This window comes from Saccopteryx bilineata, chromosome 2 (assembly GCF_036850765.1).
Source record: "Saccopteryx bilineata isolate mSacBil1 chromosome 2, mSacBil1_pri_phased_curated, whole genome shotgun sequence".
NCBI lineage: Eukaryota > Metazoa > Chordata > Mammalia > Chiroptera > Emballonuridae > Saccopteryx > Saccopteryx bilineata.
Window position 1 is genome coordinate 89,417,970 of NC_089491.1, and position 288,358 is coordinate 89,706,327.

The 288,358-nt window shown below is 42.2% G+C and overlaps 4 protein-coding genes across 10 annotated transcripts in view; 1 reads left to right on the forward strand and 3 right to left on the reverse strand.

Moving 5' to 3' along the window:
- The window catches only part of EQTN (equatorin), a 13,098-nt gene extending 12,212 nt beyond the window's left edge, over positions 1 to 886 (reverse strand). The window contains 2 exon segments of the mRNA XM_066254370.1: positions 520 to 615; positions 856 to 886. Of these exon segments, the coding sequence (XP_066110467.1) occupies positions 520 to 615; positions 856 to 886 (127 nt within the window).
- A 9,947-nt stretch (positions 887 to 10,833) lies between these two features.
- MOB3B (MOB kinase activator 3B) lies at positions 10,834 to 228,839 on the reverse strand. Of its 5 annotated transcripts, none has more exons than XM_066257375.1 (4): positions 228,545 to 228,839; positions 138,525 to 139,140; positions 45,987 to 46,189; positions 10,834 to 15,907 (listed from the first exon to the last, which is right to left on the reverse strand). In XM_066257375.1, the coding sequence occupies exons 2-4, from the start codon at positions 138,940 to 138,942 to the stop codon at positions 15,902 to 15,904; spliced, it is 627 nt and encodes a 208-aa protein (XP_066113472.1). In that variant the 5' UTR covers positions 138,943 to 139,140; positions 228,545 to 228,839; the 3' UTR covers positions 10,834 to 15,901. The 5 variants fall into 5 exon arrangements, with proteins under 5 accessions (XP_066113472.1, XP_066113467.1, XP_066113471.1 ...); XM_066257370.1 differs by having other exon boundaries at positions 10,834 to 15,911; positions 228,545 to 228,835; XM_066257374.1 differs by lacking the exon at positions 228,545 to 228,839 and adding an exon at positions 198,179 to 198,196 and having other exon boundaries at positions 10,834 to 15,911.
- Positions 221,315 to 221,941, forward strand: IFNK (interferon kappa). Its single transcript, XM_066254756.1, has one exon. It carries the CDS (start codon positions 221,315 to 221,317, stop codon positions 221,939 to 221,941), a length of 627 nt encoding a protein of 208 aa, XP_066110853.1.
- A 24,459-nt stretch (positions 228,840 to 253,298) lies between the features above and the next one.
- Positions 253,299 to 279,821, reverse strand: C9orf72 (C9orf72-SMCR8 complex subunit). 3 transcript variants are annotated; one of them, XM_066257383.1, is made up of 11 exons: positions 279,707 to 279,821; positions 273,750 to 274,237; positions 272,207 to 272,266; positions 268,079 to 268,174; positions 267,362 to 267,426; positions 265,248 to 265,320; positions 262,243 to 262,359; positions 260,299 to 260,534; positions 256,461 to 256,518; positions 255,219 to 255,328; positions 253,299 to 255,126 (listed from the first exon to the last, which is right to left on the reverse strand). In XM_066257383.1, exons 2-11 carry the CDS (start codon positions 274,191 to 274,193, stop codon positions 254,940 to 254,942), a joined length of 1,446 nt encoding a protein of 481 aa, XP_066113480.1. In that variant the 5' UTR covers positions 274,194 to 274,237; positions 279,707 to 279,821; the 3' UTR covers positions 253,299 to 254,939. The 3 variants fall into 3 exon arrangements, with proteins under 3 accessions (XP_066113480.1, XP_066113481.1, XP_066113482.1); XM_066257384.1 differs by having other exon boundaries at positions 279,667 to 279,716; XM_066257385.1 differs by lacking the exon at positions 279,707 to 279,821 and adding an exon at positions 279,439 to 279,570.
- Between the last annotated feature and the right edge of the window lie 8,537 nt (positions 279,822 to 288,358).

Below are 288,358 nucleotides of genomic sequence, written 5' to 3' on the forward strand. Positions count from 1 at the left end.
ACATATGAGAAAGAGATAACAATTCATCAAAGAAAAAATAAAAATACAACTTATGGATTATAGTTTTCAAAGTACTTGAGTTTATATGTATTTCTGTTTATCCTTCGATTAATATTAATAAAGAACCCAATATAACTAAATTTAATGTTAATTTTAAAAAAGTTTTAATAGTTTCTTACAAACTTTTCACTTTTTAGAATGCTGGACCTTATAAGAACATGGAAAGAAAGCCACTATGAGGGATGGTGAATAAACTCAATGGTTACTCACATGAATAAATAACCATAATGCTACAATGAAGCCTATGTTAATTATACACAATTACCAAGAGAAACTTGTTAAACTTCATAATATCTCATGAAAAAATTTCAAAAAATAAAAATTTTATTTTACACACTGAAATATTTTTATTTATAAGACAAACAATTATAGTTTTAAAAACTATACGGTTATAGTTTTAAAATCAAACCAACATAATCAGCTTTTGTATATGTATTGCTATTAACTTTAAAGACTTACATTCTTTTACATCTTTAAAATTGTTATTTTTGTCCTTAGCTGAATTATCTTTAATTTCTTTATTTTCTTCATCAATTAAAGATTCCATAGCAAACTCTGAAAAAAAAGTATGACACACCATAAACCAGACATATGTTAATTTCTTTTAGTACATTCCTTTTCTAACCACATTATTTTACAAAGAATTTGAGGCAGAGATTTAAATTCTAAATTATACATATTTCCAACAATAAACTTTATTTCATCCCATAGAAAATTGCTACATACCAATTTTCTAAGATAATGGGTCATCTTTCTTACCTGTTATGTCTGTGTAACCTTTAAATGCTTACTCACCTTCCTGATTAGAAGTCACATCACTAATCATTGAGGAAAAAAAGGCAGATAAAAAAATAAACAATATGAAATTCATTGGGATGATGTGATTTATCCAATAGTGTACTGTGTCTCTGCAGTTTCCTTCCTATTGTCCAGAAGGTTCTCACTAGCTAAGACATTATGACATCACTGCCCAAGGTTGCAATGCTAGCGGCAGAGTTTCTAAATGCTCTGTGACTCAGTCTGATGTCTATTTTATCTTTCGTAGTATAACGGTCTTTAGTTTTTTTGTTTCTTTGTTTTTTGTTTTTGTTTTTTTTTAAATTTTAAGGGTCTTTAGTTTTAAAAAATAAACTATTATAAGATCTTTTGTTTTAATTAAGAAATAATATTTTCATGAAACAATGTGAATTATTGGCCCCTGGATTTTACTTAAATTAATTTTTTTTCAATTAAAGTTGTAACTCAATATTATAATAGTTTCAGGTGTATAGCATAGTGGTTAGACATTTATATTACTTATGAAATGGTCTCCTGAAGGGTCCTGAATTTTAAAGAACTATTGATATTGTTGATAATAAAATGAGAACAGGCCTTTTTGGTTTTCAAAGTATTACAACATTATATGTTCTTTTGGATAGCTGAAATAAAATGTCCATTAAAAACTAATCAGAGGCCCTGGCTGACGGCTCAGTGGATAGAACATCAGCCTGGCATATAGATGTCCCGGGTTCGATTCCGGTCAGGGCACACAAGGGAAATGGCTGTTTGCTTTTCCCTTCCTTCCCTTCCCACTTCTCTCCCTCTTCCCTTCCTGCAGCCAGTGGTCCAATTGGTTTGAGTATCCCGGGCACTGAGGATAGCTCAGTTGGTTTGAGCATTGACCTCAGGCACTGAAGATAGCTCAGTTGATTCAAGCATCAGCTCAAAATGAAGGTTGCTGGGTGGATTCCAGTCGGAGTACTTGGGGAAGTCTGCCTCACTATCTCTCCTCCTCTCATCTAAATAACAACAAAAGCAAAAAACAAAACTAATCAAATACACCTAGATTAAATCCAAATGTCCTGAAAATTCTGGTTCACGGACTATCTTAACTATAATTTTTCAGAAAAAGTTTTTTTAAACTCATCTTTTGGGGTTTTTTCTTTATAAAATATAAAATATATATTTTATAAAACATTTTTTAAATTAAACCCATCTGTGTGATCTGACCTCCCGCTTAACTCTTCAGCTACATCTGTGGCACCTGCCACCTCCCTGAGGATTGAATCATAATCTTTTAGCCCCCACACTCCGTCATGCCTCACTTGTTCCTGCCTGAGGTTCTTTCTCCGTGTTACTGCTTTGCTTGGTGTGCTCTTTTCCTGCGATTTGCCTGGCTAACTCCAGATAAACCTGAAGGTATGAGCCTAGTATTCACTCCCCCAGGGAAGCCTTTTCATCATACTCAGGACCAGGTCAAGGTCTTCTGTTCTTATAGTACCTTGAGTTTATCCTTAGAGGACTTGTCACAATCAGAAAATATATTTTGCCGGGTTTTGTTGTTGTTTTGGTTTTTTTTTGCTTTCTGGAAGTCTGCCCTTGCTAAAATATAAGCTCTGTGAGACGTGTGTATCTTATTTACTGCTGTCTTCCCAGACCCTAGCACATAGGAGGTACTAAAATAATACTATTTTTTTTGTGTGTAAGAAGCTCATTAATAAATTTTATAGGATGATTTCTTATAACAACTTATCTTACAAGCTTAAGGCCCAAGTAATTTGGGGACAAAGTTGGGGGTGCTGGCAAAAGGCCATCCTAATAAAAACTTAGGGCACGTTGCTGCGGACCTGGCAGGATTGTGCCGTCCGTCCTTCTTCCGGCAGCGGAACAGAGGGAGTCTGAAAATGGACGTGTGGACATGGCTCTAAACCACAGAAGGACATGCTTCTTCCAGTTGTCCTTCTGTACAGTGAGGGCATCAGGAGGGAGAGATTAGGCGACTTAAAATTACAGACACGTAGTTTTTTCTTTACACTGACGTCACCCTATGTAACAGGTCTGCAGACCCGAAGAAATCCAGAGAACTCCGCCTCTTTTTTTTTTTTTTTTTTTGTATTTTTCTGAAGTTAGAAACGGGGAGGCAGTCAGACAGACTCCCGCATGCGCCCGACCGGGATTCACCCTGCACGCCCACCAGGGGGCGATGGTCTGCCCATCTGGGGGGTTGCTCTGTTGTAACCAGAGCCATTCTAGTGCCTGAGGCAGAGGCCATAGAGCCATCCCCTGCACCGGGGCCAACCTTGCTCCAATGGAGCCTTAGCTGCGGGAGGGGAAGAGAGAGACAGAGAGGAAAGAGAGGGGGAAGGGTGGAGAAGCCGATGGGCGCCTCTCCTGTGTGTCCCGGGTCGGGAATCGAACCCGGGACTCCTGCAAGCCAGGCCGATGCTCTACCACTAAGCCAACCGGCCAGGGCCAACTCCACCTCTTTAAGATGTTATCTGCAGTCCTTTCTCTTATGCTCAGATCCTTTACATGTTACACAAATTCCTCCCAAACTCCTCCCTCACAGTTTCCCTCTGCACTGACTTAACTGTACACTTGGTATGTAGGTGCTTTAATATCCTTTGCAAGATTGAAAGAGGTCCTATTGTCAGGGCCACCAGGGGGAGTGCTTGCTCAGCTCAGCCCCACTGAGCCCATACTCCTGCTTTGGTCTTGGCTCACTTCGCTTGTGTGGTGGCAAGTAGGTCAGTATTCTGCAGCCTTCTGTTCTTTTGCTCCATGCCCCGATGACCAATACTCACGCTTCTGATTTAATTCACTTTATAAGTATCTATAACTAAACTCTATGCATTCCCTTCTTCCAACGTAAGGAATGCCCCTCCAAGTTAATGCTGCAGAATAGTTCTGCCAGTTACACCTGGGAAAGCCTAGCTCATCCTTTCCAGCAGCTCCATTCCAGCAGCTCAGAGTGAGCATCTATAATAGCTACTGCAAGGTGCTACATCCCCTTGTTGGTGTCGTGAAAGGGCCAACACCAGGAGATACAGTAGTTTCCCTTATCCACGTTTTGCTGCCTGTAGTTTTAACTAACCGTGGTCAACTGTGGTCCAAAAATATTAAATGGAGAATTCCAGAATAAACAATTCATAAGTTTTAAATTGTGCTTCATTCTGCATAATGTGATATTTTGCAGTGTCCACAGGGGATGTCAACCATCCCTTTGTCCAGCATATCCCCGCTGCATGTGCTACCTGACCATTAGTAGCCTTCTCAGTGACCAGACAGACTGTGGCCGTGTCACAGTGCTTGTGTTCAGGTAACTCTTATTTTACTCAATATTGGCCCCAAAGCTATTCACATACTTTTATTAAAGATCATTGTTATAATTGTTTTATTTTGTTATTAGTTATTAGAAATCTCTTACTATACTTAATTTATAAATTATATTAATTATAAGTATTATATATAGAAAAATCATATACTATAGGATTCAATGCTATCCACGGTTTCAGGCATCCACTGAGGGTCCTGGAACAAATCCTCATGGATAAGGGGAGACTACTACACTAGTTTTAACTTCTGGGTAGGAACAAAAGTGTTTTACTGGATAACCGGAAGGTGCGAGTCCCTCTGAATCAAGTGTGCACGAGCTCCCTCGTACCTGTGACTGCCCTCACCAAGCTGGCAGGGACAGGGCTGCCAGGGTCGGTCTGTCTTCCCCACGTGGTGGCCTGCTCAGCAACGTCTGCACAGAGACAGTGAGCTCACATTTCCTCCCTTCGGACCCACCCATTTGGTGATCTTAGCTTTCAGGAGCATTTTCTTTTTTTTTGTATTTTTCTGAAGCTGGAAATGGGGAGAGACAGTCAGACAGACTCCCGCATGTGCCCAACCGGGATCCACCCAGCACGCCCACCAGGGGGCGATGCTCTGCCTCTCCGGGGCGTCGCTCTGCCGCGACCAGAGCCACTCCAGCGCCTGGGGCAGAGGCCAAGGAGCCATCCCCAGCGCCCGGGCCATCCTTGCTCCAATGGAGCCCCGGCTGCGAGAGGGGAAGAGAGAGAGAGAGAGGAAGGAGGGGGGGGGGAGAAGCAAATGGGCGCTTCTCCCATGTGTCCTGGCCGGGAATCGAACCCGGGTCCCCCGCACGCCAGGCCGACGCTCCACCGCTCAGCCAACCGGCCAGGGCCTCAGGAGCATTTTCATCACTCACCTTTTCTCTACTGTAAAAGAAATGTTCATTTCATCTTCTGTAACTTCCTCATCACTGCTTCCCAAGATTCCTTCGTGCTTTTCAGGGAAACTAATTTTATGATTCTGATGGTGAAAGAAGCTTTGTTACCTGGGTTACAGGTGAAGTGTCTAAAAGGAGGAATAATTTTTTAATAAATAAAGTGTGTGTGTGGAAAGGGACATAACATAGTAATTAAGAGCATGGGCTCTGGAGACAGAGTGCCTGGGTTTGAACCCTAGCTCCACCACAAACCAGCCGCATGATCTTGAATAAGGAGCTTATGTCTAAATCTCTATTTCCTCATCTGTGAAATGAACTTGATAGCAGTGGTACCTACCTTCTAAGACTGTGGTGAGGATTGATTCAGATAAGCCAAGTAAAACACTTAGCACAATGCCTAGCACTAAATGAGAACGGGAACTCACTTGAGCAAGTTCACCACTGTCCTCAGTTTGCAACTGATTACACATCCCCAACAGATGACAGAACAGTCATGGCCACCAATACTTACCTCCATGGACAGTTTTGAGACTGAAATGGGAGAAGATACGTCAAGTATCAAGCACAGTGCTTTGCACGAAGTAAATTCTCAATGAATACATTCCTAGAAATTCTTTCCCCTTAAATGCCTTCCTAACATCCCCACAAGCACTTGACACTCGTATACTGTCTTTTCCAGTACAGTAACTCAGGAACCTGGGAGAAGCAGAAGGAAGGTCATTTTAAAATTACCTCATTTATTTTTCCTTCCTCATGGCAATAAACGAGGACTTTGAGTACCTTCCTTTCACATTTCTCTGTTCAAGTCACCCAGAACTTTTTGCAGTCACTTAGGACAGATAATGCAAATTTCAATTAAATATCACGAGCCCAAGGGCAGCACAATCATTGTGGTGAATGCAAACAGACAACACGGCAACAGTTTGCAGCTCTTAAGAACTGTCTGGATTTGCTTTTTTTCCCCCTTTCTTTCTTTTCTTTCATACTGACAAGTGCACAGAGTTTTGCTGAATTCATTGTTCACATAATTCCTTGCCAGTACCTAATATCAAAGACATATTATATGTTGTCTGCACAAACTCAAGAAGCTTGTGCTAAGAGTGGAAATGTACTAAAAATTGTTCCTGGGGTTATAAAATGGGACCTGTGTTTTGAATGAATTTTCTTTAACTTCTATGGTTCAATAGTATCTGCACCTAATAGTTTACTATTAAAAAAACAACAATCCAAGGAACCCTCATACACTGTTGGTGGGAATGTAAAGTAGTACAACCATTATGGAAGACAGTATGGTGGTTCCTCAAAAAACTGAAAATAGAACTACCTTATGACCCAGCAATCCCTCTACTGGGTATATACCCCAAAAACTCAGAAACATTGATACGTAAAGACACATGCAGCCCCATGTTTATTGCAGCATTGTTCACAGTGGCCAGGACATGGAAACAACCAAAAAGCCCGTCAATTGATGACTGGATAAAGAAGATGTGGCACATATACACTATGGAATACTACTCAGCCATAAGAAATGATGACATCGGAACATTTACAGCAAAATGGTGGGATCTAGATAACATGATACGAAGCGAAATAAGTAAATCAGAAAAAACCAGGAACTGCATTATTCCATACGTAGGTGGGACATAAAAGTGAAGCTAAGAGACATTGATAAGAGTGTGGTGGTTACGGGGGGGAGGGGGGAATGGGAGAGGGAAAGGGGGAGGGGGAGGGGCACAAAGAAAACAAGATAGAAGGTGACAGAGGACAATCTGACTTTGGGTGACGGGTATGCATCATAATTGAACGACAAGATACCCTGGTCTTGTTATCTTTGAATATATGTATCCTGATTTATTGATGTCACCCCATTAAAAAAATAAAATTATTAAAAAAAAAAAAACAAAAAAACAACAACAACAATCCAACAACACTCCTACCTATTTTTCTTTTAACAAATGCCACCTCCTTCTGTAGTATAATATGTTCTGTAGTATAATCATTTCTTTTTTTTCTCTTCTTTTGCAAGGAGAAGAGGGGAGATAGAGAGACAGATTCCCACATGTGGCTCAACCAGGGTCCATCTGGCAACCTCATCTGGAGCCAATGTTCTGTCCATCTAGGGCCATGCTCACAACCAAGCTATTTTTAGTGCCTAAGGTGGAGGCTCCACGGAGCCATCCTCAGTGCCCAGGCCAATGCACTGCAACAAAGTGAGCCATGGCTGCAGGAGGAGAAGAGAAAGGGGGAGAAGGGGAAGGGGTGGGAAAGCAGAGAGTTGCTTTTCCTGTGTTCCCTGACCAGGAATCAAACCTGGGACATCAACATACCGGGAGGATGCTCTACCACTAAGCCAACCACCCAGAGTTAATTCTTCTTCCTTCTCTCCCTCCTCTTTTCCTTCCCTTCCCTTTCCTTCTTTCCTTCCTTCCTTCTTTCTTGAATTTTTGGTGTGACACTGGTTAACATAATTATACAGGTTTCAGGTGCCCAGTTCTACAACAGGTAGTTCAGTCATTTTGGGGACAATAACATGAAGCCCTAGGAATAAGAAGGTAAAAGCCATTTACTTCATCACAGCATATTTATTTCATCTGCCTTGAAGCACAGACTGGCATTATGTCCTGACATGTTCAGATCTCCCAACGGAACCGGGAACCAGAGAACATTCACGGTCTGCATAACTCCTGGTGACGTGAAAGGAAGCTGCCGCAATAAGATGGGTGGAACAGACTCTGCTTTTACAATGTAATGTGGTTCCTGTACATTTCTACATTTAGTTTACAGAATATATGTGTTCATAAATTTCACAGCTCCATGTGGCTCTAGCCTCTCAGTTACATATTTCTAATTGTTCATGTACCTACATATTTTATATTATAGTATTATAGCCGAGGAATTAATACCTGTTAATTTCTTTAGCAGAGAAGGAAAATTAGCGAAAAATTAACTGTGATAGTTCTGCAAACCTCTTATTGTTAAAGCTAAGATCTTCTGCTTTGGGTGTTTCTATTTATTAATTTTTTTGAGAGAGAGGGAAAAGGGGAGAGAAAGAAAGAGAGAAAGGGAAGCATCAACTTGCTATTCCATGTAGTTGTTCCCTTTGATTGATTCTCATATGTGCCCAGACAGGGGCTCAAGCTGGCAACCCCAGGATGAAACCGGGGACTGTGGTGCTTGAGGATAACGCTCTATTCCCTATGCCACCAGCCAGGGCCAGCATATTAATTCTTAAAAGTCTGCTTGTTTTCTTATATGTATGAAAAAATGCATGCTTTTTTTTTCCCCTCTCACTTTACAGCAAAGAATAAGACCTAAAAATTCTTATATATTCTAGTAGTTACTTGTAAGGACACACAGCTCTCACCCTGGCTGAATCTTCCTGGACTTTCCGATTGTCTTCCTTTCTCCTTCCCACTCAGGATCCCCACCTTGGCCTCTGTCATTCTCACACCACTCCACAGCACTCAACAGTCCCTGTCAGATCTGTTGTCCCAGCTCATCTCTGGCCTAGGGTCCACTTTTTACTTTTGAGTGCACATCTTGTGAATAGAAATAAATACTTTATGTTCTCTGATGGACTGATCACAGAAGCACTAATACAAGAACATTGAAAATACCCAGGAAAGAGAATGAAGGCTGGATTGCTATACCACATAGAGCCCATGTCCACAGAAAGGGTAGTAGTGATGGGAAAGAGCCCAATGCCTAGTGGGTGAAGGTGATTCTCACAGCTAAGAGTATGAGTTCAGAGCCCATTTATGTGGTGTTAAATCCAGCTCCATCTCTTTCTTGCTTGTGACCTTGGGCAAATTATATACTTAAGTACTGCTGACCATAAAATGGGGATACACATGGATAACCAACCTCATGGAGTTGTCATGAGCATTAGATGAGATTATCCACGTAAAAAGCTTAGAGTATACTTAATCTGTAGTATGCACTCATTGAAATTGATATTATCATTATTATATATTGCTTTTAATTAATCTTTCTGATAGCAGACCTTAATTAAGTTCCTACCTGCTATTCATTCATTCATTCATTCATTCATTCATTCATTCATTCATCAAAGGTTTATTGAGCATCTACTGTGTGCCAGACATTCTCTTCTAGGTGCTTGGGACACATTAATAAAGAAAACAGACAAATCCCCAATATCATGAAGTTTATATTTCTAGTAGAAAGAGACAGACAATAAATAATAGCTTAATAAATAAATAAATAAATTATATAATATAAATGCTAGGGGAAAAAGAAAATTTGAGCAAAGAGGGATTGTGAGTCTTGTGGCAAGTACAATCAGCAGAAACCATATTGAGAAAGAGACACTTAAACAAAGACTTTGGCCTGACCTGTGGTGGTGTAGTGGTAGTGGATAAAGCATCAACCTGGAACACTGAGGTTGCCGGTTCGAAACCCTGCACTTGTCTGGTCAAGGCACATATGGGAGTTGATGCTTCCTGCTCTTCTCTTTCTCTCTCTCTCTCTCCTCTCTAAAAAAATGAATAAAATAAAAAAAATTTAACCCTGCCCCCCCCCCAAAAAAAAACCCACAAAGACTTCGAGGAGAAGTAGTCATGAGACTATCTGGAGGAAGAGCATCCAGGCAGGGGAACAGCCAATGCAAAGGCCATAAACATGAGTGCGTCTAGTGTGTGTGAGACCAGTAAGGGGCTGGGAGTTGGGAGCACTGGAATGAAGGACTAAAGGGAGAGCTCAGGTTTTTAATCTGAGTGTAAACAGTACCATTGCAGGGTTTTGAGCAGAGAGGGGGCTATGTTCTCATCCACAGATAGGGCAGCGGTGGGCAGCCCAGTTCCTCATTTCCAGCCAATGTCAAAAAGCTCAGCCTCTTTCCCAAGGTTTTGCTTTCACCACAGACTCTTGTGGGCCAAACATCCCTGTTGTACCTCCATGTAATTATACTTTTGATTAAGACAAGCCTTGAGTAAAATAATTAAATAAACAAGTCACAGTTTATGAATTTTCTAAATGCTGTTGCTTCTTGTGGGAGTCAGTCAGCATGTAGCTTGTAGCAATCCCAAATGCGTCATTGTAGAGACATATATATGTACTGTCTCGGAGAACAGTTATCCATAATGTTGTTTCTCAGTGAATAAACATAGGTTTTGGTTGCTACTTTTTCCCTCTATGTTCTATATATTTTCTTGAAAATACTTAGCTTTTTACCCTTTGTTGATTTGATAATATATGAGATCATGTTTCAATCATATGATATGATTTCCTCTGGAGCAGATGTTTAACTTAATCGAGTATGCAGTAATACACTTAGAAACTCAATCAAAGTTTAGCTAGATTGAATTAAATTTCCTCATTTAGTTATTAATCTATTAAGTACTGAAAATTTTTTATTGGTTTATGTCATCATGAAAATTCAGATGATAAATGCTGTATTAAAATAATGACAAGTTTCAGTTAAAATAAAGTATTATGCTATAACCTACTTCACAATGAAGAAGAAAAGTCAGATAAAATATATTATTGTAAAAAATATATATATATATATTATTGTTATAGTAAATGACACTACCATTGCTTTTCGATAACATTTCTATATAATTTTGGTCAATGTGGCATTAAGTTTGCTTGGAAGCAGAGCTGAGATTTAGGATAATTGAAATATTAAACAGACTTAATGATCAGCTTAACGTTTATGGGAAGTATATTTCTTATGGTAGGACCAATCTTTGCTGCTCCAGGACCACGGCAAGATGAGGAAATAAATTGAGCACACACACACAGGAAAAGACAATAGATTATGGTTATGTGTCTTTTATTTGCAACATTTGAATTCCTAAGCTCACATAAAATTGATTTCATAAATGATCTTTAGTTTTATCTTGCTCTTCTAGTTGATTTAATTGTATTAGTACATCTTATAGTCAAATACTTAATTTAATCACAAATGGAACTAAGAAATATGGTAATCATTTTCTGATGCAATTAGAAAAGATACTGGAAAACTTTGAAATTAGAACACTAAACACTAGTAAAACAGCTTAATTGTCATATTAGAACTAGGCTCTTCTCTCTAAAAGTTACAAAAATTCTTTTTTACTTGTTGAAAACTTCTTAGCCAGAATTAATAACTGCTCAGAAAGACACAGCCTGTTATAAAAATTATTTTTGTTGTTGTTGATATATTTTTTTAAAAGCAGTAAAACTGTTTCCAAAGCACACTTTGTTTGGCTAATTCTAAGAGTGAATCACCTACTTCATCAGGGACCAAAATGATCCAAGAACAAATGACAACAGTATTATCTAAGTGACATAGCTAACCCCTTTTAGTGATTTTGCCTTTGCATACATTTCTCTAAGATAGTCATGCTCTTCCTATGACATTTCTTTTTCCCCAGTGTGATGTCCAAGCAGTGTGGATGTGATGTAAGGTTAGAGACCACAGTAAGTGCTGTGCTTCCATCCATGACCAGAATGGAAGATTGGCATACATCACCACAAAAAGATAAGAAGAACTCTACCAAGTCCCTTAATACTCTACCAATTAAAGAGATGTTAACAACAAATAAAATAGACTAATCTTATGAGGAATGTTAAAAGTAGCAAGGAAGAAAACTTGAGAAGATAAATCAAAATGGTTGAATACAATCTAGATAAGACTTTAGCGTCGGCAAATATAATAAAAAGATGTATAAATATGTAAAAGTCAAGTCAGGATTTAGTAAAGACTTGACATCATTCATAGAAAACATGCAGTCATTTTTTTACATGTTCACTGTTGGTTATATCCTAATGCACAGTGACATAGAGAGCTTTAGGAAAGTTGCAAGTTGAGCTCCAGAAAAGTTGGCCTTCTTAGCAAAAGGGACAAGATTCCCAAGAGAATTTTGCTGATGGGATAATGCTAATGAAAAAAAGGTCGAAGGGCAATTGGTAACAATCTTCAAATATTTAATGGGTATGCAAATAAAGCTCATGTTTATTATGCTTTTATTTATTCTATATAGTCTTTGGATCTTTCTTAATGTAGGACTCTAAAATGGTAAACCGAAACTCAAACATAATAGTTTGGCTCAAGTTGAATGGAAGAATTTCAGATGTTGTAAAGTGTTACACTGAAGGATGCTATAGAATTCCTATGCCTGAACATTTTTGAGAATAGAGTCGGTTTCTCAACTGAAATGCTAATGTTTGGGAGGGTAGAAGAAACGAATTAAGAAATCTCTCAAAGTTGAGTCCATTAATCCTGTCCCTCAGAAAACACTCCAGGAAGAAAAAAAACAAGCACACTGGAAGCAGAATCTAACTTTAGATGAGTATATCTTAACCTATTTTCTTTCCATCGTTATCCTCCTAAGGAGTATTTTTAGACCTTTTATTCAAAATCCCCATGAAATTTTAATGCCACCTATATACTTTATATCTGTGTATGTACCTTGTCTATTTAGAGGGCCATGACCCATTGTAACATTTATACCACCTCGTTAATTTTTGTGCTCTTAGGCACAAAATGCCTCCTCTTCAATGAAAACGCATGGTCTCTAAAATAAACAGGAGTCTGAATGGGACGTCATTGAGGATGGGAGAAAAAAAGTTACATATATTTCAACTCTGGCTACAGGGACCATACAAATTCTCATGAGCCAGCATACTCATATATTGCCTGCACAGGGAATCTTTGACTTCCCATTACCTCTGTTACACTGAAAGTGATGAATTCTTGGTCACTGCTCTATCTTCTAACTGCAATGGTTGAAATTTTTGGACAGCCTCATCTCTTTGAGAACAGTGAGAAAGGAATGCACATATGCACTGTCTCACACACTGTACGATGCATGTGTGTACTGAGCTTCAGAGCTCCATAACAAATTACCTACATTATAATGAATGGGTCTAGCAGATAACACCTGAAGCCACTGATCAAGCTTAACATCATAAGAGAGACAACTAGATATTTTATGCTTCCTGATGTAATGCAATAGGAAAGAAACAACATCATGTATGTAGTATTCTTGCTAAAAATGTTTAACCTGAATCTAATGAGGAAAGAATCAGAAAAAAATTCCAGATTGTGAGATAGTCTACAAACAAACCAGCCTGACAGCCTGAACTTTTAATGATAGTGTCATGAAGGACACACAACACAACACACACACACACACACACACACACGGAGAACTCTTCCATTAACTAAAGAGAATGACAACTAAATGCAATATGTGATTCTTAATTGGATCCTAGATTTAAAACAAAATCTATAAACATTTTTGGGACAGTTAATAAACTATTTTAAAGTTTTATGATGTCTGCAATGTATTTTGAAATGGTCCATCAGTAAGAATGTATATTTATAGAGAGGGAAAGAAATAGAAAAATGCTAACAATTATAAGATGTTAACAATTGATGCATGTTAATGAAGGGTATATGGATGTACACTGTAATCCTTCCTGTTGGGAATTTCTTAAAAAGAAATAATAATGGTTACGAGTATAATTCAACTAAAAAAATAGTGGAAAATGAAGGAGAACCAGCCAGGTTGAGAGGAAGAAGCAAGACATTAGTCTTGGACCCAAAGGGCCAGAGGTATCTGAGGGGCTGCCCAGAACTCAGACTCTCCGTTTGCAATGTGATACACTTATGATGTAGTTGGGCTGGAGAATTTGTTAAGACAAGAAACTCTTTTCATGATTGTCTTTAGAATTTGCCAAACAAGATCCTGTGGGAATAAAAATACTCTATAATTAAAAAATAAGAATAGTGTGCCAGAACTTCTCCTAGAGGAGTTGATTAGTACAATTAGCAATATAACCAGGACAAAGCTGTGCCAAGAAGTTTAAAATATTTGGGTTTTTAAACTGAATGGAAATCTCATATGCACAAATAGTTAATAGAAATAACCTTAAAAAGAATTAATTACAAATGTCTTCAGAGTCCAGCATCCTATTTGGAATGCAGGAACATAACCAGTTTTTAATGCAAAACCCCTGCACAGCGCTTCCAAGATCCTTCAGGGCCCGGGCTCCCTGAGGTCACTCTCTGCCCCTGCTCGGCCTTCTGTGGTACTTACTGAGTATTCAGGGGCTTTTATTTCTGTTTCTCTGGATCCTTAGAACAGTCAGATAGTCTTTTAGCCAAAAATAATGCTAAAAAATATCTTTGCCTATCTTGTCAAAATAAAGGAGAGGGGGTGGCAGTGTTTGTTGTTGACCAGAGCACAACAATATGGAGAGAGGTAGCAGCATTTGTATTCCACAAGACACATCGATGAGATGCAAAGCGAGGGTTGGCTTGTTGGGCCAGGTCAATGCAGAATGCCACCATGCCCAGATGTCAGCCCTTTCTTTGTTTAGACAAAGAAAGAGTTCATGCTTTCTAGCTCTCGTGGCCACCACAGATGGCTTTAATATAGTATGTACAATGAAACGAACTCAGAGTTGTTTAGTTAATCTTTAATCGGGATTATATTAAAATGCACTGATACATTCTTACCTACTTCCCTCCACCAACTGCCATGTTGTCATATTCAAACAATTACTGGAAGTATGAATACCACCTAGTCATGGGCCACCACAGATTTGTGAATGAATCAGAGAAGGCAACACGTGTACAAGCAAAGCTCACCCAGGTTTCGACAGGCGGGGAGTGGGCAGAGCATGTTATTCTGTCCACTGGAACAGAAAACTTGGGAAGGACGGAAGAAGGAAGTTACCTCCAGCTCCACGGTTACCTTGGCAACTGTGGCACATCTTTGGGGCAGAAATTAATGTTATGCCATAATAAAGTATGGCCGAGGAGGGGAGAGTGTGGAGGAAGAGGAAGAAAACACTGGCTGGATTGAGGAGCTTGGAGGGCCAGCTGGGAAGGTTACAAACAAGTCTGAGCCCCAGGAGTTTGAGCTCCATGTACCAGCAACCAATGCTACTTTTGTTCTCTGTCACTGAAACTGTAGTATTATGCGGAGATAGCCAAGACTCCCTACCCCTTAATAAAGAACAAACACTGCACTAATCTGGCTCAGGGCTTCTGCTGATCATCCTTGGTTATTTATAACTTCCTTTTATTTTTCTCTTCTGGGAAACAGGAAAAAATATCTTGAACTGGAAGAAACAACGAATAGTGTGGTTATCAAAAATAAAAACACATTCAGTTCAGGTCCAACTGGTAACTCGTTAGCCTTTCATGGGAAACCAGTCTCTTCCCTGTCGTTGAAGTGTGCAAACCCTGTTGGGGGCAGAGATGAGCCACCCCACGGAGCGTCCCTGATAAAACTGCCTGTTAGCAACACAGTGCCCATGCTGCTGGTGGGGTCTCAGGTCTCTCCCGGCTCCTCAGCCCTGCGCGAAGTCAGGCCGCAGGATCAGGGCAGTTTTCCGGGGCCCAAAAGGAAGGCTTGTTGTAGAAAAAGTTGCTGTGTGTCCAGTTTCAAAATGCAGTCGGCATGTAGAAAACACACTGAGAAAGGTCGGCCAGCTGACAAGACAGGTCGATGGAAAAGTACAAACAGTGTCTCAGTCTCAAAACCTGAATTCCGGTGATGCGTGGGTGAGGTCCCAGGCAGAACTGCGACTCACTGAGGAGGCTTCCTCCAGAGCCAGAAGTGGGGGTGGTCCTTCTCTCACGCTGTGGTCAGCCAGGTCCACAGGTCGTGGCTAGCAGCACTCAGGGTTGAGAGTACAGGAAGTGAGGCGGGAACATCTCAGGAGTCACCCAACCCTACCCCCTGTCCCCACCTCGTTGTTCCTGGAAGTCCATGCACCGTTTCAGCCAGCGAGGTCTCCCTCCTGCCCACCTGGGACTCCAGGAGCACACAGCTTTCCTCTTTCTTCCGAAGGGTCAGATGGGGCGTTAGTGACACATCCTGCTCGTCATCTCTTTCTGGAAAGCAGGGGGAGAAGGGTGGTTAGGGAAAACCGAAAGCAGAGCAGTGACTTGTTGAAGGATTCTGACAATACCCTTGTGTCCTCTGCAGCCTTAGACAAGAAACTGCAGGCATGGCCCAGGAGTAAGGCTTAGCTTGCAGATGCCTTCTCGTTGGCTTTATTATTATTATTTATTATTATTATTATTATTATTATTAAATCAAAGCAATGTTTGAAAACATGACTACATTGCTGGAAATCCAGGTCACTTGCTTTTTCTGAAGGCACTGGGCAGCTGAGCTAAACGGCTGCTCTCTTCGGATGGAGAACGTGCTCTCCAGTTTACCCCATCCCTCCCAGTTGTCTTGCTAATAGGTGCCAAGTATCACTAACAGGTTGATAGGATCGTTGGATTTAGACTGCTGTATTTCTTAGAGAATAGGTTCTCTTTACCTAAGTTTCCACCAAAGATAAAAAACTGCTGCCTGGCCTGTGGTGGCACAGTGGATATAGTGTCAACCTGGAATGCTGAGGTTACGGGTTTGAAACCTTAGGCTTGCCTGGTCAAGGCATATACGGGAAGCAACTAATACGAGTTGATGAGTTGATGTTTCCTGCTTCTGCCCCTTCTTTCTCTCTATCCCTCTCAAAATCAATAAATCTCTCTCTCTAAAAATCAATCAATCAATTCTAAAAAAGAAAAAAATGAAGGACAGCTTAAGTTGGTATAAGTTAAGAAAAGCGTGAGGGAAGACATTTCTTGATAGAAGTGGAGAACACACCAATGGGTTTGACACGCAACCAACCAGCTTGCCTTTCACCCAGCTACCACTGCCTGGCTCTGTGAGCATTTTCAGGTCCTACGTGTGCCACTTGTTCTCTCTCTGGGCCTCTTCACAGTCTGAGACTCTTGCCTGTGGCCTGCTCCTGCCACATCCTGCCCTCTTTCCTTGGCTCATTGCCATTCATTTTCCCAATCAGGCAAGAGAACTTTCACCTACCTCGTAGGCAGAACTTCAAACACTCCTATGCACTGTGAAGCTAGCCACACCCTCCACTTGTGCCTACCTGTATCTTGCAAGCAATGAGTTGGTATGTACTCTGTGTGTGTGCATGGACTGTGGGCATATCTGTCAGCCCTACTCCACTGTGAACTACAACATCTGCTTTCACCATGCATCCCTCACCCTTCACAGTCCATGAAACAGGGTAGCGGCTCCTCTTTCCTCATCAAGAATAGCTGGAAAGCAGGGTGGAATGAGCCCCACCCCATGCAGCATCTGGGAGGACACGTTTAATGTCATTTGTCTTAGATGAATGATCTGTGTCCAAGTTCCACCTGCAGAACTGATGCCAGCTGCCACAGCTCTTGCACATGGACCCTGGATCAACCCAGCCTATAAACAAGGAACACCTGAGCTTGATCATGGAGAGCCCAGGTACTCAGAGACTCTTAGAAAAATACCAGTGTGGCTCTGGCTGGCTTGCTCAGTGGATAGAGCATTGGCTAGGCATATAAACATCCCAGGTTTGATTTCTGTCAGGGCACACAAGAGAAGCTACCAGCTGCTTTTCAACCCCTCTCATTCTCCCTTCTCTTCCTCATCTCCTCCCGCAGTGGATCTACTGATTCAAGCGTTGCCCCAGGCGCTGAGGCTAGCTCACTTGGTCTGAGCATATCAGCCTCAGGCACTAAAAATAGCTGAGCTGATTCTACCATTGGCCCCAGATGGGGGTTGTTTGCTGAATCCTGGATGGGGCTCATGCAAGAGTCTGTTTCACTTTCTCCCTTTTTCTCACTTAAAAAAAGAAAAAGAAAACATACTAGTGTGCTGGTTAAAGAAATGACAGAACATATGTGGAAGAATTTATGCAATTTTACACCCCTAGTATTAATACAGACAAGTACATATAGATACATATATTGAAAAATTAAGTGAGCATTTACTTAAAAATGAACTGGGGAAGAGGGCTCTAGGGGAGGGCAAGTGGCTGGTGCAGGGCCGCCAGCCATGCGGAGTTGCTGTGGCTGGAGCAGAGGGACCAGTAGGACGGGGACAGCAGGGCTGCTGAGACGGGTAAGTGCACAGCCCTTCACATAAGGAACCTGCATCTGGTGGGAGGGATAAAAATAAATGAGGATGATCTTGACATGACTTTGTTGTTCTTTTTTAAGCTGCCAAAAGTTGTTGTGTTTTTGGTTAACTTTTGGTGACAGAGGTGGGAAGAAATAAGGTGGGAATTCCTAGTGCGTGTGTGTATGTGTGTGCGTGTGTGTGTGTGTGTGTGTGTGTGTGTGTGTCTGAGAAAGGAAGAGACAGAGAGAGAGGGGGGAAAGATCATGGGATGAACACAGTTTTGGCTTTGTAACTAATTGTATAATTATTGGCAAAGGGTCAATACTTTTGGCAGTAAAGGAACTGGCATTTGTTAGGCACTAAGACCCCATTTGGCAGAAGAGGAATCCGAGCCTCAGAGCAGAAGTGGTTGCTCCCAGTGAACAGGTAGCTGCAGAGACTAAGTAGTAACAACTGCTTCCATCCAACAAAGGTCTGCTGTCCCTCTGTGCCTGGCACTGCTCTACAGATATTACATCACGCAGCCCTAACCCTATAACCCTGTGGCCCTGTGGCCCTGTGACCCTGAGAAGTAAGATTTGCCATCCTCATTGGCTTGAGGAGGTAATAGGCTCAGAGACAGAGAGTAATTAACCGAAGTCACACAGGAAATGGCAGAGGTGAGATTTAAACTCAGGTCTGGGTATAAAAGCCAACTTTTTGCTCTCCACCACGTGACCGTTATTAAAGCATCTGAGACATTCTTATGGACATGCATTTAGATGATACTGACTTATTGACTTATACCTATATTAGTCATAGTGGTCACAATCATTGCTGAATTTTCAAAATGCCAAAGAGATGGCTTTTCATTACCCAGACTAGTGCTGCTTTGAATTACAGGTGCAATGGTAAACACTTAACCAATTTTGTCACTGAAAGACTATAGACACCAGAAGCATGGAAACTTAAAAAATAAAAAAGGCCACAGAGGGAATAGTTTGAGAGAGAATATGACTTATCCAAAGCCATTGAATTAGTCTATGAAAAGCCAGGACCATTGCTTTCCTCAGCACACATGCAGTCTCAAAATGCAGGAGGAAAACTGTCCTCCTAACATTCATATAGGAAAGCAGATCAGAAACTTGAGGAAGGAAGGCTCAGTTGGATCTACCCTTCAAAATGCCTTCAAGGCTGTATTCTAGCACTTTACCACAGGGTGGTGCCAATGATCTGGTTAAGAAACAACAGGTTCTGTAGGGGAAAAGTCCAAAACCTAAAAGCAGCTAATGGAGGGTTCCACAGCTAGCTTTCCTCCTCACCAAAGCTGCCCCCACAGGGCTAGCAGGGCCAACTACATTCCTTCCTATGGAGGAGAGTGGCCTAAACAACTTTACCAGGTTGCTCTTTAAGGGTGTTTGCCACTGCAGGAGTCATCAGAATGCTGTATGTATTAGGGCATGCCACTGAAGAACTCCGAAAGGTGCTTAAAAGGCTTCTGCAGTGGTTATGAGAACTTTCTGAGAAATATTCATAAAGACTGTATTTGGTTTATGAAGATTTTTTTAAGCATCAGATTAAAAAAAACAAACCCCAAAAACTATCCTTAAGAAAGGAGTAAGCCTGACTGGTGGTGGCTCAGTGGATCAAGTGTTGACTCGGGACACATTAAGGACTCTCCTTAACCTAAACTCCTTAAGGGCTCTTGAATTTTCAAACTGAGTCCTAAGCCTACAATGCTCACCTTAATCTGGACTCCCCTCAGCTAGGTAGACTGATATCCTAGCTCTCCCTAGCTGTTGGGCAGATAAAATATATAAATATTATGCTCACTTTGTTAAAGATGGCGGTGCCCATGTGGAAGCTGTCACCCAGGTGATAATATTAGTTGCTCTTCTTGCTTGGGATGGGCATGATTATATATATTAATGTGTGTTGGGGGTGGGCTGTGGGCAGGCAAGATCCTTGTAGCCTGGGGCTTGGTTTTAGGACTAAGCCTTTCCTACCCTTTTGATGTGGGGTGGTGCACTCTCATGAGGAATCCCATTATACTTCAGATAAGTGACTTTGTATCAGAGACTTCCTTGTTTGTATATTGGATTAAAAGTTTTTATTTCTACACTATAAAGTGGGGCAGACTGGGAGCTTGCTCTCTTGGTTCCTGAGATTAGCATTAGAGAGGAGAGCAGAGAAAGGCCACATGGGGGAGAGGAGAAGCAGCCAAGATGGTGGAGTGCTGAGGGAGAAGCCAGTTTGTGCAGAGTTTGTGCAGGGAGAAGGAGATGGGGAACAGAGGTGAATAAGGCTGGTGAGCTAGAAACTTTTGATTCTAGGAAACTCGGATAAGTCAGTAGATTTGTGAGTGCTGAATGAGTGGGTTTTGGAACCCAGTGTGAATTTTTACTTGCCACCGGGTGCAAGCTAGGATTAAAGATGATGGCCCACCAGTTCTTGGCTCCATTGTTTCATTACCGTCTGTCCGAATCTAAGGCAAACCTGCATGGGCCAGGTGACTGTAATGGTGACCATGGTCACTGACTGATGGCCTACCAGAATGGGGTTTCTCCACCAAACTGCCAGTTTCCTTCAACTGCTTATCCCACCGAGTAATGTTATTCCTATATGGTGGCGTTTCATTATAAACGCGCCAATATTCACGTTGCACTTTGGTCACGGATTCAAATTTAGCGAGCCCCAGAACACACTGAACTTTCCTCTGTACCGTCCACATCTCAACTGGCATGGCCATGGGCTGCTCCACTGTATACACGGTGTTACGTCATCATCTGTGCATGCACACATGCTGCCACATCATCCTATAGAAACTGGGAGGGCTTTCCTTTTATTTGGTGCAGATTTCACATTTCTATCATCTTTTGTTGCTTTCCTGTGACAGGTCAAAAGTGCACCATGACTTTACGGACACACTGTATTAGGCATTCCTCTTCTGGTTTCCCCTGTACCATGTATTATTTCCTGGTTCCAGCACCAAATTGCTTTTGAAGAGAAGATGAACCATGTCTTATTTCTGTGTGGACCCTGGTACAGAAGATGTGACTCATGCCACATTCTTAAAAAAGACTCAGATCCAGTGGAGAACAATTACTAGGTCTACAGACCCAGTAAAATGGAGGTAGAGGGAAAGGGGCCCCCAGTTGCTTGCTTCCCCCTAACCCCCAACTGGAGCAGGGTGATGCCTCACCTTGAACCAGCTGCTAGTCTCCACTCAGAGGGACAGACTTGGGAATGTTCCTTTGAAATGCTGCATGAAGTACAGGGACATTTTTGGTTGGGCTGGGGGAAGGGATGTGGGTAACACCAAAGCCCTATAACCAGGAAGACTTTCATTTCCAATAGCAAAGTTAGGCCCTCTGGGGATGGTGGCCAGGTCAGAAGGAGGCTTCCTGTGGTACCTTTTGTCCTATTAATTCCACTTTTTAGTTAAGACTTTAAAACTACACATTTGTATTTGCATTTTCCATTTGTTTCTTTTGTTATTGGCTACTTTTTTCTTTCCTTAAAATTATGTGGATTGAAAATCTTGACCATCAGGAAATGAGACTTCTCCCTTGTCCTCCTCTGTTCCAAACAACCGTGCTGGTGCTTTCTCTGTTAAGATTTTATCAGAACCACCCCAATTCACCACCTCTTCAGGGTTCTCACCCCTGCCAACACCCATTTCCCTGAGGTTGTGTTTCCAACTGGAGGTCAAGCAGGTATTTTGCTATTTCCTTACCTCGAGCTCTAACTCATTGGTAGCAAAAGCAAGTCCCTTAGGAACTTTCAGAATGAGCCATGCCAAGATGTGCCTCTGTGGTACGTGGACTGTTTTGAGCTAAAGGGAAATTTTAGCAGCAAGCTCAAGAGAAACCTCTGCCCCTCCCTTAACTACCTAGAAGGACTTGAATTAGGGGTCTTGTCTATAATAAGAGATTATCAGCCTGACCTGTGGTGGCACAGTGGATAAAGCGTCAACCTGGAAACGCTGAGGTTGCCGGTTCAAAACCCTGGGCTTGCCTGGTCGAGGCACATATGGGAGTTGATGCTTCCTGCTCCTCCCCCCTTCTCTCTCTCTCTCTCTCTCTCTCTCTCTCTCTCTCCCTCCCTCCCTCCCTCCCTCCTCTATAATGAATAAATAAAATCTAAAAAAAAAGTTACAAATCTAAAAAAAAAATTAAAAAAAAAGAGATTATCAGAGATACCCTCTTCTGACCTACCTATAGGCTCTTATCATCCTGCAATGACCTTCTGAAGCCCCCCCAAGATCTCTTCCCTCACCCTTAGCTCAGAGTGTCACGCAGATCCATGTTCCCTTTCTGTCTTTGAACCCGTTATGTGTGTGGGGGGAGGCTCTGACTCTGTCATGTATCTGGGGTTCCTATACACGTGTGTGTGATTAAATTTGTACTTTTTCAGTTGCTACTCTGTCTCATGCTTATCTGATTAGTAGAGTAACGAAAGAACCTTGAGGGTCAAGTTTCTTTCTCCCGCACAAGGAAGACCAAAAGAAATGCAAGTTGGCATCAGCAAGGGATGGTGTGATGGTTGAACCATGTGGGTGAGTTAGAGGCACTTTCTGATTGTTGCCAGGGCAAGGATTCAATGAGGTTTCCTCTAGGGTCAGGACACTGCGAGTAGCGTGGCCATACTGGTGTCAAAACAATTCCAGGAATGGACAGTGTGGTTTTAGGAGATGTAGATTCAGAAGAGGAAGTGATACTGTGTTAAGGCATTTGATGCTAAGAATCTAAATCAGCTGTTGTCTCCAAATCCTTCAGTTTGAAGGACTCAATTTCCTGTGATACCAGGCTCCCTCATGATTCCCAGGCCAAATGTCGATACTCTCTAGACCCTGCTGAAATCCACAGAGCAGGCTGGAGAGGACCTGCAGAAAATCCAGGTCTTGTTCCAGTCCTCTGCATCTCCCCCCCAGATAAAGCCCCAGCCAGTTCAAGTGACAGTTCAGGACCTGCCTCCCTCTCTCTCCAGCCTGGCGCACACCCTGCTTCTGTTTGTGTTTATAACTAGTACACTGTTTCTTCTGCATGAAAAGTCCCTATTCCCTGTGAGAGTTCTAAGCTGTGGGGGTGGGAGACAGCAATTCAGAGAAAGGCAAGATGACTCGGGCCCCAGAGAATGTGGCCTGGCAGCTAGCTGATTATCAGACAGGGTGCAGTTTTGCTTACAAGGTCAGAGTCTCCCTCTAAGAAGCAGCCCAGGACACACAGCAAGCTGCTTGCTGCAGGGAAATCCTTGAAGAAGAGAGAAAAAAAGAAGGAAAAACAAGCAAATACAAAACATCCCCAAACACTCCCCAGCTAGACCATTTGAAGGCAGAAATAACAAGAGGGCAGCTCCTGCCTTCCGGTGGGGCACAGGGAGGCCGTGTCTCAGGACAACAGCTGTCCACATGTAGGCCAGTGTTCCCCTTGAAGAGGTGTTTCTCTTCTCACTTTCCAGAATCCAAATAGCTGCATGTATCAGAGGAATTAACATGGTCATTCCTTAGTGCCTTGACGATTCCAGGGGAAGTCTCACCACCACGCTCCCCTGGGTAGGCAGGTAGTTCCATGGGTGGGGATTCTGGGGCATGGCTCTCTTTGCAGCCCTCAGTCTGCCCACAGCGAAGGCCCAGAGAGAAGGATGATTCTGCCTTGTCTGTAGCAGGGCCACGCAGTATATGTCCTCCAGAAGCTGAACACAGTTCAGTCTCCTCTGACAAACTGGACCTTTCCCAGCTGGAACCTGGATACCGTAGCCGGCAGGGAGCTCTATAAGCTCACCTGGGAGATTTCTGTCCTGTCTGTACCCAGGGCCCAGAGCACTTTGTTCCTGTGCTCAGGACCTTTGAAACCAGGAGGACAGGCTCCTGCCCAGAGCTGGTGCCCTGCTCAGGGAGTGAGCACAGGGCCTGGACGTGCTTTTTTTAGAACTATTTTTCTTACTACACTTGCATCTATTTAATGGGAATTGGGAGAGAGAATGCTGGTTGGAGACTGACACCAGCCACTCTGAACTTTGGAACAGGACTTTATACATATAAATAACCTGGTGAAGGAATGCATGAATGAGTGTCAGGACAGAAAACATGGAGTGAACAAGATGGGGCAGTGGTGCAAGAGCCTTAAATAATCGACAGAAGTGTGCTGTGTTCCCATCCATCCTGTTCCACACTTTCCCATGTGCCGGCCACTGTGCTCCACGCTTTCCAGTCACCAGTGCACTCAGGGCCTCCAGCAGTGTCTGTTGTGAGGGGCGTTATCATCGTCTTACAGTCAGAAAGGCTCAGTACTGTGGTCAAAGGCACACAGCTATGAATTAGGGTAGTAGTCAAGGCTGAAACGGGAAAACCTGTCTTCCTAACGGGCCCACTGTCTGTGAGGCACCGTGCCATGCTGACCACATCTTCATTCATACTAGTGTGTGCTTTCTGTGGGGACTGTGGGAGTCAGCGGCCACACCACGCCAGCACCGGCTGTGGGGGCGGTGACTTGGCTGGACCATTCACAGGCGGCCCGCAGCTGGGGCTGGCGACCCAAAGTCAGAATTCTTGTAAGGAAGGCCAGGCAGCCAAGCTACAAAAACTTCTAAAAATCCTCCCAAGTTAAAGTATTCACAAGAGCCAATCAGCACACAGGAATGAAAAATGTCCATTCTGCTTTCTTTTAGGAATGTGGGTGTCAAATAAGCCAAAAGGAATAAAAATAGAAACACAGCCGGCCAGACCTCTCTCCATAGGAAAAAACAATATTTATCTGATTAATTCTGTTCCTAAACAGCAGCCCACATTACTGACACAGAGGGCGTTACTCAGCGGAGGCTGCGTGTGTGAACGTGCGCACATATTTGCTCGCCCCGAGTACATGTATACATACATATGGGCAGATAAATGCACGACCTGCCACCCACACAGAATATTTATTCAGATGCACGAATCACACTGCTCTTTTCTCAGATCTTGCGAACATTAAAAATAAGCCACTTTATGTAAACATATTCAGTCTCTTGATTTACATGGGTTCTTATAAAGGCAGATTTACACACGTTTGAAGCTTTCTCTTTTAACAACAGAAGATGGGTTATGAACACAAGGCGGGTTGCCTCACCACACATTGTGAAAACAAGGCCCTGAACAAAATGTTTTATCATCGCTGCATTTCTCAAGATCTCCTCACCAAAGCCCCACAGTACCCTGTCCCGTGCTTTCTACCATCCTGTCTTCCTCTGCAGATTTACCTACCACGTCCTCCCCATCCCACCCTTCTCCCTGGTGAACTGTTAGTTCCTGACCAGGACGGGGCATGGATCCAACCTGACTTCTGCTCAAAGTGACGTCCCTAGAGCCTAGCAAGGCAGTCTCGGCCTTCTCTTGCTGCTGGCTGCTCGTCCTTCCTTCCTTGCTTGGCCTGCCTATCTCCTCCACAACCTGGCTTGAGGTCCACACAGCTAGCAGGGGTCTGACTCCCTCCTTCCCACACCCTGCACTGGTCAGCACAGCTGGACTAGTTTCTAGGTGTTCTGTATGCCCCTGACTGGGGATAAGCAAAGGGTGAATGAATGCATCCACTCCCTTAGTGGGATGAACAGACTTCAACACAGCCCAGTGCCCACCTTTAAAAACTAGATGTGGGAGGGCAGGGTAAGGAATTCTCCTGCTGGTTTTTGTCACCTGGCCTTCTTATGGGGCACTGGCTGGTGAAGCAGAGGTCCACTCTCGGTTAGGCTGTAGGCACAGACTTATTTATTCTAAAAACGGCTTAATGGATCAAATTCTTAATAATATTCAAGAAATCCTGAAGAAACAGGATTCGTTATTTTGGGTGTGCCATGAACTTTCAGGGCACAGGTCCCTGGAGGAAGAATTTACCTGCCCTGGGAGAATAGAGAAATCCATAGAAACCAGTCAGCCTAGCTGAATCCACCTCGGGACGGAGCTTGCCATCATTTATATAATAAGACCTCTATTGTGTATCTGGTGAAAACGTATGGAGATTTTTCTTCCTCAGTGAGCCTGTAATTTAGGAAGTTTGTAGTTTCTTAGCAGACTCATTCCTTTGTTCGGAACAAAGGAGTACATTGATGGAGTAAACAGACACGAAACAAAGTGACCTTTCATTTTAATAAAATAGGATCTATTGCTATCACCAATGGGAACATGTTCTCAGACTCCCATGGAGAAATATTTAGCCCCCTCAGACCTTTCAAGGCTGATTACCATTTTGTGTCTCACTTTGTCCCTGGCTGCTATCTCCATGAGATGGTCATTGTGCTTCTCCTATAGAGAAGCCCAAACTTGGAGAGGTTAGTGACTTACCCACGGTTACACGGTTAATACTGGGCAGAGAGAACTTGAACCCAGATCTGTCATTCAGATCTTGTCAGCAGGCCTTGGAATCCTGTTTCTCCCCTACATCAGGAACCTTGAAACTATAGCCTGCAAACCCACGTCCAGTCCATACCTGTTTTGATGGCCCATAAGCTAAGAACGATTTTCCCATTTTTAAATAGTTGGAAAAAGTCAAAATAAGAGTAAAATTTCATTACACATGACTACTCTATGACATCCAAATTTCAAGCTCCATAACTCAAGTTGTATATTCTGTTGGAACACTCACAGCTGCTTGTTTATGCACTGCGTACAGCTGCTCTCCCACCAGCTCAACGATGGAATTGAAGACTGTGGCAGAGACCCTTAGTGGCCCACAGGCCTGAGTACTTAGTGTTGGTAAACCCGCTCTGCACCCTGTGGATGCCACGATCAGTGTGACTCTACAGGCTTAAAGACCCTGTGGTTATAAACGGGTCCCCAAACTGCCTTTCCAAACTCTACCTGACCATAAATATTCTCGTTGTCTTTGAAGAGCAAGCAATGCTACGTCAGTAAGAAAACACGTGTAAAACAAGCAAGGAGCGAACCCTGCCTGCGCCCCTTACACCAAACTTGGATGGCATTCGGAGTATAGAGGAGGCAAACCCTTTTTCCTTATCCTTGGATTCCCAGTGAAAGAACCATGAAAACAACATGAGTTTTACATGAAGGGAATATGCTTCGTAGGGCTAAAGCAATTTTTACCCATAAGGACTCCTTCCTCACTTGTTTTTGATATTTTATTTTGAGCTGCAATTTTAGACTTTTTAGCAATAGCGGTCCTTATGTGCTGTTCTCACGATGTGTTTTGCTGTCAAATTAGGGGGAATTTGTCCATTGTCCCCACAGTGGGAGCAGCGCTGTCTCTGTTGAAGAGAAGTAAGAGCAGATGCCCTTTTCCTGTACATACTTTTTGTTCCCCTTCCTCAACCGCACATCTTAAAGACATGACTCATATATGCAAAAAAAATGCTTAAAAATAATATTATACTTATTAAGGTGAAGACTTCTGGAGCTGAATGGTGGTGAAGAGTTGCATAACAATATGAGTGTGCTTAATATACCGAGCTGGGCCCTGAAGGACAGTTAAGATGGTTAGTTTTATGTTACATATTTTATCACAATTTAAAGTAAAACAAGAAAATAACAACAATGAAAGGCCCCATAAATATAAATTTTGGAAAAGCAACTTCAAAAGCTTCAAGTAAGAAGATTTTTTTTACATACAATTCCATCAGCAAAATGAGTAAGATAAGACCCTCAGAGAGAAGTTTTGAAAGATTTGAAGTTTTTCAGGCACAGATGAGCATTCATGATTCTGTTTGTACCTGTGCATACATGTGTGCACTGAGGCATGCGCTTTTCAGAAAGTATTCAGATCCAATTAATTAAATTCCTCCTGTTATTCCATCAATACTGGAAACAAAATGTTTACAAGGATTTTTCCATTTAGAATAATATCTCCCTACTAATGCAACATATCAAATACCCTTGCACCATCGACAGAAATCAAAATAAAAAATAACTATGTGTGAGAATCTCTTATAACTCTAATATCTCATACCAGTGACACTAAACACAAAATCCATATCCAATGAGTACATACTAAGATCCCTCTGGGGCCGGGCTGGGTGGCTCAGTGGATAAAGCATCGTCCCAGTGCTTCGAGGGTGTAGGTTTGATCTCTGGTCAGGGCATATACAAAAAGAAATCCATGAGAATACAGCTAAATAGAAGAAGTAAGTGGAACTGCAAGATGATGCTTCTCTGTCTTTCCCTCCCTCTCTGTGTCTCCGTCCCTTCCTCCCTCTCTCTCTCTCTCTCTCTCTCTCTCTCAAATTAATGGGAAAAAAAGATTCCTCTGTAGTATATGTTCAAAGGCTGCTGTCACCACCAGGGTAAGAGTGAATTCTGGAAAAAAACAAAGGGAAACTACAATAGAAACCTTATACTATAAATGGAATTCAGAGATGAGAAGAACTGGAACCTTAATGAAAAGTCTTCCTCTTCAATCACTAGGTTGTAAGACTAAAAGCAGCATATGCTGAATGTGGGCAAACATCTTTGACTCCTGTCCATTTGCCAATGTTTTTCAAAGATGGATAAGATACAATCCCTTGAGTGAGTGCTGTGAGCACGCTGGTGCTTGGTGCCAGTTCCCCAGAGCGGAGTGCTGTGTGGCGGGGCTCTTGAAGGCTCTGCTGTTTGCACTGAGCATACACAATAACAGCAGCTGCTTGCAGTCCAGGCCTGGCAGTAACAGGGCCAACAATCTGAATGCCAACTGGCGATGACACTAGTTGTGTCAAGTGGAACCAGTGACAAAGGAACAGATGCGCTCTGTGTCTCTTGGTGCGGGCAGCAAGACAGGCGCTGCAGACCAGCAGCGCTGATGGAGCCCGGAGCAGCATGGTGTGAGGCTGACATCGACTCAGTCAGATGGCCGCTGTCTTGTCTGCTTCATTCAAACCCCATGCAACCCCAATGCACACACAGACACTGACGCTTCACTTCCCATGCTTAGACGTTTTGGGCTTTCTTGATGAGGACAAACTCGACAAATAACACTTAAAGTTCAGACCTTGTGGATGTGTTACCAAGCTATAGTGGGCCAGTGCCTATGCTGCCTGCCACCGGCTGATCTAAGGCAGGAGTGCAGCCTGACCAGGCGGTGGCGCAGTAGATAGAGAGTTGGACTGGGATGCAGAGGACCCAGGTTTGAAACCTGAGGTCACCAGCTTGAATGCAGGCTCATCTGGCTTGAGCACAGGCTCACCAGCTTGAGTGTGGGGTTGCTGGCTTGAGAGTGGGATCATAGACATGACCCCATGGTCGCTGGCTTGAGCCCAAGGTCACTGGTGTGAGTCCAAGGTCGCTGCCTTGAGCAAAGGGTCACTCACTCTGCTGTAGCCCCGCCCCTATGAGAAAGCAATCAATGAACAACTAAGGAGCCACAAGAAAGAATTGATGCTTCTCATCTCTCTCTCTTCCTGTCTGTCTGTCCTTATCTGTCCCTCTCTCTGTCTTTCTCTCTGTCTCTATCACACAAAAAAGGCAGAAGTGAAAAATGAAGGCCCTCGGGCAAATTGCACACCTAGAAAAAGGTTGTTAGGCTTGTAGATTTAAAAATAAAATAAAATATAATAACTGCTTTAATCAGTTGTCATCATTTATAATTCTGGAGAGTTCACCTAGAATGTCTTGACGTGGAAACGCTGGCAGGAGTCGCGGGGTGGCTGCTCCCAGTGTCCTTCTTCTCGCCACCTACGTGCTAACTCATATTTGCTATCTTCCTGTCCTCTGTAGACTTTGAGTTCGAGTCTTTGGATCTACAGATATTAAACTTCTTAAGGCAAGGGCCATGTCTTTTCTAGATCCCCAAGCACATAGCACGAGCTCCTACACACTCTCAACTTGAGTTATTCAACAGTGCACAGGCCATGGTCTCAGACAGCGGACAGGACCTGACAGGGCCTTACACCAAGAGGCTGCTGAGAGAGGAACACAGCCTCGGGGACCATCTAGCTGCTGCTGATCTTCAGGACTCATTTGAGTTAAGTGTGTCCCTGAGCAAAATCCCCTTCAAATGCATTTCCTCAGCAGAGGCCAAGTCAAGACTGGGTTTTGGAGTCAGATCGCATGTGTTCAATGGCTGGTCACACAGAGTGTGTGACCTTGGACAAGTTACTTTAAGTCCTTGTCTGATTTTCCTCCTCTCTAAATTAAAGATAAAAACAGCATTTGTCTCATAAAATTGTGTGCAGATTAAAGGAGGTAATACATAAACAAATTTCCTACAGCATCTATAGTCCATTCAGCGACAGTCCATAACTTTACTCATAAATTTTCCCTATAATATCCTCAGAAGCTGGACATATCAAATTTAAAAAGTATATAGTCATTACAGATTGTTTAAAGTTCTATTCTGTGATACTTGAATAAGACATATCTTGCATAAACCTCTGTTCTAAAATAAATGCATGAGGGAAAAGGAAAGGCAGTGACATCAATGTCACCCTGGATCCACGATGTGCCGAACTGGACAGAAATCTAAACCTTCCCTAATCTAGTGGATTTACAACTAACGTTGGGGGCAGAAACCACATCTTTAACGTCATCCTACATAGAAGCCATTGATGATAGAAATGTGACAGCTTTAGTTGAAGAGGAGGTGAGGTCCCAAAACTGGGCTCAGGCTTTACCCAGAATGGTCACAGAAGCTGTTGCTAAAGACCACTGATTGTGGCTATGGCCTCTCATTTTACCAGTAAGAGTGTATTCATAAGGAGGCTTATGATGTCAAGACCAATTTCGGTCAGTCACTATAATCCCCAGCACGTAGGTTGCTGTGATGGGGGCTCTAACACAGGTGAGCCATCCTACTGAGGGGGTGAGGTCTGGGATGGGGGTGGGGGATGAGCTTCTGGAGTATGGTAATAATTACTGCCGGCAGTGGGTGAGAGAGACACCACCATGGTCTAGAAACGGTACTAGATGTAGGGTTGATTCTGGGTGTAGGCTGAAGTGAGGAGTGGGGAGTACATCTGGACTTAAGCAAACAAAAATGGTGCAGCTAGATGCCATCAAAAATTTAAGATGGAAGAGCCACTCTTTGATCCAGGCGTCTTGTTGAACTCCAGTTCTTCTTAGACATTTGGGAATAGCTGATAACTAGTTTCAAAGTGTGATGCCTGGAGCACCTGTATCAGCAGTGCCTGACTTATTAAAAATGCAGATCCATGAGCCCCCTTCCAGACCTGCTGAATCGGAATTTCCAGTAATAGAACCTGTGCATTTGCACCCATACAAACTCCCCAGATGCTCTTGTGCAGGAGGAAGTTTGAGAAGCACCACACTTTCTCGCTGGGGCTCTCTCGTGGTCGCACACAACAACTTTACTGTGCCTATATACCCGGCACTTTGCATGATTAGCGCGTGAGCACGTAGCAGAGCCGTGTGTGTGTGTGTGTGTGTGTGTGTGTGTGTGTGTGTGTGTGTGTGATTGTAGCCCATATAAGGCTACAGGTACTTTCCCTGCTTTCCCGCCACTGCCAGGGGCAGTTTTCCTGTTTGCTCGCCTGCCGCCTTGAGAAGCGGTTTTCCCCTGCCTGTTTGCTTGCCCGCCATTGCAAGAATCCAATAAACAGGAATTCCCCAGTGCCTTTTGGCTCCACAGTTCCTCACCGTCTGCCCAAATCCAACGTGAACCTGCCTGGCCTCAACCACCTGCAATGACAGGCCCTATCCTTGGAGATTCTGATTGATTAGGTCTGGGATGAGGCCTGAGACCTGAGATAATTTCTGACATCTCCCAGGTGATAGGCAGGGGAATGATTTATAGCCATTCATGGCTGATCGCGGAGGGGAGGGAGAGCCACCTGTCGCTGCAACATGACTTACTTTCCTGTAACCCCCGGCAATGAAGCTACTGTAACTGGACCTCACAGACATGTTGCTGCTTCCCTTTCCAGGCTGTCTCCTGAACCATCCTGGCAGCGGGAAGACAAGAGCTCTGCACAGACACCTGTCAGAACATTATTCTTGTGAATACTGAGGTTGTTTGCAAAGTAAGTTGGATGCAGTTACCAGGTATACTTTAAAAACAAAGCTACTGAAGTATATATTTTCTCTTCAAATGCAGTTTGATGAGATTTGACAGCTCTATGTTCCTATGAAACCACTACAGTTCGGATAGAAGCCGTTTCAATCAACTCGAAAGATCCCCTCCTGCCCCTCTGCAGACAATCCCCAACCCCCGTCCTTGGCCCCAGACAACCGCTCGTATGCTTCCTGACACTGAGAATTTGTGTAGACTGTTCTAGAATTCGATACAAATGGGATTAAACAGCATGTACTTTCTGTGTCTGGTTTCTTTGGCTCAGCACAATGTTTTTAAAACTTATTCATAACATGAATTGTAAGTGAATTCTATTTCTCTGTTCCCATAGTAAGCGCACAGGGCTGCGGGATCCTACTTCAGGAGAAAGAGTGGGTATCCAGAGCGACCTAGGGCGGGTGTCTGCGAACTGAAAGGGAAGTGAGAGAGTGGAGACAGTGGGCTAGGCTGCCTTCTTTAGGGAGCTCGACCAGGAAGGGGAAGAGGAAGTGACCACACTGGGCTAGTGGGAGCTCTCACAGAGGCAAGTGATTTCTGGAGCAACGAGCCCTTTGGAGAAGGCTGCCCTGGTTTGTGGGATGTGGGTAGTGAGAGAAGAAAGGGAACTGCAGGGATCAAAGACGAACTGTAGTAGCAGTCAGATAGGCATGAGCAGAGCAGGAACAGTGGGCCAGGTGCAGAGGGTCACCAGGGCAGAAAGCCCCGGGTGCCTAGCAACGGGCACACCTACAAGCCCTTGCTCAACCACTCCCTTAAGCACTAGAGATGACACATAGGCCTCAGTTGTGTTTCAGATCCAGGCCCAGAAAAACAGCAAAATCTGACGGACTGAGACCGTGGCTGACATCGGGACCAGCTGCATTGACTGATGACCCTCCCCTGGCTCTGGCCAACGAGTGGAAACCACGACCCTGAGGAGACACGCCTGGAAAAGAGGATGGACGAATGCTGAGATTCTGTTGAGACTCTCCTCTGAGGCGTCCAGCTAAAAGCCCTCAGGATGGAGGGCCCAGCACAGGCTTGCCTGTCTCTCCAGAGCACACCCAAATCTCTCCCCCCTCTTCTGTCTCTCAGGGCACGTCTCTCTCTTCTCTTAAGCATTAAGGGCCCCACTTTTGCCTCTGTAACTTGTTTCCTTGGGCCCATTTCTTCTACGGCTCACTTCTCCTACCTCTGTGAATTCGTAAATAAACTTTCTCTTATAATTTGAGTCTTGGCTCTGAATTCTTCTCTTAGCCAGAACTCAAGTACCAAGGTTGCTGAACTGAGGTTAACACCTGGTACCATTTTTCACTGCTAACAAAACATCACCAACTAAATATGTTTTTGTCTGTGTGGTAGTTTAAAAATATGTCCAAAAATTATTTGATATTCCTCTCTGCAAGAGGATTAATTCCACTCCCCTTCAGTGTGGGCTACATTCAGTGACTGATGTCTAACAAGTAGAAAGTGAAGGAAGAAATGGTTTATCTCATCTGACATCATTCCTTACAGACATTGTGGCTTCCACCTTAGTTGCCTTCTTTGGGTTCAGAGAACTCTGGGGCAGTCAGTAGACAACTAACATGGTATAGAATGAGGTCATCTCTGAAGAAGGAATGACTAAGCTGAGATTTTCAAGGACGAGCAGGGCGTAGGAGGACATGGCAGCATGGGGACTGGCACATACTATGGCCTGGAGGTGACAGGACACGGCCCATTCAAGGAATTCCATAAAGTTCCCTTTAGAGTCATCTAAAATTCTCTTTCTTCATCCATACCTACTTGTATGCATTTATTTTTTATTTATTAGTTCAGTTATACACAGATTCACGATGTAGTAGGAATCTATTAGCACTAACATCCTGGAACTAATATTGATTAAAACAAAGTTCTAGTACAATGTTATGACTTAACTGGCTTTGTTGGTGACTTTTATAACTGATCATTATATATAAAATTATTCCACATATAGAGGTGTTTTTATGACCACATAAATGACCACACAAGTTATCTTTATGGTTTTATTATTGTGAGACAGGTGGGAACTGAGACAAGATAAACTGTTATATTTTAATAAGTAAAACCTTCCCACAATCAAGTCCCAAGTTAATACTCATTTGACATCTTTTGGAGCCAAAGAATCTGCTCTTATCTGGCCGGGAAATTTGAACTCATCAAGACCACACATAGCAGCCAAGATTTGGCAGGCTCATTTATATATGGGCATCAAGCCATACTGACTATTCATGTTTTCATGTAAATGCTCATGAAGATGAATTAATTCCTGCTGTGATTGACATTCCACAACAATTTCCAACACTGCAGACACAGTCAAGTGTGATTATGATTTGTTGTCCCAGAGACTAACAGCATGCCTGATGTATTCAGTTCCTTTCTGAAACAGGGGTTCTGACATGAGACTCAGGGAGAAACACTGACCAGATGGTTTTGAGTCTATTCTTCATCTGTAAACTGGCAGTGAACTGGCCTAGCAAAGAGAATTTGATCATCTTAGCAGCTTAAAGAGAGATGGCAATCTTCATTGAGACATCATGGGGACAATTTTGAATACATCTGGCAGCCATGTATGGTGGAAGAAGGTATTAATAATGTATTTTTGGAAGTAACTCTTGCAATTAGAACCTCTGATTCAGTGGTTTCCAAGAGATTGTTCCACAATGATGTAAATGTTTGTTAGCCAATACAATAGCCACTAGACACACATGTGGCTTTTGGATACTTGAAATGTGGCTACTGAGATTAAGAAACTAATTTTTAGTTATTTAATTTTAATTAATTTAAATTTAAAGTGGCTAGTGGCTACTATATTGGATCGTGCAGCTCTAAGTAATGGGTTGAAAGACGTGATTTCTTACAACCAAGCTTCTTAAGGAATGGAGATGCATCTTAGTTGACTGTCATGCCAGCGCTCAGCACAATATCTGACGTATACTAGGTTTTCCATAAATGCTTAACAGACCTTCAGCAACCAGAGAGGACTGACTTTAAAATACAGAAAATACAGTGTACAACACTATACCGTTAGTATTTCCCAAAGGATATTGCAAAACCTTAGACCCACAAAATGCTCTGGAGAGAAGGATTCCCTGAACAAATACATTTTCAAGTTCTATGCTTTGCTTGGAGGGTTGAGGTGCCCCTTAGTGTATCAAAGACACCAGAATACCTTTATTAACTCATTATTTCCCATAGCTATTTGCCACAGAACCCCTTTTTATGCAATCCTTTTGACATACCTTAGAACTAGTAGATTCTGGGACAAATACTTTGGGAGATGTTCAGTAAAGACAGGGTAGGAGGAAAACTTTCAATGGATCCCTTGTAAGTAGGGACCCGCTCTTCAGCACATGGTCAGGAAATAATATAAGTTACTGAATGATCTAGAAATGAGTCTGCCACTCTATAAACCTTTCCCACTCAGTAAAGGTAAGGAGAGAGGCACTGCATGACTTGTAAGCCTGCCATTTTTAGTGGGCAGTCCTGCAGCGCTGGGACACTGTCTGACATGTACGAGTTAGACAGAGGTATGCAACAGTAAACTGGAATAGAAATGGTAAGAGTTATGGAAATATACTGGTAGTTTTATTAGACTCTTTACTTTAAAATTTAAACCAAGCAGCTAAACAATGAGAATTCAATGTGATTAGAATATCAATCCCCATGCAAAGGCATCACCAGTCCAGAGATACGGTGATATAAACCAGGATGGTGCATGGTGCTTGGGGATGGAGAATGGTCCTCTCTGAGAAGAAAAATAATGAACAAGAAAATGATGGAGACCGGTGTAGAGACGCATTCCTTAGTCACTTGTGGTCCTGGTTTTTGCTGATATCTTAGTAATAAGGAATTGGAATTAACTTTAGAGACACACTCTAGTTTCAGCTAAAAATTATCTGTAGCTATTATACATACACTTAATGCTTAAGTGTAATAAGCTAATATAGACTATTCCATGCTATAAATTGATCTATTTTCAACAAATGCTTTTTTTTCTCTTTTAAATTTGAAGTTAGACAAAAAAAAAAAAACCCATAAAAAATCTTCAGATCCAGTTAATAGAGAAATATGAATGGGAAAACCCCAATCAAAACCAACCTTCCGTCAAGATCACAGTGCCTTTTCAGTGAGGTGCCTGAACAAAGCCTGTCCCTGCAGATCTGGACACGTTACATACGAGTGATCTGCAGACCTCATCATATGCTAGAATCACTGAGATCTGCCCAATTAAAATTCCCCTCTCTAGGAGGGAGCACCCCATATCCAGGGAATTGTTTAGTTCAAGGGGAATGAACACATCCACCTCCAACAGTCACAGAGGGTCTGCATGACAACTGGCTTGCTCCTGTGACCATCTCTGTCACACAGCTCTGTGGAGGGGAAGTACAGGGCATGGTCAGAGATGGGAGAGAGCGCACTCAGACATCTGGTCCTGGGGGCACAGACCACTTGTCATGTGCATTTTCAGTCTTTGCTTGGTAAGGCTTTTTAAAGTACACAGTTTGATTTTTCTGGTTATTATAAAAGTGATACATGTTTGTAATAGAAAACTTAAAAAGCCCAAACAGGTACAGGGGTTCCTCGGGTTACGACAGTCTTGACATATGATGCTTCAATGCTCACTCCCATAAAAACTTAAAAAATTGAGACGTGTTTTGGCTTACGCCATTAGCATCATACTTATGGACTACAGGGCAAACTAGTTTGGTTGCACACTGCAGAAGAATATGCAGTAATGCAGGATGTTTGTGTTTCTATGTTCTAGATTATGATTTTATAACAATGATAGGATAGGTAAGTGACTTAGGCTATGGTGTGTTTTAACTTACACCGAAATTTAGGTTGTGTCACTGTTGTAGGAACACAACTGTGTCGTAACCCGAGGACCCCTGTATATGTTAAAAAGAAGACTTATTCATAATTCCACCAAAAGAGAACCACTCCTGACACTTTCTGCTGTATTTCCCTTTCTCAAATATGATGGTACTAACAAACAATATTATATATATCAATTAAATATATGAGTAGAGTGATTTTTCAATACAGTTTTAAATCCTGTTATTATTATATGCTGACAATATCCCCATGTCCCATGGTCACTGACTTCAACTCTGATTAATCATATTTTAGGCCTTGAGGTAAGTCATACCACATCTCACTCTGACCCAATAATAAGTAAACAAACAAACAAAACAAAACAAGCAACCGAGCACCTACCATCTTACACAGCAGAAGCAAAAGCTCTTGGACAGCAGCAAAGAATAAGAAAGCAGGACTGAGAAAGGCATGGGCCGATATGGCCACATTCCCAATAACCCAGCACAATCCAGTTCTTTGACAACAACCCCACTGTTTCTTTGCTATTTTTCAAATTGACACTCTACAATATGTCTGCCAAGGCTCCGAAAATGGTCTCTGGCAGGCTTTCCCACTCATCTCTGGGCATCTGGGTTGCCCTGAACAACTACCACCAGCTGATACCATGCTGGACACACACACACACACAACCCATCTAAATCAGGGGTCTCAAACTCAACTCAGCATGTGGGCCGCAGAGCAAGATGCTAGAGAAATGAAAAATACAAGTAGGCCCCTAGGCTTACTTAATTTTATCCAAAATATTTTGAACTTCGTGGATTAGTCTGCGGGCCGCACAAAATTGTTCGGCGGGCCGCATGCGGCCCGTGGGCCGTGAGTTTGAGACCCCTGATCTAAATGAACAAAGTCCCTTGAATGCAATCTCCAGTCACTCTCTGTGCCAGGTACACCCCCCCCCACACACACACACACAGGCATGGCAAGCTTCAATTCATGCAGGCCTCTCTAAGCAAAGAGACAAGGCTGGGGAAACACCAGTTTAAAGATCATAATCTCAGTGAGACAAGCTGAGGAGAGGGTCTAGATATGAAAACTGAGGCACAGAGGAAACTTTCTTTGATGAGGAGACTGAGGCACAGAGACATCACACACTTTGCTCAGGGTCAGACAACTTACATGGTAACAGAACAGTGGAAACATCATTGCAAAGGCCAAATGGCTGGGCCCACAGGCTGAAGCTTTTTCTTTCTTGATGCCTGTGTCCCTGTCTGAGCCTTTTGGCTGGAAGTCAAGGAACCCGCCTGACAAGAAGCAGCCCAGAGGTCTTTGCACAGATGATGTTTCAAAAGAAAAGGTCCTTTTAGAAGCCCCACAATGGCTCTTCACTGCTGGCTATTTTGGGAAGCAGCCCTGGCTTATGTGAGAGGCTCTGCTTCTTTTCACAGCCCTGACCTAGTCTTGACATTACCGGCCAGGCTTGGCTACTGCACTCCTCCGAGCATCTCCAAGGGAAGTGCAGGCACAACCTGGCCACCTTTTAGGGGAACACAAGGTTGAGCACATGTTTGGACCCAGATGGGCTGTACTGGGCTTTTCAAATCTTTAGTATTCAAACTTTTTCTTCCATCTGGTCTACTACTTTTAAAGCAGTGGTTTTAGTCCTAATGCTGAAATCATTTGGTGCATGAACCACGATCATGACCCAAGAGGCACTGACCACAAACTGGGAGAGGGGAAGCTCCGGTGTGACGTCATGGAGGTGCCGAGAGTCTTGAAGAATGGCGAGGAACGTGGTTTGGATGTTGACAAGTAACATCTGTTTGAAGTAAAGGTCTTAAGTGCGAGGAAAAGATGAAATAATATATGTAAAGAGCTTAATAGAACATCTGGAACTTAAATAAAGCCAGTGTTTATTTCTTGGAATGCTTGCGTGCCTCACACATGGTAAGAACAGAGCTCAGTGATGGGGTGTCAGACAATGATCTGAGAGGCGTGAGAACGAGCAAGGGTGGGTTTCTTGTTCCCCGTGAAGCCCTCCCATATGAGTTTCACTTCCCTCCTGCCTCCCTTTTGGTCTTCTCTCATCCTCACTCAGGCAGCTGTGGTGGGTGTATGGTTGGGGCCAGAGCAGAGGCAGTGGGAGAGAACTCAGACTCAACACACACACTACAGAGACAGACAGCGTTGCCTCAACGGCAGGTCATGTCCATGGAGCACGATCCCTATGAGATGTTAATGAGTGATAACGATGCAAAACAGGATTTCAGGAGCCCAGTGCTGTTAAATTGGGTGAGCTACACAAAATTGAACCAGTTTCTTCACTGGACGGCTTCTCCAGGTCTGTGACCTGCAATTGCACATTGTGAATCTCCGAGGGTGGAAGTGATGCAGCCTTTCATAAAGTCATTGACCCAAGGAAAGAAGCCTGCTTTCTCTGAGCATCACTCAGGGCCGGCATTGTGCGGAACACTCTTAGCCAACTCTGATCCTTAGACATCTCTTCTTCACTTTATTTCCCCATCTCACTGAGCTAACAACCCCCAATCCTAGAAGAGGGGAGGAGAGGATATGTGCTAAAAAGAGTTAATTCCCAAATTCGAGCATACTTATCATCCACAGCCTTGCCCATCAGGATGTGGTCTGGGAACCAGTGGCATCAACATCACCTGTGAGCAAAACGTGCGTGCTCAAGTTGCATCCCAGGCCCTGGTGCACTGAAGCTGCATTTTGGAGAGGTGCCCGGGTGTGCACATTCAAGTGTGAGATATGACTGAGGGTGGTTGGCATTAACCTCAGTAATTCTGATCTCTGTGTATCTGTGGTGAGGCCCAGGTGTGCACATTTAAAATAATCTCCAGGGGATTCTGACACAGCTGGTGTGCAGACCCCTACTGAGAAGCACTAATTTGGCCCAAGCACTCTGCTCTTAGGCCTGTGGTGACATCTGGTTTCACAGAAGCACCTTTTAAGGTCAGTGACGGTGTAATCACCTTTCCTTTAGAAATAAGGGAATGAGGCTCTGGAGAGAGAAAGTGAAGGCCCTAGAGTAGACCAAGGTCACCCAGAGGTCAGCAGGTACATTAGGGTGAGCAAGCACCCTAGTCCCCCTACCTCTCCAACCTCTCTCGTCCTCCACAATCAGCTCCTATTCAGCAGTCTTCTCTGAGCGCTTCTGTTTTTAGTGAAAAGCCTACAAAACAGTGTTGGCTGCCTGGGCTTACCAATAATAATTCTGATTCTTTAATTCTGTCCGCTGAGCCTTGGACTGCCAAGGGCAGGCAGCAGCCGGCTTGTTCCGGCAGGGCTGGGCCCATTCTCAGTGTCATTCAGACTCCTTTCCTCCAACTGTGAATTTGCTCGAGTTCAACTTGCATTTCCATGAGAAATGGGTCTTTCGTCACATCTGTCTGTCGGCCCTCCAGCCTCCCCTTCCCATTGGAGACCAAATGAAATGGCGTGTGATTCCCTGGGTTCCCAGGCTGTTGCTGACCGGCAGGTCCCAACGGGAGCCATGAGGCAGACCCTGCGGGTGGAGGGGCCATCCTGGCCTTTCTCAGTGCACTGGCCAGGGTCACCTCTTCCCAGCTTCTGCATTCCAAATTGTGTTTCCACTCGGAGGCCTGAAGGACTGACCCATCAGCCCAGGTTGCCAGGGACTGAGAGTTTTCCCAGGACATGAGACTCTTAGGGCTAACCCTTTGGAGGCTTGTTCCCCTTCCACCAGGCACACCATGACACACAGGCAGTATGAGAACATTTCTATTCCCTGAGTGATCTAGTTGGAATCCGGAACTGAGGACTGACTAGTGTTAGAGTCCCATCTTTCTCTGTCAGACCTAAGACTGATGATGCAGCTCTTCACTGCTCTACACCTTATTTTGCTTTGACTCTCTATTGCGAATCTTATAGGACAAAGCATTGCTTCCAACATGGATAAGTGGAAGTCTGCAGGCACGTTCTGAGATGAGGGCGGCGCCAAGGAATGAACACCTTGTGTGTGCAATCTCTTTGAATAAAGATGCATCATCCACAAAGTACTCTTCTTGACTCAGAAATACAGTGGGCGTTTATTATGTACCAGGCAGCATGGGCAATGCAAGCCTATGTCATGTACACTCCCAGCCCTCAAAGAGGAGACACTGATGCTATGAGCTCTATCTACTACTAGGCTACCTAGTAGGTCACTAAGGTGGCAAAAGGCCATGGGACGTTGGGGAGAGAGCAGTAAGGTAACTCTGTTTCCTATACGCTACCTAGTTTACGTTCATTATCTCACTTCACAGCTAATATTTCCTGAGCACTTACTACGTGACCCATTTAATTTTTACAACAACTCCATTATTATCCTCATTCTATAAATGAGGAAAATGAGGCTTTGAAAAGATAACTATCTTGCTCAAGATTGCAAGTTAGGAAAGGAAGTCTCCAGGGTCTGAACTCAGAGAGCTGAGCTTTGTCCCTGGCACTGTCTGAGACTAAACCTCTACCCTTGCAAGGGACTGGACCCTCAGTATAACCAGCATGCTGAGCACACCGTCAACATCAGACAAAAGCACCCAGGGCAACTTTGGGGGCAGAAGAGTGTGGGTGTATATATGGTGGAGGCATGGCAGAAAGAAATATGACGTGGGGTCTCTGATTCTGAACTGTATAGAGTCCCAAGGCGTGACACCAGCAATGTCCTACTAGGGGTGTGGGAACTCTGGGAATGTTGATGTTCTAAGGGAAACTGGTGGGACAAATGCTGTCCTCTGACCTCCTGTTGCATTAGAGTTTGAAGAATGTACTAGAATGTGGAGCCAAATGCCTGACTTCTTCGTCATCCTTCAAGGGCCGAAGATGAGTGGCAGTCATTATTTTACATTTTTTAAAAAGCATTTATAATTAATGAATGGGACTACATCAGACTAAGAAGTTTTTGCTCAGCAAGAGAAACTGATAACAAAATAAACAGAAAGCCAACTAAATGGGAAATGATATTTTCAAACAACAGCTCAGATAAGGGCCTAATATCCAAAATATACAAAGAACTCATAAATCTCAACAACAAACAAACAAACAATTCAATAAAAAAAATGGGAAGAGGATATGAACAGACACTTCTCCCAGGAAGAAATACAAATGGCCAACAGATATATGAAAAGATGCTCATCTTCTTTAGCTATTAGAGAAATGCAAATCAAAACTGCAATGAGATACCACCTCACACCTGTTTGATTAGCTATTATTAGCAAGACAGGTAATAGCAAATGTTGGAGAGGCTGTGGAGAAAAAGGAACCCTCATATACTGTTGGTGGGAATGTAAAGTAGTACAACCATTATGGAAGAAAGTATGGTGGTTCCTCAAAAAACTGAAAATAGAACTACCTTATGACCCAGCAATCCCTCTACTGGGTATATACCCCAAAAACTCAGAAACATTGATACGTAAAGACACATGCAGCCCCATGTTTATTGCAGCATTGTTCACAGTGGCCAGGACATGGAAACAACCAAAAAGCCCGTCAATAGATGACTGGATAAAGAAGATGTGGCACATATACACTATGGAATACTACTCAGCCATAAGAAATGATGACATCGGAACATTTACAGCAAAATGGTGGGATCTTGATAACATGATACGAAGAGAAATAAGTAAATCAGAAAAAACCAGGAACTGCATTATTCCATATGTAGGTGGGACATAAAAGTGAAACTAAGAGACATTGATAAGAGTGTGATGGTTACAGAGGGGAGGGGGGAATGGGAGAGGGAAAGGGGGAGGGGGAGGGGCACAAAGAAAACTAGATAGAAGGTGACAGAGGACAATCTGTCTTTGGGTGATGGGTATGCAACATAATTGAACGACAAGATAACCTGGACTTGTTATCTTTGAATATATGTATCCTGATTTATTGATGTCACCCCATTAAAAAAATAAAATTATTATAAATAAAAATTAAAAAAAGCATTTATAAATTCTAAAGCTATAGCTTTCATGTGTATTTAGAACATCAGAGCAATTTATTTTGCATATATAGGGTGCTTAAGATATGCAAATTAAATAAAAATAAATATGTGTTGATATGCTGTGACTGATTTTAATATGTGCTTTGCAACAGTAGACGTAGAAGCTAGTATTCTAGCACTATCAACTATTGGAAGTGCTCATTTCAGTAATAGCATTCTACAAGTACAGTATTCTTAGTGGACACCAAACTATGCTAAGTAGCCAGAGCCTGACATTACATAATTATTGTCCTCAGAAACATTCTCAGTATCTTTTACTTTTCCTTCATATATTTTGGTTTGTGTAAAATGAATATGTAATTTCAGACAGGTAAGCATTAAAAACACTTGCTATTACTATATGAAAGCACTGAAATCAGTCTCCCTGTAATAATAATTAACAAAGCACCAAGGTTGGAAGGATACTGTTCAAAGCAAGACTTAAAAGAATATCAGCCTCTGGAGGTAGAAAATCACTACCCTTCTTGCTCACTTCCACTGTTAATCATTCCTGGCTAATCCAACTGTAGTGTTTTTTTTTTTCCCCCAAGGAGGTTCTTATCTGGAATATAGGGTTTGGAGGGCCTTTCTGTGACTCTGAGATTTCAGTCAGTTCAAGGCACGGCCAGGTGTTAGAATCCCTGTGGCCTCTTCTTCAGAAAATAATAAGTTGTTTGATGGCAAAGAAAATGGCTTTCTCTGCTTGCTGACTTACACTGGCTTTGTCTTACAATGGCTTTTATGCTTCTGTTTAAGTAGAAACTGGCTTTCAGATCCATGGGATGTTTCTGCTCCTTCAGCAATGAAACCAAAACTGTGCATGCGTTGGAGGGCCTCTTACCCCTGGGGGACTTTTGTGGAAGATCCCCTCCATCTGACTGTGTCAACTGAAGAGAACAAAACTAAACTCACCAGAAACAGAGCCACGTTCTCTCTGAGGTCAGAGTGCTTTCTCTACTCTCCGCATTCACATGGCCCTAGTCCACTGTTCCCTTTGTCCTTGACATTTTCTAAAATGAGCTTTATCACTCTTTTCCAGCATTTTTAACTCTCGAGATGTTTGCACAACCTTTTCTCCTGAGGTAACTATTTACTCACAGCACCCTTTATATGGGACAAACTAGCAAAACTCACTCCTGATGTATTTCAGCATCTTTCCATACTAACCGTCCAACTAAATTCAGAGACAACTTAGCTCCTGCTCCCAAGAGCTTTCTAGAAAGCTTTGAAAATAAAAGTAAAGAAAATTAGCCCTCTTTTAGCCATGACATACCTCAAGTGTACCCAGAAAGTCTTGCTTTCTTCCAGAATTCTTGAGTGATGCAAACACAGATATTTTACCATGTACTCTGATAGCATCATAACAGATTTCAAGTTCAGACACTCTAACGGGGATACATGACATTCAACATCACCTTCTTTGCCAGTTACTGGTACTGTACTAGATTAAACATGTTTTTTATTTTTTTGTATTTGGATTCTTTAACATTTGGGGTCTTGCTGGCCATGGAGGTCCCGGGGCTAGCCAATTCCTAGAGATAGTAAATAATACACTCTCAAGCTGTTTACTCACTAATCAATACAAACAAACAGAACTCACATCCAATCTCCTCTTCAGTCTCCTCTCACACTTAGGGCTACTATTCCCTTGCTCTCATCTCCCCAGGGGTAGGTACCAGACAACCAGCATAGTCCCTAGGCCCAGAGCCCACTGACATTATTCAAACTAGTCAATCTTAAACTTTCTTACCTGCCTACCTAGTCTTTCCCAGGGAAACCACAATAAAGGCTCTTGATCACATTTTCTTTGCTCCCTCTGCCTCTGACCAACCCAACGCTTCTCTGTGTGGCCCCCATGACATAATGTGCCCTTTCTTTTGGGAACTGGAAGCATAAAAATCTTTTGATAGTTTGATCTGTTGGCCTCATCATACATAAATGATAGCAAAAGATGACAGCCTGGCTCTTGCATTCTGGCCATTATTCAAATAGACTTGGATGAAATTTAGTTTCTCTATTAGTTAGTTACATTTAGCAAAATTGCCATTTTAACTGTTTCAAGAAAAAAAAAGCATGCCTTTACTGTAAAACAATGTATTACACTGGCTAAGAAAGTACTCAATAGAGCTGCCTGGAAATAGCTGTGATGGGAGCGTCACATTAAGATACCACATGTTACAGGCCCTGGCCGCTTGGCTCAATGGTAGAGTGTTGGCCCGGCATGTGGAAGTCCTGAGTTTGATTCCCAGTCAGGGCACACAGGAGAAGCGTCCATCTGCTTCTCCATCCCTCCCCCTCTCCTTCCTCTCTGTCTCTCTCTTCCCCTCCCGCAGCCAAAGCTCCATGGGAGCAAAGTTGGCCCTGGCGTTGAGGATGGCTCCATGGCCTCCGCTGCAGGCACTAGAATGGCTCCGGCTGCAATGGAGCAACCCCTGAGATGGGCAGAGCATCGTCCCCAGATGGGCATGCCAGGTGGATCCTGGCCGGGCGCATGCGGGAGTCTATCTGACTGCCTTCCCGCTTCTGGCTTCGGAAAAAAAATAGAAAATAAATAAATTTTTCGGGGTTCTTGACTTCTAAAGCATAGATTGAGCCCAACTGCAAAAATAATTTGTGAAGAAATTCAATGTAGTCCCCATACACCTAAATGATAACAGTACTTTTTGTACCAAATGTTCTGGGTTCTAATGTATTCTATTAATGGGTGTCACAGGGGATTCGGTATGAAAAGCAATATTCTTGTGATGCTGTACTCTGTTCCAGGTTTACTTCCATCTCGGTCTCTGGAGTAAAAGCTACTCAAAGACAGTTTAACTTGACTTTGTCTGCCTAGCAGCTGCCACACAGTGAGTGCTTAATATTTATTTACTGACTGAGGAAATGCTTCTGGTCATCTTTTGACAGCTGTGTAAGAGATGACAAGAGGAGCAAAGATGTCTGTTTAAGGGATTATATAATTAGGGTTTGGAGCTGAGAATTGAAGCTATTCCTTTCGACCCAAACCATTACAATTCCATTATATTCTGCCACCTTGCAGAAATTTAAGACCCTAATTTGGTGGCCATAGACATCTTGGCATCTTCTGACCTGTAACAGCCTCTGAAGCCTATTCAATTCCACAGTCCTTCATCTAACAACTACACATTAGTGAATATGTTGCACAGGTCTGGGAGTATACTGTGACTAATGGCTGAGCTCTTGGGGTGATGTGGGTGCCATCACTGCATCGTGACACTTACCAAGGGCTCCAGCTCCTTGCGATCTATGAGGTTCATCTCTGTGACAAAGTAATAGAAGTGTTTGTAGCAGGTGTTGACGTGGGCCTCTGCACCCATCACAATGACCCGGTCGAAATGATGAATGTAGACATGGACAAAGACACGGAAAAGGCGACACAGGATCTTCTTGCAGATCTGAAGGAAGTTCTTTGGGAAGGGAACACCTAGAGAAGGCAAGAGAGAGAGAGAGAGAAAAAACCATGATGGAAAAGCTTTGGCAGTTCCCAGGGACCACACACGAGGCTGAGGAGCAATTCTGGATCTGGGCTCTGGACACTGCCTAAGAAAGTGGCTAGAATGGTGTGAAAATCAAATGCCAACAACCAGGAAAAGACTCCTTACCACCAAAAAAGAAAAGAAAAGAAAAGAAAAGAAAAGAAAAGAAAAGAAAAGAAAAGAAAAGAAAAGGGTCTGGTTTGTTTCTTTCATTACATCTTATTTTGATACAAATAAATGTGCAGAAATATTTTTACACAGAAATATGCACTCTCCCTTATTGCCTTTTAATTTCCCCCCACTTTATAGAACACAAGAAAGTTCACTTCCCTCTTGTCTCTAATATAAGAAAACTGGTAGGAGGAGGGTGATGCTCCCTGTCACTGAGTACTAGGGAGTGGTGGCGACTGTGGCAAACACTGCTTTAGCCAATGGTGGCCATGTGGGAATGGAGGGCCAGGTTGGGATAGCTTGTGATTTTTTTGAGACAATTAAAAATCTGGAGCTCTCTGTGACTTGAGGCATTTAAAAAAATAGCAGTTAATCTGAGATTTAAAAAAATACGATGGTTCAATACAAAATATCTTTCTAGGTTAGAGTCGCCAGCAGGTTACCAGTATGCAAATTCTGATGCAAACTTTTCCTGAGATACCCCGTTTCTGAGTTGGGAAAGGCAACAGATTTCACAAATACTTCACATCACATTCACTACCACTCCATTGCCTCGAGGAGGGTAAGAGCTGAGGAGGGTTTTTCATAACACAGATGGGAGCGTGGTCCGACCGGGCACCCAGACTTCCCATCTACCACTCCCAGCTTGGCCAAGCAGCAGCAAAGAGCAGATTCGCAAGCCTGCTTCCTTTTCTCCCTCTAACACAATGCCTCAGTGCTTGTTATTTACACTGTCCTTAAGTGGTGACATGTTGGGACAGATTTCTAAGCAACACAGACTTGAATTCCTACTCTGCTCCTTTCCCAGCTGTGTCTGACCTTGCTGAGTTCCGTTTTTCTGTATGTAGAATGGCAGATAAAAATTCCGATAATTGTGAGGATGAGAAGTGGTACCTGACATACTCTGGCTTCCCATCTGCGATCATGATAAGACCTTCCTTACAGGGCTAAGAGGGTGTGGACACAGGTAAAATCCTCCTTCAGTGCCTAGAACAAAGTTCAGAGCTTACTGAATGAGAATGACCTCTCCTCTCTCTGTGAGGTAAACTGTGCATCTTCTGTTGTTATAAGGAAAATCAAGAAAGGGAGACATGGCTAGTGGCCTGTCAACAGAATTGCAGAGCTCTGCTCAGGGTGTGCCCCTGGTCCCACAAAGCCCAGAGTTGATGTCTGTGCCTCCACAGGGCCCCAGTGGCAGCTGTCTGGTAAGAGACACTCTGTAACGGGATCACCTGGGAGTCCCAGGGCAAGACCAGAGAGACAGCACACGGTTGGCAGTTGGCAGAGGCAGGATCCACCTCCCCAGGGCCCGGCACTGACACAGGCTTTTTTTCAAAAACAAAGCGGCAACATATCAAATGAACCCAGGGAGAGACTTGGGCACAGCTTGGCAGCTGACTGTCTAGGGAGCAGATGCTGGGATTTGGAGGAAGGGAGGTAAGGTTGGGGAAGGGGTGGAGGGCAGCTTTGTAATGAGTTTATGGGCTGTTTCTTCTGCTGTGGAGGGCCCCGCGAAACCCCTGCTAAAGGCTGGAAGAGGGTCTAGAGTCGCTGAAGAAGCTTGAGTCCCGAAGGTGATAGAATGCCCTCTAAGTCAAGTGTGTTCTCATCAGAAGGGGAGTCGTGTAACCACACAATGCCAGTGCCAGGGGGCTGAGGCATGTTACCTTCACAGCCCGTCTGTGAAGGAGGCTTTGCTACTCCTGCGTCACAGATGAATGGCACAGGCCCTGACACATGGATGAACTTGCTTCAGGCCACTTAGCTAGAGTGGCAGGCTGGGATTTGGGCCCAGTCAGCTTGCCTCTAAAATATGAAATATCTGGTTGTGTTCAGAGTGTGACTCTGTCTCTCTGCCAAGGATAGAGGCATAGCTCAATTGCTAAGCACAATGAGGCATCTAAAGGTTACTCCTCAGTGCCATGAAAATATAATTTAAGAAAAGGGAGAGAAGGGTGAAAACCGTTCACATCCTAGGGAGCCACAGAACTGAGGTGACAGAAGTCAGCTAATACAATCCACAGTCTTCAAGGAGAAATGTGTTTTCTCTGCCCATGCCTTAACATCATGAGACGAAGAGTAAAAGCCAACATTTACTGAGCACTTCCTATGTTCCAGGGACAGTGCCAAGTGCTTTACCGGGGTTACCTGATCGCATCCTTAAACAATCCTTAAAGGTAGATGCTGCTATTGTTCCCATCTCACTGACGAGGAGACAGACTAGCATCCCTACCTCTCATAAGCTCTGAGCTCTTGGCTCTGCCCTCATTCCAAATCTGGTCTCTGGCCTCGCCTTTGGCCTTGGCCTTGCTTTGCTCTTGCCTCTCCCCTTTACACTATGGCTAGGAATTACCATTAGAGTAATTGAGAGGAGTTGGTTTTGAAGTCTGAAGACCTAGTTTAAAATCTTAGCTCTACAACTTACTCGTTGTCTAGGCAAATTACCTCATCAGTCTACTTCATTATGGGGAAAAATATTTACTCTGCAGTGTTCTTATAATAATATCTGTACTATGCCTGGCACTTAGTGGGAACTTTGAGACTAAATTCTACTTTTGTTATTTTCCATCTGAACTATTCGGGTAGGTAGGATCTCAGGCTCCGAACCTCTTTGCTCTGGCTGCTAAGATGGGCCTGACTCTTTCACCATCGTATCCCTTACATGTAGTTCATTCTTCAAAAGTGAATGTTGCAAACAGCTCACACCAGGACTGTATGCACCACAGTCGCCCTAGACCAGCTCTGGAAGCTGAGAAGTCCTGAACTAGGAGTCTTAGGGAGCATAGGGCTCACTGCTAAGCCACAGATAAAACCCCAGTTTACAGGGCATGGGATTAACAATAAGAAAGTCACATGGTATTTGGGAAATTAATTCAATTATTACTGATGGTTCAGGAACCAATTATACAGTTTGTATATCATCTGAACCCTTTTCCCTTCCTCTTTTCCTTTCCAGGTAATTCAGGTTTGTGTGTGCATGTATGTGTGTGTTTTCAGTGAACCATCCAAAGTTGACAAGTGGAAGAAAGCACCCCTCTGGATGTAGAGAACTTGACGACCACCCCTTTGGTGGACTCTAGAACTCTCGCCCTGTGTAACCAGCCTCATGGCAGCAAAACAGGGCAAGACTCAGCCTGCTGATTCCCTCCCTTTCTCAGCAGGCTCCAGAGGGGCCAGGTCACAAAAACTGATTGACATGAGAGGTCTTTGTCTTTATGGTGCCACTAAGAAGTATCGAATCTCCATTAAATAGCCACAGAGACGCAAACCCTGAGTGAGGCCTGACATGTACGTGTATGAGTGACACCCTGAGCAGCGGTGTTATAATAGTATATATTTGTGTTTTTTTTAATGTAACTAAGCCCCTGGCCCCACAGCTAAAAGGAGGTAGGTGGACATTTGGCTCTAAAACTCAGCTCTTCCTTCCACATCCTGTTGCCACAGGCTCTGTGGTGCAGGGACCTCTCTGCTGAGATGGCCGTTTCTTAGTTCAGTAGCTGGCTTGTAGAAGAAGCTCAAATAATGTCTATTTTGTTTTAAATGAATAGTCTAGCAGTAGGAAGAATAAAAGGTTAGGGAATCAATTTAAATGGACATTGGGCTAGTTATAAATGCCCCCTGAACCTGAGGAAGCTGTGTAACATCTGGTCTGGGCGAAGGGCAGTCTGTGCAGTCCACGTGGCACACTGACCCAGCCCAGGACTGTACCCAACCCCCTTTTTCTGTCAGGTGCATAAGACACTGTGTACCCCAGCTTTAAGTATGTTTTAAAAATCACTAATCCTGGGAAATCTTTGGCTACAGAAAGAGGGTCATTAGGTCAAATATATTTGCAAAAATACTGCTTTCATAGAGGTTTACAGTATTCCTAAACATAGTAAAGGATCTGAGAATTCCTGTAGCAAAAAGTCCGATTTAACCCTGACACCCCTTTCCCCCCATAATATCTATTGATTTAAACACAGAATCTGTCATCAGACTTCTCAGGATTTCATTTCTACTAACAATAGAGCCCTATGCAAATAGTTTAGTGTCTCTAAGCCTCAGTTTCCCCACCTTGAAAGAAACAGGGATGTTAATGTTATATACAGCTCAGGAGGTCCTTGTGAGGACTGACTACATACATATAAAAGGCTTTGCTAATGTGTTGTAGATAGTAAGCACTCTTTTGTGAACTGTTAGTTTTAGAATCCCATGGAAATCAAATGTTCTTTGTAATGTGTTGGAATTAAATTTCTCCTGCACATTTATTTTCAGGATGGCAATCTTGGTATTAATATGTCAATTCTGAACTTGCAAAGAATTTGGAGTGGCAGGTACTCAGTTAAGCATGGAATTATATTCTTTCTTGTATTACTTTCTACAACTTTCTCATACTTGTGTCTTATGTTACTTTAAGTTCCCTGAACAAAGAAACTGTTTATACTTCTTTTCTACCTTTAAAAGCACCTGGCAGAGGGCTAAGTAGGGAATACTCATCAATCAAAATTGAATCATAAAAGAGCAGTGATCTTATTTAGTCAAAATGTGAATCCATCATCTCCTATTTGGGGGAAGAAAAAAGACTACAACAGAAATAATAGCTCTTTGCCAGGGTTTTGATATGGTCCTGGCATGGGAGGCTGAACGCTGCTTCTGGACAGAAGGGAGGAGAGCTCTGTGATAAGAACATTTTGATCTACCTTAGGGTGTGGGAGGAAAGAATCTGAAACTCTTCTCTTTGGATCATGAAAACCTCCCTTCTTCGCCTTTCGATGTAGTTTTTCAACTGGAGATACAGTAGTTAATTTTCAGTCACTGTGCTTTATTAGAAAAGTTAATGCTGGACGATATTAACCAGCAATCTTAATAGGTTGAATGTTTGAAGAATTGGCAGTTAAACTTTGACTAGTCTTATAAACCATCTGACAATAATCCCAGACAAATATGTACTGATGACGTAGAAAGCAACCTTTGAGCAGAAGGTCTCTAAGCAATTTGCAAGCAAGAACTGATGTCAGAGCAGCCCCTTTCTCTAGCCCACCCTGAGCCACACCTTAGGGCTTCCAGATTCAAGGAGAAAATTTTCAGACTCCAAGAAGTTGGCTCAAAATGGGAAAATGTGTTCAGATGAGTGTTGCACAAAGAGGTGATAGATATGAAAGGTAATAGACATCAAGTATGATATGACTGTGGTCCTGGATGGCCTTGGGTCATGGGATGGGGCTTGGTTTTTGCAAATGGGTCAGAACTGAAATGGAGTTCACGAACCTGAAACAGGGGCAGGCTGAGATCAGATTCCAGAGTGAGCCAGGCAAGAGGCCTGGGAAGAGGTCAGAATACCAAACCAGCCACTCGTCTGTGGTTTCAGCAGGAATTTGCTCGACAAAGAGGCTCCAAGCAGGATTACCATTTGTGGGGTGATCAAGCCAAGAAGGAGGCAGACCAGAGAGCTGGGGTGAAGCCGCCAAGGAGGTGAGGCTGCCGGGCCTGGAGTCTTTCTCCAAGGCCTTGCGCCCTGCTCTCCCTCTGCTGCTCACGAAGGTGTGGTGCTCACCTGGGAACCAGCATCTGACAGAACCCTGCAGAGTTTATAAATGTGTCTAACCACAACTTTCTGATCTCCAGGCCACAATCAGTGAGAGAGCTAAATCGAGCACAGAATATCATAATTTTTCTGGGGTCCCATGCCGGTTTGCCTTTCATCTCTGACTTAGTAAATCTCCTTTCTCCCAAACAAAATTTAATAAAAATTCCAGTAATTTCTGAGCTTCAATCCATTTTCTTTGTCTCTCTTTCTCTCCCCTCCCTGTTCCTAAACCCTCAGATGTCCCATTCTGAGTACCGCTGAGAGAAAGTAAGTTGTGGCCTGTGTGTTTTCTGTCATCCTGCTACGGATGCCTCAAAGAGAAAAAGTCCCTCAGAGAATGCAGAAGTGTTTTGGATGTTTGAATGAGAGGGCCACACTGGAGGCACAGGTCCCAAAGTCAGACAGGTCCCAGGCAGCACTTTCTGAGCTGGCTGCTGCTCATCCTGTAGTCTTTATTTTCTCTCTTTTCTTCTGAAGAGAAAGCCTGATGCTTGGGCATGAGACTCTGTCTGTGATCATGCTGGGCTGAGCCTGGTTTGTGAAGGTGTGGAGAGTAAGGGACAAAAGGTTGTCCGCAGGGACACTAAAGAACTGTCCCCAAACAGCCTCATCATATACCTAGCTAACGCCTCCTTTTTCTTTAATTTTTTCATTGACTAAGAGGGAGAGAGTCAGAGGGGGAGAGAGAGAGAGAGAGAGAGAGAGAGAGAGAGAGAGAGAGAGAGAAAGAGAGAGAAGTATTAACTTGTTCCACTTGGTTGTTCCATTTAGTCACACACTCATTGGTTGCTTCTCATATGTGTCCTCACTGGGGACTGAACTCACAACCTCGTTATGCTGGAAGACACTTTATCCACTGAGCCACCCAGCCATGGCCAGTTCCTCCTTTTTCTTAAGAGCTCAACTCATGGGCTTCCCTCATTTCCACACTCAAGTTCCCTAGTGTCCACTATGTGCAACTGAAACTTCTGAACACCGACCCCAGATGGGAATTGCACATTCAGCTGTGGAACTGCCTCGGACTGCACGCCACTCGAGGGCAAGGGTCCCCCAGGCGCCTCACAGATGTGTCATTGGTGCGTGGCACAGAGCCGGGAGCGGCGTGGGTGAGTAATAAGGAGTTACAGACTATGCGATTCAGAGTGGAGCTCTTACACCATTTGCTCACCCTGACATCTAAGCTCAGAAAGGACTGGAGCTGACCAGCTCAGGACTAATGAGCGAGTGTGTGAAGCACAGGGATTTGAGTTTGAGCCTGCGGCTTCCGCCTGGCCAGGAAACCTGGCCATGTCACTCTTTCCAAAGGGTGGAACTGGGGAAGCTGAATTTGTCACAAAGAGGAAGGAGGAAAGGAAGGTTTGGTTACTTCCCCAAACATATGTGTCATCAGGGTTGAAGACAGCAGTCAAGCGTCTGTCTCCGGAGCCAGTCATACTTGGGTTCTCATCCCAGCTGTGCAATTTGCATGCTGCTCGCTCTGGATTAGCGGTTCTCAACCTGTGGGTTGCGGCCCCTGTGTTTTGGTCTTTCGACCCCCGCTGGGGTCGCGACCCACAGGTTGAGAACTGCTGCTCTGGATAGAGGAAGCATGCTCACTTCTAAATGGCTGTTTCCTCATCTGAGGAATGGGGGTATACTACTCAGTTCTGGGGAGACTGTGAGGACTACACAGGAAGCACTGTGCTCCTCCTCATCAAAGCCAAGGGTGGGCGGGGCAAAGGAAAGGTGACAGGTGAAGCCACCTTTCTCCACAGGGCCGGTCTTCCTTGGAGAATGGTCTTACAGCCAATGTGATAGATGGGAACATACTGTGAGCTGTGCAAGCAGTTTTCACAAGACCCAAGATGAAATGGAAGGCCTTGGTTAAATGAGGACCCCTGATGTCAAGTCAGCTACAATAACCAAGAGTGCCCACATTTCTCCTTAACATGGTTACTCGTGTCGGAGAGCATGTGTACCGTCCCTTTTGTCTTCGGAGTCCAGCAGTAGGCGTGCACGTGTGAAAATCCTTCTACAAGTCATAAAAATCACTCATTCTCAAGAGCTCATGAATAAAAACAACATCCCACCCACGTGGGAAAAGAAAACAGACCTCCTCTGGCAGCGTGGCCGGGAACATACCATTTCCAAAATACTTGCAAAACAAAATGCAATTGGATCACAAGGGGGAAAAAAAACAAACAGCTAATAACTCAGATCTGTTTCCAAAAATACACATCGTCCTCCCTCAGTTCACTGTGCTGCCCCCGCACGTTCTCCTGCCTCCTGTAAAGTGTATATGTATATGTTTATCTAAAGAAGCCTCAGGCTCTTGCTGACCCCCCCAAGCAGATGTTTTGTGTTATCTCAGGGCGCTCTCAAGAAAGTGTCTGTTCATCATGCCAAGGAAAATAACCCTGTGTAGCAAGACTTTGTTCCTCTGCCTAAAAAAAAAAAAGTCCCCTAACAAGCTGACAGCTGCAAATGGTTAGAAGTAAACTGGCTACTACTCTAGCCTCCAACTCCCTCTGCCCTTCCCCAGCGCCCCTGTGCTACCCTCTGACCTATTATCAGTGGTTGGACCCAAAGAAAGAAAAACAGACTAGCATGTGATGATATGTTCTAAACAGATCGTTAATTCTTTTGGACACGCCATTTGCCGGGCAGAGGAAGTGCTGCTGCAGCCTTCCGAAGGGGCAACTGTAAATACAGTGTGCCTGCTGTCGCACGTCCCTCTTTTTCTCTGGTGTCACTTCTCTGGACTGGAGACTGTTGCTTATCTGCATTCCCACCTCCAGGACAGCTGGCTGCCTTGGCCTCTGCTGTCATTGCACAGAGGTGGAGGCAGATCAAGAAGAATGCAAGAAAGCCTAAGAAAGGTCTTCATTCACTATGGATTGCCAGTGAATGTCGTAAAAACCAACTTGAGCTAAGTCAGCCCGAGTGGGCTGAGAACATGATGTTAACAAGCTTCATTGGTACCAGAAAGTTAGGCAGAGGTACCAGGACTTTGATCCTGAGCCCCAGTCAGAATTTGAAAATGACTCAGCCTCCTTGTCATGGATGGTATGTTGTGAGTATCTCAACAAACAAAACTATTTTTTTATTTACCAGCAGAATATTTCTTCCATGATCTAAAGGGCAGTTAATACAAGCCTTGTCTGAATAGTTTCTAAAAGTCTTATCAGAATAGTTTCTAATCTACTGACTCTTCTCCAACCACATGGCCACTCCTTGGCTCGGGCTCCTACCACCCTGCTTGGTTGGCAGTAGCTCCCCCTGAGCTGAGCCCCCCTCTTGGATTTCTCCAGTCTCCACCTGGCAGGTTGAGCATCTTCCTATATGCAAATCAAACCAGAAGTTTGTCTTTCTACATAAAATTGTAAAGCAGCTTTCTCCTGCTTCAAGGTAAAATGTGATCTATTTAACCCAGCAGGCAAGACCTTCTATGGCAGGGGTCAGGAAACTTTTTGGCTGAGAGAGCCATGAACGCCACATATTTTAAAATGTAATTCCGTGAGAGCCATACAACGACCCGTGTACGTTATGCATTATCCAATAAAAATTTGGTGTTGTCCCGGAGGACAGCTGTGATTGGCTCCAGCCACCCGCAACCATGAACATGAGCAGTAGGAAATGAATGAATTGTAATACATGAGAATGTTTTATATTTTTAATGTTATTATTTTTTTTATTAAAGATTTGTCTGCAAGCCAGATGCAGCCATCAAAAGAGCCACATCTGGCTCGAGAGCCATAGGTTCCCGACCCCCGCTCTATGGTTTCATACATGTGTGTCTCTCCATCATCCCGTCCCAACTTGCACACAACACTCCAGCCCACTAGAGCTAATAAGATCCTTTGGCTGTCTCACTTATGGGTCAAAGTAGAGCTAAGGTCACAGACTAAGCTGTGTGCAGTAGTGCCCCCTTTCCTGCAGAAGATGTTTTAAAACTCCCAGTAGATGCCTAAAACCTCAAATAGGACCATACCTTATGCATACACCCCTACACATACATTCCTATAATAAAGTTTAATTTATAAAGCACAGTAAGAGATGAACAATAGCTACTAATCAAATAGAACAATTAGAACAATATAGTGTACTAAAAGTTATGTATATGTGGTCTCTCTCTAACAGATGGTCTGATAACTGAAATGGCTGCTATGTGACTCACAGATGGCATGGGTTTGCTGTGTGAAGGGATGACACTCATCTCAGGCAGGACAAAGTGCACAGTGTAACATCCCATCGTGCTACTCAGAACGGTGCACAATTTAAAACTTATGACTTGTTTACTTCTGAGGTTTTCCATTAATATTCTCATACCTCAGTTGACTGCAGGGAACTGAAATGGTGGAAAGGGAAACCACCAATAAGTGAGAACTGCTATATCTGTCATTTACCTAGTTGAATATGGTCTGAGCCAGGACTCATGTATTCAAATGTCTTCCAGGATCACAAAGGAGCATAAAAGAGTGAAGTCAGCTGTGGGTCAACAATAGGGAGTGGTGCGAAAGTGACAACCTGGAGAGTGCTTTATGCAGGGAAGGAACCTCTCAGCTTTCGCTGATTGACGTGGAGAAGAAATCTGGGTCCAGGATTCCTGGACCTTCTGGTAGTTCAAGAGAGTCCAGAACTCTAGATCCTGTCATGACATCTCTACCTAGCTAAATATTGGTAATTCAGAAACACTAAGAGAATAATTTAAAACATGTTCTTCATTAACATTATTTATTTTTATGCACAGATAACTCAGCCTAGAAAGGTTGACATTCCCTAAGATGAAAAATTAATTTTTTAAATTTACATTAAGAAATTTAAAACAAAACAAAAAAAAAATAAACACCCTGGTAGCAATGAGTACATGTAACATCCACATCTGGTTTCTGGTACCATTATTCAATAAAGGGAGTCGCAGTTCCTTTGACCCAGGGTCGGGAAACTTTTTGGCTGAGAAAGCCATGAACGCCACATATTTTAAAATGTAATTCCGTGAGAGCCATACAATGACCAGTGCACATTATGCATTATCCAATATAAATTTGGTTGTTGTCTCGGAGGACAGCTGTGATTGGCTCCAGCCAGCCATGAACATGAGCAGTAGGAAATGAATGGATTGTAATACATGAGAATGTTTTATATTTTTAACGTTATTTTTTTTTATTAAAGATTTGTCTGTGAGCCAGATGCAACCATCAAAAGAGCCACATCCGGCTCGCGAGCCATAGGTTCCCGACCCCTGCTTTGAGCAATGGCAAATTCTAGGACTGAGGCAGAAAATAGACAGGTGGCCTGGAAGACCCTGCAGCACCAGAATGAAAGGCAGTGTGGCTCCCTTCACCGTCCTTGGCTATGAGGTATGCTGGGGAGCCTGCTTCCGGAGAACACAGCATGCACAGGGAGGCAGGAAGAATATACTGGAGAAATCTGGAAAGCACTATGCTGACCAGGTGATCAAGGTTTACAGCATCAGCGACAAGTCATGTTCACGGCTCATGCATTTGATATCGATGAAAACGTTACTTCACCTCTGTGGTCTTCCTCCCATAAACTCATACACAAACCATGTGAAAAACAGTAAACAGCAAACCCAAATTGAGGGACATTCTACAAAATACCTGACGAGTTCTTCCCAAAATTGCCAAAGTCATCAATAACAAGGAAAGTTTTTGAGAAAATATCATAATCTAGAAAAGCCCAAGAAGATATGATGACTAAACATAATATGGTGTTCTGGATGGAATACAGGAAAAGAAAGGCATTAGGGAAAATGTGGTAACATCTGAATACTGTGTAGAGTTTAGTTCATAGTACTGTCCTGGTGTTAGCGCCTTAGTTATGATGAGTGTATTATAAATAAGTGTAACGTAAGATGTTACCAACATGGGAAACTGGGTGAAGGATGTATGGGAACTCTCTTTATCATGTTTTCAACTTTTGGGTAAATTTAAAACTATTCTAAATAAAAAGTTTATTTATATTAAAAATAACCACTCTGCAAGCCAAAAATATTTGATCAGGACGAGGGGCCATGAATTTATACCCTTTGGTTTACAAACTGATATTTCTATGTTTACTAATGAAACTCTCTGATCAGGACTGGCTACATACTTTTCAGAGCCCCTTGTTCAAAAATTACTAAGAATTTCAAGATGGTGACAGCCGATTATTGAACCAAGCACAGGGCTCCTCTGAGGGCAGGTCATGTGACACTGCAGCTCCCACTCCTGGGAAGCCAGCACTCTGACGTGCAGCATAATCTGATCAGACTTCCTCTTGCTGGATAAAACTCCCATCAAACACTCCTTATTTGTTCATTAATTCATTTAAATAACTAGCACACATTTATTTACTTTACAATGTGCTAGACACGAGAGATTCATCAATAAGCAAAGGAGTTAAACTGGACTGATAAATCACAAGGTCACCTTTTATATAAGTGAACTTGGGTGCTAGAAGTTGACCCCAGGAACTCCCCCAGGTACAGAAGTCCCTGAGGTTCACTTCTCACTCTCTCTATTGTCCCCTCTTCTCCCATTTCAACTGTGACACTATTTACTACAATGTGTCTTCTGAAGAAAGTAGACTTTTAAAATTATGGTATTAAATGTGAAAAAGCTTCACGAGGCTCATTTTATAACATTTGCAAATAAGTTTCAATTACATTGTCTCCTAAGAGAAACTTAACATTTCCTGAGCACCTAATGGCACCAGATATTAAATATGTTAATATCATTCATTATCCTAAACCAACAAATCCAGATGTTGCCTTGTGTGTGGGTTTGTGTGAGTGTGTGTGTGAGACTGAGTGTGCCTGCAATCTCATTTCAACCCCACCCTCTCCCCCTTTGCAGATGAGACATGGGAAGCTAAGTGAGGTTGAGTCACCCGCCCAAACGATACAGGTGATAGACGGTGAGCTGAAATTTTAACCCAGCACTGTTCCCCTCCAGGCAAACATTTCTCTACCTTCTACACCTCAAACACCAAGACAGTTCCTTTAACATTATTTTCAAATTACCCTCCTCTTCACAAAGCCCCTCTTAAATACAGGCATGCCTCAGAGATATTGCAAGTGTGGTTCCAGGCCACCCTATTAAAGGGAGTGTCACAATAAAATGAGTCATGATCTTTTTTTCTGGGAGTGTCTTGCCTTCAGTTTGTAAAAACCGCAACACCTATGAAGTGCGACGAAGTGAACTGAAACATAAAGAAGTATGCCTGTAGTTTTAAAAGTCCTCGACTGAAATAAATTGCTGTGAGACCATTAGCTTAATTATATTCTCAATGAAACAGGACTTTTGAGGAGAAGTCTGAGAGTTTAGAAAATTTCCTTTTGGAATCTGGTGGAAGTGGATGGGAATAGGAGTGAGAAGACACGGGTGACTAAAGCAATGGCCTCTCGAGGACTTCTGATCCTGAAGCAGAGGTGAGGACTGCAGGCTGTCTGCCCACAGGTGTGTTTTCTTTGGACTACATAGTATTTTTGATGCTGCCAGCATTTAGATTGTAGGAACTATAATTCAATCATCAGGAATTCTAACTTCTCTTAGAAAAACTCAGAAGACCTGGCACAACTGGACTGAAATTTGTTCATGGCAACAGCTAAGTGCTATCTGCTCCCAGTAAATGGGAGAAGGATACTCACCTGGCAGCCCCTTCATTTCATTCATTTATTTTGCCGACCTGGACCCTTTAGAGAAAGTGTTGAGTGTGGCTGCAAATTTGATTGCAGTACATAGTGGGCACTTCTTGCTAGGTGCCATTGCTTGGGACAAGGCTTCTGCCCTTCAAGGAGAAGATGCCACCCCAGAATTGTGCCCACTGGCCTGCTTACCTGCTCCTCTAGATTAGGCAAAACTTTGTTTCATAGAAAATACTTATTGGAAAACCATTACCCCTGTAAGACTATCCCTGAGTATGCAATACTTTCAGATTCCTTCTTTCCAAGCTCCTCTGAGCACTGTAGTGGGACAGTCCTCTTTCTAGGGCTCCATTTGACAAAATATGCAGAAGGCCCCATTTCCTCATTTTCGGAAGGCAACCCCAGGAGGAGCATTGACGGGCGGACTCCAAGGGGTGATGAAGGCTAATGGGCTCTGTGTTTGCAGCACAGGAGTTTTCTCCCTATCTCTTTTCTTTGTTAACATGCATAGGCGGTCTTCCCGTTACATCGGCTTGACTTCCTTTCTGCCTGCATATTTGCACAGTATACATGGGCATTGCTAAGCCCTCCTTGAGTATGGCACGTGTAGTCTATTCTACATTGATTAACCCTACTGATGCCTTAGCGATGTCACACAGAAGCACCGTGACGAGCTGTGCTCACTGGGGGAGAGAAGAAAAGCCCCTCCTTACCCCACCCCACCCCACTACATGCTTCTTCAGAGGCCCCTAGGAGCTCTAGGGACCAAGTTGCAGAGCAAGTGTGCCCCAGCCAGCACCACCCCTCCTAGGTGCCCGCAAAGGGTCTCACATCTGGGCCCAAAGGCATTAGCACACCTTGGGCTGGTAATTAGCAAGTTTTAAATGCCTTCCAGTCCTCTGAAAAAACTTTCTAACTTAAAAATTTATGGTTTGTATTTCAGGCAGGTATTTGGGAACATATATTTATAAAAGTAGCTGACTGCCTAAATTCTTTTGGTCTAATCATAAAAGAAATGTCAAAACAATTAGAAAATGCTGTTAAGTATAAGTATCACTATTGCTCATAATCCTGCGAAGATCTAACCATTGATTGTATTTTGGTGTGTTACCTTCAAGTCTTTTTACTATGCACATGTATGTTGCATACAGTCTTTTAAAAGCAAGATTAGGATCATATAATAATTCAGTTTGTATCCACCTCTTTGCACTTAATAGAATATTTTATTAACTATTCTTTGGGCAATGAATTGTCATATATCCATTACTCACATTTAAAAATTATCAGGACAAAACAACATTTGGGTGAATCTCCCTGTGCATGTCTTTGGCAGCTAAGGTTAGCCTCTGACAATTCTCCTTGGTTAAATTCTTAGGAGTGTGTTAAACCCTGTAGCTTATATAAAGTTATGCACATTTATACTTTACGCCATAGTAGATTTGTTTGTTGTATAGAAAATATTAACGTTTCCCTAAATCTTGAAATAAAATGAATGGGCTCTATTTATCCTGTTGTGTGGGGACTCCCTGGCATACCAATGAGCTCCCTGTCAGTGTACATACCTCAGCTGGAGAAGCAATGACATTAGACTCAAAAACTAAAGCTGTGAACAGAAATTCATAGCCTTTCTTTGAGTTTGGCAAAGGTTCTCAACAAACCTGGCCACATGATAGAATTAACTGGGGAGCATGTCCTATACTAGAGCAATTGAATCTGAAATTCTCTGGATGTATCTACTGTACAGCCCTGGGTGGGAAACAGTGGTCTACAGTAGTGATTGTCAAAGTGTGGTCCCTGGGCCAGGAGTGCCCAGTTCCAGTAGGAACCTGTTAGAAATGCAAATTCTGAAACCCTAACCTAGACGCACTGAATCCGGGACTAGGGCCCAGCAGTCTGTGTTTGAAGATGCCCTCCAGATAATCCTGAGCTATGTTAAAGTAGTTTAAAGACTATTGGCCTAGAATATTCCTTTGTGCATAATCCTGGCTCAAGGATCAGCCTGCTTAATCAAGCAGGGAAGCTTGTTGAAGATTCATAGAATCTGGTGTCAGGCAGATTTCAGTTCCAGTCTCTTGTATGCCACTTAATTAGCCATGTGATCCTGGGTGACTCAGCCTCTCTGAGGCTCAGTTTCACTAGCAGAACATGGGGGAGACATTAATAGTATCTAATCTCATTGGGTTATCATGAGGATTAAATGGAAAAAAAAAGTATTGGCCAACAGAGGCAGAGCCTGATAAATATTGGCTGTTCTCATTATCCATGAGAGATACCATTATTATTGGTCAGGAGATCAGGAAGGAAGCCTCGGAAGAGGAAAAGGCCAACTGAGCTGGTGGCTTGAACATCCAAGCAGATGCTTGTTCCCAGACCCTTCTCTGGTACAGGCTTGGATTTAGAGTCCACCTGCTGTTGGCATGAACAGATGAGTCTCCTGGGATGAGAAAATCAATCATTCTCCCAGGAGCTGTCTTCATACCATAAAAGTGCTGAAAATGTATGACTAGAGACAGGGGCTTAGTCATCTGGACCTGAAAACTGTCAGGGGTGGGAGGAGTGGGCACAGAGAGGGCCACGGGCCACCGCCAACACCTGGATCAGTGTTCTCACACAGGAGCCATAGAAGTGCCTGGATGTCTTGTTAAAATGTGGCTTGCTGGGCTGCACCTGAGTTTCAGCATTTTGCGGGTAAAGGGGTTCCGAGGTTTTGCACTTCTAACAAGTTCCCAGCTGACACTCCTGCAGCTGGTCGGGCCACACTTTCTGTGCTAAATTGAAACCATGAAACACTGAACTGTGACCTATAAAAGTTTAAGAAAGGAAGTAATGTTCTCCAAGACTTACACATTTCCTCTGTAAAACTCAAATGCCACATTTGCCTTGGAGTAGGACTGGCCAGCTCCCCAGATGTGCTGACGGCCATGCTTCCACCTGAATCCCAGTCAGGGTGTCGGAGGGGGGGCGAGGGGCAGCTTCAGCCGCCTGTCTGCTCTCACAGGTGGCAGTGGTGAGGTCAGCCATCAGTCATCCCCAGTTGAACCTCCTCTTTCCAAGAAGCTGACACATATCAATCACTTAGTATATATTGTTTGCATGCACTATGTCATATCCTTCCTGCAATCTGATGAGGTAGGTATTACAATATAGCCTTCCTCACCATTGTTGACAGGTTCTTGGAAACTGCAAATGTAATTCAAACAACCTATAAGGAAATCAAGTTTAACATAGGGTCACTGACCTACAAAAATATGCTGTAAGAACTGAACTCTTGTTTATATCAACTAGTCTATGGTAAAATTGGACAAAGGTGCAGTTTCTAGGAACCTATCAATGATAGCAAGTGAGGACTGACTCTGGCTGCATCTCAGTTTTACAGATAAAGGAAATGAAGCTCAGAGAGGTTAATTTTCTGGAGACACACAGCCATAAGGATCTTCAAAATCAGATCTTGACACCTTTGCATTTTTCTTTTTGACCCATATGATAGGTGCAGAGTCCTCGATTCAAGACTAAAAGTACCACTGAGACGCTGATGCCCGCGGTGAGTCCGAGCTGGGGCGGGCTGAGGTACAGAGGAGGACTGAGCATCTGGGCTTGGGTGAAGGGGCACAGCCCACATTCCTCGCCTGCCCTCCAACAAGCTCTGGTCTCAGCCTATGGAGAAAGTGAACAGAAGGGACAGCTGGCCCTGACTCATCAAGTTCTTTGCTCACTACCCTCAAGGATGTGGCTAGGATGATGACATCTACCTCCAGTACCAGGATCCAAAGGGACATAGCCAGGAATTAGTCACCAAAGAATCAGAACCCCCAGAGGTCAGCTTAGCTGATGACCAGGATTTGAGGGCTGGGGATTTGATATGTCACAGTCTGCTCTTCCCTCTCAGCTGCTGGCTTAGTCTCCAGCTTTCTGGTCCACTCTCCCAGCCCTTGCCAGCCTGATGCGTTCCGTGACCCAGAGCCCTACTTGGGGGACCACACGCATCTTTGTATATATGATTGAGAGTGGGCAGAGATTGTGTATGTGACTAACGTGTAAGGGAATTAAGGTCTTATTGTGTAGGGAGCCTAGGAGAAGACCAGAAAGATAGGGTTCAAATATTGAAAGTCTGTCACTTGGAGGATGAAAGAGAAGAGAAAATATCAAGCCGCTGCCCAGGGCCAAAAGCTAACAAGCCCTGCATTCAAATTCAAGCCCATTTCCTTCTGACTTAAATTTGTTCTCTTTCCTCTACTCTATTCCATCTCCTGTTAGCCAGAGTCAGCTCCTTCCTTCTTCAGGAAGAAATTTTACATTGCCAGCAGTGTCCAAAAGCAGTGATTCAGGTGGTGGTGAGCTCCTTACACAGGAAGGTATCCAAATAGAGGCCACTCGCTAGTGTTGTTGGGAAGGGGATCCAAGCAAGAGAAGGCAGCTTCCATCACTGGCCACACATTACAATCACCTGCATTGTTTGTTAACAGGACAGATTCCCAGGCTCCCCTTCTGACTCTCCAGGTCACAGGTACAGCGTGGGAACAGCTAATTTTTAAAAGCAGGAATTCTAATGCAGCCTTTTGGAATCATGGGGGTCTCCTTCAATCCTGAAGTGTTGTTACACTTATAGAGATTCCGGTGTAAGAAAGAGCCAGCTGTGGGTGTCACGGCTGGTGGTAACAGTGACAACCATACTAGCTAACTGTTGAGTTTTCCTCTGGGCCAGGACCGGTGCATAACCTCACTACATCCTTGCAGCAACCTCACTGTCATCCCCATTTTACAGATGAGGAATCAGTACTCTGGTTTCTCTTCAGATTGCATAAATCTTTCTCCTTTTTTTTTTTTTTTTGTATTTTTCTGAAGCTGGAAATGGGGAGAGACAGTCAGACAGACTCCCGCATGCACCCGACCGGGATCCACCCGGCACGCCCACCAGGGGGCGATGCTCTGCCCACCAGGGGGTGATGCTCTGCCCCTCCGGGGCGTCGCTCTGCCGCGACCAGAGCCACTGTAGCGCCTGGGGCAGAGGCCAAGGAGCCATCTCCAGCGCCCGGGCCATCTTTGCTCCAATGGAGCCTCGGCTGTGGGAGGGGAAGAGAGAGACAGAGAGGAAGGAGAGGGGGAGGGGTGGAGAAGCAGATGGGCGCTTCTCCTGTGTGCCCTGGCCGGGAATCGAACCCGGGACCCCTTGCACGCCAGGCCGACGCTCTACCACTGAGCCAACCGGCCAGGGCCTTTCGCCTTTTCTACAGATGAGGAATCAGGCAGAGGTAGATTAAGGTACCTGCCCCACCAAGTCTCACCACAAGCGGTGAGAGGAGCTGGGCGGCGATCCCAAGCAGGTTGGCTCTGGATCTTCACTCCAGCCACACAGGAGGTGAAGGCACCAAATGAGATCTGACCCAACGAAGGTTCTGAATAAAACGCACTGGCAGTCAATCTCGAGTTAACAAAACCTGCCCAGTACAGAAAGCACCAAGAGAGTGAAATAGACAGACCTTGAAATGACTGTAAGAACTGAGAAGTTATACAGCTCTCAAATATAAAGTCTAGACATTTTTTTGGTCCAAATCTAATATATTTGGCTTTTAAAATTCAAACTTGACAGCATGGCACAAAGTACACCCAGGTAATTCCTACTGCCATTTCTTCCTTTAAAAACAAAATGAAACTTGATCCATAAAAATGAAACCAAACAAAACGGTCTTGAGTATATTAACACACGGTTAAAATATTAACCCCAGTGAAACTCCTGATAAAGCTAATTCAACAGAACCCACCCACGCTCTTCTGGAAAAGCTAGGTCACCCCTGTATCTTGCAAGGTGTGTCCAAGTCTTCACCCACCACATGCTACAAAGGCAGCCACCAGGAGGGCGACTTTAGCACAGGGCCGTTCTCAACCAAATGTGTCCTTATTTCCTCTCTGGGCAGGTCTCAAAGTCTTAGGAGGACCAAGTCCAGGAGAGAGATGGGATGTCTGTAGCATGAGTGCTGAAATCACTGGGACTTTCCATGTGAAACTAACCCTCTCATTAAAATGGACTGGGGGGCGAAGTGGCAGAGGCACAGAGGTGGCCATCTTCTCACGGCCATGCCCCTGCCCTCCGGCATTGCAAATCACCCTTGTTCTTGCCTAGGGCTTTGAAGGTATTCTTGCTTATGTAGTGGTCCTCTCGATCAAATTTGCTAATCCCCCGTGAAACCGGTAAAAATAGAAAAGAGGGGAAACAGCCTAAATGGAATCAACAAGTCAGAGATATTTGGGGCTTTTCATGCTGCCTTAGGTAGCTCAGTTTAACTCGGGAGAGGGGAGAAGCAGAGCCAGTGTCCCCTTGTAGACCCAGAGATCACCTGGAGGATACCTCTCGCAACCTCTTACCAGGCTAACAAACTACTGAGCTTTGGAGAAGCTTGATTAACCTCTCTAGGTTTCGGGCTCCCTTGCTGACAAACGGGAGGTCTGGCTGAGAATGCTGTGCCTCAAACCCCAAACATGTGCTGAGGTGCGGCTGGGCTGGCGGGGGGACCAGGGATCTCCGCCTCCTCCTACCTCAACATGTGGATACTTGGGTTCTAAGTAGGATTTCACTTGGCAAAATTAAAGTTTGAAAACTCCTGGCCTAGCTGATTGCTACGGTCTCTTCCACACCTAACGTTCTGTGGTGTTGAGACTCTCTTCCCCACAGCAATAGACAACTGCCACCTCTTGGTGTTGCTTCCCCAACTTGTGTGCATCTGAGGACAGCTAAAGGGTTAACACCTCTTCTTTGAAGCCCTGGGGTCTACAAGTGTGTCTTTGCCAAGTGAGTGAGAAGCAGCCTCTATTTTCTGCATAATTTGGATGAGACCGGACCCTCCATGGCTCTGGAATCTGGCCGTGTGCCTATGCAAACCAAGAGAGGTGCCGACAGCAGAGGCCTGGGTGGAGAGGCTACTTCTGCATCCCACCCTAGCCTGGACCCCTCATGGCACTGCCTGGTGAGTGATGAAACTAAAGACATTTTCCTTTCAGGTATTGCCCCAGAATGTCCATATACATGCAAAGGTAACATAACATTGAGGAGGGAGGGCAAAGCCTGATAGGAGTAAACATTCTCTAGTCTGAAACTTAAGCTCAGAAAGCCCTGTGCTCATAATCCTGACTCCCCTCAATTTAGTTACGTGGCCTCGAGCACATCATTTTGTTGTCTGAGCCTCGGCCTTTTCACAGGTCAAATGGGGGCAATGAAGTGCCACTGTGTTTGACAGCTTGGCACAGTCTGGCACTACTAATGTCATTATTTGTTATTGTTGCTGCCACTTTGTACTAGGTCAGCACGAGGCTGCTTTCGGATGTGATGAGTAAGAAAAACAGCCAAAAAGTTAAGGCTCAAAGTGACCCAGTCAGGGAAACACCCATTGTTTCTGACACAAATTCAATTCTCTCTCTATAAGGGCTTCTCCGCCTAACATCCCAGGCTCCCCAGAATCACTGAGCAGATTCAAGCATTCCCAGTTATCCCCATGCCCTGACTCACTCTTCACAGCCAGGAGCTGAAGAGTATGTGCATTGCTCCGAAGATCAAGGCCAGCCGTCTCCCGAGTCCCCCATCCTCACTCTCACGCCTCAGGGCGGAGAAAACCACCTCATAAATCAAGGCATATGAACTCCTTCATGCTGACTCACACAGACAGCTCCGCAGCTCCTACCTATGCTGAAAAAAGACAAGTCCAAGAGCTCTCTAGACTTTGCCCTCCCAGGACACCAGAGTGAGTCTGTAGTGATGGCTGGTTCTCCATGTGCCATGAGAGGTGACAGGAAACTCAGGGGCCAGTCACAATGTTATTCCCCACAGAACAGAGCTGGTAGACACAGGGTGCTTCCTGCAGTCCCCCCAGGGGTATGAAATCACCAGCTACCAGGCCCCACCCCATCCTATTCAAAGCCTACAATGATACCATGAACTTGCTGGAGTTGGTGCTATGTGGTTTTTATGTGCTAAACATACAAACATTTAAAACTTTATTAAGCAAGAAGGTGCTGGGAGAGGGGAAAATACATTGAATAGTCGGAGAATAAGGGATAACAGTTGAACAAAGGGAACAGACATGAAGGGAAAAGAAAACGTTCATCAGTGCACACCTACTATGTGCCAGGCGCCAGTTACCGGAAAGGCGGGAAGGTGAAGCATGAGAACACAGACCTGAAACCCAGCCTGCCCGAGTTTGTGTCCTGGCACACGGTCACCGGGATGAGTCATGTATCCTCTCTGTGCCTACCTAAGTAATGACAGAACCTCCCCCATCAGACTTCAGGAGGATGAAACAGACCTATGTGGGCTGGTGCTCTCACAACAGAGCCTGGTGCATCGGAAGAGCTACAGAAGAACTTGCTATAAGTCATAGGGCCTCTCATTTAATCTCTCTACCTCATTTTTATCTTTATGAGGTGGATAGGGTCCAAGTTTTATAGTTGGAGAAACCAGGACACAGTAATGTATCTAGGGTCATGCAGCTAATAAGTGCAGGTTTGGGAATTCAAACACATGCTCAAATGATTCCAAGACAACTCACACGGATTTGTGAAGGTTATGAGAGAGAGGTCCAGACCACCTGTCAAACGGGTTGACAGATGGGCTATGGGGTATCTTTGGAGTCAAGTCTAGAAGGATGAGCACGTGGATGTGGGTGTGGAAGGGGATCTATCTGTGTAAGCAGAGTATTTGCCTTTCAAGTGAGGACAGAGCAATTCTATAAAACTAGTAAGCCGGTATCTTTAAAGAATGTCTGGGAAATATGTGGGCCCTGGCCAGTTGGCTCAGTGGTAGAGCATTGGTGCAGTGTACAGACATCCCAGGTTCAAATACCAGTCAGGGCACACAGGAGAAATGATGTGCTTTTGTGGGAAACTGAAAAGCCCTTTGCAGTTCGAGGCTTAGCAAAAGGCTAAGTTCTCCACGACCCTCCACATTGCCTAAGAAGCTGAGTACTTGTACTCATCCCATCCCTCTACTTCATTTTCTTGCTTAAATTGCTAGAAGCAATTTACACGCCCTTCCTCTCACCCCTTGTTTGTCCTGATGTTGGTTAATTTCAGTTATGCAGGGTGGAGGGTTTCTGCACTTGAGAGAATTCTTGGGTTGCCTTGGAGATGTGTGACTGTGCATGGAGACTTCCTTATTTGTATATAATAAAGCAAACTGGGGGCTGTTTTGCTCTGTTCTTGCCATCAGCTTGCAGAAGCCTCCTGATCCCATCCTATTTCCCTTTAAGTCTATTTTGTTCATTCTGCATCATTCTCACTCAGGACCTGGAATTACTAGTCGTGCTGTTTTGCGGCATGCTTTGCCACCCCTCCTCCACCCCTCCCCTCTCTCTGTCTTCCTCTCCCACAGTCATGCCTTGATTGGCCAGAGTGCATCAGCCCCGGGGGGGGCTTAGGATGGCTCTGTGGAGCCTCTGCCTCAGGCACTAAAAATAGCTTGGTTGCCAGCATGGCCCAAAATGGGCATAGCATCAGTCCTAGACAGGGGTTGCCAGGTGGATCCCGGTTGGGGCACATGTGAGATTCTGTCTCTCTATCATCCCTCCTCTCATTTCAAAAAGAAGAAAAAAAATAAAAAGAATGTCTGGAAAACATGTTCATATATACAGTTCCTGCTCAGGAGTTAGCTGACTGCTTCCCTCATTTGTTATTTATACTGTGCTCCACCTACACAGCAAAGTGGGCATCTCATACATGGCTGCGATTACCCTTACATACAACTCTGTGTTCCTGTGAGGTTCACTTTACATGCATTGTCTAGCATTTTCCAAAGTTTGCTCCCATATGGCTAGATGTTACTAAAAAAAATAAAAAATTAAAGGGTATCAGAGTTAACTAAAATGCTATTTATTCTAGCCTTTTCCAAGAAATTTCTTTGTGTGTATAAGCATATTTAAAAAAGGCTGTAAGAAATTCTACAGCAAAGAAACCTGTTTATTTTTTGTATTTTTCTGAGGTGTAAGCAGGGAGACAGAGACAGACTCCCACATGTGTCTGATCGGGATCCACCCGGCAAACCCACTAAAGGGCGGTGCTCTGCCCATCTAGGGTGTTGCTCCATTGCAACTGGAGCCATTCTAGCTCCTCAGGCAGAGGCCATGGAGCCATCCTCAGTGCCCGGGGCCAACTTTGCTCCAATAGAACCTTGGCTGTGGGAGGGGAAGAGATAGAGAGAAAGAAGAGGGCGAAGGGTAGAGAAGCATATGGGCGCTTCTCCTATGTGCCCTGGCTGGGAATCAAACCTGGAACTTCCATATGCAGGGCCAATGCTCTACCACTGAGCAAACTGGTCAGGGCTAAGAAACCTGTACTTTTAATGCAATGTTTCCTAAACCTACTTGGTCTCAGAATCCTTTTCTATATAAACAGAAACTCTGGGGAATATTGAAATTCCCTGATTAAATTTGACTTCCCTGCAAGCAAAGGAAGGGATACTTTTCAGGTGAGAAAATAGAAACTCATCCAGTAGGTGGAGAAGCCACCTCTAGACGCCAAGGACACTTGCATTTCCAAAACACTATGCTATCATAGCCACTGTCCTGGGAATTGTCTTTTTGCTTTCATTTTTAAAACTTATAGGTAAAATTAGGTATTAGTACAACCAAGTGACTTGGCAACAATTACAGAGCTGGTAACAAGTGGAGCAAAGACTGAGGCTAAGTTTACTGACTTAAAAACCTATAAGCATAAAAATGAGCTGCTGTCATGTGTCATGGATGATTTGAGTACACACTGGCCTGAGCTAAGAAACAGGCCAGCAGCTGACCTCTGATGGCATTTAGGGTGGTTCCATTCATCTTGACAACTAGCTGGCACACACCTCATTGGTCTAACAAAAATAAATCTGCTCATTTGGCAAGTAAATGCATTCTCATTAACAAAATTGTTCTGCAGTGGCTCTTACTCCATAGGAAATAATAGTGGAGGTGGACATGAGCTGGGGTTGAAACACACCCACAACAACGCTCTCCTCATCAATGCCTCCCTCCGGCGTTCCCTTGGCACATGTGAGTGTTGGACAGAAGCACCCCCAAGGCCTGCCAAGTGCCCCTAGCAGGCTCCTGCACAGCTCCCCACCCCAGCTGTTCTGAAGACAGAATAGACCAGTCTTTGTGGCCACTCTGTAGCAGTCTGCACCTGGGAAGGGGAGCTGGGGAGGGAGAGAATGTGAGCCTGGTACTTGGCCAGCAGCCCGCGGCCTCCAGTTCCCCATGCAGGGAACCCAGGGCAGGTCTCGCAAGGCCCACAGGCTGGCCAGGCAGTCCCTGTTGAGAGAAGCAGAATGAGCATCTGGAGACTGCTAAGGAATAAAGATAGGCATCCTGTCCTCAAAATCAGCGTCCAGCTCAAACCGTTGACTGCTGCACAGCCCTGCTACAGGGCAGGAAGGAGACAGCAAGAGGATGAGAGGGAGAAAAAGGAGAGTTTGCACAATTTGTTTCCCTTAAGGCAGGGGTCGGGAACCTATGGCTCACGAGCCAGATGTGGCTCTTTTGATGGCTGCATCTGGCTCACAGACAAATCTTTAATAAAAAAAATAATAACGTTAAAAATATAAAACATTCTCATGTATTACATGCCATTCATTTCCTACCGCTCATGTTCATGGTTGCGGGTGGCTGGAACCAATCACAGCTGTCCTCCGGAACAACACCAAATTTTTATTGGATAATGCCTAACGTACACAGGTCATTGTATGGCTCTCACGGAATTACATTTTAAATATGTGGCGTTCATGGCTCTCTCAGCCAAAAATGTTCCTGACCCTTGCCTTAAGGTGTTTCTAGCTGAGAATCCTCCCTAAATTCATAAAACATAATGTGTTTTAAGACAAAGCAGGGCATGTGAAAGAACAGACTATTTCTCCCCAATTCATGTCCACTCATTTAAAAATGTACTCAGGCCCTGTGCTAGGCACCGTGAGACAGTGACAACATGATAAGGCAGTCGGGAAAGGACTGAGCCATGGTTCTGAAGTTGTAGTCTACAGGTGTAACCAAGGTGCTGAAGGGGTGGAGAGTGGGTGAGGCCGAAAGCACAGCGTGCTCTCCTGCTCTCTCTCTCCTTACCTTCCTCTGCCCCCAGCTTAAGCAGGTCTGCTTTGATCTGCTCCATTTCCTTGCAGGGAGAGTTGTTGGGAGGCTTAAATCGTTGATTTTTATAAGTCTCTTGGGAACAGTTGAAGGTACTTCCTGCAGGACAGGTCGAGGAACATGACCCTTATTAAGCATGAAAGGCAGATGCCAGTACTGATTGCCATACTGGGTTCTGGCAAAGGACACACACTCACAGCTAATTGTTTGCTGACAGCTTTTGAGCACGCCTAAGTGTTGGCCCGGCCTGGCGCAGCCCCAAGCATCTGCCTGCTCCCTTTGGCTGTTTGTTATGGCAGCTGCTGGGACAAGCCCTGGAGCACCTTGAAGTTTGGATGCTTCTGGTGCCAACCATCCTGGTGATGGATGCCTTCAGGCCTCGGGCACAGGAATGAAAAAGGTTCTCAGACACTTTCCTGCAGACATGTCTAGGGTGGTTTAACCTCACAAGCTCTGGACACCTGGAATGCGCCAGAAGCCTTTCCTCTGGCGTGTGGTGTTCATAGGTGGGAGGCAGCATATGGAAGACACTGGGTGCCCAAGAATGAGTGGGAACTTCAAGTCCTGGCCCTACGGCTGTTATATTTGTGACCTGGGCCAGCCAACACCTCTCTTTAACTCTGTATTTTCTCATCTGTAAATCAGAGGGTAGTATTTGTTCCTACCTGCTAGGGTAAAGGGGTTAAATTATGAATGAGAAGCACATTAGGTAAGTACCCCATATATCTTAGCCATTTTCTAAGTATCATCATTATCATTGACACATCTGAGAAGAACGACTCAGCAAAGCCCAAGGAAGCGTCCCATCCCAGCAAGAACCCATTTGATGGTTGGGATCCGTAAGTAAGGCTCATCAAAATGCAAAACTAAAGCAGATGGAAGGAACTGTTGTGTTGATGGCAATTTTCTATCTTCTCAAGAACATTATGGAAAAAAATGCATAAATGCAAGAAACTTCTTTCCTTAGAGAAATCCACCAAATGGAAGCTCTTTTAAAAGAAATTTCAAAATCTATCAATGTTAAAACAGGGTCAAGTGTAGCCCTCTATCAGTTGTCATCACATTCTTGAAGGCCCTTAAGGCCCAGTCGAATTGAGTTTCACTCATATTTCATTAGCTCCAATAATTGCATTTCAAAACAGGCTTTGAAGAAAAATGTCATGAGCTTATCTCTACAGGGGCCAAGGCAGCAATCAAAGAATCAGCTTATGACTTGGGTGATATCCCTCACCCGAACACATGTCCCTCTCTGATCTCCTTGTTCAGGGAGGGGTTTAGGGGAAGAATGTGAGTGCTCCCACCTAGTATATCATATCTACTCGGCATACCCGCCGTCTCCCAGAGGCCTGCAGTGACCACAGCCATGTAAAAATCTGCATTGGCTTCCCCATGCCATCTACAAACTGCAGCAAAATGTGGCAGAGTTGCTTCTGGGTACCAAAAATAAAATTACAGGCTCGTGAAAGTGAATCCCTGTGGCTTAACAAAATCTGTGACCTAAAGGTATATTAGCTTAAGAAAGAAAGAAAAAGTTAAATGCCTCTTTAAACAGAGGGGAGAAGGATGAATAAGCAAATAATTGCATAAAATATTTATTACCAGTAGGAATCATAATTTCTAAAATACTTTTAAGCATGGAAATTTTCCACTGAAGAGCTTTTGCAAATCTCTAAAGTATGATCAAGGATTAGAGGGGATGCATCTTAGCAGGCAGATTGTTTTACACTCACCTGGTCCCATCTCTCCCATCAGCCGCCCCTTCTTTTGGAAACAGTCAAGTTAGGAGGATGGATGCAGAAGGGAATAGATTGCCTGGGTCTGAACACTGCTGTTACTTAACCATCCGTGTGAGCTTGAGTAAATCTCTACAGCTCAGTTTCCTCATTTGTAAACCGGGGTTGATAATAATACTACCAATGTCATAGTGTGGCTGTAATATTTTTGAAATACTTAGATCTGTGTATGACATATTTCTATATTAATGTTAGCAGCTGCTATTATTATTGTTATTAATCTTGATTGTTAGCAGATTCTCCCATTGTTTCTCCTACAGGAGGAACTGCCCCAAAGTTCCCTACATCAGAAACATTAGCCTGACCAGGCAGTGGCACAGTAGATAGAATGTCAGCCTAGGATGCTGAGGACCCAGGTTTGAAACCCAAGGTAACTGGCTTGAGCATGAGCTCATCTGGCTTGAGTGTGGACATACCAGCTTGAGTGCAGGGCTAATGGCATGAGAGTGGGATCATAGACATGACCTCATGGTCACTGGCTTGAGCCCAAAAGTTGCTGGCTTGAGCAAGGGGTCACTGGCTCAGCTGGATCCCCCCACCTGGTCAAGACATATATGAGAAGCAATCAGTGAACAACTAAGGTGCCACCACTTGCTGCAAACCAGTACAGCTAGTAATTCCAGGTCCTGAGTGGGAACAGCGAGGAATTAAGAAAATAGGCTTAAAGAGAAAAAGGATGGGATTGGGAGGCCTCTGCAAGCTGATGGCAAGAACAGAGCGCCTTCTCCACTCCCAACCCTGCTTTAGAGAGTCATTAGCAAATCAGTGATATCTCTGATCACATTTCTAAGGCAACCCAAGAATTATACCAAGTACAGGAAACCCCCACCAAACATAACATCTTAACTTCACAAAACAAAGGATTGCCTCCAGTCTTTCTGAGGGACATGGGGGATAAGATTAGTATAAACAATCCAGCACCACAGCTAACATGCAGATGTAGAAAAAAAAAGCCTTTAGCAACTTCACAGAACAAGTGAGGTGGGGGTTGGGCAGACTGTCAGCTTACTGCCAGTTCCCCACACCTCTGTCCCCCCAAAATCTAAACCGCAAAGACCCTGTCAGCTTGCGGTCGCCAACATGCCACAACTATGAGTTGATGCTTCTCATCTCTCTCTCTCCCTTCCTGTCTGTTGTCCCTGTCTGTCCATCCCTCTCTCTCTCATTGAAAAAACAAAACAAAACAAAAAACACATGAACAGTGCAACCGCACAAGAACTTCGTTTTTTTTAAAATGAGCTTTCCTCTTTTTTTGCCTTTTAATTCAAACTGGCCTCATCCAACACTCTGACTCACCTACCTCCTTCTCCCTTGCACACCCACCCCCTTAATAATTAAGCCCTCAGGACAGTGAAGCCCTGGTCAGCATTAAACAATCTTAGTAACCAAGCCTCGGGTCTGTTGGCTACAGAGACAGAGTGTCAATCAAACTAGAGGTAACATCTAGGCTTCAGTTGTGTTTCAACTCCAGGCCCAGAAAAGTGGTTAAAGTAGACAGTGACGCTGTGGCTATGACATCAGGACCAGACCCTATAACACTTACCAACCACAAGAGACCATGACCCTGGCCATGATCCTAGCTCACTTACTCCTCTATATAATCCATCCCCTAGATACCATCGGGGAGCCAGTCATACTCACCTGTGACTCTGGCCGTGGGTCACTTCCTAAAAATAAACCCTTACTTTCTTTGTTGCAAAATCCTGTCTGTGTCTTTTTGGGCTTTGATGTGCACAGGAAAACAAACCCTTTTAGGCTGTTAACAACAGGGACATTTTCAGGGCAGAGATGTCCTCTGTAGAATTTCAATCACTGCCCTGTATTAACCGTTCAGACTACTTTAAAGTCACCTTGAAAGACAGGAAGTTCTGTGAGGCTAGGATTAAAAACAGGCATGTTAAATGGGGAATACAGTTTGTCTATGTCAAGGGGTATCACAAAGGGATTAACGTGGTTGGCAGCGCCTCTCACTGGAGATGATTTTGCCCCCTGGGGGATATTTGTCAATGTCTGGAGATACTTTTGGTTGTCATTAACGGGAGAAGGAGGTGCTACTGGCACCTGGTAGGCAGAGGCCAGAGATGCACTAAATGTTTACAGTACTTAGGACAGGGCCGCTTCCCCATCCTTCTCTAGCAAAAATTATCCTACCCCCATGTCAACAGTGCCAAAGTTTGGAAACCTTGTGTTAGGTTAGACCTTGGGCAGAAGAGCACCCTGGCCCCACAGAGGCTTCCACTTTAGAGTGGATTTGGTGTTAACTTCCAGCTACCCAGGAGCTAACTAGTTTCCAAAGGTGCTTGACCTACTCAAAATGATTTACGCCAGATGCCACTCCTGTTGTGCAGTAGTGATTTATTACCAAGGTTTCTGGTTCTCAGAGAGAGATGCTGGCTTGGCTCCTAAGCACCCTTATAGATTCCATTTCAGCACTGACCAGGAGGCTACTGTTTTAAATATTTTTAGATCATGCATTGAAGCATCTGTATATGCGAGGTTCTGAGCCTTCTGAGATGGTTCTTTATATATATTTTTTCCTTTTCAAGTGAGAGGAGGAGAGATAGAGAGACAGACTCCCGCATGTGCCCCAACCAAGATCTACCTGGAAACACTTGTCTGGCCAATGCTTTGCTCATCAGGGGCTATGTTCAAAACCAAGCTATTTTTAGCAGCACCTGAGGTGAAGCCTCCATGGAGACATCCTTAGCACTTGGGGTCGATGTGCTCGAATCAATTGAGCCATGGCTTCAGGAGAGGAAGAGAGAGAAAGAGAAAGAAAGGGAAAAGTGCGAGGTGAAGAAGCAGATAATCACCTCTCCTGAGTGCACTGACTGGGAATCGAACCTTGGACATCCACACTCAGGGCTGATGCTCTTCCACTGAGCCAAAGGGCCAGGGCTGGTTCTTTAAATTTAACATGTCTAAACATGTTCAGTTACTTCCTTTCCTCTCCTGCCCAAACACACTCCTGCCCCGATTTCCCCATCTCAGTAAATGCCTTGATCACCCCCCTCCCGGTTTCTCAAGCCAGAAACCCAGGCAACACTCCCACTTCTTTTTCTCTCACCATCACTGTGACCCTCAGGTAGGTCTTGTTGCTGCCACCTCCTTAAATACATCCTGAATGCTTCCTCTCTCTAGTGCCTTACACTCACCTGGCCACTCTGAGTAACTTCTGTAATGGCCTTTCTATTCTTGACAATTTCTAATTTCATTCTCTACACACTGCTCTGAGTCATCATTAGGAAGATAATAATTAAAGGTTATGACTCCTGACAGGTTTTGGTGGCTTCTCACTAATGCTTCAAATAAAATTCAAACCCCTTACCATGGTCTGAAAAAGCGTTGTAGTATTAGAGGTTCTCAAAGAGTGATCCTCAGAGCAGTAGAATCGGTACCATCTGGAACTAGCGGAGAAATGCACATTCCCAGGCCCAGCCCCACCCCATGCCTACTGGGTCAACTCCGGGAGCAGGCTTGAATGAGCTCTGCCATGGAGGTGCGTGCCAGAGTTTCAGAACCACTGCCTTCTATGAGCTGGGGCCTGCCTGCCTCTCCCTCCTCGTTCTGCTCTTCCTGCTTTTCGGATTACACTCCAACCAGAGGGGCTTCTTCCCAATTCCTGAACAGTGGTCTTTACTACTTCAGTACTTTAGGTTCTTACTTAAACTGCTCTGCTGCCTGGGACATATTTCCCTCCTCTGTCCTCATACTCAGGTCTTTGCTTGATATACATCCTCTGGACACTTTTTTTAATGTAGATTTCTGTCTCTGTCTTTAATTCTCTGTGGCTGCAATCTGATGGTTGTATTCATAGCCCACCCCCCATCACTAGTTGCTTTCTACCTTTATTTTCATAATTACTTGCTTTATCTGGCTCCTCTGTGAATCTGTAACCTCCACAAGGCCAAGGCCACATCTGTTTTGTTTGTTACTGGATATATAATGGACACTGCAGGGCACAGTACATAGATAATCAATACAGCAAGAGCATGAATGCATTAATATCCTGGAGGTACTTCCAGTAAAGTACAGGAAGAGAAAATATGTGGTATACAGCCCCCTATTCACCATTTGAATGAGGCAGATGTAACTGCTTGATCCCCAGTATTTTTCCCTTATTCCAAGATATGATTTGGAAGTTCATGATAATTCACTCTAAGCATGCGTGTGCACGCGCACGCGTGCACACATACACACAGAGTTGTACAGTTGTTACTTGCAATGGAAATGAAAGAGACAAGTGCCTCAATTTTCTAAATAATATTTTAATAATAATTTAACTGCTAATATTTATGTGCCACAAACATGCTACCATTTCATAATAATTATTTTATTTAACAGTCATATGATCCCTTCATGGATGATATAATTATTGTTCCCACTTAGAGATTAAAAAACTGAATTGTAAGACAGTGTCATCTGCCCAAGTTCCCACAGTAAGTGTCAAAGAGAGGATCTAAAGTCAAGATGATCTGATTGCAGCACCTGAGCTCATTGCGGAATCCTTTCACTCCAGTCAGAGAAATACACGACACAGGTCACCAGTGGGGGACCGCAGTGGAGCACCTCTACAGTCCCAGGGAGCACGGATGGAGTTCTGAGGCATGAGTGAGTCAAGGCTCGAAAAGCAAAACAATGGGGAAGCAAAGGCCTGAACCCTTTCCTCACACCTACTCCTGTTAAAGGGACGAGGAGAACGTGGGTAACACATGCTGGATTCATAGGCTTCTTGGCTGAGCACATGCTATTCAGAGGTGACGCTGCTGCCTAACTTTCACCTCAGTCAAGTCTTCACCGATAATCTTTCTTTTTGACTATTGGCAGCGTATCTGATCTTCCTAAAGGTTACTTGTATAAATAAATGCTGGGGTGTGGGCAAGTGCCTCAGAGGTCTCCTGGGAAGGAGGCGGGGCTTTTCACGGTACACTTGCGTGTACCTAACCCTTTCATGAGACGAGTTATATTATTGTTGGAAGTACGCTGTTCACATGAAAAATGTGTTGGCAGAAAATGTTTGGAAATTTATTAAAAGTATTTTAATAAAAGTAAGTGTTTATAATAAATATCCTCACTGAGTATGATCCAAAGAAAGAATTCTCTGCTGATGCGCAATAGAGGGAAATCTGTGTGGAAGTGGAATTTATAGTAGGGCCTTCAGTTCCATGGCAACTGACCAGCGTCGCATACAGGATGAAGGCTTTCCTGATGGAACTAGGATTCAGCTTGGAGGTAGCATATGTTTAGTTAAACTAAAGTAATTTCCAAATTAAAAAAAAAATTTTAAGATTAATTTTACTTAAACTGATTTTGGAAGGAAGTGATGAAAGCAAATCAGATCATTCTCTTCAAGATTTTAACCAGAAATGGAAGAAGAAATCTCCTATAATTCACAAACTAAGCTTGACATGATGCCATGGCTCAGTGGAAAGAACCAATAATTCTCAGTGCAGAGAGGAGTTCATTTTGTAGGAGACCCAATGCCTTTGTTTGAGAGTTCCTGAAAGTATTATTCCCAGATGAGCATCCCCTCAAAAAGGTCCTGAAAACTCAACTTCGAGCCCTGCCCAGAACGACTGCATCAATCTCTGAGGGCAGGACTCTAGAATCTGACATTTTAATGTTTCTCAGAGAATTCTAAATTGGAATTTTGGTAGAATTTGAACAAACCAGGAAACATTCCTTTATTCAATCTGGGAGCAGCTAATTTTTGAACATCATTGCATCTTTTTTTTCTCAATACATTACATTTCTATAGCCATTTTACATTGTAATAAACTAAAACAAATGACATGTTTCTCTATAAAGTGATTTTAAGGAAAATGCAGCATATAGCCTCATCTACTGCCCCTTTCATGCTCAAGGCATCACTTTATTTTTTTATTTTTTTTATTTTTTTTCATTTTTCCGAAGCTGGAAACGGGGAGGCAGTCAGACAGACTCCCGCATGCGCCCGACCGGGATCCACCTGGCATGCCCACCAGGGGGCGATGCTCTGCCCCTCTGGGGCATCGCTCTGTTGCATCCAGAGCCATTCTAGCACCTGAGGCAGAGGCCACAGAGCCGTCCTCAGTGCCCAGGCCATCTTTGCTCCAATGGAGCCTTGGCTGCGGGAGGGGAAGAGAGAGACAGAGAGGAAGGAGCGGGGGAGGGGTGGAGAAGCAGATGGGCGCTTCTCCTGTGTGCCCTGGCTGGGAATTGAACCGGGGACTCCTGCACACCAGGCCGATGCTCTACCGCTGAGCCAACTGTCCAGGGCCAAGGCATCACTTTAGATTTTTATTTTTTTATTTAGAAAATTCAACTTAACAGGGTGAAATTTATCAATAAGAGTACATAGGTTTCAGGGAAATATCTCTAAGCATTTGAACAGTTGATTGTGTTGTGTACCCATCACCAAAAATCAAATCATTTTTTGTCACCATATACTTGTTTCTCTTTACTCCCCTCCTCCATCTCCTTCTCCCACAATCCCCTCTCCCTGGTAACCACTTTACTTTTATCTATATCCACTAGTCTCATTTTTATATCCTACCTATGTATAAAATCATATAGTTCTTAGCTTTTTCTGATTTACTTATTTCACTCAGTATAATGTTCTCAAGGTCCATCCCTGTTGTCATAAATGGCAATATATCATAATTCCTTATGGCTTAGTAGTATTTCATTGTCTGTGTACACACACACACACACACACACACACACACACACACACCCCACATCTTCTTTATCCAATCCTCTATGGAAGGACACTTTGGTTGTTTCCATGTCTTGGCCACTGTGAATAATGCTGTGATGAACATGGGGGTGCATGTGTCTTTACGTATCAGTGTTTTTGAGGTTTTTTTGGTAGATACCTAGTAGAGGGATTGCTGGGTTATACAGTAGTTCTATTTTTAGTTTTTTGAGAAACCACCATACTTTCTTCTATAATGGCTGTTCCAGTTTACATTCCCACCACCAGTGAATGAGGGTTCCGTTTTTTCCACAGCCTCTCCAATACTTGTTATTTACCTGTCTTGTTGATAACAGCCAATGTAACAGGTGTGAGGTGGTATCTCATTGCATCATTGGATCTTAATGAGAATTGTAGGCTACAATCACATACTCGAGTGATCCATGGGCTCGGAGGAGTATCAGAGTGCAAACAGCGGTACTTAAGACATTTGCACTTATTCCAAGGGAAGTAAAATGGTGTCACATAGTAGTGCTGCACTTCTGGGTTTCAAAATAGAGCAAATTTTTAAAAATTGGGCATACAGATGAACATAAATTATCTTTTTTTTTTGCCAATAAAGGCAATTAAATACACCTCATCAATCTCACTAATATTTCATAAAAGAAAGAGTATTTGAAAACCAAAGAAGAAATAAACAGGAAAAAAATAATGTCAAAGTAAAGGAAAGCCGTTTACATAGAATAAATTTAGGGGTAAATATGAGGCATTTGTTACCATGTTCTTATTTTCTTCGTTTTGTCACAGGGAGCACTGACCCCAACACTGACATTGGGAAAACTCTCAGGTAGCAGAGAGACCAGGATTTCACAAAGACAATAGTCAAATCTAAGATGTGCCCATGTGAGCTGTGTGACTTGGGCATTACTTAAGGAAATTAAGATGAATCCATCAGTGTCACTGTGACCATTAATGATCTAACATGAATCAAAAGATGTCCTCCTGCCTGACCAGTGGTGCAACAGTCGATAAAGTATTGACCTGGAATGCTGAGGTTGCTGGTTCAAAATCCTGGGCTTGCCCGGTCAAGGCACATATGGGAGTTGATGATGCCTGCTTCTCCCACCTTTCTCTCTCTCTCTCTCCCTCTCTAAAATGAATAAATTAAAATAAAATAAAATAAAAAAGATGTCTTCGTCTCTAGTTTTCTCTTCTTGTGGCTTTGTAATCTATTGAGAATCATGTTGGATGTGAGATAGACTTGAGATAAAAAGGAGAAAAAGGAGGTAGAAAGGGCTGCTTAACCAACTGTTTACAGGTTATTTTTAAAGCTTTTCTTATTTCGGGTTCTGACGGAGTTTCACGTTAGACAATCTGTGGTACCTGTTACCAACTATCTGAAATATGTTCTCTGCCTAGTTAGTCATAAAATGAAAGGGGTACAAGTAAATCCTTGCTGCATATGATTAAAATATCTTTTTGCCTTTTCTGTTACATTTATTTATGAGTAAATTATTTCCCCAAGGTAAAAATAGTCCAGGTCATTATTTGGAAATGGTGCAGAGATATGCGTGCGTGTGTGTGTGTGTGTGTGTGTGTGTGAGAGAGAGAGAGAGAGAGAGAGAGAGAGACAGACAGACAGAGAGGACAGACGACAGTGGAGGGTGCGGAGGAGGGCTGCTGCACAGCTGTGTGCACAATTTCAGGGTGCTGCTCACACTGTATCCCATGTGAATGCTGTCCCACTGCCCATTGTGTCCCACGGAGTTACTTAAAATGATAGACCTGGGCAGAGGGAAGCACACAGATACTGTTTCACAAAAAATTCTTTGTTACAAAGAATTTTTTTTTTTTTTTTGCATTTTTCTGAAGCTGGAAACAGGGAGAGACAGTCAGACAGACTCCCGCATGCGCCTGACCAGGATCCACCCGGCACGCCCACCATGGGGCGAAGCTCTGCCCACCAGGGGGCGATGCTCTGCCCATCCTGGGTGTCGCCATGTTGCGACCAGAGCCACTCTAGCGCCTGAGGCAGAGGCCACAGAGCCATCCCCAGCGCCAGGGCCATCTTTGCTCCAATGGAGCCTTGGCTGCGGGAGGGGAAGAGAGAGACAGAGAGGAAGGCGTGGCGGAGGGGTGGAGAAGCAAATGGGTGCTTCTCCTGTGTGCCCTGGCCGGGAATCGAAACCGGGTCCTCCGCACGCTAGGCCGACGCTCTACCGCTGAGCCAACCGGCCAGGGCTGTTACAAAGAATTTAATAAAATAATTTCACAGCCAACATTTTTAGAGTGCTTATATGTCAGCATTATGCCAAGCACATTACGCACCATCACATTTTACCCCTCACAATTACCCTAAAATTATTATCCCCATTTTCTATAAGAGGAGACCAAATCTTAGAGGCCACTTGCCCAATGTCACCCAGCTGGTCAAGGATGCATCTAAGTCTGTGGAAATCCAGAACCTAAACTCCAGACCACTTTGCTAAATCAAAGTAGGGGAGGACAGACAGAGGGTTGTTTGTGCTTCTTTCCTCTTCTTAAAAGGCAGTTGACCAACTCTGGCTTATGTTTACCTTTGTGGAGGCAGAAAAAAAGAACTTTTCATAATAATTCATTCACCAACCCCTAGAAAAATAATATCTTTGTGTTCCTGGGGCCAGGGGCCCTTGGATTTGAAGCTCTTTCAGAATGAGTTGGTCATTGTATTTATTAAAGGGATGACCTCCCTTTCTTCCAGTAGTAATCACTCATGCCTCACTGAACTGGACAGAAAGTGGTGGCCAAGTATCCTGTCATCGAGCCTCCTTCAAGGCAAGCTGGGGAGTGGTTACTCTGGAAATAGCTCTAATCTGTCACGTTAGGCAGCTTTGCTAAGACTCAGTTTATTAGCTACCACCAAGAGCTAATAAAACATGTCAGGAAGTCTCTGTAAGCTGTAAAAACACTTTCAAAGGTCACTGCTGACACTCTGGACTTCAATGACATTTTAAAGAAAAAGAAAACAGGAGCAGAGGCCCAGAATTTTAAAAGTAGTGGCCCCAAATGGGCTGTAAAGTCTGACATCTCTGCCTTACACCCACAGGGAATAAGCTTTGCCCAGAGGGTGTTCCAAAGGAAAGGTCCAAAGCCACAAAGGGCAGTGAGGATGGTGGCCAGGAAGGAAGCGGGATGTGCCGGCTTGATTTCATATGGGAATACTTTCTTTCTTGGTCATTTTGATTTGGTGTCGGGGACATCTAACAGTTACACTTACAATAGGCTTCTTTATAAACAATAGCTTGGGTAGCAGAGAAGTGATTAATTTTAGGTTAAGCATAGCATATCAGGCATTTTTCTTAATACATGACTTCTTTTCTATTTGGAAAGTAAGCATAATTGCTATTAGTAAGTAGAAGTAAAATATATTTAAACAGGGGGAGAAATCATGTCACCTGAAAAGCTGGGAATACAGCTCGTTTCAACAGCCACACTTTGACATTTGGGACGTCTCAAGACAAGTGACCGAGAGCTTGTGGCTCTACTAGATTGGAAATATAATACTAATAATCATTGAGAGATCCATTCACTGCTAATAGACAGCTCCAGGACCAGGGCAGACAATATAGTTTTATCCTGGTGTCGAAAAATATCTTATACTTGAAATCTGAACTTTGAGGCAGGGATGGGGGGAAGGTTATCCACAGAGTCAGTCAGTCAGAATGTTATCTTGTAGAAGCTCAGTGTGAAAAGACCCAAGTTGATAATTTGCTCTGCCCCAGACAGAGAGAGGCAAGTTCTGTCCTGCTTTTGAGCGGATGCTGCCCTGCTCTGATGCACAGATTGTACATGGCTGTCCTTAATAATTTACTGCAGGCTTCAATAGGGAGTGAATGTGAGTCAATTCCCTAAACACTACAATGCTCAGTGAACTAGTCAATAACAGGAGATACCACAGGGTTGAACGGTTCTTTCCCTTTTTCTTACTGTTTTATTCCTTCTCTTCGATTTCCTAAGACAAGCAACACAGAGCAGCAACAAGAGCCTAGACCTAGACCTAGAACTAGAAGTCAAACTGAGCAGGGGGAGGGGCAGGGGTGTGTGTGCGTCTGAACCCCTGCTGTCTTGCTTGCTTCCTAATAACTATAGGCTACTTCTCTTGCTCCTTTCTGTGCCTTCTACATGATAGAAATAATAGTAGGACTAGCCCCAAAGAACACTTAGAGGATTAAATGAACTATATAATTTCACACATAGGTGGCATACAGAACTGAGACTCATGAACATAGATAAAAGTGAAGGAGTTACCAGGAAGAGGGGGCTGCGGGGAGTGGAGTAAAGAGGGACAAATATATGGTGATGGAAAATGACTTGACTTTGGGTGGTGGACACACAACATAATCAACAGTTCAAATGCAATAGAAATGTTTACCTGAAACCTATGTACTCTTGTTGATCAGCCACCCCATTAAATTTAATTTTCTAAATAAAATTATTTCTAAAAATGATCTATGCTTTTAAGGTTTTCAACAAGAAACTTGGCACCTAATGGGCAAAGGAATTCACGACACTGTGTTCCCGGACTGGGAGCTCTTTGAGGGCAGGGGTCATGTCTCTCCTTTTTCAGATCCCAAGCACAAGGTGCCCGGGCATCTGAGAGTGAGGGACAGCTTTAAATATGCTCAAGAATAAATATATTTTATTTGATTTATTTCACTTTTCTTTCCTTGTACATTCCACTATTTTTTTTCCTTCTCCAAAATAGTAAACCACGTTTCCTCTTGCTTCAAAGAGATGTATCATCAACAGCAGGTTGAGTCTGTCCAATTCTCTTTCTATTTTTTTTACTTACTCTAAATATATTTATCTTTCTTGTATTATTTTCAATATCCAGCATTTCTTTCCCTTTCCTCTTCTCACAGCTTTCCACCCTAGAAAAAACTACTTTTCTCTCAGTTATTGAGGTTCTGGTGAGTTTGTCAATCTGTTATCCACTCCCCCAACCCTACCCTTACCTACCTCACACCATATATATCCAGAATCATCATTTATTTGACTCTGAGGTGACCTATTTTCTAATAAATCCTTTTTTTCCACTCAGGTTGGTCAGAGTTTATTTCTGTTGCTCGCAACCCCAGGGCCCCAGTTGATACCTGTTTTGTTTTTTCTTCCCCTCTAGTTTCTTTTTAGCTTCATGGTAGTTTTTTCTGCAAGTCTCTTTGACCGTCTCCCACCAAATTTAATCTCCCTCCTCACTAAACATGCAGGATCTATTCCAGTCTGTGAATAAGGATGACATCACCTCTTTCCTAATAAATTTAGTTCTTCTCTTAACTGGCACAGTGGCTCCAAGAAATTCAGTTATCTTCAAAACAACCTGATTTTGGGCTGAGCAAAATGTTAATGTTAGCATCCTAAGTGCCCTGAGACTTAACTATCACAATTTAAAATGGTAATGCACGGAGAGAAGTAGCTACCATCTACTTTAACTCTATTCATTTTACAGTGCAGATAAAGGAGGGGAGAATTCAATGATTTGTGCAAGGCCAAACTGCTGGACAGAGGGCAGCTTAGAAGGTCTCCTGATACTTGGTGAGGTGCTAGCATATCTCATTGAGCAGTTATAAAGAAATGTTATTTTGGACCAAATCCAATCAGCACATTTTCTTTGTGAAGTAGGAAAAAAAGCCTTTGTCATAGGACAGTAACATCTAAAAGACAGTTTCATAATAAAGACATCTAAGAATTGTTCAAATGAAAAGTTAGGGAAGAAAGGGATTAAGGAAGAAGGGAGATAGGTGATAAAAAAAAAAAACCTGATGTTATTTCTTCTCCAAGGAGGTGCAAAAATCCTCTAGAACAAAATCATTTCAAGTCATCCACCAACCAATGTATAATGAACCCTATGTGCAGTGAGCTGGTTTAAATTTGAGGGTTGCCCCTGGCCAGTTTGCTCAGTGGTAGAGAGTTGGCCCAGCATGTGGATGTACTGTGTTTTGATTCCCAATCAGGGTATACAGGAGAAGTAACCATCTGCTTCTCCACCCCTTCCTTTCCTCTTTTCTTACTCTCTCTCTCTTCCCCTCCCACAGCCATGGCTCAATTGTTTCCAGCATAGAGGCCCAGGGCAGTGAGGATGGCTCTGTGGACCCTCTGCCTCAGGCACTAAAAATGAGCATGGCCCCAGATGGGCAGAGCATTGGCCTCAGGCAGGGGTCACCAGGTAAATCCTGTTTAGGGTGCATGTTGGAGTCAGTTTCTCTATCTCCCCTCTTCTCACTTGGAAAAGAAGAAAAAGAATTTGAGGGTTCCCTCCTCCCAAAAGAGCATTAGATAATTGAACTAAAACAATAAACCAATAAGAGTTCTTTATTTTAAATTCATATATAAAAATATATTTAATTTTAATATATTTAATTTTCTTGTATCTCCAAGAAGCAAAAAATCAGTCTCTTAAAACTCCCTGAGTGATTGAGTGAGGAAACGAAAGGGAGATGCACTGGTGTTAGAAGTGCAATGCATAATAATACACGCATAGGTCTCCAAATATTTGTTAGGTAACACTATTAAAATGTCATGATCCCCAAATAAGAACACCAAAGACACATGGCAATGATATATATCTTCAAATTTCTCTGATCTAAAAATCCACTCTGTTGCATATTTTCTAAACATAGGTGTTGGCTGACATATAACAACTAGCATATTACATTAGCCTTAAATATGAATGAAATTAGATCCTCATACTTGACTTTAAGCACAAAATTAAATGTCTGTAGAAGGCAGTTGTAACTGAGAAAAAGCAGGGCAGATACAGCTTTCCGAATTTTTTTTACAGGGTCTAACTCTGAGAACTTTGAAATTTAGGGCTTTGGATAGTGCTTAACTGTTAAAAACAGTTTTCAAACATATTGTTAAATATATGGCTTACGTGTCACCAGGTTGACCACCACACTTCCAAAGCAGATATCACCAACTGACCATAGCACTCTTTTCTACTTAGACCAAACAGTCTCAGAATCAACTCAACATAGTACAACAAACAGCCATAACCTACAAGTAAACACACACAAAATAACCTCACTTAACCATTTCACTATTAAATTACTCTGGTACTCTGGCCTAGTTAATCAAAAGCCAGAATTTCCATAGTTCTGTTATTTAGTAAGTTCATTATAGATGAACTGACTAAATTCACAATGAAGAACTATGGGTATCAGTTACAAATGATTCTAAAAGTGTGCAGAATGCCTGGGCTATCAGTTTCCCTTGGCTCTCAAGAATGCATAGTTGGGTCCTGAGGATCCCCATACTCTTCAATAATCTGCCCTGGAACTTTCCATGACATCTCACTCTATAACTGACGTAAAAATATCACCAAGTAAGGAGTATTTTTTCATATATTCCAGCTCAAAATTGGATTTGTTTTCCTCTGTTCAAGTCATAGGCCCTGAGCTCCTCAATGTTATACCCTCCTCAAAGTGGAAGTAAAACCCATGCCACAGGCCTAGGATTAGACAGTCTTACAGATGTGCCCTCTGAAAAGGGTCAACCTTGATATATTAACAGTTTTGTTGATTTCAAGGTATTTCTTCCATGGAATCATAGCATATTTAAGATTATCACATACATTAGAAAGCAACAGGCACATAAATACAAATCAATAGGTTCTCCATTGATTATTACATAGAGCTATGCATTACAAGGGAATAAACCAATAATGCTCAATATTTTGAAGTGTTCACTAATTCTGAGTGATTACCCTCTCCCTTTGCTCTGATGAGTGTTAAGTCTTTGAAATTTGACTACGTATTTTTCCTTATTAAAATGTACTTTTTAAAATGTTCATAGAATCCTAAGAGGAATCTAATATTAATATTAACAATAGTATATTATTAATAATAGAAGAATCTAATATTAATAACAGTAATAGTAATAATAATGATATTGATAATCATAGATGCTCCTTCCTGAGAATTGTTTCTAATGACACAAGATTTTATCATTTCTTTTTTAAATTTTTAGTCTTTCCACATGGACAAGAGTGTGGTGGTTACCAAGGGTGGGGGGGAGGGAGGACATGGGAGGGAGGGAGGGAGAGAGTTAGGGGGAGGGGGAGGGGCACAGAGAACTAGATAGAGGGTGACGGAGGACAATCTGACTTTGGGCGAGGGGTTTGCAACATAATTTGATGACAAAATAACCTAGACATGTTTTCTTTGAATATATGTACCCTGATTTATTAATGTCATCCCATTACCATTAATAAAAATTTATTAAAAAAAAAAATATATAAACAGTGCAGACTTCTGGGATGGTAAAGTCAGTAGGTTCTTTTTCTAAAACAACAGTGTTGGTTTTATCCAAGGATAGACCCCCTCATGTCAAAAAATTGAGATCATATGCTTTTTATTCCTTCTTGTCCAGCAGGAAAGAGAAATTGGTTTCCTGTATGTAGCTTTCTTTTAGCCTCCAGCAAGTATTTCCTCTCATCTCATAACCAAAATTGAGTATTACGCCCTTTTCCTCGAGCAACCATTGGCAGGAGATAAAAGGGTTACTTTTAACCAGACTGGCCCACCCCGTTTACTGTATTGTTGCTACTCAGTGTGAAGGAAGTGTGGAAATGATGCTAGAAGTAAGCCTCAATGTTTACTGTCTATCTTGACGAGGGTAAGACCTTGTGTTGTCTCTTTTTATTTATTCACTGTTAAACTTCTGGTGCCTAAAAGAGTGGCTGGCATGTAAAACCATTAAAAAATAATTGTTGAGTGAAAAAAAAAATTTTTAGTCTTTCAATTTATTGTTTTGACATGGTTTCAAGTGTCTGACTCAATATAATAACTTCTACATACCACATTGTGCCCCCATGCCCCAAGCAAAGTCTCTTTCCACCCCTATCCCCCCTCTTAGATATTTTATAATTTCTAATTATAGTAATCTCTTATGTGTAAGTAAGTGCTTCCAAAATACTTGATGGTTTATGAAGTCAACTTGTTCTTCTAGAGCGGTTGAACTATTTTCCCAGCAAGTGCAGTTTGGACAGAGTTTCTCAGCCTCAGCACCACTCACACTGGAGGTTGAATAACTACAGTAAGAGGCTGTCCAGTGCAGTGGAGGGTGTTTAAGAGTATCTACCCATTAGATGGCAGGAGCACCCTCCCAAGTGTGACAATCAAAAAATATCTCTACACATTGCCAAGTGTCCCCTGGGGTGCACACTCATTCCCAGTTGAGAACCCCCATTTAGACCTATGCATCTAGTCCATCCTAGCCTCTCCCTTTTTCTGATAGATGATCGAAGACAAATTTTATGGCATAACTTCTCCCTTTTCAAAAGATCACATTTCTAAGTTATCTGAGCAAAAAAAAAAGCGATTTTACCTTTAATTACACAACTTCCCTTGGAAAAGCTTACGTGTTATTATCAATTCATTGTTGAGAAATGGAATCCAATGTCAAATGGTGAAATAGGCATACAATGTATCCCCTCTTCACCTTGCCCCACTCCCAATCAGGGTGGAGACATTACCACTTTGCTCACTCCCTTCCCCCCTGGGGCACATAGACTGCACTGGAGACTTTCATAGCTCAGAGCAAGAATTAGCAAATAGCAACTATCTCCTAGGTAATTTTGTGCAAGTTATCTAACATCTTAGGGCCTCAGTTTTCCAATTCGTAAAAGCAAAGATAATTCCTACATTAAGAGGTCTTCTAAACACATCTGCTTTGGCGCTGCCAGACTGGAGTCAATGTTTGCTCAAATAAACTCATACATACCTCAGTTTATCTTTTTACAGTACAAGGTCACAAGAAAGGAGCCTTAGTTGGCACAGCTCTCCCTTTGGCTGGCACACAAGCTCACAGCCTAGGCCTCTCTCTTGCTACCTGGCTTAGGTCAGGTCAGGTGTCCACCCTGGTCTAGTCATCTGTGTCAAGAAGTGGGATCATGTGGGATCTTGTTTGGGGCTATGAGCAAGAATGGATAATCTGAGAAGGCTCACATGCAGAAAAGTGACCTCTAAAGGTATGTATTCTCCTACCCCAACCCCCACAAAATAGAAAGCTTGCCCCACACCTTGCTGCCTCATCATTGGCAGCTTTGCCAGCTGGCTGTTCTCATGGCACCAACAGTGCCAGACAGAACATATCTAGATGCCAAAAGCTCAATCCTTTAAATGCCGTAAAAAATTAAAACCATTAAAGAAACATCAAAGTTAGGAAAGCAAAAGAAAAACATACAGGTAAGCAAAAGTTAGAAACCCATGGTGAATTTAGCAATCTATCTCCTGACAGCAGATTTGAAACATGACGACCCAAAGAATTCTGGGAGCAAACCTTCATTTCATCCATTACTTCACAGAACAGATGGCCATTATGCTCTACTAATTTCCTTGGCTCCCCTCCAGCAGAGCCCCATACACAATGTGAAGATATTTCCGTCCTATAGAGAAGAGAACACAGAAGTTGAAATCAGATAGTCTAAGCTTTGCCAGTTAGCACCTGTGACCACGAGAAGTTCACTTCTCCTCTTTATGTCAGTTTCCTCATCTGTAAAATGGAAATAATAAAAGCTGCTCTGCAGGGTTCTTGTGAATATTAATCATGGCACATATAAAGCACACAGGAAAGCCCAGCATATAGAGAACAGTCAATCAAGAGTTTTAGGTTGAATCATAGGAACTTGACATTTTGGTAGGCCAAACTAGTATTATATGCTTCCTCTTTGAGAGAGCTCACTACTTTTTATTATTATTGTGTATGTGTATGTTTTCACCATTAAATAATGAGCTTTGTGAGAGTGTGGACTCTGCATATCTTGCTTCCCACACAAGGCCTGGCCTAGCAGTTGGCAGACAGTAGGTGTTTGATCCATATTTTTTGCATAAGTAAATGTTGATAATGATGGTGATGATGACTGATATACCTCTTTTAGACTGCCTATATCTGGGGACAATTACAGACAATATAATGATTAAGACCAGAGGTCAGGAACCTATGGCTCACAAGCCAGGTGTGGCTCTTTTGATGGCTGCATCTGGCTCACAGACAAATCTTTAAAAAAAAATAATAACGTTAAAAATATAAAACATTCTCATGTATTACAATCCATTCATTTCCTACCACTCATGTTCATGGTTGTAGGTGGCTGGAGCCAATCACAGCTGTCCTCTGGGACAACACCAAATTTTTATTGGATAATGCATAACGTACACAGGTCGTTGTATGGCTCTCACTGAATTACATTTTAAAATATGTGGTACTCATGGCACTCTCAGCCAAAAAGGTTCCTGACCCCTGATTTAGACCATTATCAGGCATAGAGTAGGGACACAATAACTATCTATTAAAAATAAATGATGGACGGCCTAGCGTGCGGAGGACCCTGGTCTGATTCCCGGCCAGGGCACACAGGAGAAGCGCCTACTTGCTTCTCCACCCCTCCGCCGCGCTTTCCTCTCTGTCTCTCTCTTCCCCTCCCGCAGCCAAGGCTCCATTGGAGCAAAGATGGCCTGGGCGCTGGGGATGGCTCTGTGGCCTCTGCCTCAGGCGCTAGAGTGGCTCTGGTTGCAACATGGCGACGCCCAGGATAGGCAGAGCATCGCCCCCTGGTGGGCAGAGCATCGCCCCATGGTGGGCGTGCCAGGTGGATCCTGGTCGGGCGCATGCGGGAGTCTGTCTGACTGTCTCTCCCTGTTTCCAGCTTCAGAAAAATGAAAAAAATAAATAAATAAATAAATAAATGATGAAACTAGTAAATGAATTTCAAGTCTGTATATAGAAAGTCCAACATTAACACAAACAATCCAATTAAAAAGTGAGCAGAGAATCTGAACATATACTTCTCCAAAGAGGGCACACAGATAGGCAAGACATGTGAAAAAATGCTTAACATCTCTAATCATCAGAGAAATTCAAATTAAAACCTCAATGAGATATTACATCACACCTGTAAGAAAGGCTGTCATCTAAAAATTAATAAACAACTAGTGTTGGTGAGGATGTGGACAAAAGGGAACCCTCGTGCACTGTTGGTGGGAATGCAGAGTGATGCAGTCACTTCTGGGTATTTATCTGAAGTAATCCAAAACAGTAATTTGAAAAGACATATGCAACCTTATTTTCACTGCAGCATTATTTACAATAGCCACAATATGAAAGCAACCTGAATTGCTTTCATCAATAGACGAATGAATAAAAGAGTGGTACATATATATAATTACAAAAGAACATCATTTGACCATAAAAAACAATGAATTCTTACTGTCTGCAACAATATGAATGGACCTAGAGGGTACTGTGCTAAGTGAAATAAGTCAGACAGAGAAAGAAAAATACCTAAGATTTCATTTAAATGAGGAATCTAAAAAGTAGGAAGAAAGAAAGAAAAAAGAAAGAAAGAAAGAAAAGAAAGGAAAGAAAGGAAAGGAGAAAGAAAGAAAGATAAAGAAATAAAGGGACCAACCAAATAAAAACAAACTCATTAATACAGAGAACAAACTGATGGTTGCCAGGGGGAAGGGGCGGGTGATGGATGTAAAAGGTGAAGAGATTAAGAAGCACAAATTGGCAGTTGCAAAGCAGTCCTGGGGATGTAAAACACAGTATAGGGAATGCAGTCAATAATATTGTAATAACTATGTACGGTATCAGGTGGGTTCTAGACTTGTTGGGAGGATCACTTCATAAGTTGTATGTCTAACCACAATGCTGTACACCTGAAATTAATATTGAATGTCAACTGTAATTGAAAAAATTAAGAAATTAAAAAAACTGTAAGACAGAAAGTTAGAACCCCCTCCCCCCAAAAAAGAAGTCCAAAGAGATCATCACAAGTCAATAAAACTGCTTTGAAGCTGGGTGTTGGTCACTGTCATCACAAAATATTGAGTGGCTTGCAGTCGTTTTTACATTTCCAGCTGGCTGGATGGTGCTGTTGGACGCTATTAGCATTCCCGTGGCCCTGTGGGCCTCCAGAGCAAATGGGAGAGGAAAAGTGCTGAACTGCAGCCTGACAAGCCAGGGAAGTTTAGCACTGGTTTGTGTAGCTTCCAGCAGCCTGCTGGCTTCAGTTGCCCATAGATAGCCAACAGCTTGCAATTGTGCGATAAGCCTTTGGATAGAGGAAGACCTTCCCAAGGCACTGTGTGTGGTTCATGCTACTTAACGTCATTTTTGTCCAAAAAGCCTGCTTGGTTGAGTCCCTGAATCTCTCATCAAACATTCAATCTTCCCTAGAGAAAAAATAGATTAGAAGGGGAAATAGTTCTGGGGGGGAAAAAGAGCCAGGTTGGGAGGTAGAATCTGGTATGTGGCCATGGTGACAACAAGGAGAGCAGGAGAGGGTCTAGATTGATCAAGAAAATGGGGGTGTGGAGGGGCTGTAGCTACAGTGAAAAAGAAAGACTTTATCCAGCCAAATATATGTCCTTAGAAGTTCAAATAATGGTCAATGTCTTTAAATTTTAGTCTGAAGTCATTTTTAGGAGAGGGGAATGTTCTTTTTTGGTTTTGACAACAAATAAAGAAGGAATGAAGTATGAGAGGTAAAATGTAGTTATATTTAGAAGGAAATCCATGACTTCCAATGATTTCATCTTCAGGAAACCACAAGCATGCACAGAGAGGAGTGGCAAAGGAAAAAGTGGCCGAGGTCCACAGAGACCAGCCCCAATGTTATCGCTGGGGCTCTCCTCCACTGTGCACTGCCCGCCCCCTTCTGGTGTCATCGCCAGGTCTGGAGAAGACTGAGCGCCCTGTGTTTCACCATCTGAGCTCAGAAGACAAGCTTGGAGCAGAAGTCAGGGATCCATTCCCAGAGGAGGCTGGTGACTGCTGCCGTTTCTCACGACTCGGAGCCGGTCTTCTCAACTCAACTGTTTACAGAAGCATTGCCGCAGGATTATAATTATGGGTTTTGTTTGGTAATAAAGAGAACCTGAATCCTCCATGAAAGGAAGAGGAAATAACTCACTCAGAGGTGTGGAGTGACTCTCACACCCACTGCTCACTGGGATTCCAGTAGTCGGCATGGGTTCAGGCCAGCGCACGAACCTGAGGTGGGGGGAGCTCGGAGCCCACGGTGGGCAGGAGGGCCCCGGGTCTGCCCTGCCTGTCCCTCTTCTCAGAGACGTGCTGGAGGTGGCGGAGGTGGCTCTCCCACCTCTGGGACTTCCTTCTGCTCCAGGGAAACTGCTCACTCTGCAGCCTTAGTCGCTGTCTTTGGCAAGACGGAAATCCTTGAAATACTTGTACCTATTTGCTTGCAATATTGCTTCCTCTTAACTTCTTTTTTTTTTTGGCTTTTCCCTCATTTTTGGCCCTGAGCCTGCATGTTCTCATTGCTACCCTCCCTGAGTCCTCACCATTCTCTCCATCACTAGAGGCTGTTTCTGAGCACTCTATCTGGTGCCCACAACACCAGAAGCTCTGCAGGGCCTCCGGGCACCCTGGGGTCTCTGGTTAGAGCACACACTGCAAGCTTGAGTCCGAGCGCTGAAAGGAGGTGGTCAGCACACCTGGACCTTCTACTCCAAGAAAGCTGAAAGCGTGAGCATATAGGTGACTCAACTGCTGGAATAACGCATGTACCACTTCTGAAATATCCCAACAGGCTCCACAGAGTTGATAAGACAGACAAATCATACTGGGGGTGAATGTAAAATTTATCCTCCTCCTAAGAGAAATCTGCTTGACACTATCTAGCCTCTGTTCCCTGGACCTGTAACTGACCAAACTAAACTTAGTTTGCCTGAATTCCAAAGAATCTACATTTCTGCACCCGAACGAGAGATGCATTTTTCTAGCAAACTGAACAAAGAGGGAAATCCCCAGCTTTCCCCATCCACAGTCTACTTCCTCCAGGACCTAGCGTACCATTAGCATTTGGTTAGAAGAAGCTACATTTTTCCAGTGCATTATTATGCATCTTGAAAGAACATGGTAGCTGTCCTGACAAGACCCACTATCAATCACTGGTCATTAATCCCTATGGAGTGCTCCTCCTTCTGCAACCTCACTGAGCCATTTTGACTTAAGGTCCTGCTGGCTGGGCCCAGTGAGAGCATGCCTCCTGGTCCTCTTCCTTCTGCCTCCGGGCCCCTCAGCATCATTGCTGGGGAGTGTGAGTGCATTTGCTCTGAGGAACTATGGGCTTAATGGATTTTGCAGCACTTCCTCTTCCTTCCTGCTGTAAAGCTCTGGCTTAGCATGAAAGCCGCCCAGATCCTGAACTCATGGCACCCTGCCTGCCTCTGGAAACACACTGCCATGCTGCAGACCGGGGCTCACTCAGCACTGGCCTATGTAAGAAGCCCCTGCTTCATCATAACAAGCATGCCAACTACCACTTATAGATTGCTCACTACGTGTCAGGAAGCATGCAAGCACTTGAAGGCATTTAATCTTCACACAGCCCTGGAAGAGGGTACTATTTTTCTTCCTATATTATGGTTAAGAAAACAGAGACTTAGGTTATTTATTTAAATCAGGTCACATTGCTAGTAAGTAATGATGCTAGAATTCATTCATTATTAAGCTCTTACTATGTGCCAATCTCTGTTCTAGGGACTGGGGATACACTAAAAAAGAAAACAGACTAAAATTCCTTTCATCATGGAGCTGATTTCCCACTGGGGTTTGAACTTAAAGCTGTTTGACCCCCTGGGGGTCAAACAGTGGTTAAATTACTTGTCACTATATAGTTCAGAGGTGATCACAACCACAGAGAAAGATTTGTTTTAAATGTTTGATCACAACCACAATGAGATGCCACTTCATACTTATTGGATGGCTATTATATAAAAAATAAAAAATAACAAGTGTTGGCAAGAATGTGGAGAAATTGGAGGCCTTGTGCATTGCTGGCGGACATGTAAAATGGTATCATCACTATGGAAAACAGTTTGGCAGTTCCTCAAAAAGTTATACATAGAATTATCATATGATCCAGTAATTCTACTTCTACATATATACTCAAAAGAATTGAATACATGGACTTGACAGATACTTGTCCACAAATGTTCACAGTAGCATCATGTTCAGTAGCCAAAAGGTGAAAATAACCCTAATGTCAATCAGCAGATGAATGGATAAGCAAATGTGGCACACATACACAGAAGAGTATCATTCAGCCAAAAAGAAGAATGAAATTCCGATACAGGTGCCAACATGAATGAACCTTGAAAATATTCTAAGTGAAATAAGTTGGGCACAAAAGAATAAATGTTCTATGATCTCACTTATATGAGAAATCTAGAGTGGGCATATTTGAAGAGACTGAAAATAGAACGAAGTGACCAGGGTCTAGAGAGAGAAAAGAGGGAATGGGTAGTTACTATTTAATGGGTACAGAGTTTATGTCTGGGGCGATAAAAAGTTCTAGAAATGGATAGTGGTGACAGTTGAACAATATTTTGAATGTATAACATGGTGAATGCACTGAATTATGCAATTAAAAACAGGAAAAAATGGTGAGTTTTGTGTTATTTATAGTTTACCACAATAAAATAAATTGAGTTCATTTAAAAGTTGTGTTTTTTTTTGTATTTTTCTGAAGCTGGAAACGGGGAGAGACAGTCAGACAGACTCCCGCATGCGCCCAACCGGGATCCACCCGGCACTCCCATCAGGGGCGATGCTCTGCCCACCAGGGGGCGATGCTCTGCCCACCAGGGGGCGATGCTCTGCCCCTCCTGGGCGTCGCTCTGCCACGACCAGAGCCACTCTAGAGCCTGGGGCAGAGGCCAAGGAGCCATCCCCAGCGCCCGGGCCATCTTTGCTCCAATGGAGCCTTGGCTGCGGGAGGGGAAGAGAGATACAGAGAGGAAGGAGGGGGGCGGGGTGGAGAAGCAAATGGGCGCTTCTCCTATGTGCCCTGGCTGGGAATCGAACCTGGGTCCCCCGCACGCCAGGCCGACGTTCTACCGCTGAGCCAACCGGCCAGGGCCATTTAAAAGTTTGATCACAAAGGAAACCAGCCCAAGAACAAGAACTCAGGAGCCAATGGTCATGGGCCCTCGGGATGGGAAGCATTTGTCTATTTATTGTCATTTAAAAAATATATATTTTTAGAACTTAAATTTAATGGGGTGATATTGATCAATAAGAGTACACAGATTTCAGTTGGACATCTCCATAGCATTTGGACTGCTGATTATGTTGTGTGCCCATCACCCAAAGTCAAATCATTTTCCCTCACCCTACATTTGTCCCTCTTTACTCCCTTCCTCCTAACCCCTCCCCCATTCTGTCATTTGAATTTAAAGTGAACAAACATTTTATCCCCAAGACACTTAGGGAAGAAAAGAAGCCAGTTTTCCACAAGGCCTCACTCGGCTCATCTTTCATCCAATGGGCCCATTTATCCCAAAATGTACAGTCAGTGCAGTGCAAATGAAACATGTACAGTTTGATGAAGATGACGGTGAGGAAATATTGAAAACTCGCAGATTTCAGTCATCCAGTTCAAGAGTGTTTAGATGCACCTGGCTAGGAAATTGCTTAGAAAAGAAGATTTTTGCCTTGAATTTCTGGAAATTTGTTCTAAGAGTACAGTTGCTCTCGTGATGAATACATATTTTGCATCTTTCTGGAGGTAAGCACAAGTAAGCTGACTGCTCAAGGGTGAACACTCTGATCAGGGCTGTGCATCCAGTAAGACTTCCCAGTGAAGAGAAGGCTTCCTGGTTGGTCTTCCAGCTAGGCCCATCGACTAGAAATTGCACATGGACCAGTACAGCTGTCTTTAAAGTTATTATGCTTTTTCCTGTTTGTGAATTAATGATGATCACGGTAGAAAATCTGGAACATGCAGAAACATAATAAGAAAGCAAGAATATTGCTTATAATAACATCAGCAAGAGAGCAGCACTGGTCAATCAACTTGGTGATTAAATTTTCTCATTTTCTCTTTCATATATATATGACTTATACTAGATGTACATGAATTGTATTACATATAAATGCATTATACTATATACACATGAATTATACTATATATAAGCTGGTTTCCCTTTCTCTTTAACATTATACTACATAAATATTCTTTGAAAACATGACTTTTAGTGACTGTCTAAAATTATATCATATGAATATGTGATTCAACATTATGAATGAGACTGTGGAAGCCTAGTAGAAACTTGGTTTTGTTGTCAGTCTGACAGCATGATCCTTTTGGTCCTATACAATTGGAATTCTTATTCTAATGGATGCTATGTTTATAACAGGATTATTTAAGGCATGTATTAAGAATCAGGCCTTGGATTAAGTAGGTGGGGTCTCCTCTAACTAGCAGTGACTTCTCTCCCAGTTGATGTGTCTCTACCAGGGAAAAGGCACATTGTTCTCTCAGCCTGAAATCTTCCCTGAGGTTTAGGGGAAGGTACTATTGCAGTGGAGAAATCCAGCTCTCTCCTGATCCCATAGAAGTTTCAAATTTTCTAGGAAGGAGCATCTAGGTGGTGAATGAGTACCCTCTCATTTTTCCAGCAAAGCACTTGCAGATTCTGTGCCAACCTCTTGGGATTAGAGTGTGGAGGTCAGAAGTCAGTGTGAGAGCCTGAGGGACCCGGGGACCCGGGAAAGCAGGCCAGCCATCGTCAGGCCGCACATTGTACCTAATTTCAGACTGTTACATCGCCTGCGTATTTCCTTGTTGATCTCCCCCAGGATTTGAAGACTTTTGAAAATCTGAAGCAGTGGCCAGCTGTAGCCCCACTGAATGGGTCTGGCTCAGATCTGAGGCATGAGGAGGATAAACAAACAAACAAGGAAAGACAAGGCATGAAAAGGCAGAGCATAAGGGTGCTTTAGGACAGTGAGACTACTCTATATGACATGTGCGTGGCATTAGGCCTTAGTCAAAATGCTCAGATTGGGGGACACGGAATGAACCTTAAGGTATACTGTGAACTTCAGTTCACAATAATGAATCAATTTTGGTTTTTCCAATGTAACAACTATAGACCACACTAATGTAAGATGTAAACAATAGAAGAAATTGTGAGGGGGGGGAAGAGGCGATAATAGAACTCTGTGTTGTCTGTTTAATTTTCTGGAAACCTAAAACTGCTCTGAAGAAACAGCCTATTAATTAAGAAGAATAGAAGATGTATGTTAGGCCCAGTACGCCCCATTCTCGCTGTGTTCCACGCAAACAAAGTGAGATGAAACAATTCGGGTAAGTGTGGCAGGATAATGTGGGGAAAAGGATATAAAAATAGCTTTGTCTTGAAATCTGCCCCTCTGATTAAAAAATACAGTAATAAAATAAAATAAAAACAAGGAGGGGCAGCTTACCTCTCCCTGTCCAGTGCAGTGGTGATAGGGGCAACTCAGCACTTCAGGGCCTTAAGACAGGCTGTTTGGCCAAGTTCGTTTCTGTACCTGGGGACTTGTTCCCAGAGCAGGATTTTAAACACTCCTCAATGACTTCTAATAAGGAAAGGAGTGGGGTTCCACCAGAAAGCTCTCATCTTTCCAGATTCCAAAGCTTTGTTGCCACACAGAAAGCCATTCCTGACATTTATTTTTTTCCTATCCTTTAGTGCCATTCAGACACATTCAGCACCACAAGTCAGTTTTCTTTTTGGTTCTGTCGTTTTTAGAGCTTTTTTCCTTTTTCTTTCCACTCCCCCCGCCTTCCCTTTCCTCCCTTTGTTCTTGATTAAAGTTCTGAGTTCCACTTTCCCCGAAGCAGATCATCTGTATTTACAGTCATAAATCCAAAGAGAAGCCAACATTTTCATTTCTATTGCAGAGAGAGAACACGGCACTTAGTGCTGAAAGTTTCCACAGCGTCATCTCAGGATGAAGGTAAGGGCAACAGCTATCCTGCTTTAAACAGAAATGGTGACTCTGACACATTAGCTCAGCTGATTACAGTGAGTCACTAAGTCATTGGATTGTAGCTGCCTATTTCCCAGTTAAATTCGGATGACCCACACCCATACCTTTGGTGTAAATACCCAGTGGCAGCTCTGCTTATTGAGACATCACCCTTCCACAGCTACAGCTGATTGGACCATGAGAGACCCACGCTGGACTGTCCGTTCAGATGGATTCTCCTTTGAAAGGTTCCCTTTAAAGAGTTAGCCTTTAGCCAATGCATTGGGCCAGAAAGCTCAAGTCACCTAAACAAGTAACAAGAGGACAAACCACCCAACTCTGGCAGAGTCCAGAACAGCAGTCCACAGTGGGAGAAGCTGAGGAACAGGAGTGAATTCCTGCCATATTTCCACAGCCACTCCCCTGAGGCAAATGGCCCAAACGCACATCTTAACACAGCAGAGGTGGGGGCAGAGGAAGGGGCAGAGTCTTAGCTTTGAAACGCTATTATCATCTTGGATTGGATTCATTCTCGCTACTGAATTCTGACTTATTTTTGTGATTTAAAGTGATGTAAAGTTGTTATCAGCTGAGAGTGACTGAGAAAAGCCATAGTCTGTAAGCGTTTTGTCTGAGAACATGGGGAGGACCACCACCCTGATTATATTTTTTAAGAGAAACACTGAGCGACAAATAATAAAGTTACAATTTGGTTGCAACACTTTTTTTACCTACTAATGGAACAGTAATGTTCATGGCTGGGTCTGTTTTAGAAGCTTACTCTGGGTTATATTGAAGAGAATGGATTGGAGAGGAGTTACAAGTGAGGTCGGGGAACTTAAAATTAGAGGATGTTGTAATGTTCCATTTTAGAGATAATTATAAGAATGGTAATGAAGAGACATGCATTAGAAGGTACAAACAATAGGACTTGAAGATAGATTAAAAGTGAGAATGAGAGAGAGAGAATTCTCCAGGACTTTTCTAGCAACTGGGTAGAAGATCTTGGCAGAACTATAAGCTGAAGAACTCTGCAGGAGAAGGAGGTTTGGCGCAGGGAGGAGAGAGGGACCCGTAATAAACTCAAGCCGTAGCAAGCTGCTGAGGCTATTTTAAAACAGCCTTCCAAAGGGCTTTGGATTCTTTGAGGTGTGTCAATGAACAGAAGGCAAATGTTGGCTTCTGAGATGTATTTTGAAAACTGACATATGTGTTGGCTGAAGTCAAGTTTTCAGTTAGCTTGGGAGCAACAAAGTATCCTGTGACATCTCCAGCTCTATAAATCTAGAGTGAATTCTCATGGAGAAATGCATCTGCTCTCTCTCTTGCTCTCTCTCTCTCTCTCTGCTGCTGCAGCTTCCCAAGGGAAGTCCTTGCTCTTCAAAGCACCAAATGTTTGACCACTCTTGTCAACAGATCCTAACCTCTATAGGTACTACTTGATGACTTCAGAGGACCTCAGAGCATGACTGTGAGTAACCATCACCCCTGACAACAGGCAGTGAACTGCACATTCATTTCCCAGTGTGCAGAGCAGAAACATCTGTCTAAAGCCACAAGGCCTAGGTGGATGCAGAAAGCTGCAAACCCCTGGGGCTCATTCATCTCAACACCAGATTGTTACAGATGTTTGCAGCTGCTGAGAGCCCATTTCCGAAACTTATGGCCTCTTTTCAACTAAGACTGGACAGTGGGTGACCCTGAGGATTTCCCACAGAAGGCAAGACCCACCTCCTGCCTCAGCAAAGCTAACACAGGGATTAGGTTTAAAATGTCAGAGTCTTGAACGAAAGGCAGTTTTTCTTGGCTCCTGCTACTGAGGTTATACTCCCTCTGGCCCTAGATTTGGTGATAAAGAACCGGTTACACATGGTGTAATTTTCAAAGTGCTGCCTCACTACTTAAATCAGCAACATAAACATGAGATGACTTGGTCACAAGGTTTTCTCCTCCCCAATAAGTCAAATGCATGTGGGACTTCCAAGCAGCTGTCTGTAGGAGTTGCTGTTCAGATCTTCAAATTTCTTCACCAAAGTTAGGAAGAAATCCCGAAAGAGAGCTGGGTAGAACTGTACTCAAATTATGGTTTATAAAAGTACTTTAGGATGAAGAAATTTTATAGAATGGCTTTGCGTGTGCACAATCTGTAAGGACAAAATACCATTTTCCCCCCTCAAACATGAACTTGAAGTGAAATTTTACCACCTGCTTTTAGAAACTTATTAAAAATTATGATTTAACCAATTTGGTCTGTTTAATCAATTTAATCAAATTGCTCTAAGGCTGTGTAATATATTAGCATTAGGAGAAGTCTGCTGAGAACACTCTAACCAACTGAGCCACATGGCTAGAGCCTCATATACGTTTTAATTTGGAATTTAATGCACTTATTTAGCTAATCCATGCAAACACAAGATTAGATTTGCTTTTCATATGCTGTCACCTTTGAGTTACCTACAGTTCTTAAACTCTTGCAATATGTTTTATTATCTTCTTGTTATATGACAAAAATATATTTTGTGTTAATACACTTCTGATACAACTATCATACATAATAATTTTCAATGTATAAGTATTATTGAATTATGGAAAATTAGAATTTAATAAACTACATTCATGAAGAAAACTCAAGCATTCCTATTAAGCACTAAGATTTCCCTTCATAACCTTGAAGGACCTCAAGACTACATTATAGGTATGCTTAAGGCTCAGTTAATGAGAGAAATCTAGTAAGTGGCATATCAGACAGAAAGTTTTTCTTGGATTTGAATATGAATAAAATGGGTGAAAACGGAACAGTTGAGGGACTTAAGAGACCTTCAGGTCTAATCTTTATTTAGGAATTTTAAAGTGACTAATACTTCATTTGGGCTTTTAGTGGGGTACTAGATTTCTCTGACAATCTGATGAAGCTATAGATATGCCACCTATAAAATGCATTCTTGCACACTTTAGATACAATTTGAAGGGTCATACAGAACCCATGAAATCTTTTTTTTTTTTGTCTTTCATTTTGTAAAATAAAACAAAAGACAAGCATCTTCATAAATCTGTAAATGTGTTTATCACTGTTAGAATAAGCAAATAAAACTTAAGAAAAAGATACATACTAAGGTTTTTTTTTGTTTTTGTTTTTGTTTGTATTTTTCTGAAGCTAGAAACGGGGAGAGTCAGTCAGACAGACTCCCGCATGCGCCCAACTGGGATCCACCTGGCACGCCCACCAGGGGGCGACGCTCTGCCCACCAGGGGGCGATGCTCTGCCCCTCCGTGGCGTCGCTCTGTTGCGACCAGAGCCACTCTAGCGCCTGGGGCAGAGGCCAAGGAGCCATCCCCAGTGCCCGGGCCATCTTTGCTCCAATGGAGCCTTGGCTGCGGGAGGGGAAGAGAGAGACAGAGAGGAAGGAGAGGGGGAGGGGTGGAGAAGTAGATGGGCGCTTCTCCTGTGTGCCCTGGCCGGAAATCGAACCCGGGACTTCTGCACGTCAGGCCAACAATCTACCACTGAGCCAACCGGCCAGGGCCCATACTAAGTTTTTATCTTTAATTATATCTAGAGTTTGAAATTGGGGTGGGTTGAAGGGTAAAAAAACTTAATTTTTTGAGACTCTTGATGTTGATTAAATTGTTAGCACTAGGATGTATTGCTTTTGAAACACAAAAGCCTAAAATGAATAAGAAAGGAAAAGATGGAGGAAGGGAGGAAGGAAGGGAGCAGAGAGAAATAGATAGGTGGGTAAGTGGACGGATGGATGGATGAATAGAGAGATAGAAAGATAGATAGATAGGTAGGTAGGTAGATAGATAGATAGATAGATAGATGATAGATAGATGATAGATAGATGATAGATTCCCCTTCTTTAAGTGAAATGATAAAGTTAGGTTTGAGCTCTTCTGCTCAGAACCAGAACCCCCTCCCCCCAGTTGAAGGACTCAATAATTCTCTTCCTTTTACAAAATTGTCTCTACCTCTAAATTTCTGCTCAGTATCCCTGGGGAGAAAGAAGAAGCCAGTGCTACTCCAGTAGTAAAGGGACGGTGAAGGAGCACTTGACGTACGTGACCTCATGAAATCCTGACACCAACCGTCTGGGTGGAAAAGCTAGGAAGGTGGACAGCATACATCACTGAGCCAGAGATCGACAGTAATAATAATCTTATCTTTATTGTGACACCTTCATCTTACCTGCGGGGTAACTTAGAACCTAATTTCCCTTCCCAGGAGACACAGGGATTCTCACGTTCACTTTGCAGATGAGGAGGTGAGGCTTTCAAAGAGCTGGTTGAGAGCAGCAGAAATCAACACAAATCTTTCTGCTCAAACCCAGTGCTCCTCTTAAACCACCTTGTTCTCTACCCAGCAGCCAGGGTGGTTCTTCTAAAAATCAAGGGCGATCACTTCCCATCTCTGCTCAAAACCTTTCACTGGCTGCTTACCTCCTCAGAATAAAATCCCCAAACTTTAATGTGGCCTTACATAATTTGACTTCCTTCAACTGTCCCCATTTCTTCACCCCAGGGCACCGGGCTCCTTGCTGTCCCTAGAATATTCCACACATGGTTGTGCCCCAGGGCCTTGGCATCGCTTTCGCACTGGCCTGGACCACACTTTCTCTAGATGTCCAGGGACTCTCCCCCTCAGGCCATTCAGATACTGCTCCAATATAATTTTCTCTGAGTGGCTTTTCCACTCTCACCATATAAAACAGCACTCTGTCACTCTCTGGTTACTTTTCTTCATAATACTTTTCACCACCTGGCATATTAGATTAGATTAGATTACAGTCTGCTTCCCCATGCCACTCAAATAGAAGTTCAATGAGAGTGAAAACTTAGTCTTCATTATTCTCTACTGTGTCCCTTGTAAAAGTCAAAACAGTGCCTGGAACCTGGTAGGGGTTTAATAAATATTTGCTGAGTGAGTGAATGAATAAATGCATGAATAGGTGAACGCATGCTACCTCAGCTCAGGGCAGTAAATTACAAATGGAAAATGGGGAGGACTAAAGATTCAATTCAGTTTACAAATTCCAGGGCCAATCTTGCCTTCCAAATAGATGGCTGGCTGAGCATTTACACTTGAGCTTTCGTTCCCAGTATTTCCTGAGTTCATTTATTTTATCTTCTCAGCATTAGAATAAACCAAGCAGTCACCATGCCATGCATACATTAGGTTGAGTCCAACTTCAGTACTTACTTTCAGAGGGGACTCGGGAGAGAGGCGCTTGGTGAATGTGCAATATGCTGGGCACCTATCTCTGTGTCATTTCTTTAATTCTGCTGACCTGGTCTGACCTCAGTGAAAGCTAGGCACCCTGTAGAAGTTAAAGATACTAGCGGAATGTAACCAAGTCATCTTTTTTCATCGAGACAGCTGCAGACAGATTTTATCTTTCTGTTTTCATGCCTTTGCAATATGTAGTTTTACATCTTGCCAAAAATTCAGGGGAGTAATAATGCAGTTTGTAAGCTTTCTGTATGACAGTCCTTGTGAGATCAGCCTCTGATGAATATTAATGGCTTTGAAAAGATTGCATCTGGAAGAGATAATCCTAGGGCTGGTTGAAGCATGTACACTACTCATTCTTCCTGGCCTGTAAATTGCAGTCACAGAAACAATTTGTCAGGAAACAGGGTATTGTGATTTTTTGAATTATTAAAGGTCCTTATAAAAATTTTAAAGATATGTTTTGAACATTAGTTTTCTATGTCCTGAATCTACAGACATAAAAAGATTAGGATATGTAGCGGTTGGGTCTTGCTAGGGTCAGGAAAAAAGTGCTGTTCAATTGTTATCTCCAAAGAAGTAGTATCAATTATCCTAATAAAATGAAATACGCACGAATTCTGAAGCCACTACAGAGTGGAGCTGTTGGTTGTATACTGCAGAGAGAACCGGAAAGAACATTCAATAGAGAGTCAGGATGCCTGGATCCCATTCAATCCAGCAAATCTCACCAGTGCTGATTCTGGTCAGACACCCTGCCTATGACTTGGGGTCAGTCATTTTACTACTTTGGGCTTTCATTTCCTCATCTGTAAACTGGGCACACATCATGCCCTGATGACTTTATATCATAGTTGGGACAATCAAAGGTAAAGAATGAATTTCTGATTATTAATATTATTGCAAGTAAATATAATAATTTCACTTGTTCTGTATATATCTTTGGTCCCCACACATAAGGTAGGACAATAACTCTTAAAAAAAAAAAAAAAACTTATACAAGATTTAAATTACTCCTTGTTTCAAGCAAGCAACTATTGATATTACTGTTGTTATGGGACAACCTTATCTCTACTTACACCTCAATCCTTGGACAATGCATGGAGCATTGAAAGAGAAAAGACGCCCTGGCCGGTTGGCTCAGCGGTAGAGCGTCGGCCTAGCGTGCGGAGGACCCAGGTTCGATTCCCGGCCAGGGCACACAGGAGAAGCGCCCATTTGCTTCTCCACCCCTCCGCCGCGCTTTCCTCTCTGTCTCTCTCTTCCCCTCCCGCAGCCAAGGCTCCATTGGAGCAAAGATGGCCCGGGCGCTGGGGATGGCTCTGTGGCCTCTGCCTCAGGCACTAGAGTGGCTCTGGTCGCAACATGGCGACACCCAGGATGGGCAGAGCATCGCCCCCTAGTGGGCAGAGCATTGCCCCATGGTGGGCGTGCCGGGTGGATCCCGGTCGGGCGCATGCGGGAGTCTGTCTGACTGTCTCTCCTTGTTTCCAGCTTCAGAAAAAAAAAAAAAAAAAAAGAAAGAGAAAAGACAATAAAGTTGGATTTATAATGATTTAATTCTGTTAATCTCTTTAGAAAGCATAATACTTGTCAGAGCATGAATCACACGTGTAGTAACTTATTTAACATCTGTCTTCACACGAGGCTAGGAATACATGAATTGTACACCCACTCACAGCACTTTCATGTAGGCAACACAAAATATTTGTTTAATGAGTGAAGAACAGTCTTGATGCTTGTAAGAGGAAAGTAGTAAAGGTTTATCTAAAATTTACATGCCAGGTACTAAGTGTTTTCACATACATTAGCTCATTTAAACCTCACAACTTGATGAAGTATGTGCTAGTATGCACACTGTCCAAGTGAAGAAATGCATAAATAACCTGTCAACCTCACAGAGAGGTTCGGTGACTGTCTGAAGGTGATACAGCTGGTCAGGGAAGAATTAAGACAAGAAGCAGGAAGGCTGGCTCCAAAGCCTGTGCCCTTTCACCACTGCACGAGTCTAGAGGAGAGGTCTACGCACACTGTGTGCCGCTCAGAGCTCCAGCTTCTGGGCAGTTGATCATCACCCAACTGATTGGGCCTCTTGACATCCTTATGCCTGTGTATGATGCTGTTATATAAATGAAGAAACATAGAAAAAGGACATTTAGAGAGATGTCTGTGGCTTCTTAAAGGTAATATGCTTAGGAGAAAAACAGTTAGGCTGATTGAGAGGTTCATCCCAAATATGCCAAACAGTCATGACCAAGAGAAGCCAGGGCCCCAGTCTGGCTGGCCTGGAACAGAGAGTCAATGTGGGTGGGGCTCAGACCGAAGTGCCAGAGAAATAGTGAGTGTCAGGGCAGGTAGCCTCGGTCAAATCAGTTGCTTTTTGCCATCATTTCCCCACTTTATTTCACCTCCCATCTATTCTCATGTGAATCAAACCACACAACCGTGGGAAGCATCAACTCCAAGTGATTCCTGCTATTGCCAAACTCAGTGAAGAAACCACTGGGGGTCTGTAACAAAATGCTGAGAACCTACAACTCCTCAGTTAACAGGGCTGCTGCTCAGAAGCCTGGGAGCTCGGGAGAACCTTGCAAGACCACCATAAAGAGTCTACAAAAGGCCAGTTACGATGATGGGCTTGACAGGAGAGGACAAATTTGTGTTGTCTATCAAGCAAGGAATATATCAAATCAAACTGGGAAGCCAATCAGTACATATGAAGTACATATGAGGTTTCAACTACTTGCTATAGATGAGGTCCCCAGGTTATAACCGTGCATCCATGGCAGCCACCCATGTGTGTGCTGGTAGAGCTGGGACTCTAGCCCGGCCATGCCAGGTCTCCCAGGCCTGCTTCCCCCCCTGCTCAAGGCAGCCGCATTCCCGTCTCGGGTTCTGTGAGATGTGCCTGTAATCCTTGAAGTAAATTTCTTGCCTACCTCTTCTAATTTAGTGTCTGTTTGCTTTAACTACTTCTGGTTAGTTTTATTAGAGAAAAATCCTATTCAAAGTTATCGGGGGCAGATTTAGTTCCAGAATCTGGGATTTTTTTCAGAAATAAGAATGGTAATGTGGAACATATACTGCTTATTACATAATATACCGCCCCCCAGCAGCACCAGAGACAGCATCTTGGAATCGAATATATTAATATCTTTGCAGCAGAACGTGAGAATGGTCATACTAAGTTAAATAAATAAAGAATATAAACAGCCTCGTGTCAGAAGGAAACACTGTGGTTTCCAGACCATTCTGGAACCAGAATGGCTGATAATGGATTGAGACTCGTATTTATAACCTGAAGCCCATTAAGGTGGGCTTTCCCATACTGGCCGTGGTCAGGATGGGGTGGGAGACCATCAGAAAGCCTGTGGATCGTTTCATCAGCCCTCTCCTCACTTCATTTCTTTTTTCCTAGCACCCCTGTTCCCAAAGTATTTCCAAATGTAATGTATTGCAAGCATACATTTTACCATCTGTTCATCATTCAAACCACAGTTCAAAATGTGGGACTAGAGAAGGCCTTGATAAGTAAGGGAAACCGACTGGAAACTGACCCGTCCATTAAACAACACAGCTGATTCATTCAGCAGAAGGGGGAGGATGATGGGCTCCTCCATGAAAGAAAAAAAAAGTCTACCTCAAAGACTGTGTTAAACCTTTAAATATAAGGTCCTATTTCACTCTCTTAGCAAATTTTAGAGGTAGGTGCTATTATTATCCCCATTTTATCTGAAGACATGGAGGCTTTGTAAGGTTAAGAAACTTGCAGTAATTGGCAAGATTGGAATTTTTAAAGTAGACTGTGTTTATACCAGCAGCCACATTTAATCTGTTTACGTTGGTATCAATATAGTCATCTACATTGAGTGGTACTCAAACTCAATTGTCTCAGTGACAAGCATCCTTAGGGAGGGGAAAAGGGTCATATTTTTGTTGTTGTCATTTTTGTTTTTCTTGGCATGGACAGGGCAGGAAGTCGTGTGTGTTGAGAGGTGGGAGGAGTCTTGGGGAGAAATACAGTTTTTAAAGTCCTTATCAGTGCACAGAGGTCCGGGCTGGTGACCAGACTGCTGTGAAGCAAGACTCGCGTTTGGGCACACAATCCCACTCCTGCAGGGACTTGTGAGGCTGACTTGAGAATGTCAGCGCCATGCCTGTCACAAGCTCTAGTTCATGTCTAGGCAGCAGCTGCTGCTTCTTCAAAAGAAGTCCCAGCTCAGCTGAATTCTAATCTCAGAATAAGGGAGTTTCCCCCCCTCCAACTCAGAATTCAAGGGGAAAATGAACCGCTCCAGTTTCCCCCAGACTCATTTTCTCAGCTTGCTCTATTTCCTCCCTCTGCAGCCTCCTACTGCCTATGCAGGGAGGCCTGGCTTCAGGCAGGATCAACTCCCCTCCCCCATGAATGCTTTGGAAGCAAACTCAAGAGATCTTCCTTACAGGCAGAGAGGTGGAAGGGAATGGAATGGGCAAAGACACTTGATATTTTTCTTGCAGATCCCCATGCTTGTATAGGCAAGATGGAATTTGCAAGCCCACACGGGATTATCCTAGGTGCCAACTTCAGCAGAAGACATCCAAGTTTGCCACTGGCGAAGGCAGAGTGAGCACTGCATGCTCCCCTAAGAGCAGATTCCGGCATTCCAGGGCAGGGAGGGCAGGGAGCCGCCAAGGCTTGACCTCACACCCATTGGCAGTGGAGATCAGGGCCCCCTTACACGGCCCTAAGACATTGCTGCTCCCATTTTTCCCCAGCCTAAACCCAGCGCTCAGCCTCCTTGGTACCATGCACAGAATTCATGTTCTACAAAAGGAGAGATTTCAAAAACTGGCATGGCGCCAATGTGCAATCATCCCAAAAAAAAAGCATGAGGAAAGGAAATGCCAGTAAGAGTGAACCACTTCATCTGCCACACAATTCCCACGGGGTCGACACCTAACATTCCTTCAAGAGTGACCAGTTTGAAGAGCAACGTCTGCACAGACAGGCACGATCTTTCCCTAGCCTGCCGTCTGCCCCGGTTCCTCTGACGGCGCCTTCATGTCAGTCCCAGTGGCTACGTCTTCGGGATAAGTAGGTCTGTAAAAGCTTCTACTAACCTCTCAGATTTCCTAGCTACCTTGAAAGATGGATTTCATCCAGTTTTTGGTTCTTCTCTCCCAACCCTCATTATGAATTATGACTTCCTCATTCATAAAAGGTATGCATAGAATAAAGATTCTGTTCATATTTTTTTTTTTGTCTTGTTTTTGATCTGGTGAGAATCTGTGTTTCAATGTTGGGTAGGAAACAAATGTTGTTGGAATTTCAGTCTACCTGTCCAAACTTATTTCCCGTCATGCCCTTCAGGAAACTTACAGAGCTTGCCTGACCCATTCTTTGGTTCAGTCTTTATTCCCCTCCCTCCTGGGACAGGCTCTCCAGCAGATTCTCCAACCAAATCCACCTGGCCCCCCCATGCCTATTATGTCAATTATTACACCTGTGGGCCTGGCTACCTAGCCTGAGCTCAGCCCACCCTTTCTAGCTCCATTGAGTGATGTCTCAACCCACCTCCATTGCCAGCTTGGTCTATCCACACTTCAGGCACAATCCCTACTCTAATAACAGCCACTGAAAACTGAATGTTTTGTTTCTATCATTATTATAGGCTATCCATGCACTTAGCAGCTATTTATTTCCTGTGGCGTAGGCAGTGGGAAAGGCGATGGAGTAAAGCCCTTGTGATCAAGGAGCTTGCGATCTAGTTGGTCAGTGCCTCTCACACTTTGACACGTATATGGGCCACCAGGGAATATTATTAAAATAAAGATTCTGTTCCATTCATCTGGTCTCAGTTAAGTCTCAAGATTCTGTATATAAACAATTTCTTACATGATTGCAATGCAAATCATAGAAAAGTTGATGAGCAGGTAGAGAGGGGCCAATGTGCGTACCTCTAACTTGGTCAGCCATAGAGAGTGATTGAAGAATTGGCCAGAAATAGACCAACAGGTCTGTACAGGGAAATGTGGGGTGGCAAAGGCAAAAGATAAAATAAAGAAATGGAATTTCTATTCACTGAAGCCCCAAAACCTGAACAGAAGGAAATGCTTCATTTACAGATGACTCATTGCTGGGGAGATGCCAACTCATCAGAGGTGATGGCTTCAGGGTGTATCTAAAATGGCTGGATGGCAGGTGCCAGGGTTCCCAGCTCTGCCAAAGTTTTCTGTGCCCCAAGGTTGGCACAAGCATAGCACGCTAAAGAGGACCACGTGGCCTGGGACAATGGGCACTCGGTGGCAGCTAGTGTAGATAAAGAGTCGGCTAGGCTGGGTTTGGCGCAGAATCGAGTCCTGGAAACTCTTCCAAACTCTGACGAAGGACAGAAAGCCTCCACAGTGTCTGAGGCTGGGTCCCCCGCCACCTGCCGGACACGGGGCTGTTCTCAGATCCAAGTTAAAAAATTAAGAAAAATAAAGGTGACATTCCATTCACACTCAAGTTTGCTTCCTTGATTCACACACACTTCAGAAGCTTAAGGAATTTAAAATAGTTTAATCAGTAGACGACATAAGGAGGCACTCTGGTTTTGGGGCCACACTGCAACTGCCGGGACATACAGGGCAAGGCCAAGAGTTACACTCTGAGTGTTTCTCACCAGCCCTAGGAACACTTGTGTCACACTCGCTTCCTCTAATGTTTTTTGTTGAGTTTACAGCTCCAGAATAATGTTGTAATATGAACCACTTGGAAAACACAGTTAATTACAGCAGCCAACACACCAAGGAACCGCACAGCCCCACAATGAGACGGGTAATATTTGGAAGTGCCCCCATCGGAGGAGATGGTGCATGCAGAATGAACCATAGTATTTCACAGTAGACATTTGCTGACACCTGATCTCTGAAGTCATTGGAAAATAGAATAAGGGGACAAGCTCTCTTAGAAGTATTCTTGTCCCACTCAGAGCAAGTTTTTTCAGAGAATGAGAAACAGTTAAGAGAAAAATAGATCTTAAACCATTAACATAAACAGAGGTAACACTCCTGGAAGCTAGAACACGATTCATGTTCTTATCTGCTGTGGCAGGAGGAGGAACGGGGCTGAGCCTGGACAGTGAGGGATCTGGAAAGAGGAGTACATGGATGGACGCTGTGGCGGCCACCTGGGTGGGGAGCGTGCCAGTCCACAGTGGTGGAGCATTCCTAGGTTCAAGGTTAGCATCCAAGGTCATGAGTCTGAAGTTTCATACCCATGACTTTCATGGTTACCATTCAAGGACTAAGCAACATCACCAAGTAAAAGTACAAATGCCATTGCTCAAGATTACTGTGAGACCAGGTATCCGGGAGGAGACAGGTATGTTGAGGATCAGACCTAAGATAGTGTCTGGGGCCGCAAGATCAGTGCTTGCAGCTCAGAGTGAATGCAGCAAAGCTCCCTGGAGCCCTTTCGCTCAGGCAGAGTTCCCTGATGGGCCCTGCAGGTATTAACTGCCTTGTGCCAGTGTGATTCTTCTCTTTTCTTTTCTTTTTTAATTGAGAGGAAGGAAGATATAAGACAGACTCCTGCATGCCCTCTCACCAGGATCCACCAGCAACCTCAGTCAGGGGTCATCACTGGAACCAATTGAGCCACAGGCTGTGGGAGAGTAAGAGGGAGCGAAAAGAGAGAAGGAGGGGGAGAGAAACAGATGGTCATTTCTCATGTGTGTGGTGACTGAGGATTGAACCCAGGACATCCATACACTGGGCCAATGCTCTATCTGCTGAGCCAGCAGCCAGGACCCCCAGTGTGGTTCTTTAAACCACATGCTTAGTTAACCTTTCTGGATTTAAGGAGGCATAGCTTCTCCCTGACCAGTTATTTTCACCATTCACAACTTTAGTCAGGCATTTCTCAGGGTAGATGGAGAGCTTGGAGGAACTGCAGAGACCACGCGGGGCAGGCACCTGAGCCCCTAGCCTCTTCCTTCCAATCTTAAGCAGCCTCTCTTGGTCTGTGACTTCTTCCTGACCCCCAATAACAAGAAGGAAAGCAGGTCCCAAGGGAAATTATAAGTGGCACATGCTTGGGGAGCAATGGTTTTCAAACTGTGTTCTTTGAATCTTTAGGGTTTTACTGTGAGTGAGGTGGGACTCGGAGGCTTCTACCCGCCACTGCAGCCGATGCAGAGCCAGTTTTATGCATTTTATATGAGGGCCTGTGTCTTTGTTTGCAAAATATAAACAGGTTTAAAACCAGTAAAATGACGTGTCTGTGTTAATAACATTATACACACACACACACACACACACATACACACACACACATATTTTTACAGTTGAAACAACTGAAGTGCTGAAGCCAAGATAAAAGCAGAGTGTCCGGGTGGAATTCAAAGGAGATGGAAAGTTCCTAAGAGGTCATCATGAAACAGAAAAGTTCATCAGGCCAATTATTTTGCCTATTAAGTGAGTGTTTTTGTGGTAGTTGGTTGTTAAGTATTTTCTGTAAAAGTAGGCTAAGCAACTCCTGGTTCTTACCATAGTGTTAACCTTCTGAACCCTGCCTTTCAGAACATTAACCGCATGGGTTCTGCTCCACAGTTTGTTAAACTGCAATCCTGCTTACCAGAAAATAAATTTCCCAGTCAAGGATCACATTTCACCTGAGACTCTTAAACCCCAAGAATTTGGCCCCTGCTAATTTAGCTATTCCTTAAACAGGTTCCTCCACTTATAAATGAGTGGGGTTTTGTGCATGGCTAACAAAACTGATTTCTGTAATTAGAGGGAAATTTAACTTTTTTTTTTTAAAGGAAAGACATTTTCATTTTCAAAATTCTTCTTCCACGATGGACAGGACATTCTCTATATTCCCCGAGGAGGCGATGCTAGGTCAACAAACAATGACAAAGTAAACAAATCCCATGAATCACATCCAAAGAACCAAAAGTTAAACAAACAACATTTTCCTCACATAACTAGAGATGTGTGGTTTTATTTTAGTTATTAAATCTAATTCCTGAGTTTCTTGAGATTTAAGCTATTTAATAACCACATTTGAAAGGATATCTAAGGAAGAAAATGGGGACAGGGAAGAGGGCAGATCCATCTTTTAGGCTGTTCTTTCCTCCATCTTCACAGAATTCAGAGGGAGTCTAACCCCCATAAAGAAGAGAGCTTCACGTACTTTCTAGAAAGACAAGACTTCCCTTGGGAAGTGGCAACAGGAGCTGACCACCTGAGGAGAACATGAGGGCTGCTGCTGTAAATCTTCCTTGCAGACCAAAGTCAACCCCAGATAACTGACAGCAACACAACTCCTGCGTCTCCCCTCCCCACCCTCATCTTCTCTCGCTTCCCTTTCTGCTCTGTTTTAAAGTTGTGGAGTCCCGGGACTGGGCAGGTGTGAAGCTGGGAATGGAGTGATGTTGAAATGGAAATCTCCTGGGGCAGCCCCAGAGGAAGAAGAGAAAGAATATTCTTTTCCAAATGACACCAAGCAACCTTCAGTAAATTTATTTGTTCACAAAAGGTCAGTAGAGTCGTGCTTTTCCCATTGAAAACTGTACACAACAGACCAACATGAGGGATAAACACAGCTCCATGTACCAAGAGACTCAGAATACACCAAAAATCCTCCCGAACTCTCTAGGGCAGCAGGCTGATGTGTTACAAGCAGAACTGATGAGCTGAATTTTCGAGCATCATGGTGCGAGGTGTTTAGAGCTGAGCTAAATAAACTTTTTAGGGTTGGAATAAATGCACACCAGCCAGGAGAAAAGATAACGCTAGAAACAGCCCAACCACCATTAGGTACTGCGTTGCACAACAGCAAAAGACAACGGGCCATCAGCTGACATTTTCAGAAAAGTAACGCAGGGATTTGAACAACTGAGAGAGGCAAGAATTAGAAGGAGGAAGCAGCCTGTTGCTAAAATGGCCACAGAGAAGAGCAGTGGTTCCAAGGTTCCACTTATTTTGATCACCTGGACAGGAAGGAAGGACTCTCCTTCTTTTGCAATTCTGTAAGATTTCTTTCTTTCTGTAAACTGAATCTCCTCTCTTACATAATAACTCCAATACACAATTACTGCCATGTCATATATCAGAAAAACCTGTTTACTAAAAAAGCTCTATTTAGTTTTGTTACCTTGGTAAAGCTCTTATTTTTACTGGACGTTTCCCGCTGTGAGACGGTTAGCTTAAGGACAGGGAGCACCTCTTGCTGTTCTTTCTGTGCCCGATGATGCCTTCCCCATGCTCAGCACATGGTTGTCATGCGATGTTTCTTCTGAACTGAACTGAACCTAGCCAGAGTCACATACCCCTAACGCTGGAACACCCTCAGAGCAGGTAGCGTGGCCCCTTGATATCCACAGAGGACTGGTTCCAGGTCCCCACTCAGATATCAAAATACAATGATGCTCAATTCCCTTACAGAAAATGGCAGAGTATTTGCATATAACCTATGTACATCTGACCATATACTTTAAATAATCTCTAGATTACTTATAATACCTAATACAATGTAAATGCTATAGAAATAGTTGTGGTACTGAATTTTATAGGGAATCATGGCAAGAAAAAAATAGTTCCTACATGTTCAGTACAGAAACAACCATCACAGGCCTAACTACATAGCAGATGTCAGCAACAATGTAACATTTTTTTCTGAATATTTTCCATTTGTGGTTGGTTGAATTGGAACCCATGGATCCAGAGGCTAACTATACCATCAATGACAATCTCTTTCATGAATAGAATGTTAGCAATTGAGAGGACCCTCAATTCTTCTAATTCCATCCCTTCCCATCCAAAAACAGTATTGAAAATGCCGATCTCCCCACTTTTAAATAGGGTTGGGGTTCAATTCTAAACTCTGCATTAACCAGTGTCCCTGGAAGACATCCTTCCTCTGCCCTCTCCATTCCGCCTCTCGTGCAGGAAGGGGCAGGCTTACCGAGGTGAGCCCTCAGGATATGGTGAAGTAGGATGAGGAGAAAGAAAGCTATTCCGACCTTCATGAAAAACACAAAAATATTTCCCAACTACACTGAATTCTTGGATCACCTGTGAGACAGAGACCAATGCCAGAGAACTGATTCAGAAATACCCTCTCCTCTTCTCTTAGACTTGACTAAAAATCAACATCTCCCTTTTAGGAAATTTTTTTCTAAAGCATTTTGCTGATTTTCAACCAAGTGTCTCCCAACTTTTTAAGTCAGAAATTGTTCCGGTGCCTATTTCCCCTCTTTCCTGGCTCCAGAAACATTTCCCGCCTTGTCTGTCCCGTGTTATAGCTGCTACATTCAGCCACCTCAGGCAGTAAGATGATTCTAAACCGAGAGCCATGAGTTAAGCTACACAGAGGTGAAGTTGCTGTCTGAGGTTCAGTAAAAATGGGGGTGCAAACCTCACTTACCATCTAAAAAATCAGAGACACAAAAAGTCTCTGAGGTAAACTAATCCCATGACTTCTTCCTTAAAAAGAGAAGTATTTCTCTCACTTCTTGCCAAGGATACCAAAGATGAGCCTGCAATGCCCCACCTCCACCCTTCCAGTTAATCAAGTCTAAATAAATTCCTGGAAGCAGAGCAACAAAGAGAGGTTGCCCTGTGCACTGTCACAGCCTTTAGAACTCCCCTGATTTATAGATGAGAAAGGCTTTTCACGCATGGGACTCCTAATTTATGGTTTTGGAGCCGCAGGATATAGTAGTAAACCAACCAGGCTACTGAATCACTGCCAAGGGGAACCTCTAACAGAATATACAGAGGTCAAGCAACCTTTCCCTGCCGGTCAGGGTTCTTAGCTTACCCAAGGCATTTCTCATGGAACAAAAGAGAAAAAAGCACCTGAGTGAGCGTAAACTAACACTGGCAAGCTGGTGGAAGAGAACAAGAGCAGGAGAGCTCACGGGCCTCATGAGGGAATGGAAATGGACTTGAAATGTCCAGACCCCAGTGCTCATTCACACTCTCCGAGGATGCACCGCATCTTCTTGTTGTCTCGGCCCACGTTCTGCAGACGGACCTCTCTGCTTTGGAACTAGGAATCAGAGGGGGTGGGTGGGCTCTGACAGGCACTGATGGGGATGGAACAGGAAATCTTCAGAAGGACAGTGCTGCCTTTAAGTGTTTTTGCCTCCCCTGGACTCCTCCCTTTGCCTTTTGCTATGTGCTTGTCTTTTCTGTGCTCATCTTACGTAATTAACCTTTCAACACTACTCTTCATAGCACTCTCCCCCCTCTGCTCCTGGGACACCTGGTTCTCCTCAGAACTGACTTTTCCTCAAACTCCAGCATAGCCCCTCCGCTGCCCCTCCATTAAATTTGGGGTCCCTCAGGGCTCTGTGCTAGACCTTTTCTATTTAAACCCCCTCTTTAAGTGACCTTAGCCATACCTATGGCTTCAATGACCTTCATATGATCCTGCAGTTTGCGGAGTCCCAGATCTGTATATCCACTGACCGGGTCCACAATCCTACTTGGAAGTTGTAAAGGCACCTAGAAATGAACTCATCCAAACTTCCAGCCCCCACCCCGCCCCTGAAATCTTCCTCCAAGATTCTCAGCCTCCATAAATGCTCTCAGTTGCTCAAGCTGGAAACCTAGGAGTTATTCTTTACTTGTTCTGTTCCCTGCTTTATCCTCACATATCCCCTCACCAGTTCTCCCTCTCTAAGCCATCTAATTCTTTCCACACTGGAGTTGAAGCTCTCTCCACCTCCTACCTGCACCACAGCCACGGGCTCCTAGCTGCTCTAGGCATCCATCCTTGACCCTCCCCAATTTGTGGTTGGAGCAATCTTTTAAACCAGCAGTTCTCAACCTGTGGGTCGCGACCCCAGTGGGGGTCGAATGACCAAAACACAGGGGTCGCCTAAAGCGATGTATTTCCAATGGCTTTAGGCTACCCCTGTGTTTTGGTCGTTGGACCCCCACTGGGGTCGCGACCCACAGGTTGAGAACTGCTGTTTTAAACAGTCAAGCCTTACAGTGCCACTCATCTGTTTTTGGAGGCTTCCTATAACATAGAAGAAGGTCCAGAGATCTCAGGACATCCATGGCATGGTCCTCCAGGCCCTGCTATTTCTGTGAACACGTGTCCTTCAGAGAAGCCAGACTTCTCACCTCAGGGCCCTTGCACAGGATGCTCTCTCTTCTGCCCAGACCACCTTTTCACCTTACCCTTTCCTTCTTGGTGAATCCCACTTGCCCCTCTGATCTCACTTTAAAGAACACTCCTGCACCCCTACCCCCACTCCTGCCAGTTAGAGATGTTATGTGTTTGGGAGTATTTATGCACATGTCTGTATTTTGTATATTTGGTACACTGCACTTTCCTGTGCCAAACAATTTATACTTGCAATGATTTATCTCACTTGTTCACTTGCCAACTTTGCACGGAGCACCTGCTTATGCCAGGCCCTGACCTAGGCACCGGCCCGCAGCACAGAATGAGAACGAGTCCTGCATTCAGCAAGCCTCTAGCCTTTGTAACGTCTCACTCACTATTTGATTTCAAGTTTGTGAGGTCACATGGTTTTGTTTACCACTGTATGCAGTGTTACACTGCACACTGCCTGGTACATATGAAATACTCAGTATACATTTACTGACTGGCCTCCCGAAGTTAGTATTGAGCTAGACACACGGTTGGTGAGTAGGTATGTATTGAATTAGGCAACTTCTCTCAGGCAATCATGTCCATAGAAAAAAGTATCATTTCAGATTTATAATGATAATTTTATTATTTGATTTTTAGTTAGGAAACATTTGTTCTCTTATTCCTATCAACTAATAGAAATGAATAAAGGAACAAGACAAATAATTTCAGAATGAAAATAATATTCAGGAAATTGAACAGGATGATCTCAGAGAAACCAAAGGGATCTATGTCACATTGTAGCAAATGGTTAGCAAAGTCCTATTCAGGGAGGGAAAACGTGAGCTGAGACCTGGGTAGCAAGGAGCTGGCTATGCAATAATTCAGGCTGGAGGGTTCCAGACAGCAGGAACAGGAAGTGCAAAGGCTTGGTGGTGGGGAGTAGAGGAAGAGCTAGCAGAGGTGTGTGTGGGGGGGGGGGGGGAGGGATGGTTTGGAAGTGTAAAGAAGGCTAGGATGGCTAGAGTCCACTGGGCAGGGGAATGATGTCCGCAGAGGTCAGTGAAGTAGCCAAGGTTCTGTTCATAAGGAGGGCAACAGGCCAAGGGAAGAATTTAGGACAATTTTCTGGTTGTAGTAAGAAGATCTTGGGTTTTTTAAGCAGGGAATGAACCGATCTGATTTATAATTTTTAAGAAAATGCTTATCTGCTCTGTGAAGAATGGGCTAAAGATTTGTGCCCTCCTGGCACAAAGAACCTCTTAAAATATCAAAGACTACTCCAAAAAAATAATAATAAAATTGTTTTGATATAAAAAAAATCTGACATGATTTGGGGGCTATTATATACATATAATTATAAAGGTATTTGGTGACTTCAGTCCATTTTAATGAGTGTTGAGTCCTCACTGTCAGCAGGGAGACAAATATCCCATGTTACTACACATTTCTCAGTTAAGGGGACATGGTTCTGTTATTAAATTTTGTTTATTTATTTATATGAGATCTATTTCTTACTGATCATTGATGAATATGATCCACTTGATGGACATTAAAGAAAAAAATGCAGAGTCATTTCTGATAAACATCTTCCTTCAACCACTACAAAGCACATAATGCCGTCACCTGAGCCCTTCATTTTGAGATCACTGTGCATCTTAACATTTGTCAGACTCACCATTTCTGAGCAGTGACCTATGCAATAGAAGCAACAGTCACCTTTACTTTATAAGACGGGCACATCTGCCCATCTTATATCTGAAATAGCTGATCTGGAGCACCAAATAGAGTCTTCAACAAGAATTCACTTCCTGGTCTTAAAACTTGGGGTACGAGGTTGCCCTAATAATTAATAATACTAAGAGAGTCCATCTCGCTACTGAAAACTACGCAAAAGTTCAGAGCATCTGGTGGGTCTGAATTCATGGACAGGGTTTCAGAGGCCTCTCTGGGTTGTGGAGGAGCCCGCAGGGGACAGGCCCAAGGACCAGGCCAACCAGTCTCTGTACCCCAGTGCCTAATGCAGTGCTTGGAATATGTAGGTGCTTAATAAATAGCTGTTCAATCAATTATCCTGAATTAATAACTTTTAGTTCTAAAACCTAGCTTTCCTAAGAAACCTATCCTTATGGATCTCTTTATTGGGTAATTTAAAAGTTCACTTTGATGACATCCTGGCAAAGGCTACACTATTTTATTTGAAAACCTGGAGCTCCATTTGTGCTTGTTTTCCTCACGAGCTGACAGCGTGCCCCATGGACTTTCCTCCAAGCACAGCTGCTGAGTAGCCCTGTGGGAGGCCAGGGCTGCAGGAAGTGAAATGGACACCTGTGACACCTGAAATAACACAGAGTCCCATCAGCCCTGTGGCGAGTCATCACAGACTGATAAAGGACAGCCACAGTCCATGGCCATTATAATAGGCAACATGTTTTAAGGCTAAAGAATTTCATGGGCCCCAAAGTGCCAATTGTCTGAGGGGTGACTGAGAAACCACAGCTGAAAGGTCCCCCTCTGCAAGAAGTCTAGAAACCTGCCTCTGACTCTTCCTGTCCAGAGGCTTAGGCCCTCTAAGGTCTTACTGGTATGTGCAGCTTTTCATACGAAAGCAAACATAGCAGCTATATTGCAGAAATACAGCATCGATGATATTATTAGTAATCACGTTAGCTGGTATTTACTGAACATTTATACCCAGTGTGTGAAGCCCAGTGTATTATCTTACTAAAACCTCCCAGCAACCTTATGACCCATGTCTCCTGGTGTTACAGCAGAAGGAACAGGGTTGACAGATCAAGGAGTAAGAAGGGAAGGCGACAGAGTCACCGGAACTGAACGTTACAAGGACAGATTCTGAATTACATTGTTCTGCTCACTTGTTCAACGTGAAACTGCAGGGCGCTCCAGGTGAATAGTTTGCATTTTTTCCTCTTTTCTTCCTAAACAGTGAGATTTTTATCTTTAAAAGACATGAACACGCAATCAGCTCTCACCACACACATGAATATTATACTGAGCCATCTGCCTCACCTCATTCATGGGAGGTTTGTCCCACTGGCATTGTCTTCCTAGTTTCAGCAGACCATGAGTCAAAATCTAAGTCTGTCCTGAAGGCACAATGAAAAAGTAACAATGCCATGACTTGAAATATCTTATTTCATCCAGGAAGGATTTTTTTCTGCAAAGGCCTCATGCTCAGAGAGAAGCCAGACTTTTTGCTTCTTCAAATTATCCTTTTGATTTTTTCCTCTCTCAGTCTTTGAATCGGTTTGTATATTCAAAGGTGTGCATGCATGTGCCTAGAATGTGAGCATCACAGAGGTCCATGGCACAGTGGAAAACGCAATGGTATCAGGAAGGTATAGGCCTTCACAATTGACTGACCTGTGTCTTTCTGAGACTTGGTTTCATCATTTGGGAAAAAGGTACAAAACATCTTTCTAAAAGAGCTATAAAAAGTAATTGAGCTTTGTAAAGCACCTGAGTTATTGTAGGCACTCAGTGAATGATAGACATTGTTTTTTACATTGATAAAAACAATCTAGCTTTAATAAAAGCTAGATATGATATAATCCATTTAGAAAAAAGTAGATGTGAGGTTTGTCTCTGATACCCACAGTAAAGAAACATCTCATTTGGCAGAAGATGTTCTATAAATCCCATTCAAAAACTAGTCTGTCCACAGACAGTAACTCATATCTGCCCATTTGCAGGATGAAGTAATGTGGCCATGCCCATGATCTAAAGTTGACTGACAGACATCTCCATCACAATGTACCTTGTCATGGAACTCAGTAAATGCTGAATCCAAATATCTATGCTGAAATAACGAGCAGGGTCACAGATAATCCAAAAGGGTGACTACTTTTTAAATTATTCATTCAATTTATTTTTAAATAATAGCTGCCTCAATCTATGACTTAGGCCTTGGCTATGGCATCTTATAAGAATATGTATCAATTGATGATGGAAAGAAACTCATAATCTTTCTAACCCAGATAGAAAGCTATTTTAAACATGGGTACAGTTGCATATTATTTGCAAGTTGAATAACTCTCTATTGTATGGCATAAAAATTATATAATAGCAAGTCCATTCAATTTAAAAATACTTCCTTTATGCACATCAAGTACTATCAGTGAATTATCTAGTCTGACTTAGCTTGTTAGATTAGTGTGAACGTTGTGCTAAAAAAATCAGAAGGTGCATTTTTTTCAGAGACTAATTAGCATCATTCTTTTGGAAATCCTACAAAAATCTGTGATAGAGAAACTGCATGACTATAAACACTGAGGTAAAAAGCCATCAGTATTGCTGGAAAAATACCACAAAGTGTGTGTCTAACTGATCAATGGGACCTTCAGAGCAGTGTTGTCTAACTGGTTTCTACTACTACAGTGTCACTAATGTCACCATTTGTCTCAGGGACACTCTGAAACCCTCAGTGCAATCTAAATTTGGATTCATTTAACAAAAATTGTCAAGTGCCAACCAGGTGCATAGGACTGTCCTCCCCATTGCTTTATTGACAACAGTACTTCCCAAAGGACTGAAGGGATCCCTAGAGGTCCTTGCAGGGGTACATAAAGCCCTCCCCTTTCCAACTATATATCTGCATGAACCCAGATGTGAACTTAAAACACAGATCACAACAGATTGAAATACTAAAGCACATAAGAGAGTCCAGGGGTTTTCTGTTGAACCAGACATTAAAGAGATTTGCAGAAGCTAAAAACAATGCCATTCTTATTGCTTGGTTCTTTTTGTTTGTTTTGTTTTGGGAAATACAGTTATTTTATATAAAAAAAATTGTGTTTATGTTACTTTGTGAAGTGTTTATTAGTATTTTTTCAATGAATTATTTAGTAAATATTTAAAAAATATTCTTAGTTTTAATTTCTAATATGGTAACAGTTGATAGATAAAGCATTAATAAAAAAGCTTTGAGATTTTCAATAATTTTTTAGTGTGAAGGAGATAGGAGACAAAGAGAGAGAGAGAGAGAGTGTTACTCTTCTACATGTATCTTATTTAAATCTTATAGCATCCCAGTTTCCTTTCCCAAATTTAATTGTCTTCATAGAGCTTATCATTACCTAAAATAACACATTTTTATTTATCTGTTTTCTTCATACTCCAGTCATTTGGCTCTCTGCTCTCAGACCCATTCTCTACCCTTCCTCTGCAACATACATTTCCCAGGATCCTTTGCAAAAGACAATGGGAAGCAGTGGCAGGAGCCTAAGGAGGAGGGCTAGCCCAGGAGTGTCTCCAGCCCTCTCTCCTTTGGACTCCAGCTATAACATCTTCTCCCTGGTTCCAGTGCCTGCTGATGTGCCTTCCCTCTGTGCTCCCAGCTCCTGCGGAGCAGCCTGGCTCCCAGGCTTTCATAATCCCTTCTCCTTTGCATGTCTAATCCTAGGGTGCAATGGTTTGCAGCTCTGGTTATTGCCATCTGATTGCTTCACAGTCCCAGTTTGACTTTTCAGCTATTCCCATGCTTTGAAGGAAGAAATTTATTTCAGCTTCTTCATTTGAAAATAGGGATAATAATAATGACCAATCAGAGCTGCTGTCAGGATTAGAAAAAAAAAAGAAAAAAAATATATATAATATATAAAACAAACCTAGCACACTACTTGGCCCAGAATAAATTTTTAAAATATGTTAGTGAATATTACTATAGTGTATTTTAAGTGTAATTTCTGCTTTCCTTACATAAAAAGTAAATTCATTGCTTTCAGCAGATATTATAGTTTTGATTATTAACTGAGATTCTAATGGATATGGAAATTATTTTCTCCAAGATAAATTATGACACAGTCAATAGTTTTTCTCTATTTTTACTTCCGTTGGAAAACAAATGTGAAGAGAATACTGTAGGGGAAATTATTTTATGTGATCAAGCATTACAAAGTACAATAAATCAGAAGTCTTTCCTGTTCACACCAGTGTGAAAAGAAAATAAAGCTCAAATATATTCAGCACTTAATTCTCTACTTGGAACTTGCTAAGTGATTTATATGCATTGACAATTAATTCTCATAATCTTACAAAGTGGATATTATTATTATTGCCCCCTCTTTCCAGATGAGGAGACAGGCTCAGAGAGGGTCGGGGCTTGCCAAGATCACACAGTCCACAGGGAGAGGAACAGAGTTGAACCTAGACTACAGAGGAACCATTATCTGTAACCCGTTTTTGGAAAACAAAAACAAAGCAATCCAATAGTTTTGCTTACAGATTGTTTCCCAGGGGACTTGGAACCTATAATTAACATACTGGCTATTATTTCCCTTCGATGGCATAAAAAGACAGATGCTCTCCAGGGCATGCTCTTCTTTCCCGCTTTTGGATGGCCAAATATAGCCGTGTATCTGGGGGCCATAACAGGTAAATTCCCCAATATTCAACAACTTCCTCGCCTCTGCTCCTGCTGGCCATGGGTGGATTCCCGGGCTGAGTCAGGCAATCAAGGTGAGGTTGAAGGTAGCCATCCACAAACACTGCTGGTGGCCCCCAGCACCGAAGTCCCCCTGTACTGCCACAGCCAGCAGCAGGCTCCCTCACACCAGCTGTGCTGGGAGCCAGACGGGGCCTGTGATTGCTGGCAGGCTCCCAGAGAGTGTGGCACGAGGTGGGCAACAGCACAAATACCCGACTATTGGCCGGAGTTTCTTTCTTATATCATCACTGCTCTCCAGTCCTTATATCATCACTGCTCTCCAGTCCTTGTATCATCACTGCTCTCCAGTCCTTACATCATCACTGCTCTCCAGTCCTTACATCATCACTGCTCTCCAGTCCTTACATCATCACTGCTCTCCAGTCCTTGTATCGTCACTGCTCTCCAGTCCTTACATCGTCACTGCTCTCCAGTCCTTACATCGTCACTGCTCTCCAGTCCTTACATCGTCACTGCTCTCCAGTCCTTGTATCGTCACTGCTCTCCAGTCCTTGTATCGTCACTGCTCTCCAGTCCTTACATCGTCACTGCTCTCCAGTCCTTGTATCATCACTGCTCTCCAGTCCTTGTATCATCACTGCTCTCCAGTCCTTACATCATCACTGCTCTCCAGTCCTTGTATCATCACTGCTCTCCAGTCCTTACATCGTCACTGCTCTCCAGTCCTTACATCGTCACTGCTCTCCAGTCCTTACATCGTCACTGCTCTCCAGTCCTTGTATCGTCACTACTCTCCAGTCCTTATATCATCACTGCTCTCCAGTCCTTGTATCATCACTGCTCTCCAGTCCTTACATCATCACTGCTCTCCAGTCCTTACATCATCACTGCTCTCCAGTCCTTGTATCGTCACTGCTCTCCAGTCCTTACATCGTCACTGCTCTCCAGTCCTTACATCGTCACTGCTCTCCAGTCCTTACATCGTCACTGCTCTCCAGTCCTTGTATCATCACTGCTCTCCAGTCCTTGTATCATCACTGCTCTCCAGTCCTTACATCGTCACTGCTCTCCAGTCCTTGTATCATCACTGCTCTCCAGTCCTTACATCGTCACTGCTCTCCAGTCCTTACATCATCACTGCTCTCCAGTCCTTACATCGTCACTGCTCTCCAGTCCTTGTATCGTCACTGCTCTCCAGTCCTTACATCATCACTGCTCTCCAGTCCTTGTATCGTCACTGCTCTCCAGTCCTTACATCGTCACTGCTCTCCAGTCCTTACATCGTCACTGCTCTCCAGTCCTTACATCGTCACTGCTCTCCAGTCCTTGTATCATCACTGCTCTCCAGTCCTTGTATCATCACTGCTCTCCAGTCCTTACATCGTCACTGCTCTCCAGTCCTTACATCGTCACTGCTCTCCAGTCCTTACATCATCACTGCTCTCCAGTCCTTACATCATCACTGCTCTCCAGTCCTTGTATCGTCACTGCTCTCCAGTCCTTACATCGTCACTGCTCTCCAGTCCTTACATCGTCACTGCTCTCCAGTCCTTGTATCGTCACTGCTCTCCAGTCCTTATATCATCACTGCTCTCGAGTCCTTGTATCATCACTGCTCTCCAGTCCTTACATCATCACTGCTCTCCAGTCCTTACATCGTCACTGCTCTCCAGTCCTTACATCGTCACTGCTCTCCAGTCCTTGTATCATCACTGCTCTCCAGTCCTTGTATCATCACTGCTCTCCAGTCCTTGTATCATCACTGCTCTCCAGTCCTTGTATCATCACTGCTCTCCAGTCCTTGTATCATCACTGCTCTCCAGTCCTTACATCGTCACTGCTCTCCAGTCCTTACATCATCACTGCTCTCCAGTCCTTACATCGTCACTGCTCTCCAGTCCTTGTATCATCACTGCTCTCCAGTCCTTACATCATCACTGCTCTCCAGTCCTTATATCATCACTGCTCTCCAGTCCTTGTATCATCACTGCTCTCCAGTCCTTATATCATCACTGCTCTCCAGTCCTTACATCATCACTGCTCTCCAGTCCTTATATCATCACTGCTCTCCAGTCCTTACATCGTCACTGCTCTCCAGTCCTTACATCGTCACTGCTCTCCAGTCCTTACATCGTCACTGCTCTCCAGTCCTTACATCGTCACTGCTCTCCAGTCCTTGTATCATCACTGCTCTCCAGTCCTTGTATCATCACTGCTCTCCAGTCCTTGTATCATCACTGCTCTCCAGTCCTTGTATCGTCACTGCTCTCCAGTCCTTGTATCATCACTGCTCTCCAGTCCTTACATCGTCACTGCTCTCCAGTCCTTACATCATCACTGCTCTCCAGTCCTTACATCGTCACTGCTCTCCAGTCCTTGTATCATCACTGCTCTCCAGTCCTTACATCGTCACTGCTCTCCAGTCCTTACATCGTCACTGCTCTCCAGTCCTTACATCATCACTGCTCTCCAGTCCTTACATCGTCACTGCTCGTCACTGCTCTCCAGTCCTTACATCGTCACTGCTCTCCAGTCCTTACATCATCACTGCTCTCCAGTCCTTACATCGTCACTGCTCTCCAGTCCTTATATCATCACTGCTCTCCAGTCCTTACATCATCACTGCTCTCCAGTCCTTACATCGTCACTGCTCTCCAGTCCTTACATCGTCACTGCTCTCCAGTCCTTACATCGTCACTGCTCTCCAGTCCTTGTATCATCACTGCTCTCCAGTCCTTGTATCATCACTGCTCTCCAGTCCTTACATCGTCACTGCTCTCCAGTCCTTACATCATCACTGCTCTCCAGTCCTTGTATCATCACTGCTCTCCAGTCCTTATATCATCACTGCTCTCCAGTCCTTGTATCATCACTGCTCTCCAGTCCTTACATCGTCACTGCTCTCCAGTCCTTACATCGTCACTGCTCTCCAGTCCTTACATCATCACTGCTCTCCAGTCCTTACATCGTCACTGCTCGTCACTGCTCTCCAGTCCTTACATCGTCACTGCTCTCCAGTCCTTATATCATCACTGCTCTCCAGTCCTTACATCATCACTGCTCTCCAGTCCTTACATCATCACTGCTCTCCAGTCCTTACATCGTCACTGCTCTCCAGTCCTTACATCGTCACTGCTCTCCAGTCCTTACATCATCACTGCTCTCCAGTCCTTACATCGTCACTGCTCTCCAGTCCTTATATCATCACTGCTCTCCAGTCCTTACATCATCACTGCTCTCCAGTCCTTACATCGTCACTGCTCTCCAGTCCTTACATCGTCACTGCTCTCCAGTCCTTACATCGTCACTGCTCTCCAGTCCTTGTATCATCACTGCTCTCCAGTCCTTGTATCATCACTGCTCTCCAGTCCTTACATCGTCACTGCTCTCCAGTCCTTACATCATCACTGCTCTCCAGTCCTTGTATCATCACTGCTCTCCAGTCCTTATATCATCACTGCTCTCCAGTCCTTGTATCATCACTGCTCTCCAGTCCTTACATCGTCACTGCTCTCCAGTCCTTACATCGTCACTGCTCTCCAGTCCTTACATCGTCACTGCTCTCCAGTCCTTACATCGTCACTGCTCTCCAGTCCTTACATCGTCACTGCTCTCCAGTCCTTGTATCATCACTGCTCTCCAGTCCTTATATCATCACTGCTCTCCAGTCCTTACATCATCACTGCTCTCCAGTCCTTGTATCGTCACTGCTCTCCAGTCCTTATATCATCACTGCTCTCCAGTCCTTACATCGTCACTGCTCTCCAGTCCTTACATCGTCACTGCTCTCCAGTCCTTACATCGTCACTGCTCTCCAGTCCTTACATCGTCACTGCTCTCCAGTCCTTGCATCGTCACTGCTCTCCAGTCCTTACATCGTCACTGCTCTCCAGTCCTTGCATCGTCACTGCTCTCCAGTCCTTACATCATCACTGCTCTCCAGTCCTTACATCGTCACTGCTCTCCAGTCCTTACATCGTCAGTGCTCTCCAGTCCTTACATCATCACTGCTCTCCAGTCCTTACATCGTCACTGCTCTCCAGTCCTTACATCGTCACTGCTCTCCAGTCCTTACATCGTCACTGCTCTCCAGTCCTTGTATCGTCACTGCTTACATCGTCACTGCTCTCCAGTCCTTACATCGTCACTGCTCTCCAGTCCTTACATCATCACTGCTCTCCAGTCCTTACATCGTCACTGCTCGTCACTGCTCTCCAGTCCTTACATCATCACTGCTCTCCAGTCCTTATATCATCACTGCTCTCCAGTCCTTACATCATCACTGCTCTCCAGTCCTTACATCGTCACTGCTCTCCAGTCCTTACATCGTCACTGCTCTCCAGTCCTTACATCGTCACTGCTCTCCAGTCCTTACATCGTCACTGCTCTCCAGTCCTTGCATCGTCACTGCTCTCCAGTCCTTACATCATCACTGCTCTCCAGTCCTTACATCATCACTGCTCTCCAGTCCTTACATCGTCACTGCTCTCCAGTCCTTACATCATCACTGCTCTCCAGTCCTTACATCATCACTGCTCTCCAGTCCTTACATCGTCACTGCTCTCCAGTCCTTACATCGTCACTGCTCTCCAGTCCTTACATCGTCACTGCTCTCCAGTCCTTGTATCGTCACTGCTCTCCAGTCCTTACATCGTCACTGCTCTCCAGTCCTTACATCGTCACTGCTCTCCAGTCCTTACATCGTCACTGCTCTCCAGTCCTTACATCGTCACTGCTCTCCAGTCCTTGTATCGTCACTGCTCTCCAGTCCTTACATCATCACTGCTCTCCAGTCCTTACATCGTCACTGCTCTCCAGTCCTTGTATCGTCACTGCTCTCCAGTCCTTATATCATCACTGCTCTCCAGTCCTTACATCATCACTGCTCTCCAGTCCTTGTATCATCACTGCTCTCCAGTCCTTATATCATCACTGCTCTCCAGTCCTTACATCGTCACTGCTCTCCAGTCCTTACATCGTCACTGCTCTCCAGTCCTTACATCGTCACTGCTCTCCAGTCCTTACATCATCACTGCTCTCCAGTCCTTACATCGTCACTGCTCGTCACTGCTCTCCAGTCCTTACATCATCACTGCTCTCCAGTCCTTATATCATCACTGCTCTCCAGTCCTTACATCATCACTGCTCTCCAGTCCTTACATCGTCACTGCTCTCCAGTCCTTATATCATCACTGCTCTCCAGTCCTTACATCATCACTGCTCTCCAGTCCTTACATCGTCACTGCTCTCCAGTCCTTATATCGTCACTGCTCTCCAGTCCTTACATCGTCACTGCTCTCCAGTCCTTACATCGTCACTGCTCTCCAGTCCTTACATCGTCACTGCTCTCCAGTCCTTACATCGTCACTGCTCTCCAGTCCTTGTATCGTCACTGCTCTCCAGTCCTTACATCATCACTGCTCTCCTGTCCTTATATCATCACTGCTCTCCAGTCCTGTGCTGAGTGCAGAAACCCTGAAAACCTATTGCTTCCCTTGAAGAAAAAAAATGTCCTTTTCCTGAGAGGAAACTTAAAAACTTCAGTTTGTACTCCACCAAGACAAATATTTTAACTTTCAAAGGCATGCATTAAAGATCAATTAGACTCATCACCAGAGAGGTATTCACATATAAAGGGTCTCTTTGCCAATCTTTCTTAAAATATGGAACTCTCTCTGAGACATGAAAATATTAGCCAAGTGACAAAACAGTCAACTGCCCTATAGTTTTCAGGAACACATCTGCTCAGCAATGTGAACTGTGTGGCCACACAGAGTTAATCTCATCCCAGGAATGTTGACCTTTTCTTCCACTGGTTCCATAAGAATACAGCAGCGATGAAGGGAAGATGGATTACCAACCCCACAGCCGAACGTGTCACGCAATGATAGATGCTCATCGCTGGTTCTTTCCTTTCTCACCTCTGTCCACCTGTAGCCTGTTTCCTCACACTGACACTGCGTGATACTGAGGGGACTAACGCTGAAAGCGTACCCAGCTTGCACTAAGTGGTTTCCATGCAGCATGCCATTTTATATTGTCAACGCTCCTGTGAAATGCATGCTGTTGTACGCATTTGATGGACAAAGAACTGGTTTAGAAAGACTGGAAAATTGCTAGTGAAAGCTGGTAACGGGTATTCACATTCAGGTCTTAGACGAATGCTTCCGTTCCTCTTACCACTCCTCCTTTCCAAACTGGCTCATCTGCCCAGAGCATCCATTTTACTAGAAGACTTAAAGGGGAAACTATTTATGTCATTTAGAATATGAATTTAATATGAACTTTTAAAGATAAAACACCAGAAAGGTCTCGTACGCAGAGGCCTTACAGAAGACCCATGTCCCAGACCTATGAAGGCATTTTAAAGGAAAAGCTTGTGTGTGAATCACTCTCCATACATGGAGGGCAGGCAAATCACTTTGCCTCCACCAAAATGACATTGTTTAAGTATCCAGACACTGTCTGGAGGGGAGGCAGAGAGAGAGGGCTCCCAGTGTCAGGGCCCCGCTGAAACACCTGCTCAGAAAGCAAAAGCCCATGGTCTCTTCAGAACTCAGTCCGACCTGACCAGGTGGGGGCGCAGTGGATATAGTGTTGGCCTGGGATGCTGAGGACCCAGGTTCAAAACCCCGAGGTTGCTGGCTTGAGCATGGGCTCATCTGGCTTGAGCACAGGCTCACCATCTTGAGTGTAGGGTCTCTGGCTTGAGCCCAAAGTCACTGGGTTGAGCAAGGGGTCCTGGCTCGGCTAGAGTCCCCTCGTAAGGCACATGTGAGAAAGCAATCAGTGAACAACTAAGGTGCCATAATGAATAATTGATGCTTCTCATCTTTCTCCCTTCCTATTTGTCCCTATTTGTCTCTCTCTTTCCCTCACTAAAAAAAAAAAAAAAAAAAAAGAACTCAGGACCTCAGGGATAATTCCAGTGTGCTTGGGGATCTCATCCCTACTTCAAGTGGTGGTTTGTGTAGTGTTCCTTCCAGCTCCGTATTCTGGTTCTGGTTCAGTCCTTTTCCTTCACCCTGTTGCACTTCCAGATTGCTAGGTACATTTGCACATGCCTTGCAGTTTGGTGCTGAGCAGGCCTGCCTCTCCATGCAGCACTGACCGCACGACACAGCCTCCCTGGGCTAAGGACGGCCCCACCTCTAAAACTACCAACTGGATTAAAGCAGCAGATGCCCTCACCCCCACCCGACTACAGCTTTGTTTTTCATCTCTGTTTGCCACTGAATATCACATATCCCATTTCCCTTCCCAGATGATGCTGAGATGCAACAACTTGTCACCGGAGATATGGCCCATTAAAATTACATCGCACAAGTAATGGAGAACTCAGTGCAGGTTGGGACAGCAGGTAATTAGCCTTACCTCGCAGGGCAGCCTCTAGGCCCTCTAGGCGCCCTGTCTCCACCCCCCTTCCTCTCCGCTTCTTAGCTCACAATTCCCTCACCATTTCTCAGAGGTCTCTCTTGGGATTTATGGGGTGGGGGCGGTTATTTAACACTGTTCTCATTAAGTCAGCCACCAAGTCATTGCAGTATTGGGTGAACAAGGTGAGGGCGGACAATGGCGACCATCACAGCACACCATCAATCTTCCAGCATCTAGTGGGGGTGGAGAAGGGCAGGCTCAGCTGTCTCTGCGTGTTTTCTACGAATAGATAACTGAACAGACTTGAATAGTACCAGAATCCAAAGGGGGCAAGCTATAAAAAGAACCGTGGAGTCGCAATCCGTAAGAACCCAGTACAGTTTGCTTGTTTTCCAGGCCCTTGCTGGGTTTGTCTGAGGACATTGCTTAGAGAAGATTAATGTTGGAGACAACTGGCAGGGGTAAATCAAGGGTAACAGTGCTATTGATTCTGGGGCAAAACCAGCACAGTCTGAGATGCTGGAGGAGTGGAGAGCACAAGCTGGAAGGCCAGGGGGCTTCAGGTCAGATCCTAGCTCTGCCTGTGTGACCCTGGGCAGGTACTCACGCTTTTCCATCGGTGAAAAAGAAACCACGTTACCCACCTTTACAACATTGTTTTACGAGGGCTGTGTCAGGGGCTCCATTTCTGGCGCCAAGAAAACGTTCCCATCCCCTTGAGAGATAAAATCCAGGTAACCTTGCCCAACACTGATTTTAATGAGTGGCTTGTCCAAGAGGTGACTGGTAGGTTATCTCCCCACTTCTACAGCTAAACTGCTGGTTAGACACTGGATATGGGCAGGTTAGGTTTAATATTCAGTCTTCTGAAAACCAAACAAGTAGACTCACCTTGGCTTTCTCTCTAAAGAGTTAGTACTTTTCCCAGGAGTCAGTCTAGCTCCTAAGGTAACAGTGAGATTTCCCCAGGTCTTTGAGTGATGAAAGCTGGAAGTACTTGGTATAAGCCCCACCGCAGAGTGATGCAGCAATAAAGATGGAGAATGTTAAAAACATCTTGTTCAGTCTTTCACAACACATTTTGTTTTTCCAGCTTTATGGTTCAGAAATTGTCCAATGGGCTGCATGCATTCTGGTTAATAGTTTTGGGGAAATGTATGCAGAGGAAGGTGACTAACATGTCTGTTTACAGCATCTCTCCTAGGTGCTTATGGTTCTAGGCCAGGGGCTTTTACTCACAGTGCCTTGTTTCATCCTTACTACAGCCCCTGGAGATCAGAACTGTCATCTTTAATCGACTAAGAGAGAGAGAGAGAGAGAGATGTTGGCTCCGGGGTTACGTGTTTACCAACATCACAGAGCATCATCAGTGGCAGAACCTTGACCGTACCCGAGTCTCTGTGTACTAGTCTAGGGCTGGTTCTACCACACTGTAAATGTGTCTTCTTCGTGTACACTGTCTTACTAGTGTTATAGAAATTTATATCAAACTCTTTTTTTTTTAAATGTGAGGAAAACACATAATAGAAAATAAGTTAAAAATTAAAGGCTAATTATAACCTCAGTTCTCCAATATCCCATGACCAAAAAATTCACCCCATGGACGTTTTTATAGATTCATGTTTTCTGCCACAGTTTTTAGAGAGAGGATGAAACGCATTTGTAATCTCATGAGGAAAGTTGCCAAAGGGACTCACTCCTTCTGTGATACACTTGACCACTGAATGAACTATTCATTTTAGAAAAACGTGTAGAGCGATATGGAGCAGCTAAATATTCTGGACATTAGGGAAACTGCTCAAGGACATGAACTCTGTGCTTTGTGCTCTCTTGGTGTTTAAAACAGGGCCCGCTTCCAAGCAGGCGCTCCACAGACATTTACTGACTGAAGTAATGACTGAATGGCAGTAACAGGTAGTCATGAGCTCACAAAGTGTTTTCTTGAGGCTAAGTCATCTTCTGCTCAATCTTGGCGTGCAACGTGGGAGCAGTTATGGTGCCAGGAAACTCCTCGGGCATTCCAGAGGTAATTTTTTTTAAACAAAAACATAACCAAACAAAAATTTTAAATTTAAAAATTATAGCAAAAATCATGTTTTCTGAAATTTTATCGACCCCTAGACAACCTCCTAAAACCACTGAACTCTTTCGTTATATGAAAGAAAATTGACAAAATAATGACATGTGCTGTGAATGGTAATGGGAGACCAGTGTGTAGATTGTTGGCCGGACCCACTTGAGCAGAAATGCTGACCTCTAAAGTACTTATTACTGTACAACTGGAAAGCCCCTGAGTTTGTTTACATGTCAGCTTCCTCACTGATAAACTGAGATATTTAATTCATTGAGTTACTGGGAGAATTAAGAATGACGAATAGTGCTCGGCACTTAGCAGGCTCAGTAAGCATGCGTGCCCTCCCTCGCTTCCCCCTCCATCCCTGATCTTTCCTTCTCTGACACCCATTTATTCTAAAACCACAGAAGTAGGTGAGATCACGTAATCATTTATTAAATGTTCTTATTCCTTCTGTTCAAAGGCTTTTTAAAAACATGATTTGAAGGAGCTCTAAGTTTTCTATTCATTTTTTTTCTGAGTGTCAGACCTAAGATATTCAATCCTATTATATAATAGAAAAACAGGGAAGCTGAGGACTAAAAAGTAAAAATTACTGTAATTGGGCCATAGGAAGAGAAAGGTTGTGGTTTTCTAGGCTTCCAATTTTGTTGTTGTTGTTGTCATTATCTCTAAAAATGTATACAGATACAATTGAAGGGGAGATGGCTCATGCTTCTGAAGTTACTGCTGTATTAGGAGCTTTAACAAGGACATCTGTTGTTTTTTTAACAAAGGAAGCTGGAGAGGATCAAGGGAAAGTGCAGGAGACTATGGTTCACAAGGGAGCCACATCTGTTTGGTATTCTCTCAACTGAGAAAGCTCAACTTCTGAACAGCACGGGTATCCTAGTTAAACTGGAACTTAGGGGTAGATGAAAGCTGTTCTTTCCTCCATGTTTCAATGGTACTGATCAACAGCTGTTTATATCCTTTAATACCTAACTAAGGGTGAAGCCTGCACATCTGTCAGTATTTTCCGGTTCTATTTCCTTGAATCACAGTGGGGAGGAGGTGAAGTTTGAATCCCTCCCAATTCCCAGGCAAGAACACAGAAATATGCCTTGGATTCAAAGCTGTAATGCTAAGCAGAAGTCCCTATTTCTCATCCACCCAGGGTCTGCTGTTTGCTGAGAATTCTTCTTCTACTTTATCCTGACAGACGTCTTGATCATTTTCATGATAATGATGACTCATGGCAGCACAAAGATCAAAACGAAGAAAAGTAGGCTGGAATAGGGGGGAGGAAGAAGAGAAAGTGAACTCTAACAAAGAAAGTGGCTCCTGAAGATAAGTTACTTCAAAAGAGAGCAAAAATACGGCAAATAACGGGTGAGCAGGGTGCCGATGAAGACCCCCAGGGTGACAGTGGGTGGTGGTGGTTTATACTAACCTCTACCATTTTACCTTGAAAATTTTCAGTAGTCAAAATGAGCCCTGGCCGGTGGCTCAGGGGATAGAGCATCAGCCCATCATATAAACACCCTGGGTTCGATTCCTGATCAGGACACACAGGAGAAGTGACCATCTATTTCTCCCCCCCTTCCCCTTCACTTTCTCTTCCATTCCCACAGCCAGTGGCTTGAGTGGTTTGAGCATGTTCCCGGGCACAGAGGATGCACTGTTGAAGTGCATCAACCTTAAACACTAAAAATAGCTTGGTACTCGAGTATTGGCCCCAGATGGGGTTGCCAGGTGAATCCCAGTTGAGGTGAATGCAGGAGTCTGCCTCACTATCTCCCCTCCTCTCACCTAAAAAAAAAATTAAACTTTTTGGAGGCAAGTTGCACAAAATACCCAGGATGGTAATAAAGGGATTCAGAGACATTTGTTTAACTTCACTTTGATCATCAGCACCATAGACATGTTGGGACTCTGTAAAGATTATTTTTCCTTCCATCCATCCATCCGTCCACTCACCCACTCAGTCAGCAACTTGTAAGGCACTAAAGCTGGACTTAGTGCTAGGGTAGTGAAATGAATAAGACATATTCCACAACTTTAAGGGGCCTACATTCAATGAGTGACAGACACATGGTACAGGATGCACAGACTTACACTAGACAGAAAAGATAGATGGTGATTCCAGAAGAAGAGAACAACATGTATAAAACCAAAAGGTAAGAAACAGACTCTTTCTGGGGAATGAAAAGCATTCTGGGTAGTTACCATTAACAGATGAGAGAGCAATGGGTTCTTACTAAAAGTTCAAATGCTTACATCTTTCTATGAGATTCTACTTTAGTTGTTAAGGGTTAGGACCAAGGAATTTACATTTTTAACAGAAAACCCAAGTAATTCTGATACAAAGAAAAGTTTGATAACTCTAATTTATATCGATCCACATTTCCCAAAGGATGCTAATGATATTCCATTTAAAAAAAAGAAAGCCAGTAGGTTCTAATTAGGAAAAACCATTTACTAAAGTATTATTCCTTTCTTGGAGATTTATAATGCATATTAGCATATTAAAAGTCCTGCAGTGAAGAAATCAATTTCACTCAGCATTTCTCAAACTAATTTTTCCATAGAGGAAAAAAATCAAGGTACATCAATTCAGATCTCTCAGAACACTGGTGTTCTATGGAGCATAAATTGGGAAGGATTCTGATCAGGTGAGTATGGTTCCCAAACCCATTCAATGGCTAAAGAAATGTCTAGAACAAGATGGCAACATCAGTTACTCTGGGGGTCATGGCAGCCTCCACTGATCTCCCCCAAGCAAAGTCTAAAACCACCCCAGGAGTTTCCTCACTCTCCACTAACACACCATGGCCTTGTGAGATTATTTCTTGTCACCGACTCTACACAGTGACCACAACTGCCAGAGATCGTAGAAGTGCCCAGATTTCAAAGCATCAAGGGGCAGGGCCTGAAGGGGAAGGACAGAGAGGGGTCTCCTTGCCCACATTTATTTATCTTTATTGTTATCATGTGTTCTGCACAGAGCATTTGGCAATGGCTTCTAATGCTTTTGGAAAAGAAAAATTCCTCTCAGCAACAAAAGAAGCCTCTGACAGTCGAAGAAAGTGCAAAAAGGCATGAACCTAAGCGATTCCCGCCCCTCGGAGGTGCCTCTTATATGTCTGAGAAAGGGGACTGGAAACCTGTTTTCTTCCTCCTCTTTTGGGCTTGCATCACCTCCACCTCCTTCCTTAACAAGGCAGCACAGAGAGAAAGACTGTGAGGGAACCGGACAGGTCAAGGCAACACAATGATGCTGAGCAAATTGGTTTCTGTGCTGAATATTTCAAGATGTACTCAGTGCCCTAATCAATTTATACACTTTTTTTTTTCTGGTATTAACTTAATTACTTCCATATGCCCCACCTCAATTTTCCATATGCCACTTGGGGGGACACACATCCCAACTAGAGGTGATTTTCAACAATGTGTTTCAAATACTTCTTTTAGACCCCAACCATCTCAGAGCTTTTTAATAATACTTTCCAACAGCACAAGTATTTTTTCAGTCATTCTGCAAGTATTTCCTGAATGCCTATGACGGTTTTAGGGCACCATGCTAACTCAACACTGGAGATACAACAATAGAAGTACGGAGCCTGGACCTAAAAAGAGGGAATTTTAAAGTTAGCCTGTCAGTGCGTGGAAAATCCAATGATCAGAAAGAAGCATAAAGAAACACAAGGGGTAGAAAAAGTTTGGCCCTTCCCTTTGAAGTTTTATGACTCAGAGCCCAAAGGGAACAAAGCATCTGCATTTCAAGTGTCCTGGTGGGTCTGGTCACTACACAAGGGTCCAGAGTCAACAGTGCAGACTGGAATTAATAACTTGTGATCAGAGAGGGTAGGACAGAACGGCAGGATCTTTATTCTCCCAGAATGCCAACCCCTTGTTCCGTGGATCCCCCCCCAAAAATCCATGGATTCTCACACTGGGATTTCTTAACCTGAGAGATGAATACCAGTAAACTGCTCCTGAGATAATGTCACTTTAATTATTTAACTAGTTAAATAATAAGAACATTTCCAGAATGATGGGGTGGGTTTGAAGTGCAGTCCTAAGGGAACCAGAAAGATCAAACCTAGCATGTCACCAAGTCAGTGTTCCTTGGCATGTGGCATGTGTAATTTCATGACTGGGGTCCATGAAATTATTGCAAGTGATCCACAAATGATATTTTTCAAAATTTCAAATCAGGTTCTTATATATGGAAAAAGACACTTCAGGTATGTGAGGGATGGAATTTGGGGCAACATTCATTGATAATGTGTGGTATATAGCACTCTAAGGCAGTACTAGAAGAAACCCCTGTAAACTTTCTGAGCTTGGGTGGGACATGACAGGATCATCAAGAAGCTGGTCATGGACTTACCCACACATGTTGGAAATATGTCCTCATTGTTGATCTGGACCTCGATCCAATCCATAAGCAGATTCATGTACTGGGGGGCAGGCAGTGCTGTCGGCTTCTTGTACTTGAGGTCATCCTGCCACCGGTACTCATATTTGGGCCCTCCTGACATCACTGGGCAGGTACGCTCGGTGCAGAACTCGCAGATGGTGCCATAGATGAGGTTGATCCGATTGAAGAAGTCGACCACGTGCACTGCCACCCAGTCATTCTGGTCCTCCCCGCTGGGCAGCTGCACGGCCGCCTTCAGGTCCACGCCCGAGTTGAGGGATGCCTGGGCCCGTTTGTGGAGCTCAAACCTCTGTGTGCCAGGTTCAAATTTCCTCTTGGGCCGGAAGGTCTTGTCCTTGTTGAACACTTGCTTCAGAGCTATAGACATGGTCGTCTCCTCTTCTTCCTTTGTTTTGCAGGAAGCAAAAAAGCACCTGGAACTTTTCAGCGAGAGATCACAACCCAACAAAGTTTTCCACTGCCAGCCCTCTGGCCCCAGTCTTGCAGCTTGCAACTTCGATTCTATTTTAAATGGCCCCTTCTGTCTTCCTCTTGAGTGATTTCCAGAGGAACCTCATGTTTCTTCCTATAGGCAGGAGAGAAAAGAGTCTCATAAGTGCCTAGTTTGCATTTAAAAAATGGCAAAGGTTTAGACCAGATTTCCACCTTGCCTTTGGCTGTGCTAACTTCTATCTAGGTATGTATGTGTGAGGGTTAAGCCAAACCCCTGGGAATCTGTATTGGTGATTTAAAACATGCAAATAAGCAAAAAATAAAAAAAAGGCATCATACCCCTTTTCTTCATGATCATAGGCTCAGTGGACCTCTCCAAGGTGTTAAGGATGAGAATGGCAGTCAATGACTCATCCCCATCCCACAGATGCTCCTTTGGAGACCATCTACCCACCCCACCTCCACTGTCCCACTGAGTTAGCATGCGGCCACTACCCCATTCTCCTGGACACAGCTGAATGGTGGCTACTACAGCGAGCAGTCTAATAAGAATATTTCTCCTGGGAATTTAGAATCAGGACCTAGCCTTTGTTCTGCATTACCCCTGAGAAGTGATGAAAACTAGATAAAGTTGAGCTCTATTCGGACCATACATTGTGCAGTTGAGAAAGCTGGTCTTCAGAGAGAGGAGGGATGAGGGAAGAAGAAGTGGAAGTGGAGGGAAAAGAGGAAGTGGAGATGGAAGGAGATACTAACATACAGAGAAACAGGCAAGAACACAAATGGCCACAGAGAGAAGACAAGAGAAAAAGAAAGAGACAGGAATGGAAAGAGTAACTTATGTAGTTCCTGACAACCTTCAGAACTGGTTCCAATTCCTTTTAAAGCCTCACTATGATTCCAGCCCTTGGAATTCATAAGTTTTTTTGTGAATTAATCAAATAAATTCCTTGTTTTACTTCAGTTAATTTGAGTGGGTCTTATTTCTTTCCCAAGAATCCTTAACTATAACAGTTTTCTCACCCCTAAAATCTGACATCCATTATGTCCTTGATATCACCCTCTAGATAGCACTTCAGGGCACAGCTGTCCAACAAAACTCTCTGTGATGATGCAAATGTTCTATATCTTTGTTGTTTAATATGGTGCCCACAAGACACATGTGGCTATTAAGCACTTAAAATGTGACTAGTGTGACTAGGGAGCTAAATTTTTCCTTTTGTTTCATTTTAATTAAATTCAAATAGCCATATGTGGCTTGTGGCTACCATACTGGCAGTACAGCCTTGAAATCTTCAAAACTCTCTTCTTCATGATCTCATTTGACACAAAATTCTAGACGTTTATAGTAGATTTATAGTAGACATAGTGGATTTGTAGTAGGTATCATTATCTCTGGGTTTCCAAGATATAAAATGACTTGACTAACAAGGTCCCATAGCTAGTTGGGGGCATGGTTAGGATTACCATATTTCCCCATGTATAAGACACTCATGTATAAGACGCACCTTAATTTTGGGGCCTGAAATTTGAAGAAAAAAAAATGTATTACATAAAGCTATTGAACTCAAGTTTTATTCATCATAAAATTCATACAACTCCTCAAGCGGGAAATGCAAGTAAAAAAACCTACAACCACTGTATAAGATGCAGGTTTTAGACCCCAAATTTTTCGGGAAAGGGTATGTCTTATACATGGGAAAATACAGTAAAATTAACTTTCTTAACACTTAGCAAATGCTCTTTCCATGTGGTGTTAAGAGTCTAAAAAGTGATGCCCTTCAAGCTGTCTTTCCTGTTGGTTCATGAAGCTGCTTTACCCAGAGCTTCCATCCACGTACTCCCCAAAGATGACAAGTATAGACTGGCTGGAAGTAAGACTGTTTTCTGTGGCCTAGAAACAGCGAGGAGGTGACCTGACCCATTCATAGGTCAAGTCCTAGCAAAATGAGCCAAGAGCTGTGGCCAGACACAGAGGGCCCATCATGAAACCTGGACTTGGAGTTAGAAGAGTTAAAATGCACTGAAGCGCTTTCCCTCCCTAGAACGGCTTCCGTCATTCCATCTCACACACTGCTCAGTGATGTATTATTCAACCTTCGTTATTCAGGCAAAACAAAACCACCCCACAAAACAAAACAAAAAACCAGCTGAGACATCCAGATTCGCTCCACAGCTCTGCTAGGAACTGCTGACCCTTCAGCTGAATGCCCACTCTGCCCACCCACCACGCCCCAAGCTTCTGCGTTCTCACTCCCTCCCTCTTACCCCACCCTCTTCCTGGAGGGTGTACACTGCAATTACATAGGAAGAGGTGCCTTTTCTCCTCCTTCTGTGGCTTTGAGCATACACACACCCCACTAGAAGACCCATGTGGAAACGCAGGTCACGTGACACTCTCTGCCTGAGACTACCAAATCCCACTCCTGGCCACTTTGAGGTCTCACCAGGAAGGATATCACCATGCAAATTCTAAAATTTTAGCAAAATAAAGGGTAATCTCTTTTTCAAAACTACACTTCCCAAAGGCTTGGCCTACCTGTTAACAGGCTTAAGAAAACTGAGGGCCTTAACAGGGTATTTCCAAAATAAAAACGTGAGTTAAAGTTGGGAGGATAGAGAAAAGATGGTAAGCCTTTTTCTTTCTTTCCCACTTCTTTTAAAAGAGATACTGTTATAAAGTACTGTATCCCAGATTCTGAAAGGCACTGTACCTCACTTCATCGGGTTTACGTAGAGACACCAAGTCCAGATAAATTTTGAAGGGTTTTATTAAAGGAGATTTATTAAATATGCCAGCCGCATATGGCTGACATAAGGCAACAGACCCAAATCATGTGTGCCAAGTATATTTCAGAGGCTGGTTATATACCCTTGCACTACACACAGTTTGGGGGGCATGACAGTACGACATAATCATTAACAAGATTATAACATTTGTCTAGGGCAGGGGTAGTCAACCTTTTTATACCTACTGCCCACTTTTGTATCTCTGTTAGTAGTAAAAGTTTCTAACCATACACCATTCCACAGTAACGGTGATTTATAAAGTAGGAAAGTAACTTTACTTTATAAAATTTATAAAGCAGAGTTATAGCAAATTAAAGTAATAATAATAATTACTTACCAAGTACTTCATGTTGGATTTTCACTAAGTTTGGCAGAATAAATCTTTATAAAACTTACTATAGTTAAATCTATTTTTTTATTTATACTTTGTTTGCTCCACTACCGCCCACCATGAAAGCTGGAACGCCCACTAGTGGGTGGTAGGGACCAGGTTGACTACCACTGGTCTAGGGGATTTACATAGAATGTTAAAGCTTTCAAGGTAAGGCAGTCAAAGACATTCACAAATCCTTTTAGTATCTATCTCTCCTCCTTTGCCTAGAGGTACATGTTAATCTCAGATTTCAGGAAGGGAGGGAGAGCTAAAATCAGTGTAGGGTGGTATGTAAATTTTGCCTCTTATTGAAAGCAAAAGGGAGTTCTTCAGATAACCTTAATCCTTTCAGAGAACTTAAAAACCAAATGACCCTAGTCATCCTTATAAATCAGGAGACTTCTACATTCTTTCTCCTCCATTTTCCAAAGAAAGGTCAGTAAAGCCTGACCTTTTCCTTCTAGAATATCAATATCAATTTTGCAGCTTTTTGGTACCTTACAACAACAGCACTAGGTTTTTCTGTATCACAAATGCTTAATTGCTGACAGTTGTTGGGCAGATAAAATGTATTATGCTCACTTTGTTAAAGATGGCGCTGCCCACGTGGAGGCCGTCACCCAGGTGATATTAATGTGTGTTGGGGGTGGGCTAAAGGCAGGCAGAATCCTTGTAGCCTGGGGCTTGGTTTTGGGATTAAGCCTTTCCCACCCTTTTTGATGTGGGGTGGTGCAATCCCATCATGTCTCTGATAAGTGACTTTGTATTAGAGACTTCTCTATTTTGTATATTGGATTAAAGGTTTGGATTTCTACACTATAAAATGGGGGCAGAATGGGAGCTTGCTCTTGGTTCCTGAGATTATCATTAGAGGAGAGAGCAGAGAGGAGAGCAGAGAAAGGCCACGTAGAGGAGGCCAGGAGAAGCAGCCAAGGGGGCGGAGTGTTGAGTGGGAAGCCAGTTTGTGCAGAGTTTGTGCAGGGAGAAGGAAGGAGATGGGGAACAGAGGTGAATAAGGCTGGTGAGCTAGTGTAAAGCCAGTAGTCACGGCCACTATCACAGCCACCTGGCCCATGCAGGTTCGCATTGGATTCGGACAGTCGGTAAAGAAACAACGGAGCCAAAACTGATGGGCCAACATCTTTAATCCTAGCTTGCACCCGGCGGGCAAGTAAAAACACACACCGGGCTCCAAAACCCACTCACCTTCAGTGCTCACAAAGCTACTGACTTATCCGAGTTTCCTATAATCAAAGGTTTCTAGCTCACCAGACTTATTCACCTCTGTTCCCCATCTCCTTCCTTCTCTCTGCACTAACTGGCTTCTCACTCAACACTCCGCCATCTTGGCTGCGTCTCCTGGCCTCCTCCATGTGGCCTTTCTCTGCTCTCTGCTCTAATGATAATCTCAGGAACCGAGAGAGCAAGCTCCCGTTCTGCCCCCATTCTATAGTGTAGAAATCCAAACCTTTAATCCAATATACAAAATAGGGAAGTCTCTAATACAAAGTCACTTATCTGGGGCATGATGGGATTGTACCACCCCACATCAAAAAGGGTGGGAAAGAATCCCAAAACCAAGCCCCAGGCTACAAAGATCCTGCCTGCCCACAGAGACACACATTAATATCACCTGGGCAACGGCCTCTATGTGGGCAGCGCCATCTTTAACAAAGTGAGCATAATATCTTTTATTTGCCCAACAGCTAGAAACCTTTGATTCTAGGAAACTCGGATAAGTCAGTAGCTTTGTGTAAAGCCAGGAGGCAGGGCCAGGGCCACTATCAGAGGAGCCCAGCCCATGCAGGTTCGCATTGGATTCGGACAGTCGGTAAAGAAACCATGGAGCCAAAAACTGGTGGGCCATAGTCTTTAATCTAGCTTGCACCCGGCGGGCAAGTAAAAATACACACTGGGCTCCAAAACCCAGTCACACTCAGTGCTCACAAAGCCACTGACTTATCCGAGTTTCCTAGAATCAAAGGTTTCTAGCTCACCAGACTTATTCTCCTCAGTTCCCCATTTCCTTCCTTATCCCAGATACAAAGTCTACATAAACTGGTATCTCACTCAGCACTCTGCCATCTTAGCTGCTTCTCCTGGCCTCCTCCACATGGCCTCCTTCCGCTGCTGGCTCTACTCTCTCATGCTGATCATCCCAGGAACCAAGAGCCCCAAACTCCCGCTCCGTTCCCATTTTATAGTGTAGAAATCCAAACCCTTAATCCAATATACAAAATAGGGAAGTCTCTGAGGCATGACAGGATTGTACCACCTCACACCAAAAAGGGTGGGACAGGCTTAATCCCAAAACCAAGCCTCAGGCTACAACAATTCTCAACACACATTAATATCACCTGGGCAACGGCCTCTTTAACAAAGTGAGCATAATACATTTTATCTGCCCAACACTTTGTGAGCACTGAATGAGTGGGTTTTGGAACCCAGTGTGTGTTTTTACTTGCCTGCCAGGTGCAAGCTAGGATTAAAGATAATGGCCCATCAGTTTTTGGCTCCGTTGTTTCTTTACCGACTGTCCGAATCCAATGCGAACCTGCATGGGCCAGGCTGCTGTGATGGTGGCCCTGGCTACTGGCTTTAGTAAAAACACACACTGGGCTCCAAAACCCACTCACATTCAGTGCTCATAAAGCTACTGACTTATCCGAGTTTCCTAGAATCAAAGGTTTCTAGCTCACCAGACTTATTCACCTCTGTTCCCCATCTCCTTCTCTCTGCACAAACTGGCTTCTCAACACTCCACCACCTTGGCTGCTTCTCCTGGCCTCCTCCACGTGGCCTTTCTCCCCTCTCCTCTCTGCTCTCTCCTCTAATGATAATCTCAGGAACCAAGAGAGCACGCTCCCATTCTGCCCCTATTTTATAGTGTAGAAATCCAAACCTTTAATCCAATATACAAAATAGGGAAGTCTCTAATACAAAGTCACTTATTTGAGGCATGATGGGATTGTACTACCCCACATCAAAAAGGGTGGGAAAGGCTTAATCCCAAAACCAAGCCCCAGGCTACAAGGATTCTGCCTGCCTTTAGCCCACCCCCAACACACATTAATATCACCTGGGCGACGGCCTCCTCATGGGCAGCGCCATCTTTAACAAAGTGAGCATAATATATTTTATCTGCCCAACAAGCAGCAACAATGGAACAGCCACCCCTCACATCTCCAGCAAATAAGACTTGTTCTGCCTGACCAGGCGGTGGCACAGTAGATAGAGCGTCAGACTGGGATGCAGAGGACCCAGATTCGAGACTCCGAGGTCGCCAGATTGAGTGCGGCCTCATCTGGTTTGAGCAAAAGCCCACCAGCTTGAACCCAAGGTCGCTGGCTCCAGCAAGGGGCTACTCGGTCTGCTGAAGGCCTGCGGTCAAGGCACATATGAGAAAGCAATCAATGAACAACTAAGGTGTTGAAACACGCAATGAAAAACTAATGATTGATGCTTCTCATCTCTCTCTGTTCCTGTCTGTCTGTCCCTGTCTATCCCTCTCTCTGACTCACTCTGTCTGTTAAAAAAAAAAAAAAAAAAGACTTGTTCTGCTGTTCTAATGATGAAGGTATTATCAACTCCAGGGTCCTTAAATCGATCTTCTTTCTTTATGTGACTCTCGATATCACTAATGAGTGACTTTTTCCCTGTGGCCTGGAGTGTCTGCTTGCATGGACACAAACGTGGCAACCTTCCTCCACCTCACTGCCAGACTCTAGAGTCCCTCTGGCCCTCTGATGAGAGGCGTGAACGAGACAGAACAATCAGAGCAAGTCCCCCTGCGGCAAAGCCCTGCACAGGCTGGTGCTCACTATTATCTCCATATCACAGATGCGAAAATTCTGATCTCCTAATGCTTGTTCTAAATGTGTTATCTTTTTGACATGCTCAGACTTGAGGATGTCTTTTTTGGTTAAATTTTTAGTCTAGAATGAAGTTGTCTGGAGAGGAGATAAGGTTGGTGTGCAGGTCAATGGCAATCCAGAATGGATAATAACAAATTAATCATGCCACTGAATGACTAAACAAAGAGGCATGTCTGTGTATTTATCTGAATGTCAGATGCTATACTGGGGCAGGTATCCAAGTGTTTTGAATTGGAAAAGGGAACAAGAAATCCACCTGGCCTAATTTTCCAACCCAGAGCCCCACTGGGACCCCTGCTAATAATATATATGGTAAGCATAGTAAATGGTAATATCAATGCTCCTCAAATGTTAATGTAAGATCTTGTTCTGACCCAGGCGGTCTGAGATGGTACATAAAAGTCAGCATTTCTTGCAAATCAAAACTACAATGAGATACCACCTCACCCCTGTTAGATTAGCTATTATCAACAAGATGGGTAATAGCAAATGTTGGAGAGGCTGTGGACAAAAAGGAACCCTCATTCACTGTTGGTGGGACTGTAAAGTAGTACAACCATTATGGAGGAAAGTATGGTGGTTCCTCAAAAAACTGAAAATAGAACTACCTTATGACCCAGCAATCCCTCTACTGAATATATACCCCAAAACCTCAGAAACATTGATACGTGAAGACACATGTAGCCCCATGTTCATTGCAGCACTGTTCACAGTGGCCAAGACATGGAAACAACCAAAAAGCCCTTCAATAGAAGACTGGATAAAGAAGATGTGGCACATATACACTATGGAATACTACTCAGCCATAAGAAATGATGACATCAGATCATTTACAGCAAAATGGTGGGATCTTGATAACATTATAAGGAGTGAAATAAGCAAATCAGAAAAAAACAAGAACTACATGATTCCATACATTGGTGGAACATAAAAATGAGACTAAGAGACATGGACAAGAGTGTGGTGGTTACCAAGGGTGGGGGGGGGGAGGGAGGACATGGGAGGGAGGGAGGGAGAGAGTTAGGGGGAGGGGGAGGGGCACAGAGAACTAGATAGAGGGTGGCGGAGGACAATCTGACTTTGGGCGAGGGGTTTGCAACATAATTTGATGACAAAATAACCTAGACATGTTTTCTTTGAATATATGTACCCTGATTTATTAATGTCATCCCATTACCATTAATAAAAATTTATTAAAAAAAACAAAAAAAAAAAAAGTCAGCATTTCTAACAAGCTTCCTGGTGGTGCCAAATCTTCTAGTCCATGGAAGACGCTTTAACTATCAAGGCCTGATCTAACTAGGAGATCTTATTAGAAATGCAGATTCTCGGGCCTCCTCCCAGACTTAGATTTAAGCCTGCATTTTAATAAAATCTCAGAGGTATGTGCTTTGAGGAACAGTGAGTTGGAGGGCTGCCTGGCTGGCTGGGTAGAGTAATGATTAAATGGACTTCCATTTGTAGTTTTGCTGGCATCATAAACATAGTCTTCAGTTAAGTCTGCATATGTGTGTTGGAGAAAAAGAAAGATGACAGACTCATTGTTTTGAATACAATGGCCTTGACAGATGGTGACAATGAGCGGGTCTTTTGATCTGGATTGGTTTGGACAACAGCACAACACCGAGAAACTAGGAGGTTCCCACTGAATACCTTCTCCTAAATACCAGATGCAAAGTGGCTGCTGATAGTGCTGCTGCAGCTGCACCCTAGAAAAGCTTCTTTGATCCTGGCCAGAGAGCCTAGTTGGTTAAAGCATCTTCCCAAAGTGCAGAGGGTGTTGGTTCAATCCCCGGTCAGGGCACAGATAGGAACAGATCAATGTTCCTGTCTCTATCTATCTATCTATCTATCTATCTATCTATCTATCTATCTATCTATCTACCTATCTCTCTATCCTTTCCTCTCTCACTTAAGTCAATAAATAAAAATTTTAAAAAAGAAAAAAGAGAAGCTTCCTTGCCTAATGAAATGCAGTGCTAGCAAGAACAGTCATTATTCTCCGCCCTTGTTGTCTTCAGGGGAAAAAAAACAAGTCATAAGTTTTGCCCCTAGGTAGAAACTATAAGCAAATTCTACATTATGAACAGCATGCACTACAATGCTTGTTATCAATAAATATTTGAAACCAATTGATCCTTTAACCAATGAACATTACCTAAAGGCATTTTATGTGCCAGACATGGGGCCAGGGCTCAAAAGATACAGAGCTACTGACAACTTGGTTCCTGGCTTTGAAAAATCCACAATTTGATGTCTAGTTTTGAGGATAGTTTATTGGCTTTTGTTCTTTAAGCTACAAAGTTAAATGAACCAATATAATTAGTGATATGATTCCTTCACAGTATTACCTAGGATAGGAATGAAGAAAGATGACAAGAAATGAGATCTTGTAGAAAGAGAAAAGTAGAATTCCAAATAAACAGCAGAAAATTGACAGGAGCTCCATGTGTTCTCCATATTTTCTGCTTAATAGATCAATTACAGCAATAAAACATGATGTGCACTATAAAAACATGCAGAGAGAATGCAGCTGGGCTGTAAGAGAATGTTGACAAGGTAACTAAGCAACGCTGGCGAGGAAAGTTCTTATTTTTCTTTTCCTATTGATGTCTTCTGCCTTATTAGTTAAAAAATCAGAGTCCTTGCCAAGGATAAGTAAGAAATAAAACAAATCTCCCATTTGGTCCTGAGAGGTCCATCTTCTCTAGCTGTGGTCTCCTCTAAAGAGACACCGGTGGCACAGAGGGTAGGTAGGACAGCGAAGAGAGGGACTGATTATATAGTTGGGAAAAAGAAGTTCAATATTCGTCTTTGAGATGAAGGATTCCTCCTGGCAGGACCAGCTGGCAGGGCAATTCACTAAAGGAAGGCCATAAGAGAAACACCCCAGAAGTATCCCACATGAGGGAGATACCATGTCATCATCATTGCTGGGCCCCAAGAGCTAGGATGGTGCCTGGCATAGAGCCAGCTTCACTTACTGCTTGCTGAACAAAAGAATAAATGATAGTGAATGAAGAAAGCAAAAACGCCAAAGTGAAATAAAATTGGCCTTGTGTCTTTCACTCTTTGGGGGCACTATCTCAACCTGTAATCTCACTACCAACTCACTGAAGTTGGATATTACTGGCTGCTGGGCTGCTCTGAAGTGTCCCTTCTTGAAAGATCTAGACATCTGTCCAACGTCTCTTTCAAATGGGCTGTTCCCTCCTCCTGTTATCTAAAATTCCAGTTCTTCAGAACTGAAGAATGACTAATCTGATTTCCCATCTTCCCACTAGATTTTTCTCTTTATGGCTAGAAAAGTCCGTAGAACCTTCCTCTCATACCCCAAATACTGCAGAGAAGTAGATTAGGTTTTTATTCTAAAGAAGTAAGTGTGTGAATAAAATGAACATCATCTGACCTTCCCAGGCTCCAATAAAGGATGTGCCTAAAAATATAATTCTATCAACATTCATTTACTATTTCACTTCTGCCTACTTGTTAGGGGCTATATATCTTTGCTCACAAGGCAAACCCTGAATTGGAGAATCCTGCTTGAGAAGCAGCCTTGCTATTATTATTTTTTTGTCCAACTAATCTACCTCCTTCAACTTTGAGCTGCCATTTTGTTGCATTTTAGATTAGTTAGCAGAAATATTGTGGTCTCTTTTTAATGTTCCAGGATAAGCATGATTGAAGAGCTTGAAAAAGTCCACGTTATTTCTGAACACAGATGAAGTCAGGAAATACAGGTGCAGCCCAACAGAAGTATGCCACACGACCTTCAATCCCCCATCAATTTCTAGCTCTTCAATGTCCAGACAAGTTGCATTTTCACTGTTCTGTTTGTATATTTGCTTAGTAGGACATTTTAGCATCAGACTAGGAGTAAATATTCCAAAGATAAAACCATCGCATGCGACCTTGCATTCTGCAGCAGCAGCAACAGGAGTGATTGCTAGATGCACAGTGTTCCCAGCAGAGACTCAGAATGATTCCCCATTCTACAGACTCAAAACATTGCCGTTCAGAAGAGGACACTCGATGAAAAAAGGTGAAAAGATAGAAAAGGGTGAGATTGATTTGGTATGGTTTAAGTCACTACATATTCACATTCTACTAAAGAAAAGACAGATTTTTAAAAATTATTGTTTTTTACGGAGAATAAAATTCTTTAAAATAAAGGCCTTCATGAGGCCAGTAGAGACTGGCTTGGGTTCATAATAATGAGGAAGATGGCAAATGGTCCACCCTTGGCTAGGGTTGATCCAATCTTACCATGGTTTTAAAAATAAATAAGGTAAAATTATTATAAGTGCTTAGTTGACTCACTTCTAATTTATAAAATAAATTTAAAAATTAAGGCCCTGGACAGTTGGCTCAGTGGTAGAGTGTCGGCCTGACGTGCAGGAGTCCCGGGTTTGATTCCCGGCCAGGGCACACAGGAGAAGTACCCATCTGCTTCTCCACCCCTCCCCCTCTCCTTCCTCTCTGTCTCTCTCTTCCCCTCCCGTAGCCAAGGCTCCATTGGAGCAAAGTTGGCCCGGGTGCTGAGTATAGCTCTATGGCCTCGCCTCAGGCGCTAGAATGGCTCTGGTTGCAACAGAGCAACGCCCCAGATGGGCAGAGCATCGCCCCCTGGTGGGCATGCCAGGTAGATCCCAGTGGGGCACATGCAGGAGTTTGTCTGACTGCCTCCCCGTTTCCTACTTCAGAAAAATACAAAAAATAAAAATATAAATATAAAAATTAATAAATTAAAATTATAATAAAATTAATAAATAAAAAATTAATAATAATTTTTTTATTTTTGAATGTTTATTTTATTGATTTTTTTTTTATAGAAAGAGGAAGGGAGAGAGAGAGATAGGAACATCCATCTCTTCACATATGTGCCCTGACCGGGAATCGAACCAGCAACCTCTGAGCTTTAGGATGATGCTCTAAGCAACCGAGCTTCTGGCCATGGCAACAATTTTTTCAAAGAATGAAAAACTCCAAGTAATGTATCACTTACTCTTTTTTTTTTATATATATATATAATAATTTTATTTTTTTTAATGGGGTGACATCAATAAATCAGGATACATATATTCAAAGATAACAAGTCCAGGTTATCTTGTCATTCAATTATGTTGCATACCCATCACCCAAAGTCAGATTGTCCTCTGTCACCTTCTATCTTGTTTTCTTTGTGCCCCTCTCCCTCCCCCTTTCCCTCTCCCACTCCCCCCTCCCCCCCATAACCACCACACTCTTATCAATGTCTCTTAGTTTCACTTTTATGTCCCACCTACGTATGGAATAATGCAGTTCCTGTTTTTTTCTGATTTACTTATTTCGCTTCATATCATGTTATCAAGATCCCACCATTTTGCTGTAAATGTTCCAATGTCATCATTTCTTATGGCTGAGTAGTATTCCATAGTGTATATGTGCCACATCTTCTTTATCCAGTCATCTATTGATGGGCTTTTTGGTTGTTTCCATGTCCTGGCCACTGTGAACAATGCTGCAATAAACATGGGGCTGCATGTGTCTTTACGTATCAATGTTTCTGAGTTTTTGGGGTATATACCCAGTAGAGGGATTGCTGGGTCATAAGGTAGTTCTATTTTCAGTTTTTTGAGGAACCACCATACTTTCTTCCATAATGGTTGTACTACTTTACATTCCCACCAACAGTGGATGAGGGTTCCTTTTTCTCCACAGCCTCTCCAACATTTGCTATTACCTGTCTTGCTAATAATAGCTAATCTAACAGGTGTGAGGTGGTATCTCATTGCAGTTTTGATTTGCATTTCTCTAATAGCTAAAGAAGATGAGCATCTTTTCATATATCTGTTGGCCATTTGTATTTCTTCCTGGGAGATCACTTACTCTTTTATTTGCAGATCTTTGGACTAGCTAGAAAATATTTTTAAGATAAAAAAAAGACATTTGATTTGAGAACATAATACCTAAAGCAGAAATGGAGGATGGGGAGGGAACTACAGATAAAGATAATTTAACAGCTGAAAATTTTTTTTAAATTAAGGCAGAAAAATGCATTTTTACTTTTTCAGTCACAGGTGTATACTAGCTAATGTGTTGACACTCAGAACCTCCATCTGATACAGAGATAAAGGTCATTGTCAATCACCATTTCCTTCTTTCTCTTTGAGACAAGGTATGCCAATTCTGTTTTGGAAAAGTCTTGCTTTAAAGGGAAAAAATGTTCAAATTCAAGAAAGTTGGTTCCTGTAACAGACTTATTTAATCTTAGCCACTCTAAATGAATTTGAATCTTAAGGTCTGGAAAATTTTTATCCCTGGCACTATGTGAACTTATGAATGACATCTGGAATGCGGTTCGTTGAAGGCGGGTAGAGAACACAAAAGAGGCTAGAAGACTGAACATTGGAAAATACAGTTCTAATTTTCAAAAGGGCACTGTTTTAAGCTTGGGGGGGGGTTATAGGCAAATTGATACCAATTGCAGACAAGACTTAGAGGCAATATAGCCAAGTGGCTAAGAGCACAGCGTCTGCAGGGTTGCTGTGAAAGTTCAGGAGGATCAAATGTTTGGAACATAGTGGGCACTGAGTAATGTGGTTGTTACCATCATTCTCGTCATCATTACAATCAGCCATCTAGAATCTTAAAATGTTTAAAATTCTATCCAACTTAATTGCATAACAGTAACAATAACTCAACTGTATTTTGCTCTTTATTTTGATTTTCACAACAACCCAGTGAGATAGGTATTAATTGTTTCTCCCATTTTGCACTTAGGGAAACTCGAGACACAAAACTCGAGACACTCCCAGGTAATAGAATCCATAAGTAGCCAAGCTGACTCCAAAACTCTTTTTTTCTTTTTAGGTGAGAGGAGGGGAGGTAGTGAGGCAGAATCCCACATATGCCCCAACTGGGATCCACTCAGCAACCTCATCTGGGGCTGATGCTTGAGCACTGAGCTATTTTTAGCACCTGAGGCTGATGTGCTCTAACAGCAGTATCCTCAGTGCCAGGGGCGAGTTTGAACAAATCAAGCCACTGGCTATGGGAGAGGAACAGGGAAAGAAGGGGGAGATGTAGTGGGGAGAAGCAGATGGTCACTTCTTCTGTGTGGCCTGACTGGGAATTGAACCCAGGACGTCTACACACCAAACTTATGTTCTATCCACTGAGTCACCAGCCAAGACCACTCCAGAATCCTTAACCCTAATTAAGACTGCCTCTTTAGATGACTGGGTACTTCATAGAAATAAATAAATAAATAAGAACCAGAAGAATTCTTAGGGCACATTTGAGGTGGTTGGAGAAACGAATGGGAGAAACATAAACCTAGCCCTAGCTAGATAGACACATGCCACTCCCAAAGACGTAGATTTATTGAACCTTTGTGGTCTAGTCAGATGACCTGGACTCAGGTCCTGACAACGACTTTAACTGGCTATGCCTTTGGCCAGAAAACACATTATGAACCTCAGTTTTGACTTCTTTAAAGATAATGGTACTTATTTTCCAAGATTATTGTGAAAACTTAAAGAGCTACTACCTATGAAAACACTTCATAAGTGGAAAACCATCATCTAGTTCTTAACATGGCCATGAGTAACAAAGGAAACTAAAACTTTGACATGACACCAAGAAATAATGTGAACAACGAAAAATAATTAATTCCAATGCAAATGGGTACTTCTTAACAAGAGACAGGGCTGTGGGAGGGGTGACAATGGAGCCCTGGACAGAAGAAAAGAATAAAATCAATACTTTCTTCTTGCTTCATTTGGATGCACTTCTAATTCTCACACAGAAGGAAATAATACCATTAATCTAAGAAATCTGATAAGGAGTCAATATTCCTCAATATTTATAACTCACTTAGCTTAATATAGTGAGGAAATTCCCATCTTTTTTCATGCAATAAAATTGATTGCAATATTATTTTATGAATTTTGATATACCAGGGCAAACACTTTTTAGAATCAAGTATTAAAGTTTTAGTTTTAAATTTTAAAGGCTAGTCTGACCTGTGGTGGCGCAGTGGATAAAGCGTTGACCTGGAATGCTGAGGTCACTGGTTCGAAACCCTGCACTTGTCTAGTCAAGACACATATGATGCTTCCTGCTCCTCTGCCCTTTCTCTCTTTCTCTCTCTCTCTCTCTCTCTCATTCTCTCTCCTCTCTAAAATGAATAAATAAAAAAAGTTTTTTTAAATAAATTTTAAGGGCTTTCCATTTAACACAATGCCTTAGGTTTTTAACTCAGCTGTGATCTCAGAGTTCTGATAACAGGAATAACTTTCTGATTCATTATCTGGCTAGAGGATTAAGGCTGCATCCCAGAAACTCTCCAGAGAGAGAAGCCAACCCTCTATCTGGGAGCTTTTCAATTTGCTGAGGTGAAAACAGATGAGCAGAACAGATAACACTGAGACAAATAATTAATGACGCTATCCTCACTACACTCCGGAACATGTCCACAACGATACAAGAGGTCTGAAATAAAATAGAATCAAACAAGTAATTATAAATGATGTGGTCACTTGGAGCACTATAAAGAGCCCTATTTTTTAGTGTCAGAAAGATGTGAGCTTAAGTCTCGACTCTGCCCTTAACTAGCTATCCTCCTGGGCTGAACATTATGTTTCAATTTCTTCTTTGGTTGAAAGAAGGTACAAATACAGATATTGCAGCATGCTTGGGGGATCAGTGGGAGCATGTAAATGAAGAGGGACAAATGTCAGTGCTACCTTGATTAACCCAGACTTCTCATATAATCAGGTTATTTCTTATGTTATGAACTAGCTTTGTGGTCAACAGGGATCCCAACCATCACTGGTTTGTTCTTCAACTTCTTTCCCACAGACGACGTGGGCACGTGGCCCTCAACATGTATAAAATCTTGGAAAATTTTAGAAGACAAATCCATTTCCTCACTCCTGGTTTTTATAAGGAAGCATTTTCCCTAAGTATACAACTGGCCTTTCTCTGTCCTTTTACTAATGTGGCATCGGGGGAGTTGGAGGAACTAATTAATTTAATTGATACATTTGAGAAGAACCAACTGGGCATACTCAGTTGCAAAATTTACCTCCTGGGAGGTGCTTGCCCTCCAGGGGTTTGCTATTTGTGCTTTTCTAGAAAGAGAGAGAAAGAGAGAGAAAGAGAGAGAGAGAGAGAAGAAGAAGAAGAAGGAGGAGGAGAAGGAGGAGGAGGAGGAGGAGGAGGAAGAAGAAGAAGAAGAAGAAGAAGAAGAAGAAGAAGAAGAAGAAGAAGAAGAAGAAGAAGAAGAAGAAGAAAAGAAAGAGATAGGAAGCATCAACTAGTAGTTGTGGCACCTTTAGTTGTTCATTCATTGCTTCTCATATGTACCTCCATGGGGGGGAGGCCCTCCAGCCAAGCCAGTGTTCAAGCCAGCAACCTTGGGATCATACTGATGATCCCATGCTCAAATCGCAATCCCTCGCTCAAGGTGGTAAGCCTGCACTTAAGCCAGCAACCTCAGGGTTTTGAACCTGGGTCCTCATTGTCCCATAAGCCACCACCACTCAGGCCTCTTCCCTAAATTTCTGAAGGGAGAAAGACTTCACTGTCCTACACATCATGGGAAATGGTGGGCGAACCTAGTGTTTACATTTAGCACACTCACTTGGCTGACAGACCTAGAGCTCTGTCCTCCAGCCAGACTTCTATAAGCAATAGGGATGATCTGCTTCTGAGTTTTCAACCAACTTCTTCCAAAACCATGTAGAGAACAGTGGTATTGTTAGTTTGTTGGAGACTGTCTTAGAGACCCAATTCTATGCAAAGTTAGCCATTTTTTAGAAGAGTTTCATTGTGACATCAGTTCAAGCATAACCGATCTGCATAAGTTCTGTGTCTACCCACCAAGCATGCACAGTCTTTCCAGGCATTTTCTCAGACACTCTGTCGAGTCACAGACACAAAGAGTGACAATGCTCAGAACAGAAGGCCCCTCACCGGTGAGGTGTTCCGAAACATTCCACAGCAGTTGGTGAGCATCAGGTTTGGCAGCCCCATGCTCTGTAGGTGGCTACCGTCCCGTCTGAGGCCATGCTCTCCATGGGGAATCTGAACACTTCTACCAGGTAAGGCCCCTCCCACACCCAGCCTCATCTTCTCAAACTTCTCTCTGGTTTAACTTCAAAACTCTGGTAAAGGGAGGAGAAAGAGGGGGAGAGATTGGTAGGAAGAAGGAAGGAATGGCTGATCATTCCTGTCCCGTGGAGCCTGATTTCCCCTGCACTTCTCCCTCACACGCACACAGCGTCCTGTCCCCACACTGCATGTCTGCCCCTGCGTCCCCATGCCATTGGCCTGTGATGGACAGTCGCCCCCTGGGCTCCACCAGAGCACAGACATCTAACCTAGGGCCCAGCACAGACAGGAGCTCGGGTTTTGTGCTAGAACTATGTATCTAAATTATTTCTGATCAAACACTGCACAGACAGACAGTTCCTTCTCCAGCTGAGAGGGCCACATTCCAGGAATCATGATGAGACATAATCCACAGAAGAAACCTTCTCAGAAAACAGACACTTCCTGCAGAGGTGCACCACAGCCCTGCCTGTGCCTCCCCAGGCCGAGCAGGGCAGCTCTGCGTTTGCATTTCCAGCTTTCCCTGACAAGGCAGCTCCTTTAGAGAGAAGCAAACCTCGCTTTAAAGGAACATCTAAAAATTCGTGATAGCTCTTCGGAATATCCTTTGTGTGGTGCTGCAAAGACCTCTACCTGTGCGCTTTTTTTTTTTTAAGAATAAGTTTTAAAAATAAGCCTCAAAAGAAAAAATAATGCTTTAGAAAGGAGGTCACTCAGTTGGGAAATTTATTTTTTCTAATGTGAGAAGAAAATGTATCCTATCCCCTCCTTTACTGCAAACTCCACTCCTGTGTTTGTTGCCCATCCCCACGCTTTTGCCGCGGCTGCAGCCCCCTCGTCCCCTTGTGCCCCTTCACACCAGGATGTGTCCGCAGAGCCTGTGTCCCTCAGTCTTCCTGCACAATAACATGAAACTCATTCTCCTCGAGCCATGATCTGCCGCCTACCCTCCGATGAATGTGGGGGAAGTCTGGAGAGAGATCACTGCTGAGAGCATTTTATAGCAGAAAAGAAAATCACCTTATTGAATTCAAGCTCTCAATGTAGTAAATACAAAAACAGAAGCAGCCACACCTAATGCCCAGAAAAGTGAGGTGAGGCCCACGGCCCAGAATGGAGCCGAGAGCACAGCCTCAACCTCGGGGCCAGCACTCCTCCCACCACGCCATGGATCTCTTACAGGCTTGCAAACCCGACACCTCACTGCCTGTGCAAACTGCCCCAACTTAACTAGCTCTTAAATATATATATAGATAGTATTTTTCATCCCCTTTGTGGGTTTTCAAGCCTTTTTTAAAAAAAATAATGTAACTCCCCCAATGAAGTCTAATGCAAGGTCCAATTATATAAAAACTGATAAAAATTCTCTCTTCTGTGGCTGAAGTAGAGAAAAGTACCCTCTCTTAGTCTACCCCCTCCCAACAGCCACCGAGGCCCCTCTGAGGGTTTCCAGGTTCGGTTTACCGTATAATCATGGACTCCCAGTGCTCACTGCACTCGCCAGCGACCACGTCTCTGCCCTGGCCCCTTCCTCACCCATCGCCTGTCGTCATCTTCATCCTTCGAGGCCTGGGGAGTCGCCACCACCTCCAAGCAGCCTCTCTGGACCCTGTTACTGGGAAGCGGCTCTTGTCTTTCCTTTGCTCCAAAGCTCTGCATTAGTCACCTTTCCTCTGTACCCAAACAGTCTGAACTACTTGTTATTCTCGTGCCTCACCCCAACCTTCCAGCCCACTTATCATGAGGGCCCACCCACTCAACTGGGAGCCCTGCAGGTCCATTGGAGCAGGCTCCCAACTTGATGGCCACCCGGGTGAAGGTTCAGCCCACCCCTTTGCCTTCTCTCCTGACCCTTCCCCGACCTAACTTTGTCTATGTCCATTCTGACTGAACTCATTTTTAACCCCGGCCTCTAACAGACCCCTGAATAGGGAGTGGCTAGCTCTTCCTGAGTTCCGTGCTCTGCCCTCAGCTCTGCCTCCCATTCATTCTTTTCCTTTTTCAGTTTCTTCTCTTGAGCTATGGAGCCTCTGCTAGAGGCGAGTGTCTGCTAAAGGGAAAATACGACCCCTCCTCACCCTGAACCATCTGTCCACTGGCTGACTTCAAGCTGCTGCTGGACCAGGCTCAGAAAAGATGGGAAAACCAACATTGACTGGCTGCTTGTTTAAAATGTGTCACTCAGGGTCCCACCCTCACCTTCCGTGGTAGGTGATTGACTAATGCATTCCAATGTTTAAGAACTCCTTGAAACAGGGAGTCTCACACTCCAGGCCTGTACAGGGTTCCATGGGCCAACAGTCATTTACTAAGGAGAATGACAGAAAGAAATGTGGTCCTCAGCAAAGCCGAATTTCCAGCAGCAAGAATGACAGAAAAGTCCTTAGAAAAGAGGAAGACAAACCTGAATCGCACTGGAGAATGGAGAATAGTGCTTCCCTCCCTGGTCCACTGGCTGCTCTATGGACGGAGAGACTGGTCCATCCACCACCTGCTGCCTACCCTGTCTCTTGGCCCCTGTATTGTTCAGAGGGGTGCTTAAGTGTGGCTGAGATCAGGCTGCCTGGATTTGACTCTAGGGTCTATCACTTTCAGGGCTGCAGTCTCTTGAGCCTATTATGTAACCATTAAACTTCAATTTCCTCTTTTATAAAATAGTGATGATAAAAATTAGCTATCTTGAAGAGTTGTTGTGAGAATTAAATGACATTATCCAAATATAGCATTTGACACAGCACCAGGCACAAGATAAGTTTGCAATAAGTATTAGCTTTTAATTCGGATCATTCACGTAATGCTTTCATGAACTTACTCATTTATGTGTCTGTTCCCCCACCCAGGCAGCGGACACAATAGGCTTTCTACTTTCTCTCCCTTATAAAGACACTCTTAGTAAGTTATGCCTCACAGGATTGTGGTAAGGATGAAATAAGACAATAGGCAAACAAACAGACTAAACGGAAACAAACTGATACAGAGAACAAACTGATGGTTGCTAGATGGGAGGAGAGTTTGGGAAATGGGTGAAAAAGGTTGAAAGATGTTAAGAAAGTACAAAATGACAGTTATGAAAACAGTCACAGGAATGTAAAGTAAGTATGGCACAGGAATTATGATCAATAATATTGTAATAACTATTGTAATAATATTGTAATAACTATAAGGTATTAAATATCTAATCACTATGTTATACACCTGAAACTACTCTACTATTGTATGTTAACTGTAATTGGAATATAAATTAATTAATAAAAGACAGTAGGTGAAAAGAGCTCAGCAGTGGGTTTGGTGCACCATAGGCACTCTGTAACAGATTGAAGAGGCTGACCTACCTTGACACGCCCTGGGCACCGGCAACAGCAGGAGCTTTCCCTCACCAGGTCTAATGCGCTGCAACCTCCCTCCAGCCACGAGGCGGGGGAGCCCTCCAGAAAAACGGAAGCCGGGCTTAGAAGGCTTCTCAAGGAACCACACGGAGCAGCTGGCCAGAAAGTCTGTGCGGACTGGACATTTATACCTATTATGTTATGACGGGAATTCGAGCTCTCACAGGGCTGTGCCAGATCAACTCATCCTGAGTTGAGGGGTGTGTTTCTAATACAAAATATCTTCATTCTTATTTTCTTATGCAACCACATGTGTAGACTTGCCAAAAATGTTAAAAATAGAAGACAATAAAAAAAAAATCAAAGAGAAAGTCTTCTCATAGTTTCTAGACCAACTTGCATGGAAACAGTTACCCCACGGAGCATGACGGGTGTCAATTTCTTCATTCCTTTCGGGGAGTGGTTTTTGTTTTTCCTCTTATTTCCTTTGGGTAGTTTTATTTATTATTCTAACATTATTCTTTAATGACAAGTGAGGGTGTCACCACTTTTCTTTAAAACAATAGAGGCTACAGGGGAAAATAAAAAGCTCTTAAAGCCTGCAAAGACTTGGGGAATCTTGCTCCAGCAAAGCGTGGCAAACAACCGCCTCCGCGGCACCGGGCTGAGCCAAACCCCTGCGGTGAGGACTCGCTTTATTTTTGGTCCAAGCACAGAGTCCAGGAAGCCACATCTACTCCCTTCTTTTTCATTTAAGATTATACATTCATCAATAAGCCTTGTCGAGAAAGCCTCCATTAGAGATTTCCTCTATTTGTTCTGAGAAAGGACAGGAAAAACAGAAAAGCAGACACCAATCCTAGGAAAACAGCAAGACCCGGCGGGTGACCAAAACAGGTGTGTGCTCTCTCCTTCTCGCTCTTTACATTGCATTTTCACACACACACACACACACACACACACACACACACACAGACACACACACACACACACACACACACACACACGGCAAGCAGCTCCCTGCGTTTAAACGATGTTTGATTTTATATAAGCGCCAGATGACTCAAACTCATTTTAGAAGAAGGAGGTGTAGGGATCTATAAAAACACTGATAAGCATTTAACCACAAACAGTTCTTCCATCAACCGCAGTCAATTAAAAAAATGTTCAAAGGCTTAATATAGTCAAAGATGGAAATATATAGAGTCCCATCTTATGTAAGACTGTTATGTCAAAAAAATGGGGGGGAAACCCATCTGAGCCCCTTTAAACACATCTCAAATGCAGACCTTTACATAACTGATCAAGTACAGCATTTCAAAATATTTATATTTTCAAATCATATGATAGCTGTTACCAGACTTAAGAAATTGAGACTGATTGCACAATGAGCTGGTCCTCATTTGGTCTCCCCTAATTTGCCATAAACCAGCGTGGCTTCTAGAAAAAGACAGAACCTGACAGACCACAGCAGTGTAGCCAAAGAGTCCTGATTTATTTCAGCTCTGAAAGGCCACTGCACCGGGATTTTCATTTCTGCCTGGAATGCAATCCACACGACTGGCCTCGCTGTCCTGAATCAAATATTGTACACGTTTTTCTCATCTAGCAGAGATCTTGTGAACTGTGAGCACAACCTGCACAGGCGTAGGGGGGAGAAAAGAGGCGGAGCGCGGGGTCGTGCTGGGACGCGGAGTCGCTCCATGTTGCGCCCGTGGCACCAGGCTCACAGAAGGGCCCAGACAGGAAGAAGGCAGGGCCTTCGCTTCCAGACGTCCAGTAAGAGAAACGTTCCAAGTTGGCATCACAAACAGAGATGAATCTGCTGCCTGGAGAGCTAGGTCCCTAAACGGATCCAAAGCAAGGCGGGCCTCGTGGCTTCTGCGGACAAGATGGGGACCTGAAGGTGGAAAGTGGGGGCAGAGTGGGGGGCAGTTCCATTCCCTTCTCCACCCAGGGGGCTAGCCACAAACAAGGAAAGTTGATGATGGACCCCATGAAGACACTTCCTCAACGTCCTCGGAGGTCACGCACTCTCCCCAGCTCCTTGCTTCACCCACCCTGCTCCTAGGAGTAAGGGGGAAGAAAGCACCTTGGTCTTCACTTGGGAAGCTGCCCAGATAGTCTGTGCTTTCACCTGGGCCACCTCACCTGAGAGCAACCAGAGACATTTGAAGCACCAACTGTTTCACTTTTATAATAGTCTAGGTTTAGGGAGTATTTAATTTCATAAAGCTGCCTTAAATTGTGTGGGAAGGAGATAAAATCATTCTGATAATAATTTGTATTTCCTACAACGATAGCCTAGTAAACATAAGAGGGACTTTTTAAGTACAGGTGCTTTCTGACTAATGATGAAATAAATGTACACCTCATTATCTCATGGCCCTCCAAAAACTCCTAAGGAAGGAGGACTTAGAAGGAATGATTCAAGTGGAGTTTCCCTCATCCTTATCAGCTCAGCCTACCTCTCTCCCCACTGTCTGTTACCTTTTCATCCCTCTCACAAAGGCTGGCTGAATAAACCTCACCTAAGCCAGCAAACAAGTGGAGGCACAGACATTTTTCATGGCACAACCCAGGTCAGCATACCCTAGACTAGTTGCTAGGGATGGTATGTGCCTGCTGGTTAGAACGTTACTATGGTTTCTGCTACGAGATGCACAGCTATTTCCTGTGCAGGGAAATCTTGGAGGGGCAAGGAAAAGGAAGGTGGGAAGGAAGGAGAGGTGTCTGACAAAGCCCAGGGAAGCCTCTTCCAGGGTCTATAACACTTCCTCTCAGGCTGTATAGCAAATACTGCCTTCAAAATGAACTTTGAAATTCGGAGTGAAGCGTTTAAAAAGAATTCTAGTGTTACAGTTGAAATTTAAAAATATGCATACCTTTTCCCTTAGCAAACCCACCTTTAAGCAAAGCATTTCCAAGGACAATGGAAGTGGACTGTTGCATCCAACTGACTCCCAAGATGGCCCTCAGTGATCTCTACCTCCTGGTATCTATGGCCATTTAATACTCCTCTCCACCTGAGTGAGGGCTGGGCCGAGTGACTTACTTCTAGTGAACAGAATACTGCAAAAGTGATTAGGTTACAAAAGACTGTGACTTCTGTCTTGACCACATACTCTGTTGCTCTCTCCGCTTGCTCACTCTGATGCAGCCAGCTGCCATGTGTGAGGTCTGCCACACAGAGACCCACATGGCAAAGAGCCGACAGTGGCTTTTTGTCAAAAGCCAGTGAGGAAGAAAAGCCTTCCGGCCAACAGGACACTAGGAACTGAGTCCTGCCGACAACTTAAGAAGCTCAGATCTTTCCCCAGCGAATCTTTGAGAAGATGCAGCCCCAGCCTACCCTTCGTAACAGCCTTGTGGAGCACCCTGCCCTGGAGAACCCTGCTCGGCTGTGCTCCGGTACCTGACCCAGACAAACGGATAATACATGTTGTTATTTTTAAGCCACTAAGTTTTGGGGTCTTTTGTATATAGCAAGACAGAAAGAATACAGCTTTTAAGTAACATTTTTGGTTTTTGTTTTATTTATTTTGTTTGTGTGTATGTGAGAGAGAGAAAGAGAGAGAGACAGACAGACAGACAGGGACAGACAGACAGGTAGAGGGAGAGAGATGAAAAGCATCAACTCAGAGTTGTGGCATCTTAGTTGTTCATTGATTACTTTCTCATATGTGCCTTGAGGGGGGGGGGGGCTCCAGCTGAGCAAGTGACCCCCTGCTCAAGCCAGCAACCTTGGGCTCAAGCCAGCAACCTTGGGCTCAAGCCAGCGACCTTCGGCTTCAAGCCAGCAACCTTGGGCTCAAGCCAGCGACCTTCGGCTTCAAGCCAGCAACCTTGGGCTCAAGCCAACTATAAGGTCATGTCTATAACCCTGCGCTCAAGCTAGCAACCCTACACGCAAGCTGGTGAGCTGGCACTCAGAGATGGCAACCTCGGAATTTTGGGCCTGGGTCCTCAGTATTCCAGCTGATACTCTATCCACTGCACTGCCACCTGCACAGGTTTAACATTGTTGATCATCACACTCAGGAAAGGGAAAATTTCAAAAGTCCATTCAGAGGGAGCTAGTTCAGTCAAGAGTAGCACTTCCACACCAGAAATATTGGGTGACCATCAAAACACAGTGAGGTCGATGTATCTGTACTGATACAGAAAGAAGTCCATGAAAATGAAAAAGTTGCAAAACAGTGCGAGACTTCTAAAATATATCAGACATCTAGATTTTCGTGCCTTTAAACTCCAGACAAGCCCCTTATCCAGTGTTTCCATCCCAGAAAATAACAACTGCAATTATCTAGTTGCTATAGGCAAATAAGCAAACAAACAAAAAAAAAAAACAAAATAGAGAGGAAGAGAAAGAGAGATTCCTGAGTCTCCTCTTTCCCTCATATTGCTCATGTAATCCATTAGTAAATTATACAGTTTATCTTTCTTTTAGAGAGAGAGAGACAGAGAATCAGAGAGAGGGGTAGATAGGGACAGACAGACAGGAATGGAGAGAGATGAGAAGCATCAATCATTAGTTTTTGTTGTGATACCTTAGTTGTTCATTGATTGCTTTCTCATATGTGCCTTGACTGTGGGGCTACAGCAGACCGAATAACCCCTTGCTCGAGCCAGCAACCTTGGGTCCAAGCTGGTGAGCTTCGCTCAAACCAGATGAGCCCGCGCTCAAGCTGGCGACCTCGGGGTCTCAAACCTGGGTCCTCTGCATCCCAGTCGACACTCTATCCACTGCACCACCGCCTGGTCAGGCTATACAGTTTACCTTTGAATTGTTACTGTATCCCACCCTTATCACCACCTCTGCAGTTACTACATGGTCCAAGTCACCATCCTGTCTTTCTTGGGCAGCAGCAATAGACCTGATTCGTTGTCCTGCTTCCAATTCTCTCCAGTCTACTTCCAGATAATAGCCAGAGTGCTACTTAAAAATATATAACAAAATCAGGCCAGTTCCCTCTTAAACCCTGTAAAGTTTTTCTTTCACAGTCAGAATAAAAATCAAAGTTGCTTTGTTGATTCACAAAGCCATGTTTTACAGATGTGGCCTCTGGATACCTCTTCCTTTACAATTCTCCCTCTTGCTTATCGAGCTACACTGGCCTCATTGATGTTTTCATAACACACCAAGTTCACTGTCATTTGTTTAATTATTTGTTTTTAGATTTTTTATTTATTCATTTTAGTGAGAGGGGACAGAGAGAGAAGGAGAGAGAGAGAGAGAGAGAGAGAGAGAGAGAGAGAGGCAGAAAGAGAAAAGGGGGGTAGGAGCAGGAAGCATCAACTCCCATATGTGCCTTGACCAGGCAAGCCCCGGGTTTCGAACCGGCGACCTCAGTGTTCTAGGTCAATGCTTTACTCACTGTGCCACCGCAGGTCAGGCCTTTGAAGGATCTATTAGTATGCTAAGGCTGCCATAACAAAGTACCACAAGCTGTATGGCTTAAATAACAGAAATTTAATTTCTCACAGTTTTGGAGGTTAGAAGTCTGAAATCAGGTTGCTGGTAGGGCAGGTGTCTTCTTTTTTAGGCTCTAGGGAAGGATCTGTCTCATGCCTTTCTCTTTGCTTCTGGGGATTTGCTAGAAATCTTCAGTGTCCCTTGACTTGCAGGCACATCATCCCAAGAATGGTGCTGTCACCAGATTCGTATCTGTCTCCAAACATCCCCTTTCTATAAGGTCAGATTTGCATTACAATCTGATGATTTTCCTAGGTCCCCACCAGCTCCCTCCCCATTTCCCTGGCAGTCACAGCACAGCACTTAAAAGGGTCCTACACTTGGTGGAACTCTGCTGTATGTACCATCTTGAAATGTCATTTTTGAACAAAGGGACCCACATCTTTGTTTTATACTGAACACTGGTCTTGCTTATAGGGGTTGCCTTAATATTTCTCTTGCATTGCTAATCTGGTCTTGGTGTCTGCTTCTTGGAGGACCCAGACTGATACCCCAGATATTGACTCTTTACCACGTCATGTAAGCCTCTGGTCACCTCCACTGAAAAGCTTCTTTTGCCATTTTAAACAAAGCACATCCCACCTAACCCAGTCCCTGCTAATAGTCCTGCTTTAATGTTCTTCATAGCTCCATCTAATTTTACTGTGTATTTTTATTTTATATTTGTCTTGTCTTCCCCTTGAGAAGATAAACTATACAGAGATAAAAAAATAATTGTTTTCTTTATTGTTAAACTCCATCACCAGTAACAAACCTAGTTATGTGCAGGTACCCAACAATCTGTGAATAAGTTAATTTAGTAAAACAAACAAACAAAACCCCCCATAATTTTAGCCCTGGCCATATAGCTTGGTTGGTTAGAGCATCATTCTGAAGCACTTAGTTGCTGGTTCAATCCTCAGACAGGGCACATACAGGAACAGATAGATCTATGTTCTTTTCTCTCTCTCTCTCTAATATCTATAAAATAAACATAAAAAAATAAATTCACCCAGATCCTCCTTCAGATCCAAAAAGATATGATATAACTTAGTATGACCGTCTTGAGAAGGTACTTCAAACATCGATGAAATACAACTTTTGAAAAAATATAGGCCAGAAATGAATAGAGAACCCAAGGCCAAAGCCAAACCATGAGAGAAGTAGGCATGAGCTGGGGGGTTGAATCTGGACACAGCTACCCCAGGGCATAGGTCTGGAGTTCTAATGACCAGGTAGGATAAGGTGATGTGGCTCTCAGTCCATGCAAGGTAGGAGAATGGAACTGACATAATTTCATACAGTTAGAGTTCTTGAAAACCTCCTTCTACATGAAAATGGGATTAGAAAACTATCACTGTTCCCTAGTAGCTCTGGGAAGAGGCAAGTAGGTCTGTAGTCTGCCCCAATCCCAGGGTGAAGAAAATAAAACACCAAACCCGTGCCTTGCACAAGTATGCTGCCCAAATTTACATTGTTTAAATTATGCAAGAATCCTGAGCTGATAAGTCACTATAAACAGGTTTTTAGGACCACAGTAACCTCTGTAGAAGAAAACTCAAATTGCTCTTTAAAAATATTTTTATAACTCAGGACTCAAAGAACCCCTCAGAATAAATAAATCCTGTTGAACAAACCAGACAAAGAACCAACCAATCAGAGGGAGAAGTCATATATACAACACAGAATTAACATACCAAAAACTAAAGTTAGTAAACTCATCTGATGAATCTAAAAAATAATTATGTTTAAAAGTATTTTAAAAATGAAATAGTTGATTTCTATACAAAAAGAAAGGTCAGATTTTAAAAAGTAAATAAAATACTAAAAATTAAAAATACAATGTTAAGTTACATATTAGATACAGCTAAAAAGAGAATTAGGATCATGAAAAATGGGTCTGGAGAAATTACTCATAGTGTAGCAGAAAGAGAAAACAAGAGATCGAAAATGTGAGAGGTTATAAGAAATAGAGAATAGATTTTTTTTAAAAAATGTATATTTGAGCCTGACCAGGCGGTGGCGCAGTGGATAGAGCATCGGACTGGGATGTGGAGGACCCAGGTTCGGGACCCTGAGGTCGCCAGCTTGAGCATGGGCTCATCTGGTTTGAGCAAAGCTCACCAGCCTGGACCCAAGGTTGCTGGCTCAAGTAAGCGATTACTTGGTGTTGTAGCCCCATGGTCAAAGGCACATATGAGAAAGCAATCAATGAACAATTAAGGTGTCTCAAGGAAAAACTAATGATTGATGCTTCTCATCTCTCTCCATTCCTGTCTGTCTGTCCCTATCTATCCCTCTCTCTGACTCTCTCTCTGTCTCTGAAAAAATAAAATAAAATTGAAAAAAAATGTATATTTGATTGAAGTTCCAGGAGAAACGAGCAGAAGATTATGAAAGAAGCAATACTGAAATGATAATGGCAGAATTAAAGTAATACTTTGTTTTCTGCATTTGAAATATCACAAGCCCTAAGCAGGATTCAAAAGAAAAACAAGAAAAAAACAAAAAAGCCTGACTAGGTTCTTTTTAGTTACAGACTGCATACTAACATTGCCTGTACTATAGACTTATCTTATTCTTGTGATAAAATAATGTACATAAAAGAGGATTTTGAGCCTGACCAGTAGAAGCACAGTGGATAGAGCATTGACCTGGGATGCTGAGGACTGAGGTTGGAAACCCGAAGGTTGCTGGGTTGAATGCAGGGGCATCTGCTTGAACATGGACTCACCAGCTTGAGTGGGAGATCATAGACATGACCCATGGTCACTGGCTTGACCTCAAAGGTTGCTGGCTTAAAGCCCAAGGTCAATGAACAACTAGGATGCCACAACAAAGAATTGATGCTTCTCATCTTTCTCCCTTCCTGTCTGTCAGTCTCTCTCTCTCTCTCTCTCTCTCTCTCTGTCTTTTGCTAAAAAAGAAAAGAAAGAAACACAAAGACACACATATGTGCATGCACGTACACAAGCAACACACATACCTGGACTCACTGGAATAAATTGAAGAACCAAAGAGAAACTCATGGAAGAACCAGAGAGAAAAAGGGCACCAACTTAATAGTGGTAATCAGATTAGCAGCAGACTTTCCATCAGTAACACAGACCCTAGAACAGGCATGGCCAACATACGGCCCGTGGGCTGGATCCCGCCTGCATAATGAGTTTATGCAGCCCGCGATTAAATTTTTAAAATTCTCCGCACGATGCACTGTGGAAAAAAATAAGTGGTACTTTTAAATTGTTATACATAAACTATGATATCTAACCACTGTACAATAATGAAAGTTAAAATCTCAGCTGCTCAGAAGCGGAAGCATCTTTGATTATTGGAAATTGAGATATTTAAGAAGATAGTGATAGCGGAAAAGAATTCCACGTGTGACTAATCTAGGGTTAACTTCCAATAACTGGTCGAATGGATTCGTGATACTTTTTTTTTTTTTTTTTGTATTTTTCTGAAGCTGGAAATGGGGAGAGACAGTCAGACAGACTCCCGCATGCGCCCGACTGGGATCCACCCGGCATGCCCACCAGGGGCGAGGCTCTGCCCACCAGGGGGCGATGCTCTGCCCCTCCGGGGCATCGCTCTGCCGCGACCAGAGCCACTCTAGCGCCTGGGGCAGAGGCCAAGGAGCCATCCCCAGCGCCCGGGCCATCTTTGCTCCAATGGAGCCTTGGCTGTGGGAGGGGAAGAGAGAGACAGAGAGGAAGGAGGGGGTGGGGGTGGAGAAGCAAATGGGCGCTTCTCCTATGTGCCCTGGCCGGGAATCGAACCCGGGTCCCCCGCACGCCAGGCCGACGCTCTACCGCTGAGCCAACCGGCCAGGGCTCGCGATACTTTTTTATTTTTTAAAAAAATTCCATTGTAAAGATTTACAACCTTTTTACTCGTCTGTGCAATTTTTATAAGCAATTGAATAATGGAAATTATGGAAATTTAAAAAAACTTGCCAAGGAATATTTAGTAATCTTCAGCTCAATTTATATTTGTGAACAAACTCTTTCTCTAATGAATCTAAATATAAGTACAACAAGATCAAGATTGAATGATTTACATTTGGAGGCTGTGTTAAGAATAGCTACTACAAGTATAGATCCAGATATTAAAAAAATAATAGGCGATGTAAAGGGCCTCAACACATCACATTAGTTTTTTTCTTAATTTGTTGTACTAAATTACTTACATTTATTCATAAACAAATTACATAATAAAATTTTGTTTACTTAAATGAATCGTTTTGGTATTTAACATTTTTTAATTTTAATATTTCATCTGGCCCGTGAAAAAAAAACTTTTCTTTCTAATCTGGCTCGGGGCAAAAACTGTTGGCCATGCCTGACCTAGAAGATAATGGAATAACATATTCAAAGTGGTAAAAGAAAATAACTATGAAACTATTATTCTATACTTAACTAAATTACTACTCAAAAATAAATGTGAAATAAAGACATATTCATACAAAAAAAGGCAATATCCAATTCACACTAACATTTCATTTGAAGTAAACTAAATAAAGAAAAAGTAAAATAAACAATGATGAGCAAAGAAGATAATACGTATGGTAGTCAATTTATAAACACACCCACTGTTTAAAAATATTTCAGATTAATGGGGGGAGGAATTATAAACAACCTGGAGATAAAATATTACATAGTAATTATACATTAAGGGCAGTTACATTAAAATATTCTCAAGGCCATGTGTTACTTGGTAGGAAAAAAGCAATTTTAATTTTTTTTTTAAATGTAAAGCTAAGCATGCAGATTGTATGTTAGGGAAAATAAGGAAGTGATGGAATGTATAATTTCCAAAGTAGTAGTAGAAGTGGGAAGGGAAAACAGGATATTTTTTTTGTGTGTGTATTTTTCTGAAGTGAGAAGCGGAGAGGCAGAGACAGACTCCCGCATGCACATGACCGGGACCCACCCAACAAACCCACTAGGGGGCGATGCTCTGCACATCTGGGGGCATTGCTCCTTTGCAACTGGAACCATTCAGCACCTGAGGCAGAGGCCATGGAGCCATCCTCAGAGCCCTGGCTAACTTTGCCTCAATGGAGCCTTGACTGCGGGAGGAGAAGAGAGAGATAGAAAGGAGAGGGGGAAGGTGAAGAAAAGATGAGCGCTTCTCCTGTGTGCCCTGGCTAGAAATCAAATCTAGGACTTCCAGATGCCAGGCTGATGTTCTACTGCTGAGCCAACCAGCCAGGGCCCAGGACATTTTTATGAGACACATGCAAACAAAAACCCAGAAAGAACTTGCCGGCAACAGATCCACACTGAAGGAAATACTAAACAATGTGGTTCCAGCAGAAGGAAATCGATCACAGATGTAAGACATATAGGAGGAGATATAAGAAGGAAGACTATAAGCAGACATAAAATTCTGACATATAAGTAAGGAGTAAGAGGACAGAAAGTGGTAAATTAATACAAGCATTGATGCTATAAAAAAGTAAAAGGAACAATGCCTTGTGGGATTTTAAAAGAAAAAATGCATATACATAGTATTAAAGCATACAAAAGACTAACATAGGGATTGGAGGAACACAAGTGGGAAGGGTGTTGTTCAGAGGGAGGTAAAGCTATTGATCACCGTAGAATTGAGCAAGTTAATAATACATACTGTAATTACTAGGTTAACCACTAAAGAATAAAAACAGATGGTGTAAGTTTTGGAGTGATACACAAGAAAAAGGGGAGGGAGACAGAAAATCAATCAATTTAAGAGAAAACAAGAAAGGAGAGAAGAAACAGAAAAACCGTGGGACAAATAGAAAGCACAATGGCAGACATAAATTAAAATACATCAGTAATGATAACATGTAGATTTGCCAAATGTTCCAGCTAAAAGATGGCAACAGACTCAAATGCCTGCTGGGCAGGCCAAGTCACAGAGAGTAAAGAGCAGGTCCAGGAAACAACAGTTCAAATGAATGTGCACTGATGTGTCCTCGGGTCAGGGAGACAAGAGCATATAGTGGAATGTGGGCAAAGCTCTTGAGCGTATCTGTCTGAAGAAAGTAGCTCTCACATACTGCTGCTGCCGTTTGGAATACAAACCCAGTGTCAGGTAGGTCAACGGAGACGGAAACTCAGTGTTTGGTGGGAACCTGATTTTTAAACATAGGCTACCACTCTTTTAAAGAATGAACACTAAAAAAAGAAAAAATGGAAAAGAAAATGCTATCAATCCCATAAATAGGAGGGGAACAGCTAAAACAAATATGCAAAGAGCATGGTAAATAAAATGCAAAAAAACAAAAACAGAAAATGAAAGACAAACGGATAACCCTTGCAAACCTTTGCAACAGGGATGGAAGCGATGGCTTATACTAAAACACCACTGAGATCCACACCCTATAATTTCCACTCTGTTCAACCTTATCATTTGGCTGAAGAGGTCTAACATTAAAGGATGGGAAAAACACTGAATAATCCAGACAGAAAAGTACATGGAGCACCAGTGGTCAGTCGGAACTCCAAATAATGTCCGGATGTTTGTTCCATCAGTTCTGCGTGCACCAAGGCTCCTCCGGGGCTTACTGGACACTGGGGTTTATCTAGCTGTTAATAAAATAGTGATGTTCAAATTGCCTAAAAGGATAGAAAGGAGGAGATGAAAAAAGAATCAATTATGTTCACCTTCTGTTCATCTGAGTCTGTTATTTGAATCAATCCTGGGATTCAGTTCTTCCCCACAGCCCGTGAGGTAATGTCCCACATTTTCAGTGCAGCTTCCAGGGTCTTCCAGACCCGGCTCAGCCCAGTCCTGCCAGGGTGCAGGAGACACCTTTGCCAGGCTCATGCCTCTGCCAGGATGTCCTCGTGAACCCCTCTGCACTTGAAACAAAACCCACTCCCCAGTGAAGTGTTTTCTAAAGGTTGCTTAAGGTTCCTGGTGAAATCCCTGTATGAATAATGCACCAGATGGCAATATTTAAGCTTATCTGGGCTCTGCAAAAATATGTGTAATGAGACAAAGGAAATTGTGTTTATCATAATTCCAGTAGGCACAAGGGGTCAATGGGTTGCCTGAATGGGTCCTGCTCCTGGCAAGAAATGCAGCCTTGGGGAGAACAAACTCTTTCCTAGATGGATCGACCTCCTGTTGAAGCTGTCTCATTCACTGTAGCATAGCTACAGTGCCTATGGTCTAATCTCTTCATGGGTGTACCCAAATATTTGAAGGCTTAGTAGAGATTATTGTCACACTGGCTGGGTAGCTCAGTTGGCTAGTGTCATCCCGATACACCAAAGTTGTGTTCAATCCTTCGTCAGGGCACATATGAGATTCAATCAATGAAAGCATAAATAAGTGAAACAACAAACTGAAGATTCTTTGTCTTTCTTCTTCTCTCTCTCTCTCTTCCTCTCTCTAAAATCAATAAAAAAAAAGAGAAACAGAAAACAAAGATAAAAACCTAAAAAATAACAACTGTTGAAGTAAATGTCTACAAATGCATGATGTTTACTTCTGTAATTGTTAAATATAATATGCAAAGATATTTTATTTTATATGAAAAAAATTGGTAGGTTATATTTTCTCAGTTTTTTTTTTTTTTTTTGTATTTTTCTGAAGTTGGAAACGGGGAGGCAGTCAGACAGACTCCCGCATGCGCCTGACCGGGATCCACCCGGCACGCCCACCAGGGGGCGATGCTCTGCCCATCTAGGTCATCGCTCTGTCGCAACCAGAGCCATTCTAGCACCTGAGGCAGAGGCCAAGGAGCCATCCTCAGCGCCCGGGCCAACTTTGCTCCAATGGAGCCTTGGCTGCAGGAGGGGAAGAGAGAGACAGAGAGGAAAGAGAGGGGGAGGGGTGGAGAAGCAGATGGGTGCTTCTCCTGTGTGCCCTGGCCGGGGATCGAACCCAGGACTCCTGCACGCCAGGCCGATGATCTACCACTGAGCCAACCGGCCAGGGCCTATTTTCTCAGTTTTTAAGAACATGCAACTGTAAAACTCGTGAGAAATCAGAGCCAACCAAAACTGAATGAGTTACTTATAGTCAACTTCAAAAGCCAAATTATAAAAGTACTTTTCATTTCTTGCAGCAAAAAACTTAGAGCTAAGATGGGGTGTGGGTGCACACTGGCATGTTTGGTATGTGTGTGGGCAGAAGAGGACCGAGGGCCTGAAAAAGTCATAAAGACCACGTTCCGTGTGCAGCCGGAGGGCCAGGGAGAACTGGCAGACCCAAAGAGACACAGGGGGACACAGCAGAGGGTTGGTCACAGTGGAGGTGGTCCCTCCTCTCCTCCCTGACTCTCATGAAATCATTAATGAAAACAGAGACCCAGGAAAATGCTGACTTCCTCTGAATTTACTGTTGAGATGGAAGCAGGTTGAGGCTTGGAGTCTAGATGAGATCCTGAGTGGAAGAGAGGAGACTAGACTGCACAATTCAGGAGAAGGGATGGAAAAGCCAAAGGGCGAGGGGACAAAGAGCCAAAGGGGAGCCAGGGCAGGGGTGAGCGAGACAGAGAGCAAAATGGGGGTCTGACTAGGGGTGAGGGGCCATGTTGAACTCACAGTGCCAGGAACTGGAGTTCAGACCAAGTTTTATCTAAGTCTTTGAGGGGCACAGATGCCCCAAAGTGAGAATGTTAACCTGCGTTTCATAATGTATGCTCTTCTAAGAATATGCAACCTGTCACGATTGTTAGCCGGGCTACAAAAGAGAAGTGGTCAGGGTCCTTCATAAGGGCTCCGCTCAGAGACTCTCGTTCATTAGGAGAGATGGCGGTGGGGAGGGTTAGTCAAGTGCTGCACAGAAGACTTTTTGATCCAACCAGGGCTCCCAGGGTTGTCACAGCAGGTTGCTGCTTCCCAGGTGGAGCTGAGAAGGTATATCTGTACCTCCAGTTACAATGAACCAATATTAAAAACAAAATGAAACAAAACAAAACTTCGGGTGGAGCAGGAAACCATAGGAAGTGCACATTTCTCACTGAGCAGAGCTTGTGGGTGGGAAGCAGTTAGCGGAGAGAAGAGTAAGTTCATTATTTTGAGCTTGTTTCTACTTTAAATACAAAGCATAAAGAATTTGAAAAATATTTGCTGTTAGCTTCAACTCTGGAGTCACACTAACCCATCTTCATAAAAGGCCCACTATAAAGGCTCCACGGGCAGCAGTGAACCACCCTGGAAAATTGGCCTTGCCACTGTGTTTATACAGACCAACCATTCAAGATTTAGACCAGTACTATCTATTGCCAGGTGGACAGTTTCAGCGGATGTGTCATTATGCCAGTCCACATATTGATAAAATATTAATAACAATAAGAGTCATAGCAAATACTTCTATAGATCTCTCATGACTATTGGCTACTGGTAGCTATATAAGAACACACTAGCTAGCTGAGCTGATATTTAAGCCTCTTGACAATAAAAGGGTCAAACCTTTATTTAATATGTCCAATCAATATTTCTTGAGCACCTGCTATGTCAGGCTGCCTTTGCTGTGGGTGAACAAAACAGATGTCATTTTTATGTTAATGGAGCTTAGAGTGTGGTGGGGGAGAAGCCATTACACACACACACACACACACACACACACAGGCTATACAGTAATGAATTGTGCACTGTGCTAAGAATAGAATGAGCAGAGCTACAAGAGAGGACAAAAGGGCAAGGGCTAGTATAGACAGACAGTGGCCCAGGAATGCATTTGAGGAAGACACCTGTGCACAGAGACCACTGGGATCTAAGATAGCTTGTCAGAGTGGGAGAAGTCTCCAATGCAACAAGACTGGCGAGTGAGAAAGCCCACGCTGGGCCTACTGAGTGCTTCAGTGACCCCTTTCAACACTGCAGACATTTGCATTTTCTAGGTCTCGCCCGCATCATCGCTCTAGCTCTTTCAGATCCTTATTTACAGGTCTTAAGAAGTATGCCATATTTATCCACAAAGTACCTGCTGGTCCCAGCCTCATACCTGCCCTCCAAGACTCTGCTCTGTACTGCCCTGGGGCTGGAAGTCTGCAAACAATTTTCTCACGCTTCCTTACCAACAGGTTTCCTATTACGTTGTAGTCGTGGGAGGCAGAGGAGGGAGAGCATCGGAAAGAATAAGCACAAGGCTTCCTGCAGCTAGCAATTCCAGTGCAGCAGCTGTTGGAATGGCAGCAAGAGTGGGTGATTCAGAACTTTTACCAAACCACCTAACTCAGTCAGCATTGCGCCCAGCAGATATCATGGTGAACTGCAAACACAGTTTTTTACACAGAGTTTCAAGATTGGCGTCACACCTGTAGGGGGTTCACGATAAACCCAATGAGTAGCACTAACTTAATCACACCGGAGACTCCTCTGCATTCCCTGTAGACTACCACGCACCGTGGCCATCACAGGGAGGAATGAGACTGACTTACATCATGTACATTTCAAGGCTGCCTCTGCCCACTTACCTTGACAGTCTCAGCCTGGAGAAAGAGAAGAACTGGGATAGGGTTATAACCATCCCATGGCAGGGGCTCACAATCATTCCTAGTTCTTCTGGAAGGACTGGTAACTCACTAAAAGACTGGCACAGACTAAAAAGGTGAGACATCATCTTCCATACGACAGTGTAAGGTGGGGATTCTAGATAGTTATGGTTCCTGCCCTCAATTTTGGAAAATTGGATGTTGCCACCTGATGTTCTAGCCAGCCATTCTGAGCTTGTTTTTCAGCTTCTCTCTGCTGTTTTATACTCACATATCCCTTTGCCTTTTGTCAACAGTGTTCTCTTTTACTTCTCCTGGCCCATCCTCTTCTCTCACTTGCAGCTTTCTTCCTTTGTCATTTAAGCTTCCTCAGCTATATGCACAGACAGCCAACAGGAGCATTTTGTGTGTGGGGGGGTTCCCTCACTCTCAGGCAGCTCCGAATGCAGCAGGTGCCTCTGCAGAGGCTTCTGTTGGACCTTGGACTTATACCCAGCAGCTGGTAATCCTGGGCACTCACTCTTCAAAGCAGTACTAGGAATTTAAGTAAAAAAACAAGTGTGGTGCGGTTTCACTCTCTCCTCTTGAACTTAAGCCACTCTTGCCTTGACATTTTCCAAAAACACTAAGCTCATTTCTCTCGCCATGGGAAGGGAGAACAACTATCTTACTGGTGCAGAGTGTGGTTTAAATGAGAGGTCAGGCCCGGGTTTCCCTGAGCAAGAGATGAATATAAACTGTGGGTGGGAAGGTGGAGTGATGGGGGGAGGGGGAGGATTGAAGGATAGGGGTCAGAGATGCCAATAAAAGCACATGTTTCCCTGGCTGGGAAATAGGCCCCAGAAAGGGAACTTCACACCAGATTAAAAAAAAAATCTAATTTGTTTTTGGAACCTGAGGCCCATGCTTTCAGTGAGCAAACATATATGGAAGACCTACTTTGCATCAGGGGAAGTTCTAGGCCCTGGGGAGATAAAGATGACACGGTTCCTGCCCCAAAGGTGCTCATGGATTAGTGAGTGAGGTTTAGACACACACACACATACACACACATGAAAAATATTATCTTGAGTGTTTGCAGAATTATGAGTTTGCTTAAAAAGAAAGAAGCAAGTAACAGTATTTAAAAGAGGGACTCAAGAAATGTTTCCCACAGGATATGAGATTTGAACTTGGTCATTTAAGATGAGTACAAGTTTGTTTGGTGGCAGACAAGAAACAGCATCTGGGGCAAAAGAAACGGTGCTTGTGAAAGTGGGCAGTGTGCAAGCACTTGATCTGCTGGGGACACTTCTGTGTCTGGGGCAGGGGGGAGAGGGGAGGAGGTCTGCAGAGGTTACCTGACTTGCCCTGAGGCCAACAAGGATATGTCTCCAAGAACCACCCAACCAGGCTTCTTCTCTACCCTCTTGCCAGTGTTCTTTCCAGTGGACCTCCATGCCTTTATTGCCAATGAACTAGAGTCATTTTCATTAAACTCCATCAGTTGCTGTGGGCACACTGGGAGCTCGAGGAGATGCCAGGTGGAAGCACAGAGACGTGAAGGAGTAGGTGGATTATAGCAACAATGACAACAACCTGAACAAAAGGTTATTTGTCAAAGCCCAGAAGAACATATCAGGTAGCCACCTTTCTTAATTTAGAAAATAAAGTATTCCAGATGTAGAGGGAGATGATACTACTAGTGCTAATAATTGTAACAAATGTGCCTAATTCTTACACATTCAAAATCCCCCCACCTTTTTTTTTTTTTTAGCAAGATAACGACAGGAAGGAAGAGAAATGAGAAGCATCAACTCATAGTTGTGGCACCTTAGTTGTTCATTGATTGCTTTCACATGTGCCTTTGGGGGAGAAGAGCTCTGTCTTGAGCCAGTTACCCCTTGCTCAAGCCAGCAACCTTGGGCTCACGCCAGCGACCATAGGATCGTGTCAATAAGCCCACACTGAAGCCCATGAGCCCATGCTAAAGCCAGCAACCTTACAGTTTCAAACCTGGGTCCTCAATATCCCAGGTTGACTCTCTATCCACTGCAACACCACTGGTCAGGTTCAAAATCCTCTTTTATGTACATTATTTCATCACTAGAATAAGAGAAGTGTGTAGTATGGACAACATTACTATGCAGTCCGTAACTAAAAGAACAAGATACATTATTTTTTAAATTTTTTTTTAAGAGAGAGAAAGAGAGAGAGAGAGAGAGAGAGAGACAGAGAGAGAAGTTTGAGGAGGAACGCGAAGCATCAACTTGTAGTAGTTGCTTGTCGTATGTGCCTTGACTGGGTAAGTCCAGGGTTTCGAGCCTACGACCTCAGCTTTCCAGGTCCACGCTCTATTCACTGCACAACCACAGCTCAGATGGGATATATTATTCACAACTGTTCATTTGAGGCTGTCACTGATGTCAGGACATAAAACAAATAACCTTATGCTGGGGAATTTGGCACCAATTCCACATAAACCCGGAAGGTTAGAAAAAGAGAAAGCAGAAGTGTATTCATGCTGGTTATTAAGGAAGAGAATGTTTCACTTTCAAATGATGGGGGAGGGGCTTTGAAGTGACATAGGACAGCACAGTGACAGGCACAGAGAAATAAGCACGGCATAGTTTTGCACATTTTAGGCCCTTCAATTATTTTGCCAAAATAAGGTTTATTTTCATTCCAAAAATAGTCACTATCAATCAGCTTTGGAGAGTGGAGGTAAAGACATATCAGAATCAACCATTCCTTTTCTATGTTGTAGACTCGAAAGAGAATTCTTATAGGATCAACACAGGCATATTCATATTTTACAAGCACCTCTTATTTGGCATCACCACCCTTGTAGGTTTATCTCCTAAAACTCCATGCTGAGATGCTTAAATTAGAAGCAGTTTTCTCTTTACCCCCCACTCAAACTGAACGCATTCGTAGTGAAGAAAAAGAATTTTGCAAATGAGAATTGAGAGTAGAGGGAGGGATGTCCATTGACATGGTAAAAGCGAATTGCAGAGTATTTTTTGTACAACTGAAAACCCTGTCTATGCACATATCTCTCTGCGTGTGTTTGCACATGGAAGGGGAGAGGCGAGGAACAAAAGAAGCCAGCTTGCGAAGGAAGTGGGAGGAAGGGAATGGGGAGGACAACTAGGGGAGACATGAACTTTTCCTTCCTACTCTCATAATGTTCACACTTGTTACAACAGTCATAAATGTCACCCTTTCTCTTTAATTGAACAGAAAAAAAAACTAAATTGAAAACACTTGACAAGAAAAATAGATCCCATGAGTAAAAAAAATAAACGTTTCAAAATTAATTCAATAAGCATTCTGTGAGTCAAATATGTCCCATAGCAAAGAAATAGTCTCTAAAGGCCCAGGTATCTGACAGGTAGGCTGTCAGCCAAATGCTGCCCAAATGATCCCCAAGGTGGAGATACCTGAAGGTTTCCAGAAAAGTAATTCATCTAATAAATCCAGCAAGGGGATCCAACCACTGCCCAAAACTGCATTTGGAACTGGAAGCTGCTAGGCAGGGCATTATGCCAACAATTTTTAATTGTATCTGGAGAAGAAAATTAACACCAGGGTTAGACTGTTTGGGTTTAGTGTACTAAATTTCTAACACGAAACTGACAAAGGGCACTAAGTGTAAAGTAAGCTTGCAGAGACGCGTCCCAGTGCCGGGAATCTGTGAGTTCTGCAAGGAAAAGAGCGAGGGTTTGGAACCGAGCAGTACTGGCTGTACATTCTGCTAGCTGTTACTTGCTGCATGGCCTTGGTCATTTTCTAATGTGCAATATGGTGGTAGGTATTCCTTTCTTGTGGGTTGTAGAGAAAAGTGACTGTGATCATATATTTAAGTCACTTGGCAGCCACACTGGCAAGCAATTAGAAAAGGAACTATTTATTGCTAAATCATCCCAACACCCAGTGATCAAGAGCTGGCCCTCCCTGTGCACTGTTCAGGGACACACATCTGTAACAGTGCCCCTCCCCTACCAACACAGAAGGAGTTTTTATCACGTGACAAAATTTGGATCCTGGGATCTTGATAAAATGCAAATTCTGATTCAGGAGGTCTGGAGAGATGCTGCATTTCTAACAAACTGCTAGTGAGGTGGATGCTGCTGGTTGTGTGTCTTAATCAGAGTAGGAAAGCTCTAGGGTAAAATCGTTATAAATTAAAATAAAATGAATGAAGCTGAGGGAGATGGGCTAGGCTTTGAGACGGGGTTAGCTACTCCATCCTGTGCCTGCACACACTGGGTGCACTTGCACTTGTAGCACTTCTCCCACAACTGGAGTTCTCTCATCTGCTCCACTGGGTTAGAGCTCCTTCAAGACAGGGAGCCCATTCATATACCCCAAGTGGCTTCTGCACTCATCTCAGATGCTCAGTTCAATTATGAGTCAGTAAGTCAATGGAGGAATGGATATATGAATGTGGTGAATGAATGAATGAAATTCAGGGAAATTGCTGTTGGTTAATGTTAAAAGCCTAATGGGTTTGAATTTCATAGTTTTATAATCACTGAGCTAACTTCACATATTATTAGTGTTGTTGGGATTAATCTCTTCATTGAGCTTGATACACAAACAAAACAGCCATCAGAAAATAATAATTCTGGACATGCATTCTAGAAATATAAAGTTTCTAGAGCTTCCTTTTCTATAACATAAAAAAGAAAGATTCAGAACTCCCTTCTCTCAAGTGAAGCCACCTGTCCTCAGGGAATAGTAACAATAGTTTACAATACCTGGAAAGGACAATGTCTTTTACAAAACAATCATGAAGCAACACATTATTAGAATTAGCATAGATTCTCTTCTAAGGCATGTGACCAATTTATCCCTCTATGCTGTTCGTTTATAGGTTTTCTAAGTAATTAAAGATCACACACATACACACACACACACACACGCAAATTCATTGCTTTTATAACAAAATATATCAAGATCTCCAACTGGACCTTCATATTCGCATCAGCTTGTACAATCGAGTCATGTAGTCTTTATATGGTTCATCTTACTGCACGGATAACAGAGAGTCTATTTGCTAAGTAAACTACCACAGCAAAATCTCTTATTGCAATGAGCTAGAAACCTCATTAAACTCAGGAGGACCACTGAAAATTTAAGTTTCATTAGAATTTTATCTATTTACATAACATGATTCTTTTCATCAGAACCTCAAGTTCTAATTCAACTGGTCAGTTCAGGGCCTGTCTTTGTGTGCTTCTTTTGTTTTGCAAACTGGGACACTGTGTATATGGACAGCACAGTATCTATTTCTCGACCTCTTCAGCTATGCTTAAAATTTTAGTCCTGAAGCCTAAATGTTCAAAACTATGAGTGTGGTTAGCTGTGGTTCATGTTCTCAATAGAATAATAGGACTCCAATAAACAGTGCATTAAATTTATAATAGAGGACATTTAATTAAATCCAGCTCTGATGTAATCAAGTCACCCCAGGTAGTCAGACACATTAACTCTCTCAGTGAAGGAATCTACCTTTTCTGAGCTGACTCCTTCTGGAGAGCATACACTCTCCCTAGGATTCTGACAGACTTTAAAATCAATCATCCTTTAATGTGGCCTCATTATGCATTTTATTTTCTTAGTCCCAAAGGTTCTCAAAGCAAATACATGTTTCCCCAGCAGACATTTCTATCTTCTTACAGAAGGGTTTGTTTTCCATTCATGATAGAAAACAAATGTTAATTAAGATGATGGTTAAGATGGTCCACACTTTTCCCAAACACTTTCATGGTTGGCAGTTCTCCACTTTCCTCTTCCTGTACCCCAAGAAACTGAATTGGTTAGTTTTCTGCATGGGGTAAAAATATTGAGGTAAAAGCAGCCAAAAAATATTCAGAGTAGTTTCCTAGGAAGACGTTCTTAGAAAGTTCTCTGTTTAGGGCTCCTCTACAATACCACTGGGAGGGTCAATTCCTGCAACCTCTCTGAAGGTCACCACAAAGCCCAGCCACAACCTTTAAGTCACAGGTCACTTCTAGGAATTTTTTCAAATGAAAAATCATAGAAGTGCTCAAAACTTGGAGTGAACCCTTATGAATGTCTGTGTTACAACAATGTCTATCATTCAAATTTGAAAAAACTTCTTTCCAAAAATAGATCAGGCATGAAGTATCCATATACTGTAATTCTATAGAGACCTTTGAAAAGCTTTAGTGCAATATTTAAAGATATGAAAATAATTATGATTTAGTACTACACAAATAAGTGGGTGATGAAATAGCATGTCTAGAATTATATCAAATTTCTAACAAATGTATTTGACTGAAAAAAATAAAGTCAAAAGTAAAAAATAACTATCTCTAGATGGTAGACTAGGGTTATTTTAAGTTTTTTCTTTTGTATTTTCCTGGATTTTTATAGTTTTATATTTTCTATACTAATGGAAAATATACATATATACATAGTAGGACTGACTATATATGTCCTACTTTGGTAAACAGAATATACAGTACTGTGTTTTTTTCATTCTTCTTCCTGTTATAAGCATGGATAAAATCTTCATATTTGTAAAATTAGTTAATTAGTAGATTATTAGGAAATAAAAAATATTAATGAACATAAGCTTAACTTATTATATAGATCTGCCATTAACTTTTTATATTTAAATAAATTCCTCCTCTGTGTAGATTCTCTACCAACTACCAATTTCTACTAGCTGACCCTTTTTCTGCAGCAGTCCAATGAGTCTTAGTACATAGATCCAAATGAAAATCCGAGGCAGACAAGGAAATAAAACGTGCGGAGGAAGCGGGTCTTGGCTGTACACAGAGGCAGAGACCATGAATATGAATGGACGGAGCTTTTGGACAACAGGATAATGGGAGAGGGAAATGCTATTCAAATGACAGCTGCCAGCTCCCTCTCCCCACACTCACTCCCTTGCTGCCCGCCCCTTTCCCAGCCTTGATTGGAGCCCACAGGAATGCTGTGGTGCTTGTGGCCTTCCGTGTTCTCACACTCCGAAAGCAAGCGCAGAGGATAAAAGCCCACTGTGCTGAAAGCTTGTGCCTCATAGAATAAGCACAGGGATCAGAGGGCTTAAGAATACGTTGCTACTTTTGATATCAATCACAGCCTTTGCCAAGCTGCTCCCCAATCTACTGGGAGGTGCAGGGTGAACGTTGTTTAATTGGCTTTGTGAATCTTCTGAGCTGTGCTAAACCATTAATTAGTGGAGATGCTGGAATTAAGTATGTAACAGGTATGTTGGGGAGGGGAAGGCTGCTTATGCCATGGTCTTGGAAAAGCATCTGTAAATGCCCCTTTGGACAAACTTAAGAGAAAGTAAAAGAAAAGAGAACTCACTTCTTACTAAAGAAAGTTCAAGACAGCCATATCCCAAGTTTTTGATCAGGTATCTAATCTCTTTGAATACAAAAACCACTTAATAATGCTTAAATTATTTATTCTCAATGCCAGAATTCTCTCATCTAGACCAATAGAGAACACTGATTTATAGTATCAGGGCCTCACACTCCCATGCTTTTAGATGAGATAAAGACAAACAGTGCTGAGCACGGCGCACAGCGCCACTTCAAGAGGGCAGTTAGTTACCCAGCACTAGCAGCAGTGGCTAATGTGCAGACAAAGACCAAGAATTGTGGGACGCCACACAGGCCCGCGGAATGCCAGTTTGCAAGCTCTGATTAAAAAGAAAAATATCTTTTATTTAAATTTTTAAAAAAATATTTATTGATTTTTAGAGAAAGGGATGGAGAGAGAGAGAAAGATTTGTTATTCCATTTATTTATGCATTCATTGGTTGATTCTTGTAAGTACCCTGACCAGGACTGGAACCTGCAACCTTGGTGTACTGGGTGTACTCTAACCAACTGAGCTACCCAGCCAGGGCCAAAAGAATAAGATATATTTTTTTTAAATTTATTTATTAATCTCTAGTGAGAGGAGAAAGAGAGAGAGAGCGAGAGCGAGAGAGAGAGAGAGAGAGAGAGAGAGAGAGAGAGAGAGAGGTGCGTGTGTGTGGTGAGGGAGAGAAGTGGGAAGCATCTACTCATAGTAGTTGCTTCCTGTATGTGCCTTGATTGGGCAAGCTTAGGGTTTTGAACCAGCAACCTCAGCATTCCAAGTTGATACTGTATCCACTGTGTCACCACAGGCAAGAATAAGACCTTAAAAGAGGATTGACAAAGTGCTCTTACTAAATTTATCTGTAAATGCATAAATTACCCACCAATACAAAGACTAGAAAAGAATCATGAATTTAAATTCTAAATTGCTTGACCAATTTACCCAAATCAGGTTCCTAAATTCATTTCAGGTCTATTTTCCTCCTTTTATGAATATAGGAATCATATAATATGGTTTAACAATTTAGTATATGTCTTACCTGGGGACTTAAAGGAGGAAATGTATTTATTTTTATTCTTAAGATGCTAATGATTTATTTCTTTCATGTACGACTGTAAAGCCAGTAGCCGCTGCCACCATCACAGCCGCCTAGCCTGTGCAGGTTCACACTTGATTCAGACAGATGGTAATGAAACAACAGAGCCATGAACTGGTGGGCCCTTAGCTTTAATCCTAGCTCGCTCCCAGCAGGCAAGAAATACACGCAGTGGAAAAACACTTCCCTTTTCATTCTGGGCTCCCAAAGTTACTGACTTATCCGAGTTTCCTAGAATCAAAGGTTTCTACCTCACCAGCCTTATTCACCTCTGTTCCCCATCTCCTTCTCTCTGCACAAACTCTGCACAAACTGGTTTCTCCTTCAGCACTCTGCCATCTTCACTGCCTGCCTCTCCTCTCCTCCACGTGGCCTTTCTCTGCTCTCCCTCAGCATGGGCTCCTCTGCCCCATTTTATAGTGTAGAAATCAAAACCTTTAATCCAATATACAAACAAGGAAGTCTCTGATACAAAGTCATTTATCTGAGGTATAATGGGATTCTTCATAAGAGTGCACTACCACCTATCATGCAACAGTCAAGGGTGTGGGGAAAAGCTTAGTCTTAAAACTATGCTTTAGGCTATAAGGACCCTACCTACGTACAGCCTGTCCCCCACACCCAATGCAAACTATAAGTGAGCAAACATACATATCATATTTACAAACTTATTTGACTAACAGTGTACTATCCCAATGGTCCCAGAAAGATGAACACAGGGCCTCAGTGAGAACAGACAGAAAGAAAATGTGTCAGGTTAATAACTGGAATATTAATCATATCTAATCCAATGTACCGTATTTTTTGTTCCATAAAGTAGAGGGGAAAATGTCCCTGGGTCTTATGGAGCGAAAAATACAGCATTTTATTAAATATTTTAAAACACCACTTGGTTCAGAATTTTTTTATTTTCCTCCTTAAAACACTGGCCTTACATTTGGCGTAGTCTGTGGCAGGATTTGATACAGATGAGTATGGAGCCACCATCACCTTTGAGCGGTGAAGGACTGGCTGCTGTTATGGTTCCTCATGGCTGTCCTTTTGGGGACTGTAGGCTGGCTGACTTTTACAGCCATACGAGAGGAAACCAAGAGCTCCGTGGAAGAGGCTGCCCAAGACCTGCAAACTGAGCAGTGGAAGGAGCTGGAGCAAACGTGGGAAAAAAGAGATGCCGACCCTGGAGCTGAAGCAAGCACTGGACGAGGCTGACAAGGTTCATGAGATTTGTTTGGAAATGGAGCAGACGCTGGAGAAGGAATCACAGGTTCGTGAATTGCAGCTTGCCCTGGACACTGTGGAGAGCTAGCAGTGGCAGGAGGTTGGAGCTGAGGCCGTGTCTGGAGCTGCAAGGTCTGCGGAGCAGAAGGCTGTGGCAGCCTGGGGCTCGAGACCAGCAGTGGGAGCTGGTGTTTTCAGTTCCTCTTTGGAGGATGAGGAGAACCGGGCTGGAGTTGAAATCCATGGTCTCCAGAAGACGAGAGCCCAGCAGCAAGGAGTACTTGCTATGTTCCTGGTAGGTCTGCGATTTGGGGACATGGGGTGGATGCCATAATGCTCTCCGGAGCAGAGAGGAAAATGCTGACTGCCATTGCCACGTGCTCCTCCTTGGGACAGTGTAAGACCTGCCAGGATGGCAGGAATGAGAGGGGTGGCTAACGCCTCATGTGCATAGACTGATTTCCTGGACTACAACTGGAATGAGCGCTGGCTCTTTTGTTGGATGGATTTACGAATTTTGGACAATGTGAAATACCTTGATGGGGGTAGGGGGGGCGGTTTTGCTAGAGGCCTGCCCCAGGAAGCTTTTCCCATGGCTAGAAAGAAGGCCGAGGACATTTTGCGCTTTTGGCAAAGTGCTCAGAGACTGGTGAAGTGTATCTTTGTCATTGTTGAAATTGTATGATTTGTCATGTTCTAATTTGTGTAATGTGCCTAATTTCCTTGCACAGGGATGCTGGTGATGTAGATTGTGGGTAGTAAAGTGAGCATAAGGGTGGATTGTTGGGCAGATAAAATATATTATGCTCACTTTGTTAAAGATGGCACTGCCCACTTGGAAGTCCGTCACCCAGGTGATTGCTTGGGATGGGCATGATTATATTAATGTGTGTTGGGGGCAGGCTGTGGGCAGGCAGGATCCTTGTAGCCTGGGGCTTGGTTTTAGGACTAAGCCTTTCCCATCCTTTTTGATGTGGGGTGGTACAATCCCATCATGCCTCAGATAAATGACTTTGTATTAGAGACTTTCCTATTTTGTATATTGGATTAAAGGTTTTGATTTCTGCACTATAAAGTGGGCAAACCAGGAGCTTGCTCTCTCATGGGTCCTGAGATTAGCATTAGAGGGGAGAGCAGAGAGCAGAAAAAGGCCATGTGGAAAAGGCCAGGAGAAGCAGCCAAGATGGCGGAATGTTGGAGGAGAAGCCAATTTGTGCAGAGTTTTTGCAGAAAGAAGGAGATGGGAAACAGAGGTGAATAAGGATGGTGAGCTAGAAACCTTTGATTCTAGGAAACTCGGATAAGTTAGTAGCTTTGTGAGCACTGAATGAGTGGGTTTTGGAGCCCAGTGTGTGTTTTTACTTGCCTGCCGGGTGCAAGCTAGGATTAAAGATAACTGCCCACCAGTTCATGGCTCCGTTGTTTCATTACCATCTGTCCGAATCTAATGTGAACCTGCATGGGCCAGGTGGCTGTGATGGTGGCCATGGACACTGGCCTTACAAAACCATATGTGTTGGTCAAATAAGTTTGTAAATAATGATATATATGTTTGCTTGCTTATAGTTTGCATTAGATGTGGGGAGATAGGCTGTAAGCAGGCAGTATTATTATAGCCTAAGGCAGGGGTCCCCAAACTACGGCCCGCAGGCCACATGCGGCCCCCTGAGGCCATTTTTCCGGTCCCCGCTGCACTTCCGGAAGGGGCACCTCTTTCATTGGTAGTCAATGAAAGGAGCACATTGACCATCTCATTAGCCAAAAGCAGGCCCATAGTTCCCATTGAAATACTGGTCAGTTTCTTGATTTAAATTTACTTGTTTTTTATTTTAAATATTGTATTTGTTCCTGTTTTGCTTTTTTACTTTAAAATAAGATATGTGCAGTGTGCATAGGGATTTGTTCATAGTTTTTTTATAGTCCAGCCCTCCAACGGTCTGAGGGACAGTGAACTGGCCCCCTGTGTAAAAAGTTTGGGGACCCTGGGCCTAAGGCTTAGTTTTAAGGCTAAGCCTTTCCCAACCTTTTTGATGTAGCGTGGTGCTCTCTCATGAGGAATCCCATTATGCCTCAGATAAGTGACTTTATGTCAGAGACTTCCTTGTTTGTATATTGGATTAAAGGTTTTGATTTCTATACTATATATAAAGTGGGGCAGACCGGGAGCTTGCTCTCTCTCAGTTCCTGAGATTAGCATTAGAGAGGACAGCAGAGAAAGGCCACGTGGAGGAGGCCAGGAGAAGCAGCCAAGATGGTGGAGTGCTGAGGGAGAAGCCAGTTTGTACAAAATTTGTGCAGGGAGAAGGAAGGAGATGGGAAATAGAGGTGTGCTAGAAACCTTTGATTCTAGGAAACTCGGAGAGGTCAGTAGCTTTGTGAACACTGAGTGGGTTTTGGAGCCCAGTGTGTGTTTTTACTTGTCCACCAGGTGCAAGCTAGGTTTAAAAATGATGGCCCACCAGTTCTTGGCTCCATTGTTTCATTACCGTCTGTCCGAATCTAATGCGAACCTGCATGGGCCAAGTGGCTGTGATGATAGCTGTGGCTACCGGCTTTACAGTGTGTCTTATGGTCAGGTGCATTTTATGGAGCAAACTATACTGTATGTTTCTGAGGACAGACACTTAAATATTTATTAACTTGCCTTCCACACATGCCATTTTTGGTTAGTATGGCAATATCCAGTTTGTGAGGGAAATGAGTCAGACCATCCAGTTTCCCACCTTCTAAGGGAATGAGGGGCTCTGGCTGAAGGTGGACTGAGAGGACTGGAGTTGTGTGAAGAAAGTGTGAAGTTGGTGGCCCAGGAAGAGATACTGTGGGGGATGGCTACCAGAACCCTTGTACTGAGTCATTCTCCAGTACTGGAGTCTCCATCTTTCTTGGGCAGAGCAGTCCCTTCCTTGTGGCACCAACCTGGGGGAAAGCAACTGTTTGGCCATTGGGAATCTCTTCTGCTCCACCCTATGGAAATTCTACCTTTCTGAGAAGTTAGCCAAGAAGCAGGGGTTGTGTCAGTGACTCAGTTTTCTGACACTGAGGCTAGAGCTCTCCCCACATTCTTCCAAGAATATAAAACGTGCTTCTACCTCATGGGAGACTTAGTAGAAACTATCCAGACTGTGGGCAGACCTAATTTCTGGACTTCAGAGGCCATACCCACCAGATTCCTGGTGGCCACTCCCACTGAAGTCTGTGAAAAAATTTCAGAACAGACTGACACCTGGAGCTGAGGAGTAGGAGTCACACCCACCATCTTTCCTAAACTCTGAATTGCCATAGGCTCTAGACCAGGGGTCTCAAACTCAACTCAGCATGTGGGCCACAGAGCAAGATCACAGCCGTTCTGCGGGCCGCACTAGGTTTACAAAAGGCAACTGTTACGCAACACTTTTCTCACTGCAGTTGAAAACAAAAAAAAATCAGTACAACAAGCACAATCGTACATGCAGTTTACTCAGTGTCACAAAACAACCAGAAACTATAGTTCGCATCACAACTGCTGTTAACTAAGCTAATATCTAGCTAGGATGCTAGAGAAATGAAAAATACAAGTAGGCCCCTAGGCTTACTTAATTTTATCCAAAATATTTTGAACTTCGTGGATTAGTCTGCTGGCCGCACAAAATTGTTCGGCGGGTCGCATGCGGCCCGCGGGCCATGAGTTTGAGACCCCTGCTCTAGACTCTACCAGAGATTTTTTCAGTGGCTAAACCCAACAAGCAGACAGAGGCTGCAGGAAGCAAGTCTCAGGGAACCTTGACCTTTTGTTGACCTTCCCCCAGGCCCAGCATGGGTAAAAGCCAGCCTAGGTGTGCAGCTTGGTATATCCATGAGCATCTGGGCCCAGGAGAGGCAGCCAAGAACTCTGGGTTGCTTGTAGCTCCATAAAGTTGCTGAAGGCCAGACATGGGCAGGGTTCTGCACTGGTCTGAACCAGGTTCCCTCCAGGGAGGCCCAGGGTTGGCACATCCAGTGGCCAGCTGCAGAGAGCATCAGTTCAAGACCTAACAACCCTTGCTGGTAGCATGTCTGAAGGAAGGGCTCGTGGGACATGGGCCTAGCTGAGGCGAGTTCCACTTTCTGTGATCAGCACCAGCACAGCTGCTTGCACACATTGGACAGGATAGAGCTTCACCAGCCTGGGTCCCAGACATCCTGCTCCTCTGGGCTAGGTTACACAGGGGGAAGGGAGAGAGGCTTGGAGCATGGACATTCAAGGTGTGAGTTCCTTGGATCCTATTGTTGAGACTGGTCAAGGGGCTTAGCCATTTTCTGGGGGTGGTGTGGCACAGTCAGTGCTGGGTGAGGACTCTATTCATCTTTCTCCCTGGAATCAGGGGCTTTGCAGCTGGAAGAACTTCTGTGAAGGGAACTGTCAGCCTTACTCAATCTGAACCTGCTGCTTACATCGCTGGGGAGAAATAGAATTGGAGTATCCATCAATGGCTGAAGGATTAAACTCTGTAGTAAGGGCCACTTTTCCCATACTGAGCTTCTGACCAAAAGACCCTTGAAGTAGGGGGTCCCACTAACACTGTATTCTCATCCTTAGCTACCCTAAATTACCAACCTTGCAATGTGTAAAAGGGTTGGTGGGGTGAGGCCAGTCTGAGCCCTCACGGCACTCTTACTGCAGAAGACTATGTGGGAAGACCACACAGCTGCAAGAGGAGGTGGAACAGCTAAAAAGTAGAGGCAAATCTTACAGAGCTTGGGCTATTTTACAGAGCTTCTGTCAGCTCTAAGCAGGAGGAAACTAATCTTTACGCACAGGTTGGCCCCTCCCACACTATCCAGGCACAGAAAATGCAGACACAAACAGAGAAGAAAGCAGTAGCTCCAGACAGATAGTCTACGGTGGGTATAAACAACTGCTCACGCCAACTCATACCCGAACTCTGTCCAGAAACAGCACAACCAGTAAGGGGTAGCAGACCACACCAATGCTAGAAGCAGCTAGCTACACAAGTGGCATGCTCAAAGGAGCAGTCCAGTAAGCACCAGATACTGTGGCAAATAAATATGTCTAACAGGACGGATACTGCACAGCATCAAATATGTAATCAATGTTGATCTTTACAGCCAGCCAGCCTGAAGGGCTAACCCCACCCACAACAGGGCCAACTGCATTCAAGACATACAACAGGAGGGAAAACATAACCCTCAATAAGCATTCCTAGAGCCAGGAACTCAAGTGGCCTGGAGGTTACTACCACTGAGTCCACCTTCTTCATAAAGATGCCACAACAAAAGAGCAGAGCTTCCTAATACACAGACAAAATGGGCAAACAAAGAAATATGAACCAAATGAATCAACAACAAAAACCTCAGAAAAACTAAATTAAATGTAAGTAATCAAACTACCAGATGCAGAGTTTAAAATAATGTTTATTAGGATGTTCAAGGATCTTAGGGTAAGAATGGATGATCACAATGAAAACATAAAAAAAGAGATAGTAAGCATTAAAAAGGACACTAAAATCATAATAAGGAACCAGTCAGAAATGGTAAATACAATATCAGAAATGAAGATCATGCTAGAAGGAATCAGCAGAAGACTGGATGAAGCAGAGGATCAAATTAGTTATTTAGAAGACAAAATAAATCTAAGCATATAAGCAGAGCGGCAAAAAGAAAAGATGCTCAAAAAGACTGAGGAAACTCTAAGAAACTTCTGTGACAACATGAAGAGAAACAACATCCATACTATAGGTGTTCCTGAGGGAGAAGAGAACAAACAAGGGATAGAGAACCTGTTTGAAGAAATCATAGCTGAAAACTTCCCTAATTGATGATGGAAAAAGTTACACAAGTTCAAGAGGCACAGAGAGTTTCATTAAAGATAAACCCAAGGAGGCCCACACTAAGACACATCATAATTAAAATGCCAAAGTTAAGAGACAAAGAAAGAATACTAAATGTTGCAAGAGAAAAGTAATTATATACCTACAAAGGAGGCCCCATAAGGCTGACTTCTCAACAGAAACACTTTGGGCCAGAACGGATTGGCAAGAAATATTTAAAGTGTTGCAAAACAAAAACCTACAACAAATACTATTCTATCCAGCAAAGTTATCATTTAAAATTGAAGGAGAAATAAAGAGCAAAAGGCTCAAGGAGTTAACACCAAATCCCAAATCAGTACTACAAGAAATGTTAAAAGGCCTGCTATAAAAAGAGAAAAGTTAAAAAAGAAATTGAGAGAAGGAAGATTGTAAGTTAAAAGAATCAAATGGCAACAAATAAATACATATCAATAATAACCTTAAATGTAAATAGATTAAATGTCCCAATCAAAAGACATAGGTAGCTACATGGATAAGTAAACAAGACTCATATATATGCTGTGTATAAGAAACCCACCTCAGAAAAAAGATACACATAAAAAGGAAGTGCAGGATGAATAAAATATTTCATGCAAATAGAAATGAAAAAAATCCCTGGGGTAGCAACACTTATATCTGACAAAATAGCCTTTAAAACAAAGACTATAATAAGGGACAAAGAAGGTCACTACCTGATAAAGGAAGCAATCCAACAAGAGTATATAACCATTGAAAAAATATATTTATGCACTCAGCTGGATTTAATTGATACCATCAGAACATTTACCCCAAAGCAGCAGAACATGCATTCTTTTCAAGTGCTCATGGTATATTTTCTAGTATAGACCTATTTTAGCACACAAAACAAGTCTCAATAAATTTAAGAAAATTGAAATCATATCAAGCATCTTCTCAGATCACAATAGCATGAAACTAAAAATCAGCTACAATAGAAAAACTGAAGACATTCAAACACTTGGAGACTAAATACCATGTTATTAAATAGTGAATGGGTTATCAATAATATCAAGAAAAATATCAAACATTTCCTTGAAACAAATGAAAATGAACATAAAACAACCCAAAATTTACAGGACACAGCAAAAGCAGTCCTAAGAGGGGAGTTCATAGCATTATAGGCATACCTGGAGAAGCAAGAAAAAGCTCAAATAAACAATCTGACCCTTCACCTAAAAGAACTAAAAAAAAAAAAAAGAACAACAAATAAAGCCCAGAGGAAGTACAAAGAAGGAAATAATAAAGATCAGAGTAGAAATGACAGAGGCTAAAGAAAAAAAAAATACAAAAGATCAATGAAACCAAGAGCTGGTTCTTTGAAAAAGTATATAAGACTGACAAACCTTTAACTATATTCATCAAGAAAAAAAAAGAGAGGACCCAAATAAATAAAATTAGAAATGAAATGGGTGAAGTAACAACTTACATCACAGAAATACAAAGAATTATAAGAAAATACTAGGAAGATCTATATGCCAAAAAAAATTGGACAACCTAGATGAAAGGATAAATTCTTAGAAACATACAATCTTCCAAAATGGAATCTGGGAGAATCAGAAACCTAAGCAGACTGATTACAGCAAATGAAATTGAAGCAATTATCAAAAAACTTCTAGGAAACAAAATCCAGAAAACTACTAGACCTAATAAATGAATTTGGCAAGGTGGCAGGATATAAAATTAATATTCAGGAATCAGTGGCATTTATATACACCAACAATACTCTGTCAGAAAGAGAAATTAAGGAAATAATCCCCTTTACTATTGCAACAACAACAAAAAATAAAGTACAGTGGTCCCTCATCTATCACAAGGATTAGGTTCCAGAACCCCCCACAATAGGTGAAAATCCACGAAGTAGTGACCTTATATTTATTTGTTATTTATATATATTTTAAGGCTTTATTTTGATTTAATTAATATTCTTTTAATACATTTTAATTAATATATTTTATATTTTTATATTGTTTTCATTTTTTAGGCTTATTTTACTCCAAAAATAATTAAAATAATAAAAATATAAGATACTTATATACTGCAAAATCCCTCAATAGAGCGAAAAATCTACAATACAAAATTAGATACATACAATTAAAAAATCCGCGAAACAGTAAGACTGCAAAAAGTGAACCGTGATATGGCGAGGGACAACTGTACCTAGAAATAAATTTAACCAAGGAGATAAAAGACTGTACTAAAAATATCATAAGGCATTGAAAAAGAAACAGGGAAGATACAAACAGGAAAAGCATATACCATTTTAACAGGTAGGAAGAATTAACATCATTATAATGTCCATACTACCTGTTGGGCAAATAAGTTGTAAATTTTGTGTTATTTGGTTTTGTTCACTTTTAATTAAAAATGGTGCTGCCCATGTGGGGCGGCTGGTTACCTTCATGCTTGAGAAGGGGCTTGATTATGCTAATGTGTGCTGAAGGAGAGGATTGTCCCTCAGAAAGGTTTTAAAAGGAGGAGCTAGGAGGTCATTTTGGGAGAGAAGGAGACCTCATTGTTCCAGGGGAGAGACCATGTGGTTGGAGAGAGAGGAGGCAGCCAAAATGGAGGCATGCAGAGGTGAATAAGACTAGTGGGCCTTTGATTCCAGGAAAAAAACAGAGAAAGTCAGTGGCTTTGGGAGCCCCGAATGGAAAGGGATGTGTTTTTCCACTGTGGGTTATTTTCTCATGCACCGGTTGCAAGCAGGAATAAAAGATGGCCCACAAGTTCTTAGCTCTGTTGATTCATTACAATCTGCCCAAATTAAATGGGAACCTGCAAGAGCCAGGCAGCTGTGATGGTGGCCACAACTACTGGCTTTACACTACCCAAAGCAATCTATAGAGTCAATGAAATTTCTATTAATATACCAATGACATACTTCACAGATTTAGAACAACTATTCCAAAAATTCAAATGGAATGAAAAAAGAACACAAATAGCCTCAGTAATTTGGAAAATGAAGAACAGAGTGGGAGGTATCACACTTCCTGATATCAACCTATGCTACAAGGCCATTGTAATCAAAACAGCTTAGTACTGGCATAAGAACAGGCATACAGATCAATGGAACAGAACAGAAAACCCAGAAATAAACTCACATCTGTACAGTCAATTAATATTTGACAAAAGGGCAATGGAGTAAAGACAGTTTCTTTAACAAATGGTGTTGGGAAAATGGAACAGGTACCGGAAATGAATAAAAGACTTAAATGTATATCATAAAATCATAAAAACCTTGAAAAAAAAGTAGGCAGTAAACTCTCCCTTATCTCTATTAACAATACAGTGGTACCTTGAGATACAAATTTAATTCGTTCTATAACCGAGCTCATCAGTCAGTCAACTCATATATCAAACTGCTGATACTGGACCCGTGCGCCAATGCGCCAACTAGTGGCAGCTTCCAGAATCATGACTCATATCTCGGAATTTCGCTCAGATCTTGAACAAAAATATGGACCAAGTCGCAGCTCATATCTTAAAAAAAATTTTCGTATGTTAGTCTGTTCATATCTCAAGGTACCACTGTAGTTTTGCTGATATATCTCTGTGGGCAGGTGAAATAAAAGACAAACAAAAGGAACTATATCAAACTACACCATTAACAAAATAAAAATAAAACCCACTCTATGGGAGAACATATTTGCTGATATATCTGATAATGGGTTAATAATCAAAATTTATAAAGAACTTCTAAAACTCAACATCAGGTAGGTAAGCAACCCAATTTAAAAATAGGCAAAAGGCCTGACTAGACACTTCTCCAAAAAGGACATACAGATGGTCAATACAAATATGAAGAAATGTTCAACATCACTAATCATCACAGAAATGCAAATTAAAACCACAGTGAAATACCACCTCACATCTGACAGAATGGCACTCAATAACAATTCAACAAACAACAAGTGCTGGTGAGGGTGTGAAGAAAAGGGAACTCCCCTGCACTGCTGGAGGGAATGCAGACTTATGGAGTCACTGTGGAAAACAGTATGGCATTTCCTCAAAAATTTAAAAATGGAACCACCTTTTGACCCAGCTATCCCACTTCTAGGAATATATCCTAAGAACCCCAAAACACGAATTCAAAAGAAAATATGCACCCCTATATTCAGTGCAGCATTGTTCATAATAGCCAAGATGTGGAAACAGCCCAAGTGTCCATCAGTGGACAAGTGGATTAAAAAGCTGTGGTACATATACACAGTGAAATACTACACAGCAGTGAAGTAAGTGAAATACTACACAGCAGTGAAATAAGTGAAATCTTACCTTTTGCAATGGCATGGATCAACCTGGAAAACATTATGCTAAATGAAATAAGCTAGGCAGAGAAAGATAAATATAGTGTGTTCTCATTTATATGTGGAATCTAATGAACACAATAAACTCGGGACCAAAATAGAAACAGAAGCAAGGTCACAGGAAACAGATGGACAGCTGTCAGAGGGAAGAGGGGAGTGCAGATGGGATCAAAGGAGGTGAAGGGGAGGGAAAGGGGAGATGGCGGAGGGGACAAAGGGAGTGACATGGGAGTGGAAAGAGACTTTGCATAGGGTATAGAGGGCACAATGCAGCGGGTTGAGGGTGTTTTATTGAGTGGGACACTTGAAACCATGTCAACACAATAAATTTAAAAATTGTATAAATAAATATATAAATAAATAAATAAAGGGCAGGGAATGAATGGCTTTTGTGTGAGTGCTTGTGTGTGTACAAGAAAACGTAAACAAGTGCTCTGCAAAACCAAGACAAGACCAAGTAAGGAGACCTTCAACTGCCTTCCACTTAACGAGTTATTGTAAGTGAAAATGAGAATGGAGGTGACCCAGGCGGGCTGGCTGTTGCTCTTCATTCTGGGCAGGAGGAGGGGACCTGGGAGGAGGTCCTGACCTGGGCTCAGCAACCTGTCAGCTCCCCTGCACCTCTTTCTCTTCTTTCTGTTAACTTTGCCCCAGATTCTGACTCAAACCTTGCTTGAAGATGAACGGACCCCTCTAAAATGTGGCTGTCTGTTGGCACCAGAATCATAGAATTGTTGAGGTAGTGGGCCCCGTAATGTGCTGCCCTGATCCCTTTAGGACTTTATCCCTGATCTGCACCCCCAGCCCCATTGCTGGTAGTGTTAGAGGCTGCCAGCTCACAGCTGAGTGCCCCTTCAAAACTTAGTTATCTAAGCAATAAGGCACCTGGCTAGAGCGTGATAACCACTGGGCTCTGCTCTGCTCACATCCAATGACTAACTGATAGAGGAACACACATAAAAGCTTGGTTCCCTTGCTTTAGTGCCAACCCAGTTGCAGGACCCTCACTCCTACCCCCTGGCTCATCACAATCAACTTCTTTCTCTGCCCAGTTCTGCTGGTGCATACATTGTTTACTGACATCCCTAAGCCTTGCATTGGTCACATTCAGACTTTGGTATTCAGTAAATGCATCAGGACCTGGCCAGTCAGCAGCCCACCAAGCCACTTAAAACAACTATACTGCAGGATTTGTGCCACAATTTTGATACATGCAGCCCTCCCTCATTTTTTGCATGGTTCTGATATGCATGCATTTCATTGACCATGGTTTAGTTAAATAACAGCAATCCCACAACAACTGGTTCAGATTTCAGTTACTACAGTATATTAATAATTGCATGAAGAATGAACTCAGCAAGTAGCTAAGTAGCTCTTTTTTTATTAGTTTTATTTTAAAAATTGAATTTAATGTGGTGACATTGATGATAGGTTTCAGGTAAACATCTCTATAGCATTTGAACTGTTGATTGCATGTGTGCTCATCACCCAAAATCAAATCATTTTCTATCACTGTATATTTCTCCCTCTATAATTTTCTCTCCCCGCCACCTTCCCTCCTCCTGGTTACTACTTTTATTTTATTTATTTTTATTTTTTTTAGCTAGAGACAGACAGGCAGGGAGAGCAATGAGAAGCATCAGCTTGTAGTTGTGGCACGTTAGTTGTTAATTGCTTTCTCATATGTTCCTTGACCCAGAGGCTCCAAGTGAGCCAATGACCTCTTGCTCAAGCCAGCAACCTTGGGATCAAGGCAGCAACCTTGGGCTTCAGGCCAGTGACCTTTGGGCTCAAGCCAGAGACCATGGGTTCATGTCTATGATCCCATGTTCAAGTGGGCAACCTCACACTCAAGCTGGTGAACCTGCACTCGATCTCAGGGTTTTGAACCTGGGACCTCAGCATCCCATGGCGATACTCTATCCACTGTGCCACTGCTTGGTAAGGCTTCACTTTTATCTATGTCCATGAGTCTCAGTTTTATATTCCACCTATGTGTGAAATCATATAGTTCTGAGCTTTTCCTGATTCACTTATTCATTTAGTATAATGTTTTCAAGGTCCATCCACATTGTAAATGGTAATATGTCATCATTTCTCACGGCCAAATAGATTTCCATTGTATATATGTACAACATGTTCTTTATCCAATCCCCTACTGAGGGACACTTTGGTTGTTTCCATGTTGGCCACTGTGAATAATGCTGCGATGAACATGTGTGTGCATGTGTCTTTACGTACCAATGTTTTCGAGTGTTTTGGATTTAGCAGGTAATTATAAAATCCACAAATAACAATGTAAGCAGCATGTGTGCATCACAGCCAGTGACCAGTTAAATTGCTTCTTTCAAAGCCTGGAGCAGTACAAGCAAGAGCTGGAGTGATGTTTGGGCCCTGGGCCATGGAGAGGTAGAAGAAGGACAGCCAGAAAGCAGGACCCACTTGTCCAGATGGTGGTTACTGGCCTCCCCCTTGAAGGTCAGTGTCGTGAAGGGGCGCAGGGCTTTAGAAGGACACTAGGTATGTTCATCCATCTACCTTAAAGCATAAGAAAGGTGGGACTAATAGCAGTCCAATGTATTAGATTCTTATGGCCATTGTAACAAATTACCATAAACTCAGTGACTTAAAACAACACAACTTTATGTTCTCACAGTTTGCAGGTCAGATGTCTAAAATGGGTGGCAGGGCTGGGTTCTTTCTGGAGGCTCCAGGGGACACTCCATTTTTTCTTGCCTTTTCCAGACTCTAGAGGCAGCCCACATTCTCTCAACCTTGGCCTCTCATCACTCTGACCCCTGCTTCTGTCCTTGCACCGCTGCAGATTCTCACTCATCTGCCTCCTTCTTATAAAGCCCCTGTGATCACACCGGTCCCATCCTGATAATCCAGGATAATCTCCCATCTCAGTATCTTTAAACAAACTGCACATGCTAAATCTGTTACCCAGCCAGGTAATATACTCACAGGTTCTAGTGATTAAAACATGGACATGTTTGGAGGCCCATTATTTTGCCTACCTGATTTGGCCCCATCAGGTTTTTCCAAATGACAGTGCTGTCCTCAACAGTGACCCCCATTTGGCTACTGGAAAGATAAAGATGCCTGCAAACATCTGGAGTCCCTGGGAGAGGGCAAGCATAAAGAAATGATTTCCACTGGTGTCTCCTGACCCTGAGTCAGCTTTGCCCAAACGGCAGCTCAAGCTTCTGCTCCCTGGACACATTCCACATCAAAAAGGACTACTTTCCGCCTGACCAGGTGGTGGCGCAGTGGATGGAGCATTGGACTGGGATGCTGAAGACCCAGGTTCGAGACCCCGAGGTCGCCAGTTTGAGCGTGGGCTTATCTGGCTTGAGAAAAAAAAAAAAAAAAAAAAAAAAAAGCTCACCAGCTTGAGCCCAAAAGTCGCTGGCTCAAGCAAGGGGTTATTCGGTCTGCTGAAGGCCCATGGTCAAGGCACATATGAGAAAGCAATCAATGAACAACTAAGGTGTTGCAACAAAAAACTGATGATTGATGCTTCTCATCTCTCTCCGTTCCTGTCTGTCTGTCCCTATCTATCCCTCTCTCTGACTCTCTCTCTGTCTCAAAAAAACAAACAAACAAAAAAACAAAAAAAAACCCCACAAAAAACTACTTTCCAGAGAGTCTGGAAAGCATGGCACTCATGGTCCTACTTCATGGATGCTCACGGTTCTTATTGGCATATCAGAGGTCTTGACAAGTTTTACAGTGAAAAACTTCTTTAACTTGTCTAACCCCGAGTTTTGCAGTTTATTTTTCACATGACATTTCATGGCACACTGCGGGAATGCTGCACCAGATTGTCCTCCAACTCTGGCCAATGCCATGTAATAGCTCTGCAGGAAGTCCACACACCTCCACCTGCCAGGCTCCGCCCATGACCCTGCCATGGGAAGCACCCCTGCTGTGAAGAAGGGGGTGTGTCCCCAGGTGCACCTGGGCAAACCCGGGACCTACCTATTCATTCACACCAGCAAAGCATAAGAAGTAACATATTGAAGAGTCATTTCCTGGACAGTGGGAGTTATTCCTTCTCTTTTTCCTCTCCTGGATGACTCTGGATCTCAAACTAAAAGGGATAAAAATGACCAGGAAATAACAAGTCACTAAATCCCTTCATGGGCTTTGCTTTTCTCATTTACCTGACAAATCAAATACTTGGGCAGACTGTCACATGAAAACTAAAACATTCTCTTCTTTCAGCCAATGGGCAGCTATCGTCAAACAGAGAGGTGAGCACCCATTCCTTGCCTTACTGTTAGTGCTCCAAGCAGAGCCCAGGAGCTCCACTGCAGGGGCTGTTTATTCACTATACTCTTTCTCAAGAATCACTAAAAGTTTTGGAAGAACCACAAAATCTCAGTGTCACAAAAACTTAGAGATTGCTCATTTGATTTTCTTCTGAAATCATGGAATCTTCCATCAATATCCCTAATTATGAGGCTTTTTATGTATGTTGCTCACATTTTACAACTACCCTCGACCTTTCAATTACTACTCAATAGGACAAATCCTGTGGCCAAGGGGCCAGGGTCAGCTCGGGCCAGGCTGTGTGCCTCCTCCCTGTATCTAAGATGTCTTCCCTCATCTACCACATTTTTCATTAATACTTGATAATAATAAATTACTTTTTCCTTTGAAATAAATTTTGCAAGCAGATGAATTTATTTGTTTGTTTGTTTGTTTAGAACTCAAAGTTACCTGTTAGGGGGTTAAGAAAGAGGTGTCATATACCATGATCAAGTGGGATTTATTCTGGGGAGGCAAGGCTGGTACAATATTTGTAAATCAATCAATGTGATTCATCACATAAACAAAAAGAAGGAGAAAAACCATATGATAATTTCAATAGATGCAGAAAAAGCATTTGATAAAATCCAGCACCCATTCATGATCAAAACTCTCAGCAAAGTGGGAATACAGGGAACATACCTCAACATGATAAAAGCCATCTATGAGAAACCCACAGCCAACCAACATCATACTCAATGGGCAAAAATTAAAAGCAATACTCTTAAGATCAGGAACAAGGCAGGGGTGCCCCCTTTCACCACTCTTATTTAACATACTCCTGGAAGTCCTAGCCACAGCAATCAGACAACAAGAAGAAATAAAAGGCATTCAAGTTGGAAAAAAAGAAGTAAAACTATCATTATTTGCAGATGACATGATATTGTATATAGAAAACCCTAAAGTCTCAGTCAAAAAGCTACTGGACCTGATAAATGAATTCAGCAAAGTGGCAGGATATAAAATCAATACTCAGAAATCAGAGGCATTTTTATACACCAACAATGAACTGTCAGAAAGAGAATTTAAGGAAACAATCCCTTTCACAATTACAACCAAAAAAATAAAGTACCTAGGAGTAAACTTAACCAAGGAAACTAAAGACTTGTACTCGGAAAATTACAAAGCATTGATAAAAGAAATCAAGGAAGTTACAAACAAGTGGAAGCATATACTGTGCTCATGGTTAGGAAGAATAAACATCATTAAAATGTCTATATTACCCAAAGCAATCTATAAATTCAATGCAATACCAATTAAAATACCAATGACATACTTCAAAGATATAGACCACATATTCCAAAAATTTATATGGAACCAAAAAAGAACACAAATAGCCTTAGCAATCTTAAAAAAGAAGAATAAAGTGGGAGGTATCATACTTCCTGATATCAAGTTATACTACAAGGCCATTGTACTCAAAACAGCCTGGTACTGGCATAAGAACAGGCATATAGATCAATGGAACAGAACAGAGAACCCAGAAATAAACCCACAGTTCTATGGACAACTGATATTTGACAAAGGAGGTAAGGAAATACAATGGAGTAAAGACAGCCTCTTTAACAAATGATGTTGGGAAAACTGGACAGCTACCTGCAAAAAAATGAAACTAGATCACCAGCTTACACCACTCACAAAAATAAACTCAAAATGGATAAAAGACTTGAATGTAGGCCGTGAAACCATAAGCATCTTAGAAAAAAACATAGGCAGTAATCTCTCGGACATCTCTCGGAGCAATGTATTTGCTGATTTATCTCCACGGGGAAGTGAAATAAAAGACAGGATAAACAAATGGGACTATATCAAATTAAAAGCTTTTACATAGCTAAAGATAACAAGAACAGAATAAAAAGACAAACTACACAATGGGAGAACATATTTGACAGTACATCTAATAAGGATTAATAACCAAAATTTATAAAGAACTTGTAAATCTCAACACCAGGAAGACAAACAACCCAATCCAAAAATGGGCAAAAGAGATGAACAGACACTTCTCCAAAGAGGACATACAGATGGCCAATAGGCATATGAAAAAATGCGCAACATCACTAATCATTAGAGAAATCAAAGTAAAACCACAATGAGATATCACCTCACACCAGCCAGAATGGCGCTCATCAACAAAACAACACAGAATAAGTGCTGGCGAGGATGTGGAGAAATGGGAACCCCCCTGCACTGCTGGTGGGAATGCAGACTGGTGCAGCCACTGTGGAAAACAGTATGGAGATTCCTCAAAAAACTGAAAATCGAACTGCCTTTTGAACCACCTATCCCACTTTTAGGAATATACCCCAAGGACACCATAGAACGGCTCCAAAAGGAGAAATGCACCCCCATGTTTGTGGCAGCATTGTTCACAATAGCAAAGATCTGGAAACAGCCCAAGTGTCCGTCAGAGGACGAGTGGATTAAAAAGCTTTGGTACATATATACTATGGAATACTACTCAGCCATAAGAAATGATGACATTGGATCATTTACAATAACATGGATGGACCTTGATAACATTATACGGAGTGAAATAAGTAAATCAGAAAAAAAAACTAAGAACTATATGAATCCATACATAGAAGGGACATTAAAAATGAGACTCAGAGACATGAACAAGAATGTGATGGCAATAGGGGTGGGGGGTGGGGGGAGGGGGGATGGGGTGAAGAAGGAGAGAGGGGTTGGGGGAGGGGAGGGGCACAAAGAAAACCAGATAGAAGGTGACAGAAGACAATTTAACTTTGGGGGAGGGGTATACAGCACAATCAAATGTCAAAATAATCTAGAGATGTTTTCCCTCAACATATGTACCCTGATTTATCAATGTCACTGCATTAAATTGAATAAATAAATTAAAAAAAGAAAAAAAGAGGTACCAGTAAGGAATTATGAACTGTTTTCAACCCCACACCCCTTTGGGGAAACAAAAGAATACATTTAGGAAATATGACTCTATGCAATATGCACCCAAGACATTCAAACCCTCTTAACCGTTTGAGAAGAAACAATTTCACCTATATCATAATAAATAGCTTTCAACTAAAGCAGTGATTTCTATCAAGGTTCCACACTGGCATGCTACAAGAAGTTTTAAAACATGCAATACCTGACCTGGATGGGTTAGCTCAGTTGGTTGAAGCATCATCCTGATATACCAAAGTTGTAGGTTCAATCCCTGGTCAGGGCACATAAGAGAATCAACTACCGAATGCACAATAAGTGGAACAACAAATTGATGTTTCTCTCTCTCTCTCTCTTTTTCTAAAATCAACCAATAAAAAAATTTTTTTAAACCTGCAATACATGACTATTTAGTCAGGGGCACTGAGCTCATTTCCCTTAGCTTGCCAAACAACAAAATGACAACAGTCAATACAACAATAGTTGTTGGTCTAAATGAATCAAAATCATACCTATTTTTTTGTCAGGTTGGCAAAAAGAATATTTTTTGGTGTGCCACAGAATTTTAGTAATTAGTTTGTGTGCCATGAGATAAAAAAGGTTGAAAATCTCTGTACTAAATCATGCTTTTGACTGATTGTTGGACTCTCAATACCAAATGTTGATGTACTGCATTTAATTTAATTTCCCACCAAGACAGTGCTTTGTAGACAGAGGAACAACATTAATATGAACACTTAAAATAATATAGTGAATCACTTGGTCTAAATATAAGAAGAAAATGAAAAGAAACCCACCAAGGCCACTTCCCAAGGTCAAACAACTCACTAGAATAAAACCAGTGTCTTCTCAACCTTAATGCTGCCGCTACTCCAGGAGAAGCGTAAGACTCCATCCAGTTCCAGTCGCTCTGCAGTGGCTGCCTGTCTATTCAGGAGAAAGTTGGGTCTAGGCTTAGCAAGAATGAGCGCTGTGATCAGTTAGAGGTGTCTGCCACAGCATCATGGTGAGAGAGGTAGTACATGTACTGCTTGTCTGCATCTCTCTAGGGTACCATGCTGTACTATCAAAGTCTACACCAGGGGCAGTCAACCTTTTTATACCTACCGCCCACTTTTGTATCTCTGTTAGTAGTAAAATTTTCTAACCGCCCACCGGTTCCACAGTAATGGTGATTTATAAAGTAGGGAAGTAACTTTATAAAATTTATAAAGCAGAGTTACAGCAAGTTAAAGCATATAATAATAATTACTTACCAAGTACTTTATGTCAGATTTTCGCTAAGTTTGGCAGAATAAATCTTTATGAAACAACTTACTATAGTTAAATCTATCTTTTTTTTTCTTTTTTTTTAAATTTTATTTATTCATTTTTAGAGAGGAGAGAGAGAGGAAGAGAGAGACAGAGAGAGAAGGAGGGAGGAGCTGGAAGCATCAACTCCCATATGTGCCTTGACCAGGCAAGCCCAGGGTTTTGAACCAGCAACCTCAGCATTTCCAGGTCGACGCTTTATCCACTGCACCATCAGAGGTCAGGCTAAATCTATCTTTTTATTTATACTTTGGTGGTTCCACTACCGCCCACCATGAAAGCTGGAATGCCCACTAGTGGGCAGTAGGGACCAGGATGACTACTACTGGTCTACACAGTCCAAGTTGCCTAGTAACTAATGTAAATGCTTTTCGTTTTGTTAATGTTCATTACTCACATAACTGATACATTTATTCATCTAGTAAAAAAGATATAAATACCTAAACACATTAAGAGATATTGAGTCTTGTATTCTAATGCCAAGCCTTACTATCAGCATATATTGATATTTGCCATAAGAAGGAAGGGAGGGAGGGAGGGAGGGATGGAGGGAGGACAGGTGAGAGGCAGGGAGAATGATCTACTTCAAGTTTCCCAAATTTAAAGAAAGAGCAAATAAAATAATCAGTGCAGTAAGTTTATGTAACACCTTTAAATGATCATATGTACTGTACTAATACTTTTATTTTCCCTTCAGTAGAATTTTAAGACATCTCCTGAAAAAATAAATAAACATTATAATTTCAAGAGACTCATTTCCCGATAGCAAGAAGTTTAGTGTTTCATTGGAACAAACTTTCGGGAAACTGATTTCTATACTTCTACACCTGAAAATGCTGTGTTGAAACTGTTCTACCCACTCTTCTTATTGCTTGATGCTCTGGTCCTACCCACGGGCCTAGGATCCAGGAGCCACTTCCACCTGTGCAGCCCCTGGGACGCTCAGTCTGCTGCTCTGCGGTGGGCGGGCTCTCAGCCCATCTCACCAGGCAGCAGGGCTTTCTCCTCCCTCGGCCACAGAAGCCAGAACTGAGCTCCAGCCACACCTCAGAATCATATTTGTCAGGTCCCTGATATCTGGTCAAGCTTCAGGGGCTCATTAACAGCTTGTAGCATCTAAACTGACTTCATAAAGAGAGAAAGAACCTCTCTCTCCATGGGCAGAAAAAAGACCCGAATGTGTTTACTTCTTTTGTCAGAAGCCAGAGAACTCTTTAAAATCTTTTTCAAGAAAGCTATTTTTGTGGGGTTACTGTAGTGATATTGCGTTAACAAATTTTCTTCTTTATTAAAAAAAAGCATGTCCTAGGATACTAATATACTTATTTTACACTTTAATAACACTTTAACAGAAAATCGAGCAGAACTCAGTTTTCTGTGGCCTTTGCAAAGTTATATAACATTTTTGCAGACTTGGTTCCTCAAAACTGTAAAATGGGATCTTTCAGGCTTCTTTTGGTGATAAAGTGAAATAATGTATGCAAACTTAGTAACACTGCTGTAGGATCAATGATGAGTGTAGAATCAGCTCTGCATTATACTAAAGGATCTGTTCCTACATGCTGGTCCCCATGGGGAATGAATTCCATGGGTTCTGTTTTCTAAAAAAAAGCAAATGACAGTATCTTTCTACCAAAATAGATTTCTTATAAGGAAAGCATGCTTTTTTATGACACCAAATTAATAATTTCTTATTTGTATAGCCTCGAAAAAGAAATTGGCATTCTTTTATTTCAACAGTATACCTCTTCTACTCTTCAAAAAAAAAGAAAAGAAGAACCTTTCTTTTTTTTTTTTTTCTGTATTTTTCTGAAGCTGGAAACGGGGAGAGACAGTCAGACAGACTCCCGCATGCGCCCGACCGGGATCCACCTGGCACGCCCACCAGGGGCTACGCTCTGCCCCTCTGGGGCGTCGCTCTGCTGCGACCAGAGCCACTCTAGCGCCTGGGGCAGAGGCCAAGGAGCCATCCCCAGCGCCCGGGCCATCTTTGCTCCAATGGAGCCTTGGCTGCGGGAGGGGAAGAGAGAGACAGAGAGGAAGGAGGGGGGGGGTGGAGAAGCAAATGGGCGCTTCTCCTATGTGCCCTGGCCGGGAATCGAACCCGGGTCCCCCGCACGCCAGGCCGACGCTCTACCGCTGAGCCAACCGGCCAGGGCAAGAACCTTTCTTTTGGTCAGTAATCTGTCTATGGCTGACAATTCCAATTCTCTTCAAGTGTATTTTTCAAAATCTCTGTTGGGTAACTACACTGTGTCATTATCAAGCCAACTCATACCAGGTCCAACACATTTTGATTGCTAGACTTTTTTTTTCAATGAATCAGGGGCAAGGAAGAGATGAGCTAACTATTCATCGAACTATTCCTTCTTCTTCCGGAGCAAATGGTTGGAATATCTATCCTGGCATCCCTTGCACTTAGCTGTGACTATGTGACTGTTTCCACCAATATGCCCTCCAAGCCTAGCCCAGATAAGACTCCTATGCACACTCCCCCAGCCCCAGCTCTTGTCATTTTGCTCCAGTTTGTTGAAGATAAACTCTGAAACGTTGGAAGCCACATGGAAGATAGCAGGGCCACAAGATAGAAGGCATCTGTGTCCCTGATTATTGCTTGCAAGAAAGCCAAGTACCTCTGTTCCAAACATTACACGTTTCCATACATTTGAGCTATTCTACCTTTTTGGATGTGTTTGCTACAAAAGCTGATACCTGAAGTATCTGGAAGTCCTGGGATTTTTGCAAATCTATGAATTACTGATACATTATTTGGAAAATTATAAATCTAATCATTGTGTGCTAAATCACACACAAGTTCATAAAAATAAATAATAAATAAATAAAATAATCTAGAACTAAGAAGACTAGTTTCTACACAAGGTAAACCATCAGAGGTGCCAAAAGTTTAGGAAAATTGTTAAAAACCTTAAAATGTAGATCCTTCATTTCACTTAATTTTTCTGTGGCACAAAAGTCTAGTATTGCTTAATTTTAGTAACAAAAACATCTTCGTCGGCCTAGCGTGCGGAGGACCCGGGTTCGATTCCCGGCCAGGGCACACAGGAGAAGCGCCCGTCTGCTTCTCCACCCCTCCACTGCGCCTTCCTCTCTGTCTCTCTCTTCCCCTCCCGCAGCCAAGGCTCCATTGGAGCAAAGATGGCCCGGGTGCTGGGAATGGCTCTGTGGCCTCTGCCTCAGGCGCTAGAGTGGCTCTGGTCGCAAAATGGCGACGCCCAGGATGGGCAGAGCATCTATCCTGGTGGGCGTGCCGAGTGGATCCCCGTCAGGCGCATGCGGGAGTCTGTCTGACTGTCTCTCCCTGTTTCCAGCTTCAGAAAAATGAAAAAAAAAAAAAAAAAAGGCCCTGGCCGGTTGGCTCAGCGGTAGAGCGTCGGCCTAGCGTGCGGAGGACCTGGGTTCGATTCCCGGCCAGGGCACACAGGAGAAGCGCCCATTTGCTTCTCCACCCCTCCGCCGCGCTTTCCTCTCTGTCTCTCTCTTCCCCTCCCGCAGCCAAGGCTCCATTGGAGCAAAGATGGCCCGGGTGCTGGGGATGGCTCTGTGGCCTCTACCTCAGGCGCTAGAGTGGCTCTGGTCTCAACATGGCGACGCCCAGGATGGGCAGAGCGTCGCCCCCTGGTGGGCAGAGCTTCGCCCCTGGTGGGCGTGCCGGGTGGATCCCGGTCGGGCGCATGCGGGAGTCTGTCTGACTGTCTCTCCCCGTTTCCAGCTTCAGAAAAAAGAAAAAAAAAGAAAAAAAAAATCTTGATTCAGTCTATTCAACAATAGTGTTTCATGGGAGTGTCATTTGTTTCAGAGCATTAGTACAGATAGACATTTTTTTTTTTAATATTTTATTTATTGATTTTTTAGAGAGAGAGGAGTGAGAGAGAGAGACAGAGATAGAGAGAAGGGGGAGGAGCAGGAAGCATCAACTCCCATATGTGCCTTGACCAGGCAAGCCCAAGGTTTCGAACCGGCGACCTCAGTGTTCTAGGTTGACGCTTTATCCCACTGCGCCACCATAGGTCAGGCCCAGATAGACATTTCTGACAGACATTTCTAAGATTTAAAAAAATAAATTAGAGAGCATTGGAGTTGTTAACTATAGGCACTCATCTATAAATATCTTTAGCAAAAAAACAGATTAGGATCACTTTCTGAACTTCAGAAGCTTATGATTATTCCATTATGAGATGACTACAGACAGTAATCCATGTTTTAAATTGATCACAAAACATATTATTTTATTTCATTGTTAAAATGTACAGAAAGGCCCTGGCCGGTTGGCTTAGTGGTAGAGCATCGGCCCAGTGTGTGGAAGTCTCGGGTTTGACTCCCTGTCAGGGCACACAGGAGAAGCGCCCATCTGCTTCTCCACCCTTCCCCCCCTCCTTTCTCTCTGTCTCTCTCTTCCCCTCCTGCAGCCAAGGCTCCATTGGAGAAAAGTTTGCGTGGGCGCTGAGGGTGGTTCCATGGCCTCTGCCTCAGGAGCTAGAATGGCTTTGGATGCCCCAGATGGACAAAGCATCATCCCCTAGTGGGCTTGCCAGGTGGATCCTGGTTGGGCACATTCAGGAGTCTATTTCTCTGCCTCCCTGCTTCTCACTTCAGAAAAATGCAAAAAAAAAAAAAAAAAAATGTACAGAGATAGTCTGCCCAGGCAGTGGTACAGTGAATAGAGCATCAGACTGGGACACAGAGGACCCAGGTTTGAAACCACGGGTTGCAGGCTTAAGCGCAGTCTCATCCAACTTGAGCAGAGGGTCGCTGGCTTGAGCGTGGGATCATAGACATGATCGCATGGTCACTGGGTTGAGCCAAAAGGTCACTGGCTTGAAGCCCAAGGTTGCTCTCTTGAGCAAGAGGTCACTTGCTCTGCTGTAGACTCCCCACCCCCCAATCAAGGCACATATGAGAAAGCAGTCAATGAACAACTAAAGTGCTGTAATGAAGAACTGATGTTTCTCATCTCTCTCCCTTCCTGTCTCTCTTTCTGTCCCTTTCTCTCTCTCTCTCTCTCTCTCTCTCTCTCTCTCTCTCTCTCTCTCTTTCTCTTTATCTGCCATACACACACATGAAAAAAGTACAGGGATATGCATTTATTCTGTGTACCCATGGGAAATATATCTGGGGACATTGTTGGAATTTAATCCTCAGGCTAACCCTGGGAAATTCAAGCCTCAACCCCAACCTAAGTCCAATTAAGTAAATTATTTATTGTGTTGTCCAAAGTATAAGAGATCTAACCTAGTTTAAGGTCATACAGTAAAGATGTAATGCCAAATGAGATTACTTACTGGTTATCAAAAACGATCGTGTTAGTACAGTAGAGACATTATAATCAAATGGATTACCAACAGCACTTCTGGCAAACTGCCTTCACTCATCACAGATGTGAGCCCGGACCTAAATGCATCCTAAAAACACATCTCTTAAATTAGTCTGTTGTTTCCATCTCTGCTGCTCCTATCTTTATCTAGGTCAGCACACTCATCTGGCTGAAATTATTGAAATACCTGCTCTCTACTTGGGCTCCGTGTTTTCCATTCTTGCCCTGTTTCTAAATGTACCCCTGTAAGGAGTCCCCAGAGTGACCTCTTTAAGGCACAAGCCATATCACCTCACTCTCTTGCTTGAAATTCTTTTATGTGTATTCATTGGTATTGGAATAAAATTTGGAACTCCATTATGGCCTGCCACGCCCTATTCAGTCCCAACCAATTCTAGTACTAACCCCATTTCTTCACTCTAACCCAACTAATCTCCTTCATCTTCCTTGACCAGCACTGCAAAAGTAGGCAGTTTTTATAAAAAGGTTCGCCATCACGGTTATAGGGCAATCTCAATTTCTTTTTTGCTTTCTAATTGTTTTCATTACTCAATAAAGCTTGCTTAACTTCTTTCTTTTTTTTCTTTCTTTTCTTTCTTTTGCTTTCTGACTCTGTGCCTGTGCCTTCAACACATTCGCAACAATTTTCTTCTCCTCAATAAGGAAAGCACGCTGGACCCTGTCACGGACACATTTAGCACACATGGATCCACCACAGGCCCCGCTGACATGCTTTTACATTGAGACAACCTCATAACTTTAGGTCCCACAGCAGAAACTCTGTGAGGTCGGCCTGGGCACATGCCACATGCAGATGTCGCTGCTTTCCCAACTTTCTTGGTATAAAGGTAAACAATTCTATTACCGGGAGTTCAGGACAGCCTAGTTATGTTAGAGGCTATATTGTGGATACAGTATGCCAAATGCTGAACCATTCTGAATGCCTATAGACACTGTCCTTGGAAGAGGGCAATCCTAATTTCTCTTAATTCATCTCTCTTGGGAATACAAAGATGTTTTAATTCTGGGGACTTCCATACAGCCCTTTTCACACAGTTTTCCTCTTAAAGAAAAAACACTCAAGTTTGCAACATTGATAACCCCAAGAGGATGTACCTTAATATTTCATTATTTATAATATTTTGGGGACACAAGGCTAGCCTAGTTTTGAAATTTACCACTCATCTTAAGAAGAAGCTCTTTCAGGGGAAAAAAAGAAAGGTATCTCAATGTAGTAAGTAAAACCACAGGCCACACCCTTGGGTTTCCACATCTAGCACTATGGCCCCTGGAGAACAGCAAGTGAAACCCAGGATTATATAGAAGTCCCACACACATTACAGTTATGTTTGTGGCACTGGGTTAATATGAAAGAATAGCTAGGTTTTCCTGTTCTGACTAAATGGAGGAGAGTCATGCTTACAACTAGCTTTCCTAAAAGTTTCTCTGTACAAATCATAGGAAATGCAGGATTGGATCTGGGCAGGGGCTCAGGAAATGTCAAGGCAGTCTGTCCACGCTGAATGCCTCTGAGCATGCCAACATGGGTGACCACACTTTTCCCCGCTTTGAGCCATGATGAAGAAATGCTGTCCCAATCCAGCTGAACTTGTGAACTCCATTCTGATTCTTAACATGAGAGAACTCAACAAGCCCCTACAGAATGACTGCCAAGAAACTGCACGTTGGCAATGTGACATCAGCCTACATGGAGGGAGGTTACAAGATGCAACCCTGCCTCCCAAGTGGTGACAGTGGTGATATTACCAATATAAGGAAGTTGCCAGGGTCTTTGCCCAAAACATCCCACAGTGCTCTCTTCCTGAAGGCCCACAGGAAAAATTCCTCCCAGGACTCAGTACCAAAAAAAGCTCTGCTTCTACTGAGGAGTTAGCTTTGTTACTGGTTTGTTTTATCTTTTGGAAACTGTGATTACTTTAACACAGATTGCATTTCCTCTTAGCTTCTAGACTGAACATTTGCAACCCTCTGCAATAATGACACTGGACATTAGGACATGTATTCTTACATTCTTTTCTTTATTTTTTTACTTTATTTTACTATTTTATTCAGTGAGAGGAGGGGAGGTAGAGACAGACTCCTGCATGTGCCCTGACCGGGATCCATCCAACAAGCCCACTAAGAGGTGATGTTCTGCCCATCTGTGGTATTATTCCACTACTCAGTTATTGAGCTCACCTTAGTGCCTGAGGTGGATCCCATGGAGCCATCCTCAGCGCCTGGGGCCAACTCACTCCAATCGAGCCATGGTTACAGGAAGGGAGGAGAGAAAGAGAGAGAGAAGCGAGAAGGGGATAGGTAGAAAGCAGATGGGTGCTTCTCCTGTGTGCCCTGACCGGAAATTGAACCTGGGACATCTACATACCAGGCCAATGCTCTACCACTACTGGCCAGGGTCTCTTAGGTTTTAATTGTACTCCTGACTTCATTTTGTGTCTTGCACTTGTTTTCCCTCAACTCTGATTTAACTACATTTAACTTTCTTATAATGTAGATATTTTATAAGCTGCTTCAAATCCTTTTGGGAATGAAACAGGCTATTACTGCATAGATGTATCCAGTGGATTTTACACCAAACTTTTGCAACCCTCAGTGTTGTAGTAATATAAGGTTATAGTAATTAAACACATAGAAATATAAAAATATGGAAGATATATAAAAGTAAAAGTAATTATTAAAATTAAATAAAGTTATGCCATTTAGATAGGAATTAATATAGTGGCTTGGTGTCATAACTCTGTAATGTGATAAACAGACTCTGACTTACAAGCAGGGCCCAGTTAGTATGTGTGTGAAGTTATACCTAGATAAGAAGTGGCTTGGTGTTATTTACATTAACTTTTAAGTTACTGTTTAAGAACATCTTGCCCTGGCCGGTTGGTTCGGTGGTAGAGCGTCGGCCTGGCGTGTGGGAGTCCCAGGTTCGATTCCCGGCCAGGGCACACAGGAGAAGCACCCATCTGCTTCTCCACCCCTCCCCCTCTCCTTCCTCTCTGTCTCTCTCTTCCCCTCCCACAGCCAAGGCTCCATTGGAGCAAAGTTTGCCCAGGCGCTGAGGATGGCTCTGTGGCCTCTGCCTCAGGTGCTAGAATGGCTCTGATTGCGGCAGAGAGATGCCCCAAATGGGCAGAGCATCGCTCCCTGGTGGGCATGCCAGGTGGATCCCGGTATGGCGCATGCGGGAGTCTGTCTGACTGCCTCCCTGTTTCCAGCTTCGGAAAAATACAAAAACAAAAAACAAACAAACAAACAAAAAGAACATCTTAAAAAGTGGTTTGATGTAAACATTTCAGTAGATTGATATAAAGGGGATTCCCTGAGTGGAACTCCCAAAAAGGTGGTTTGAAGTGATAATCCTGTAGATTGACACCTGTTAGAAGGCGTTGGCCAGAAAAGGTACTAAAGCTGAGGGGCCCCATGCTGCAGTAGTCACTCAGACTCCAACGTTAATGTGGACTGTCTCCACACCACTCTGAGCTCTGACCAAAAACAGCTGAGAGGAGCACGCCAGACGGGACCCTCTTAAGCTGTACCCAGGCACGCCAAAAAGATTTGTGAGTAATAAATTGCCTATGTGATTATTGCAACTAATTTGTGTGTTGGTCATGTCTTTCCCCTGGTGGCACTTAACAGTAGCATCCTCATAGCCGCCTCAAGAGTAGTCTCGAAGAGGCTGCCAGCCCTGCTGATAAGCAGGAGTGTCCCACTGCACGGGGAAGTCGAATTAGGGATGCCTGATTGAGGTAGAGCTTGGGCTCTACTGAGACACTCAGGCAAAACTATGTTTGAATCCTGGTCCAACTATGTGACCTTGGGCAAGTCTGTTAATATTTCCAAGCTTTCATTGCCTCGTTTTTTAAATTGAGGATAATGACATTTACATTATATAGTGGCTGTGAGAACTAAGCAGTTGGTACCTGTCAGTACGAAATAAATAGTATTCTTTACTATTATTATTCATAATCATGCTGATTGTTACCAAAGAAAACCTAAAGGCAACATCTGAAGGACACAAGGTCGGCAGACACATGTCATGTGACAATGGAGGCAGAGGGCGGAGTGAAGCACCTATACACACCAAGGGACACCAAGGGACACCAACCAGCATCAGAAGCTGGAAGAGGCAAGGGAAGGTTCTTCCGCAGGTTTGGAGGAAACACAGTCCCAATGACTTTTATTAAAGCCTCCCCAGATAATACATTTCTGTCGTTTTCAGCCTCTCAGTTTGAGGAAACTTTTTCTCAGCAATTCTAGGAAACTAATACATTCCAAAATTCTTTCTCCTGGACACCACCCCCAAACTCAAACACTAAAAAATATTCTAAAATTTGGAGCATGTGAGTTTTCTGTCAGTCTAAAAAAAGCTCACTTAAATTTTTCCATAATAATGTCCTTTGTTCTTCATAAATGTCAAGAAACCTTATGACCCCATAGAGCTGACAGTAATTAAAAGAAGATACTGTCCTCATCTCTGCAATGGCAGCAACTTTTTAAAAAATATTTATCCTAGATGAGGAGACATCCCTGTCCATCACTCACTTCACTCTTGTCATTTCTTTCTAGACTACAGGCACTTTCAGATGTGGTCTGGGAAGAAACCACATCTACTCAGTGGGCACAGAGGAGGATTATTCCGGTCATTGTGATCTTTCAGTGCCACCAACTGAAACACTTACTATTCTCTCAAAAATGAACGACCCATTAGGGTTTGAATGAACCAAGAGAAACAATAATGGGATAAGCACATGGATGGAAGCTGTTTTGGGACTCCCAAAACTGAAGGTAGGTTTTACTGATGGTGTGCATTTATATAAATACTCATTCCACTAAGTTAAATTTTTTTTATCAGAGGTAATTTTCTTTTTGTTTGTTTGTTTTTTTGTTTTAACAGAGACAGAGAGAGGGACAGACAGGGACAGACAGACAGGAACGGAGAGAGATGAGAAGCATCAATCATCAGCCTTTTGTTGTGACACCTTAGTTGTTCATTGATTGCCTTCTCACATGTGCCTTGACCATGGGACCACAGCAGACTGAGCAACCCTGCGCTCGAGCCAGGGACCTTGGGACCAAGCCGGTGAGCTTTTGCTCAAACCAGATGAGCCCACGTCCAAGCTGGCGACCTTGGGGTCTCGAACCTGGGTCCTCTGCATCCCAGTCCGACGCTCTATCCACTGCACCACCACCTGGTCAGGCTATCAGGGGTCATTTTCTAAGCACTCAAATTACTCCTGTGTAGGAAGTTACTATGTGTATAACCTGAAACTGGGCTATAAAATAGACAGGGTAAGTCTGTCCAAAGTCTCCCTAAGGGTGATATGTAAAAAGATGGCTGGAAGCACCTAATATAAAGAAGTGGCAATGATGGGGGTGCGGGGGGAAGGGATGGTTTTATAATCTCTCAGCTATTTTGTCTCACAGATTAATACTCAAATTTGAGAACCACAAGATCACATGTCGTCTTTTATCCAACAAGCAGTTAGTGTCTTAGGTAAGAGAGGCCATGGAACAAAACTGAATAAGACACATTTCTTGCCTGGAAGGAAAGACATATGACTCAACCAAATAATATGAAACTATGTGTTACCAACTAGGGTAAAGGTACTCATGACCTAATTAGCCTCAAGAAATCCCAAAGAAAAGCAATGGAAGGGAGAGAGGACCCTGAATGGATGCTTGAGCTGCTACCATTCTGTGAACTCAGCTGTCCCCAACACCTCCCCATATCTCTACACCAAAATAATAAACCACAAAATAACTTCCCTGTTATTGACACATGGCTTCCTTATCTTCTTTTAGTCATCCAACAAATAATTATTGAGTCTACTATGTGTCAGGTATAAGATAGGCACCTGGATGATGATGATGATGATGATAATGATGATGATGATGATGACTTTCTATTTGGATCCTCCTGATCTAGGCCTGATGACCTATTTATCCTGGGCCTCATATTCCTGAAAGTTTATAATGTAGATTTTTTTTTAGAGAGAGAGAAAAAGAAACAGGCAGGGACAGACAGACAGACAGGAAAGGAGAGAGATGGAAAGCATCAATTCATAGCTGTGGCACTTTAGCTGTTTATTGATTGCTTTGATTATCATATGTGCCTTGACCGTGGAGGCTCCAGCCAAGCCAGTGACCCCTTGGTCAAGCCAGCAACACTGCTCAAGCCAGATGAGCCCGTACTTAAACCAGTGACCTCAAGGTTTCAAACCTGGGTCTTCAGCATCCTAGGCTGATGCTATCCCCTGAGCCACTGCCTGGTCAGACTAATGTAGATCTTTTTTATGTTCTTTCCAGATGATATCATATATACATTCAGAAATTAAACTTATAGGACTAAACTTCCAAACATATTACAATTTTTGTAATCTTGTTTTGGGAATTAAAAAAAAATACAAATCGCCCAACTCTCAAGCCACATATCACCCTCCCACGAAAGTGATCCAGCTCTCTATTGATGTCTTTGTGGTCTGCTGGACACTCAAGAGGAGGGAGCAGCAAACATGCCAGTTGTTGTACTTGCACTCACAAAACTCAGTGTTTAGCATGGAGACAGAGAGCAAATCAGGATACTCACCAAACTGATGCTTGTAGCTACTGCACGAGAGGACAGTGGCATGGTGTGGGGCTGAGCGGGCATGCAAAGCTTTCATTTTATCTGAAGTGTTTGAATTGCTACAATATGGACATATCCATGCAGCACTTGTGTAGTCATTGTACATTTTTACTTAGATATGTCACTGAGAGAGAAAGAGACAGGAAGCGGACCACAGCAGAGGACAGTCCCAATGTGGGAGGTAGGGAGAATGAGAGCAACACCGAGCTGTTGGAGCTTCAGGGTTGGTGTGGTGCTAACACAACTGCGCTAACCTTTGTGGTCACTGCTGTGTCCATGCCCTGTGGGAAGCACTGCCAAACATGGACACAGGCTTCACACCTCTGAGCTGGCTCCTGGGCTCAGTCGTCTTCTCACCCCAAATGGAATGACTTACTCTTGTATACTGAGTAACATAGATGATCAACTATGTTATTGTCAAATGCTGGTTTGAAACTTGCCTTTCTATAGAGAGCAATCAAACTCACCAGATGATGCCAAATGTCCCTGAGCTGAATCATAGTTATCTTGTCTAGACTGAAATGTCTCATCTCTATTTTGTTAAATTGTGTCTTGTCCATGATGGTTAGCCATGTAATCCACATGGATTTCCCACAGTTCCATCAACAACAGGGCAGCTCCTGCTAATCAGCTTTCCCTCTGAGGAAAGCTTGACCACATGCAAATAATCTCAAGATATGCTTGAGATTATTTAGAATTAAAAAAATAAGAACAGATATCATGAAAACATTAGCTGTGTCTACAGGAAGCCCACTAATGACAGACTGGACAGTTGTGACAATTTTGGGGATAAAAAAATGTCTTCTTACACTGTCATTCTTTTTAATTTTTTTATTATATTTTGAGATATATTCAAATGGTATGGCTTTTATAGAGCAGATGTGTGATTAATAACTGATCATCCAATCCATAATGCTTCTGATAAAAGCCATTATGCATGAGCATACATGTGTGTGTGTGTGTGTGTGTGTATGTGTGCATGTGCGTGCGCACGTGTGTTTGTGTATACTATTTTGTTTTAATATGGCAGGTTCCTTCTTTGGAGTGTGCATGGCTGTTAGGGATATGTACTCAAGTAAATCCAGCACAGACAGCTAATGGGAAAGGCTTCCTGCAGATGACTTTATATCTGCGTTCTGCTCTAAGAGGTCAATGGGAATTTGCATGGTGGATAATGAGGAGCCCTGAGGAGCCACTGCGTCACCTCAACTGCAGGTGTTGTAAAGTACCAAAAGCTACAGAATTAATATTAATATTTTAAGAGGCTTAAAGAATATTTTATTAATTTGGGTTAAGATGTGCAGAGAAATTTTGTGAATGATCTCTGTACTGTGTGACTGGCATAAACCAGGATGGCCCTTAGCATTGTATTGTAAATGCAAAGGGAAGGAAAACATGGATTCCCAGACATTCCACCACACCTGTGGGGAAAGGTGTGAATGGCTAGCCAGGTGCAGAAAGAGACATCTTTCTGTCATTGCATTGACTTGTAAATTTTGTTTTCTCCAAAATGATGTATGGCTTGCAAATTGAACATGGTCCTATCATGTTAAAGGGCATATGACTATAACCAATAGTGGTAAAAGGCACCTAATTGCAATTTTTGCTTCTGTACTTCTCGCTTGCAAAACTATAAAAACTAGGTAGAACAAAGGGCCAGCACGCTCTCCCTCAGATTTCTGTCGGAGTTGCCGCCGCTTGGCCAAGCTAGACAATAAAGCTTTAATGTGGAATTGACAGATTTTGTTCATGTCTTCAATGTTTCGAGTCCCTCCAGATTAGGCTTAACAGATAAAGTTGCCAGATAAAATATGAGAAAGTCAGTTAAATTTGAATTTCAAATAAGCAACAATTGATTTTAATAGGTACATCTCAAATAGTGCATGGATGTGTTCCATATTTTTATTTGCTAAATAAGGCAATCAATCCTAATGGTGGAAGAGAGCAAGATATGCATGCCAATCAACTTTTCTTCTTTGTCATGAATATTGACAACATCAGCATCAATTGACACTTATAGGCTTGACCAAGTTGAAGTGCAGTGGATACAGCACAGGCCTGGGACGCTGAGGACCCAGGTTCTAAACCCCAAGATCTCCAGTTTGAGCATGGGCTCATCTGGCTTGGGCTCAGGCTCACCAGCTTGAGCGCGGGTCACTGGCTTGAGCAAGAAATCATAGACATGACCTCATGGTCACTGGCTTGAGCCCAAGTTCTCTGGCTTGAGCAAGGGATCACTGGTTTGGCTGGTGCCTAAACAAAGAGTTGATACTTCTCATCTCTCTCCCTTCCTGTCTGTCTGTTTTCTCTCTGGCTCCCTCTCTTTTTTTCTTTCTCTTTTTCTCACTAAAAAAACAAACCAACCAACAAACAAAAATATACTTATAAGACATGGGGAATGAGGTCCATGCTGTAGGGAAGGCCTATCAATGACTCCTGCTGCTTAAAACCCTCGGAATATGCCTGCTTCTTCAATTATGGACTCCTTGAGATCTTAGACCAGTCCAGTCCTCATTCCTCCTTCAAGACCTAGCCCAGTGACTGGCATGTGGTAGATGCTAAAAGTACAGTTTTGAATAAATGAAGATATGATGTGGAATGATTATGAAAGGAGGAAATTTGGGCTGACAAAACTGTGTATCGCAGAAAATACAGAGAACTTAAAGACGGTTAACAGCAGCTGTTAGTTAAAAGTTGATATGTGAGGTATATAAGAAGGTACAGCCAAAAAAGAGAAAAAGAGGAAGGTATGACCCTCAGAAGTGCTTTCCACTTTATAGAATTTGTGTGTGTGTGATTATAAACATATGTATACATCTTCATACACAAATCTATTTTTAAATGAAAACCTGAAATAGTACATTAAACTCCCATGTCATTCTAAGTCAGCGGTTCTCAACCTGTGGGTCGCGACCCCAGCGGGGTCACCTAAAGCCATCAGAAAATACATAATGCATATCAGGTATTTACATTCCGAATCATAACTGTAGCAAAATTACAGTTATGAAGTAGCCACCAAAATTATTTTTTGGTTTGGGGTCACCGTATTGTGGGGTCACGGCATTAGAAAGGTTGAGAACCACTGTTCTAAGTCATTCATATTAACTGTACTGGAACTGAGTCTTAGGGAAAATTCACATTTCCTGAAGTAAGCTAAAATGGAAATGTTTAACTAATGTAGTATTGTTCCCACTGAAGATGTAAAATAACTTTTTTTTCTTTTTTTAATTTTTCTTTTTTAATGTATCTTATTTTTAAAATGATTTGCCTTATTAAATAAGAATTTCTTGCTGACTACACAAACTTTAAAAACCTAGGTAAATATGAATACAAAAACAAATATTTTTTTCAGTCAGAAATAACGATTCAATATTTGTAGCATATATATTTCTAAATATTTTTTGCACAGGTAGCCATATTTATTAAATACATAATATACATAAATATATAACAAATATGGTATCAGCCTCTATATACTACCAAGTAAGCTTGTTTTTAAGCTATGATGTGAAACTATTCAAGTGGCCAAAAATATTACAACATAATTCTTTTTTTAATTTTTAAGATTTTTATTTATTCATTTTAGAAAGAAGAGGAAGAGCAGGAGAGAGAGAAGAAAAGGAAAGGCAGGAAGCATCAACTCCCATATGTGCCTTGACCAGTCAAGCCCAGGGTTTCGAACCAGCAACCTCAACGTTCCAGGTCACACTTTATCGCCACCACATGTCAGGACTATAACATAATTTTTAATGTTCATATAGAAATTTTAACTGATGAATTACTTAACCAAGTACCTATCGTTAAACATTTCAATTGCTTTCCATTTTTTACTGTGAAAAAGTTCCTGACAGCTAATTTGTTAAAGATATTCATCATTATCTCTTGAGCACAAATTTCTAGAGAGAAATACTAAGTCAAAGATTATGTACATTCTTAAGGCTTTTGATACATATCACCATTTCACTCTCTACAAAGGTTGTGTCAACTTATATAGAAGATCCTTTCTCCCCCAATTATTTTTCTAAGTTAGTATAATTTCACAGATTCTTTTTCCTTTGTCATGAATATTGACATGAATTTCACAGATTCTGTGAAATTATAATTTATAGAGAGAGAGAGCATAAAGAGTATGTAGTAAATTTTCCTTTGATGGGAAACCAGACCAAAAATCAGGATTTCAAGAAATCTCACTTGACCACAATTAGTCTTTGGTACAGCCAACTGCTTTAAACAATATTTCCAAACTCTGCCATATGTGTGGAACTGTGGTTGCTCACCATTTTAAAATGACTTTACTAAAAATTAATGTATTTCTCTTTTTAAAATGATAATTAAGCTGGCATTGTTTGACAACACCCCACTTCATGTTCCTAGAGAAAGAAATCCATTTGCCCTTGACCGTCACCAGAAGAAGCTTATTAGATCAAACAAAGGGAACATCATAAATGGTGGCTACCCATCGTTACCCCGGAAATACTGGTCCAGGTGTAAAGCAACTTGGCTAAAATGGGTAATCACCTATACACACACCTCCTCAATGAAAAACAAACAGGAACAAACAAAAACCTTTTACAGTGTCAAGAACCTCCAAAGAAGAAAGAAAGCCAGCCAAGAAAAAGTTTGAAAATACTGTCTAAACCATCTCCAAAGTTAAAATAAACAAATAATACACAAAAAGTATGATACTACAAGAGAGAAGTTAATGAAGCAGAAGACTAGTCCTCCATATACAACTCCCTAGAGGACGTCTATGAAAGGTATCAGAGGCCTATGAATTGCTTGGCAAGGATGGAAGTGCTGGCTCCATCCTTTAAATGAAGGAAAAGAGCCTGACCTGTGGTGGCACAGTGGATAAAATGTTGACCTGTCATGGGGAGATCTCTGGTTCAAAACCATGGTCTTGCCTGGTCAAGGCACATATGGGAGTTGATGTTTCCAGCTCCTCCCCTATTCTCTCTTTCTCTCTCTCTCTCTCTCTCTCTTTCTCTCCTCTAAAATGAATAAACAAAAAAACCTTAAATAAAGGAAAGGATAGTTGAAGAGCATTATTTTCTAAATGCAATAGAAAACCAAGCCAGCTTAGTCTTTCATTTGATAAGGGCCGTGATCAATTGACCAACTCTGTTTCTGATCTTTTTTGAGACCCAAAAAAATCAAATAAAAAGAGAAAATATCCAAATAGAAAAATTTAATTTAACAAGATTAGCCTTACAATCAAATAATCTTTGTCAGTTGGTCAATGTCTATGATTAACTCAGTGAGACAAGACGTTTGGCTATAGGTTCAATACAGAAAAAATTTCTTGAAGGATCGCTTTCTCTTATGTAAATGTGCTGAGTGAGTGAGTGTGTAGAGTCACACAGCTTTTGATTCTTTCTGAAATAATCTGCATCAGTCTTGTTATGTTAGTAATGGATAGCTCATTCAGGTATCTAAGAATTTCCAAAGTCAGCACAGTCATCAAAAGTAAAAGAAAAGAAAAAAAAGCTTCAGAGGTATAGGAAAAAGGCCAAAACCCTGAGAAGACTAAAATGACAAATGAGAAAACTCCTCCCTGCTGAAGATATTCAGGTGTATAAAAGGCACTCAAAGGTATACTTAGGAATTAGAACATCTTGAGCCTGGTACATTTTTTGGCATGAAAGAAAAATGAACACCAAGCCTGATGTGGCTCAAAAGTCTTTGTGGCCTGTGTGCCTTGTGAATCTGTTTATCATGGGCGTCCTCTCTCTGGACTGTAACTTGCTCCATGTTCACCTGCATAGAGTCACCTGTCGAAATCTAAGGCTTCTGAGCAGTATGAGCAACTCATTTCCTGTGGAGTGTCTAAGAGAAAACAAAGCTTTTGAGTTGCCCCGAAAGATCCTATCATACAATCAGACTATGAAAGGAGGCATCAAGGAGGTCTTCTATGAAATGTCCATGCTGGCCTTCAACATCTTCACTCAGCCCACCTTCCAACACATTTGGGAAGAGGAACGCCTGGTACAAATCCAAACTGGACTTTATCAGCAAGTGCACTACCTGCAACAATGCTTGGAAGAAGAGGAGAAGGAAAATGAAGACAAGAAAGAGATGGAAGAGGATGAGAGGAAATACCAAGGAGCCACAATCCTCCAGCTGAAGAGCCTAGAGCTGAGGAGATACTTCCACAAGATAGGCAGTTTCTTGAAAGACAAGAAATATAGTCACTGTGCCTGGGAGATTGTCCGAGTGGAAATCAGAAGATGTTTCTCCTACTTTCAGAAATTCATAGCACTACTCAGAAGTAAATAAGGTAGATTTTTAAAACTAAAATCTCATTTCTCTCTATAATCTCCTTCCCTTTTATCTTTGTTTTAAGAATTCGCCTGACCAGGCAGTGGCGCAGTGGATAGAGCATCGAACTGAGATGCGGAGGACCCAGGTTCGAGACCCCAAGGTTGCCAGCTTGAGTGTGGGCTCATCTGGTTTGAGCAAAAGCTCACCAGCTTGGACCCAAGGTCACTGGCTTGAGCAAGGGGTTACTCGGTCTGCTGAAGGCCCACGGTCAAGGCACATGTAAGAAAGCAATCAATGAACAACTAAGGTGTCACAACGAAAAACTGATAATTGACGCTTCTCATCTCTCTCCGTTCCTGTCTGTCTGTCCCTACCTATCCCTCTCTCTGACCCTCTCTCTGTCTCTGTAAAAACATAAAAAATACAAAAAACCCAAAGAATTACTGTGCCATCATCCTTTAAGCCAGCTCTCAGCTGGACTGGTGGTGGTTTATGAAATGGTTACTATCAGCCTTTTAACATCAGCCACATACACCTCTCTAAGGTGACAACGACCATTCCCTAGGTCAGTGGTCCCCAAACCCCGGGCCACAGACCAGTATTGGTCCGTGGGCCACTTGGTACTGGTCCACAGAGAAAGAATAAATAACTTACTTTATTCCCGTTTTATTTATATTTAAGTCTGAACGATGTTTTATTTTTTTATTTTTTATTTTTTTAAAAATAATGGATAGGAAAGTACTTGGTGGCAGAGGAAAGTTAGTTTTTTGTTTTTGTTTTTACAGAGACAGAGAGAGAGTCAGAGAGAGGGATAGACAGGGACAGACAGACAGGAACTGAGAGAGATGAGAAGCATTAATCATCAGTTTTTCATTCTGGCACTTTAGTTGTCCATTGATTGCTTTCTCATATGTGCTTTAACCGGGGAACTACAGCAGACTGAGTAACCCCTTGCTCAAGCCAGTGACCTTGGGTCCAAGCTGGTGAGCTTTCTGCTCAAACCAGATGAGCCTGCGCTCAAGCTGGCGACCTGGGGGTCTCGAACCTAGGTCCTCTGCATCCCAGTCCAATGCTCTATCCACTATGCCACCGCCTAGTCAGGCCGATGTTTTTATTTTTTAAAATTGACCAGATTCCCTCTGTTACATTCGTCTAAGACTCACTCTTGACGCTTGTCTCGTAAGTTCGACAATTATATTTAAAAATACCAGTTTTTATGCCGGTCACATAATTTTATTTTGTGCATTTATCTGTCCTACCCTAAAGGCCGGTCTGTGAAAATATTTTCTGACATTAAACTAGTCCGTGGCTCAAAAAAGGTTGGAGACCACTGCCCTAGGTGACCGAGAGTCTTATTACAAAGTCCTGAAGACAGTTTTAAAGGAATAAGATTCCTTCTCCATCTTCTATTCTGTTTCTCTTTCCTTTTGCTATTTTTTACTTGGCTTTAAACTTCACCTTTGAACTTCATCTAGCCAATGGCTAGCTAATATGGATCAGAGAATGTTTCTAAATGTAACATCTCAATGACTTAACCCCATTGCTGCCAAGGTTGTTTAGGCTGAAGATCAGCTTGTTTAAAGAGCTTATACAAACTTCCAAAGAGCTAAAAACCCTTAATTTCTTCCCCTTCTCTTAAAAAAAAAAATAAAAAATATATATATATATATATATATATATATATATATATATATATATATATTGAAATTTCTGGTCCATTTGATTCTGTTTGGTTTGTTTGAAATAATACAAAGTTTGTAGGATGGTATTTTATTATTTTAAGAGAATGAAGATCCACTCTCTCATATTGAATGGTTGAATTACATGACCACTAAGTCCTCGTTTAACCTTTGAGAATCTATGATTCTAATGCAGAGAGCACTGTTCATCCCTAATTCATATTATTTGATTTCTACACTTAAAGACATGGAAAATGATGTGGAAAAGTATAGCATTTGCCTTCCTTGTTTTTTGTGTCTGAAATGAAATGCCTATAATCCTCCTATGGAAGAATTTCACATTGGATTTTCCCAATTAGAAGATCACTTTCTGTCTGTCAAGTAAATTAATTATTCTAATAATATATGATACTTTAATTTTTTTATCTTTTAAAAAGTTATTTGTGGCCCTGGCCGGTTGCCTCAGTGGTAGAGCGTCGGCCTGGCATGCAAGGGGTCCCGGGTTCGATTCCTGGCCAGGGCACACAAGAGAAGTGCCCATCTGCTTCTCCACCCCTCCTCCTCTCCTTCCTCTCTGTCCCTCTCTTCCCCTCCTGCAGTGAAGCTCCATTGGAGCAAAGATGGCCCGGGCGCTGGGGATGGCTCCTTGGCCTCTGCCCCAGGCGCTAGAGTAGCTCTGGTCACAACAGAGCGATGCCCCAGAGGGGCAGAGCATCGCCCCCTGGTGGGCAGAGAGTCACCCCCTGGTGTGTGTGCCAGGTGGATCCTGGTCGGGCGCATGCGGAGTCTGTCTGACTGTCTCTCCCCGTTTCCAGCTTCGGAAAAATACAAAAAAATAAAAAAAAATAAATAAATAAATAAAAAGTTATTTGTACCCAGATTATCTAAATTATTTATGTAAATTATCTCATATGGTCTCATCTGTATTAATTTATCATCTAGCTGAAATGAACTTTCTGTTTCTCCTCCAAACCATTTCAGAATCGTTCATCTACCTTCAAGCAAGAGCTAACATCAAGATTCTGGCTACACAAATTCACAAAAGAGGGAGAAGTGTGCCTGGTTCCACTCTTGGGACACATCCTGCCAGACATCTCCTGCTATTCATTTCAATAGTGTGCTACTAAATTGTTTAGATTCAAGATTCATCCAAGTACAGGACTCAAAAAGGATAGCCAAACAGAAAATCTTAGGATAAAGTGGCAGCAAATTTCAAGAAGTTGTGGCTCGTAGTATTCTGGTAATCACTGGAAGGATCAGCCCACCAAATAAATGAGTATCATTCATTTAGTAAAAGTAACTCATCAACAAAGTTGTTGTCCATGGAAAACAAATAAACAACTGAATTACAAGCTATAAAGGAATTGGAGCAAAGTTACAAAGCAGAAAATATACACTTGGTATATATATTTCCATGAATTTTTCTAATAATACTTTTATGTGGCCTTTCTAATAACTCTATTGGGATTTTGTCAGTCACTTGAATAATTTATGTCTGTAGTCTTGCCAAATGTTTCCTATATAAGAGGGAAGATAATTAGCACCACTTCAATACAGATTGTCTGATTGGACGGGCAGGGGCAGAAGTCAGAACGGTACGCTTTTATTAAGAGCACCTTTAGGTAGAAATTGAAGAACATGAACATGGCCACTGAAAAATAGGCAAGGGCACAAACTGGCATCATCCCTAAGGAGGAAATACTAACAGAAAATGTGTGTTTCATCTCATGATTAAAGAAATGCAGACACCCCCTCCCATTCTTCTGGCAGAGACAGAAAAGAATAATACTATAGAGTGTGAGTGGCACATAGAGTATAGGGGAAAAAATCCTCTATTGTTGGGGAGAGGGTAAAGTGGTACGAGTTTCCTTCTGGACAATAAGGCAATCTTAAATATTCTAAAGAGGCAGCAACTCTGACCTGGCTCTTCTATCTCCAGAAATGTATTCCAAGGAAATAACTGGTTAAGACTGTTCACTGGAGCCTTGTTTATATTATCCATCCTCCCTTTGTTTTCATTGTCACCTCTCTGTAGTTTCTATTTTCTACAATATCTTGGGGGAGGGGGTGGAGGGGATTTTTTAAACTTTAAAATGACAGAAACTGCACTGGCCGGTTGGCTCAGTGGTAGAGCATCAGCCTAGCATGCGGAGGACCCGGGTTCGATTCCCGGCCAGAGCACACAGGAGAAGCGCCCATTTGCTTCTCCACCCCTCCGCCCCGCTTTCCTCTCTGTCTCTCTCTTCCCCTCCCGCAGCCAAGGCTCCATTGGAGCAAAGATGGCCCGGGCGCTGGGGATGGCTCTGTGGCCTCTGCCTCAGACGCTAGAGTGGCTCTGGTCGCAACATGGCGACGCCCAGGATGGGCAGAGCATCGCCCCCTGGTGGGCAGAGCGTCGCCCCATGGTGGGCTTGCCGGGTAGATCCCAGTCGGGCGCATGCGGGAATCTGTCTGTCTCTCCCTGTTTCCAGCTTCAGGGGAAAAAAAATAATAATAAATAAATAAATAAATAAATAAATAAAATGACAGAAACTGTGGAAATGTACTTATCTTCCATTAAAATTACCCTGTTTTAACTATTTGGGGTGGCTGGGACCAGCCCTGCCCTTTCACTTTATTAATGACGCTTTGGGGTACTTCTTGAGCAACCCAAGTCCTTCTTGCCACTTCTTCCTTGTGGCTGCTGTTCATCTTCAAAGAATCCTTCCTTGAGGATTATTTTCATAATGAAGTATTTTTTAAGTGCCTTGAGGTGCTTCAAAGATTTTACTTTTCTTCTTTTGTTCGTCTCACTGGTAACATCCAGAAATCACGGGAGAAAGTGCTCTATGCGTCCACCTTCCGATTTAGCAGTCTCCTTTGTTCTTTATTAAGTGTGATCTCTAAAGTTCGGTTAAGTCAGGTAAAGGGAACTGCAGAGCCAAGTGCACTTAACATGCCTGAGTGGGTGCATAGGTGGTAAGTGAAACCTACCCCCTCCCCTGGCTTGGGGGAGAGGTAAAAAGGTGAGGGATAAAGAGTGCAACTGAGTCTCCTTTTGGAAGCAGGGCTGATTGGGTGTCCCACTGTAAAAGCTGGCAACACCAGTATATGTCCTATCAGTGGGTATAGCAACAGGTGTGTAGACTCCGCCTGCCTCACAGGCAAAGCCACTCTCAGGGCACCATCAGAGGAGGTCCCTGCCTTCTCAAAGTGGCTCCTTTGTTTTCTCCCTAGTTCCTTAATAATCCACACTCACTAAGAACTAGCACTATGTGTAAGCATCTAACTTGTAAGAGAAAGCCAGGCAATAAGGTCACCCAGCTTATTATAATCTAACTGGCGCACACCCCCAGGGAAACTCACCCCCAGGGAAACTCAGGGCCAGTCCCAAGCCACCGGTTCGCAGGAACTTAGAAGTGTGAACAGTGCCTTGGTGACATGAGCGCTGTGTCCTCTGGGTCCTCCCTTTCTAAATGCAGAGAGGGGACCTGGGGTTTTAACTTGGAGCCTTTTGTGAAGCCATAATTCCACGTTCGTTCTAGAAGAGGCCACCTCACCATTGTTTCTAGGCAAAGGCTTGAGGCTACCTAGGTTATTTCCCTCTTCTTTTTCTTTAAAGCGACTGTCTGCTCTCCAGCCCTTGGAAACTCGTAGATCTCAGAACCTCGGCTTTCTGCCCGCCAGAAGTGCCCTGATCCTATCCGGCTGCCTTGGCAGCGGCCCAGCCACACGCTTTGAGGCGGAGATTGTAATCCGCTGGAACCCACCAAAGGACAGCCTGGACTGGAGCAGAACCTCGCTACCACTCTCTTGAAAGCGGCACCCCTTTCGGATCTGCGCCCTTTGCGGCGCGTGTGGGATAAGATCTGAAAAATGCGCCCTGGGCCACAGGCAGCCGAAGGGGTGGGGAAGAACAACTTTCCCTCCGCCCTCTAACCGCAAGGCTGGGGTGGGCTGGCCTCGCTGGGGTCGAGATCCCGGGCGGGAGCTGGCCGGGTGGCTGGCGTCGGGAGGCGGAGAGGTGGAGGACGCTAGGGGTTTCCTTCTCGCCCCAAACCCCGCCAGATGTTGGAAAGGCACACAATAGGGGGAACGCGGAGAAACAAAAGGCCATTCGCCACGATCTCATTGTGCCTCTGTCGCGCGGTCCCTGCGGAAAGGACGTGGGGGTGGGGAGTGGGGGATCAGGAAGGTGGGTGAAGGGAATCCCAAGGAGTATGGGGTCTCTGGTAGTTACTTATCAATAACTACCGGAGTTCGTCCCTTTGCCCTTATGAGAAGGGTCCAAAGGCAGGAGAAGCAATCAAAGGACAATTAAGGGTTTTCACCCTTTTCCTTCGTAGAGGGAAAGAGAGAGGTTGGAATTCAAGGCGTTTGACAGTTGTTGGCCCCGGGGTTCAGCAGGATTTGTACGTCCTTTACACAGCCCTTTCTCCCAAGAAGCATCAACAGTGCAGGAGACAACCTGGCCACGGAGCGGACTTCCCCTTCGCAGCCCCAAGCTGAGCCTCCTCCTTCAAGATGAAGACGCCCTAAACGCTGTCCCCCCTCCCAGGCGCACTTCTGTAAAAGTTTGTCTTCCCGCCACCCATAGTCCAACACGCACCCTGCAGTCATCCGCGACTTGGGATGGGTTCGGAGACAGACTTGCACCGCGAAGGAAGATGGATTTTATAGATTTATCTTTTAAAATCAAGGCCCCGGAGCGCAGGGTGGGGACCAGGAAGGGCGCGCGAGAAGCCGGCCAGAAGCCAGGCTGCGGGCAGGGGTCTGAAGCGCATTCCAGCCCCGGAAGCGCGCGGAAGGCAGAGGAGGGGGGATCGGAGTCCGCCACCCCCACCCCTCGAATGCACCCGCCCCCAGGTGAGCCCAGCACCTCTGCCCGCCTGGGCACGACCCGAAGCGAGCAGCTGCCGGGCGGCGCCACCTCTCTCGCTCAGAGCGGGTTCTCACTCACCGTGGGGTTTCACCTTCAGCCCGGGGCCCTGTCCGCTTTCTGCGCCGGCTGAGCTCCAGCGGGGGCGAGAAGACGAGAGTGAACTCAAGAAAGAAGGGGCGACTCTCGCGGATCCACGCCAGTGGCTCCGGAGCCGGCGAGCGCACCGGCGAGCAAGCGATGGGCTCTAGTGCAGCCGCCGCGGCACCAAAGTACCTCCACACGCACTCGGCGCGCGGTTGTCCCGCCAGGGTGCCGTGCGGGTCCTCCTGGCGGCCGCTTCTGGAATGGCAGCTCCGAGGGGGAAAGAAGTCAGGTCGACTTCGGGTCATCTTCCCTCGGCAAAGAGGGAATGGACAGTCTACTGGGACTTACAGCTTTAAGAAAAAGACTTTGATCCTCTGACCAGGGCGATCTGGGTGGGTCCTCAAGGCCACATCCAAGGCACCAAGGGAACTAGAGAGGGGGAAATCCCTTATTTTCTCCAAGATCTTCTGACTTGAAAAAATGCCATGCACCGCTTGACAGAAGGGGAGCATTCATCATTGGGCAATACTAGACTGGAAGGAGTGAAGTGAGCATGGGCTCTGCAGCCCAGCCCACAGCCTGTCACTTTCTACTTGTGTGATCTGGGTCTGTGACCTATAAACTTCAGTATTCTTTTCTGCAAATTGGGGAGAGCAATACCTACCTCACAGAGTGGTTGTAAGGGGTAAATTAAACATAGAAAATATTTGTAGCTCATAGTAAGAGTTATTAATCTTAAGCTTCCTGAAGAAAAGAATGAGTCTTTGCATCCCTTTATTTCCTGTGGGACTGCATCTTAATGTATATTGATTTAGAAGTACCAAATAGCATTTCATTATTCTTACTACACAATTCAAAGAATTATGAATAAATATTAAATGGAAATTAGGATATATATAGAAAACACTCCTCTCCCCAAAGTGGTTTCCACTTCTAGGAAATGAAAACCTCTAAATCCACACACAATCTCTGCCATATCAACTTATTTCTGGTATTTTAAGAAATATTTAATAGTCGTGATCTAATGATATCAACCATGGAGTAAATAATTCCATTCAATCCTGTGCCACTTGGGCAATGCAAGGATATTGGAGATTGTAAATATAAAACTCAAACATGAGAGAAAAAAAAAGACAGATACAAAAATTCAGCCACTAAACAATGTCTCCGTTCATCACTGAGTAATGCAATCTCATTTCCAAACTGCCTCCAATCCTAGTCACTGCTTTGAAACCTCCTTTTGATCTCTGGGTCTTATGGCAGTCAGAGAACTCTTCATCATCCAGAACAATTAGGAAGGAAGTATCTCTTAATTACTGCAGTTCACCTTTAAAATAGTCCTTCTCTGTCACTCAGTAGTCCCTAATTGGGAAGAGGCTGTTGCCTGCCCAAGAATTCTCATTACATGGTCTTTTCTGTCCTGCTCAGAAGAGAAGAAAAATAAAGGTTTTTATCTCAGAAACTAAGGCAGAACGTTGAGATCCAACTTCTACCCTTGCAAGTAGGTTCACCCTCCAGCGTCCAGACGAGCAAGGCTTTTAGGGCAAAGAGAGCATTTGAGTCTAATTATGAATCTTAATGGAACTGTTCCAGCCTCTCTTCTTCTGTTTCAGCCTTGCTTGTAGAGAAAAGAAAATATTTATCCCATTTTCATGCCCTTAGTTTAGCCCTTTGCGGATCCTTCCCTGGGGAGAATGGTGAAGCTGGCGATTGAGAGGAACTCTGGAACTTCCTGTATAATTTCCCAGTCAGTGGGGTCAGTGTGCTGAAGGTACTCCAGCTCTCACCCACTCTCAGTCCAGCTTCTCAGCCTGTCACATGGTGGCTGCAGGAGGATGAGCTAGCATCTGAAATTCAAACCTTCCTTGGTCCTCCTCTTGTGTTTTATTTAGTCTTTTTGGGCTGCTATAACAAAGTATCATAGACTGGGTGACTTATAAACAAGGGAAATTGATTTCTCACAGTTCTGGAGGAGGCTGAGAAGTCCAAGACCAAGGCACCAGCAGGTTCAGTGTCTGGTTTCCTCATAGATACCTCTTTGCTATATCGTCACATAGAAGGGAGCGGGAAATCTTGCTCTGGCCTCATTTATATGGGCACTAGTCACATTTATAAGAGCTCTCTCCTCAAGGGCTTCCAAAGGCCCCACCTCCAAATACCACCACCTTGGGATTGGGATTCAACATATGAATTTTGGAGAACACAGACATGCAATCTACAGGATCTCAGGCTACATCTCAATTTCAAATCCAGTTTTTGTTTTTGTTTTTTTGGGTGGGTTTTTTTGTTTGTTTTTTTCAGAGCCTTGCACGGGTGTTGTATAGCAAATTGGCTCCATCATGACCTGAATAAGATACTGTTTCTTAGTGGTTATTAATCCTTATGCATATGCTGCTTTGCTTCTATAGAAAAGCAATTGGGTGGGAAAGAATGAGGCAAAAGGAGGATTCAGGTACCAAAGCTTACCCAAACTGAACTGATCCTCTACCTCAGACTGAGTCCAGCTGCCGTCTTCCCCTTCTCAGCAAATGGCCACCCCAACCTTTCAGGTACTTAAGGCCTCAAGTTACAAAATCATCTTTAACTCTTCTCCTTTTCTATTCTACCTCTTATCTATCAGCAGATTTTGTTTGGCTTTACAGCCAAAAGATATCCCAGAGCAGCCTTCTTCTCACCACCTTCACGGGTACCACCCTGTTCTAAGCCATAAATACCAATACCTCCCTAACTACCTTCTGCTTCTTTCTTGCCCCATATGTTCTCCCAATATAGTAGCCATTGCAATTCAGTTCAAATGTATGCCACATAATATCATTCTGCTACTCAAAGTCCTCCTTGCTCTTCCTGTCTTACTCGGAGTAAAAGTAACACATATAGGCATCCCGTTACCACTGACCTCGTCTCATACCTACCACCTTCTGCCTCCCAAATTCCACTACCTCCACACTGCCCTCTGCGCTTCCCAGAAATGCCAGGGGGGCACCTGCTGCAGGACCTTGACACTTGCTGTGAATTCTTTCAGGAACACTCTTTCCTCTGATACTTCCTGCCTTACGAGCTCACCTCCTTCAGCTCTTCATCCAAACGTTACCAGAGGCCTCCCCTTTCAACTCTGTTTCAAATTACAGCCACCCGCTTCTAACACTCCCATCCGCATTCCCTGCTCCAGTTTTCTCCACAGAATTTACTGCATCTGATATTTGATATATATCCTGCCTGTCTTTCCATGGCTGCTGCAACAAATTACCACAAACTGAGTGGCTTTAAACAATTCAAATTTATTGTCTTATTGTTTGGAAGGTTAGAAGTCTCAGTTCTCGCAGGGCTCAAACCAAGGGCAGCAGAGCTGCTTTCCTTCAGTCTGTAGAGAAGAATCCGTTCCCTGTTTTTATTGGCTTCCAGAGGCCTCCTGCATTCTTTGACTCATGGACCCTTTTCTGTATCTTCAAAACCATCAACAGTAGGTAGAGTCCTTTCCATGTTGCATCACTCTGGCCTTTCTGGTTCCCTTTTCTCCTTATAAGGACTCTTGTGATTCCATTGGGACTGTCCACATAAACCAGGATTACCTTCCTGTGTGAAGGTCAGCAATTGGCAACCTAATTCCACCTGTAACCTAAATTGTCCTTTGCCACATAATGTAACATAGTCACAGGTCATGGAGATAAGAATATGGACATCTTTGGGGGCCATTGATTTGTTTGCCACAAAGCTTCACTCTCTTTCCATTAGAATATAAATTTCACAAGACAGGGATTTTTGTCTCTTTGGCTAGTTGCTCTATCCCTAGACAAGCTTGATAAGTGTATAGGTACTTGCTATAGACTGAAATGTGCCCCCTTCTCCCAAATTCATATGTTGAAGCCCTAATCCTCAATGTGATGGTATTTGTAGATGGTGCTTTAGAAAAGTAATTAGGGATAGATGAGCTAATGAATGATGGGCCCTCATGATGAGATTAGTGGGTTTACAAAAGAAAAGAGGGCCCTGGCCATTTGGCTCAGTGGTACAGCATTGGCCCAGTATGTGGGTGTCGCAGGTTCAATTCCTAAGCAAGACTCACAGAAGAAGTGCCCATCTGCTTCTCCACCTCTCTCCCTCTCACTTCTCTCTCTCTCACCCCCTCCTCTTTCCTGCAGCCATGGCTCAATTGGAACCAGTTAGCCCCAGACACTGAAGATGGATTCATGGCCTCTGCCTCAGGTGCTAATAAGAGCTTGGTTGCTGAGCAATGGAGCAACACCCCAGATAGGCAGAGCATTGCCCTTAGCCAGCTTCCCGAGTGAATCCTGGTTGGGATGCATGCAGGAGTCTGTCTCTCTGCCTCCCCTCCTCTCAGTGAATTATAAAAAAGAGAGAGAGAGAGAGATTTCTTTTTCTTCCATGTGAGGACATAGCAAGAAGTGGCCATCTATAAGCCAAGAAGAGAATCCTCACCAGGAACCAAACTGGCAGCCATCATGATCTTAGACTTCTCAGCTTCTAGAACTGTGAGAAGCAAACAATTATTGTTTAAGCTGTCCAGTCTATGATATTTTTTTATAACAGCCTGTGCAGAATAATAGAGCACTCACTAAACATTCATGAGATAATTAATATTATCATCATCATAGGCATTGTAAATAGTGAACATCTATTATGCACCTATAGTATGCCAGCTACTTGCTAAGCACTTTATATGGAATATCTCACTGAATTCTTACAAGGTTTCTATGAGGTAGGTACAATAGGAAAAATTAAAGTTATTTCAGCTAGAAAGTTGAAGTAAGTTGCTTAAGGTCATGCAGCTAGTACATTGTGTAAGCAGGGTTTAGATGTGGCAGTGTGACTTAAGCCTATGGCTGGAACCCTGATACTCCCCTGCCACTATCATGTGGCAATGGGCAACTGCTGGTCTTGCCCTCAAGATGCTTACAATCTAATAAGGATGACAGGAGATACGCAAATAGTAATAACTTGAAGAAGACTCTTGGGGTCATAAAGAAGACACCAACACACTTCTGTGGAGCACAAAGCAGGGAAAGGTTAATTCTGGACTAAGCTGACTGTGGGGAGTCTTGGGGATGATGTGGCTTTTGAGAGGTTGGACATTGTTGGGAGTTAGAAAGAAAGTTTGTTTCAGGCAGAGAGAACCACAGGAGTCAAGATACAGAAAGGTAGAAAAGGGCTAGATGTGTTCTGGAGAGCAAGATTAATCAGCTGGAATGAGGACTAGGGTGCAGTTAGATGGTGAGAGCTAGGATCCCAAAGAAAATTTAATAATTTTTGTTAACAGATATTAACAGAAAAAAAAACTACCTAAGGGAGCTGTTGAAGTAATGTCAGAAGCTGTAAGTCCAATGGTAGCAAGTAGAAGGAAAACATGAACTTTATGCTGGGTAATGTGCGCAGAGACTGCTAACTCCGCTTGCATGCTATAAAAGGGCAATCGTGGACCTGCAACTCTGGGTCCGAGGCACAGTCTCATATGTGGTAGCTTACACTCAAAAGGTTCTAAAGAGATCAAATATGAGTAATGAGACAACTAGGCCACTTCTGACCTTTGGACAGGTATGGTTTTCACCACTTCCATTTCACAGATGAAGCAACTAAAGTGGGAAGGACTAAGTGACTTGCCTGAGATTACACAACTAGTAAGATTGTACACTGATTCTGAGTCTTATGACCGTTAGTGCTCTGTGCATCCTGATATATAAGTGGAAACACCCACAATGGCTGCATTTGTTCAAGGCAAAGTTGCCAGCTTTTCGGCTGCTTCAGATAATCCTCTCCAGAGTCCTGTAAAATAAGCCTGAGGACTCTGGAGGGGAGCACTCATGAATTTCCCTTCCAAGCTCTTCTAGAGAAAATAGGGGAACCAGGATCACCTGAAAGATGCATGACAGGAAGGCAGGTGCCTGGTGATGAGGAGAATGGGCATGAGAACCTGCAAGGCTCATATCAGGTGTCCCTAACATCTCTGGGTCTCAGCTCCTCATCTTATAAAATGGGGATAATATAGGTGGTCGTAGGGATTCAATGAAGGTAGGTATGTAAGGTCCTTAGCACGGTGCCTGTCACATGGTTAATGCTCAAGAAACACCACGTGTCTTCTCTTTGCAGCACATCTCCACCCTCAGGAAGGTAAAAAAAACCCACAAAAACCCAGAACCCGGCACTAATTACACTCCACACTGAATTCAGGAGCCTCACTGTCCCTTTGGATGTCATTTCCTGGAATTGGGAACAAAAAGAGAATTTTTCTGGGTAGTTTGATATACAATGAATAACAGCCACATTCTTTGCCTAAGTCAGTGCAAATTCCTTTTCATCAATTTCAATTCATGGTTTATACATTTCCTGTAAGAGGAAAGCCAGGCGGGTCTGCAATGGTATATAAGAAAAATCCCAGAGAGTGTCTGTTACCAAACCACCTCATTATAGTTTCCTCTGAGAGGTACCAAAGAGCAAAGGGATATCACGAGGGTGTCACCATGGCAATATCATAACATTGCAGTAGAGTAAAAGTGGAAAGGCATGTTTGCAGTCATTGACAAACAGACCCATAATTTTATTGCTCTGGAGAGTAGTGCTCAGAGTTCAAGGGCTATTCAAATTAGATTTGGTGAGAGAACACTCCTATTTATTCTGACTGCGTCTGACTACCCAATGTCATAGTGCACTGGCTGTAACTGTTACAGGCAGCTTGCTAGCAAGCAGCAGAGTTCTCAGAGCCCTCCTTTTCATCCCAAGCGATGAGAGTTCACAGATCTGTGTCCACCTAACAAATGCTCCAAAGTGACGCACACTTTCTCCTTACTTTCATTTTGTTTTCAAAACCTCAACTAATCAGAAGACTGAAAAGACTGCCTCAGTGCTTTGTGGGAAATCTCTGGGCCCCGGAAAAGAATGTGCATGGCTCCTCACCAAGCACTAAAATAACAGCAATTCAAACAAAAGATATGTAGGTATACCTATGTATAAAACATATAGATATAAAACAACATAGATATCTCTCTTTATATATAAATATATATAAAGATATATAACATAGATATATATACTAGATATTTAAAAATAAAAATATAGATATGTAAAGTACTATATATATAAAACATGTATATAAATCTTTACATGTAGTCATAAACAGGGGTCCTCGGGTTATGACACAGTGCCGTTCCTACAACAGTGACATAACCCGAATTTTGGTGTAAGTCAAAACACACTCTAGCCTAAGTCACTTACCTATCCTAATACAGTTGTAAAATCATAATCTAGAACATAAAAATACAACTAAGCCACAGATAAAGGAAAAGAACATAAATATACTGTACTGTAGTAATAGAAAAAATGAGTGTAAAAAAAGTGTGACACTGACGGCGTAAGCCAAAACATGTCTCAATTTTTTTAAGTTTTTATGTAAGTGGGTGTCGTAAACTCAAAAAGCTGTGGGTCAAGACTGTCATAACCCAAGGTTCCCCTGTATATATAAAACATTTTAAGACATTTCAAACCATTATAGAATCCATGTTATGTTGAAGCATGTTTTTTTTATTTAATTCTTAACATTTATATGACAGTAGACATTTTCTCTGACGTCTGCATTATGTCAGTCTCATTTTGAGAAAGGAACCGAGGCAGGTATAGGAAGGTGATGGGCTGAGGGCCGTGTAGAGCCCAGGACACTGTTCAAAGCTGTGTCAGGGCATCTGAACAAGATAGTGCCATTTGGAATTATAATGGACCTTTTTTTCTGCTCCAGTTCTGTAAGAATAGAGTAAACTTTTTTTTCCCAAGTTATTTTAAAATAAATTCTATTGAAATGAGACTGTGACTTTTCTTTCCGTTCTTAGAATTTGTTTGTATTTTTCATAGTGCCCCAACAAGGCTCCTTCTGATCTCCCTTCTAGACTATGAGGGATTTTGTGTATGTGTGTGTGGGTGTGGGGAGTATGTTTAATCATTTGATTCTTTAATAAGTGACTCTTCTCAGAGCCTGATGTTTTCACTGTGACCTGACACGAGCCAGGTATGATATACCTGTGATCAGCCTCACTACTCTCAAAAGTGTAGAGGAACTGTCTCACCATAAGACAGGTCAGTTTAGATATGACCCAAAGAGGGTTAGTTACCAGGAGAGGGTCAGTTTAAGGTAGTCTCATCTGAAGAAATCATAGCCAGGATCCCCCCAAAATCAGTTTAAGAGTGAGACTTCATCACCTTTTTCACATGGAAAACTCAGATTGCTGTGTGCTCAGTGGGCTTGGAAAGTTGTGCTCTCAAAGTACGGTAATTCTACACAGGAGGCACAGGAGAACAGAGGAGAAAATGTTGTGTCAGGGACGCTTCCAAGGGATCCCAGGCCCCTCCCTCTTCCAAACAGGAAAATACAGAGGATCTCAAATGGACTTCCTCCTACAGGGGAGGAAAACTCAACCTGACCACCTTAGTGATCAATGCCCACTACCAAGGCCAGTAAGTTAGTCACTAACTCCCAACTGCTTTACATGGCAAACCAAGAAAAGTCTTTTGTGCCTTCTCCGCAATCCTTAAAGGTCCGTGCGAAGAAATGAAAGAAGTAAATTTTTCTACCGTCAGACTGAAGGTGGCTGTTGATGAAAGGGGAGCCTCTCTAAACCACCCCTTGCCTTCCTGGCATAAAAATAAACAAGATTTTTCTTTTCACATCATAATTAAGGGAAGACACCAAAGTGAGGGTATCATTCATCCTGACCCACATTAGCTTCCAGCTGTTTTACCTACTCAGGACCTTATTTTCTCAAGATTCCAGTTAGATTTGATACTCTGCTCAATGTTAATTTCCTTCTAAGAAGCTACTACACTATTTAGAAAGCCCCTTGGGTAAAATAATTATTGAATTTCTAAATGCACTCTGGTCAGTCTCAAATGTGATAGTGTTTCATGTCCAGTAATATAAAACAGACTTGCCTTGGGTATTGAACAAGCCTGATGATGCTTTTTTGAGAAAAAAATCTTCCTAAAGGTTTTTAGAAAAGTTTCAGGTAAAACTTCCCCCAACTCTTATTGACGATGCACAAAAAAGTCTCCGAAGAGGTGAATGAATAATTCTCTTCCTTCCTTCTTTTGTTTATTCTTTCCTTCTTCCCTCTCCTTTTCCTCCTTTCTTTTCCTTCCTTCATTTGTTACTCTGTCCCAGAGAGGATTTATGACAGCTAGGTAAAACATCAAGATTTCTACCCAATGTCTCAGTAGAACAATCTCGTTTTTAAATAAAATTGAATTATACTTTGATTCCCTTTCCTTGTCTTTCTGCTTTCCCGTGTTCTTGTCTGTTTATCTGAGCAGATACTAAACCAGGTTTTCATTTGAAGTTGCTCATAACTGATGCTTACATTGTGGACAGTCGGTACCAGAAGTCAAAGGAAAGATCAGTAAGTGCTGGAAGGTCGCTCAAGACCATTTGCCCCCATGTCTAGCATAGCTTAAGAACATTTACAGGAGACAGAGGGCAGGAAACTCACACTTATTGAGTGCTTACTATGTCCTAGGAGCTGTTCTGGGCATCGGCTCATCTCATTCTCACGGAGATTAGGAAACCTGCCCAGGGTTCACACAGGCCTTCTTTGGTACTCTTAGTCCCAATTTTGCATCGCTTTGCATCTAACAGCCCTATAAGAACTGAGATTGAGTTTAGGAGACATCCTTGGTGTCCCTGTCACATCTCTGATTCTAATGGACTTAGAGTGGCTGGTTTCCCAGATCTCAAGAATACACCAGGTATCACTTCACTGTCTACCTCAAGACCTTCCACAGCCACAGGAGCTTGTCCATCCCGGGAGGGAGCACCATGGTGATACTATAGGGAGAAAGGGCTAATAAAGCCCCTAGGGATAACTGATAGGAATGAGAGCCAATGAGTGAATGCTCTGTCCTCTTGTCCTTGAGGTGGACAGTTACAGGTGGCGTTCTTGATGTGTCTCACAGGCCTGGGCCTGAAAGTGGCCAGTTGTCAGTTCATCCTTGTATTGTCTTTTCCTCCTTAAAGTTCCAGTCAGCTTGCACTCCCACTCCTGCTTCCTGGAATCCCCTCCCAAATAAACTAACTGCACTGACATTCTTGTCTCAGGCTCTGACTTGGAGGGAATCCACAGCAAGATAACTGGGTTCTTAATAGACGAGAAATAAAGAACATCGTGTGTGCTGAATAGTGGGGAAGAAGGTTATTGTCATGAGGCCTGCAAGAAAATAAGTTCAGACTAACCCAGAGAGAGACCTTGAAACTGAGAAAACAATTCCAAGCCATAAACTCTATTAAGAAATTTTCCCTTAAGTAGAACTCTTTTTGAGGAAATATATGCAAAGTGTTCAGTAAACACATCTGGAAGGAAATGCATCAAAATGTTAACTGTCTTTTTTTTCTGAGTAAATCTTCAATGGAAAATCCCTTGATCTTTTCCACTTTTCTTTATCCATCAGTCTTGACTGGCCCCTGAGGAATTTCAGTTCCTATCTCTGGCCCATTTTTTTGCTGTGCAAACTAGGTAGAAGACACTTAGCCATCATTCTCTGCCTGGGCTGCCGCACAGTGTGTTAGTTAAGAACTTGTGGACAGCAGAGGCAGGTCACGTTCTCCTTAGCTGCGTAAGTTGGTCTATCAGTCAGGTTTTGCTATAGCTACAATCCCCCAAATTCAATGGCTCACAGCTGAGGTTTAAAAGTTCAGCCTCAAAGCTTAAAACTGAAAACAAAGGTTAATAATGTCTTTCTCATCTTAAACTGATGAGGGTGAGAAAGGGGGCTCTGTCCTGTAGCTCTCACCACAGGACTGAGGCTGTGGGGCAGCCATTCTTGAGCATGTTACTGATCATCACTGTGGCACAGCTCACACTGGCTCTCTAACCTTCCTTTCAAAAGTGACATGTAACTCACTCACATTTCATTGGCTAAACAGTCATGTGGTCATGCCTGAGTCCCACTGAAGGAGAAAATGCATTCCAACTTTTAGGTAAGCAAAGAGAGGAGAAAAAAAGGAATATAGTTGCGAAAAACGTTCATCACACTTGGACAATCACTGAACCTATGCTTCAGTGTTCTCTGTGTGCACCACAGGGATATTCGCTTTACAACTTTGTTGTGAGGGTCAAATTAGAACTTGTTCATAAAAGACCGGGCACATAGCCATTGCTCCCATTACTCAAGAATTTGACCATGATTCTTTGCATACCTAAAACATAATATTAAGGTTTACCTCAATATCTCCTACATCTCTGAGATAAATAATTACAAGTTCTTTAAGTTTTTTCCATGAGTTGTATTTTCTAGTTTTTAAAAATATTTCCTGTGTCTTTCCTCTGTATTTCTCTGAGTTCTGTCCATTCAAAGATATAGATGCTAGCACAGTGCTCTCCACATAGAAAGGACCTGACAACTTTTAAGGGAAGAGAAAATACTTTGTTTTGAAGGGTAGCAACACAAAGAAAATGATTATTACTGAGTTTACAATTTATAGCAAGTATTATTCTAGTATACAGATAAACACAGCATAAGTTTATTAGAACAGCATAGGTTTCGTTAACGAGAACATATTATTAATATTAGGTTCAAAGAACCAGGGCTAGGTATAAAGTTATAATAATAGTGTGGGCTCCTTTGGCCAGTATGTTATTATATTTTCAATAAAACCATTATCTTGTCAACAGAACCAAGGAAAAGCCTGCAGGGACTCTTCTCTGACTTTAGTAGACTCTAGCCTTCGTCATGGAGTCAGGGGCTTGGTAGGGCCTGAGCGAGGGTTTGAGGCATGGGATGTGGCCTCCCCAGCCCTCATCATCCTAGCTTTGTTTTGGAAAGTCAGGATTTTGAGTATCTAGTCAAGGGACTTTCTCATTGTCCTTGAGTCGGGTCATCCTGCCCCCCTCCATCTTGCTCTCACATGATGGCCATTGACTCCTAGTATTATAAGGTGCTCTTTATTCCCACAGAATTTGGGCCAGGGACTCCTTCTGTTCAGCCAAGTGGCTCCACTCACATGGACCTTGGGATAGTTTATGTTTTCAGGACGTGCAGTTGCAAAACTCTAAAGAAGTTTATTTTACATAGCTGAGTTGCTTTCACTAGAATGAATTAATTTGCTCAAGTTATTTTAAAAATGTGTTTTTCTTAGCTTCTTTGAGAAGCTCTAGGGGCTTGTTTGTGTGGGTCTGGGTCAGAAGAAAATTCCATGTGTATTGACAGAAGCTAGAGAAAATGTCTAGCCAAAGTGGACCAAAGGTTTTCAATTTGCACAGAAAAGCCGCGACTCCCTGAAAGCTGGGTTAAAACATTGTGGAGCTGTCCCAGGGGCTGAAATCCTTGATGTTTCTAGAACCAAGGCCATGCAAATGAACCTCAAGCTCCTACAGGTGTGTGTGGGAGGAGGCACCACCAATGGATAGTTGTTCAGGAGAAACACCCACTGCAGCCAGTTGGAACTGCCAGTCTGGCAGCAGGGAGACTACGGGAGGGAGTTCCACTGTCGAGACAAACAGGCTACTTCATCTGGATCAAACGGGCTGATTCATCAAACTACCCTGTCAACATTTTATTTCACACCTGCTTTTTTCTCTTTTAATAACTCCTTAGGACATAGGTTCCTACCTTTTTTTTTTTTTTTTTCCATTTTTCTGAAGCTGGAAACAGGGAGAGACAGTCAGACAGACTCCCGCATGCGCCCGACCGGGATCCACCCGGCACGCCCACCAGGGGCGACGCTCTGCCCACCAGGGGGCGACGCTCTGCCCATCCTGGGTGTCGCCATGTTGCGACCAGAGCCACTCTAGTGCCTGAGGCAGAGGCCACAGAGCCATCCCCAGCGCCCGGGCCATCTTTGCTCCAATGGAGCCTTGGCTGCGGGAGGGGAAGAGAGAGACAGAGAGGAAAGCGCGGCGGAGGGGTGGAGAAGCAAATGGGCGCTTCTCCTGTGTGCCCTGGCCGGGAATCGAACCCGGGTCCTCCGCACGCTAGGCCGACGCTCTACCGCTGAGCCAACCGGCCAGGGCGGTTCCTACCTTTTGTGGGAATCAGAAATCCCTTTGAGATTTTGAGGGCAGCTACGTACCTACCACCCAGGAAAAGGCACACGCATTCAAACATGTGCTTAAAATGTCAGTGGTATCATCACTGGAATAACGTGATGAACTGCCATGGGGTCCATAAATCCCCTTACTACAGAATTTGGGAAAATTTTAAACCAGAGACTAATGGTGCATGTATACTGTTCATTCTTTCAGAATGTACCGGGTTCCTGTTTCGTGGTGGTCACTGTGGTGCAGGTCGGGGACACACTGATGTGTTACACAAGCACCAGCCTTGTGGAGCTCCCAGTGCACTGAGACAAACAACTCTGATGATGCATAGTGAGCTCAGTGGCATGCTAGGACTATAAGCACAGAAACCTACAAGAGCCCTGGATGGAGGGTAATTAATTCAACATATATTTAACAAACATGACATGCCAGGCAATTAGGTATAAGCTAGTGCACAGACATGTCCTTGCCTTATGGAGCTTGAAGTCTGGAATGCTTTACATCTGAAGTTGAAGGAGGGGGGCCTAGAAAAACATGACACTATCCTAAGGTGAATCCTGACTGATGAGTGAAAGTTATCTACGTGAAGGGGATATTGCAGGCAGTTAAGAGTAGCATGTCCATGTGATGGCAACAGGGGTGGGGGATGGGGGGAGGGGGGAGGGGGTGAAGAAGGAGAGAGGGGTTGGGGGAGGGGAGGGGCACAAAGAAAACCAGATAGAAGGTGACAGAAGACAATTTAACTTTGGGGGAGGGGTATACAGCACAATCAAATGTCAAAATAATCTAGAGATGTTTTCTCTCAACATATGTACCCTGATTTATCAATGTCACTGCATTAAATTTAATAAATAAATTTTAAAAAAAAGAGTAGCATGTCCATAGGCTAGTGACGAGAACAAGGAGAATCGGGAACAGAAGGTAGTTCATCAGGGCTCCCAAGCTGGGGTGAATGGTGAGAGAAAAGGGTGAAGAGGTTTGCGAGGGTCAAAGCCCTAACCCTGTGCTTCACCATGGATTACAGGCTTTCTATTATGTCAAAGGTATCACTGAGGGTTTTTTAAAGCAAGCGAGTGAGGACATCAAAGAGATTACATTAGAACGATCACTCTGCTTTCTGTAGAGAAAATAGATTGGGCAGAAGTGAGGGTGGTGAGTGGGTAACATTACACAGACCAGAAGGGAGAAAGTTGTTGAGCTAATCTGGGTGAGAAATGATGAGGTTCTAACAGTGGCTGTGAGGATGAGTGGGTCGATTTGAAACTCAGGATGAGGCCTCTGGATAGTACCTCACAAGCATTCTCCCTCATGCCCTCAAACAACTTCTTCTAAGGCAATATCTTGCTTTGTGGAAAGAGGTAGGGATTCATTCAACTTAATAAAACAATCCTGCTACCGATATGGCATCACCTAGAAACGTGACTGTAGAACTGTTTTCGTTTAATAATCTGATATTGGGAACTCTGCATTCAGTTGCCTAATGATGCCAGAGACAATAACAAAATGATAACAGCCATAACTAAATTTTGTTGTTCACTCACTCTGTGCTAGTTACCCTTCCCAGCATTCTGCATGTACAGTATTAATACACTCATTCTTCACACAACCCCAATGATGTAGCTTCTATTCTTATTCCTGTTTAACAGGTACTCAGCACAGAGAGGCTGAGTGCCTCGTCCAAGGTCACACAGTTGAGAAATGAAAAACAGGGATTTGAGCCCAGGAAGTCTGACTCCAGGACTCAGATCCCTATCAAACTTATGATCTGCCTACTGTGACAGAAATATATTCCTTCTCCAAAAAACTCAACATAAGTATTAAAACAGACTTTTTCAATTTGTTCTGAACATTCTGAACAATCACACAAAAAGGTGCCCATGCCTCTCAGTCGCCAGAAATGTAGTAAGAGAGGTACATGAAGCAAAATGCTGGGCGTGAATGTTTTTTACAGATTCAGGCTCCAAAGAACAAAAAAGCAGAGAAAACAAACGATGGTGTTTTTAAACAATGAATATTGTTTTCCTTTCACCATAAGGGTACTTTGAAACTTGAAAAATCCATTCAGCTTTCAAAGCATTCCACATTCCCCACCCACAAGCAAATGCCAGAAGGTGCCAGTTTGAGCCAACTCTAAGCTCAGGAATGATTTTCTAAATATGGGGTCAAATTTCTTCATTGTCCACACTCCACAGATGCATACTTACCACTGTCCTAATTGGTCTGATAAAAACTACTTAGCAATTTATCAAGCTATTCATTTAAAAAGACTATTTCAGCAAAAGATGAGACAGTGAGGACAAATGCAGAAACAGAAAATGAAAGGGTATTATTACTTAGAAATGACTGAAGATCACTGCCTTGAAGTCTTTGAAATTTTACAGCTAGGTTGTGCATAGGCTCAATTTTAATGAAGGATTTTCTAGGGGGAAAAAGTTTCTTATTACATAAAGAAAGCAATTTCTTTAATTTTCAGGAATTCTTTTTGGAGAGGATAAAAATATAATGATTAATATACTCATTGTATTTAATCAGCTTTTGTGCTGTGCCTGGTACCATGCTAGGCACTGAGACACCAAAGGAAAAGGACACAGATGTTGTTCTCAAGCTTGGTGGGGCAGACAGAAGCAAAGGCAGTATAACAGATGCAACAAAAGAAGAATTTACTGGGAAGAGAGTGAGAAAGTGAAGAGTGATGTTACAGGGATGAATAGAAACGGTGTGGTAAAGATTCTGAATTTAATTTTGTACATGATACGGAGCCATTAAACAGAAATGATCACCAGATTTAATTTTTACAAAGATCATGCTGCTATCTATGTGAAGAATGGCTTGTAGGGGGCAGTCATCAAAGGCAAGATGAGTTCTAATCCTCATAAAAATCCTCCCACAATACTGATTCCTTCCTTTCTGATATCCAATCCATCCCTCTTATCCCCCAACACAACTCAGAAATTATCTAATCTTTTTAAAGTGCTAGTTTCCAACTATTTGAGGTTTCCCTAGATATCTGCTATTCATTTCTAATTTAATTTCACATGATCAGAGACTATACTTCGTATAATTTGAATCCTTTTATTTTTATTGAGACTTGTTTCATGGCTCAGAATATGGTCTGTCTTGGATCATGTTCCTCGTGCTCTTGACAAGAACATGTGATCTGTTGTTAGGCATTGGTGTGTTCTACAAATGTCACTTACATCAAGTTGGGTGATAGTCATGTTTGTCTCCTATATCCCTATTTTGTTTTCTTGCCCTATCAAACATTGACAGAGGGGTATTCGAATTTCTAAATGTTAATTGTAAATTTGTCTATTTCTCCTTATGGTTCTATTAGTTTTTGCTTCATGTATTTTTTAAGATAATGTGAGGTAAACAAGCATTTAGGACTGCTATGGTCTCTTGCTGAATATTAGCAAGATGTCCAGCATTATAAAATTTTCTTTATCCCTGATAATATTCTTTGCTCTGAAATCTACTGTCTGCTATTAATAATATAGCCACTCCAGAATTCCTTCAATTAGCATTAGTATGGTTTATCTTTTTCCATCCTTTTACTTTTAAAGGGTGTCCTTTATTTTTATGAGTTTTTGTTCACAGCATATAGTTGGATATTGTTTTTTATCCAATTTGATAATCTCTGTCTTTAAATTTTTTTATTGAATTTATTGAGATGCATTGGTTAATAAAATTATATAGGTTTCAGGTGTGCAATTCTATAATACATCATCTGTATACTGTATTGTGTGCTCACCACTCCAAGTCAAATCACCTTCCATCTCCATTTATCCTCCCTTTACATTTTTTTTGTTTTTTTTTATTAATTTTAATGGGGTGTCATTAATCAATCAGGGTACATAGGTTCAGAAAAAACATCTCCAGATTATTTTGACATTTGATTATGTTGCATACCCATCACCCAAAGTCATATAGTTTTCCATCATCTTTATCTGGGTTTTTTTGTGACCCTCTTCTCCCCCCCCCGTCTCTTGCCCTCCCCACCCCCAGTAACCACCACACTCTTGTCTATGTCCCTGAGTCTCATTTTTATGTCTCAACTATGTATGGAATCATATAGTTCTTAGTTCTTTCTGATTTACTTATTTCACTCAGTATAATGTTATCAAGATCCATCCTGTTGTTGTAAATGATCCGATGTCATCATTTCTTATGGCTGAGTAGTACTCCATAGTATATATGTACCACACCTTCTTTATCCAGTCATCTATTGAACTGCTTTTCTGTTGTTTCCATGTCTTGGCCACTGTGAACAATGTTGCAATGAACATGGGGCTGCATATGTCTTTACGTACCAGTGTTTTTGAGTTTTGGGGGTATATTCCCAGTAGAGGGATTGCTGGGTCATATGGTAGTTCTGTTTTTAATTATTTGAGGAACCACCATTCTTTCTCCCATAGTGGTTGTACTACTTTACATTCCCACCAACAGTGGATGAGGGTTCCTTTTTCTCCACAGCCTCTCCAACACTTGCTATTACCTGTCTTGTTGATAATAGCTAATCTAACAGATATGAGGTGGTATCTCATTATAGTTTTGATTTGCATTTCTCTAATAGCTAATGAAGATGATCATCATTTCATATATCTGTTGGCCATTTGTATTTCTTCCTGGGAGAAGTGTCTGTTCATGTCCTCTTCCCATTTTTTTATTGGATTGTTTGCTTGTTTGTTGTTGAGTTTTATGAGTTCTTTGTATATTTTGGATATTAGGCCTTTATCTGTGCTGTTTGAAAATATCATCTCCCATTTAGTTGGCTGTCTGTTTTGTTGTCAGTTTCTCTTGCTGTGCAAAAGCTTCTTAGTCTGATGTAGTCCCATTCATTTATCTTTGCCTTCACTTCCCTTACCTTTGGAGTAAAATTCATAAAGTGCTCTTTGTAACCCAGGTCCATGAGTTTAGTACCTATGTTTTCTTCTATGTAATTTATTGTTTCAGGTCTTATATTTAGGTCTTTGATCCATTTTGAATTAATTTTAGTACAAGGGGACAAACTGTAGTCGAGCTTCATTCTTTTGCATGTGGCTTTCCAGTTTTCCCAGCACCATTTGTTGAAGAAGCTTTCTTTTCTCCATTGTGTTGTTGGCCCCTTTATCAAAAATTATTTGACCATATATATGTGGTTTTATTTCTGGGCTTTCTATTCTGTTCCATTGGTCTAAGTGTCTATTTTCCTGCCAATACCATGCTGTTTTGATTATCATGGCTCTATAATATAATTTGAAGTCAGGTATTGTAATGCCTCCAGCTTCGTTCTTTATCCTTAGAACTGCTCTGGCTATTTGGGGGTTTTTATAGTTCCATATAAACTTGATGATTTTTTGTTCCATTTCTTTAAAAAAATGTCATTGGAATTTTGATGGGAATTGCATTAAATTTGTATATCGCTTTGGCTAATATATTTGACTATATTTATTCTTTCTATTCAAGAACAAGGAATATTTTTCCCTTTCATTATATCTTTTTCGATTTCCCTTAACAATCCTTTGTAGTTTTCATTATATAGGTCCTTTACATTCTTTGTTATGTTTATTCCTAGGTATTTTATTTTATTTTATTTTTTGCAACCATGAACTGGTTTGTTTTTTTGAGCTCGTTTTCTGATGTTTCATTGTTGGCATATAGGAAGGCAATGGACTTTTATATATTAATTTTGTATCCTGTGACCTTACTGTATTGGTTTATTGTTTTTAGTAGTCTTTTTGTGGAGTCTTTGGGGTTTTCAATGTACAAGATCATATCATCTGCAAAAAGTGAAACCTTTACTTCTTCTTTCCCAATATGAATGCCTTTTATTTCCTTATCTTGTCTGACTGCTTTGGCTAGAACTTCCAGCACTACGTTTATTAAGAGTGGAGAGAGTGAACAACCTTGTCTTGTTCCTGATTTTAGAGGAAAAGTCCTCAGTTTTATGCCATTTAATATGATGTTAGCTGATGGTTTATCATAAATGACCTTTATTATGTTGAGATATTTTCCTTCTATACCCATTTCGTTAAGTGTTTTAAACATAAAAGGATGTTGTATTTTATCAAATGCCTTTTCTGCATCTATTGATAAGATCATATGGTTTTTGTTCTTTGTTTTGTGGATATGGTGTATTACATTAACCGTTTTACGTATGTTGAACCATCTTTGTGATTCTGGGATGAATCCCACTTGATCATGATGAATTATTTTTTAATGTGTTGTTGTATTTGATTTGCTAGTATTTTGTTTAGTATTTTAGCATCTGTATTCATTAGAGATATTGGTCTGTAGTTTTCTTTTTTCGTGTTGTCCTTGCCAGGTTTTGGTATGATATGTTGGCTTCATAAAATGTGTTTGGCAGTATTGCTTCTTCTTCAATTTTTTGGAAGACATTGAGTAGAATAGGAACCAAGTCTTTGAATGTTTGATGGAATTCACTAGTATAGTTATCTGCCCTGGACTTTTATTTTTGCGGAGGTTTTTAATAGTTGTTTCTATTTCCTCCCTGCTTATGGGTCTGTATAGGCTTTCTGCTTCTTCATGACTAAGTCTAGAAAGATTGTATTGTTCTAGGAATTTATCCATTTCTTCTATATTGTTAAATTTGGTGTCATATAGTTTTTCATAGAATTCTACAATAATTCTTTGTATATCTATATCTGTGGTGATTTCTCCTCTTTCATTTTAGATTTTGTTTATATGAGTCCTTTCTCTTTTTTCCTTGGTGAGTCTTGCCAAGGTTTTTCAATTTTGTTGATCTTTTCAAAGAACCAGCTCCTTGTTTTATTAATTTTTTATAATTTTTCTGTTCTCTATTTCATTTATTTCTGCTTTGATTTTTATCATTTCCTGTCTTCTGCTGGTTTTGGGTTGCCTTTGTTCTTCTCTTTCTAGTTCCTTAAGATTTGAAGTTAAGTGGTTTACTTGGGCTCTCTCTTGTTTGTTCATATAGGCCTGTAGTGATATGAACTCCCCTCTTATTACTGCTTTTGCTGAATCCCAGAAATTCTGATATGTTGTATTGTTATTTTTGTTTGCCTGTATGTATCTTTTGATCTCTGCATTTATTTCTTCTTTGACCCACTCATTTTTTAAAAGTATGTTGTTTAGTTTACACGTTTTTGTGGGTTTTTTACCTCTTTTTTGCAGTTGAATTCTAGTTTCAAGGCTTTATGATCAGAAAATATGCTTGGTATAATTTCAATCCTTCTGAATTTGTTGATGTTATTTTTGTGGCCCAACATCTGGTCGATTCTTGAGAATGTTCCATGTACACTAGGGAAAAATGTATATTCTGGCACTTTGGGATGAAATGTCCTGTAGTTCAGTGGTCCTCAACCCCCGGGCTGCGGACTGGTACTGGTCCGTAGGCCATTTGGTAGTGGTCCGCAGAGAAAGAATAAATAACTTACACTATTTCCGTTTTATTTATATTTAAGTCTGAACAATGTCTTATTTTTAAAAAATGTTAAAAAATGACCAGATTTTCTCTGTTACATCTAAGACTCACTCTTGACGCTTGTCTCGGTCACATGATACATTTATTTGTCCTACCCTAAAGGCCAGTCCGTGAAAATGTTTTGACATTAAACCGGTCCGTGGCTCAAAAAAGGTTGGGGACCACTGCTATAGATGTCTATTATATCCAATTGTTCTAGGGTTTCATTTAAGGCAAAAATTTCTTTATTGATTTTCTGTTTGGATGAACGATCTAGAGCCGTCAGCGGTGTATTGAGATCTCCAAGTATGATTGTATTTTTGCCATTAAGAAAAAAATTTGGATCAAGAATAAAATAATTTGTTTGTAAATGATGGTCAAATGAGAGAAATAGTGTAAGAGAAAAGAAAAAAAAGAGAAAAGAAATACAGTGAAAAATAAAAATTCTATTTTATTAAGTGGCACAAAAACTATAGACTGGAGAGCAGGAGTTGGGGGAAATGCTGAAGAGATAAAAAGTGAAGTAAAAAGCATACAATATGCCACAAAGAAAAAATTTGAATCCAGAATAAAATAATTAGTCTGTGGGTGAGATTCGAAATAGAGAAAAAGTGAAAGAGAAAAGAAGAAGAAAAAAGAGAGAAAATAAATTGAGTTAAGTTTTTTGGAATGTAACACTCATAGAAAATAAAAAGAATGGAAAATGTAACACCTATGGGTAATAACGTTCAAAATGAAAAGAAAAGAATAAAACAGAAAGAGGATAAAATGACAAAGGTGGAAGAAAAAAAAGATAAAAAATACAAAATAAATGAAAAAAGTTATAAAGACTGGATTTTTACTGGTTTTGAGAAGTTTTCTTCCTTTTACTTTCTTCTCTCTCTTTTTGGATGGTGGCGCTGTACCCCAGGTTCTGCCTCTGTGGCACTCTTAGGCAGAGATTTGCTGTTGTGTTGCTGTGGTGATGACATTAACTAGGCCTCAGTCCCGTTGGTAGGTGGGGCTTGTTAGCGTTTGCAGGCTCCGACAATGGGAGCTTCTTCCCAATTCTCTCCTTCCTGAACCAGCAGCCTGGGAACCCAGCTTTGAAGTTGCCCCAGCCACTGCGTGGAGAGCAAGAGGCTCTAAGAGCTGCCAAATCCCCCCTCTATCCCCATTCAATGCAAAGTTCTGGGTAAGGCTTTACCAGCCAGAGCCGCCAGCGTAATCAGGCAGGGCTGGGAGCCAACTGCCTTTCAGGTGTCTTTCTATGATCCTCTGGACATGTCTAGTATGCCTCAGCACTCTGCAGGTCTGCTCCCCAGAGGCTGTCTGCAAGCTGCCTGCGCACCCTTCCCCCCACCACTTCCACAGTTCTCTTCCCCAGGAGTGTGTTTTGTTAACCTGTATGGCTGGCGGAGGTGCTATGCTCAGACAGGTCCGGGTGTAGGGAAGCCGGCTTTCATGCACTTCCCGTATGCTGTTGTTTGGGAAGTCGGGATTATTCAGAAACTCTGCACACAGCCCACGCAGAAGGCCACTGCTGGCAGTCTCCGACCCAGCCCCTCTGTCCAGAAATGCAGGCACCCATGCCCGAGGCGCTAGGTGGATTCACTCACACTGCCCGCGCTCGCCCACCAGGATACCAGGAGTAAACAAGACAACTGCTGGGCCACCTCTGCTGGGGTCTGCCGCTGGTTTTAGGTCTGCGTGGGCTGAGCTGCGAGCACTCTCTCCTCTGCTTGAACGTCTCTGCCCTAGCCCATCTTTTCCTGCACCCCCAGCCCTTGCTTTCTTTCAGTTCCAAGTGAAACAGCCCTTGCTCAGGTCAGTGAGGAAAGCAGAATACTCCGTTTTCCGTCTTATTTCCTTCAGAGTGGATTATTCAGCCACCTTTTGGCCCAATAGTACCTTTGTTTGATGTATGTGTATTTCAGATGCTCCTTAGATTGTTTTTCTGTCTCTAGTTGTTGAAGTTTCAGAGGCATTGGGAGCACTCCTCACGGCGCCTTTTCTCTGACATCACTCCCCCCCTTTACCTTTTTCTACCTCCCCCACCCCCTTTCCTTTCTGTAACCATAGTGTTGTTTGCGTCCATGTTTTTTTTTTGCCTAATCCCTTTACTTTTTTTCACCATCCCCCAACCCTCATCCCCTCAGACAGCTGTCAGTTTATTCTCCATATCTGAGTCTGTTTCTATTTTGTTCATTTTATTCAGATTCTACATTATACAAAATCATACAGTACTTGTCTTTCTCTGACTGGCTTATTTCACTTAGCATAAAGCTCTCTAGGTCCATCCATGCTGTCATAATTTCTCTGCCTGTTCCCTGGATGTTTAAGCAAAAATAAAAATAAAGTGTGGGGCTTATAATATATGTAGAAGAAAAATGTGATGTCACAACAGCACACATATGAGAAGGGAGAAATATAAATATACTATTATATGGTTCTTATCCTATATACTTATAGTATATGACTAGTGGTATATATACAGAGGCAGATTAAAGTCAGTTGAGGCCCCGGGCCCAGAAGAAAATATTGGGCCCCTTAAAAAAAGACAGGAAAAATAAAAATACATGTTATCATATTTTTAAATAAATAAAAAATATTATGTACTATTAATGTTAAAATTGCACATATGAAGCCAAACTTGGCATCATTAGGAAAAAGTATAAAGCTGGAATTTTGCGGGGCCCTTTAGAAATTGGGGCCCAGGGTGTGTGTGCCTGGTATGCCCGCCGTTAAATCCACCTCTGGTGCTATATCAGTTGCTATAATCCTAAAGCAATCACTAAAATAACAAAACAAAGAGTTACAGCTAATGAGCCAGCAAGAGATAAAAATGCAATAGTAAGTTTTGGGTTCTTCTTTGAGAATCTTAGCTATGCAACAAATCACATCTTCTTTTGAAGAAAACTTTCAATACAATGGTTATATTTAAGATTTTTTTTTCCTGGTGTAAATATGTCAAGTCTTATTTGTTTTCCAGATTGAAGAGTTTAGAATCCTTGCACTTTCATTTTGGACTCCTGTACTGGCTATCTGGAAGGAGTAACTTCAGCTTAGGGTATATCAATAAACAGTATGGAGATTGCAGGAGGGGAAGGAGGGTGGGGGCAGGTGAAGGGGGGTAAAGGGAGAATAGATGGTGATGGAGGGAGTTTGACCTGGGTTGGTGAACACACAATATAAAGATAATATACAGATAATATATTGTAGAACTGTGCACTTGAAACCTGTATAATTTTATTAACCATCACCCCAATTCAATAAAAATTTTTAAGTAAAATATTAATATATAAATTTATAAAATAAAAATGCTATCTGCCTGATCAGGAGGTGGCACAAATGGATAGAGCGCTGGACTGGGACGTAGAGGACCCAGGTTTGAAACCTTGAGGTTGCCAGCTTGAGCCTGAGGTCGCTGGCTTGAGCAAGGGGTCACCTGCTCTGCTGTAGCCCCCCTAAGTCAAGGCACAGATGAGAAAGCAATCAGTGAACAACTAAAGTGCTGCAATGAAGAATTGATGCTTCTCATCTCTCTCCCTTCCTGTCTGTCTGTTCCTGACTGTCCCTCTCTCGGTCTCTGTCACCAAAAAGAAAGATAAATGCAATTTTGGGACTAAAGTAAAAAATGTTTTGTGAAAAAAAAATAAGATTTCCAGTATAGAGGTGGAAAAATAATTTTCCTTCTAAGTTCTTCCGGCTGGACTAATAACCAAATTAACATGAGAGATGAACAGGAGAAAGTGACCAAATTTATTATATATGTACATGAGGGTTCCATAGGAATATGAGATCCCAGGACACGGCAGGCAGTTAAGGCTTATCTTGAGGTAAGGAGACGGGGAGTGGGGTGTGGTTTGGGACTTCAAAGGGCAGGAAAGCAATTCTGATGAAGATGGAAAAGCAAAGGTTTGGTAAATAAATGTTGGCTTGGCCATCTTTATGGGATACAGACTTGAATCTAAAGGGCCTTGCTAGGTTCCTCCTGGCTTATCACACTTAGTTCATATTAAACTGGAGTTAATTAGGATATTATCTCTTTTCCTGGTGCAGTTAGGGGGAAGGTCAAAGGTTCTTTATGAGTCTTTTGCATCTGAAAAATAATCATCTTAAAATAATAAAAAACCAAAAGGCTTATTTTGGGGTGGCAAACTCTGCTTCCCCTCACCAGCATCACATAGAACCTGACATGTATGTTCTTTCAAAATTAAAAAAAAATTTTAAAGTTTAGATTCAACATGACTGTCAGCCAAACAGGAAACCAGTCTTTTCGTATCATAGGACTGCTTTCCTAAACAAACTGTAAGAGACAAACTTTCAAAGATATTTTATTCAAAATTCCTCTTCTAGGAGAAAATATATGTAGCAATGTTTACACATGTTTTAATAACTTATTTCACTGTAGAACTTGCATTCTATATAACAACACAATAAACCAGCAAAAAATAAAAAAAATCAGTCAGTACTTAAATAATCTATCATGTACAATCACTGAGTAAAGCGAACATCGAGGTGCTGTGTATGTATCTTTCCATGACTGACACAGCATCAGAGTCAAATCAAGTTGTCTACATCTTTCCTGTTAGTGATGGAAAGGCTGTTAAGAGCATTTCAGAATAGACCTGTTCCCATTAAATCTGGGTAAGGGCAGACAGGCCCTATCACTTTTATCCCTTTCTTATATAAATATTTTTCCCTTTTGTATCACTTCCAGTTTTAAATAAAAATTGTTATGCTTACATATATTACTAATATGTCAACACTGTTGTTATAGCACAGAATTATGTTAATCAGTTATTTTTATGGCTAGTAAAATGGTCTAAACACATAAAAAAAAAAGAAAAGAAAGAAATAGACCACTTAGTTCTGCCAAAGTAGCACCTAGTAAAATAGCATGTCAGTAATGTTTTTCCTGCTGTTCTTCACATGATGTAGGCAACGACACACAGCAACAACTTCAAAAATATGTGCAGAAATAAGAGAAGACAAGATGCTATTTTCTATTCCTGAAAAAAGATATCAATATATTCTCTATGGCATGTAATAACCTCAGAGTTACAATGACTGCCAAGTCAGGGTAAGACTAGACGAGAGGAAACAAGATGAATGACTAATTGACTAGTGAAACCCAAACTTCTTCCAAGTAATTATATTTTCCAAGGAAGAAAAGGCACAGGAGGTGCACATTTCTACTTGGCTCAAAAATAATGAAAATTAATTTAAAAAGTTGGCAACAACTACTAAAACATAAAATCCAATTTCCTATATTTTCTTACAGAGCTTCTTACCAAGCAAACAAAAATCACTGTGACTGTGGTTCATCACAATCGGGGCTATACACACTGCTTAACATTTCTACACAGACTGAATCTCAATGTCTAAATCTACACAGTAGGGTCTAATAATTAATTTTAATTAAACATTTGCTTGAACAATATTTTTTTCTAAAGCTTAACCTAGGTTCAAGTTAACTTCCTGTCTTATGGAAATGAAATAATTTAGATGTTCTAGTTTCCAGCTGATTCCAACAGTATTACAGTAACCCCATATACCGAGAAACACAAAAGATGGGAAGTCAACTAGGATTGCATCTGTAGAAGCTAACTCGGATTTCACTTTGATACATGTAAACCATAAATCCTAAATTTCAAAACCAGTGGCTGTGGTCAAGTTTATATCTATATCTTTTTTAAAGGTAGCAATAACATTTATTATAATTGTAAACATAAGTCAGTATCTCAAGAGAGCATAACTAGGAAAAGATCCATCCACTGTTAACAACACACCTGAGAGCCCCTTGCAGACTTCCTGTGATGACTGTAGTGTGACCACGTTTAAACTGCCATTGCTGAGTACAACTGTTGGGTGTGACCACAGGGACTGATGTGTCCCACACCACTGAGCTACTTTAGCAGCAATCATTGTGACAAAACATACCTAGTAAGTTGCACATTTAAAAAGTCATTAGAACATCTCGCTCCTGTACACTAGTGTAGAAAGACCTTCCGAAGACGAACGAGTGCAGGCCTGGTTTGATCTTCTCAGCTAGAGCCATTACTATGCTAAGGTCGCCCTCTGCTGTTAAATCAAGGTCTATCTTCAGGTTCCGGAGAGATTTAAAGGGCTTTTTTCCCTTCTGCCTACAAATAACAAAAGAAATATATGTATATAACCAGAAAATGTCCAAAAGGGACAAAACAAAACAAAATTTCTTCCATCCAGTTTTACTTACGTATCATCTTCTATATATTTTATCAGTGTCAAGGCTTTTCTGTGAAGGACAAGTAGAAACTGTGCAAGGAATGTACTCCTGAGAGATAAGCCAGGTTTCAAATGAAAGACCTACAGGAAAATGAAGCATTTTAATCAACACTCTGCTCTCATTCTACTCACGCAGCATGTTACTCTCTCAGCGTAACATGGGAGAGTTCTACTACCATGTTAAATATATACAGAAAACAGGCATCCCAGCGCCTGGTAGAAAACACATTACAGCAGCTCCCCTCATCACTTCCACTGAGGTGCCTGCCAGGCAGGAATAAGATATGAGAGTCTAGAAGCAGTCTGACAGTTTTATATTTAAAAATCAGCACTTTGCATTCTACCTCATAATATATGCATATTTATTATTAAAAACCGTAATTGTAAGTTACTTCCAGTTGCGTTAACTTAATTTTCTCTGCCCACATCTTCAAATAAAGTGGAAGCTCCCAGAAATTGAGCCATGCTTTGATTATGATTCTGAGATTCATATCCCTCTAGTACTCTTGTGGGGGAAGGGGGAGAAAAGAGACATAAGGAGGATAGATAGAAAAATTTTATTTCAGCTTGAGAAGTATGGAATTACACGACTATGTATTATCCTTAAACTTTTGACATATGACACAACTACATAGACCTGGATCAAAAATTTCTAGTTAACCTAAGGATCTCATTATTTCAAAGCTACATCTATGATAATGTTTCTTGACCTGATCCCCAGAATGATAGTATGACAAAGCTCTATTATATTAAGAAATAAGTCTCATATAATCTATACTTTTCTTCAAATGTATAATTAAGAAGATTTTTTGGAAAAGGAGACTAAAGATGCTACCATTGAAATAGAGGTATAGGGTTTAAAGACATTTTTGACTCAATGAAGGTAAATAGACATCATTTATGCGCTCTCTCCCTTCACCCTCAAAAAGAAAATACTTTTGAGTTATAGGTTAGTACTCAAAATTAAAACATTTATTATTTGAACTGGGGAATAATGCACCTTTAATTATTAGGATTCAGACTACTTATTAACAATTCAAAAGAAAAATAATTTAAACACTTTAAGAAAGATCATAGACACTACAAAACGATAAAGACTCAATTCTACTACTATGTTAAATATATACAGAAAACAGGCATTAAAGGATATATTGAAAATAAAACAAAAATACATGTCATCATTCACTCTAACAATTTCAAGTTTAACATTTACCTGATCCAGGAAGGCTTTTACTAGCGTGTCTCTGTGTAAGACATCTTGAAAAATATTTCTACAAAGAAAATAGTCTAAATGTTAAAATGGTTGCACAATGCTACTTTCCATAATCCTACACTCTAGCCAATAAATTAAATTCCTAGAAATGGGTAATTACATATAAATATTTTTTATAAAAATCAGCTGTATATATTTGAAGATATGTTGACAGCTTTAGCAACTAGTAAATATAATACTTAATTCTTGACATCCCCAAAATAAGGACTCAATAAATATAGACATACGCTAATACCCAGAACCCAAAACAAAACAAAGGATAATGTTATGTACTAATAACTTCTCGTGAACATTTCAGGATGAAAACGGTAAAAGGACAGATGTTAAGAGTCAGTCTAGTAGGAGTCAAGAGCACAGCTAGATATCTGTAACATCACAACCCCTGGGTTTGCACCAACAAGCACATCACCGAACAAGTAACAGGAACCATCTCCTGTTCTAGGAAAGCACTGCCTACCTTGACAATGGTCAGAGCAAAAAGTTAACATGCAATGAGCACCTGATGAAAGCTGTATCTAACATACCACCTAGGACAGGCATGGCCAACATGCGACCCACGATTAAATTTTTAATATTCTCTGCTACTTTAAAATCTCAGCTACGCAGAAGCGGAAGCGTCTTTGATTATTGGAAATCGAGATATTTAAGAAGATAGTGATACGTGGAAAAGAATTCCATGTGTGACTAATCTAGGGTTAACTTCCAATAACTGGTCGAATGGATTCGCAATACTTCTTTATTTTTTAAAAAAATTCCGTTATAAAGATTTACAACTTTTGTACTCATCTGTACTTGATATGAACTGTTTGACGTTTAGCGGCGATGTGAAACCCACATTCTTTTAGGCGGAGTTTGCCAGTGTGCACCCAAGGTCAAACAATTCATTATTTTTGTGGTCAAGTGTGCTGAATCAAGTGGCACTGTAGCATAGACAATAGCTGCAGCTGATAACTGAAAACGTGTCCAGGCTGTTTGTACAATGAAATAATAGTTTTATTTGCGATATAACCCCTTCAAGCTCATTCTATTAATTAAATATTATTTTGATTGATTGCGATACAGTTTGGATACTTATACAGTATGTAATTATATTTTTTATTAAAATAATATTGTATATTAAAATTTTTTTTACTCACATTTATTCATAAACAAATTAAATAAATTAAAAAAATTTTTTTAAATTAATTTTAATGGGGTGACATTGATAAATCAGGGTACATATGTTCAGAGAAAACATCTCCAGGTTATTTTGACATTTGATTATGCTGCATTCCCATCACCCAAAGTCCAATTGTCTTCCATCACCTTACATAATAAAATTTTGTTTATTTATACAAATCTTTTTTGTATTTATCATTTTTTAATTTTAATATTTCATCTGGCCTGTGAAAAAAGTTTTCTTTCTAATCTGGCTCGGGGCAAAAACTGTTGGCCATGCCTGACCTAGGATATAGTAGATGCTTAAAAAAATTGCTCTCTTCCCAGGTCTGAACTCCCTTTGATCTTTCCTCCTCTCTCTTCCCTCTCCTTGCCTTGTATGTACCTAAAAAATTTACTGGCTGGGTAGGTCAGTCAGAGTGTTGTCCTGAAATACCAAGGTTGCAAGTTCGATCCCTGATTAGGGCACATAAGGGAAGTGACCAGTGAATGAACAACTAAGTGGAATAACAAAGGCATGTTCCTCCCACCCTCATCCTCTTCTCTGTCTCTCCAGGCATCCAATTAGGGGCCAATGTGGACACTGACAGCATCTGTTCTCTGGCTTTGGAGAAAAAATAAGGCTATTTAAGAATATGTTCTGAATATACCTGTTTCATTGAATGACTACCTTGGTTATAGTGAATTAGATAAACCAAAATGTTAAGAAATATTTCTAGTAACTGACTTTTCATTTTTTATTGGCAGTGATTGATATTATTTTTAAAGTTAAAATTAAAACAATCTTAGAAAATAAGTAATATTGTTCATAATAAACTAAAAAGTAAAATATGCAAAATTTAACAATACACAATCTAGTGGCTAAAAACATATTAGGACAGTTTTATGTTCAGAAAATTTACTTTGAGCTGGAAAAAAATTTAATTTCATAACAGTATTTTGTTATGATAAGCAAAACAATAGCTGGCTGATCAAGTTCGTCAAATTAGCAAAGCCAAACATGATTAGCTAAAATGAATGAGAAATCTTAAAGTATACAAAGTATACACATATCTTCTCTAAAATAATACTAGATGGTTGTAAACCCACTCTGAAGTTTAACACATTCCTCCAAAAGAGCTCTGAAGCAACCAATCAAAAAGAAAAAAAAATTAAATACTTTAGGAAAGAAAAAAATGCTTGAAGGAACAAATTATTTCTGAGAATTTCTACATATGTATGTACCAAATTACCAAACTGAATGTGAAAACTTGGTGACCTAGATTTTCAATTTTGACCAATTTCTTTATTTCTAAATTTCCAGTTTTCAAAACCAATTTCCCTAAAGCTTTCTCAGGCACCAACAAAAGAACACTAGAGAGCTGGGGAAAGATGGGTCCTGATGAAGTCATCTTTCTCTACCTGCTACATATGAGGCCAGGGATCCCTTGGACATGGTGTTCCTTTCCTGTGTTTCCTTTTTTTTAGAGAGAGAGAGAGAGAGAAAGAGAGAGGCAGGAAGGGAGAGAGATGAGAAGCATTAACACATAGTTGCGGCACCTTAGTTGTTCAGTGATTGTTTTCTCATATGTGCCTTGACCCGGGGGCTCCAGCTGAGCCAGGGACCCCTTGCTCAAGCCAGTGACCTTGGGCTTCAAGTCAGCGAACTTCTGGGCTCAAGCCAGCAACTACAAGGTCATGTCTATGACCCTATACTCAAGCTGATGACTCCATGCTCAAGCTGGTAAGCCTGCGACTTCAGGGTTTCAAATCTAGTTCCTCACTATTCCAGGCCAACGCTCAATCCACTATGCCACAGCCTAGTCAGGTCCTTTCCTGGGTTTCTGGTCACCTTCTGTGTGACTACTGGTGCTCTACGTGTCGGGTGCCTCAGCTCAAAACTTTTCTTAAAAACTCTGGACAGCTGCTACTCCAATTTCACTGCTACCTTACATACTCAAACCTGTATTATTCTAGGTAACATTTACTGAACACATTCTCTGTGTCAGGCACTTCAACTTAATTGAAGAGAATCATAATAGCAACAACAAATCTTTTCCTGATTTCAGAATACCATTTAAGTGTTTTCTTAGACTTAGGGTATTATAATTCAGATTTATCATCAACATTATTTTCCCTAATTAGGTCCTCACTGAATATTTTATTATCATTACTTTTTTACCTTTTTAATTTAGTAATCAGAATTTATGGTAAGAAACAAATACTACAATATAAAATGCAAAGTAAAAAGAATGCTCTATTAATATGTTTGATAGTTTTGTTGTATCTTATATTCATATGTCAAGAAAGAAACAAAAAAACTCTTTGGTTTTTTAATAAGCTTTTTAGTGCCTCGTATACATTAGACTACCTAGTAGTGTGCCTAGAGGCTTAATATATATTTGTTAAATAAATATTTAAAAGTTTTTAAGAACTAATCTAATCTAGTTTATGGAAAACACAATTATAATAAGAAAAATAAACATTTAAGAAATAATACAGGATTAACCATATATTTCTTCAAGCATAATTCTAGTAATGCTTGTTTCCTTTTAAACACAGACTGTTTTGTCACTACTCATGAAAGATACAATTTCATAATACTGTTTAAGGACAAATCAAAGAACAGGACATTACTTACAAATCAGGAGTGAAGCTTTCGTCTGTGTAGATGACAGTATCTTGAGCCATGTCTTCTTCTGAAGTGGCTCTCCAGAAGGCTGTCAGCTCTGATCTCATGTATCTGCGCTGATTGTAAATATGTTCATGACAGGGTGGCATCTGCTTGACAGTATTGACATCCACATCGATGTGTGTGGTGGGATAGGGAGCGTACATGACTTGCCGGAAGGGTAGCACAAAGCTTCCAGTGGAATCCTGGCACAATGAAAAGAAAATTTACTGTCTGATATGCCCCCCAAAAATAAAGAATTATTTCTTTAATGAAAACAAAACAAAAATCTGGTTTTGATTTAGCAAATCCATCTCCAGAAATTTATACTTGGATATTAATCAGGATTGTGTGCAAAGTTTTAGTGGTAGAAACATACAAAGCATCCAAAAAAGAGAAGTGATTAAATTAAGCTGCTGATGTTAATGTGTTGATCTTGAAAGAAATTCATGACACACTGCAAAAAAAGCAGGTTAGAACAAGCAGAGTATATCCGTTTTGGGGGGTGGGGAGGGAGATGTGAAAACGATACATATAGAAAAATTTTTTTTTTGCAAGGCTCTTGATATGTAATGTTAAGGCATTTTCTGAAAGGCTATACAGTTTATAATTGCATGGAAAATTCTTAAATTTCATTAAATAATAGTTGGAAGTTTTTCTCTGCGCATCTAGTATAAAACCATTTCAGGGATAAAAGTATATAATTAAATGACAGGTTGCTGAGGAAATAAAAGTACTAAGTACATTTGAAAGGAAGAGGTTCTAATTTTCAGATTTGTACGGTTCAAATCAGAAATGAATTTCCCTTAAAGTTTCTATGTATATTTAAATACAATTATTTTTGGCTCATAGCATGCATAGTTTTGAAAATGCAAAAAGTGGAATATAATTATTTGCAACAATTTTTACTATTCTTTCATTTTGTTATGTGTACACCCCAAGAAAACATCCACTGTGAGAGAATCACTTAACATTAGAAAATGTACATCTTCACGTGTCTGAATATAATAAAAATATCAATAATAGATTCCACAAAGTAAATAACTATCCTCCCAGCGATTATTGAAGATAATGGCTAATTTAAATTTATCTGTTTTGTTCCTTCAAAGGCAGACTTAAATAAATAAGAGAAAAATATAAAATAATTTTTCTAATACACACATAGAGAACAGATCAAATCTTATACACTTTCAAGTTAGAAAGCAGGCTTAATTCTTTTCAATAAATATGGTACATAAACATAAAATGGTGACAAAAACTAAATCCATTCAGTAAAAAAGAAATGTTTCTACTTTAGACATGCAGTTGATTCAAGCACATATTAAAAACAAACAAAAAAATACTAAGTCCTGCCTGACCAGGTGGTGGCACAGTGGACAGAGCATCGGACTGGGGTGCAGAAGACCCAAGTCCAAAACCCCGAGGTTGCCGGCTTGAGCACGGGCTCATCAGCTTGAGCTGGAATCATAGACATGACCCCATGGTCACTGGCTTGAACCCTAAAAGGTCGCTGGCTTGAAACCCAAGCGCTGGCTTGAGCAAGGGGTTACTGGCTCTGCAGTACCCCCCCCCTCAAGGCACATAGGAGAAAGCAATCAATGAACAACTAAGGTGCTGTAACGAAGAATTGATGCTACTCAACTCTGTCCCTTCCTGCCTGTCTGTCCCTCTCTCTGTCTCTCTCTCTCTCTTGCTTAAAAAAAAAAATCCTAATGCCAGACAGGCCGCAACAGAAAACCAAAGAAAACACAAAAGAAAGATATTATGTAATGTTTTATCAACTATAAATCCGTAAGTCATATACTGTATGCTCAGACCTGTGTAAAAGAAGCTGTCCCCTTGGCAGAGAAACATGAGATGCATTAAATACATTTATAAAGAATCAAAAATTAATTTCGTGACAAGAAGTGATACCTTCAGCAAGCCTTGGACAAAGAGTCCTGACTCATATTTAAATGATGATTCCGCTTCACATAATCTGGAGCACTTCCTTTCTGCTGGAGTCAGAAAAAGGCATAATGTTTTTACTATCTGTAAAAGAAGAGATTTTAGCATTAAAATATGGAAAAAATATCATTGGTTGCTTATGAAAAAAATTGGAATAGAAATTTCACTTGTTTTTGTCAATAAAATACATCCTGAGAAACAATTTTTAGTCACCCAGAATCATGGGCTATAATAGCTGTTGCTTAAAATTGGGGGTCTGTGGTCAAATAGGTTTGGGAAATGCTGGTAAATTTACAGTATGATATCCCCAAACCTTTAACATTTGAATACATATTGCGACTGATACAATATGCACTTGTCTGAGTTATTTGACCACGGCACTTTTATTTCTGGAGGAAGTAAGTACTTAGTTTAAACAGTGACTTGCCCCTTCACCCAGCAGCATGTGCTTTACAAACAAGTAAACAATTTTGGAGACGAAACTAAATGCAGTTAAATTAGGCAGAATTATGGCTTTTGTTTAGTAGTTATACATGTAAAATCCGATTATAATGAATACCAAGAAGGATCCAAATCCTTCAAAAGAACAAGAATTAATTCCATGATATTTGATTTAAAATAAGCAAGCTATTGTTTGGGGTTAGAAACCTATGATTCTAATAGGATTTGAGCTAGACCTAAATTAAGAGAAGTAAAAAGCCATTGAAGGGAAGCAGAATTTGTTACCTCAAAATACTCCTTTTTGGCCTAAGGATTATTTTAGGCTGATTATTTTTAAGAAACAACAGACACAGGAGAAACCCTTTTGTAAGAGACATTTAAATATAGAAGGAAAATCTCCATCATGAGAAGGATGACTAAATCTTAGACACTCTTATCAATGAAGAAGGCAAGAATTTAGATCTGCATAACCATACCTTTATCCTCTTAATCTCTCATCAATAGGCTTTTACTCACTCCACCCTCCAACATCTTTTGTTATTAATTGAGGATGATATTTAAGGTGAAGGCCTGGGCCATTTGGGGAGGTACACCATTTTTCTGCATATCCACCATGTAAACAGGAGGCATACATACTATTAAACGTGTTTGTTTCTCTCCCTTTAATCTAATTACAAGGGGCTCTCAGTCAAAAACCTAGAAGGAGAAGGGAAATTTGTTTTTCCTCCCCTACACCATGTAACCACGTTGGAATTCAGACTATATTTAGACTTTTTATATTAAAGCAGTGGTTTACAATCTAGAACAGTAGCAACCTTTTTCTCAAATTAAAAAGATAAAAGGGGAGGTATTAAACCAGCAAACAATGTGGGATGAGAAAAATATTTAAAAAACACAGTCCCTACCACAGAGCCTTTCTCCCTTCAAGAATGACTGGGAAGTCTCTGTGAAACTAGAAGGCTTTAAGGCACTGGAAAGCCAGAAGCCAGGGCTACCATCACAGCCGCCTGGCCCATGCAGGTTCGCATTGGATTCGGACAGTCGGTAAAGAAACAATGGAGCCAAAAACTGATGGGCCATCATCTTTAATTCTAGCTTGCACCCGGCGGGCAAGTAAAAACACACACTGGGCTCCAAAACCCACTCACATTCAGTGCTCACAAAGCTACTGACTTATCCAAGTTTCCTAGAATCAAAGGTTTCTAGCTCACCAGACTTATTCACCTCTGTTCCCCATCTCCTTCCTTCTCCCTAAACAAACTCTGCACAAACTGGCTTCTTACTCAACATTCCGCCATCTTGGCTGCTTCTCCTGGCCTCCTCCATGTGGTCTCCCTCTGCTCTCTGCTCTGTTCTCTCCTCTATTGATAATCTCAGGAACCAGGAGAGCAAGCTCCCATTCCGCCCCCACTTTATAGTGTAGAAATCCAAACCTTTAATCCAATATACAAAATAGGGAAGTCTCTAATACAAAGTCACTTATCTGGGGCATGATGGGATTGTACCACCCCACATCAAAAAGGGTGGGAAAAACTTATCCTAAAATCAAGCCCCAGGCAACAAGGATCCTGCCTGCCCACAGCCCGCCCCCAACACACACTGATATCACCTGGGCAACAGGCTTCCATGTGGGCAGTGCCATCTTTAACAAAGTGAGCATAATATATTTTATCTGCCCAACAGGGACACATATGGAAAGCTACTTTCTTGGAGTAAAAAAGAATATCACTAGACACTTGACACAGCATAATAATAGAGGTAAACCTATCTCACATAAACGGTATTATATTTACCAAATATAATTTTGGTGAATTAAGGCTCATGTCAGTATACAGAGTAGGTCACTGCAGAAAACAAGTTATGTATATAGCTGTCAAGCAAATAATCACTCCTAAAATAGCTCCTGTGTAAAACTTAAAAAGAAAAATAGGTTTGCTTAAATTGATAGATACATATATTTATCCTTTAATTAATGGTCAGTGAGGAAAAGTACAAAATCCCTTAGTTTGCTGCCTACTACTTGGAAATGTAATTGCTCATTAATTCTTATTAACTCACATAGCAATGAAGAAGTGCTCACAAAAGTCACTGAATAAAGTATAACCTCTATTGACTACTTAACAGAAATAGGTCTCTAAATAGATTTAGGGGAAAAATAAAATCAAGGTGATCAGACGACATTTTGCTGGAATCTGTACCAAAAGTATATAGCTATCTTCATATTTATTAAAGATAACATCAGGAAATGAAAGACAACTTTTAAAGAATATCTGATTTTAAAGTATTCTCAAAACCATTTATATAATACTGAGACTAGTATATATGAGTTATCAAAATGAAACTGATAAATGACTTCAGTTTACTTTCAATTCCTTTTTACTTAGGGTACTACTGTAATTTGGTCAGGTTATATTGCCTCCTTATACTATTAGATCATTTTGACTGTGACCTAACCTTTTTAAATTACAATCCATGATACGTTAGCAGTTATTAAAAAGTCAGATTATTTGCTAGATTATAAAATAAATTACCTTATTTACTTTCTCGGCACTGCTACCTACTACTACAGAACAGCCACAGGTTTGCAGGTGTGAGCTAATGGCACTGTAAATTAAAAAAAAAAAAGAAATTAAAAACCATTGGCTGTAAAAACAAGTGAGCTTCAAATAATTTAGAGTAGCTTTACATGAGGAGCATCAAAGCTACAAGTATAATGCCATCTTTATTTCTACATGCTCTTCACAGAGATTCTTTCACTTGAACTTTAAAACAACCCATTTAGTAATATATCAACATTTTATAGTGGAAGGAACTGAGGTGTAGAGAGGCTAAGTGATTTACTTTAAGTCAAAGGGGACTAAAAATAATGCTGTGAATGAATGGCTGACACTGAACAGGATCAGGACTCAAGTGCTTCTGACTCCAGCCACGTACGGCTCCTAGGTTAGAGGGACCCTTGCCTCTATGATTCCACCATATCCTAAAGGAAATGACTGTGGGGCTGAAAAGCAAGTACTTGATCCCTAACTCCTCATTTTTGAAAATAAAAATTCATGGAAATCTACAATTGTAAAGTAACACTAAAGCAGAAGATGAGACTATACATGTAGAGAAAGCACTTAATTAGAAACTAACATGTAGGCACTCAATAAACATTGGCTATTGTCATAATTTTCCTTAGAAGACATATAAATGCAAATGTTAACTATATGCTATTATTATGTGCTTCATGTCCCAGGCACTGTTCTAAATGCTTAGTCTGAGTTATATCACTCAATACTTGAAGAGCAATCCCATGAAGTATGTATTATTATTGTTTCCATTTTATAGATGAGGAAACACAGACACACAGAGTTCATGTAGCTTTGCCTATGTTACAGCAATAACCCAGGAAATCTGGTTTTAAAGCCCAGTTTTAAGTACCAAAATCTACTGTAAGATGGAAAGGATGAGAAAAATATAAATAATTTTCTTTTCTAGGCCCAATTAAGTCAAGTACACCCACAATGCAACTTATTTTGAAAGGGTTCGGATGGCCCTGGCCGGTTGGCTCAGTGGTAGAGCATCAGCCTGGCATGTGGAAGTCCCGGGTTGGATTCCTGGCCAGGGCACACAGGAGAGGTGCTCATCTGCTTCTCCACCACTCCCCCTCTCCTTCCTCTCTGTCTCTCTCTTCCCCTCCCACAGCCAAGGCTCCATTGGAGCAAAGATGGCCCGGGCGCTGGGGATGGCTCCATGGCCTCTGCCTCAGGCGCTGGACTGGTTCTGGTCGAGACAGAGCGACGCCCCGGATGGGCAGAGCATCGCCCCCTGGTTGGCGTGCCGGGCAGATCCCGGTCGGGCACCTGCGGGAGTCTGTCTGACTGCCTCCCCGTTTCCAGCTTCAGAAGAATACCAAAAAAAAAAAAAAAAAAAAAAAGAAAGAAAGGGTTCGGAGTTTCAGCTTTATGAGAAGTAAAACAAGTCTGACCAGGTGGTGGCACAGTGGATAGAGTGTCAAACTGGGATGTGGAGGACCCAGGTTCGAAATCCCGAGGTCAAAGGCTAGAGTGCGGGCTCATCAGCTGAGCGTTGGCTCACTAGCTTGAGTGAGAGGTCCCTGGCTTGAGTGTGGGATCATAGACATGACCCCAGGGTCACTGGCTTGAAGCCCAAGGTTGCTGGCTTGAGCAAGGGGGTCACTCGCTCTGCTATATTCCCCAGTCAAGACACAAATGAGAAAGCAATCACTGAACAACTAAGAAGCTGCGACAATGAATTGATCCTTCTCATCTCTCTGCCTTCCTGTCTGTCCTTATCTGTCCCACTGACTTTGTTTCTGTAAAAAAAAAAAAAAAAAAAAAGAGAGAGAAGTAAAACAGGAAACCAGAAACCAAACAAAGAACCAAGATTTCTTGTTCGAGTATTATGAAAACTCAGCTTCTTTAAATATTAAAAAAAAAAAAAAAAGTGGCATTGAGTATATCACAAATATGTAATAAATGAAAAAATAACATAAAACTAAGTAATACTCAAATATGCAATGTTGTCCCAGAACAATGTTGGGTAGCCATTCTGTGTTTACTTCCTTCCACATCCTTTCACAGGTGAGCATAAGATGCGTACCTGCTTCATCCAGCTTTATAAAAAGAAACAAAATTCTTACTTGAGAAGAAAGCCTTCGTGGCAACTATCACCAATATCATCATCATTGAGAACTGTATCAGCAATCTAAAATGCACCAAAAGAAAATATTATTCTGGAATAATATAATGTTAAAAAACACTTTTAGTACATAAGTTTCCTTAAGTCTAGGATTCAATATAACACACTGCCCTGATTTCTAGCATCAAGATCCCCATAAAGCAATCTCTGTGCACTACCATAAACTTTCAGAAGGACAAATATGAAAGCTGGTCAGGCAGGTTAAGCTACAATTTTTACAAGAACAACTTTCTCTTCTGAATCAGGAGACAATCTTAATGACAAAAACATCAGAACGCAAGAACAGTTTCTGAAAGACTTCTCTATGTGTGCACAGTGTGTGACTTAAAGTGTCCTCAACAAATGATTAAGGAAACTAGATTAGCATATATGAGTAAACTTCCATTTGTACACTGTTTATGTATTAAATACTGATTGCTTCTATAAGGTCTAAAATTCTCTCATGTCTAGGATATGAAAGAGGTCAAATAAATAAATTTAAGTTATCATAATCATGACACTGACCAAAAAGCCTCCAGAATTTCAGTGTGTTAAAGTGACTAATATTGTATTTAACATGCATAGTATGTATGACAAAAAATGCATACTACTAAAATGAGGATACTACTAACAAAAAAATTGATAAGGAATACTACTACTTCTATTTAATACTACTTACATCTATTTCTTCAGGAACACTGTGTGATTTCATAGATGAAAGCAGTTCCATTACAGGAATTACCTCTCCAGTAAGCATTGGAATAATACTCTGACCCTGCACAAAAAGTAAAATGAGGTAAAGAGAATTATACAATATAAGATAAGCTAGACAATAAAAAATTAAATACTGAAAGCAAAGAATAATGCCCTTTGATAGGAATACTTGACAACTTGTTCAAACACAGCTCCAAACAAGTCTACTACTCCAAAACATTTCTAAGAAGCTGACTTTTCATTTATTGATTTGAGAGAGAGAGAAGTGAGGAGGAGCGGGAAGCATCAACTTGTAGAAATGGTCTCCTGTATATATGCCTTGACTGGGCAAGCCCTGTGTTTTGAACTGGCGACCTCAGCATTCCAGGTCTAAAACATTTCTAAAGAATGTACATGCTGCTTAAAACTCATTTTCATTCTTCCAGAAGTAACTTTCTTTAGAATACAATTTATCATTTATCATATACTGGTTTTTTTTAAACTTTATTATAGGCACTACTGTTACTACAACCTGTTCCACTTTTTGTTTGTTTGTTGTTTTTTTTTACAGAGACAGAGAGAGAGTCAGAGAGAGGGATAGATTGGGACAGACAGACAAGAACGGAGAGAGATGAGAAGCATCAATCATTAGTTTTTCATTGTGACACCTTAGTTGTTCATTGATTGCTTTCTCATATGTGCCTTGATTGTGGGGCTACAGCAGACCGAGTAACCCCTTGCTCAAGCCAGCAACCTTGGATCCAAGCTGGTGAGCTTTGCTCAAACCAGATGATCCCATGCTCAAGCTGGCAACCTCGGGGTCTCGAACCTGGGTCCTCCGCATTCCAGTCCAACACTCCATCCACTGAGCCACCGCCTGGTCAGGCTATCATATACTGTTAAATGCAGTAATTGAGTCATCACGCCAAATTTAGAAAAGATCCCTTTTTGAAATGTGAGCTAGTGCTTGTTAATTAAAGGTCATTGATGTGTTTTATATTTAAAAACGAGGAAAGCAATGAATACGTATGACTTTGAAATCCTCAGCAATTAACTCAGTAGTAAAGCCTGAATCAATACTGAACGTTCACATTCATAATAAGCTATAATTGTTGTAAGGTGCTAAAAGCTACAGAATTAATATTAATATTTTAGGAAGTTTAAAGAACATTTTATTAATTTGGGCTAGGCGTGCAGAAAGATTTTGTAAGTGTGATTTCTATGCTTGTGTGATCAGCATCAAAACTAAGATGGCCGATGGCATTGTGTTGTAAATACAGAAGAGGAAGGAGACTTGGATTCTCTGACCTTCCCCCTACCTATGGGGGAAGGGTGAATAGCTAGGCAGGTTCAGGAAGAAAAAGATTAAATTAAAATATTTTCTTATACTGATGAACCATTTACAGGCATTTGTCCCTATGGAAACTACCCCTCCCCTCCTGAAAGCAGGTAGTTAACGTATGTATCTCTAAACAAAAGGTATAAACTTATGCTGTGATGTCAGGTTTTCTCCCTCCCATGTATGATTAGGACTATATAAACAGCCCCTGAACTAGTTTTGGTATCTGCACAATTTGGGTCTGTTGCCCTGTGTCAGCCATATGCGGCCGGCATATTTAATAAATTTCCTCCTTTAATAAAACTTTTCAAAAACTTATTTGGACTACGTGTCTCTATGAACACCCGCGGAATTGTAGAGTGGGTACTTTACAACATAATCTACCCAAAAACAAATCAAAATTATCATATATGTATATTTAAAGCATCATTAAACACAAGTTTCCTTTAGCATTCTTCAAGATAAATAATTCTTACATTTCAAAAATGTAATTTTGAAATCTGTAGTTTCTATAATGAAAATGAATAAAAACAATATACTAGAATACCACAAAGGTAAACCATCTAAAAATCAAGTGATCCCTCTTTTAGTCACTACCACCACCACTCTCCCCAAATTTCTGACCATCCTCAATATGTAAACTTTTAGAGAGGTAGATGAAATTGTTGTGCATCTATCAATCTTTAGCTAATCATGTTTTTAAAATCACATATTAAGTTCAATCAAATAGTTTTTCCCCTCACTTATATTTCATGAAACAATTTGTATTGAAACTTCTTCACATGCATTTTCAAATTAGAACCTCTGTCAACCTTACAGTCGTTGTTTGAGTGACCTACTGCAGTTTTTCAGAGCCCCCTGATTATGTCAGTTGCTTGAGAATTTAAATGTGGTTCTGCCTCTGGAAATTTTATTTTAAGCCAAAAGCCCTTTGCATCATAGAAATTTTTATTACTTAAAAGAAGTCATCTGGTAGTAAGCTCCACAACATAACCTCTCGTTGTTTCTGCACGTTAAAGTACTGTAATTCTTAAGTGCTTGTTTACAATTATAATTAATAACACTGCAAATCAACAGGATAGAGACTAAAGCTCAGAAGAGAGCTACAAGCACTGAAGTTATTTCTCACTTATGTGTCATCTCCAGATAGTATTTACTGTTCAAAATAAAGTCACTGAAAGCACAGCATATGAGATTTGCAAGGACTCAATTATCAGGCAAATCCTTTTCAGAAAGCGTAATTGTAGGAAAATACCTCCTCTTAGGTTTGGGCAAATATAGTAGTTCACAAACAGTATCTGACATTTATCATCATAAGCAAAAAAATATCCTTACTGAAACTTAATGAAAAAATCCTACATGGCTAAACAGAGAGGCTCTGTAAGAAAATCCTTTGTTTCCTTTCCTCCTTGAACTTCTGACTTAAAAACTTCTGAGTAGGAGAATATTTCCTCTCTAACAACCTGTCTGTCCCAGCTATATTTTCCTCATGACATAGAAGGGGTGAGACAACATCTTCAAAAGCCCTTAAAAGTCAAAATTCATTAATGGTGGTAACTTTATAAGTATAGGCTTCCAGTTTGAAAAAAAAAAAAAAAGCCCCAGCAAAAAGCAGAATTTTACTAGGCCAAAATTTCCTTATCTTGAGATAACTCTAATTACTCCATAACTAGAATTGGCAAAGGTCACCCCATTCCTTGAGACCCTGCTTACTGATCAGTAAGCAAAGACTAGACTTGTCTGGGTAAAGGGAAACGTTTTCTTATATGTCTTAGACTTTCCTCCAGAATTACGTTCTCTGGCTTATAAAGTTATTTACAAAAGTGCAGTTACAACAATTTTATAAAGGAGATCATTTTATAGGGTTTTATATTTTTCTTATTTAACATCCCTGTAGTTTCACAAATTCTAAGACAAGTTTTTGTTTAAAGTACCATTCTGTCTTGGTCATGCTCAAGAGAACCAGGGAAAAGGCAATCCAGTCATGTTTATATTGGAGTTTCAACAGAAACAAAGAGGGTGGCCAGGGGCAACAGGAGTAAAAGCAAAGAGCCATCTGGAGAGCCATCTTCAGAAGAACTTCTCTGCTCTACACTGACATGGTTCGTCCTTTATTTCCACAAGGGGAACCCTATCTTTGCAATCCTGCTTTCCAAACTCTGGTGCCTGCTCTCTAAGGGTATTCAAAGTCATGGAATAAATATGGCACATTTTCCTGGAGACCTGACAGTACAAGAAACCTGATCAGTCTATAGGTGAGGAATATCACTGGAAAATTATAATATTAAAACAAATAGACATAGATATAACTTAGAAAAAAATGAAAACTATGAGTTTTAGTTACAGCTTCAAAGACGTGTTACGCTTAGAGCTGTGCCTACACCTATAGGTACCTTAGGAGTACGCACTTTCCTCCTGTTACAACCAACTACTTTTGTGGAAATGCTTGAGAAACAGTAAAGATCTTAACATACAGTTTTTAAGTTTGACTATGAACAAGTGATTCAGAACTTACGCTGTGCATACAGAAAAAAGGTAGCAAAATATTAGTCTGTAGATGCAATTACTATTAGACTTCACATTCAACTATTCAAGGTCTAAGACATACAAGGTTTTACCCAGTTTATTTCACACATCTCTATAAAGGAGGCTCTGTTCACTTTCAGGCTCACGCTGTCAAACTAACATGGCTTCAAGGCCTTAACAAAGGTGGCCCTCAGCCTTAACATATATATGCCATGTGCGCAGCGTGTATGACAGCAGCATCTACCTTACCTGATCTTCCATTCTCTCCGTGCCTTCTAACACTATCTTCTGGACATTCTCTTGCCTTTCCTGAGCAAGGGAAAATTCATTAAAATCATTTTAAAAAGTAACATTTGATTTTTTTTTAACTGTACCCTTAAGCAGCAGACATGCTCTGGTGTAATTTAGGTCATAGGAAAACCACTTTTCACTTTAGGGCAGAAAAAGGAGGGGAAGAGTAACCAAACAAATCCATGGTCTCGGAGACAATGCAAAATAAAGTAAAACCACCTTTTTTTTTTTTGCAGTTAAAAACATGATTTAGAAGAAAACAATCAAAGTAACATCAGAATAATTTCACAAAGGTAAGGATTTGCACTTTTCAAATTAACTAAAGTCAAGTCGAACCTGGGGAATATAGAGCTTCCTGATTACAGGATTTTCAAATACATGTGAAAAACAAGGAGGCAAGCCTGCAAACACAACAAAAAACTATTCCTTTAAAAAATACTATTTTTCGCCTGACCAGGTGGTGGCACAGTGGGTAGAGCATCAGACTGGGATGTGGAGGGCCCAGGTTCAAGACCCTGAGGTCTCCAGCTTGAGCTTGGGCTCATCTGGTTTGAGCAGAGCTCACCAGCTTGGACCCAAGGTTGCTAGGTCAAGCAAGGGGTTACTCGGTTTGCTGAAGGCCCACGGTCAAGGCACATATGAGAAAGCAATCAATGAACAACTAAGGTGTCGCAACGGAAAACTAATGATTGATGCTTCTCATCTCTCTCAGTTCCTGTCTGTCTGTCCCTATCTATCCCTCTCTCTGACTCTCTCTTTGTCTCTGAAAAAAACAAAACAAAAAAAACCTATTTTTCCTTACTATCCAGTAGAAGTCTCATAAAAAGAGTAATTCTTTAGTGAATTTCCATGTTAGTGTCAAACTGCAAAGTAAAAAGGAGAAATAAATTTGTTCTTCAGATGTCCCAAAAGTATATGGAAATGTAAGTATCACTATATATTAAACTATAAGATTGACGGAATAACAATAATTTCCTTTAGCTCAATCTGCAAAAGGAATGGAATGAATAGGAATGTCATTTATAACATGAAAATGAAATAAAAGAAGGATCTTCTAGAAACCTCATTTTACAAATATGGAAACTTGGCAAAGAAGTTAAAGGGACCAAAGGTACCATGGCCAACTGCTATGAAACAAGTATTTTGAAATGTACCCACACACAGTATGTGAAACACAGTCATGCAATTCCAAAAAAAAAAAAAAAGCAAAAAAACTTTGAGAGGCAAAGGATCCCAAGACAAATATGGACTCTAAAACTTACATTCCCTGATTTCTCTAAGCTTTAGAGTTTTATTTGTAATATGGAGCTATCATCCCCTACCTTTTAGAGTTATGATTATCACAGATATCAGTCTAGATCTATCTGTATCTACTGAATAGACAATAATAGCCAGTGTTTAAAGTTAACTGCATATAATTTCTAAAAATTAGATATAAATGCATCAAAAGATAAACTTTCAATGGCTATGTTAAATGATGAATAAGCTCAAAACCACTCACCTTATGCATCCATATCCTTCCTTTCCGGATAATGTGTGTTAATCTATCAACACACACTCTGTGAAGTGGGAGGTAGAAGCTAAGTTCTGTCTGTGGAAGTATAATTGATAGCCCGTATGTGCTCCTATCCCCATTCCAGTTTCCATCGAAGATTAATGAGACAATAATTACTCCCTTTTCAGACAAGACAAAAAACTTTACATCGATAGCCCCACTCTCTGCATTTCGAAGGATTTCTCCATTTAAGGTGTGGTTGGCAAGAAAAGTTATTTCTCCATCACTGAGAAGTACCTGTTCTGTCTTTGGAGCCCAAATGTGTCTTACTCTAGGACCAAGAATATTGTCCCAGTAAGCAAAGGTAGCTGCTAATAAAGGTGATTCACCACTTAAAGCAATCTCTGTCTTGGCAACAGCTGGAGATGGTGGAGGACAGAGAGTCGACATCACTACATCCCAACTGTCACATTATCCAAATGCTCCAGGGATATCTAAACAAGAACATACAAAACCAGTGTTTAGGTTCAGCGATTTTAAATTCATCCATCAAAAACGCAAATCATTTCAGCATAGATGGTTTTCTCCTCTTCGGTCAAAAAAGATTTGGAAGCATGTCTCCAACCAGAATAGAAACATTCAACTAGCATGACAGGTACACATAAGTGGTTGCTGATAGAATCTTATGATATATAGTAACCTGTGAGTTACACTCAAAAATATATTTACAAGTCCAAAGTAACAATGAACTGAAAAGAGCCTCTGAACACTCTGATGAAATATTATAAACTAAAGCTCAGAGATCCTCACTGTTCCCAAATATCCAGTCTATGGACAATTATAATATAATTGGATATTTGGTTCCTAAATCATATCAACTAAAGAGGATCACGTGAGGAAGGGGAGGCCTCATTTAGAGACAATGACTCTTACTGTAAGTTGAACTGTGTCTCACCCACAAATTTGTTCAAGCACTGACCACCAGTATCTGTGAACGTGACCTTATTTGGAAATAGGTATAATCTAGTTAAAATAGGGTCATAATACATTTGAGAGAGTCCTAATCCAATGTCTGGTGTCGTTACAAGGAGAGAAAGATTTGGAGATACAGACATAGAAGAAACAGGGCCATGTAAAGATGAAGGCAGAAATCATAATGATGTAGCTATAAGCCAGCAATGCAAGGTCAGCTGGTAGCAACCAAAAGCTAAGAGGAGGCAAGGAAGGATTCTTCCCTTGAGCCTTCAGAGAAGCACATCCCTGCCTACACCTTATTGCGGACTTCTAGTTCCCAGAACTGTGAGAGAATGTTTGTTTTACATCACCCTGTTTGTGGTACTTTTTTATGGCAGTCCTAGAAAGTAGTAAAACACCTGACAGTAGAAATACCTTAAAAGCTGCTAAAAGGTTGGCCCTGGCTGGTTGGCTCAGTGGTAGAGCATTGGCCAGCATGTGGATGTCCCAGGTTTGATTCCTGGTCAGGGCACACAGGAGAAGTGCCCATCTGCTTCTCCCCCCTCCCCACTCTCGCTTCTCTCTCTCTCTCCTTTTCCCCTCCTGCAGCCATGGCTTGATTAGAGCAAGTTGTCCCCAGGTACTGAGGATAACTCCCTTGCCTCAACCTTAGGAGCTAAAAAATGGTTCTGGTTGCAACAGAGCAAGGGCTCCAGATGGGCACAGCATCGTCCCATACTGGGCTTGCCATGGGATCTAGGTCAGGGTGCATGTGGGAGTCTGTCTCTGCCTTCCCTCCTCTCACTAAATAAAAAAATAAATAAAAGTAAAATAAAATTTATATAAAAAGAAAAATAAGCTGCTAAAAAGGTAAAAAAATTGCAAAAACTCAGCAGTGTGGATCTATAACAAAAAATGAGTTAACAGTCCTGTTATTCTCAATGAACCCTCTGGGTACCAGGGTATGAAAGCCCATTCACTGCAGGTGTTTAAAATGACACAGACACAAAAAAAATAACATTTAATATGCTAATCAAGAAAGCAGTATTTTTTATCACTACAAAGAGAGTTCTATGCAAATGGCTGAAATAAAAAAGCTTCAGTTTTTAAGAACAGTGCTTTTCAATCTTTTTACACTTGGGGGCTGGTGAAAATAGAATTATTTCTGGGACTGCTAAGGAAGAAATCACCCTGAGCACAAGTGAATTTGACTAACATCAGTGAGTCTATAATCTTCATACATACATCAGGTGGTTAACTCTTACCCAGCCCAGCCTACTGACTGGCAGTTGAAAAACACTGATATAGAACATGTAGAGAACAACACAACTGGATGGGCTCTGTTCAAGTCTTTCAATCTACTGAGAAAATAAGACACGGAGAGAAGAATGAACTGCCCACAGCCACAGAGCAGACCTCTTGTATATCTTAACATTCTCAAATATATCACTCTCTGGGGGTACATTCTATGTGATGTTAGTATAAAATAAATCATTTTTGCCTAACATTAAAATTGAATACTTCTATTCAAAGACGGAAAATGAAAAAAATGACAATTTCATTTAATCAAGTCTTATTTGTAGAATCCATTCATCAAAATTGTAAAAGACAGCAGTTGTTAGCTGAATAGATCTCTTTGTCTATATGATTGCTTTGGGATAACACATTTAATCAATAAATTATTGGTCAAAGCAAACCATTTTACTTAAAGTATTTTATCTATGTCTTGTCAAGAGTCCACAGATTGATGAAAAGCAGCGACTTCTATTTTTATAGTATTAGATACACACTTTATCATTATGTCAAGAATAGATATACACAGCCTGGCAAAACATTTTAAGTACAGTGTGTCCGTAAAGTCATGGTGCACTTTTTTTTTTTTTTTAATCACCGTGCACTTTTGACCGGTCACAGGAAAGCAACAAAAGATGATAGAAATGTGAGATCTGCACCAAATAAAAGAAAAACTCTCCCAGTTTCATACCTATTCAGTGCAGTTCGATGTGGGCTCATGCACAGATTTTTTAGGGCTCCTTAGGTAGCTATCCTGTATGGCCTCTACAGACTTGTCACTGACTGATGGCCTATTTTAAATTTTCTTTAAAAAAAATAATGGCAACCCATGTGGTGCCCCTTTATTTATTTATTTTTCTGAAGTGAGAAGCAGGGAGGCAGAGACAGACTCCTGCATGCGCCTGATCGGGATCCACTCAGCAAGCCCATTAGGGGGCGATGCTCTGCCCATCTGGGGCATTGCTCCATTGCAACGGGAGCCATTCTAGCGCCTGAGGTGAAGGCCATGGAGCCATCCTCAGCATCCGGGTCAACTTTGCTCCAATGGAGCCTTGGCTGTGGGAGGGTAAGAGAGAGATAAAGAAAAAGGAGAGGGGGGAAGGGTGGAGAAGCAGATGGGCACTTCTTTGTGCCCTGGCGGGGAATCATACCTGGAACTTCCACACGCCGAGCTGATGCTCTACCACTGAGCCAATCGGCCAGTGGGAATGTTTTTTTGTTTTTTTTTAATGTTATATCACACTGTAAGTGCTTATAAGCTCTATAGCTTGTTTAAAATATTCACCATTCTGGATGGAATTTAAGTAGTCAGTTTACAATGATAGAATACAGGAATGTAATTTGAATTGAAACTGTAATGATGCTATTGTCATCATTGACAGCAGCAAATAGGAGACCAAGAATATTAATTAACACAAAGCTACAAAGTAGTATCGTAGTATCATTTTTCCTTTGCTCTTTGTTTTTGGATAATAAAGGTGGATAATCATAAAGGTTTAAGAGTGCAATTCAAGCACTGTATCATTTCATTGAAAATAAAAGCATAACTGATAGTGAAAATTAAACTATGCTAGACCACCAATTACATTCAGTCTCAGTGCTAGTATCCTTAGAAAACAAGGATCATGTTGATTGTTTAGCTTTAAATTCTGTCAAAAGAAATAACCTGAGAAATGAAATGTCACTAAGAAGTATAATTTGGAGCTGTAAAAGTGATTTTACTAACACTTTTAAGTCATCATTCTGGTGAGAAAAGTGCATTTATACAAATGTGGCTGAAAAAAAAAAATCAGCTCAAAACCAGTCATCCTTTTCTTTTCTTTAAATCTACATATTTATTTACATGTAGTGTTGCTTTCCCCCACAGAGTTACCAAATGTTAGCCTTAAGAGTCTTTTGAGGAAAGCCAGGATCCAAATTGGATGACACTGTGGCCTGCCACTCCTGTTAACAAAGAATCAGGTTGATGAAACGTACCCAACATACTTTCCTAAAATAATCCAACCTATGTAGATTATTTTAACTATCATTTGTTTAAAATGTTAGCAGAGTAGCAGATCTTAAGCTTTGCTTTTTCTTAAAGCTTTACTAAAAATCAGCCATCTCTTCTCTGAATGGTATTTAGAAAGTCGGGTGGTCCACTGCAGTTAGTTGTAAATCAGAATTTAACCATCATTAAGATCCACACTTCCAGTAACCATACTTGTTTATTTTCTTCCAGCCCTAAGAGAAGCAGGGTCCTAAATCAGTCCACCTTAGGAAACAGGAGCTGTCAAACCAACTTTATGGACAGTGAACTGCTTGTAACACCAGACAGTTTGCAACTTTCCACATTTTCATTAGGCAAGACTCAGAGATGATCAAGATACCACTATCAGGCCATCTCTCACAGCTTCAAATTTCAGTTAACAAAGTAACCTACCACTCCTCCGAACTACTTTATGGAGAGCCCAAGGGCAGGCTTGAAAGCTAGGAGTTTTTACAGGTTTTCTACTTCTTTCCCTGGACTGCTAACAGAGCCAAAAAGAGAGACTATTTTTTCAACTTTAGAAGGAAAAAAATTCTTTAGCCCCTATGTAACTGTTTCCTGGAGCAGATTAGTACTAGTTTACTGTACAATTTGTAATGTAGTTCATAATTTTTCCCACTTTTCATATGTATAACGAGTGTAGTAATCATAAGGCAAATCCAACTGATTCCCTTTACTAAATAGTGGTAGGTTTGACAGGTGCGGGCTACGGTGCCTTTGTCCCGTAATACCACCACAGTTCAAGTATTCCTGCGCCTGTGATGTTTCCATTACGTTTTCCTAAGTCTGAGAAAGATCATATCTAACAGTACTTTCCAGTCCCTTCTGCACAAAGTAATGGCACACGTACCGTGTCCCTTTGCTTTGCATCACAGGTGAGAGATAGTGACAATCTGAACTGGAATTGATCCACTGGCCACAACCAGGCTGTTCCTTTGCTAAGAGCCTAACAATGCTCGCCGTTTCTGAGAGGGCCATCTCTCTTGGCCGACTGCACGACCTCCCTCCCTGCCTCGGAATACAGACGCCTAGAAGAGGTCACCCGGGCCACTATGACCCCGTGTGGACAGGGCAGACCTTTAATCAGTGTACTTCTTTCCAAAAAGTGATACCATCAGTCAAGTGATGCCCAAGTCACCACGGCCACTTCCTTTAAGTAAGTGTGACCGCCGAGCTGTGATGCAAGCGGGTCATGTCCCACAGAACGGCGCATAACCCAGTCTAGAACTAACGCCAAAATAAACGAGAGGGCGTGCGGGGTGTCCGCACCGCGTCCCGACCCGCATCTCTCCTCTCCGCCCCACCCGGTCCGGGGCAGCTGCGCGCTGCTCGTCTCCGGTCCTCCCGGGGCCGGGCCTCTCGGTGCCCGAGGCCCTTTGCCGTGGAGCCCGCGACATAGCGGGTCCCGCTGGTTCTCACGTGGGTCCTGGGAAGGAGCTGCTCCGCACTGCGGGAGGGACAGCGGCAAAGAGGCTCCATCCCCACCCGTCTCTGCGCCGCCGCCGGGAAGCCCGGGGCCCGGATGCAGGCAACTACACCAGTAGCCGGGCGGGAAGTCCGAATCCCGGCCTCGGTCGCCCAAGATAGGGAAAGAGAGAGGATAACGCGAACCCAGGGGAGAGCGCCCAACGCCGCCCACGCGCGTACCGGACCCCAGAAAGCCGCGGCCCGCCTGCTTCGCACTCACCCACACGCCGCCGGCGCCGCCGCCGCCGCCGCCGCCGCCGCCGCCGGGACCGCAACCGCAGCCCCGCCCCCGCCCGCCTCTGGCCACGCCCCCGAGCCCGACACTGTGCGCGTCGCCCCGAAGCAGCTGACTTTGTATGGCCTTATGTCCTTCTGGTTAAATTTACCGAATCTTGACTCGTTCGCTCTGGACGAATACTGTGAGAGCAAAAGGAAGAGGGAAAAGGGCGGGAAAAACTAAAACACACACTTCTGAAACACACGCCTCCTGCTCCCCCTAGACCCCGCCCTGACAGGAAGGAACAGGGCAGCAGGGATGAACGAAGAGTCAAGCGCCATCTTTTGCGTGGGCGGAACAGGTCGTTGCCTTAAGATAACTTCATTTCCTCGCGGGGCGCCGTAGGAACCGGTTTGCGTTTTGGATCTGCTGTGAGGTGACAAATGCAGTCTGTGGAAAGGGGTTCGCCAAGTTGCTGCGCCCTCCGTGCAAATGTCATCTTTACGCATTAATCGAGATAGGAAAGTGCTAGTCCCCTGGGGAAAGGCTGCTGGGAGCTAAGCGAAGCAGAGCTGGTGGTTATCTTTAGCAGGTATTGGGCTCTGCACAAATATTTGATAAATGAGTGTTTGTTTACATATGACGCAATTAAGTACACTGTGACCTCACCCCAAATTCGGTTAGGTAAGGTGACCAAGATTTTTACAGTGAAAAGGAGGACAAAAATAAATTGAAGAAAACAATATAAATAAAAGAAACATTTTCTTTATTGCAGCAATAATACACTATGATATGATATATACAGAATAAAAACATTTGTAATATTTTATATTGTAATTATGCTTACATGCCTATTAATTTTTAATAATTGTAAGTAAAAAGTACTCATTTAGTAATACTAAATATCAAACAAAACCACTAATTTGAAGTGCTATTCAGATGTATTTATCATTTTCTAATTTAAAAATGTCTTATGCAATTACTTAATAAAAATTCATTATTTTTAACATTAACTCTTTTTTTAGTAATTTTAATGGGGTGACATTAATTAATCAGGGTACATAGGTTCAGAGAAAACATATCCAGGTTACTTTGACATTTGATTATGTTGCATACCCATCACCCAAGTCATATAGTCTTCTGTCACCTTCTATCTGGTTTTCTTTGTGCCCCTCCTTGCCCCCAACCCCTTCCCTTCCCTCCCCACCCCCGGTAACCACCACACTCTTGTCCATGTCCCTGAGTCTCATTTTTATGTCCCACCATGTATGGAGTCATATAGTTTTTAGTTTTTTCTGATTTACTTAATTTACTCAGTATAATGTTATCAAGGTCCATCCATGTTGTTGTAAAGGATACTATGTCATCATTTCTTATGGCTTAGTATTCCATAGTATATATAGTATATATACAGTCTACCGGAAAGTTCTGTTCATTTTTGAAATAAAATAAAATACAAATTTTTCTTACCATTAATAAACTTTATTAAATAATATAATTGACATTATTATTAATGATTTCTTGCCAGCGTGAGGGCAATTCGTATATCCCATTTTTGAAAAATGATTTATCTTTTGATGCGAAAAATTGAACCAGTGCTTGTTTGATATCTTCTTCATTTTTGAATTTTTTGCCCTTCAAAAAATTTTGTAAGGACAAAAACAAGTGATAGTCAGAGGGTGCTAAGTCTGGGGAATATGGTAGATGTGACAGAATTTCCCAGCCTAGTTCTGCAATTTTTTGACGAGTCCCCAAAGCAGCATGTGACCTGGCATTATCATGATGCAGTATGATGTTCTTCCTATTGAATATCGCCGTCCTCTTTTCTTGGACTGCTGTTTTTAAATTATCCAGTTGCTGACAATACTTCTCTGAATTGAGCTTTTCGTTCAGTTTTAAAAGCTCATAATGTATTGGTCTTTGAATATCCCACCATATACACAACATTCTCTTACTCAGAGTCAAATTTGTTTAAGAGGTGGAAGGGCTAGGTTTTCCAGGTTCACAATATGCCCTTTCCTTACAATGTTTTCGTAGGTAATCCACTTTCATCCCCAGTTCTCATCCAGTTCAAGAAGGGCTCAATTTTGTTCCGAGCAAGCAGAGATGTGCATGTGATGACTCGATCATCCAAATTCTTCTGACTTAATTCTTGTGGCACCCATCTTGAATATTTCCACACCAATCCTATCTTCCGAATATGGTCCGAAATGGTTTGCTGAGCTAAATTAGGCCTTTCTGCGATCTCTGATGTAGTCAGAAAAGGATCTTGCTCCAACATGGTCTTAACAACATTGTCATCGATCAAAGATGGTTGCCCAGAACGTGGCTTATCAGAAAGGTCGAAATCACCTGTTTTGAATTTTTCGAACCATCTTCTGCATGTCTTATCAGAAACTGTACCTTCACCAAACACTTTCAATAAATTTCTACATGCTTCTGTAGCATCTTCCTTGTTGAAATTCGTAGACAATACAGTGGCGTAATTGAACTTTATCAGTAGCCATGGGTACACTATCGCTTCACACATAAGACTAACATGAATCAACTTTGTTTTAGTTAATTTGCTATGTCAGTATGTATACATTAAGTCGGTGTTTCCCAACGTGGGGCCCACGCCCTACAGGGGGGCATTTTGATAGTTAAGGGGGGCAATTTGAAAATGGACTCGACAGGACTAACTCTTTCGCCCCAGGCCATTTAAATGCAATGCTAGGTATCAGTGCCAAATTTAACAAAAAATGCAATTCTTAAATAATTGCGGTAAATAATTATTAAGTATAATTTCGTTTGAGGAGACCAAAATATCAACTGGGTGATTGGCGTCGTCAAGTAAACTTCGTCCTGGGTTCACTGCAGAGTGTGCCGTCTGCCGCGGGGAACCCCGGATGTTTTAAAAACTCACTAAACAACGCAGTTATTCTCACCTAATTGGCCCATCACAACTTCTGTAGTGTTTCACATCATTCAGTTGGTGTTAATTTGAAATAAGTGTCAGTCAAAACTGTTGTAAAAACTCGTTGATTTAATAAATATACATATATATATTGTATAGATATAATTGGTAAGTATTTGATTTTATTTTTATCAATATTAAACTCTTTATTAAGTACTTCTTGCATCGAGGCTAGAAAGCACTAATATTTTATAAATATTATTGGGGCTATAATAGTGCATGCACGACAATTTTAATTTTAGAAGCATAACTTTCCAGAAAATTTTGTCAAGTGGAAAAAATATAGATACCTTTTGATTTGCAGTGGTAGTGTAGTAAATGTGTTATATACATTTAAATAAATATGAATTTTTAGTATACGTTTACTCTATGTCACATTGAATATATTTTAACACATATTTTAATATTAGTTTTTAATTGATCTTATTTTTATTTCTTATAGCCCATAGTAAAATGAGTGGTGCAAGCAAGAAAAAAACTTGTCAATATTCAGAGGAATATTTAAAATTTGGGTTCATACCCACTGTTCACGATGAGCGGATTCCTTTTTGTCTTTTATGCCAGCAATACTTGACCAACAAATCAATGAAACGAGGTTGTCTTGAGGCGCATTTGAAGGTGAAACATAGTGCTCATATTAATTCAGATTTGAGTTACTTTAAAACTTTAAAGAAAAATTTTGAAAAAAGAACAACATTAAAGTCTCTATTTACTGCTCATACTTTAACTAATTATCGTGTTCTTGAGGCTAGTTATCAAATTTCTTTATTCATCGCTAAAACTGGAGAAAATCACACTATAGGAGAGAATTTAATAAAACCGTCAATATCAGCATTGCTTAAAACAGTTCTTGAAAAAGATGACAAAGATGTAAAAGCTATGCCACTCAGTGACAATACTATTAGCAGAAGAATAGACAAAATGAGTGAGGATATTGAAAAACAACTTATTGAAAAGCTGAAAACAAGAAAATTCTTCTTGCAAATGGATGAATCAACTTTGAGAGACAGTGAGGCAGTATTGATAACTTACGGAAGATATATTGATAAAGGACATTTTGCTGAAGAAATGTTGTTCTGTAAAAGATTAGAAAGCACCACTACCTCCAAAGATATATATAATAAGCTAAAAAACTACTTAGATGTCAATGATATACCAGTGAAAAATATAACATCTTGTGCTGCAGATGGTGCTCCCAATATGATGGGCAAGAAAAATGGCTGCTTAAAATTGATGAAAGATGCAAATCCAGAAATGATTCTTGTGCATTGTGTTATTCATAGGGAAAACTTGGTAGCTAAAAACATCTCGCCTGTTCTGAATGAAGTATTACATACAGTAATAAAATGTGTTAATGCTATTAAAGCTAGTGCCAAATGTGAGCGTCTTTTCAAACTATTTTGTGAAGAACAAAATGAAGACCATGTGAGACTTTTACTTCATACTGAAGTAAGATGGCTATCTAAAGGAAACTGTTTGAGAAGATTTATGGAACTGTTTGATACTCTTAGTGATTTTTTAAGTGACAAACCTGAAATTAAGTATCTGTTAACAATAGATGGTAAAGCATTTGTGAGTTATTTAGCCGATATCTTTGAAAAAATAAATATATTAAATAAGCAACTTCAAGCAACAAATAAAACTCTTGTCGATGCAAAAGCAAAGATATTTGGTTTCATTACCAATATTGAGTTATGTCAGAAACATATTAACAACAAAAACTTTAAACAGTTTCATTGGCTCCAAAAATGTGAAGTAACTGATACTGCTTTACTTGTTATTGTCAATCATTTGAATATTCTATTGGCTGATATAAAAGAAAGATTTTCTGATTTAAAACAAATTGATTTCCCAACATGGATGATGCAGCCAATGTTAGTGGATTTGTCTGATATATCAAATATGCAGTATCAAGAAGAACTCGTAGAATTGCAAAATGATGAGTCAGTTAAAGCCTTATTTGATATCAAAGGAGCGATGGCATGGCTTTGTGAGGAAACAGAAATCAAATACCCAAATTCAACCAAATGTGCAAGAAAACTATTGCTACCGTTTTCATCTTCGTTTTTAGCTGAATGTGGATTTAGTGCTGTAAATGATTTACTGGTAAAAAAAAAAGAAATTGGCTGGATATAACACAACGTGGAGACTTGAGACCACAGCTAACCAAATTGGAACCTAATATAAAATCTCTGTGCAGCAAGCATCAAGTGCAAGGATCACACTAAATTAAAATAATAAATTAATATAGAAAAATCTGTATTAAAATTATTTATAATTTAAATTTCTGTTTTTCATTATATGCTTTGAAATTTTACTTACTGTGTTTTGTTAACAATTTCATAGTGATTTCTTCCTAGAACCTATCATTTATGTTTATTAAGTGAACAAATCAATTTTTTAATGTTAAAAATTATGTATGTTACATAGGGGGGGACATAAACATTTTAGAAAAGTTAAGGTGGGGCATGGCACAAAAAAGGTTGGGAAACACTGCATTAAGTGATAAAAATAAAGAGGCACACATGTGCCAAATAAACATGTGCTTACGTGTCGAAACTTCTTGTGATAGAAATGGACAGAACTTTCTGGTAGACCTGATATGTACCACATCTTCTTTATCCAAACATCTATTGAAAGGCTTTTTAGTTGTTTCCATGCCGCAATGAACATGGGGCTGCATGTGTCTTTATGTACCAGTGTTTTTGAGTTATGGGGGTATATTCCCAGTAGAGGGCTTGCTGGGTCATATGGTAGTTCTATTTTTAATTATTTGAGGTACCACCATACTTTTTTCCATACTGGTTGTACTACTTTACATTTCCATCAACAGTGAATGAGAAGATGTGGCACATATACACTATGGAATACTACTCAGCCATAAGAAATGATGACATCAGATCATTTACAGCAAAATGATGGGATCTTGATAACATTATACGGAGTGAAATAAGTAAATCAGAAAAAAACAAGAACTACATGATTCCATACACTGGTGGAACATAAAAATGAGACTAAGAGACATGGACAAGAGTGTGGTGGTTACCAGGGGTGGGGGGAGGAAGGACGCAGGAGGGAGGGAGGGAGAGAGTTAGGGGGAGGGGGAGGGGCACAGAGAACTAGATGGAGGGTGACGGAGGACAATCTGACTATGGGCGAGGGGTATGCAACATAATTTAATGACAAGATAACCTAGACATGTTTTCTTTGAATATATGTACCCTGATTTATTAATGTCATCCCATTAACATTAATAAAAATTTATTAAAAAAACAACAAAAAAAACAGTGAATGAAGGTTCCTTTTTCTCCACAGCCTCTCCAACACTTGTTATTACCTGTCTTGTTGATAATAGCTAATATAACAGATATGAGGTGGTATCTCATTGTAGTTTTGATTTGCATTTCTCTAATAGCTAATGAAGATGATCATCATTTCATATATCTATTGGCCATATGTATTTCTTCCTGGGAGAAGTGTCTGTTCATGTCCTCTTCCCATTTTTTTATTGGATTATTTGCTTGTTTGTTGTTGAGTTTTATGAGTTCTTTGTATATTTTGGATATTAGGCCCTTATCTGTGCTGTTTGAAAATATTATCTCCCATTTAGTTGGCTGTCTGTTTGTTTTGTCATCAGTTTCTCTTGCTGTGGAAAAACTTCTTAGTCTGATGTAGTCCCATTCATTTATCTTTGTCTTCACTTCCCTTGCCTTTGGAGTAAAATTCATGAAGTGCTCTTTGTAACCCAGGTCCATGAGTTTAGTACCTATGTTTTCTTCTATGTAATTTATTGTTTCAGGTCTTATATTTAGGTCTTTGATCCATATTGAATTATTTTTATTACAAGGGGACAAAATTTGGTCGAGTTTCATTCTTTTGCATGTGGTTTTCCAGTTTTCCCAGCACCATTTGTAGAAGAGGCTTCCTTTCTCCATTGTGTGTTATTGTCCCCTTTATCGAAAATTATTTGACCATATATATGTGGTTTTATTTCTGGGCTTTCTATTCTGTTCCATTGGTCTGAGTGTCTATTTTTCTGCTAATACCATGCTGTTTTTTTTTTCCCATGCTATTTTGATTATCGTGGCTTTTAATATAATTTGAAGTCAGGTATTGTAATGCTCCTAGCATCGTTCTTTTTCCTTAGGATTGCTCTGGCTATTCAGGGATTTTTATAGTTCCATATAAACCTGATGATTTTTTGTTCCATTTTTTAAAAAATGACATTAGAATTTTGATGGGAATTGTATTAAATTTGTATATCACTTTGGGTAATATAGTCATTTTGACTATATTTATTCTTCCTATCCAAGAACAAGAAATATTTTTTCATTTCATTTTATCTTTTTTAATTTCCCTTAACAATGCTTTGTAGTTTTCATTATATAGGTCCTTTACATTCTTTGTTATGTTTATTCCTAGGTATTTTATTTTATTTTTTGTTTAACCATGAATGGGTTTGTTTTTTTGAGCTCATTTTCTGATGTTTTATTGTTGGCATATAGGAAGGTAATGGACTTTTGTATATTAATTTTGTATCCTGAAACCTTACTGTATTGGTTTACTGTTTCTAGTAGTCTTTTTGTGGAGTCTTTGGGGTTTTCGATGTATAGCATTATATCATCTGCAAAAAGTGAAACCTTTACTTATTCTTTCCCAATATGAATGCTTTTTATTTCTTTCTCTTCTCTGATTGCTCTGGCTAGAATTTCCAGCACTAAGTTAAATAAGAGTGGAGAGAGTTGACAACCTTGTCTTGTTCCTGATTTTAGGGGACAAGTCCTAAGTTTTATGCCATTTATTAAGGTGTTAGCTGATGGTTTATCATAAATGGCCTTTATTATGTTGAGATATTTTCCTTCTATACCCATTTTATTAAGTGTTTTAAACATAAAATGATGTATTTTATTGAATGCCTTTTCTGCATCTATTGATAAGATCATATGGTTTTTGTTCTTTGTTTTGTTGATATGGTGTATTACGTTAACCGTTTTACATATGTTGAACCATCCTTGTGATTCTGGGATGAATCCCACTTGATCATGATGAATTATTGTTAATGTGTATTCAATTTGCTAATATTTTGTTTAGTATTTTAGCATCTGTATTCATTAGAGATATTGGTCTGTGCTTTTTTTGTGTTGTCCTTGAGAGGTTTTGGTATGAGGGTTATGTTGGCCTCATAAAATGTGTTTGGCAGTATTGCTTCTTCTTCAATTTTTGGAAGACTTTTAGTAGAATAGGAACCAAGTCTTCTTTGAATGTTTGATGGAATTCACTAGTATAGCCGCCTGGCCCTGGACTTTTATGTTTGGGGCGGTTTTTAATAGTTGTTTCTATTTTCTCTCTGCTTATAGGTCTGTTTAGGTTTTCTGCTTCTTCATGACTAAGTCTAGGTAGATTGTATTGTTTTAGGAATTTATCCATTCTATATTGTTAAATTTGCTGGCATATAGTTTTTTATTGTATTCTACAATAATTCTTTGTATATCTATGATATCTGTGGTGATTTCTCCTCTTTCATTTTGGATTTTGTTTATATGAGTCCTTTCTCTTTTTTTCCTTGGTGGGTCTTGCCAAGGGTTTTTCAATTTTGTTGATCTTTTCAAAGAACCAGCTCCTTGTTTAATTAATTTTTTCTATAGTTTTTCTGTTCTCTATTTCATTTATTTCTGCTCTGATTTTTATTATTTCCTTTC

Coding starts and splice junctions, on each gene's coding strand:
- MOB3B (XM_066257370.1), bottom strand. CDS start 138,942: ATGTCTATAGCTCTGAAGCAAGTGTTCAACAAGGACAAGACCTTCCGG. Junction 46,190..138,524: donor CATATTTCCAACATGTGTGG/GTAAGTCCATGA, acceptor TGCCTTCTCTAG/GTGTTCCCTTCCCAAAGAAC. Junction 15,912..45,986: donor GCAAGGAGCTGGAGCCCTTG/GTAAGTGTCACG, acceptor CCTGCTTTCCAG/AAAGAGATGACGAGCAGGAT.
- IFNK (XM_066254756.1), top strand. CDS start 221,315: ATGAACACCAAGCCTGATGTGGCTCAAAAGTCTTTGTGGCCTGTGTGC.
- C9orf72 (XM_066257383.1), bottom strand. CDS start 274,193: ATGTCGACTCTCTGTCCTCCACCATCTCCAGCTGTTGCCAAGACAGAG. Junction 255,329..256,460: donor TAAAAGCCTTCCTGGATCAG/GTAAATGTTAAA, acceptor ATTTTCCTGTAG/GTCTTTCATTTGAAACCTGG. Junction 255,127..255,218: donor AAATATATAGAAGATGATAC/GTAAGTAAAACT, acceptor TGTTATTTGTAG/GCAGAAGGGAAAAAAGCCCT.